Source organism: Fusarium mangiferae (assembly GCF_900044065.1).
Source record: "Fusarium mangiferae strain MRC7560 genome assembly, contig: FMAN_scaffold012, whole genome shotgun sequence".
NCBI classification, from domain to species: domain Eukaryota; kingdom Fungi; phylum Ascomycota; class Sordariomycetes; order Hypocreales; family Nectriaceae; genus Fusarium; species Fusarium mangiferae.
The window spans coordinates 993,582-1,263,230 of record NW_024573932.1 but is presented as its reverse complement, the minus strand read 5'-3'; the positions used below and the strand labels follow the sequence as shown (position 1 = coordinate 1,263,230).

Genomic DNA, 269,649 nt, shown 5'->3' with positions numbered 1-269,649 from the left:
ATTCCCATTATCTAAGGGAGCTGAGATGCCGTTCAATTGGCCCCTCTTCCTCGCTGCGGAGACTTGGTACCATTCATCGAGGCCCCGGCCAACAGAGAATTTGAAGGAGCTTCTCTTGCTAGTTCTGATTATATCACAGAGCTTATCTCGGGTGGGATAGAGACAAAACCCTGGAAACTGAACGACTAGTCCTTTGGATGTCAGCTTAGTAGCATGCTTTGGGTTGTCCAAGGGGAACGGATATGCTTCCACTTCCCCGGACATCCATGTAAAGGGAGCCCATCTGAACCCTTCCGAAGACAATCGTTTTCCAGGCAGAAAGATAATTCCAGGAGGTATTGCCTTTCCGAAGGCACCGTCTTTGCCAACTGTTTCCCAAAACCTTTCCATTAGTCTCTCGCGATCGTTCTCTCGGGCTATAGAAAGCACTGGGCTTTCATCGTCTTGGGGAATGGGGATGTTAAGCAAGCTAGATAGTGCTAAAGTCTCTTCCCCTGGGTTTCTGGTGGTCTGTTGAAGAGTTCATCAGTAAGAATAAATGACAGTCACCGGGTACAAGACTCACGCGATATCGTACCGCCCTCCAGGCACTCGCTATCAACAAAGCACGCTCAGAGGTGCTTTTCTCCATCAGGGTCTTCCTCGGCCCCGTTCTCATCAGGTTAAGCTCTACCTTACTCCTCATGATTTCTGTCATTGAGCTCCTCAGCACTTCTTGGCCATTGGTCTCTGCCCAGAAAGTGTCTAGATTTGGCGGCTTTTTGTTATACACGTCGTGGCCCCCAAGTGCAAGATGCAATTGGTCACTCACGAAAGCTTCTTGGAGTGTCCATAGTCGCATCATCCATCCACTGGCCAGTATCTCGGCACCAACAGCTCGACAGTTGTAGTCATAGGCCTTTCCATACATCATGAGATAACGATCGAGGATGATGCAGTGTTGTGCATTGCTGAATATGTGGTGAATGAGTCCAATGGCCTTCCGTTTCAACTGAGCATGTCTTGTGTCTCCCGTCCCGCGCTGTGGGATGGCGAATGTATCGAGCCAAAAGAGGTAAGATTCTTTCTCTCCAAAGACCTGTTGCAGCAGGTTTTTGATAGCCCTTAGCTGACAGACATGGATCTCTCGTTTGTTCCTGTTCCCTAATCCCTGGGACCAGACGTGAGATACTGTCGCAAACGCTGTCCCGGCCTTCCATTCCTCCACTTTGATTTCAAGATTCTTTGTTTCTTTGTCCTCCCATATCCTTATCAGTGGGAATATGCCGGTCCTCGGATGATTGCTCCGTTCGAGGACGTCCAGTATATCATTTTCGTTTGGACCAATCATGCCGCAGTCTTTGTCATCCTCAGAGTCGGTTGCACCACAAGCCAGGGAATGCGATGGCCTGTATTCCCTGACTAGATCTTTGCTATCATCGGAAAGGTTGTCTGAAGCCTCTATAAACTCGCACCTCGAAGAGGTGCACCTCTTCCAATGATGGCGATTATGGCGGTTGTCTTCATGTGCCAGTAATGTGACATATAATAGGGTTGCATTTCGACCGAGCTGTCCTTTGACTGTCGCCTGGGATCTTGGGCACCAACCATGCTCGAACATCATTCTTGACACATATGCTGGCGGTCCCCATCCTCCCCCATCGTCAAGCTCCCAGCCCGGCAGGTTGATGTTGCAAGCCCTCATCATTTTTGTGAGAACAGCAGAAAGAGTCTCCCCTAGGATCATTATACAAAGATTTCGCTCGTCATAAAGCTCAGTCGCTCGATTACCCTTCTCATATCTCTTCGTGGGCTGTGGCACGAGCATAGACGGTGAGTTTTCAGCCAGGTTTGCCAGGACTACTTGCTTGGCGAGTTCCAGTATCTGATTTGCTTCGAGGAACCTCATGACGGCGGCTCCTGGGTCTGTTTTGTGCAAGTGCTGCATATGCCTGTTCCATTTGTTCAGCGCACCAGGAAGCTTTGTTGTGTCGAGTTTACCCTCAGAAACAAGTTTCTGGTGGGCTAAGAACGGCTCCTCCTGATTACGAACAACACAATAGATAAGCTGAAAAAACAGCCAAGCCTGATCAAATGCAGGGCGATCAAGAATGGCGCAGCGGCTCTTTTTTCCAGATTGACAAACTCTATAACTTTCATCAATCCAATATCCATGTTGCTTCGGAAAACTGACAAAGTTGTCGTATGTCCACGGGTGCTTTGTAGTACAACAGTGCTCAAGAATGTCAAAATATCCCACCGTGACTGTTCTCAACCACTTGCTATCATAAACGTGGCGTAAATGCTGCATAGCTACCAATTGTGTAACGTCGATCAAGGTACTTAAGCTGACTGATTGCACTGCCCCTTACTGTAAATGCAGTATGCAATTGAGTAACGTAACTGTAAAAAGAAGCCGAACGAAGAGGACGAATGAGCAGAACAACGCAATAGACTTAGGATATTTAGGGGAAGTGCGCAACTGCACGGACTTTTCAACCTCTCTTTTTCCCTCAGCCTGATTTACAATAACCGCGCGTGGCTTGCTTTCTATGTGATAGGGTTGTTCAGCTGTGCATATCCTAGCAGCCACCAACTCAGCCAAGACATTTTGCATCCAATCAAAGACTCGAGCTAAAAGATAACAATGCAGACACGTACTGTGCGAGGTTCGAATTATAGGTACCGACAAGGGCTCTGACGCTTGAGGTTGACTCGTACAGTGATTTTGCCCTCCCCACTTAGCCAGGGCATTTTTTTCAGCTGCTCATGCCGTAAGACAGCTGATCAAATGTCAGCCATACTCATAAAAAAAAACAACTCATCGTAGTGTGATCTTACATATCCACGTCTCTCGCCACCAACCGTTATGAGCTCCGTTGGACATAAAACTATGGAACATCTGAGAACGATATACAGAAGACGCCGTGGGCTTAAAGTCATAAAAGCACCACAGGGATTCAAGGCCAGTACGAGCCGCGTTCGCAAACCTCTAACCTGGGGCAATGACAAACGTCTGATTGAGTGAGTTTGATCCAGCCCGCAACTCGATGTATGCTTGTCCTCATTCTTGATAGAGTTATTTTCGTCCATTCTGCCGTAGAACCTACGCTTCTTTCCTGCCTAGACGCAGCCGACAAGATTCTCCAGGGTTTCTCATTTCCCTACCGCTTGACAAAAGTCGGTTTTAGTCAGAAGGAGGCATACCAAGACGGAAAGGTTTCGTTTGACGAGATGGCTGCCCGACTGCAATATTTCATAGAGTCTCCCCGGCCAAGAAAATCTCGGAAAACCGAACTTCCGTATCTTATAATTCTTGCAGACGCGCCAGGGTCAGACTTGATGAAGCGTGTCTTCACACGCCCCTTCTCTAGAACTCCAACAAACATAAATCTTATCCTTCTCTTTCAAGACAGCGAACAATCGAACCAAAGTCACCCGATCGATGGGTACACAATGCAACAGGCTAACGCACTAGTCAAAATGAATAGGAAATTGTTTGAGGACATGATTCGGGAGCGCACTAACCCTGAGTTGAACCGCATCGTCTGGACAACAAGTCTCCAACGAGAGGTCATCGACAATGAATCTCTGGACAATGATCTACTGCGCTTGCTGCAAGAGCCCTTTGAAATGGTTCTTAGACGCTTGTACGAAGCCATGGACATCTCGTTCGTCCCGCAATTCCCCCACGCAGGATCTCCATCCTCTACATTATACCTTGCACAAGCACACCGGTATGAAGATGTCATTGAGGCATCAAAGCGTTCGGAAACATCGGCATTCAAGCCAAAAGAGGAGAAGAAAGCCGAAAGCACGTCAAATACGCCGAAAGAGATTTCAGGCAAGACCAGATGGGAAGATCTGAGAGACCAAGCTGAGTCGCGCCTCGAAAGTGGAGACAACAAACACGCCCTTGCAATGTTCCAAGAATGCCTAAGAATGGACATTCCATATAACACTGCTGTTTGGGAAATCAAATCAGGTCTAGCCTTCGCTCGCTTGATGCTGGGACAATATGTTCAAGCTGAGAAGGATCTGCACCAGTTACGAGATGACCTGAGGGAGTATGATAATCAATTCCTCAAACCAAGCATAACAAATACCCATGGCGCTATACTCCTGAGCCATGCTCTTGCTCTGTTTCGAACTGGCAACTACGAGGAAATGAATTACTGTTTGAATGAGATAGTACTGCCTAACGAGTACATGCCACTATCTTCAGAGCAACCCAAAGAGCAACTAAAGCTTTGCAAACTTTCGGCTTCTGTTTGCCGACTTCGGGCTCTGGTTATAGCTCACCGAGGGTTTCTTCATTCCCCGAGGATAAATGAAGAACTAAATGCGGCGGACAAGTGGTGCGGGAAGCTCGACAATCTGAAGTCCGAGACATCCAACGAAGCTGACACTGCGCATGAGTGGTGCGAGAAGTTTATATACATTCAGTCCTACGAGGGTATCAGGATCTCTAATATTCTCAACAAAGCCCGTATCCACGTTCTTCAAGGGTGCTATCATCAGGCACTGTCAGTTCTACAACCAGCCTTGAGCGATGCGATAGTCAAGATAGGAGAGACTAATCTCCTAACTATTGAAGTTGCACTCCTCAGTTCCTTTCTTCAAGTTGAGACGGGCCAAGTCCACCATGGGAGGATTTCGTGTGAGCGATGCGCCGAAGTAATAGAGAAAGCTTTTGGAAATGAGCATCCTCTAGCGCTAGAGGCAGAGTTTATTTTAATCTCTGCGGCGCAGCGAGAAGGATTCTTGACGCTTGCACTGGACGATTCTGCATCTTTGTGTCGACGTGCCGAGTCGACCGCCAACCTGGGTCATGGCCACCCTTCGACTCTTAAGTACCGGAGCCAGCTTGGCGCGCTACATATCGAATGTGGCAATTATTCGACCGCTGAAGCTATTCTGACTGCGGTCCAGGAGTATGGAGTGAGACTTTGGGGGGAACGACACCCTGAGGTATTAAGAGTCCGCTCTCAGCTTTCCCTAGCCAAATACCACTTAGGGGCCCTAGAGGCTGCCGAAACTGAGACTTTTGCTGTACTATACTGCCAGCTTCAAAAGTTTCTGCGCTTTCAGCGCGATGATCTTTGGCAGGAAGATGCTCACTACGGTGTGAGATCCTTCCTGAGGAAGTCATTGCTGAAGGACATCGGAGGCGTGTTCGCCACATCAGGCTCGGGAGTCGCAGCTCATCCTGATATCCTGTACACTTTATTCCTGTGTGGAAAGATCTTTACAAGGCAACCCCATTCAGAACTGGACCTGGCACTCAGTGTCCTGGGGCTGGTACGTGATGCTGGGAAGAAAAGCCTGGGGCGTTTCCACCCGCTGCCGCTCATGGCTTGTTTGTCCATCGGAGAAATACATTCAACAACAGCAATGGTAAAGGCAGATGACAAAGAACGCCAGGAACTTTACAGGAAGGCGATCTGGTGTTTCAATACTGTTGCTGGGGACGAGGCTCCATCGTCAGGCTGTACCAACTTACTTGGTGAAGAAGACGCAGATCAACTTGACCTGTCAGTACCTCTAGATAGTGAGCACCCCATCATTCTACATGCGAGGCAAGAATCTATACTGGCGAAACTACTTGCCTCTGAATTCGAAAACGACACGACACAGGATGTGGACTACAGCAGCGAGCTCAACGTCATCTTAGCCGCTCAGCAGAGTCGTCCGGGCCGCAGTCATCGCCAGACGGTCAAGACTTTGATGTCAATCCTGACGATTGAGTTATGCCTCGAAAAACCTTCAATAGAAACTGTGACTGGAATAATATTCGAGATTATGTGGATTCTCGAGAAGACGGATGCGGAACGCGAAAGGTTTTTGGAATGTTTGCTTTTGCGAGAAAGGTTAGCAGGGGTCCTGGCAACTCGCCAAGACTTATTTAGAAAGGATTACGGGCATTTAATCGTATTTATTGAAAGGCAAATTAAGGAGGCTGAAGGAGTAGAGGATGAGTCGATGAGAAAGAGTGTAGGAAGGGTCAAGGACCGAATCTCTCTCATGTCAAACAGTCATGATTAGAGCCAGGCGATTATTTGTAAATGCGTTTGGAGATATTATATAGTTGTTTTTCCTACCTATCCTCCATTCTGCCTTGTTTCTTCATAGAATATCGAGCATTTAGCAGGTCTAGGAGTTGAGAAGGCTGAGGTATTTTAATGTGCACTATAACGGTATCTTTTGGTAAGTTTTGATCATATGAGAAATCGGAAGTGTATGTTGATTTTCGCTTTAATCGATTTTTCGCAAACGATCAGCACACAGCCAGCCACCATTTCCATACATAGTAATTTCCAAAGTGATCATGATATGATTGAAGGTGAGACAGAAGTGTAGACTATCAATGAGGTGTCACTTCTAGCCCTTTGATTGGCCATTTGCAGGTCGTGTGACGACCTTGCGCCACGAGCCCGCTGAGGGAAAAGGTACATGGGCGTACAAGGGCGACACTGTGCATCAGACTCGGCGTTTAGTTGCCGAGCCTGATTACGCCCGGCCCTGACGTGGCAAAATATTGATAATACGCCGTCAGCTTCCCCCCTAGAACGACCTGTTCACCCGCAGCTCGCCCCATGCCTCAAAGCAGCTCAGTAACGTCACGACTACTCTACGCAGTAGCACTATTAAAATGTCAACAAGTAATAATCTCGCATCTCAATGGGTCAATCCATCAGACGTGTCGACAATACTCTTTGTTCTAGGTGGAGACGTGGTTCAAAAGGCTTACTCCCAAGCGACAGGAAAGATCTATGTTCCTGTTTGCTTCTCATTTGGATGTGTTGCCTACGCCTTTGTCGCATTAGTCGGCATAATTGGTGACGGGCGGCTTCTTGCACCACCGGATTATCCATGCAAAGTGCTGAACCTCAAGTCCGGATATCTTCGAGAGAATAAGAATTTCATCCTTGGTCGCTTACTACGAGACCTTGAAGCAATAGAGACTCGAGAAGCGAACATTGCCACCGAAGATCAAGGTTTCGATGGAAGCAGTTATGCTCTGAAGATCACAGTCTTTGAAGCTATGTGGAATAAAAATGAACGAACAGAATTCTCCTGGGGCTCGATTCACATCGTTGGCATCATAATCACTTTGATTCAGCTGACGCTTGCTTTCATACCGTTTATTGTAAATCGTACATGGAGCGTGTTGCTCATTACGGTAGCTGGCACTTTGTTGGTGCAATGGACAGGATTACTACCCCAGTGGAGGGCGGAGAAATTGCCAAACAGACAAAGATCAGACCAGGTCTATGCGATTACCTCTGGCAACGGATCTCGAGAAGTCATGGTCGTTCGTGGCTTCGGCAAATGCCTCGATCTTGAGTCTCTTGCGGCTTCACAATCGCCTCGCAACGGCAGACCATGGGAGAAGTTCCTGTGGCTATCAAGACCTCAGGAAGGAACCGATCGGAATTTATCGGTTATCCGCCGCAACACAATGCTACGTAAAGCAAAAAGATCGGATATGTGGCTATTTAGAGGAGTTCCAATCGGCTTCATCATCACGCAAGCCTCTTGCGCGTGTCTCTCAGTGCTTTGGCTACTGCTGCTGGTCAATGTTTCCGCTCGAGGCGAATTCCCAGACTCCTGGTGTCTTCTAGGTGTTGGAGGCTTGGGTATGTTCCAGAATGCCTGGCTTGCGGCGAAGGAGCTCACTCCAGAGTCAAGAAACATTCCGCTGAAACGTGTAGACCAGGTCACGGGGCGGAAAGCGATGGATTGTATCATGGATTTCCACTCCACCTACAATTTAGGGAAACCTCTGAGAGATGAATTCTTTCCGGGGGCCCTCAGGCCGGACGAAGAAGCATGGTGGAAAGGTGATGTTGAAAAGTACAACGAAAGACGCGTCTCCGAAAGGTCCAGGGGAGAACCGCGTCCTAAGCCACGTTATTCCGGCCATGAATCATTTTGGCTAGGAGATGATAATCTCAGAACAGATTCAACTGGTTTCCCGCTTCCTGCGTCAGAGAAACGGCCAGATTCAACCCTAGCACAACAGCACATACCCTACTGGGCCACAGCCACAAATGATGAGGCAGGACCAAGCACGTCGCCCAGGCCTTTACCAAGGGCACCCACTCTAGAGATGAGGTCCGATGGCAAAGTTCCACCTGTATGGGCCGCTTGAGGTATTTGAAAGTACTTTTGAAGCCTGGCTTTTGAGAATAGCCTAACAGCATAACTTGGTACTGATATTGACTGAGAGAATGTCTGGAAGGGTTGTATGAAGCCCAAGATGGAAAACCGTGGCTATTCAGGGCAGGCTGCCTTCTCTGATTAACTCATACAAGCAGGCAATCGACAGAACTTCTGAATTTGTAGCCAGTGTTGATATTGGGATTTTGAAATAATGCTCCAGGCAAATAGTAAGCTCCATATCCTAAAGGCCTTATATCAGATATTTAGTGATATTTAGGACTAGGCCTTTAATTAAACTTAGCGTTTATATTAAATAATTGGGTCGTAGTTGGTATAATCACAGAGTCACTAGACACTTGGGTCTGTCGCCATCAATCTATCTCCAGCTCTCCTGAATCAGTAGTAAGTAGCTACTGGCAAGTTCTGTGTCCTGGGGCCTATATAGAGAAATGTAGCTTAAGATGTAAGCTAAGGAACCATAGCTCACTCCAGAGTCAGTAGACTGGAAGAACGCCTCTGAAGATGGCAACTACTTGACTTTATCTAGTTGAGGAGGTACTAAACACGTTCCCGATCTTGATGCTTGTATTGCTTACTTTTATGGACAAGACACACTCTACCATGGTGATTTCATTATGGGCCGGGACAAGTCTGTGTTGAGGGAAGTCTCTCACAATACAATCGAATTCGCAGCGACACTTGTGACGCGACGGTCGAGGCCACGACTTAGCTCTGGGATCATGACTACCAGGCTTTATTGGCAGCAAAGAACGGATCTTTGGGTAATTCTATTGTGACAGGTACGTACAACTACTTGATCATCACAGATGGAAAGACTGTCAATGTTTCGTGGAGCCGCAAGTGGGGAGAAGCTGGTAGTCTTATGGACAATAGGGGGAAAGCACTTAAAGAGCATCCGAGATAGATATCTTACAGGTGCTGCCATCAACAGCCACTATCCTGACAAACAATTATGTAATGGCAAGCTTGTGAACGGCTACCAGGGCAACTCCTTTGTCTACCAATAGGTGGCCATCTATTCAAGCTGTTCTGTTATGAGCAGTTCTATCAGGTAGTTAGTGAATGGGAAGGATAACGGCCAAACTAGCAAGTCTCACGCCACTTACAATTTTTCGACCTCCACAAACAACGTTGTTCTTGCAGTTGTTGCAGACATTTCGGATCTGTTCTTCCTGCTGACGCTCCGAGAGATGAACTATTTCTCTTCTTCCTACACAGTTCTTATAAGAACAAACATTAGAGTAAGAATAAAAGAAAAAAGAAAATAGCAATCGAGAAGTACTTACCACTTTCACGCCGTTGCACGTGACGGAGTTGTCACAGTTTGCACATACGGCCTCGCCTTCGTCCTGGCGTAAGACGAGTCGATCTTTTGGGTGAGATGCAAGATTCGAAAAAGCAACAACTGTTGAAATGATCGAAAAAAATATAGTCGGCCTCATCTTGGAACAGGCAGATTAGAATAAAAAGATAGAAATGGATTTCCAGAACAGGCTCGTTATATAGATTTCTGCACTTTTATAATTTAATATATATAGATAGTGTAAAGAAAGAGACAAAGAGAATATGTATTGCTGTCCTATTTATATATAAAAAAGCTTTTACAAACCGATAATATAGAGTTAAACTTTAATATGTACTTAATACTAATTAGAACCTAATAAGACGATATTTATAGTGCACCTTCTTCTAATAGACACACCGGGAGGCTTACACCCCTGCTAGTAGTTTTAAGAATGTAACAAAAGCCTACTATAATTTCGGGGTTTGAGTGGGATTGAGGTGAAGGCCATAAAGCTTCTGTGCCGAGATACCGAAACCCTCTTGCAGTCTTAATAGAATCTGAGGCCACATGAGCGATATGTCTAGCAGTACGGAATATAGAGTAGGGAGGTCGTAGTTAAAAGTGTTTATCTCGACTCCACAATTGCCCATCGCGACAGGGCCGACCACATAAGAATTCGACAGAAATCCATTCCATCAGAACAGCCCGAACATTCTAGGAAGAATTGGAAGTGAAATATGACTCCCTTTTACCGAGCCAATTACAATAGGGCCCGTGTTGACTTTGTAATATAAGCCCGTCCTGCAGTGGCCTTGATATCGTGTCTCGAGTTCCGCGGGCGCCGACCACAAATCTGCAGTGCAATACTACTCCTGGCACGTAGAGGTACTATAAGAGAGCTAAGAGCTTGAAACTGATTGGTCAGCCTCGATTGCGTTCGTACTGTAATGCGATGTGATAATGCCAATTTCAGGGATATACAGAGTACTTACCTATAATAAGCTTTCGTCTTTGAAAAGTTTATTCCCTTTCACCAAATTCTACTACATATAGTGTAGCGCTTATTAAAATTAGTATCAATTTTATACGAAGACTGAGCCGGCAGTTAATTTCATTCACCTAAGAGCGGAACGACCGAGACTGGTACTGGCTTAATGTTATGACTTTCTGGAGTAAATAATTAATTATCGCCTTACTTTTGCCTTTTGAGAATAAGTAAGGTTCTTAGCCAGAGACTCATCTTTCCAGGCTAAAGTATATTAAAATATAAGACTTAACAATCAGCGCGCGAACGCGATGGTAATAAGGGTCATGTTTTGACATTATTAAGGCTGTTTGTTTTAGGGCATCTAGAAAGGATTGGAGCTTGGGGGTCATCACGCCAAGTCGTCGCTCTGTAATATATTACTGGCATAAGCTAAGAGAAGTCTTAAAATAATAAATACTGGCCTCTTCCAGTCTCAAATCTGCATTTTCCAACTTTTTCAAGCCTTTCTCTCTTAGTCACAATCACTTACTTTCTTCAACGTTGCTGCTCAGGCCTAGTTCAGCTTGGAAAGATGAGTTCTAAGTATCATTTCGAGCTGATCACCGGGGACACTCCCCTCTCTGATGTTCAGCAAGAAACCCTCCAAGCATCATTACGCAATCTATGCAGTCAATGCCTACCCGAAATACCGAATTATCAGGTGCTGAAAGAACCTCGTGGTACAAACTGGCTCGTGGATAAGATGGTTGTCCTCGCCCACCTCGATAACAATCTCGTTGGCTTCATTTCCGCTCTCTCTATTCCCATCCCAGACTCAGACGACCCAATCATTCATACTGGGCTCACAATGGTTCACCCTTCGCATCGTCGCTCGACTGGTTTGAAGCAGATGATGTTCAACCATCTTATATTTCACCTGCTCGGCAAGTTCCCCGAGGGCTTCTGGGTAACGACGTTGGCAGAGGTGATTAGCTCTCTCGTACACACATCGATATACACCATCAACGGATTCCCTTCTATAGAACACAACGAGCCAAACCAGACACATCTTCGCATTGCAAAGGAAATCGACCGCAATCGCGAACGCTTTTTGATCTCTCCACATGCTACTTTTGAGGAAAACACATTTGTTTTCAGAGGATCCAACGATTGGCCTGAAGGCCGGGTGTTCATGAAGGATATCGACGATCAGAGATACTGGCACCGCGACCTAAAAAGAAGCAAGTTTTATTACGATAGACTGCGAAACAATAAGGGCGACGAGCAACTGCTTGTTGCTTTCGTGGACCCTAATGTTATTCGCATGGCTATGAAGAAGAAGCATAATAAAGATCTCGTCGGGAAATGCTCCTCATTGGGAGTGAGCGAGCGAAGCAAGCTATGATTAGAATCAGACATGCATTATAGGGTTCGTGCCAGGCTTAGAAAGAAATTGACTATTATACAGAGTACAGAGGTCTCACGCCGCCCTTTTTTTGCTTTTTCTGACTTTACTAGGGTCTCTATCACGAGCCGGCTGGTTGCTACGCGTCGCAGTCAGAGAGATTTAATTCTTTTTCCCTTAGTCTATAGCGGATGTGCTATCATCTTTAGGCAGTGCTCGTTCTATAACACTTATTACCCCCAACATAGCCGAAACTCCTTATACGGTTTCAATTTTAATCCTATTATATAGGATTATAGATTAGCCTTTCCAGGCCGGTGAGACTAACGCTTTTACCTCATTCCAACCTAGAGACAGGGCAAGCCGAAACGAGTCACCAGTGGCTCGAGATTGAAAGTTCAGATTTATGGAACATGCATTGATAGGACTCAGCACTCCTTAATTCTAATAACCTGTCCTGCTATTGGCCAGATATATCCGGAAACCTCTTGAATGAAAATAACCCAAGACCCTCTTGAATGTAAAATTTGTAGCAGAGTATGCGCGATTTGATGATATTCCTATCGACTAACGTATCAAGAGCCTGCATCCATGTCGCTACACCTCTTTGTCTTTTTGATCCCGCCATCTTCTCATGGACCCCAACGAAGGAATCGGAGAACCATTGCCAAAAACGTAGTCCAGCTTTCAGCTGCATAGCCATGTCTCACCTGCGAACCCTTATCAACCAATCAAACACGACGTTTTCGTAACGGGAGAAACAAGCTTCGACCACCAAATACCTAACGTATCTTCAGCCGCAGCCACGAGATAGAATATGACGCTAAAAGGTCATTTTTAGTTCTAGACCTATAGGCTATTGATCTTACGGGACACTATCACATTTTCTGTTGTGGATTTGGTATGGTGCGTGTTCTATACGCCCTTAGCTCCCGCCACAGGGCTGAACTATTGAGGGCTGAATAAACGCCACACGGACCTGGCCTCCCCCTCTTCTGAATTCACATGTTCGTAATACTCATGCACTCATTTGGCCACTTGCAGTGAGTAACACATGCAATGCACAGCCCAAACGGTGTATGACGAGACTCTTGTGACTGGCTACATTAAGCTTCGGCAGTGACCGAGATTACACTTTGTGGAACGCCATTTCCCTCTTCTACTAGGCACCACCGCATCCTGAGCTGACGATAGGTAAGTGACTCGGGGCAATATGGAATGGAGGGGGGTACAGCTCTGTGAGTCAGCAAATTAGCTCCGTCAGATACTGTGATACCTAGCACGACGCCTCTCGCCCAACGAGTGATAGATCACAAGGAGGGATGACTTGCATGCGCCTGAATTCTGCTTAGCTTGCAGCCTGTGATTACAGGTATAAAGGGACCATGATCCCCTGCTGAAATGTGAGAGACATACGCACCATGGCTTCAGTACTCAGCAAGGAGTCTCTTGCCATTACCTTATCCATTGTTACACTACTCATTGGACTCTCTCACTTCAACATGATCTCCCTCAAATCCATCTTCAAGTCTGTTTACATTCGTCTTTGGAAATTTGTCAACATCTTTGTCCACTGGCACAAGCTCCCCACGTGGCTCGGTGTTTTCAATCTCCTCGCTCTTCGATATGAGCTCCGCGAGAAGAACCTTCACGACACCTACCCCAATGCCGAATTCCAGGGCACTGCAGCTGATTGTCCCATGAGGAACTCCAAATTTATCGCGAACAGGAACTCAGATGGCGATTTCAACGATCTGGCGCAACCAAAGATGGGTTGCGCTGGGATGAGATTCGGTCGAAATGTTCCAAGAAAGTATACCACGCCGCCAAGTCAACAGGAGCTACTCACTCCCAACCCAAGAGTTATTTCAGAAAAGATTCTTGCTAGACCTGAAGGCGAGTTCAAACCCGCTGAGATCGTCAATCTCCTCGCCGCAGCGTGGATCCAGTTCCAAGTCCATGATTGGGCACAGCACTTCCTTGTCACAAATGGCGACAAAGACGTTGAGATTCCTCTAGACAAAGCCGACAGATGGTCTGAGCGCATCATGAAAATCCCTCGAACAAAGAGAGACGATGCCCTTTCGCAGCAAGATATTGAGACACCGGCTTATACCAACGAGTGCACCCATTGGTGGGACGCCTCTCAGATCTACGGATCCACTGAAGCTGAGACGAAGGCTCTCCGAGCGAAGTGTGATAAATCATATCCCGGCCAACTTCATGTCACACGCGAAGATGGCGTGCAGTTCCTCCCTAGATCAAATGATGGCATTCCCGAGACTGGGTTCAGACAGAACTGGTGGCTGGGACTTGAACTTCTTCATACACTATTCGCGCTTGAGCATAACGCCATTGCTACGCAGCTTCATCTTTCGAACCCGAGCTGGTCGAGTGACCAGATTTTTGATACTGCTCGACTGATCAATTGTGCGCTCATGGCTAAGATTCATACTGTTGAGTGGACACCTGGTATTCTGCAGCACCCGGCGCTGCAGATTGGAATGAATGCGAACTGGTGGGGACTTTTGGGCGACAAGGTATGTCTTCTAACCCTGCTTATGATGATTGATTACTGACTGATTCAATAGCTTTGGCATGTCTTTGGCCGTGTCTTTGACAATAAATCAGAAGTCATTTCTGGTATTCCCGGATCAGGTGTTGATCACGACAATGTCCCATACTGCCTCACAGAAGAATTTGTCTCCGTCTACCGTCTTCATCCACTCATCCCCGACAACGTAGCATTTTTCAGCATTAAAGACGGTCAACACAAGGGCACACTTCCCATCAAAGAGGTTGCGTTCGAGTCAGCCCGTAAGCCCTTCGACGAAGACAAATCAGGTCTCGGCCTTTCCTTCGCTGACGTCTTCTACTCCTTCGGTGTCAACCACCCAGGTGCCATTCGAGCCCACAACATGCCCAATTTCTTACGAGACTTGAATATTCCAGGCGACAAAGACTTTCCTCGCGGTCGACACTTGGACCTGGGAACCATTGACATCCTTCGTGATCGTGAGCGCGGCGTTCCTCGCTACAACGCTTTCCGCCGCTTATTCCACATGGCACCTGCAAAGAGCTTCCTTGATCTCACAGGCGGTGATGCCAAGTTGTCTGCTGAGTTGGAAGAAGTCTACGACGGTGATCTCGAGGCTGTGGATCTTCTAGTCGGTACGCTCAGCGAACCTCTGCCCCAGGGCTTTGGCTTCAGCGACACCGCCTTCCGTGTGTTTATCCTCATGGCCACTCGCCGCATCAAGTCCGATCGCTTCCTTGCCGGTGATGGCTGGTGTCCTGAGGTGTATACTCGCGAGGGCATCAATTGGGTTCAGAACAATACCATGAAGGATGTTTTGTGTCGACACTTTCCTGAACTTGCTGCAACGCTGCACAATGTCAAAAATGTGAGTAATATTCCCAGTCAGTGATAATTCAGAAACTAACCACAATAACAGGCTTTCGCTCCTTGGACCAAGATTGGTCAGACTGCGGCTTACGCAGGTCCGGAGACTAACAAGGCAAAGAACTGAGGTTCTGGTTCACGAAAGTAAGGACCTCTTTTATTCTAGGAATCTTTTTAGGAAATGGTACGTTGGAGATATCTGGAGGTAATTTGGAATTCTTACACGACGCGAGGGCTGGCCTTTTTGATCGCTCGGGTCCCCATGTATTAGAGATTGAGCTGTAGAGAGCCAAGTATCAGCGAATTGCACCCTTCGTATACAATAGCCATTTGTCCCAAGTACTAGTCGGGGTATAACAGTCTCATTTAATATAATCCGTTCTATCTAGTAGCCAAAACTAATCAAGTATACCAAGTAGGCTCGGGATACTCTCCCAACAAAAGATATCTTCCCAGCTCCCGATTCTTATACGCCACAGGGTCATGCAGCGTATGCGTTCTCAAATCCCTCCAGAACCTATCCAACCCAACCTTTGCAGCCGTAGACCTCGAGCCTGTGACTTCAAATACTCCAGAAGTGATCTTGAGACCAGTGTCTGTCGTGACGACCTTGAGACTGGCAACCCATTCCGCGAATTCACCGCGTTGCTCGGCTGTAACAGCCGAACGATCTTTTGAGTACTTGGCGTAGAGGGAGTCAGCCTCTGCGTTGACTTTCCCGGCGAGTGCTTCGGCGGCGCGGAGGTGGGCGAAGAAGTTGCCGTAGGTGGAGAGGATGTAGAATTCGTCTGTTGCTTTCTCCTTGTTCTGATGATTTGTTAGAGAATGCTGTTATGGGCGGTATTGTTACTTACATCGCCACCAAAGGGCCAGGCACGAGTGTTCTTGAGAGTATACTCCTTCGCAAACTCGAGAGCACCAGCTGCGATGCCGAGGTAGAGGTTGGCAAAGTTGAGTTGAATTCTACATCTTATGTTAGTAAGTCTAAAGAATAATGACGCACGTGAACAACTTACGTGGGCAAGAACAGACTTGTGAAAGGAATTGCCAGAATATTAGGATCAGGCTTCTTCGCCTCAACATCCCATCCCAATGCATCACCCCACGGCGCCTCAACATTCTCAATGTTAACACCCCCGGATTCTGTAAGTCGCAGTCCAACATTATCCCAGTTATGCTTAAACTGAATTCCAGGCTGCTGTGTTGGGACAATAGCAAAGATATGCTCTTCCTTCTCACCATAAACACCCTCGAGAACAGTCAAGTCTGAGATAACACCACCGGTGCTAAAGTTCTTGAAACCGTTGAAGACAAGCTTATCTCCATTTGAAGTGATCTTGAGATCGTTGTCGCGAGGGTTCACAGCACCGCCGACGAAGTAGTTGTTTGAGATGATTAGTTTGTGCGTGCGGTCTGCTTGCTCAGGCGTTCCGACTACATTGGCGGTTGTGGACCAGACGAGATGGTAGCCGAGAAGCATGCCAACAGATCTACCATCAATCAGCATCCATCCTTCAATATCATGTAGATAAAAACTCACCCATCCGTCTTGGCAACCTCACGAATCGCTCTGAAACCAACACTCCATGGCTGTTCACCACCGCCATACTTGGCTGGACCGAGGATCTTGAGAAGGCCGGAATGCTTGAGGAGAGCAACTTCGGCCTTGGGAGACTTGTTTGCGCGTTCTCTGGCTGGAGCGTCTTTTGCTAGGACTTCAGCGACATCTTTAGCACGCTTGATCCAACCCTGAGCGTCGGTGGGGAGAGTGGACCACTGAGCCTCGTACTCCTTGTAGACAGCTGGGTCAGAGCTCTCAAAAGTGGTGGCCATGATAAGAAATGTTTGGGTATAATGACAATATGACTCTATGGAGAATAATAAACTGAAAACAGTGGTTTGAGATTCATGCTGTCTATATAGGCACACGGCTCCTCACATTGCGTGTACAGCATCGGGTATGTCGTTATCACGGCTGCAGGGACAAACGGGTAAGATAGTATGCAGCCCCAGCTAACCTCGGCAGTTGAGCAATTTATCTATGGCGATCGTTCTCCAGTAATTGTGTCAATGTCAAAGCGGTTATCTGAAGTTCGCATCCATGAGCTGATCTTCTATTGCGTGATTGGCGTCATCAAGGTTCGACTGGGGTATTGGCGTGTTTTGGTCTAAAATGATGAGATGAGCGGCACAGAGCATGCCATCCAGCATGACTAAGCACTATACTTCAATGGTCACCATTTCGATGAAGGTACTCAATTATGAAATAAATATATGATTCTATGTCTTCAGCTCGTTCTATACTATAGTCCAATCTAAAACGAAACAACCAAAGATAAGAAACAAATACAGTAAAAATGAAAGAATACTAAATATTAGAACTATCTTTAGACAGAATGATAAAGGATTCAGGATCGTTTGGTCCCTCTCAGATAATAAAATTCCCAAAAAAGGTAGCGGCACAGGCCTGTGTCAGATCTTGACAGGAAACCTTTTTCGAAGGGAAGCACCGTACAAGTAGAAGTAAATCGGCACGGGGATAAAAGCAACCGTGATGAAGGCCAACACACTATTCCCCCAGCCCAATCCAAGGTTGGCATAGAGTGTCGGAGCGGCCAGGGGCAGAAAGGCACCCGTGAGATTGCGAAGGAGAGTAATCGCTGCAAGTGCCGACGCCGCTGCTTGAGGCCCAAAGATGTCGATTATGTATGTCTGCGATGATGAATTGATGATGACGGCTCCAGGTCCGCAGATAGCGGTACCGATGATGGGCACGACCCAGTGTACTTTGTACTCAGTGGTCCAACCGTAGATAAACAAACCGATTGGAAACATCGGAGATACAAACATCATCATGATAAGTCGTCGTTCAGGGCGATATTGCCCTTCTTTGGCTTTCAAAAGGCGATCACTCAGCTTGGCAAACGTGATGACACCTATGGCGCAGCCAACTCCAACACCGATGTACGCCAGTCCGGAAACACTGACGCTCCAGTGGTAGGTATTTTCGTAGACGGTGGGAAATGTGGCGAAAAGAAGCATTGTTACACCGAAGTTGAATGCGATGTATAGTGAAATCAAAGCGACGATGGGTGATGTGAAAAGGAATTTCATCGGTCGGGTTAGGGCGTGTAGCACAAGCTTATTGACTGGAATCTGCTTATCACCGGCGGCGTGGAGGTTTGGATTGCCCGTTTCTTTACGAAGTCGAGCAGCCTTTGATTTTAGGATGCTGATAGAGCTCGTCTCGTGCATAAATAAGAAGGTGATTAGGGTGACTGCGCCGGCCTATTAGGAATATCTTCTGTTAGCCTGTTTCGAATAAGCAGCAGACGGCTTGAGACTTACGAGGATCAAAATGAGGTAAAAACACCACCTCCATCCGAGATGCTCAACAACGAAACCTCCCACAATAGGACCAAGGACCTGTTTCAATATCAGCCTACTCAATTCCCCAGAACACCGAAAGGAAACATACAGGGCCGAAAAGTGGTCCAGCCGTGAAAATAGCCATGGCAACACCCCTCTCCTCCTTCGGCAAAAGGTCAGCCACCGTTCCGCCTCCCGTAGACATATACGACGCCGCAGCCATGCCCGTCAACAGCCGAAAGACCAGAAACTCTGTAACATTCGTGCTACGCGCACAACCAGCCGTAAACCCCATGTAAAAGATTGAACTTGTCCGGTAGATGGGCATGCGGCCAAAGACCTCAGACATAGGGGGTATGAACAACTGGCCGAGGGCGAAACCGAGTGATGCTATGGTGATGGTAAGGACTTCTATTGTGTTGCTCATGTAGCCGAATTCTTGTTTCATGGTAGCGGCGCCGGGGGCGAACATGGTGGTTGCGAGATTGGTGTATAGGACGGATAAGCTGATGATTATGATGTTGGTCAACTTGTAGGCTTTGGACCAGTTGCGTGGGTTTGCGGGGTCGTTGGGGCCAGACCAGTCGACGATGTTTGGGTCTGGTGGAGGAGCTACTATAGTACTCTTCTCAATATCTTGGCTTAGATTTTCGGACGGTGTATCATGACAGCTCGCTTCTCCTTGGTTGTCGATATTTGATTCCTTTTCGTGGCCAATATTGCCCTGAACCGTTGAATTGGAACTGAATATCGTGTTTGCTTTATCAATGGAAACGGTGTTACCACGCTCGGCTTGACCTTTCGCCATTGTCGCCAGATACCTGTCACCGCGTGGTGTAATGGCTGAGGAAGCTCTTTAAAGTCTTTGAATTTTGTGCTTTATTGCCTCTTTTTATATGGCAAAATTGTTGAAAAACAAGTTACATATTGGCATAAGAGAAGAAACATGGTTCTTTTAAGGCCAAACTCAAGTGATAGCTGGCAACGTGAACCTGTTTGCCCCGGATTTGCTCCGTTGGATGTTCTTAGCAACAGAGCATCCAGCGAATCAAAATCAAAGGAAAGGATACCTGGACAAACACCTCCTGTGACTGTTATCGATCTCAAATAAGCTGTAGTGTCTATAAAACTCTTGAAATTGATCTTAGAGTGCTTCAATAGGAGGCATGAGATAAGTAATTATGATATTCAGACGATATTCCTCGTATATCAGCCCTGCTTAACTGCCTGGGAAAGCCGGAAGTGAAAAGGTGGGGCGTCGACAATTACGATCCTCTGACTGGCTCATTAAATGCTCCGTCAAATGCTCCGTCAAATGCTCCGTCAAATGCTCCGGCCATAGCCCCGCCTTTCCTTACCACCGACCATCACTTTGCTCCGTCGAATGCTCCATGGGCCGACTTCCAGTCTTGTTTTCAACCACTGTCATTTTCCACAGCAAACAAACTAAAGTTTACATTTCATGGATACTCTTGAGACTCCCGCTTATACGGATATACCGAACCAGCCGCATCAGCAGCCCAGCACTGTAATCAAAGACTCGCTGCCTCAACTTCGAGATCGTCGGAGGGAAAAGCCGCTGCTGTCATGCACCTTCTGCAGGAACCGAAAGTAAACTCGCCCGGCTATCGTTCTCGTCAGCTTTTAGGCTAACGGGTAGTTAATCAGAGTGCGATGTGACCGTCAGCTGCCGTGTAAAACCTGCACGAATAGAGGAATCGGTTTATCATGCACCTATGAATTAGGCGGGCCAAGTAAGAGCAAGGGCAAAGTCAGTGTTGGTGATCGCATCCAGCAGCTCGAAGAGCTTGTTCGTTCTCTACTGGCGCGGCAGCAACAAAATACGCCCGATGCTGATCCTGATGGTCTCATTCGAGGGTATTCGTCCCAAACCAAGCCACCGCAGAGAAATGGCAGTGCTGATCCCCCCGCCCCTGCACTATCACCCTCACAGCCCGGTAGCATGCGTCCCAGACCATATGGCGTCGGTGCCAGCTACGTCGGAAGCGTTCACTGGGCCGCCGTGCTCGACAGCATCTCTGAGCTAAGAGACCATTACGAGGAGGAAGAGGAGGCCCGGATGCTGGCCACCAATGATCATGCCTTTCTCCAAAACCCTGGGCCTAGACTACTATATGAGCCGGTTCATACCACAAAAGCTGATCTTCTTACTTCTATTCCGCCCCGGCCTGTTGTGGATCGTATGGTCGCGAGATACTTCAACACACAAGGCGTTGTGCCAAGCATACTTCACAGTGGACATTTTCTCCAACAGGTATGATATTTGCTAGGTATCGGATTATATGCCTTTAATATGAAACCTACCCTTTTCTTCCTTTTGAAATCGACTTCCTGAGTTCTTGTAGGTTAGCTGACAGTTTGATCTACTTGAATAGTATGAGAAGTTCTGTCAGGACCCTTCAGCAATGCCTTACATTTGGATTGGACTCCTTTTCAGCGTAATGTGCATTGCTACACTATTTCAACACTCGATTGACGACCCAACAGATCCAGAAATTCAAGAACGAGTGCGCTTGTTTCGAGAACAGACTCTCCACAGCCTTATATTGGGCCAGTACACCAAAGGCGGGGAATACGTAATAGAAACCTTGATTAATTATCTCATCTGTGAGTCTTTCATGTCCCAGAATGATGAGACTGGGCTGTGGCTTGTGCAAGGCATCATTGTTCAGCTCGCCTTGAGTCAGGGCTACCATCGAGACCCCAACAACTTCCCAAGCATTTCCCCGTTTGCTGGCGAGATGCGGCGGCGCGTGTGGGCTGTCATTATGCAATTGGATCTTCGTCTCTCGAGCCAGATGGCATTGCCGTGTGTTCTTAAGTCACAGCAATATGACACCGCTGAGCCGCGAAATCTGTTGGACTCGGATTTCGATGAGAATACCGCTGAAATACCTCCTTCGCGACCCGAGACGGAAGTAACACCTGTGCTATACAGCTTGGCTAAGGGGAGGATTGATAAGATAATGGGACTGGTCAACGATCTTGTCAACGATACCAAGGAGCATCCGTACACCGAAATTATGGGCCTAGACCGCAAGCTACAACAAGCTGAGGGATCACTACCGCCAATTTTCAAATGGCAGCCCCTTAGTCAATCTTTCATGGTGGCACCCGAGATCGTCATGCACCGTGTGTTGCTCCAGCTCGCCATACAAAGACTAACAATCTGGCTTCACCGGAAGTATCTCGCACCACGGTATACCCAGGCATGCTATCAACATTCGCGCAATGCTTGCGTCCAAGCAGCAATCAAGATTCTCGAGTTTCAGCAGATAGTGCTCGATGAAACACAAGGAGATGGGCTGCTGTATCCTGCAAGGTGGGCCAGGTGGATGCTCCTGTCCTCCCGGCCGAGGGCGGTTTTCTTGCTGGGCGTGAGTATTCTGTGTTACTATGTACAGCTGGCCAGGTCACGACCAGACGCTTCGCTAGATGACAGCACAGGGGCAAAGATTCACCATCTGCTAAGTAATGCGTATCCCCTCTGGCTGCACTCAACCACAGTATCCGGGGAAGTCAGGCACGCGATCGATTATCTGAGCTTCAAACGAGGGCTGCAAGAACAAGAGATCGACGTCCCTCTCGCTGACTCTACCACCGCCACGCCTCAGGATATAGATATATCGCTTGATCAGTTTATTTGGGACGCATATGAAGGTGAGTTGCTGAATTACGTCATGTATCTAGCCTTTTGTAACAGCATCCCTCTTCCCCCGATTCTATCTCGAAGCATATCTGCTAATACGGCGCGCTAGAAACTGATATTTTCTCGACATGCATCGCTGGATTTCCAACTACAGCAATAAGTGGTGGATCTATAGGACAGGGCTTCTCTTCAGGGACCAGTGTTTCAATATTAGATCAGTTTTCAATGAATTTGGAGACCCCAGACTCGGCTGATGAACAGACTGAGGAACCTCAACAGGAGCAAAACCCGTAACGGTCTATCTTAGGAGATTAAAGTGTTTAGCAAACCTGACTATATATTTAAATTCCTATCTAGTTAGTCTTTCTATGACTTTAGTAAAGATTTGAACCCTTCTACTTTCTACAACCTATAACTGACCTGTATATGATGGAATAGGCAGGTGGTCTTCTTTCTTACCAAGGTACACTCAGCCTCGTGCTTACTTTTTCTTACCTACACAACCGCAGGGCATAATCTATGGACACAAATATACATCGATGTTTTTGTCGCCCTTGCTTCATCGTCCTGTCACATCAGGATCCTAGTTAGTTTGGGACATCAAGGCTGTGGCGTGTTTCGCCCTAAAATGATGAAATATGATATCCAAACCCTGCAGCTACAAACTGACGTGATCTACAACGCTTATCTCGGCAATTACTTACCCAACTCCCCGGTCCTCGGTACTTCACATAGAAAAAGGAAAAACAAAAGAAGCACTGGCCCGTTTCTGTGATAGAACATGAGGATTTCCTAAAGTGGAAGTTAGGCGCTGTCTCAAGTGAGATGAACAGCTGTCAGGTTACACGATTAAGCCACAAAATGAATGATAACCGGCTTTTTATATCTCATCCATTTATCCGAAAAATGGTACTAGGTAGCGTTTAGTCTCGTCACATCATCTGATATCGGCAATTGATGCAAGTAGATCTCAAGGTACACGCGAATGCCCCACCATCTCCGCAAGCACGCGATTCTGGTCGGTCGATTGCGCAACACTTTAATATGTCGCATTTCACTTATATGAGTAGTACACTCACCTAAAGTCTCACTCACTAATATTACCTCATTATTTACCCCTCATTCACTCAGTTTTGAGTGATAACTTGCAGTCAAAATGTCTGACTCACAAGAAGCACCCAAGGCTAAGAAGCAGCTCATTATCAATGCCTTTGTTGAATCATGCAGTGGTCATCAGTCGCCTGGTCTTTGGAGACATCCAGATGATAAGTCGTGGGATTTTAATAATATTAGTCACTGGGTAAAATTGGCTCAACTTCTTGAGAAGGGAAAGTTTCACGGTATTTTCATCGCTGATGTTCTTGTGAGTTACTCTCATTGGATTGTATATCATATCGCTCACATTTTCAGGGTTCTTATGATGTCTACAAAGGCCCTCGCAATCCAGATCCTGCCATCATTTCAGGCGCGCAGTGGCCTGTCAATGAACCCCTGGCTACTGTGCCAGCTATGGCAGCAGCTACTAAAAATATCGGTTTTGGTGTAACCGTGGCGACCACTTATGAACAGCCTTATCATCTTGCCCGCAGACTCAGCACTGTGGACCATCTTACTGGTGGAAGACTGGGCTGGAATATCGTTACTGGATATCTTGACTCTGCTGCTCGGAATCTTGGACATACTGAGCAGCCGAGCCACGATGAGAGATATGCTATCGCTGAAGAATACGTCGATGTCACTTACAAGCTTTGGTACGTGACTCACCATCCTCATTTGACTTTTCACTCACAAATTTAGGCAATCATCATGGCGAGACGACGCAGTCAAACTCGACCGTGAAAAGGGCATCTACACAGACCCCTCTCTAGTCCGTTTAATCAACCACTCAGGAAAATACTACACCGTCCCCGGCCCTCACATCTGCCAGCCCTCTCCCCAACGCACACCCCTAATCCTCCAAGCCGGAACTTCCAAGGCCGGAAAGAACTTTGCCGCAAAGCACGCCGAGGCCATTTTCGTCGCTGGTCACAGCCCCGTCACGGTGGCGAAGAACATAGCTGAGATCAGAACCCTAGCAAAAGAGCAATTCGGTCGTGATCCCAAAGCGATCAAGTTTTTGGCCATGTTTTGTCCAATCATTGGAAAGACGCAGGAGGAGGCTGATGCGAAGTATAAGGAGCTTGTGAGCTATGGGTCCGAGGATGGTGCGTTGGCGCTGTTTGGGGGCTGGACGGGGATTGATCTTGCGCAGTATGGAGATGATGAGGAATTACGGTATGTCGAGTCAAACGCGATTCGCTCAGCTGTGGAGTCATGGTCCAAGTCGATCCCAGGTGTTCCGAAATGGACGAAGCACACTGTCGCAAATCATATCAAGGTCGGTGGTCTAGGCGCCACAGTCGCAGGAACACCAGAGCGTATTGCAGATGAGATGGAGCGATGGGTCGATGAAGCTGACGTTGATGGGTTCAATCTGGCGTATGCTCTCATGCCAGCGAGTTTCGAGGAGGTCATCTCTGATTTGCTGCCTGTTTTGAGGGAGAGGGGACTGTTTTGGGAGGATTATGCTGTGGATGGAGGCACGTATAGAGAGAATGTCTATGGGAAGAAGGGCGTTGCTAGACCGCCTGCTGATCACCCAGCTGCGAAGTATCATTGGACGAAGGATGATTGAGCCAATCAGGAATGATAGAGTTGTTGAAAGAAGATATGACACATCATGACATAAAAAGTCTTGGAACATGCAATCAGATGTTTATAAACTATGTTTTAGGAAATCCTATCGTTTTCTGTTCAAATTTCTTATTCTTTTGCTTGGTTTGTCTCGTTAAATTTATTGGTCAACCCATAGCCTCATACGACGCCTGAGCCTCTATTCCAAACCTTGAGACCTTCAAGCTTTCATTCTCACACATGACCACACCCATACAAAAGTCTATACAACCATGCGCCAGTCACCTCATTTCCTTTGAAAGAATAACTTCAAGTTTTCAAAACGTTATGGCTCGCCTCACTGATTGGCTGTCATAGCCAGTCACGCTCCCAATCTTCTCATTTCGTTCATGAACTCAGAAATCAAACTTTTTATCAGATGCAAGTTTCTGTCATTCTTTTGACTATAAAATCCCGTGTTCGTTCTGATGTTGTCCCAGATTTTCTTTTCCTCTTTTATATTTCCGAGGACCTGACTCGAGTTGACCCCACCAATCGCCTTATCTCTCAACGCCAACTTCAGTCATCTCATCTCCGCGGACCACTCGTCAACTTCAATATCAGCTTCACTCTCAATTTCACTTCACACCTTGACTTCTCTCATCATCATCATCATAATCATCATCATCATGTCTACTCCTTCTCTTTCTACCCTCCCCGAGGAGCTTCAGGTTCAGATCCTGGGATACATGTACAGATATTCCCTCATCGACCTTCGTCTCGTCAGTCATACTTTCTGCCGCCTCATCACACCAATCATCTTCCGCGCCATTCGCGTCCGCGCTTATGGAGATGAGCCACAGCGCTTCATCAACATCGCCATGGCGCCACATCTGAGATGTCACGTGCGAGAAGTCACTTGCGATACATGGACAGGATCTTGTCCGATAGATAAACGCCAAGAGCTCATGGACGAGTTCTTCAGTGCTATTCCTTCCATCTGCGTGTTTCCTAAACTCGACACCCTCAACATACGTCTGGAGCACGATGACTTTCATCTCTACCACAGTACGCAATTCCGACTTTTGCAGATGCTGTTTGACTGCATGGAGGGGGCCTGGAAGGTACATGAATATGTTGGCAGGGATATCATGTCTTCACCCAAAGTGTCTAGTCAGCAGGCTAAGACTGGGGTTTCACTTCCTCTTAAGACTCTGGCTATCTCGAATCTCGTTGATGTCAGTGGTCTCAAAGCGCTGCTTAGTTTTCAGTCTCGCGTGAACTCGGGATCTCTGAAGGACCTGCGCATCAGCGTAGCTGATCCGCCTGATCTTAACGACTGTAAAGTCATCCCTACAACACAGATTATCCACGACGAACTTCTTGATGCAGTGCTCAGCCCCGGCATCGCCAGCAATCTCCAGGTCCTGTCCCTGTTTCCTTCAGTCTCATGGGGTTGGTTTCCCAACATGGACTTCCGCCTGGTTGGTGCCAACGATATGCCTAATCTCAAAGTTCTTGCCTTGGGAGGCTTCGAGTTCAGTCAGTGGTGGCAGGTTGAGTGGATCGGATCCCTTGGCATCGAGAAGCTTTATCTCGATGAGTGCACAGTTCTGCACTCGGATCGCAATCGGGCTAACTCCACTGCGGTTGCGGTCTGTCAAGAGGAGGCCCAGGGGGTAAAAAGCAATGCCTGGCGCGAGGGTTCAACTTACCATACACATACCCGCTGGCACCACATCTTTGAACACTGGGCTAATACCATGCCCAACCTCCGCGTCTTCAAATTCGGACAAGGCTGGGGCTTAGACAACGGCAGTGCTTGGAAGGCGATTGACCCTACCTACGAGGGGGACTTTTACGAACACGTCGAAGAAGACCACCAGGCTATTTTCCAGCCCTTCCGACATACCAAGCATCAGCACTTTGAGTGTCCTTTGCCCTGTACCACGGGCACTGGTATTCGACGGTATGGATCTGAGGCTGTTCAGCATTATGGCGCTGTCTTCCAGTACGTGGAGCGTATTGAGGGCTGGGGCCATACTTATGATGATGGTGCTGGGCTTGGGAAGGGGTTCATGAATGTTAGTTCGGTGGAGAAGGAGAATGATTGGAATGCTTTTCAGAAGTTTTTGACCGTTGTCGAGACGAGACGAAACGGGCTAGTTGGTAAGGAGTAGGAAGGACATTGTTTTGATGCCTTACATTTTGCGATTGGTTGAAGGATTGGGAGCGATAAAAGGGAACTGCATTTGTATACAAAAGCGTTGGCTGCCAAGACCCAGGGAGGTATTTATTTGGCTGTATTCTCTTTTTGTTTTTTCCACTTTGTTATAGAAACAATGATTGGACGCATACCTACATATATAATGAAGTACAAGGATTGCAATTAATTCCAGTTCTCTATTTTTAAAGTGCCAATTTGGTCAGTCTGGTTACACAAGAAATCTGCTCTGCACAGATTCGACAAACGACATTTCATAAGGCAAGCAAGCGGCCCGAGATGCCTATTCTGACGACCGTACATGTTACATTGGGGGCCTTTCAGTCATATACCAATAAATCCTTATCAGAAGTATTCTTGGCTTGCGACGTGTATTTCCTTGATTGCCCATTCGTCCTCACACTCAGGCAGATACCGCCGAGTACATTATTTGTGGAATATGATGAGAATTATCCAGTTATTTACGGTGAGTTCTACGTAGGCCAAGTGTAAGACAAGACCAAATAACGCAATGATGTTCTCATCCAAGCCTAGGCATAGGGTATCATGGTTTGGTTGTATTCACGTACTGGAAGGTTATGTTTGTATGCGGTATAGTCGATTGACGCCGAGTTGCGCTGATTCAGCGCTGACTGCAAAGTCTAACCAATCCCCAGTCCCTGATAAAATGAGACCTGCAGCAGGGATTCGAGCCAAGGCATTAACCTCGGAAGACGGAAGATAAGATTCAATCGGGCGTAGCGCCCTGCCCGCTACGCCTACGGAAGCAACCGAACGAGACAAAACGAGGAATTCGCATCTTGAACGAGGTTAGCAGAGACCAAGGGACATTTTCAATATGTCACAAAGAGGCACAGTTCAATGCTGGGTTCTTTTTTTATCGGTCTAGCTCGGTAGAGAAAAAGTGCACGCGAGCCTGCCTCCCGCTTGCAATCAATTCTTTTTGGCTGCATGCCAAAGCTCGGGCACTCACTGTAACGTGATGAAAATGCGGAGGGCTGAAAAGTTGGCTATGCTTAAAACAGAGTTTGGATTGGATTGGATTGCAGTGCGACGCGGAATGCTTACGACAACTGCCGGAAAGTGGGAGATGCGGATTGTATCACCACGCACGCCAAAACCAACGCAACGCAAGCGATTTTCAATGTCGACGCATGCAAGCAACGCAATCGCTCGATAAGGGGAATTGATTCGGGAGGCGGGTATCTCGGGAGGGGAGAATGCTTGGAAGCCCCATGGACGTGGCGTCATTCAATGATAACGCATGAGCGACATCCGAGCACCAAAAAGCAAGCACCTGCGATAGCACTAAAAAGCACTCAAGCAGCACTAAACACAGCCCAGAACGTCATCAGAAACAATACCAAGTGGCGCCGAAAGTTTTCGGTTGAGGAATCTTGAAACTGGGACAAGGTTTATTTGTTTAATAAGTGGTTGGCTTTTATTCAGTGTATTTTATGCTTTTCTGGGGTATCGTTGTTACAAAAGATCATGACGCCATAGACTTTTTCCAAAACATCATGCAGAGTCCGAGTCGGTGCAGCGCTTCGTAGGTCGTTGTTCTAAATATGAAGATGTAGCAAAGAGAAATGTCGCGCTGATGAGATGTTAGCTTATCGGCAGAGAGATGATTGAGTTGAAGGGGACGTACATAATTCCAGCGCGACATAAAGCTGTCGCTTTGATGAGACGAATGCCAACTTGGCAGATTGGCTGATGCATATCCAGATCATCTTCCGGATCGCACGAAATGTCGCTCGCCATCAAAACGACCATAGTTCCTGTGATAAATGGACTGATGAACAAGAACCAGAACCAGGCGCGGAAGAATTTCTCTTTGAGAGTCGTCGTGCTGGGGCTGGGTTCGGTTTCGAGCGCTGAGGGGCGGAGGGATGTGAAGATAAAGACTGCGACGATGCTGAGGACCTCGAGGGTGCTGATGAGAGCGGCGAGAATACTGCAATCGTTAGACACGGTCAGATGAGGCGTTGGTGATATGAACGTACAGGAAATCGGGGGCGTTGTAAAGAGAGATCTTGGTGAATGGGATCCACGAAATCAACATCCCCATCACCCACGGGAGAGCGAATGCGACGGGCATAAGGCGGTTGTTAAAGATTTGCTGCATATCCATCGTTTGTTGATTTTTCGTATTGTCGTTCAAAAGCGCCGATTTCTCATCATGTCCAGCGAAACCAGCCTTTTCGCTCGCGGTTTTGTTATCCTGCCATGTCGGCAAGTGGGATGTTTTGTGATCCATGCTGTCCCGACTCCCCGCTTTGCCGATAAAACAACAACTGTCGTGAAATGCAAGCCCTGAGACTTGATCAATAGTGTATAGCAAGTAAAATAACTTATAGGACCTGGGGGAGAAGAGACAGAGATCAGCAGGGTGCAGATGGCCCGGCTTTTAAGAACCAAGTAGGCCCGCCCACCTACGGGAAGCCGCATGCATTCATACACTACACGGTCCCCCCCCTCGAGTCGTGGTCTAGTTGAATACGGGTTAGAGGGGGAAAACAACAAGGATCGACGAGGGCCCCCACGGCAGATAAACAAGGGCCCACGTGCACGGGAGGGATGAAGCACATGTGCAAGACGATTGGATGTGGTGGGAATTATTCCTCTATCCGACACTGCACACATCCCGTAGACAAATGGCTGCGTCACATGCAAGGTACATGCCTCGAGGCAGGGAACTAAAAGGCACCAATCACTTACACCATGTGGGCGAGACTCGGCTTCGTGGGCCGTGTGGTGGGCGGGTGCTGGATGACGCAGTTTGGTACGAGTAATTAATCTAGCGGCTGGGTATGTATTTGTGAGGGCCCGAATTGCTGTGGTACCCGAGATCAATTAAGCACGTTCCTCCGTATTCTCGCGAACTGCTGCAGTTGTTTTATGGTGATCAATGAAGATCTGGGGTATTTCCCCAACGAGCAGCGAATAACTCCAATGTCAATTGAGGCTCAATTGACCCAATCATAATCGCTAATCAGCCACACCACTTTTTATCCGTCCACAAATTGTCATCCGACTCCACTCACGATGTTCTCTGGCGCATCTAATCTTATCTGATCTTTATCCCCAGCTCATTTGAGCCAAACCTCCCTTAAACCCGCAAGTCCTTGATGGCTTTCGTTTCGCTGCGAGATAAGATAGAAAGATTTTGCTTTCCTCTATTAAACATATAGTATATAGAAACACAAACATACAATGCCATGAGTTTGGGGTTGCCTAGATGCGAATGTCCTTGTCTTCAAGTCGGCCTGTGTCTATACCTAAAGTGGCTGTTACGTGCCTTGACTGCTTGTGTGAGATACAAAGGGGAAATAGTATTAGTTGAGTGACCTATTTATGCGTTGATTCCGCTCTTCGATGAGAAACGAGAGAAGCATTCGCCTGCCTTGCAAACAAAGAGAACAACCTGGAGCAGATCCAAAGAGTGAAGCCTCGTGCGAAAGGCATATTCTATTCACGCCTTAAGAGCATGATTTATTCATCTGCACATTAGTTGCGATTAACTGACGTTGCATTATACAGCTGGTTTAGCCGATTGCAAGCAAAGGGTGAGAACTGAACAGAGTGGATGCGATTCATCCAAGCAAAAGAATTCAACGCTAACTGGTGAGAAGTATATCAGTGCGACGGAGCGATCCCTGCATGCTTGACATATGGCAAGAGGAGCGTTAAGTGTCTTGACTACCGACAACCAGTCAAATGGTCCGACAAGTACTAGAGGCGGGCGGACAGTGATTCAAAGCCGCAACCACGGTCGGAGAGCTTTTGGCTGACTTTGGAACAAGAGGCTGCGAGGCTATCAGCTGCGATTGCTTCAAACACATCACCATCACCCCAGAGTATAACAGTTTCAATACCAAGCAACGACTCTCCTAATACAGTGTCGCCGGGCAGCACTGCTAGTTCTAGGGATGCTGACCACACAAAGTCACCCGGCCACTCAGTTCTTGGTGCTCATAGCGCAAACAACAAATGGAAAGCCTTCGAGTCTCCATACCGTGCGGTATCATCACGCTTTCTCGCTGACAATGGAATCGGCTCGCTCATTGACCCGCTATGCTCGAACGTTGTGCGGGACACAAACAAGCTTGTTTGTTTCTGGTCAAGCTAATTTCGATATCGATGGGCCATGGCTTGAAAAAATGGCTGGGCTATCCGAACAACGCGATAAGCAAAGTTTCACTAGTGCTGGGAGGCTCCAGTATGACAGGGAGGGTCAAGAAGCTGCTACAGACAGAGCTTGGCGCACCAACCGAACCAAGCCCTCATATGAATGAGCCAATCCACGCGTTGGGACTTTACGTAAAAGGCAATCGGCTCTCACAAATAGAAAAATGAAAGCAAATCTATTGGCAGATTATGTCATTAACCTCTTATACGGTTGCTCTATCCCTGCCAAACTCAGCACCCAACATCAAATCCCCTCTGAAACTTTCAACTTGCAACGGCCAACAGCCTCACCCTTCATTCATTCCTTCTACTCTGCATGGATCCTACCGAGCGTCTGCCACCAGAGATCTGGAGAGAGATCATCTGCGATCTCTGAAAGCCATATCATCAAGGCGTAATATGCGGACTACGATGGGAGGAAACACTGAGGCTCAGCGCCCTTGTCAGTGTATCACGGCGCTGGCAGTAGCTCATCGAACCATTCCTGTTCAAATACCTACACTCGAGAATAGATAAAGTCCTTGGATCCAAACATGTCACATGCCTGACACCACAAAGACCCTCATATGTTCGAAATGTTAAGGTCAAGGTCAAGTGCTTTCTTGCCGTAATATATGTACACGACCGAAGCGATGCACCCAAGGCCCTGGAGACTGCGACTTTCGTTAACATCACCCGAAAGATGAAATCGAATTTAATGACATCGTATACAACATCTTTGGGATCCTCAAAGATCTCCCACGTCGAGAGAAGCCCTACATGGACATGATCTTTGAGATGTCACGGAGCGGTTTTAGTGTCACGTTCACACAAAAAGGATGCAGTATTTGCAGCTTTATGACATGTGGAAGGATTTTCCAGAACTCTCCATGATATGAGTCTTTAGAGCATGCGGATATACTGACACACCTACATTTATGCCTGGGGATATGTGTCGACTTGCGAGTAAGACACCACGGTTGGAGAAGTTTGGGGTGAGGGTAATAAAGAACATACTCGTTAATGGCTATGGGAAGCTCTAATCAGAAACTGTAAGAGTGCTTTGTCATTGATGCCTGTCCCAGATAACAGCATTGTAGGCCTTGCAAGGTCTTTGGATTTGATACCCATGTCTGTTCAAACGTTGCTTATTGACTACAAGCAGGAGAGGATTCTAGAACAGACTTATAATTCTACAAGCATCATCCCCATTGGGTCAAAGAGAGAGATTCTTGTCGAAGCGATGCGATGACTTGCCCAGAGACACGGTATTCGAGAAACCACCCTTCTTGCAAGCATCAACATCGCCATGTTCCAACCTATGACTGAAAATCCTTGTTGGCCGATCCTCAAGGGTTTCACATTCGTATTTTGCGACGTTGTTCCTTCCGGTGAGTGGGTAGTCACAGTCGAAAATTCTTTATCAGCAGAAGAGGAAGAGTGTCAACGACAAGAGAACCCGTGAATGGATGGGTGGTTTGCATTACTGCCCCCGGGCTGCGAGATAGAGAATAGCTTCAGATCCCACATGAAAGAGGGAACCATGGATCGCTTTCTATTGGCGGTGGCACAGGCTGTTTGCCATATGCCCAAGATAAGAAAACTCTCGGTTCGACATGTTTTCGATCCTGCCGGTTTTAAAGAGGATATACTGCGTGGGGTTTAGCTTCAGCACAGCAACGGGCCTGATGGTACTTGAGAAGACGGGTGTTCCCGCAATTAGTGGCGAATCTTTGGAGGCATGGAGAACGGCTATGAAGACTCATGATGTTATGTTTGATTGGTGTCTTACAAATGAATTGGAGGTTGCGGAGAGGTATGCCAATGGGTTTGGAACTGATTTCCAATAGGACTATCAGGATGTCTATTTGTTCTCACTTACAAACAAGAAGCAAAAACAAAAGGAGGCAAATTAGTAGCAATCAGTCACTTGCCGATTGCTTTCACACTTGAGCATTTAAGTCATAAAAAACCTTCTATAAGTAATTAAACATCAGAGCAGTTATTATATGTTATCCAATTGGCCATATCAGCGTCCCCGAACGCAAGAATGATATGCAGTCGATAAGAGTTGTCAAAAAGAGCAAAAGAATGGTTCCGCCCGGGCTCGAACCGGGGACCTTCTCGGTGTGAGCGAGATGCCATAACCAACTAGACCACGAAACCGAGCCTTCCAGGAATGGCTTCCTATTGGATGCCAGACTACAAAGTGATTTCTGATTATACCCGTAATTCCTCGTCCCTCTTTGCCAAATGACCATTCAGTGGCGCGGTCTTTTCACGTTACGTAGAGGACCGAGTCAATCATAACGATTTAAATCACCGGCATTTGTGCTCATTGTGGCTTGCTCTTGTAATCACTTTGGACATAATATTCTATTAAATTCTTTGAGTTCTGTGTGGTACAAATAGCGCATGTTGCTAATTCTTATAGAAGGTTTATTCTTGGAACGAGGAAACTTATTGCTTGAGAAGACTTTATTTGGAGCCACTTATGCCTATGGAGCTGTATAGGGTTTGCGACAACGCTTTACTATTTGTGCTTCAGAGAAAAGAAATGCAAACAGAAATTTAAAGACAAACTTTTGTGTTCTGTTTATGTGGCCTCTCCCGGAACTTGAGCAAGGTTTCCCAGGAAAAGATCTACAACAGACTCCTGCATCCCTCTTCCTTACACCTTCAAACTTGATCTCTTTCATTATCCACTCCAATACTTGATCACCGCTCTCAGAAACACAATAATGGCTATTACCTTGAACGGGAATCCTTCAGCTAAAGGTCATACACTATCTCCACCCAACGACCAAGGCGTCGAGAAGCCTGTGCAAAACTCTTTTGGCGAAGCCAAGACAGACGACTCAACTGAATCCGCTATTTTCCACCTGGAGGTCGCCTGGGGTACTGAGACAATCGACGTGTCTTTGAAAGTAGGCGCTGTTGGCATTGTTTTAATGATTGCCTTGGCCCTTCTGGCTCTGGTATCCTTGACAGCATGGTTTCTGACACCACCTGCATGTCCCGCTTGAGCTTTCGGGTTCCGCTGACCATGTTGGTGCTTCTGTGATAGGGTTGAGGGGTCAAAAAGAGGCTTCAGCCTCAAGGCCACAAAGGTAAAGAACACCAAAAAAACACATACAGGCAAAATACTCATCGCCCTTACTGTTGCCTAGGATCTTGCTTTTGGCTGAAAAGCTAGATATCCTGATGACTGACTCTAGAGGCATATAAATAAGTGGCTGCTGCTCGTCCGTGAGGATAATCAGGCTTAAAGCACACAAAACACCCAGAGGTAAGCTGCCCGATACAAGCAAGTCTGTTAACTCAAGATAACACTCGCTGGAGGGAACAAACTCATGGATGCCCCAGCGATAATACCGTAAACACTAGCCCATGCGTACGAGCCCTCTTCTGTGGATAATGCAGGCCACGTGAATGAACACGTAGATGAGATGAACACGACGGGTATGAGGACTGTGATGCTTCCGAAATGATGTGCGATGGCGTTTGGTAGTGAACGGCTGATGATTCCGACACCGTTGACAACAAGCAGGACATTCAATGCGGCTGAGTACGTGAGGGGTTTGTCAAATTGTGAAACTGCAAAACATGTGAGGTAGTAGAACGGGAAGAATGTTGCCCAGAATGTCTATTCCCGCTAGTATGCTCATACGCCTTACCAATAGCATATACTTGCGAAGATTTCGATTGCAAAGAACAAGTAACCCTTCTCCTTGAACGATGCTAGATCAATCCACGGACCCGATTGTCTTGGTGGTATTCGAGGCCTCAAAAGTAGATTCGCCATGACCAGTGTGATAAGCTGCACCAACCCCATGGCTCCAACCGCACAAGCAAAACCAATACTCCCAAGAAACCGGCGAGCCATAGATGGAAACATCAGACCTCCCGTGGCACTTCCAGTAGCAGTGATCCCAAAGGCCAGGGCTCTTCTCCGCTTAAAGTAGGTCGAAACAACAGCAAGGCTGGGAGTAAACATCAGACCGTTACCTAGCCCCGTGCAGAGACCCTGCGAGAGGAGGAGTTGCCAGAGTGTCGTACTGAGAGAAGCCATGAATACACTGAGATAGTTGAGTAGTGTGCCAGCAGCGAATGCGATGCGGAAGTCGCCGGCGTCTGTGAGACGACTAGAGAGCGTTCCTATAAAGAACAGTGCAGATATTTTGACTGATGCTATCCAGGATATATTTTGGCTTGCTGAATTACCGATGTGTGCTGTGTAATAGGTCTCAAAGACGCCAAAGAAGCTGTTGTATCCCCTGACAGAACGTCAGTCTTGATCGTACACATAGGATCCAAATTTGGCATATCATAGCTAAAGGCCCGGCAATGGTTACAAACACGCCAGTGCTGCATTCAGCCCTATCTATAATAGAGCTTACCTGATACCCATTCGCAAAAGCCACCATCGGGTGGAGATTCAAGGTCGCTGTCCACAACCGAAGCACAAATCAAGATATGGTCCAATACGGAGAGTCGTCGCTGTGGTGGAGCATCAGCGTCTTTGTTTTCTTTCTCTCTTAACCCAAACTCTACATTACTACAACTGTTCCAGACTATTTTGCCTGTGAATGAATGTGTAATCTGTTCACCATCATTGATGGACCCATCGCTCACCTGAAAAGGTGGTTTGGTTTCGTGGTGTATTTGTTTGATCTTATCTAGGCCTCTCGGTTCCGCTTTGGCCCCAAGTGAGATACAGCTCGCACCCCTCCAGGCTTCAGCCTCGACGACCAACGACGTGGTAACCATCCACATGTCTGATCTGGCTAAGTGAATAAAAAAACATCGACATCTACATCACCAGGAAAGTGTTGACAGTGGAGCATACTTGCACCAGATCAAGGCGGTTTCGCCGGCAAGCCGGTTCTATGAGTAGACAGCAATGGTCGACTGGAGACAGAGCGATCGGCCCAAATTTGTCGAATGCTTCAATGCTGAGAAAGCCCCATCTGCAGTTGTTTCGGAATGGCTAGGCTCGTGGCGTGGCCTTGATCACTCGCAGTCCGGCAGTGGCAACGGACTCGAGCGACCCTGGTATTGACAGTTACTAGCCGGAGCTGTTGATCGAAACGTCTCGAGGCTCCTGATAGTGCCGCTGCAAGGCCCCCCCCCCCCCCCCCCCCCCCCCCCCCTCACCTTGTGGTGGCGTCCGCATGAGGTAGTGAATACTTCAAGCAGAGATATCAGGGCAAGCCTGGGAGCCATAATATCCAATCTAACCAAAGGTGGTGGCCAGGTACATCGCCTTGATCCTTGTTTCAACTTACATCACTACTTTCGCTTCGCAGTTGGCTTGTAGTCATGAAATATTCGACTACTTGATGATGGATCTGCTTGCAAGGCCATACTGTAGTCGTGGGTGTATCATTCTGGTGCCAAGCGTCCGAGTAGAGTCCTATGCAGGGCCAAGGGCGGAGGCTGAATGACTTACAGCAGTTCAAGGTGGTGAAGGGCCATAAGACTAACACTCTCGCTCAGAAGTCTCGATACGCTTTCTATGTCCTGATCACCCTCTTAGGTTGCTACATGATCGTCAGTATTCTGCTACCTTCTCAAATCATCTTTGTCACATAAGTTCGTGGACTGAATTCCTATGTCTCTAATTATGCTTCCTTTGTTGCCATCAAAAGCGCCTTCGAAACTGGCATGATCGCCCGTGTATTATTTTCTATCTTGAATTTCCTGGTTCCCCGGTTAACCCAACTCTACAGTGCGTGGACCTTCTGGTTTCAAATAAGACAAATGCTCTTGTGATTAACTCTTTAGCCCGTTTAAATTCCATGCCCTGCCTAGATAGTTCGCGTTGATATACTTAGCCACTCAAAGCAAGCATTAAGCTTATAGCAGGGGGCATCTCGGTTTGCTAACCTTAAGCAAGCAAGACTTGGGGTATTACTAATGCTAAAACTCCGAAAGCGGTTAGCCTTGGTCCTTTAGCGAAGGTTTTTATGCGAAGCTATTAAGGTTGTATGTGCGGACGCGCTATCTTGCATCCTTTATTGTTAGTTCAATTCCTGATCTTATAGGAACCCCCCCTGCGTTCCCTCCTCCAGTTATTTCTGAGCCTACCAAGAGTCAAACCTCTCAACAAACCCCTTAAAGTGCTGCTCCTTGGCCCATGTTCGTAAGGACCCGTAAGTCGTGCTTGTGTCTGTCAGAGCCGTTTAGTAAGACGTCGTCATCTCCGAAGTTTGGCGTCAACAAGCTTACCGCAAAACCGTGCCCGATATGGGAGTAGATTTGCCTGTTAAACTGTTGGTGCTTCTTGGTGCATATTATGACCGCTCTGGTGCGCGACTCGGCCGACAAGAGTATATCGGTGGCTGGAATAGCAAAGTTAGTGAGTCCTAGATGATCCCCCACGGCCAAGCTTCAAGAGCTTCTCTCTAATACAACTCGTTCGTCGGTAGATAAACTATTGACCTTTGCACGTGGCGCTCATTGAAGAAGAACGGGTGGCCGATGGCTCCGACTGAGCAGACGCCGTCTTCGGCCACTTGCTCTAGGATAATGCGTGCGCTCCAGCTACTCTGTTTTCAGCACGCACTTCGTGCTGAGATATTGGGTGGATGGAGATGTTAAGGGAGGGCGGTCTCACCAATAGTCGACAGCAGCAAACTTGGCCTTGACGTTCTTTGACCACTCTTGCCCAACCTTCTCACAAGGCTTGAGGTCCTTAGTGGACCAGGCTTTCAGGTCAACCTGCGTTGGGATCGTTGAGAGGAGTCAGGGTGTACTTTGTCGCATCGTCCTGTTTTCACTCAACCAACTGTGTTAGCAAACATCTATCCTACATGGAAAGGGGGACAATTTCACATGTCGTTTCAGTGGCAACTGGCCCCTAGGAAGTAATCGACGCCAAGCATGAGATACCCGCAAGCGGCATATGCATCTGTTATCAAGGCTATTAGTATATAGCCTAGAAATATCTGGGAAGAAGAGTAAGACATTTTTATTAGTGGCCTTAAGGTCGAGCTTGGCTATATAGGTGTTCACGACCTTAATCCGGATAATGTCACCCTTGGGTTCTCCCTGGTGAAAATCGCCCTTAAGGCAGCACAGATAGGCCGGCTTCATAAAGGCGGGGTCATTATGCATGTTTGTCACTCTGTAAGATATGAACTAGGCGGGCGGGCGGGCAGGCTTGGCTTGACTTGACTGAGGTTAGAGGGATAAATGAGCTTAAGGGATATGCGAGTTGGACAATGGTATCAAAAGCTTGATCCTTTCCTGGAGAACCCGAATTGCTTGACCCAACGTGCGCGGCATCTCTCGTTCCATAGCTCTGATCGGCTGCATCGGCTGAGCCTGGAAGCAGATCCATCGGCCTCCAGAATATAGCACCGAGCACTGAAAGAGGTTCTTGGATCGATTTTGTATTATTCGGCATTTCGGGTTGTCGCGGAGAGGGAAGCGGGCGATATGCGATGAGACAACGAGCAAAGTCTCATGGTTGAGAGGCACCAGCCGACCTCGCATTCTTGCCGCAAAAGATACCCAAGACTTGGTTAAGCTAGTGGAAGCCCGACAAGTTACAGCAGAAGCCATTGTCCTCGCTCACATCACCGAGTAAGACCCCCAACTCGTGTGACAAGCATTAGCGGCTCTATCCATGAGCCAGCAAACATGAATGGCTTGTGGCGGTTCGAACCGAGCGTATTTTGTTCCTTTCTGTCTTCATGTACGATTACTCACCTTACACCATTGCAGAGCGTCAGGTTTTCATGCGAAGATGTCCCTATCTCCCAGGAAGGGCAGCACCAGATACCTTCCTCTATTGGTCCCATGACAAGAACACTCAACACACTGACTCTGGTCTCTAAAGCAGTGATCAAGGCTGAGTGTTAGACACTGGACCCCCAGTTGGTGCCTGCGCTCTGAAAAGAAGACAAATTCCAACGCTACTCGGAGAAGAAACTGGCGATTGGCTTCATGCTAGATGATGGGATCGCGAGGCCACATCCTTCGATCGAAAGATTATTCGAAGAACTCTGCCAAAAGCTCGAGGCAGCTGGCTGGACACGAGCTCGCTCCCTGGGATGCATATATGAACAGCGAATGCTCGGATCTCGAGGTAAGGACAGAAAGGCTTTATCCCAGACAATACATACACTGATTACGATCGGCCAAACATTACTACGTCGATGGCGGCGAGGGCATTCGACGGGGTGTTGACGCACCTGGCGCGTTCAGAGGCCGGTAGACTAAGCTCTCTCTGCTGATTTAAGATCTCAGCCACAAGTCTCAGCTGCAAATAACACATCGTCAGGGGGAGGTTCCGGAACACGATCCAAGACTGAGAGGACTCCCTGTTGCTAGATATGTGTCCCTCTTCCTGGGACAGATCAGTGTTTTTCACATTAGAGTTACCCATATTTCGCTACAACGTGTTGGCTTTTCTCTTCACTGCAACTCATCGAGTCGCCTTGATTGTCTACTTTCTTGTCGGATTATTGGGCCCTTTCTGCCATATCATGAGAAATTGCTTTGTAGAGACGACACCTGCTGACATGAGGACCATCGTAAAAGCATTCGTCCTCGTTTTCAGTAAAAGGTTTTTGCAATAGTTAGAGAACATCAATTCAGAGCCATTTAGTTACATTCCTTTATACGCTAGCTCATTTTCTAATGATATCTTTACTGAACATAGCTGGGAAATCATCCGTCTAGAATAGTCCGAGTGTTGACAACAGGCACCAACTTGTCTGGTGAAATGATCCGACGCTAAAAGCTGATGTGGGGAGTCTTGCACCCAGTCAAATTACATCGTTGAGATGCCGGATAATATCTGCGCAGTAAAACCAAGAGAAAAACATGAGAAAAACAACAAGGATTCCAGGTAGAGACTGTAAAGCACACACCGCGACGATTACCCCAACATAAAAGGAAAGACAAAAGGAAAGGAAAGGAAAGGAAAAAAGAAGCTCCAAAGACCAACAACCAAACAACTCGTCCTTTCCTATCACAGCGACAGCGAGGCGTGAGAGGTTAGGAGGCGCAAAGGCGGCCCATGAGTCGCTCAATGTACGGTAATCACGACGAAGGTGATGGTGGGTATATTTAATGGGCGCCCTCAGCTTCGGCGCCAGTAGGGAGGCAAAACGCCTGTCGTAAAGACAGGTGATGCTTATAGGCGATTGAGCCCGCCGGATCTTGGTATCTCAACCAGAGGTTAAGACTCGGCGCCGCTCCGGGGGGGCACAGCCCGTGATGGTTCGGGTTGAGACTCATCATAGAGATGAACCACAAAGATAGATTGACTGTGAGGGTGTCCGGCCCTGATGCATCCCAAGGGACTGCCTGCCACTCGATGCGGCAAGGCTGACGGGCGTCATAGGCTGTACCGCTCACCCGGACAACAACGACCTCCTTGGGGGTCAGAACAAACCCGTAGCGGGTGTCTGTAGCCAAGCAATAGGCGGCTACACGCCGGAGCGGTTGGCTCACATCTCCCAGGACGTATGATCTTTCGAGCCATGCAGAATCCCACTGAGACCCCATCAAAACACAACCGACGAGAAAATGGGTTCCGTCATCGGAGATGAGAGATAGCCCAGAGCGACGAGGCCAGTCCACAATTGTATCCTTCTTGAGGGACACATTAGGTAGCCCAGCTCCGAGGCGGGCCCCGAGCACGGTTGCGCCGGTTTGGAGAGGGTGCGCAAGGCGAGGGAAAAGGTAGTCTATGACTACTTGTTTGAATTGGTTTAGTCCATTGACCACATGAGGGCCAAGGTGACTAACGACAGTTGGGACGGGGTAATCGTCGAGAATATCGCCGTAAGCTTGACGAAGACAATCCAGGTTGAAACTCTGCCATCGCACGATCTGAGTAACGGCCAGATCAGCGGCATTGGTCGGCACAATATGTGCTGGATTGGCAGTAACGTTCAGTGTCGGATTGTGATCTGCCAATGTATCCATGACAGATCGGGTCGCCCAAGTCTGGGGTACTGTAAAGGGCGGAATTGTCATTTCAAATACAACGTGAGGGATAGAAAGGCAGTAGATAGTATTGACAAGGTGTTTGGGGTGCGGCAAGCACTTGTCGGTAAGTATCAAGGAGGGAGGCTCAAAATCTTCAGCTTGAGTTGAGAAAGACGAGGTAAGTTGGAAAGGTTCTGGAATATATCCCTTTCCAGCTTGGGTTTCTGGTTCGGCTTATAAACAGGAGAGAACCCTAAAAGCAGCGAATCTGATCTATCATGACAGCCAGCCTCGCATAACCTAAGAGCAGCGACGGCGGTCCAGAAGACCAATCCCTGTTCACTCGTCGCCAAGCAGGCTAGTTACAGGACTACTACCTATTGTCGAACGTAGCGAATGGCTCTTGCACAAGCTAATGGCAATATACTCATGATAACTAGTATCTGTGGCTTCCTGAATGTCTCGCTTGGCGGATGCCGAGCTGTACGATTGGTGCGTCACGGCGACCGGGACACGCGGCAAGTTGTAAAAGTCCTCCATATCGCTTGATCGCAGTATATGGGTTCGTGCGCAAGCTAAAGTTGCCATTCTGACAAAAAAGAAACATCGATGAACTTTTGAAAGACGTTGCATGACGTGTAGCCAGCCAACAAACACAGTCTCTGGCCCCATCAGCAAGCTAAAGTCAATCTGACTACCTTATGAAACCCTGCACGGAACGAGATAATGGCCGTTAGCGGCAAGGCTACTCCCTATTGTCAAACGGCGATATGGTCATGGCATTGGGGACCAGTGGCTTTGCGAAAGGCCTCCCTGGCGAACAGTTTGCTGCATGGCTCTGCCATGATGTTAAATGCAGTCCCTGGTTGTTGGACAAGTCAACGTTAATGTGCTTATGATTCAAGGCACTGGCGGCTACCCGCAAGACTCTCCCATACTGTCAAGCGCAGTACATGGTTCTAGGTCAAGCTTATGTCAACTACATTAACTGCTGACGATATCAAGCGCCGGGACCCCTTCTACCAGCGAACGTAGTACATGGCTCTTGCGCAGCCTAGTGCCAATTTTCCCGTGATATTGGGCACTGATGGCTGGCTGCAAGGCTCCCCGTTGAGCAATATGATGGACTTCCCGTTCTCAACGTGGCGCGGAAGCAGATGGTTTGTGCTGAGCATGGATTATACCGAACAGAAGTCGCAATAGCAGATGTACATAGGCTGAAGTGGGACACCAACCCAAAACAAGGTATCTTTGATAGTACACGATGAAGAACGGTACTTTCAGCGTCATAAGCCGAGACCCAGGAGATCAAAATTGGGCCAGAAGCCAGCAGACATGATCTATCCGTCTCCCTGTCCCGTGAGTAATTGCCAAACATATTCACCAGTGCCTGAAACAAGACAACGCCAATATAATTATGAAATTGTGCACCAGTGACGTTTTACAAGCTGGTCATTCGTAGGAAACCGCCTACTGGTTCCTCGCTCTGCGAGATGACAGATGATCGGCTGCAGCGTCAGTTCTGTGCTGAACCAAAGCCTGGGGCCAGCATTAGCCGACACGTATTGGCTGATGATGCCGGAAATCGTGGCTTATTCACGGTACGGTAATTTCCAAACAGCTTTCCCTCCCAATTGCCCGCTGCTGCAGAGACCCTGATTGGTGGCTGGCCATAGCCTACTTGGACGCCCAGTGTTATGTGGTAGCACAACAGCCCGTTCTGGCTGAATGGCCAATCAAGAAGCGGTGACAATGCAATCGGTGAGCAAGAAATGGATTACTTGCGGAGACACAAGGGACATGATGCTGTCATCGACACACTCAAGCAATAGCAAGACCCTGGAAGGGACAAACACAAAGATGGGCGAAGAAACGAGCAAGATATGCAGAGTTCCGCGTCAAACCGAAACGGACCACCACCTTTCGACTTGGTTGTTCGAATGAATGTCAAGCTGAACATTCTTCCTACCTTTGATGCGAATAAAAAGTGAAACGCAGTGGTTGGACAAAGCACAGACAGACGGGAGAGGGCAATGTCCGCCAGACCCCAGCCAACCCAACTGGCCATCCCGCCAATTTTCTCACCTCCTCACATGTCATTTTGCGCGGGCACTCAATCATGGCGGGACTCTGTCATATTTTACTTCTTCTTGGGTATCGGTCTCATGGCCGTGTCGTCACCATCCCCTTTTCCAGAGTTACCGCGCGGCTAGCAGGGCAGACTCGCCCTCCACCCTCTCGGGGAATTCCTGCTCGCTCGGTTCCTGGGCTCTCGTCTTTCATCCATTGCGGTGCTGTTCTGTCCCCAGAGTCTACCGTTTGGCTGTGGCTGTGGCGGTGCTGTTCCCAGGCCCTCCCTCTTCATCAACAGCACTACAGGACTGCTGGCAGACTTTCCCTTTGTGTGAACAGCGATGCTATTTCTTGCATGTTCCTCTTTCAGTTCCCTTTGACATTCACAACATGGTCTCAAGTCCACAAGCTCTCCCCTTTGAGAATTGCTGAGCCATTCCTGGACTGTTCTTCTTTGTCTATTACCGTACGTTTCGCACACTCTCCCCTTTGACAGTCACGGGACACCCCCCAGTCTCTCGCCTTTGAGAATTGCTGCACTCTTCCTGGGACTTGTCTTCTTTGTCTATTGCCGCAAGGTTCGCAGACTCTCCTTCCTCAACAATTGATGCACGGTCACTCACGCTCAATGTTTCAGCACACAAATCGAAGCATATAAAACGACCCCCGTCTCTTCTACTCGAGTCAATTCATTCCAACAAATACCTGCAATCACTTGCTCAATTCTCTGGAACTACACACACCGCTGCAAAATGCCACGTCCAAAACCGCTCCCGGACTGTGATGGCCCTAAGCTTGAGTGCTTCCTCGATGATATCACTACCGACGACTTTAAGATACTCGGGATTTCAGGCGGTGGATGTCATTCACAAGTCTTGAAGGCCGAGATTCATGGGGAAGTCTATGCCATCAAGGTAGTAAGTGCTTCATTCGATCAATGCCCCCGCCAACTTTCTTTGCCGTCTAACCATGATTTAGTTCTCCCATTGGGGGGCAACGGAGCCATGGTTTGCCATGACAGCCTTGGACAAAATGCCCGAAAGCGAAGACGACCCCGAGCCTCTTGTGCCAAATGATGAACTATCCCAGTCGACCATCGATAGCCTCCGGCTCCACGCGACCTCCTTCTACAACGAATGCCGTGTCTTTGGGAGACTGAAGGAGCTAGATCGCGAGCATCTTGCCATCAAAGCCTATGGCTACCTCGAGTTTAATCTCGATGATGAAAGGGTGCAGCAGAAATTCCTCCCTTTTCTGGAAGAAAACGAGCTCCCATCTCTTTTCTCGCAGGGAAAGAAAGATTTCACCACTGCAGACACGATCCGAACCCTCTTTCAACACTATGACCTCAAAATACCGCTGATGGCCATTGTCAAAGAATGGATACCTGTTCGCAGAGACCAGTCGATGCCATTTGTGTTGACCCAGAAACAGATGCGCTCCCTGCCCCGACTCCTCCGCAATCTCCACGAGCTGCACAAGTCAGGCATCGTGGTACGAGATCTCAAGATGCAGCAGTACCTAGACGGGAAGCTGGCAGACTTCAGCTTCGCCTGGACCATCCCGCACATCTTTGGTCCAGAGAGCGGCCTCCGGCCCCGTTGGAGCTTTGAGAGCATGGCGGCGTGGGACCTCAAATGCTTTCAGGACATGCTCGATTTCTTCGATCAAAAGGCCGACGAGACGGTGCCGCGTATGCGAAAACACAACCTAGTCGCATGGAGAAAGGACGACGTTTACGATCACCTCCGGCCCAGACCTCAGATGTACGGCCCCTTCCTGCCCATGCTCATCTACGACAGCAAGCCCCAACCCATGGTGCATCGCCCGCCCTTCGACCCCGCCAAGTTCAACTGGCAGGCTGTCCAGAAGACAACAAAGAAGTGTGCCGCCGGGCGCGTGCGCGTCACCAAGACAAAGGCGCCTCAAAGAAGAGCGCCAAGAAAAGCGTCAAAGAAGAGAGGGACGAAGTGACACGCCGTGCAGACACCTCGATAGACCTGATTGCGTTTTCAATTCTGCTAGCTACTTGCAATGTTTTAGTACCATTTGATGTTTGGTGTAGATAGAATAAACATGCTCTGAACTTACTGCCCTGCACGTTGATCCATGAGAAACCTCAACAGCCCTCTCTGCAGCGCACACGGTGCCGCGCAACCATGATCCTCACCCTCAAACTCCCAGCACCAAACATTTCTCAAATGACCCGACTCTTGCATCCTCGCCACCAACGCCAGAGCATTGTCCCTCATCTTTCGCTGCGTCGCGCCCTTTTGTTTCTTCTCAAACTTCTCATCCGACTCACCAGGCAATTGAATCAACGTCTGTTCCGCTCCACCAAACATGACCAGCAATCTTGGCGCGCGTCCAGTCAAAGGATCGCGCTCATTGAAGCGCTGTTCCTGGTCGCGAACAATACTGCAATTGTTGAACCAGATAGACGGACTCGCTGCGATGAATGTATCGAAAGACTCTGGCTTGGTGAACAGAGCATTGAGGGTGAATAGACCGCCGTAGGAATGACCGAAGAGCGCTTTGGGACCTGATCCCAGAGGTACATTCGGGAAGAGCGTGTTTTCGATATACGGCTGGATATCGTCCTTGATGATATCCAGAAAGTCCGACGCGCCGCCAAAAGGACCAAGCGATGGTTTCCCATCTGGTCCAGGGGGGATATCATAAACCCCATCCGAAGACTCCGGCGTCAAGTCCCCATTCCTCCGCTTGTCAAAAACACCAGTCTTGTTAGGATACCCAACAGCTACGATTACAGCTCTCGTCTGATGCGTGAACTCCAATCTCCTTGCGATATCCGTCGCGGTAAAAAAGTACGCATTCCCATCGACAACATACCTAATCCACATTAAAATCCCCCGCCTGTATTCTCGGTGAGGCTTTTCTTACACGGTGGAGACGACAGTATCGTCATTTACTGGTGCGCGATGATTCCAACAAAGAGGCCAGGATACTTGAATGAGATAATCGCCTCGTCGGGTGGGGAATAAAAATTGGCATGAGTTGTGCGCGTTGGCGCTTTCGAGAGTGACTGGGACAAGAGTCATGGTTACGTTGTTGATGGGAGAATCAGGAGATGGAGATGGAGATGCGGCTGATGTCTGATGATCAGATAAGATTAGATAAACCAATGAGAAAACCGGGGAACATACGGAGTACAGGTACGTACGTACCTACATCGGATTCAGTGTAATAAGCACCATGTAGCCTTTAATTTATACCAGGTTCCCCTACTATTAAGGAAAACATGTTCAAAGCCCTGACCGTCTTATCTTATCACCTCAGTTGAGTCCGTGCGTGAAGTCTCCCCACGCGACGAAACAAAACATCACGACGATTGACCAAAAATAGCATTCTCATTCATTTACTCAATTCATAACTCATCACTATCCTCATCCATCCATCTCATCTCATCAATAAGTCGTAAGACTAGGCGTGCTAGGATCCTGAGGGAACGAGAACTTGGTCTCCACAAAGATCTTCTGCATCCCATCCTCCCGCTTCTCAAACTTGTAGTACACCTTATCCAGATCCTCGAGTCTGACACGGTGCGACAGCATCTGAGCGGGATCGAGCTCGCCCTTTTGAATCATCTCAAGAAGCTCATGCCAGTATTTGTGAACGGGCGCTTGGCCGTTGCCGATGAGACGAATGCCTCGCTCCATGAGGGAGCCGATGTTGAAGTGGTTGGTCTAGTTCATGTTAGTCGTGTTGCAGTGAGAGTGATTGGGAAGACTCACGTAGCCGACGTAAACACCAGTAACGCCGCATCTTCCATAGTTTCGCACACCCTCAATCATCTCATTGATAATCTCGCTCGTGTCCGTCTCAATCCCAACAGCCATCTCAAGCCAGTGCATCCAGCCCTTGGCGTACTCACCAGCCGCGCACTCGATCGCGCAATCGGGTCCGCGGTTACCAGTGAGTTCCTTGAGACGGCTGACTACGGTAGGCTTGTTAGTTACGCCGTGCGACAAGTGCTTGTAGTCCACCAGCTCAAGCTTGTCTTTGTGCTCAGCGGGCCAGTGGTCTCGAATGAACGACAGTCGTGGTTCAGTGTCGACAAAGATGATCTGGCTTGCGCCCTCTTTGATGGCAAAGACACCGGCCATTTGACCGATTGGCCCGGCGCCGAAAATGGCGACCGAGTCGTTGGGATAAACGGCTGTATCCTTGACAGCGTTGTAGGATGTAGCCAATACATCAGACAGGTACAGCGCTGAACATGTTAGCATAGCTCGCTCATCAGAGACAAGTACTCACCCTTCTCATCAGGAACATCATCAGGAATCTCCAAAAGATTCACATCCCCCAGCGGAACACGCACATACTCCGCCTGCCCGCCCGCAAAGCCACCCGTGAAATGCGAATACCCAAACATGCCCGCCGTGCGACCCCCATACATGGCCCTCTCAGTGGTATTTGAGTTAGTCTTCTCACACTGCGACGAGAGCTTCTGCTTGCAAAAGAAGCAATCGCCACACGCGATCTGGAACGATGCGACGTAGCGCTTTCCAACGTCAATCCCCTTTACGGCTGAGCCAACCTGGTCAACAACACCGCAGAACTCATGCCCGAGAATGTCGCCCTCGCTGAGCTGCACGACTGTGCCGTGCAGAAGATGCAGGTCTGAGCCGCAGACGGTGCTGCCCGTCACTTTGAGGATCACGTCGCGGTCTTCAATGATCTTGGGCTTGGGGGCGTCGACTGTCTGTGTTAGTGGTGATTGTGTAAGTGCAATGAAGTTGACAAACCCATTTGGACCTTGTTCTTGCTAATCCATGCAAGAGCCTTCATAGTCTCGCCGGACTCTCCGGCGCCTGGTTCACGATACGAAGTGACATCTTGTGCTGTGACGGCATTGTCGCCGTGTCCAATGACCTTTTCGGCCTGGTAAGCTGCTTGAGTAGCCATTTTAAGAGTTCTAATGCGATGGACTGTTGACTAGGGGAACCTTGATGGCACGAAGAAAGGCGGTATTTATTAACATTTATGTATCTATCATGACTTCATATAACAATCTTCTACCCGTCATACGTAGTATCGTCACCATGACTGTGTGTTGTTGTGGAGTTGATGCCATCATGACGATCCCTGCTCCGTACGTCATTGACTTCTCGAACCCGGGGATTATCTTCCGTCATGACATGTAAGTGGTCGCTCGGATATATCTGCTCAACTAAGCTTCATGCCGATGAAACAATTTCCTATTTTGTGCCTGTCATCTCGATCTAAGCTCATAGCTTCATCATAGTTCAACCCGTCGCATCGCTCCCGCGCCAAGCTTTACACTACACTGATCCCCTCTTGGAGCTCCGTCTTGGTGGGCATCTTGTTAACCCGCATTAATTCTGCACTCTGGGCCATAGCTGGATCCCTTCCCATGCTGGCCATGGCGACGACCGTTTCGCCCTTGCAGTAGTAGGCCACAAACTTATTCTCGGCCGGACTACCGTCGAGGACGAGATCGTCCCAGCCAGAGGCCATGGTGTTGCCGCAGTAGCGTAGTTGAGCTCCCAGGGCAGACCAGAAAACGGGAATAAAGTGCTCAGTCTTGCCGCCTGGGTTGACAATGTGGTTCGCGGCGATGCGGCCCGCCTTTTGAGCAACGTTCCAGTGCTCAATTCGCACGTGCTTGCCTTCACCTCCGGGGCCGTGGTACGGGAACGTAGCGATGTCACCGATGGCATAAACATCCTTCAGACCTTGAACAGAGTAATCATCGTTTGTCTTGATGGAACCGTCGTCCTCCAGTTTGATGCCGCTGTTGTTCTTGAGGAACTGAGTAGCAGGTGCGACACCGACGCCAAGAACGACGAGGTCCGCCTCCAGCTTGGTGCCATCCTTGAGAGAAACGGAGCCAACCTTGGATGCGTCAGATGCAGAGGGTTCGGCCTTGTCGACGCTTGCGCCCATGTAAAACTTGACACCTTTACCTTCAAGCGCCTTCTGAAGGCCTGAACCAACCTTTTCGCCGAGGACGCGCTCAAGAGGAACATTCTCCATGCCAATGACGGTAACATCGTTATCGCCGGCTGTCGCGACCGCCAATTCAATTCCGATGAATGAAGATCCGACAACAACAATCTTCTTGCCCTTCTCGCCAATCTGGTCGACAATCTTTTTCGTGTCGTGAACACTTCGGAGAGTAAAGATGTTGTCGAGGGTCTTGAATCCCTCGAGCGGAAGTCGTCTGGGAGTTCCACCAGTAGCAAGGACCAACTTGGTGTAGTCAATCTTCTCGCCTTCGCTGGTGGTAACGAAGCGACCCGAAAAGTCAACATTGTTGACCTCACCTTGGACAAACTTGATAGAGCCACCTTCGTAGAAATCCTTGTTTCGCCATTGCAGTTTGCTGAGGTCGGTCATGAGAGCCTTGCTCAGCTTTGTTCGGTCGATGGGGTAGTAGCCCTCGTTGGAGATGACGGTGATGCCACCCTTGTATCCATTCTCGCGGAGGCTCTCGACAACACCCAGTGTTCCGGAACCACCACCGACGACAACGACATGGTCATCCTGGACACTTCCAAATTCGGCGCACTTGACATTGGGCTGTCGCTTGGATGACTTGATTGCGCTCTCCTCTCCGGTGAGGTATACTGCGCCGTCACGTTCGGCGACTTGGAAGACGGGAAGATGATCGAGGGCGGGGGCATCTTCAATATCGCCGGTCTTTGCGTTGAAGCAGGCTACGATAAATTAGTACAAGCATAAATGGGTGACTGCATTCGGACATACCTCCGTGCCATGGGCATGTGATGCGACCGTCGCTAGTCAATACACCTTTTGCGAGAGGTGCACCATAATGAGTGCACTTGGAACCTATAGCTTGGGTCTTTCCACCAGTGTTGACGAGTAGAACCTTGCCGTTCTCGATACCCTCGACTTCAACCTCCTGCTTGAAGCCTGGGGAGAGGTCGAGCGATGAAACGCCCTTGAGCTTGTACTCTTGCGCCATTGGTCTGTATGTGGAGAAAGGCCTTGCTAGAAATAATCGAGGTGTTTGTATCCGAGCTGAGCGAAAGCTTTGAAGTAATCTAGGATGTGGACGCATCAAGACGTCTTATTAAAGAAGAGGGAGAGACGGAGAGAGAGAGAGCTGTGGGATGGTATGGCAGGTAGCAGTGGGAGACCGAAATTGGGGGAAAAGAAACGTGGACATGGCGCCATCAATTCGACGGCAGCTGCAGAGCAATGCAAAGGTCCCTCCCTAACAAAACGCAAGCATCACCACTGGAAGCTCCGTATCATCCATGCCCACGATGATGTGGGGGATGACAATGGGAGTGATGTGACTGGTCGAAGCTTTACGGGCGAGGTTGTGTATGACGACATGCCGACGTTGTAAGCCGTTCTCTTGTTAAGGCTGCACCACGATCCAACCGTTTCCGATTTGCATTTGTATCCGTAAGCAATGCCCCGCAAAGAGCATGATGCCACTATTAACTGCCGGCTTACGAGGCATTGAACGAATGCAGGCGGTGTAAAAGCATGAAAGCGAAAAATGATAGGGTAATGATGGCTTAGAAGACATTTAGAGTTCGTCAAATCAGATAGACTACCCTGGACCATGTCAGTTGACTCATCACGTGCCTTATCGTCTTATCTCTGGGCGCTAACTCTGCATCATGGCGGATTCAGCAAGGTGTGACAACCTTGAATTCCACATCCAATCACACGCGAAAAGGAAATGAGGGAATCGCGAGCGTTCAACACGTCTTCCCTGCAACTCTATCGCGCTAACCGAGTCCAGAGTCTCCGTCCCTGATGAATGCCTAAAGAGATCCCCTGTACGAACTGTTCGCAGCCTATTACCCTGGCCGTCTCTGCATCACATGGCTTGTGCAAGTGGCTGAGGTTGGTCTCTTTTGAGGCCTCATCTGCCTTGTTTATTCACTCAATGCAAGCACCTACGAGTACAAACAAGTCGTCACTGTAGTCTGTCCATATTTATCTGCTTCACTCTCTTTGTTTACTCCAAAACTTCAACTGTCGGCGATCTCGCTAAGTCAGGAACAAAACTCCACTCCTACCCAACTTAGACTCGCGCGGGAGCCCACATACCAATTACAACCTCAGCCAATTATACACAACAAAGACCCTCTTTGTTTGGCTCAACAGTAAACACCAGCCGTTCCCATCAAAACGACTCGAATCCGACGAGACGGCCATCGTCTTCTTGCCTCGCCTGGACTCTGGCTTGTCACGAGTCTAACATCAGCTGCCGACGGACCATGTTCTAACCTCGCCCTTCGATCATTCCTCATCTCCTCCGATCTACAGTATTATCATGTTGCCGACCGAACCCTTATCTTCCGCCGCCCTCGTTACCCTTCGCCAACTCTTTATCCTATTATCTGTACAATAATCAAATCTTCAAAAGGCCTCTCCATCTCCGATTTCGCTCCGCCCATCATGGAGAGGCCGGATTTTGGGCCGGAGCCGCATATCTCTGAGATGACTTGCTGTTGTGGGCGAATCGACTGCGCTCTCCTCAAGAAAAATTGCTCCATTCTAGAGACAGTCGAAAAAGATGTCCATACCGCGGCACAACTTGGTCAGGTTAGTCAGGTACCAATCCTCAATCTTGGGGCATTCCTCTGTTTTTATACGCCTGCCACTTCTTCCACCGCCTAAACACCCGCGTGTCCCGCATGCCAGTCCCCGCTAGACACGTCAATGCCCCATCAGACTGCTGACTTGTCTATCTCCCTTGTAGGCTCTACTCGCTAGACATGAAGCATATATGGCCGACGCGGAGAGAGATCGTCTTGATCTTTCCTCCAGGATAGAGCGTCTGGAAATGGCCAAGCAGGAATTAGAGGCTGAGAATGCCCTGAAAATTGAGGAGAATCGTAATCTCCTCGACCAGCTTGAACTGCTCAACAACACCGTCTCCGAATCCGATACAAAGATCAAAGCACTCGAAGCAAGTCTGCTGTCGTCTCAACAAGCCGTCCGAAGACTCGAGTCTGCTGCCCTGCGAGCCGAAGATGCTGAGAGGCATATTTCCCTCTTGGAACTCGAACAGGATGATCTCTATCACGAATTGAGGTCGACGAAAGAAGATGCTCGAACACATGCACAGCGTTGCAAGGAGGCGCAACGCGGTATCATGGACATGCAGGATCAGTTGGAGAGAATGGAAGAGGAAGCTCGAGAGGAGCGGCAAAGACATGCCGAGGTTATTGGGCGAATGGAGCGTCAACGACAAGTTGAGAAGCAGCTCAATACAGCCGCCGGTCGTCTAAAAGGTGCAGCTGCATCAAAAACACTGCAAGAACCGAAGCCAGGGAATCCCGTCGTCAATCATTTTGTTCGGGATCTTCTTCAAGACAATGCCAATCTACAACTTGGCATGGCTGAGCTAAGGGAGATGCTTCTCAATTCGAACGACGAGATCCAGTCTCTGCGAGAACAACTCGTCACCCACCAGCCCATCGCCGATAGCAGTACGACTCTCAAAGACGAACTCGACGCTTATGAGCCGCCGACGACTCCTCGAATTTCGCAAGAGCTTCACATCCACCACCATTATCACGTTACAGCCAAGGCTGATAAACAAAAAATGAGGCGGAAGCGCGCGAGCTTGAATTCTAGTATATTTCCAGCATCGACAAGTTCCGGCACCTCTACTCCGAGATCTTCTGCTCGTTGGAGTTTGGGACCTGCCCTGCCCGCCCTCGCTTCCATCAGCACCAAAGAACCCAACTCTGTCATTTCGATGCCCAAACAGAGGTGGTCCATGCTCTCAGAGCAACCCTCTGAAATCGCGTCGTCCGTTCCAAGTTCACCACGATCGAATCTGCGAAACTCGATGTTTGACTCGAATTTTGGCGACAGCGATTATCCAATGTCACCAGCTACGAGCTTTGACCCCATGTCGCCCACCTGGCGGACGCACCGTAAAGGCCCGTCTGACATTTCGGCTTTCAGCCTTCAAGCACCTTCCCTTCAGCTTGATCCAGGCACGCCACCTCAAAATTCGCGTCAGTTCAACGATGATGTGATACATGAGGAGGACGAAGATGAGGGTGAGGAGGTCATGTCTCGAACTGAGACACCCGATCTCGGCAACACTCCGTCAATTGACGAGAGCTCAATCGTTGAGAGCTCTGAGGACAATAGAGACGACTATATGCCGCGTCCGAGGATTCATCGAGCTATCTCTCATGAATCCATCATGTCTCTTACAGGCGGCCTTGACATTCACACGCTCAAGGCTCGACCTAGTCAGCTCACCCTTCGACCACTTGGTGGCGCTGAAGCTGTTGTTACGGGCGTCACAGCGCAGCCCATACTTTACAGAGGTGCAGCCAAGCGAAGCACCGCTGCCCTCCGAGACACTTTCGCTGGTCTTCCCACTAGCAGAACTGTGTCCAACCCACTTAACAGGCCTGGGTCAAACAGATCTGCGTCGCCAGCTCCTTCGGATACCCCCCAAGGAAGCCCCGCAGGAGGAATAGGAAAATGGGTTGGCTGGAGGCCTTGGGCTTCGGGCAACAGTGAAAATGCCCCTCCAAAACTTGCGGAGAGGGAAAAGGACAGGAATATTAACCGGACGCCGGGTATCAACCAGCCCGGGTCGATTCCTGGCTTTCATCAATACTGGGCTGCTCAGAAACGAAAGGGCGCGCCCGCTCAGGTCACCACTGTTGATGTTGACCGTGAGGCCCTGGTAGAAGGCTTACAGGACTGAATACTACCTATGCGCTCAAACATACATGCACCTAGATACTGGAGTTGATCTCATTTGTGGCGTTTGTGAGGAGGTTACCTGATGGAGATACCCTGGCTAGACAAGCCTAGTCCCTTTGTTTTACACGTTGGTATGCATTCGTTTGGTGTTTAATTGATTCATCTTGGGTATAAATATCATAATCATACATATCTTTATCCTCATGCTATACTGCTGTTGAGCATAGTCCAGTACGTAGTGTCTACACCTTGCAGTGCCCAATCCTCCGGGTCGGCCGTGAAGCAGGGCCAGTTGGAGTCCAACACATCAGGCGCGAAGGCGCAGGTTGTGGATAGGTCGCAGTTTTCGGAGCCAAAGCTTGGCGAGTTGAATGACAGCGGGAACTGTGACATGTCGACGTTGCCACTGGGCGTGGCGCTGTTGGACGCTATCATGCTCGCTGTGGAGGCGGGCGGCGTCGGACCGGGGTTGATGTTCACCGTACCCAGGAACGGGATGTTGAGATGGACGTTTTCTCCGCTCGTGCCTGATTGTCTCTGCACGATGGGCAAAAGCTGCCGGATTGTTTCCGCCGCTTCAATGCAGAGCCGGTCATTATTTAGCGCTCCCATTTCTTGCATCCTCTCTTGTGTCTTTTCGGCGAGGTCTCTGTCGTGCTCTTTTTCTGTCTCGTAGCCTGGCCAGCGCCACCCGAGGTATCCCAGCAGGAGTGTCATGGCCGCTACGAGGGCGGAGTAATCGACGTGACGGCCTGATACGGATGTAGTAAAGCAGTTGCGGTACTCGAGGAAACGGTCGAGCACGTCGCGACTTGCTTGCATGCATGTTGCGCGGTTGTACTCGTATCGTCGTTGGCCGCGATCGCGAAGAAGATAGGGAAGATGGAGAAGAATGAGAAGCGAGAAGTGCCGGATTTGCAGCTTGATGACGCTCATTCCGTCGCCTGACGCGTCGGATGTACCGCAGCATATGGCCATGTCAGGTAATTTCCACCACAGACCATCATCCATCATCTTGTACGCCTTTTCAAGCTCCATGTCGATGGATTGCGTAAGGACATATGCCTCGCTGCCTTTGAGTTCATTCCTATCTGCGATCTTGCCCGCCATCATCGCGTACACTTTGCCAAGCTTGTCGCTCGGTGCATCCGACACGAGAGCATTGTCCTCTGCGAAGCTATTATCGCGCGAGCCGATAGGCAGCCCGAGAATGAGAGAGACGTAGCGATCGTTGCAGTTGATGCGGAACCAAATGACTGGTGGTGAAGGGCGATGCTTGTTACTGAATGATGGGTCTACGGATTTGATTGACTTGGCACTCTTGCGATCAATGCCCATGAGCTGTGCCATGTTCAGAGCGCGACGGCCTGTTAACCAGGCTTTTCGCAAATGGCCTGCATCGCTTTGGTAGAAGCTCTGTAAGATGAGACACTCGAGACCTTCTAAGCACCCGACAAAGTCGTCGTCTGACGTGACTAGACGTCCAGTAACAGCAATCCACTCTTCCATCGTCTCGCGGGGCGATTTACTCAACCCGAGGGTACTCCCATCGAAGAATGGAGGCATCTGCTGCAGACAGACAGCAAGTTGTAGAAGACGCTTAGCGAGAATGGCCGGGTGGCTTGTAACGGACGGTATCTGCGCCAGCGACGATAAAGGCTCAGGCTTTCCGTCAATCTGATCCTGCTGCGAGTAAAACATGGCCAGGACAAACCGCGCCCCAGGACTCTGCTGCGAAATGGCATACAGAATCTGCTGCGACGGGAAAAGCGCGTGCAGCTGCGCAGAAACATGCGTCGCCTTTACAGAGCGGCTCGGGAACTTGTGCGTCACGATCGCAGCGTCAGGCTGGTCCAGGATCTGCTGCGCATTATCCACGACCGACGACTCAAACACATCAGCCGTATGCTGCGTGAACCGCTCCAGCGCGGGGTCTTCTGATTCAGGCGATGGCAGCGGCTTGTCGACCAGCTTCTCCATCAGCTCCTCCAAACGGCCGAGGCGCTGCGCAAGACGCTTGTCTTGAGAAGCGGAGGGCGGCGTCGGCACATATTCCTGCGATACACAGCTTGTCTCGCGCTGTGTGCAGCCTATGCAGATTGGATCGTCTTCCTTTGAGAACTGGCATTTTATCTTGCGGCGGCGGCCTGGGCATGTAAGCACCTCACGGCGTATGAGTGGAGGGGAGATTTACATTCCCAGCAGCTTCGTGTTCCCTTTCGAACTTTGCGGCGCTTGGCGGGTGGTTCGGACATGGCTGTAAGTGAATTATTCGGCCGAAGAAGAATAGATGGTAGAGAATGCGAATATGAAGGGGTTTGATGGGTGAGAATGTGAGAGGGTGTTGATGATGTACACGGACGAAATGCGGACGAAGGACGGACGAGTTGGTGAGGTTTTGTGGGGGTGCAGCGGGAGGATTAGCCCGGCTTATGGTGTCGGCGTCCGGACGGGGGAAGTGTATTTGTAATGCAGAATTGAACAAAGAGAGGCACGGTGGTGCTTTGTTGTCATTTATCTGGTATGTATTTATGTCGATCTATTGTTTACTGAGAGGGTATTTGGTGTTGATAAGATGCTGGCGATTGCAGCGACGTGGTGCAATCCGAAGGATGAGTACACGCTTATGAGAGAACGCGATGGCAATCTCAAAAGGCAGCACATACTACCAATACACTCGAGCGATTGTTGTTTCATTTTTATGTGAGATTATTTGCAGACGGATTGAGCAGTCTCACTCAAATCTGGATGAGATGGTCGCTTGTTGACCCTCAGTATCCTCTCTGAATAGCTTCACTCTACACCATCGCATCATCACAGCACATACCGCCTCTGGAATAATGACATGCAGGTTCTTGAGCTCATATTAATTGCACGTATTGGTAAATGCCACTGAAATTACTCAAAGTCGCAAAAGTCTCAGCTTCGTGCCATAAAGAAAGTCGCGTCAAGTTGCGTTTAACCAGTATTTCATCTATCATTCCCCACTGAAGCTGCGCCTGTCATCTTCGCTCGCAAATGCGTTCCTTCTTCATCTTGATAGAAGCGGCATTACAATCTAACAGGTAAATGAGCTTGTAGCTTACGATGTCGCGCTCAACCGTCGAGAGGCGGGCGACTTTGCTTATAAAGAAGAAGATATGCAGGTTTGTGAGAGGAGCGGGGGCTGCAAGCATTGATGAGTTTTGATGAGTTTATGACGATTTTATGATCATTTTAGGATAAGCTTAGGATAATGGTTTTTTATAACTATTTAATGAGATTTGATAAATAAATGACAAGCTTTTGGTGGTGGCGATGAGTACTTATTTATTTATGGTGTAAGTACTGGATTTATGATGGTTCTGCACGTTGAGTGATTACCCTATCTCAAGAAATGACGTCCTTACCAACCCCACGATTCTGTTCATCTGCCCGAGCTTCAATGCACTAGGGGAGCAGTGTGGCATATTAGCGATCCCAATACTTCAGGAATAATAGAAAGTCATCATCAAAGAGACATACATACAACCAACGCAGATTATAGAGCAGTCTTGAATCGGTTTAGGTGCATGTTGTTTAAACGCCGCATTCGCCCCACCACCCTTCAGCAGTAGGGCACACAAACACAAACCAGTCATTCTTTGCAATCATGAGAACTTTAACTTGCAAAAGATTGCAAAGTGAGTCAAGCATACCTCAGAAGCAATATCTCAATTGCTGTGTTATGCAAAATGACATGGTTAGTTGAGCTTGTCTCAGTGAGAGACCCTGCTACTTGGGCGTCGCCAGATATCTTGGACTGAGTCGGCCATACTGAGGTTCTCTACCATTGACAAGAGCGCATGGCACTCTCCAATGGATCAGAAGACCAAAGAAGTCTTTTCAGAGCCTTTGGATTCATACAGAGGAGCATTGTTGAGGACCATCAGAGGCTTACAGTGCCACTGCGAGCGGGGACCCCTGTCACACAGAGTAGCAAACTAACGGTATATAACCCGTAATATCCGAATCTCATTCGTCCTTCGGGACACATTGGTCATGTTGGTGCCCCCGTTAAACTTTGCAGTTCTCTGCAGAGTTCATCAGTTCGATCTCATACTAATATCTCAATAGTTGAAACGATACAGAGAAGATTAGCATGGCCCCTGCACTAAGGATGACACGCTCAATCAAAGAGAAGCTACCAATTTTTTTTCTCTTCCTTTTTTATCCTCTTTTGCTAATTTCGTTCTAAGGTTCTTTTTTGCTGTTGAAATGTATTCTTGCGTGGCTGGTAATCGCTCACCACGCGTCGCCTTGAACAGACATCCGGAGAGTGGGGCCGTGGTTAGCCGGAGCAGGCCGGCGCATACCGGTCTCGTTGCTCTTAGCCCGACACCTCACTTCAGCCTTTTCAACCTGAAGTTTCTATACCAGTTCTGTTTCCCAAACCTCAATCTGGAACGGATTGCCATTGAATGTATTCATCATAACTCTTTTGTCTTGTGAACTGATCTGATGTACTACTAATCTGGCCGTCGATCGTTCAGTTGTATCTTAAGATTCGAGGCAGCAGACGAAAGAGGGCCAGGAAGTTCGAGTCCACGGGGTACTCTTTTCCCCGAGAAAATAGTGATAGAAATGTATTAGAACTCCATAAATGATAATTCGTTATTTTCAAGGTTGCTAGTTGCTAATGCTGCATTTGTAACTCGCGCGCGCTGGATGCTGAATAACCATCCGACCCAGTGGACTCAACTCCGTGGAACGCCGTGGACCGCAAATCCGGGCGGGCTTATACGCTTATCGCATAGAGACGTGCTGTTACGGAACGCCATGGATACAACGACGATCGATTATCTTGGGGCTATCCCCTGCCATCGAAAGCCCGTGGAGCATTTATTTTGGCTCGGACTCTGCTTCTCGGATCGGACACGCACAAACTGGAGCAGAGTCTGTCCGCAGCGCGGTGTTGCGTACTCAGCTTTGTAATGATGCAGAATTGAGCTAATGGTACTCAGGATGTCGCTGTATATAAATGGCGACTGAAATACGTCGTAAAAAAGTTCATTAAATACACAACTTCAATTACAATCACCACTTCAATCACAATCGTCAAAATGCCTGTCCGCTACACCTCCAAAGACGTCAGTCCTGAGCCCTTGGCCCAAGAACTTCATCTCCATCCCTCTGGCCGAGTCGCAAAGAACAGATTTCTCAAGTCGCCCATGGCGGAGTCGCTTGCGAGCTGGGATCCCGAGATCGTCTCCAAGAGAGGAATCCCGACCGACGAGCTGATTGAGCTGTACCGACGGTGAGTTCATCGGCGCCGATAGATGGGCCAGACTGACAGTTTTAGATGGGGCGAGGGCAAGAACAATTTTGGCATCGTCGTCACTGGCAATGTAGACATTGATCTCACCTCCGTCGGCGGCGCTGCGTCTCCCGGAATTCCTGTCAATGCTCCCTTTGAGGGTGAGCGCTTCGAAAAGTTCAAGCAATTGGCCGCAGCAGCCAAGAGAGACGGCTCTCTGTTCCTCGCTCAGGTGAACCATCCCGGGCGACAGGTTCCCTACAAGTTCAACCCAGTCGCCATCTCAGCCTCTGACGTTCAACTCGGTGAGTCGCTCACTGTGCTTCGGTGATACGTACTGACCGTCACAGATCCGAAGATGGGAATGACCTTTGGCAAGCCGCACGCCGCGACAAAGGAGGAAATCGCCCAGATCATCGAGGGTTTCGCCCACGCCGCCGAGTATCTCGAGAAGGCCGGGTTCGACGGCATTGAACTGCACGCAGCTCACGGATATCTCCTCTCTCAATTCCTTTCTCGGACCACCAACAAGCGCACCGACGAATACGGCACTCAGACGGTTGAAAACAGACTCCGTCTCATTTCCGAAATCGCAAACGCCGTCAAGGCGCGCGTCTCGTCGACCTTTATCGTGAGCGCAAAGCTCAACAGCGTAGAGTTCCAGGACGGTGGCGTGACAGCCGATGAGGCGAGGGAGCTTTGCGAAAGACTTGAAGCGCTGGGATTCGACTTTGTTGAACTCAGCGGCGGGACCTATGAGCGCATGGCATTGTCGTGGGAGAAAGAGTCGACCAAGCAGCGCGAGGGTTTCTTTCTCGAGTGGGCCGAGACCATCACCAAAGCGCTTGATCCAGCGCATAAAATGAAGATCTTCATCGCTGGTGGTTTGAGAACCGTGGGCGCCATGGTAGACGCGCTTGACGTTGTCGATGGCGTTAGTATTGGACGGCCTGCGGCGGCAGAACCGCGTTTGGCTGGTGATATTATCGAGGGACGCATCAAGGGCGCGATCCGACCGACTGAGATGGTTGAGAATGATCTTGGGATGGGGATGGGTGTCGCTGGGGCTCAGTTCGCGCAGATTGCGAAGGGCTTTGAACCGCTTGACGCGAGCAACACTGAAGTTGTGCAGACATTCGGCCAGGATATGGGCGCGTGGTATGAGAAGCTCGTACAGGATGCGGACAAGAATGAGTTTGTTCGTGCCATTCAGTATTCGGGACCTCAAGTTCCATATGGCACTGTTAAGGCCTGATAGATCATGGGTTGATTGAGCTTAGACATGTTTATTAGAGTGTAGGGTATTTATTCCGAGTCATTGATTGCGTTTTCCTGAAACAAACTCATGTCATGTCATGGCGTTTTAAACGGTTCTAAATTTAGGGTTGATGATCGACAGCCTGATGAGGCTATGTGGAACCCTGCATTCGGAGGATTTGTCAGCCCTTCAACCTCACTTCATCTCACTGCGCATCTGCAACAAAACACTCAACATTATTCTTCATCAGTTGTACTCGTCGTTTTTAACCACTGGAACTTACCAAAACAAATCTACAGCTAAATATTTCGCCAATCATAGTCATGTCGACTGCTGATACAGATCCTACACCGTCTAATCGTCGCAAAGGTAAGCAACTCGAATTATGAATATGGACCAAGCTGACAAATTCTCAGCATGCGATTTGTGCTTCACAAAAAAGATCAAATGTGACATGCTAAAGCCAGATTGTTCGAATTGTATTCTCTATAATACGAGCTGTCGAACCAGCATAATTAGAAGGAAGCCTAATTCTGCGAGAGTTAGATCAGGGGCTAAACAACAAGAAGAGTACGCCCCTATTCCTGATTTTTTGTTCAAATTAGTAACTCTTTCAGGAACAATCGCCAAGAGGGCCTTGAAGCAAGATTAGTTCGTATTGAGGAGCAACTCCAAATTGTTCTCAACGCTGCCCAAGATGCTCAAAATGCCAGGCCGCATTCAGATGACCATTCCAGCCCGAGTGACTCAGCGGAATCAGTTCTCAACAACTCCGTAAATTTCGAAGAGATGGCCAAACGAGGATTTGCTTGGAAATTCGACCCAGTTAATCCAGCAGTTTACCAAGGACCTCAACCAAACACATTGGAATTGCCCCCTCTTGATGAGATTCTACCTATAGTAGACCACTACTTCACAACATTCAACGGCGTGATTCCTCTCTTTCAGCAGCCAGAATTCATGAAGATTCTAGCGGCATGGTATAAACAACCCGAAACTCGCGACAGAGCTTCTTGGGCTGCTATTCAAACCGTCATGGCCATTGGATATCGCACTCCGCAGCTCTCGCTACGAGACAGTCAATCAGTACATATTGAAAAGGCAGATCAATGCTTGAGGAATGCACAGACTGTTGTGTCTGAACTTGTCACGCGCGATGAGGATTTACTCGGCGTCCAGATCTTATTAGGTATCGTGATGCTGTTCCAGAATAGTCGTGATCCGAAACCCGCCAGTGTTTTGATTGGAACAGCGGTTAGGCTGGCGCATAGACTCAAGTTGCACTCGCAAGAAGCGGCGATGCAGTTTCCGGCTGCAGAGGCAGAGCAGAGATCGCGTGTGTTTTGGATTGCGTACACTCTTGACAAGGTAAGTTGTTCGAGTGCGTAAAAACAAAAGCTTATGTTAGTAGGACATCTGTCTTCGTGCGCAAACACCTTCATGCCAGTTTGATGAAGACATCGACATTAGTCTCCCTGTACTTGCGCCACCAGATAGCGTTGGTTTAATATGGACGCAAAACGGCCAAGTACACTTCAACTATCATCGAAGGCGCGTGGAACTCGCTTACATACAAGGCAAAGTGTACGATCTTTTGTACTCCAACCGCTCCAGCAAGGTGACAGCCCAAGAGCGACAACGACGGGTATCTCGGCTTCAAGCCATGCTCGATCAGTGGTATGAGCGCATTCCAACCGTCTTCCATATCGAGCATGTCGCAGCAACGGTGGGACCGAGCCAGCTTGTGCAGATGACAAAGATGCACCACGCATTTCTGCTGACGGAAGTGATGATTCACGGTATTTACAGCCATAATGCTGAATGGGTAAAAAGGATCAGCTCGTTTAGTAGAGCTACGATAACTTCTGTTGGAAGCTTGGAGAACAGGGGCTTTGATGGTGCTGGAAAGTGTCAGGACCAAGCACCGCCTTTAGCTGAGGGATGGAATCATTGCGTGGAAGTGAGCAGAGGGTGCATGAAGTTATTCCAGGAAGCTACACCAACAGAGTGCCTGATTTGGTAGGTCAGTTGCAGAAAGTTTTGAGAGATTACTGACCAGCGCAGGCAATGTAGCTGCTCTCATTTCTCAGCGCTCATCGTCCTCCTCGCCAACATGATCCTCAACCCCGGCCACAACTCAATCCACATTGATCAGCACCTCTCAGTAAAGGCGCTCGATCTCTTCGACAAGCTTCTAAAGATAATCGACGACGAAGCGTTCAGAGCATTGCGAAGTGTTGTTGGTGAACTCAGCCAGAGGGCGCAAACGGCTGTGGCGGTGTATAGAGACGAGCTGAAAGGGTCAGGGAAGGACGTCTTTGAGGCGCTGAACGTGGATGATGTGGCTGTGCACGAGGTGGATTTCTTGCCGGCGGGAGACATGTTTGAGGGGCTTGAGGGGCCGTTTGTGGGGTTGGACGGACCGTTTGTCGGATCGAGTGGGGAGCTTGAGCGGGGCTTCGGAGACGGGATGAGCTTCATGGACGGCGGAGTCTTGGACATGGAGTTTATGAGATGAGATGCGACAGACGCTAATCTACATTGGCGCAAGAAGGGAGAAAGAGGAATCATAAGCTTACCAGTGCAATGCGAACACTCACAATCGTTGAGCAAATGGTGAGAAAGAAAGAAATTGCTTCTATGGTATCTAGTCTAAAGTTCTAAACTGCGCGACAAAAATAAGAGACAAACCATAAGGATCCAAGGTAAAGACTGACATATTACGGCGATGATCTCACCACAAGCAAGGAAAAGGCTGCACCACGACAATTAACCCGCCAGACGCAAGGAAAAGAACAGGAAGAGACAGACAGATAGATAGACAGACAGACAGACAAAAAGAAAAAAAGACAAAGAAAGACAGGAAAAGAAAGAGGGGGGAAGCCGAGCAAGATCAAACAAACAACAACAGCGCATCTCATCCATCATCATCGTGGCTGCTGTAAGGTTGTTGCAGGACCAGAAGCGCCAAAGGGACGCATGGGCAGCTCAATGTGCAGTAATGACGACGTCGGCGACGGATGATGGTTGCAGGGCATGACAGGCGGTGTTAAGCTCATACTGATGATGTGTGTCTTAGAATAGAGGTCCATCCTCGATGATGGCACCGACGGGACGGGTAAAGGATTGCCGCAGGGACAAATGGTGGCAGTAGAAAGGCCCAGCGGGACCTATGTACCTCTGCCAGAGATTCAGTGGGCGCGCGGACCCGAGGGAGCACACTCCTCGATGGCGCTCATTGAGGCTCATCATCGTGAGGAAAAGCAAGGCTTTGCTGACAGTCATGACATTCTGACCGCATGCATTCCAGAGCACGGCTTGCCATTCGACATGGTATCGTGTCTCGGTGCCGGACCCTTTCGCGCTCACGCGTACAACAACGAACTCATCGACAGTGGCGATAAAGCCGTAGCGAGTCTGGGCCGAGATACAATAGGTCGCGATGCGGCGAATAGGACGCATGACTCTATCGTTTGTGGGATTCGTGAGGTCAACGGATCTCCACGATCTTGTCACAATGCAACTAACGACCAGAGGTGTCCGGCTCTGACCAGAAGTCAGTGAAATTGTGGAGGTTCGATTGCCGGGCAAAGAATGGCCTGGTATCATGTCTACGGCGGGGGGAGACTGTCCGTTAAGGCGACTTTGAAAGACTCGTGCGCCCACGGCGATTGGCTCCCTAATCCGAGACCAGATTTTGTCCTGGAACATCTTTGACTTGATGTCCTCAATGGAGTTGATGGTTAGAATAGGTGGCTGATCATCGGTGGCAGTGGCCAAGCGAAGGGCCATGATGTCGCCATACGCTTGGGTAAGGGCTGCAATATTGAAATCTGCCCACAGTGTGACTTGTGAGGAAAAGACATTGACGGCTGTAGGATCCTGTCTGGGAGCTCCCAGATTGCCCTGAACGTCAAGACTGGGGTTTGGACGAGAAAGGATCTCCCGGATGGGGATCTGGGGCTCGAATCGAACTTGATAGGTGCGGTTTGGCGGAGGAAATGACATTTTGAAGTAACTTTTTGGGTGAAAGCATGCAATGATGAAGATAGACAGCGAAGTAACAAATGCTGGAGATGGATGGTCTGCGCTCGTCTATTATTGTGGTTGAACGAAAAGAGTAATGACACAGTACTGCTTTGATGGGAATTGGGAGGGTTTATGGCTGGGACACCGCCCCTGAGAAGAGGCCCCCAAGCACTAGCGAAATATGACATGTCTTGCTCTCTGAAGTCCGCACACTGCGTCAATAGAGATAACAGGAACTGTGAAATATCACTTCTCGCATAATTCAGAACAAGTTTACTGGCGCAGTTGTTGCCCCTCCCCTGAGTGCTTAGCCGCATTTCCCGGAGCAAACAGGACATTGCAGGACGGGAGTCAGGACAGGGCGCCGCCCAACAGCATGTAGGTCAATATGCCATCGTAGGTAAGTTAAGATAGATAGACTCAGGCGGCCCGTCTTTCAGGGTTTGGTTTGAGATGAAAGTTAAATGCCTGTTGGTGTAGTGCCGTGGAATAGCTCGTCCCAGACTCATCAGTCTGTGACCTAGACACTTGGGAGGCGCCAAGAAATACCGTGGACAGCTGACAATCCGCTATCTACGCCATTAAAAGCTACCGTAAATAACTCCAGACCGCCACAACGGCTAGGCAACGAACGTTTGATATGAGACTCAGACCTGCTGTTCTGGCGTCGCGGCTTGATTGCTTGAGGTGCGCCAAGCTCATCATTTTGTGGCATGAAAAGCAGGGGAAGGGCTGCTGCAGAAAGCGAAGATGCCCTGTACTTTGATGAGAGGGGAGCGTTGCTGCGGCATGTTAGTTGGTGTAACAAAGAAACCCGCTTTCTACTGGCAGAGCCATCAGTGATCGGTGGTCCATGCTGACGGCTAATACACTATTGACATTAGAAAGACCGCCCAACACAAATACCCTGGTACCGACAAAGAAATTCACGGTCGGCTTCTCTGTTGCGTTACCCTCTGCGTTTGCAATTGCCGTTTACTGCCCCCCCTTTTGAGATGCTATTTCCGGATTCCTTTTCTTTTCAAGAACATGTTCGAACAAGGAACGGACGAATGAAAGAGAAACAGAAGTTTTATCGTGCTGAACACTCTTATCTCCTTGTGCTTTGGTGTTGTTGGCTCCAAGTTAATAAACCCCCGGAGAAGCCCTTCAAGCCTCTTTTCTCTACCTGAAACCAGAGCAGCTACGAGGCAGAAAAAAACCTGACCGGAAAGTAAGCAAGCAAACGAGAAACTATTCGAATCTTGTCTTTTACTCACCATTCGTTTTCGTTTCAAACCGCCCCCCATACAGTGACTTCAACAATGCCTACGCTCAAACCGCTACCGGATTGTGAAGGCCCAAAGCTAGAGTGTTTCACCGATGATCTCTCAAAGCACGACTTGAAGTTTCTGGAATACCTAGGCGAGGGCTGTCACTCAGTCGTTCTCAAGGCCAGGATTGATGGCAAATTCTATGTTGTCAAATTTGTAGGTATAGCGAACACAACCGCCATGTCAAATGCTAACACGCGCCTAGTTCTTCCCTACTTTCGTAAACGAGCCGACCTTCGAGATGGCTCCTATTGATGAGTTTCACGTCGGGAGAGACGAGAGAGGGCTATTGGTCGCCAGTGACAAGATGCCCCAGCATGTAGTCGACAGTCTACGTCTCCATGCCACGTCCTTCAACAACGAGTGTCGCGCCTACGGTCGGCTCAAGGAGCTGGGCCTTGAGTATCTCGCAGTCAAAGCGCATGGCTATCTACGCCTGAGTTTTGCTCAGTTCGACGAGTATATACGAGACGTGCTGGGAGACAGCCATCCCCAAAACGAGGAGTACACACTGGATGTGCTAGAGATGTGTGAGGATCAAGTCCACCTGCCCATCATGGCTATCGTCAAAGATTGGATTCCCAACCACCGAAAGCCCACAGGCGAAATAACACGAGAAGCGGAACAGCGACAGATCAATCATCTACCGCGTATGCTTCGCAACCTTCGCCAGCTCCACAAGTGCGGTATCGTTGTACGGGACCTCAAGTCTCAGCAGTATTACGAGGGCCATCTGGGCGACTTCAGCCACGCCTGGACGATTCCGCATATTTTCGGCCCTGAAGGCGGGAACCGACCGCCCTGGGCTTTTGCGAGCATGGCAGCTTGGGACCTGAAGTGTTTCCACGACATGGTCAAATCAATGAACGAGTCGGCGGACATGGCTGAACCACCACTCAACAGATGTAAATCGATTATACCGCGAAACGAAGAGCGCTGCGAGAGTCTTCGTCCTCGTCCAAGCAGGCAGAGACCTTTCCTACCCATGCTCGCCTACGATTGCTCGAGCCCTGGCACCATGGACTACTCTCCTCCTTTCGATCCGGCACTCTTCAACTGGAGGGCTATCCAGAAGCGAGCGACAAAGAAGTCCATGGGCGATATCCCAGAGAAGCCTGCCGGTGGTGTCTCGATGAAGCGAAAGTCCACTGCCGCCAGAAAAGCCCGACAGGCGGGGAAGGGCAACAACAAGAAGAGGAAACGATAGACTTCTCACGCAACTCTATTGTCGCTTCTTGAATATGCGTTGAATAGCGGCAATGTGTTTTGACGTAATTTATTTTGGTGTTTTAGTTTCGGTGTTTTATGTTGGTGTTGCGATTCTGTTCTTGGTGTGCCTCGCTTTAGAGTTGAGGCTCACGCACGCGTGTTGTTTCCTTAGATCATTAGACCATTGTATTCATTTAAAATAGTTAATTATAACCCTGAAATGTTTTTTTACAGCATCTCAAGAGCAATAAATGATGATCCCGAGAGTCCTGCTGGAAATCGTCCGCGTAAGACCATCCAACACTGATCACCGGCGTAAATGGTCCGGAGGCGGGTTTAGCCCGGAACATTAAATTCCCGCTCGGTCCATTCCTGGAATGCATCATTCCCTCCATCGCAGTCTATAACCCCAGGTCTATCGCGACAATTCCTTACAAAAATGCTATCGCCGGCGATATCCTCTACAGCTTCTACTCCCGGTCGGGCCAGAGCTTCTTGCGAGCCCTGTAGTAAGTGACAAGACGTCGAGCGCCGGTTCCAGCTGGCTTATCCGTACCCAAACCCGCAGGATCGCGAAAGGTCCGATGCTCGGGAGAATACCCGGTGTGTTCGAAATGCACCGTTTCTAATCGAGGATGTATCTACTCTTTGCAGAAACGCGCTGGCAGACCAAAGAGGCCCTGCGTGATAGCGCGCGCGCCGTCCAGTCCTGCTCGGGAGGACGATCGCGTGCCGTCACCACCGCAGTCGAATACCCCCCGGATAACGATCGCTACAGAAGAGCGACCGACCCCCGACGAAGCTAATACAGATATTCCGCCATATCTCGCAGACTTTGAGAGCTTTGCGCCGTGAGAACCCGTCGAAAGAGTCGCCCTTTTCGCTTTCTAACCCTCCGCAGTGCGCAATCTCACAGCGACATCCTCACACAGACAGACATCAACGCTTCATGCGCATGCCTGTCGATCCTCTATCTTCTCCTCAATCGCCTCGGAGTCCGTACCGAACTAATTGTCCCCGATGATCTAACTACTCTGCGAAATACATTCGAGCGCGCAACAGATGTCCTAGAATGCTCAAAGTGCCCAATGCGCTTCGCATCCGTGCTGCAAAACGCGGGCATCTTGGGCATTCTATGCGTCTGCATCGCCGAGTCCTACGTCAGGCTCATCAACACGATTGACGCAAGGGCAATTGAAGCGGCCCGCAAGGGAGAAAAGTTAAAGGTAGCGCTCAATCCTTTGGGTCAGTCACTCACCGCGGTCGATGCAGTGTTGGTGCCGATTGAAGTGTCTCCTGAACAGTGGAAGAGTCTCATGTATTATGCCGTCAAATCGGAGATATTTGGCATTGAGAACCATCGCGACAAGTCGTTCGTCGCGTTCATTGAGCGGTTGGAAGAGCGACAGACGAGATGGCATACGCTACCTGCAGCGCCTGACTGCCCGCCAACGTACCAGTCTGCTTGCTCGTCTTCGGATGAACTGCCACTCTGCTTAACCATCACGAAGGCGGCGAGAAAGGTCCTTGACCAGATAGCTTCTACTCTGGAGTGACGAAGAGAACGCGCAGATGAGATTCGGTGAAGGACACGACTGGCTAGCACTTTTCTCGAGATGACTGAAGACAGAAATCCCCCAAATTGGTACAATATTAGCCTAGAAATTGCAAACTCTTCCCTTCTTGTTACACCTGTCAACCAATTACCCTCAATACCGTACATCCAAGCAACCGTATCGCCAACTTTCCCGTCCCGTACAAAGCTCTACTACTGAACAATTGCAGGGTGCAGAGCGCCCTTGAAATGGGGATTGAAGTCATACGTCTGATGTCTCTTATCATCCTCCCAGATCAACGTATCCCCCTCGGAATGGATCTTGAAGTGCGCTTCAGTCAACTTCTGAGCCTTCGCATCCTCCGACAGACCCTCAATCTCCTTCTCATTATACACCAAAGCCTTGCTACGACCCTTGAAGCAGGCATTCGACTTGTCGCCGTGGTTGTTTCCAGGCGTGTAGCTTGAGAACTCCTGCAGTCGGTCTAGAAGAGATTGATGCAGGACTGCGCCGCGCGGAATGTCACGGTACGAACCTTTGTTGGGAGGGAATGTCACGGGTTTCCAGCCGAGGAGCTTGACGTTGGCGTCTGTTGTGTCGTCGAGTTCCCAGCGTGTTAGGAAAGGGAGCCATTCTGGGACGTGTTAGCTGGGATTGAGACGGGCTGGGAGGGGACTTACCCATGAACTTCCACATGAGGACTTTGAAGAAGGCTGTTCCGTAGCCAAAAGCGAGACAGTCGTGCATGAATCCATGCGTCGCTTCTCTCCGCTTCGCAGGATCTTCCATACTCCTCTCAAAAGGCTTGAGACTATGGCACCAATGCACTCCCGCCTGCAGCGACTTATCCATCTCACCACACTTCTTAACCTCACGAATCATCCACTCAAGTGGAATATCACTCATCTGGAACCTATCTTTGTTCAGGTTCTGACTCGCCTTGCCAGCTTTCCTCGTCAGCCACGCGTTCTTGATACGGCCCCAGAAAGACGGCTTCTCCGCTTCGTCTTCCTGCTCATCAGGCTGTGCGGGCCATCCGCCGCCGACATCGCCGTGATTGCCAGGGAACCAGACTTCTTTAATGTCTTCTTCATCATCGTGGCTGTGCACTGCGGCTCTGATGTCCTGCGCCAACAGAGCGGGTTTGAACTTGACGCGACGCTCGTCAACGGCTACAGCGTGACGAACATGCGTCGCTGTGCCCGTTACAGGAACGGGCATCTTTGCCTTACGCTCGAGAACAGCGACGGAGGCGACACAGTCCCAGATTCCGAGGAAGAACACCTTGATGTTCTCCTCTTCACCGGCACGGTTCGTCTCCTTGCGACAGAATGTCTGACTAAATGCCTCAATCTCGTTGGAAGCATCCTGGGTCTCTTCACTGACATCTTCAGGCTTTGTGCCCAGAAGCTGTGTCGTGTCGCAATTTGCCGGCGCTTCTGTGTCCGAGCTGCCGTGCTTGGAAGCGCACTGCGCATGCTCGCTGTCTTTTATCTCGCCTTGTAGGTAGCGCTGATAAAGACGGTAGGCGAAGGGGACCATCTCCTCGTTGCCTTTGCAGAGAAGGCCGACCTTGTTGACCATTCTGGCGAGGAACTTGGCTGTGTAGGCGCCTCGGCTGAAGCCAAAGACGTAGATCTTTGCGTTCTTCACGACGTCAATTGAGGAGCGTGAAATTGGGAGATGTGACTTACAGTTTCATAGTAACGCATGAGAAAACGATAGCCAGCGATGACGTGAGCGTCAAAAGTGGTGCCAAAGCCTTGGTCGATTGTCTTTGAGATGTTACTCCCAAATTCACCAAGGATGCCCTTGTTCACGGACGTCTCATTGATATCATATGTACCAATTCCAGCTATACACAGTTAACAACCGCATTTCGACTCAATGGCTGACATCTTACTCTGGTAGTAGTGGAACTGGTTCTTGTTGTTTCGATCCAACTTTCGAAGGATCTTGACAACATTGGTATCGGCATTGGAGCCACTGAACGTGTTTCCCGTGCCGTCAAAGCACAGGATGAGCTTCTTGGGCTCAGGAGAGTCAGGGCTTTCGTTCTCAGCGTGAGGCATCTTTGGGAGAAGAATGATGGGGAGTTTCCAAGGTGAGACGGGAACTCAGTGTCTGGGGGGCCAACTAAGCTTCCTTTATGCGGAGACAACCAAGTCCCTTGCGTGGTTCTTTGGATTGTGCCACTGGCTTCCCGGCCCGTGTAGCATAGCACACCTGCAACGGGAGCAGAGATGTATACGGTACGGAGAGTGAGATATTCACATGCATTGTTTTCTCCTCCCTTACGAGAATGAATGAAGGGATGCTAATCGGAGAATATTGATTCGTCCTTGGCATTTCGGTTCAGCCAGCCACAAGAATGTCGATTTTTCCTCAGTTGGGTGAATTGTCTGGTCAAGGGACAGCTCGGGGAGGGGAAAGGGAGGAGAATTGAGTGAGCTTGTTGTGATACGGTGCGGCTGAGACATGATTTCTGTTTGGGGTCTGTTGCAGTTGATGCTCGACACGCCATAATTCCATTGTTGGTGGTTGGAGGTTGAAAGGCGGGGAGATGTGCACGACTCCGAGCTTGTGAAAGTCGGTGACTGTTGTAGCTGCATGGAGGTACTTGGCTTGGACCCTGATGTTTTGGAGAGAGCTTATGTATTGGTTGATTTTTCTTCTTTTGTCTCGGTGAGATTCATGTAATAAAAGGAGTGTTATTGCAGAGTGCAGATAAGCGGTGTTAGGATAGAGTCTAGAGATCTGAGATGAGAAGAGATTGACCTGAGGGGTTGGTACTGAGACGATCTTGAGCTTCTTTGGTCTGTGTAACTTGAAATAAGCAATTGATTTGATTCAGCCGATAATAGCCTGAACATATGTCATGATATGATCCCAGCTCAACCATCAGTACACAACTTGTCTCACACACATCTCTCAATGTCTTCCGATCCCCAGCTCACAGCATAAACATTCAGATCTAGATTCTCTTTCCTTTCCCCCTCTCCCCTCACAATCCATGTATTTCCAAGCACCAGTAAATCAAACAACACACGAACTGCAGGTCTCACAACCCCTCACTTGACAACATCCCCCCCGGGCTGAGACATTAGCTCACTCCGACACCTGCTATTTGCCGGACGGCCCGATGGCGATCATTCGTAGCGTTGCACGGCATAAACGCCCGTCAGCAAATGTCTAGCTTCGGCAGATCTAGCTCCAGCCAATTGTGGACGCGCTGGTTGGCCGGAACGGACCGCCTGCATTGGTGGTAAAGCTAGGAGATTTTGATGGGGAAAAGGTTATCTAGATGAGGTGAGATGTTACGGAGATCGGAAACGTAGCTTAATTCAAATTGAACGCTTATAGAGAGGAATACGGGACAATTGATGAATCATGAGAAAATCAAAGGAATGTAGAGTACAGGCTTGGTAACTGAAATGTCAGATCATCTTTGAGGCCGCTGCACACCCTCTTTTCCAAACTTGAAAGATCTCGCATCAAGGTCTCACAAAATAGAATAGCCTGTGAGACATTGCTTCTCGCCAACCCCTCATTCTCAAAGCTTCATCCTGGTAAAGCTGTATCCCAGCTTATCACCTTCCGTCATTGTCTCAGCTCGCATCCCGCGTTGGCAATACGAGAGCTTGCATTGGACAGACTGTGTTATCAGCTCTCGTTGTACCAAACGCCACTTACACTCGAGGGTCCGCGATGTGGTTACCGCTCGTGAAAGAGAGCTACAAGTGACATGTTTGGTATAAAGCATGGGGGGATGAAGATGCCCGTGAAGAATGTTGGAACTGGATTCTTCTCTTTGTACACGCTTCTTCTTTCTTCATCATGTCGTTCAATGAAAAGTTTCAGGCTGGTGAGTCCTATGGGACCTCTAAGGAGGACCCGGCGAGTCTGCTGAATAACCCTGAGAAACTCGTTGCGGACCTCATGAAGGACTTTGCTGGTGTTCGAAGCCAAGCTAGTCCTGCTCAACTCCTCGGTCTTGTCAAGGAACTTCTCCAAAAGGGCCAGCCTCTTGATGACAAGAAGGGGTAAGTCACTCATCTACATAATATCCCAAAGCACGACTAACAAGTGTAGAACTACTGAACTCCTCATCGGTATCCTCACCGCCCTTCCTGCATCCTCCAAAGCTCGCACAGCTCTCACAAACAAACTCATCGACACCCTCTGGGGCAACCTTCAGCACCCGCCATTGAGCTACGTCGGCGGCGATGTCAAGTACGATGTCGTAGACTCTGATAAGCCAGCCCATAAGCATAATTGCGACCTCTACGATACAATTGAGTTCAAAGTCCCAGGCACTGATGTTCTTCTTCGGGAACAAGTGCCCCAAGCTCCAGATGGCCTTCATCAGTACCGTATGCCAGACGGTAGCTTCAACAACATCCTTGAGCCTAATCTAGGCAGAGCTGGTACACCGTATGCCAAGTCCGTCAAGTCAGAGAAGAGACTTCACGGTGTTAAGCCTGATCCTGGGCTGTTGTTTGATCTTCTCATGGCGAGAGATGAGACGACGTTTCAGGAGAATCCAGCTGGTATCTCGTCAATGCTGTTTTACCACGCTGCGATCATCATTCACGATATCTTCCGCACGAACCGTACAGATATGAACAAGTCTGATACCTCGTCGTATCTTGATCTTGCGCCGCTGTATGGTTCTTCACTGAAGGATCAGCTTGAGATTCGTACCATGGAGAAGGGCAAGCTCAAGCCTGATACCTTTCACGAGAAGCGTCTTCTTGGTCAACCAGCTGGCGTCAACGTCATGCTTGTGCTGTACAGTCGTTTCCACAATTACGTGGCTGACATTCTGCTCAAGATCAACGAGAACGGACGCTTCTCAATGTCAGTGCCGCCCAATGCTTCTGAAGAAGAAAAGGCAAAGGCTATTGCGAAGCAAGACCATGATCTCTTCAATGTAGCTCGTCTGATCACGGGTGGTTTGTACATCAACATCTGCTTGCACGATTATCTTCGTGCCATCACCAACACTCACCACTCCGCGAGTGACTGGACTCTCGATCCTCGTGTTGCGATCGACAAGCAATTCGACGGCGATGGTGTCCCTCGAGGTGTTGGTAACCAAGTTAGCGTTGAGTTCAATCTCCTCTACCGCTTCCACTCTTGCATCTCCAAGCGAGACGAGAAATGGATCAACAACTTCTTCCTCAAGCTCTTCCCCGGCCGCAAGGCTGAGGATCTCCAAGACGTCAGCTGGACTGAACTTGGACAGGCTCTTCTCACTTTTGAGCAAAACACTCCCAAGGATCCTAGTGTTCGTACCTTTGATGGTCTTGAGCGTCAGGCTGACGGCACGTTCAAGGATGAGGATCTTGTCCGCATTCTCAAGGACGCCATGGAGGATCCTGCTGGAACTTTCGGTGCTCGTATGGTTCCCAAGGCTCTCAAGGTCGTTGAGGTTCTGGGCATCATTCAGGGCCGCAAGTGGCAGTGCGCTTCGCTGAATGAGTTCAGAGAGTTCTTTGGTCTTAAGCGCTATGATTCGTTCAGCGAGATCAACTCGAACCCTGATATTGCGAATATTCTGGAGAAGTTGTACACTGATCCAGACATGGTTGAGTTGTATCCCGGTCTCATGATCGAGGACATCAAGCCTCAACGCAACCCCGGCTCTGGTATCATGCCAACTTACTCTGTCGGTCGAGCTGTTCTGTCTGACGCTGTTACACTCGTGCGATCAGACAGGTTCAACACCATTGACTACACCGTGTCGAATCTCACTGCCTGGGGTTACAACGAAGTCCAGCAGGACTATAAGACTCTTGGTGGTTCAATGCTCTACAAGCTCATCCAGCGCGGTGTACCAAACTGGTTCCCATTCAACTCCATCGCAGTCATGCAGCCCATGTACACCAAGAAAGCCAACGAGCAGATCGCCAAGGAGATCGGTACTTTTGACCAGTACACACTCGACGACCCCAAGGCACCCCCCAAGGTCGCTGTTCTCACATCAGGACCCGCTATCAAGCAGATCCTCAGCAACACAAAGCAATACGTCGTCCCCTGGCTCAAGCCTCTCAACACTCTGTTCCCGGGGAAGAAGGACTTTGGCTGGTTCATGCTTGCGGGCGATCAACCTCAGAACTACACTCACCGCGCCAACTTTTCCAAGGCGATGAGCAAGATTCCCAACATGCACAATGCCGTTCACGCGTTTATTGAGCGTGAGGGTACGAAGCTCATCAACAAGGAGACCTTCACTCTCAAGAAGGGTCTTGACCAGATCGACATTATTCGCGATGTCGCTATCCCTCTGAATACGCAACTCCTCGCTGATCTGTTCTACTTTGATCTCCGAACCGATGAGAATCCAGATGGTAAACTCGGTGTTGCAGAGCTGTACCGCAGTCTTCTCGACATTCGTATCTGGGGCGTCAACAACAATGATCCCGCCCAGGCATGGAACCGTCGTCGTCGTGCTCAAGAGGGTGCCAAGAGAATGATTGAGACGACAAAGACTATCGTCGCGGAGGCTGACGCTGGACGTCCTCGGGGTATCGGACTGGTATCTGCCGTTGCTAACAGAATCGGCGCCAGATCATACCTCAAGAAGGATTCGTTGCGATCGTGTGGTCTCAAGCTTGTGGAGGAGTTGCTTGCGCAGGGGAATAATGTTGATCAGGTCACTGATAACCTCTGGCTCACTGCCTTTGGTGGTATTGGTGTTCCCGTCACTGCTGTAAGTTGAGTGATAAGATTGAAGATCATGTGCTGACCATGTGTAGTTCTACGAAGTCCTGTCGTTCTTCCTTCGTCCGGAGAATGAGGCTATCTGGGCTGAGGTCCAGGCCATTGCTCAGAAGGGCGATGATGCGGCTCTTCACGCCTACGTCGCTGAAGCTCAGCGCATGACGAGCTCTCAGCGCAACGTCCGCGTTGCGACAGCACCAGGCGAGGTACAAGGCCAAACCATCCAACCTGGCACCGCCGTCGTTCTCATGCTCGTAAGTTACACTCTCACATCACAAGTCTATCATATCTAACAATGAACAGGGCGAGGCTGGTCGTAATCCCAAGGAAGTTTCTGACGCGGGCAAGTTCAACCCCCAGCGCAAGAAAGAAGACGTCTCAGCCTTCAGCTACGGCCAACACGAATGCATCGCCAAAGATGTCGCCCTCGCCTTCGTCACAGGCCTCATCAAGCTCGTCGCCGACCTCAAGGAGCTTCGGCCTGCGCCTGGACAGATGGGAACTGTCAAGACTATCCAGGTTGGCACTGAGAAGGCTTACCTCAATGATAGCTGGTCATACCTCGGCTTTGACGCAAGCAGTAAGTTTTTGAGTCCCTGTGTGTGTTGAAATGGTGCTGATGATGTGTAGCTTGGAAGGTTCACTTCAATGGGCATGGAAGGGGCCAGTTTGAGGGGGAGAGGGTTCCGACGAAGAGTACACCTATTCAGGAGTATTATTACTTGCTTCAGAAGAGAAAGGATGAGATTTTGGGGAAATAGGCTTAAATTCTTTTAGTCAGAGTAGTCTTGAATGATGAACGATTGCTATGAATCAGTTATGGAACTCGGTTACCTGTTACCCCTGAGTGACATATGAAGCGTTAGTCGTCACTCGGTCACCAACTGTCGCCACCTTGTTCTCATCCGCTTAGCAAAGGTAAACTAGTATCGCCAGCCACCGTTGTATAATCTTGACACGCTTATATCTCCAAGGGGCGTGCTGTCTCCTTGGCTGGAAGGATCGGGACTTCCTCACTTCTCGCTGCGTCTCTAAGAGACTGGGGTCCATTGCCTGTTAAAGAGACTAGTACCTTCAGTATCTTTTTGTTCTATTTAAACTAACTCGTCTCTGATCCCGTGCGTCTCAGGGTTTCCCCAACCTCTTTGTACGCGGTGACTCAGAGGTATCTGCCGGGGTCACTGCTTCTTCTGGAGACCAATGTTGGCCTCATATCAACGAGCGTTGCTATTTTCTGTTACATTCATTCCAGTACGATCCGGCGTAATTTTCCTTTTGTTTAAGCTCCTGCTTCTGAATGTTCCCACTAGATCATTGAAGGGATCTCTCTCCATGGCTCATTGCTGCTTCAGGAGAACAGCTTCAAGTCATCTATCAACGAAACGGCGCTAGACAGTCAAGCAACCCTCACATCGGCAACTCTATATTATGGCTAACAATCTAGTTGAGCGTCCCAGATGCTGCCTTAGAGACTAGGCTACTCGCACTGGAGACGACGTCAAGCGTGATACCCGAAATGGATGAGCGCGCCACCTCTTTTCGAGGGCATTTTGGAGTATATGTAAGGGACTCTCTTTTATCCCCTAGTTCTCTTGGGCTAGGGGCAATTGGATGTCTATCAATCCAGTTGCTTTTGGTCCCATCTGTGGTCTGCATCTGCAACGCCCTCATCCAGTGCCACCGGATCAAGCTGTAGCGTAGGCACTGGATGGGTTCAAACACAGATCGGGCTGTTAAAAAGCCCCTTTCTTGTTTATCTCAAATGAGTTCGTATTTTCTGGCATATCGGCATCACTACCAATGCGTCCTCCTTTCCATCACTCAGCATTGCTACGACCCGAGTAACGCCAGTACAGCTTGATATGAAGTTGAAAGCCAGCTGCAAGTTTGACTAACGTCAAATTGGAGACCTATGACATACGTTTTGACCAAGATGGGTCTTTCCAATCAGTTCTTGGACGCTATATACTCGCTATCTATTGTCAAAGAATCCCACGTACACCCAGAAACACTGAAGCTACCCGATTCAACACTGGCCACCATCAATGGCGAAGCTCACCCAAGTATTTAAATTCCCTCACAACCTTATAACATGACTCATTGAATGTGCTGGGTTGTCATCCCCTTATACATGTCTCTAGAGACCAGTTCCCACTGACCACTCGGAGACCACGAAGATTCCGACTCTCAGCCATTTAACTCAGCAGCGATTCTACGTCAATCTCTCAGCCTTTAATTATTGAGTAAGAAAGTCTAGAGTAGAGATCGAGGTCCATCCGATGAAGGAAGAGCGAAGGTCGCAGTCCACACTAACCTCGAGTAGTCACTCTACAGCTACGAAGCATCCACGAGCAGTTTGGCAGAGATTATATGGCAGCCTGAAGAGTAGTTGAGTGGCTTCGCTGGGATGGCGATAAGATGCAGGTAAGGGCAGGCATTCACGAAGCAGAGAAGAAGGGACTCGATGATAGTCTCGGTGATTGATGTGGCAGCGATGAGGTGCTTAATAACTAGACCCAGAACGACATCTTGGAGACGTTGAGGAGCGATGAGGCCTTCTTATACAGGATTCAAGACACACACGCCTCATCAAGTAACGCCAACGTGGGCTATGGTTTACTAGTACAGCTAGAAATGTGACAACTTACCGGAGCCACAGCGCTGAACCACAGATTGCGAGATACTGTACCCGGGATTAGTGTTAGTGGTAGGTAGGCAGAGTCTAACAATTGACCCTGAAAACAAGATCAAATTGACACTTCTGTACAAACTCAATGGCTCTTTAGACAATGCCAAGTGTCTTGTGTCGTCTCACTCGAGGCCACGGTGAGTCCACCTCCATTTGAGAGTAGTCACAACAATGATCCAAGACATGCTCGGCAGACTCTGATCGCGAAACGAGACCCAGATCGTCTAGTGAGAAGTTGGCCTGGCCTAGTCCTCGCTTCTCGTTCAACTGACTCAGTCAACGCTCGCTTAAGAGACATTTTCTGCACCATCGAATCAGATCATTCTAGTTGAACTGTCTCTGAATGACATCTCAAGTGGATAAAAAACAATTAATGAGACTCGTTTGCGGAGTATACGAACGAGTCCCCATTCTTTCGACGTGTCGTGATTAGCCTGATTAGCCCGTTATCGCAGCTCAAATTTGCCCAAAGTCGATCTCGTCCCATATTTTTCTTGCTGTGGGCGAGATAGATTAAAACCCGGGGCGTCTTCAGGGGATCCTTGTTCAGCTGATGAAACAGGTTCTGTGACCGGCAACGTCGTTCCTTGTCTCGGTTCGTGTTATCATTATTCTCTTCTATTGTTGCATTTTCTTTTTTTTTTTAATTCTTTGTTTACTTTCTTTCTCTCATCATCATCAAAATGCACGGCTCTACTACACTTCTACTCATCGCTGCTACTACAGTCAATGCCATTGGCATACGCGACGACTGTAAAGACGTGCACATCTTTCTTGCAAAGGGCAACAATGAACCCTACCCAGGGCGACAGGGAAAACTCGCCGGTGCTATCTGCAGTGGTTTAAAGAGCTGCGACTATGAGGATATCCAGTTCCAGAATGCTCTTGAAGACCCGTTCTGCGATTCTGTCACGGAGGGTGTCAAGAACGGCATCAAGCAGATCACAGCGTACAACAAGAAGTGCCCAGACTCCAAACTCGTCGTGAGCGGCTACTCACAGGGTGGTCAAGTCGTCGGCGACATCCTCGGCGGCGGAGGCGGCGTGTTCTTCCAGAACTGCGTGGAGCCTGATCTACAGGGCCTGAGTCCAAAGACACTACCGGGGAGCAAGATTGTCGCGGCGATGGTGTTTGGCGATACGCGACATACCAAGGATCAGCCGTACAATGTGCTCTCTGGCAAGGGAAAGGATGGACTGTTTCCTAGACCAGCGGGCATGTTGGAGAATCTGGCGAGTTATGGGGATGTGTTTAGGAATTACTGTGTTGAGACGGATCCGATTTGTGCAAAGGGTGATGAGGTCGAGACGCATCTTAATTACTTTGATGTGTTTACTGATGATGTTGCCAAGTGGGTGAAGGAGAGGGTTGGAGAGGACTCAACTACTACGACTGCTGCGACAAAGACAAGCACAAAGGCGAAGAGCACGGCCAAGGAGACGAGTACAAAGGAGGAGACTGAGTCAACGACTGAAGCTGCGTCAACAACAAAGGATGCTTCAACAGTCTCAGCAACAAAGGACACTGCCACTACCACCGCTGCTGCGTCCACCACAGCCGACCCAAGCTCTACCACAGACGCAACCTCAGCCGAAGGTCGAGCTACAGCCGGTGAGGCATCATCAGACGCCGCTGCGCCATCATCAACAGACAATGCAGCCACGTCAAAGGGCACATCTCTAATGGGCATGATAATCGGCGTCGCAGCTCTTTTGGCAATCTAATGCATATAAAAGCGATAGACATTTGCAATTGGATATAGAAGACGAGTAATTATAATAATAAATCTCTAATTATTATCTCCATACCATGATATACTGAGTTGTCGTTGTTGAGGTGTATGCACGTTGTAAAGTCAATTGAGCTTCAAGTCGTCATGGCCAATCGCCCTCTCCGAAAGCGGACCTCATCACCGCTCTTCACGTCAACATCATCACTTACAGTTACAATTGCAATGGCTCCTACTATCGTGCTCATCCGCCACGCTCAGGCTCTTCACAACGTAGCTCATAAGTCTCCCTTCACATAATCTCTAGAATATCACTGACAATATGTACAAGAATGGTCACTACCTGATCCTCCGCTCACTGAAAAGGGCGAAGAGCAATGCGCTCTCCTACGAGAGAACCTCATCTCTACATTTTCTGATAAGATTGGTAATGTAGAGGATGTATCTATCGTTGTCAGTCCCATGCGGCGTACAATGCAGACTGCTATGCTTGCGTTGGGCTGGCTTGTTGAGCGGGGTGTTAAGATTGAGGGCAACGCAGACTGGCAAGGTAATTCCCCAATCCTCCCTCTCACACTCCAACTCACGATCATTAGAAAACTCTTCAAAGCCTTGTGACACTGGAAGTCCCCTCCCCTCCGTCTCACCATCCTTCCCAAAGGTAAACCTCTCCTCCGTCGATCCCCTCTGGCCAGACAAGACATCCCCATCCGCAGAGCGATACTGGTACACCAAGAAATCCATCCTCGCTCGCGGTCAGCGCGCACTAGAGGATTTGAAGAAAAGACCTGAGAAACTCATCTTCGTGGTGTCGCACGCTGGTTTCCTGAGGTTGGGCGTTGCGGGATATTGGTTCTTTAATAGTGATTATCGTGTCTTTGACTTTGAGGACGAGGGGATCAAACAGCGGGAGGCGACGGCGGCGGGAGGTATGGGCTTGTCGTTGACGGAGCCGGTTGAGCTGGGGCTTGATTTGCCGGAGGAGGATCCAGGGTATGATGCTGAGGTCAAGGCGTAGATGGGATGTGCTCTTGGTGTTGAGTCAAAAACCTTCACGTAGATCATACAATGGACTCAAGTCATGGAACGGTCCATCTTTTGTCTATCATCCAGTCATGATATTACACTATAGTACACTATATCCAAGACTCATCTCGACATGAAGCTCTGGAAAGCCGACTGATCAATAATGACATTACCCACAGCGCGTAACCTCTTCCTACCCTCCTTTTGTTTCTCGAGCAGCTTTCTTCTTCTCGATACATCGGCAGCATGTAATTTTGCAAGAACATCCTTCCGGAAAGGCTTGATGGTTTCTCGCGCCACGATGCGATTACCTGCCGTAGCTTGAATGACGACCTCTGGCGAAGAATGTCAGTACATGGGGGACGGGTTTGGACGGGGGGGCTACGTACCAAAATGTTGACGATCAACATGCTCCTTAAACTTGGTAACCCACTGTCTTCCAAGCCTGTCAACCTGCGATGAATGAACGACCTTGCAGATCGCATCGACAGGCTGTCTGTTCACCAACAGCTGCAGCTTGACCAGGTTACTCTCCCGCCAACCTGCATCTTCATAATCCAGCGTCGCGTATCCCTTGCTACAAACACATCAGCACAGTCTCAAAACACCTGAGATACAAACATACGTTACGCTCTTGAGCTTGCCAAACAAGTCATCGACTAATTGAGCCGTTGGGATCTCATACTGTAAAATGACCTGTGTTGTATGGAAGAACTCTAAACTCTTCTGCTCTCCACGATTCGCTTCGCAGAGTTCAATCACACGACCGAGATATTCCTCTGGCATGGTGACTGTAGCAGTGACATATCTACCAGAAACAGTCAGTAACGCTCAACACAACAAGTTCCACAGACTTACGGCTCGAATAGCTGCGACTGCTTCACCTTGGGGTTACTCGTCTCCGGAAACAGCGCCGGATTCGACACAATCTCCTCCGACCCATCAGGCCAAATAATCTTCGACGGCACAGTTGGCTCGGTCAAAATAACACTCTTGCCATGTTCCTGCCTCAACCGATCCTGGAACACAGAACAGTGCAAACTCCCCAGGAATCCCAAGCGCCAGCCCGCACCGAGCGCTTCAGAGTGATCCTTCTGCAGCGTCACGCTTCGATCGTTAAGCACGAGCTGCCCGATACTATCTGCCAAACGACTGTAGTCGCTCTGATCAGTGGGGAACGCTGCCACGAAGACCATGGGCTTGGGCTCCTCGAAGCCAGGATACGGCTCGACTTTTTCTTCGGACCCGACGAATGTGAATGTGTCGCCCAGTTTGGCGTCTTGGATCTTCTTCATGCCTGGGTTGAAGTACACATAGCCGACTTGTCCTGCGCTGAGAGTCGCTTGGGGTATGGCATGCGGGTACTGAATGCCAACCTGTCCAACAGTATACTTCATCCCCGTCCCCAAAGAAACAACGTTATCGCCTGCTTTGATCGTGCCGTCGAATAACCTCACCAGCAGCACTACACCGCGGAAGTTATCGTACCATGAGTCCACCAACATCATCTTGAGCGGCTTCTTCTCGTCTCCAACAGGATGAGGAATCCTTTCTATAACAGCGGGCAAAACATCCGGTACGCCCTTCCCAGTTTTGGCGCTCAGCATAATAGCGTCTTTGGGGTCGAGCTCGAAACTGTCCTTCATCTGCTGTAGTACCCGCGGTACATCTGCAGCTGGCATGTCGATTTTGTTGACCACAGGAACAAGAGCCAGATCCTGCGCGAACGCGAGATGGAAGTTTGACACAGTCTGTGCCTGGATACCCTGCGATGCATCCACGAGAAGCAGTGCTCCACCGCAACTAGCATACGATCTCGTAACTTCAGCTCTAAAGTCCACATGCCCTGGTGTATCAACCAAATGAAGCAGGTAATCTTGCCCATTGTGCTTGTGAATCATAGTACACGTCTGCGCCTTGACGGTAATACCTCGCTCCCGCTCAACATCGAGCTTATCCAGAATCTGTTTATTCGCATCGCTAGCAGATATCGTACCAGTGTACTCCAACAGCCGATCGCTCAGCGTACTCTTCCCATGGTCGATATGCGCCACGATGCAGAAATTACGATATCGTTCGATAGGGATGGCCGCGATTCGGGCTTCGAGTTCAGCGGGCGTGGGCTTCGTGGCGTACCGACGGAGGTTTGCGTATATCCTCGGTGTGAGGAAGCTGGGCGCTTGTGAGAGGCATCGCCGACTCCAGGCACGGCCAGCGCTCCAAGCCAGGCTCATCTAGACTTTTCTAGGGCACATTTGGCCAAGTGTTTGAGGTAGACGGTGGTTCAAGCCAATTCAATGGCTGAGAGAGAGTCAATGGTGGAGTCGTTGAGGCGCAATTCGAGGTTGAAGATTTCCCCATGATGCACGAAATCCTTCTGAAGTGGTGGAGGTACGTACCCCTGTTGTCGTCCCGCATTCTATTTCCGTGATATTACCGCAAAGCTTCTTAAGATGCTGGGCTGAAGGGAGAGGATATAATTAAATACTCACTCATGATTGATACTTCGGGAATATTTAGCAGAAAACTCATAGACTTAAAAGTAAGGTTAAGTCTCATTAACCATAAAAGAACTGCCTACTCAAACACAGGCAATAGTGCAGTGCACAATACCAACTGCACACATCATCAATTGCCTGCCCATCAATACACACTTCCAAAGGGACCTATCACAATGCTATTCATCCAATCCCATTTCATAAAACTAATCTTCAACAGTGAAACATATAGATCGCTTGGGTATCGAGCCTTTTTCCCGTCACGCGGGATACATCTAAGTACTTGGCCAACAAGAAAACCGAATGCATCACGCCTTGCCCATGCATTATAACGACCCATTCGTTCCATCCCATTTCATTCCCATTCCAAAAGTTCAAGTTCGTTTCCTCTCCATCGTTCCAAGGTTCATGCTTCTGCATCCCAAGTTCATCCATCTCTTATCGTGCAAGTGCTTCATACGGAGTCCAGTCCATCTCCCTTCCCAATCATGTCAGAACCCATTCACTACCGCGCTTGAGATACTTGTCTAGCAATAATCCCAGATCCGACAGAACAAATCGACACACGTAGAACCCAAAGAACTCCGCTGCATGTCGAGTACATAGCTCAAGACCAACCTGTGTCTTGTCGGCGTGTCGCAATCCAGGATCCTCAACTTGTCTGGCTATTTGGTCTAATTCCGGTTAGCATACGAAGTATAGTCTGGGTCTGGTGAGCTTACCAATAGCTTGAGCTGCATCGAACAAGCGTGCCAATGAGCTCATGTACATTGCGTTCGGACCTGTGAATTGGACTTGTGCCAGATCCCGCTTGGGGGGACGATTCGTTGGGGTAGGTGTCATTGGCAGACTGGCAATACTGGGTATATCTTTAGACGTCTCCGTGTTAACGCGGCTCATGTAGGAGCCGCCCAGTCCGACTGCGGAGTTCTTCGAACGAAGACGTCGCCATGAGAAGGAGGATTTCCCAGAAACACTCGCTGATCGCGGCACGCCTGCAGCGGCATCCCCATCGCCGGTGGATGCGTCCTTGAACAGTGCCCCAGACCCATGGACGCCAACTTCATTGCCAAGTTTGCGACTCAACGCTGTTTGCACTTGTTCGAGAATGCCCTCTAGGGATTGCATCTCTTCCAAGACTGCATCGGCATCATAGGTGTCCACTCTCGCGATCTTGAGTAAAGCGGCTGTGAGGAAATCGCAGTTGGCTACCTTGTCTTCGATGTTCTTGAGCTTCACTCCCTTCACCCTCCAAACATCTCTAGAAACAAAGAGTTTGCTGCTGATGTAACCGCCACGTGGGTGAGCTAATGTCTGGTAAAGACATCGCATCAGCCAGAAAGGTCGAAGCATGAAATCGGTGGGGCAAGGCTCGAGGGGAGCCGGAGGATCGGAGATGAGCGGATTAGGCGAGCCAGGGCTTGTCGGAGAGTAGAAGTGATCGTCAAACAATGACAGCCCAGCCGCGTTTGTTTCCGATCGCTCGCGGAAGCTCGTGGCAAGAGGTGTAGGCAGAGCTGGGACTGATGGAGCATTGAGAGATCCAAAGGGATTACTTCCTGGGGTTCCAGGAGATAAATCCGAGCCTTCTTCGAGATGTGTCAACGACATATTGCGACTCTTCATACTTCGAAGACTCGAGGACGAAAAGTTCTTCCTCAGTTTTCGTGTATTGGGAGAGCCGGTGATGTCGTCATCGCCCTTCTCTGAACCCAACTGTCCAAACGGCGATGGTGTAGGTCGAGATCCTGTCATATCCGTCGGGCTGGCTTCGAACAACGGTGGTGAGGGTTGTCTATGATTCGCACTCGCGGCCTTCGTATCCGCGTCAACTGTGGCGTCAACGTTCTGACTGCTCAGAGGAGCAGACTTGGCCTGGTTGGCGTCGGCATAACTCTGCATAGGAAGAGCGAGTTTCGAGGTTTCAATCTTGAGCTGTTTTGGATTCTGTCCTGACAGTCGTCTATTTCGCACACTTTGAGCAGAAGATCCAGGTCGTTGAGGTAGTTCAGGTAGAGACTGTGTCGGTGGAGGGGCAGCTGGGCCCTGAGTAAGATGCGTTAGAGGTGGTGGTAGTTCTGTAACAGTAGAGAGTGAAGTAGCTCCCGTTGGAGGATTCGATCCTTGCGAGCTGTGCCATGTACGTGAAGTTACGCCGCTGGAGTCAGACTCTCGGGGCGGTGGTGGGCGATGTCTATATGATTCGAGACCGTAATCTCGAGCAATCTCATCCAAGATCCTCTCTTCTTCGTCGGATGAGTTATCGTTATAAAAGTCGTTGGGTGTCCCTTGATACTCATAAGACTGGTATTGCTGTTGAGAACGGTTATCCCTCTCCATCTCATAAAGCTCTTGCTCAGTCTCTCTGACTTTCTGACGAGCAAGTTCAACTTTGCGCATAGCATTGGCTACTACTTCCTCGCCAGCGTCCACTGACACCATTCGTCTGTGGTCCATTGGACTCATTGGCTCATATCCATCATCATAGGCGGCCTCAATAGCTGCGTCCAGTGCGGTATCGAATTCAGCCTCGGTTTCTCCACTAACGCCCCGAATGTGCTTCCTTCTGAAACCAAGCGATGAAGTGCGCGAATGAACAGATGATGACGTCGAGCCACCTGATTCGTCAATGGGATCCAACCAAGAGTTCATGCTGTCTTCCCGGAAATGCGTTTGTGGCACGTTATGCTCTTGCGCATCGTCGTTCTGCTGGTCATGGCTCATGGAGAAATCGGTTCGCACGGGCTCGTCCATGTCATTGACTTCTTTTGCTGGAGATAGTGGGCGTCTGGGTGAGAGCGGAGCTGGCATGTATGGGTCCGCGGGCCGTTGTGGGAGGAAATGCTCAGGAGTGCGAAGTCGAACTGGTGATCGTGAAAAGGATGACTGAAGAAGTCCAGGCTCAGGTGTAAGACTTGTGACGATAGGTTTCGGTTTGTTCTGAGCACTTCGTCTCTTATAACCTTGGCTATCATCTCGTGGCGGTGAATTGACAATTCGAGGTTGAGGGCTGTGACTATCCATTCTGGCAGCTGTAGCGGTGTCAAAGACAGCAGTATCATTAGGTTCATCATCATCATCATCCAATCGTAATACAGACTCTGACTCGGAATGCTGTGCTAAACTCTCCGGGCGAGCGGGTAGCGCCTTGGTCTCTTCTTCTTGCCAGGGTGCCATTTGATCTAACTCATCAATTCGACTCGTATAAGTTCGTCGCTATACATGTTAGTATGAGATGTCAATGGCTGGGCATGCTCTTACAATTGCTTCCAGCTTGCGTTTATCCTCATCGGCAGTTGTCTTTTGTAGTACCTGCTGCAGGAGGTCGCAAGCCTCCGCATAAGCTTCTCGTGCGCCCTTAAAATTCTGTGCATTATCCAACTGGACCGCTGTATTCGCCTTCTGCAAAGCACGATGTAACATGGCCTTTTGAGATGGCGGTTTGGCACGCCCCCTATCATTGCTTCCCTTTCCAGAACGACTCCTGGAATGCCCCCTTTGAGGCGGGTAAGCCTCTTGGTCCTGATCGTACTGCATATTGGGTCGGTATGCAGCCATTGAACGTGCACTGCCTGGCGTTGAAGTAACGGATCGCGCTGGAGAGTCTGAATTGTCGGATTGCTTCAGGGACTGTCCCTCCTGGCGGGCGCCTGTTGATCGCCCAGGTTCACTCGAACCAGAGCCAGGGCCAGCCCCTTCGAATTTGACGTTGAGTATATCGCTTAGCGCAGCGGGCGCCTCCAAGGGCGATAATGTTACGATTAGCGGCAGGGATTGCGGTAGCTGGGTTCGTTCCTCTGAGGGCCTAAAAATGAAGGTGTCGGGGTTGGAGACTGATGTACTTGGTCGGTGATTCTTCTGGAGTTTCCGAGGGGATGGTTTGGAAGGCGGTGGAGAGTTGTCAATGAAAGTGGTCGCATCGATACTGGGGCTTTTACCGAGTCGCGAATTGGTATGGTTGGCGCGGGGGGGTAGCGCCGAAACACGACTGAAATTCGTGGACACAGTCGAAGACGAGAGACGATTCAATAACCATGAGCTCTCGGCGGCGTTGTGGGGGATTCCGTTCCCGTTCCCGTTTCCGTTGCTGCTGCCAGGCGTGGGAGTGGGCGATAAGCGATCCGATCTCTGGAAAGTTACAGCTCTCGGCGAAGGTTCGATATGGGGCGGAGGGAGAAGTGAGGAAGTTCGTGGCAGACGGGGACCCGGGGCCCTGTGATGAGGATGTGCGTTTAGCGAGGGGGAGGGCGAGGGCGAAAGCGCAGATCTCGACAGGTCGCGATGAGGATAATACTGTGATCTACCAGTCGCTGGTCTAGAGTCGGTCGATACGGAAGCGGAGGACGCATAGGCAGGTAAAGCCCAAGGCGGCGGAACTGTAGCGGTTGCGGAGGCGGTAGCAGCAGAAGGAGACGCGCTCGGACGTTTGTGGTGGTGGTGATTGTGATTGTGATTGAGAAATTGAGGAGAAGACGAGATCTGACCGTCGTGCATCCTCTTTGAAAATGAAATCGATCTTCTAAAAAGGAGCCAAGCCAAGACGAACGAATCCAATCCGATCCGATCCAATCCAGTCCAGCGATACTACTGGATCCTCACCAAAAAGCCAACAATTTCCCCCCTTTCCCTTGTACTCCAGTTGTTGGCGATTTTAGGGGACCTTGGACTGCTAAGGCTTAGGTTAGTGGAGGTTAGTGGAAGCCCGGGCCTTTTCCACCTCACCTCGCGATTGGCAACAGCGGACAGTGACAGACTCGTGCTTCAGTGAGAGGTCGGGTGTCGTGGAGATGGGGTCCGCTTCCGGCGCAATTAACTTAGTTCAGGTACAGAACAGAACAGTACAAGTTGCTCGTCGTAAAAGTTGTAGATCCCAAGTTGAATAAGGTCGCAGATTCGCTTTCTCATGTCGATAAGCCTCTCTCTCTCTCTCTATCTCTCTCGCTATCGTTCGTATTCGCAATGCAAAATGCAACACTCGCTGTCGAAACAAAAAGGGGATGTTGTAGAAGTCAAAAAAGACACAAGTCAAACATTAAACAACTCAAGTTCGTGCCAGAAGACAGACCGACCAGTCAGCCCAGCTCAGGGAACAGATAACCCAGCCCATCCATGTCAGGGGACGAGCCGTACCTGCATCTCGGGGTTTTGGTTGGTGGTTTGGAGCCATCGGCACCCCCAAGGTACAGGTACCTACTGTAGGGATGCGTTCCTCTCTGTCTCTGATCTGTGACAAGATAGCGCCATTATGCCGAGTGACCGGCAGTTGACCTGTGCATCTCCCTACCCCAGCCCTTCGGCCAAGTATTCCATGGTATCGGCTGATCCTAGGTGTCCTGTGTGTGCCGCGTGTCTGACCCTTAGGTTCCCTTGCCTTGCCTTGCCTCTAGCGGAAGCACTGTGCGGAATCTCCCTGGGCCCCCTGGACGACGACGCTGTCGTGCTTCAGTTTTAGCGCGTTTCGTTGCCTTATGTAATAATTGTAACCGACATCAGACATCATCAGCTTGAGCGCGTCGCTGAAAGGTATCGCCGATCGCGAACGGATAATTTGAGCACTTACAGATATCGAAAACACCTGTATTTTTTTTCTTTCGTTCACAAATTCCATCTGTTCTTCCGCCATGGCGAGCGTTGATGATATTTTCAAGGTTTGTTTACTTCAATCTCCAAGTTCAATACCGTCTAACAAATTCTAGAGCTCAGGCATCTCAGGGAAGCGCAAGCTTGATCCCATTCGAGACCCAAGTAAGCCTCAACTAAGCCTTTCCTTGTCGTGAACTTCTACTTACATTCTTCAGATGAAATCTACAAATCAGCAAAATTAAACGCCAACGGCTCGAACCGCCATGCCCAGGTCAACGATGCGCCAGACGAAGACGAAGATATGGAAGCTGGCCCAGCGCCTCCACCCGCCGACGACGAAGATTTCGGTCCCGAACTCCCTCCCGACGATGACGAAGGTCGCTTCTTCGGCGGTGGCATCACAAAACAAGAATCGGAGATCCTCGACTACGTAGAGGAAGCCGACGCTGGCCGAGCACCTGAAAAGATCGATGCAGCATGGTTGCGAAAAACGCTGACCAACTTGGAGAGGCACATCAACAAGAATGCCGAGCTTCGCGCCAAATTCGAGGATCAACCGCAGAAGTTTATCGGCAGTGAGGCTGATCTAGACGCCGACATCAAAGGGCTGTCGCTACTGTCTGAACATCCTGAACTGTACCCAGAGTTTGTCAGGCTAGAATGCGTGGCCAGTGTTGTCGGCCTGCTGGCGCACGAGAATACCGATATTGCCATCGATGCGATCGAGATTATGGGCGAGTTGACAGACGAAGACGTCGCAGCGGAGGATGAGCAATGGAACGTGCTGGTAGATGCTATGATGGAGGCAGATCTCCTCAGCTTACTGGTTTCCAACTTCTCCCGCTTGAACGAAGACGATGAGTCAGATCGCAACGGTATCTACCATGCTTTGGGCCTCATTGAGAACTTGTGCTCCCGACAATCAGTCGCTGAGCGCGTAGGAGAGGACGAAAAGCTGCTACAGTGGCTCCTCCAACGCATCCAACGAAAGGAAGAAACTGTCTCCCAGAATAAGCAATACGCTGCCGAAATCTTGGCCATTCTCGCCCAAATGTCCGTCGCAAACCGCACAAAACTCATAAACCTCGATGCTGTCGACTTGCTTCTTCAGCTCATCGCCCCCTACAGACGACGCGATCCCGACAAGGGCGGCGATGAAGAAGAGTACATGGAGAATATCTTTGCATCTCTGACATGCCTAGCAGATGAAGCTGCAGGAAAGGCAAAATTCATCGACGCAGAGGGCGTAGAGCTCTGTCTTATCATGCTGAAGGAAGGAAAGAAAAGTAAACCACCTGCTCTTCGTCTTCTCAATCATGCTGCAGGCGGTATCGCTGGTGTGGACGTCTGTCAAAAGATTGTCGAGGCTGGTGGTCTCAAGGGCCTTTTCACGCTCTTCATGAAGACGCAAGATCATCGACTAGCAGAACATCTCGTTGAGATCTTCGCTTCAATGCTGCGCCTTCTACCAGCTAATTCCGCGGAGAGGATAAGAACACTAGCCAAGTTTGTGGAAAAGGACTACGAAAAGATCTCCAAACTCATCAAATTCCGACGAGACTACGTCGCTCGCATCTCACTAGCAGAGCAGCAAAACGACGCTGAGAAAGCCACTACTTCAGAAGATGACCGGGAAGCAGCAGAGCTAGAATGGCTATCGCGGAGAATCGACGCCGGCCTCTTAACACTACAGACCATTGATACGGTTCTCGCTTGGTTAGTAGCAGAAGACACAGGAGCAGCACGCAAGATCAGGCAAATCCTCGCAGAGCGAGACGAAAAGGTCTCTGTAATCGGTCGTACACTAAAGGAGCAGCTGGACGCTCTGGACACAACGGAGGAGAACCAGGATCTAAGGGACATGTTGAGCACTCTAGTCGAGTTTGTCCAGTGAAAAATAACTTAATAATTCAAAATGGGCGTTTCCTTTTAGAAAGGGAAAACGCTGGCAGGGCGGACCACGCAATTTGGTCTTTGTAACACAAATCCTCCTCGTCTATTTGCATCTCCTCTCCTCGTGTGTCAAGCTGAAACGCTCGTAATTATAAACATGTGCGCGGGTGCTCCGTCGTTCAGGACTTGGTGGGGGCGACGGGGTTGACGTCGAAGACGGAGCTGAGGAGGTTCTTGATGACCTGAGCTTGCCCCTTCTTGCCAGCCTCCTGGATGCTCTTGATTTGCTTCTCGGCTTCCTGGTTGGCCTCGGCCTCGGCTTGCTCGTTGCCCTTGCTGTGCTGTACAACCGTCAGTATTATTCCATCGTTGTCGTAGACCGTATCTCGCGCAGATGGACGGTAAGTCTTTTGGGTGGAAGCATCGTACCTCGGCCTCGAATTTCTTATATTCGTCTTCCTTCTTAGCCTTGTAGTCGGTTATCTCTTGCTTGGCCTCATCGCGAGCTTCCCTGACGCGCTTGGTACGGTCTATCGTTCGGCACTATTAGACAGGTGATTCATCGGTTCGTGAGGAAATGGCGCTTACATTCTCGGGCTGTGAATCGTTGTCAGTTTAGCTACAAACAAGGCGGGGAGATGAGATTTTAGCGCACCTTTCTGGACAATCTTGGAAGCATCTTGCTCAGCCTGACAGCACAGATTAGTTTCCCATTCGATGGCAGTAAAAGCGCTTGATGCAGCATACGTTGAGCAGCTGTTGAATACCAGCTGAGTTCTGGGCAGACTACGAATCATTAGCCATCATCCTCCATCCTATTCGCGAAGCATCTAACCATGACGTCGTAGTATCAAACGGGACGATAAAGCGATCGGTTCGGTGGGGGATATTATCGTGTGATCAGGTTCGAGGGTGTTCGTGATGGCGTCGTTGTTGATGGGAGTTGATGTTGTGAATGGTTGCATACAAGCACTTGATGGAGGATTACGTCGGGTGCTGAGCTCAGGCAGCTGATTCGCAGGTACCGCTAGGTAAGGTACGTTACTTGTTTGGGGGGAGCTACAGCGCTTAGCGCGTGTGGGAACCGCCAGAGACGCTGTGCGCTTGAAACGTCATGGGCTGACAAAGTCCCTTCTTTTGCGACTCGATCATAATCTTTCCCAAGAAATATTGTACTCAAATTGTCTTTAGTCGAGTCAATTGACCTGTCGGAAACCGATCAATTCCCCTAGCGATCTATAAACTCCCCGTTTCCGACCCCGAAGAAGACCTTGAGGCCACCATGTCTCGAGCATCAAAGCTCACCCTGCTGGGTACATCGCTCCTCACAGTCTGCACAGTCGTGGGCGTACATTTCCAGCAAAAGTTCGAGCAAGCCGTACGTTTCCCACTGCTCAATTGACTCTCCAATCCATCACCAAGATCTCCGAACTAACCATGATCGCAGGCCATGCACGAGGGCGTCGTTCGAGACATGGAACAGCAACGAATCAAGCGAGAAAGACAATTGGACTTTGACTTGCAGAAGCAGCTCGAAGCAGAATACAAGCGCGAGCAGACAGTGCACGACTCGATAGAAGCAGCGGACAAGGGTCTTCCGAATCGATGACACCAAGAGCGGAGGGAAAAGTGAATTGGAAAAAGTGTACTATCAGCATACTCCTCTCTAGCGACTACGGCGCCATTAAAGATTTTTGTTGCATCAATGCATTTCGTTGTTTCTGCTATATTTCCTAACGAATTGGCTATTTTATACATGATGAACCTCCCCAAACATTACAAAGCTCAGGCAAGCTGATCCTGTCTTGCAGCGCTACCAAAGCTTTCCCTCTCCAATATTTTATGCGTCATCAATCTTTTTTCGTAAGCAATCTAAACTATCGGTTTGAAACTCCAGATCTGTTGGTAAACATTCTTGCGGCGATGTTCATAGCCTGCAGCTCCTGGAAGAGCAGCTTGGCAGCGTAAGGAATATGGATTTGCGCAATCTTGGTCTTGTTCTTGCAAGGTCGGCATTCAAATGACTGTTTGGAAAGGTTTCTGAGACATGTTAGCTCTTATTCATCAGTGTTTGTAGGGATACTTACGCAATTGGTGTCATGAGTCCACAAATCTCGCAGACGTGGACACGGAAAGCATCCGACACCTCAAACAGACGCTCCTTCAGAAAAGCAGCAGCACCGTGAGCAATCATACAGTCACGTTCCATTTCTCCGAATCGGAGACCACCATCACGAGCACGACCCTCGACAGGCTGTCGGGTCATGATCTGGACTGGACCACGAGCACGAGCGTGAATCTTGTCGTCCACCATGTGACGAAGACGCTGGTAGTAGGTAGGTCCGAAGAACACCTGGGCACGGAGCTTTCGTCCAGTGTGACCGTTGTACATGACCTCGAAACCTCGAGATTGGTAACCGTGCTTCCTCAGAAGTTCAGAGACTGAATCGACTGTGACATCAGTGAACGGTGTAGCATCACCCTCCATACCTTCCAGTGTTGAAACCTTGCTAAGAAGACACTCAATCAAATGGGCAATTGTCATTCGCGATGGAATGGCGTGAGGGTTGATAATGATATCGGGAGTGAGACCTTCTCGGCTGAAAGGCATATCCTCCTGTCGATATGTAACACCGATTGTACCCTTTTGACCGTGACGAGAAGCAAACTTGTCACCAATTTGAGGAATCTTGGTGGTTCGTACTCGAACCTTGACGTACTTGACGTTATCGGCGTTGACTGTCAGAATGACCTGATCAACGATACCGTTCTCAGTACTTCGCAGTGGTGTCGAGATATCACGACGCTGGTGCGATTGAGTTCTTGTGCCAAGGTCTTGGTTTTCTTGGTCGATGGGTGCAGTCTTGCCAATAATGATATCTTCACCTGACACACGGACACCAGGCGCCACGATACCATCCTCATCAAGCTTGTCGTACGTTCCATGCTTCATTCGGAGTGTTGTCTGCTGGAAAGGCTTCTCAAAGATCTCAGTGTAATTGAGACCAACCTTCTTCTCTTGATCTGAGTACGATCGGAAGAACAGACTTCGGAACAGACCTCGATCGATACTACTCTGGTTCATAATGACGGAATCTTCCTGGTTATAACCTGAGTAGCAAGCAATTGCGACAATGGCATTTTGACCAGCTGGCAATTCACGGAACTTGAGGAACTCCATGGATCGGGTAGTGGCAAGAGGCTTTTGAGGGTAGTAAAGAATGTTGGCCATGGTGTCCATGCGGCGAGAGTAATTTGTCAAGAAGAAACCCATGGCTTGTTTACCCATAGCAGATTGGTAGGTGTTACGAGGAGACTATTGCTGTTAGTTGAGTCCATGCATGGCCATAGGACATACATACCTGGTTGTGATCGGGGAAAGGAATGATACTGGCACAAATACCGAGAATCATACTGGGGTGAATCTCACAATGTGTGTACATGTGAGTTGTGGGGTTGACCTTTGTCTTCAATCGCTTGTTACGGTCCTCTTCCTGTTCCCTCTTCTCTGCCTCTGCCTTGGCCCGTTTCTCTTCTTCCGTGAGTGTAGCTTCATCATTCTTTTGCTCACGATAGAGTTCGAGATCCTCTGGCGTCATGCAAATCATGGCTGTCTCTTCTTCCTCAGCGTCGAGATACTCGACGGCTCCTTCGCGAATCAAGCCATCCCATCCAAACTTGTCAGCGGGGTTGGCAGGTGGCTCCGCCTGCTCTTGGGCTAGCCTGTTGACATGTTCTTTTGTCAACACTAGTTGTCCCTTGGTGATGTTGTTCTCATAGTCATCTTCCTGGTGGACTGTAAAGACAGGTCTCATGACACGACCAGCGTCAGAGAAAATCTTGAATTCACGGTCTCGAATATCACGAACAAGTGATACTTCGAACTGGACGTACGACTTTCGTCTTGTGTCCAAGACCTGATTCACGAGATGCTTGGGGTCGGCGTGAACACCAACCCAGCTACCATTGACGAAAATCTTCGTAGCGTGGGGATATCTTGTTGGCTCGTACTCCTCAACGACTTCCATACCTCTGTTGATCATGAATTCAATAAGAGGATCGGCTGGAGAGCCGACACTGACATAACACATCAGAGACAAGTTTTTGACCAGACCACAAGCTTGACCCTCAGGCGTTTCGGCAGGACACACCAGACCCCAGTGAGTATTGTGAAGCTGTCGAGGCTTGGCCAATTTACCATCTCGTCCAATGGGAGTATTGGTTCGGCGCAAATGTGAAAGAGTAGAGGCGAAAGTATATCTGTTCAACACCTGAGAGACACCAGCTGTCGAGCTTGCTGCCTTCTTCTGGTCACCCCAGTTACCAGTGGCCAAAGAGTACTTGAGACCGTTGGAAAGCGTTGATGGCTTGATAGCGACAGTCAGGTTGAAGTTTCGGTTGCTTTCAACACATCGCTTGAGGTAGTTGGAGAGCTCAGTGTTTATCCTTCGAATGATACCACGGAAGAGCTTCGCCAGTAGAGGACCAGCCAAATCAAGTCGCTTCTTGCCAAAGTGATCACGATCATCGGGCTCACGACGTCCAAGAGCACACTGCAGAAGCTTGTGCACCATGTAACCCAAGAAGAAGGCCTTACGTGTCTCGCTACCCTCTGATTGAGAGATATGAGGTAGGGTCTCTTTTTGGAGAATATCCTTTGCAACACGAACACGCTTCTCACGACCCAGACTAGCCTGGTCTCTGTTTCCACGCTTTCCGATAAAGTCAAGAGCAACTTCTCGGTCCTGAACACAGAAAGCCTCCTCAATACAAGGGCGAAGCATTTCCAGCATCTGGCTATCGTTGCGGTCGTAACAAATGTGGTTCAGAATATCCTCATCAGACACAACACCAAGAGCTCGGAAAACGATGGCGACAGGAAGATCTGCCTTGACAAAAGGCAGGGTAGCCTGGATAGTCTGGCCAAAGCCACCGCGCGCAGAATCTCCCTTGCCGTAAAGCTTCATCGTAAGACTAGAGATAAGACGAGAACCCTTCTCAAGAGCACTGCGGATTTCAGCAGTGTAGGTGAAAGGACTAGGCTGGGCCTTCTTGAAGACTTGAACGATGTTGGCCGCAGAACGTTCCTGGGCGATCAGGACCTTCTCACTACCGTTGATAACGAAGTAACCGCCCTGATCATAAGGACATTCATTGAGCATGAAGAGGTCTTCGTCGGAATGGCTGCTGAGATGGCAAATCTTGGACTTGACCATGATGGGCATCTTTCCGATAAAGATCATCTCCGAAGGCTCATCCTCAGTTTTTATGCTTCCAGCGTCCTCCTCAACTTCCCATACCAGCTTTGTGGGGTTTTCACCGGTTCGCTTGTACTCGGCCTGCTGCTCATCGTCCATCTCGTGCAGAGGGATCTCCTTGTCGACTGCGACGGAGACTTTCTTGGTGATCTTGAGGTAGGTCGGCGCGGCGTAGGTGAGGTTGCGGTCACGACATTCGTAAGGTAGGAGGTTGGTCACAGTTCCATCCGTCTCGCTCATAGAGGGACGTGACACCATGACGCTCCCGAACTTGATCTCATATCGTCGCAAAGCGATGTTGACTCCAGGAGGCGCAGGAGGGTTGTGCTGGTCGAGGGTGATGGTGGAGTACTCATTGACGAGATCCTGCACCATTGTCTGGGTGAACTCATCGAAGGAGTCGGTCTGTTGCGATGCAAGACCCTTTGTCTCGAAGAAGGACGAGATTACGGTCCAGCAGTCCTCGGGGGTGATACCCTCGTCGTAGCCATAATCGTAGTCGGATTCGTTCTCGTAGTCGTCCATGATGTCGGTATTTGTCGCTATAAATACAGTGATCGAGTTCTCGGGGTATTAAAAGGTAGGCGATAAGGTGTTGCTGTTCAAATCGATGGAATGCGCCCGTTACGCAGTTGCGTCGAAATTATTCAAAGAAGGACAAAGGAGCTACGACAGCGAAGTCAGGGCGGTCAGTTTTGGACCTGGCGCCTGATGCACCCCGTGAGCATCTGCCGATGAGTTGGACAGGTCGACAGGAATCTCAAGCCAGGAGATAGAGCGATGTTGAGGAATGCGCGAGGTGAAGGGTCGTGGTGGAGAGGTGATGAATTTGTTACAATGAATCCTCACTAAGCATTCAGGAGCCTGAGGTTGAGGCGACGAGACGCGCCCAGAATGTGCTAGCCTTAGTATGGTTAGCGTGATGGGGAAAGCGCCACGTTGATGAATAATCCTGAGTGGTCAAGAGCGGATGGTGTGTGGCGTTCACGACCCCATAACCTGTGGCTGAGTTTCAATCAACTTTTGACCCATGCCCGCCATGATAAAAAGCAATCGATCCATTTGGTCTAGGGTAACCAGACTCCTGGTCAAAATAGCTCATATTCTCTCGAACCAACTCTGCCATTACCTTGTGCATGAACAGAAAGGAGAAGTTGCACGGTTTTGCGGTGTTATTCAGTTCAGGTATCGACCTCGGCATCAGCTCAACTACGGAAAACTATTAAATAGCCTGTTGGTAATCGCGAGGCTAATCTCCGCCATACGGTATGAGTCGTCATGGTCCGTGGAATAAGTACGATAGAATACCGAGCCTATGAACCAGGTCTAGCAGGTCCAATATTGAGAAAAATAAAGTTAAGTGTACTCTTAGCACTACGATAACACATAGAGTTTATCCTAAACAGATAAACTAATGCACTAAGCTTATGATACACCTAGCAGAGTCAATCAGGACCTCAAGAGTAAACCTACATAGATTAGTCCAAGAAGCATATCGGCATATGCTCTTCCACTACGCTTAGTATTTATACATTAGTCCTAATCAATCTTGACCCCGGAGCTAAGATAGCATGCTCCGTACATACTTTTACTGCACCGCAACTTGAAGCCTTCGCGGCTTCATAATAAGTGCTTAAAAGTGCCGACGATCCGTCGCATCCGCCATCTCAGAGTCTATCTGTTTCACCTCTTGGCGCCCGATTCGCGTCAACGTTGCATCCGGCAACGCTTCAGTAGCTCACCCATCACAGGGGCACTTACACCAACGGCGCCCCCCCAGCGCTAAACCACCAGAGGATTCTAGAAGGAGTCTCATCTCATTTCCAGCGTCTACGGTACAAACGGCATCGCTTCTTATGAACCACCTGTATCGTGCAGGCAGTCTTTACCACTTCTAGAACCATCGCCTTTGTCTGCTCCGTTCAGCCTCCAATCTCTATCCCTGCCACTTGGGCCCAATCTCGGGAGAGGCGGCCGAGAGAAAAGACAACGGGTTGTCAATTTCCCCACAACTGTTCCTGAAACCAAAGTCTCCTAGACTTCATTTCTCACTCGTTCGGTCCAGCCTTGCCGTCCCTTGTCCGTCAGACCAGCTCCGAGACGTCTTATTAGTGGAGGATCTGTTTCCCGTTCCCGACCTGCATCGATATGCTGACTAGGTCCAATCATTGCACCACCATCAGCTTGTCATCTTGACTTTTCGTGATCCTTGAATTTGTACCTGCGCTAGTTTGACCTAGACTAACTGACCACTTGGACGAAATGTGCTCATGATATCTGATTGTTCACGGCGTAGTACAGCCTGAATACGCGGGAGTTCGGGTTGGGCGGTTGTATATAAGATGAAGTCTGCGTCCCGACGTTCTGGTTGCTGGACACTCGAGCACTGCCTTCTCATTCATTCATTCACTTCATTCATTCTTTAGAATTACATACACTCTCTTTCAAAACAAGTCACTCTTTAAACAAAACAACTTTTGCAACAATGCGATCTTACACTCTCCTCGCCCTGGCCGGCCCTCTCGCCGTGAGTGCTGCTTCTGGAAGCGGTCACTCTACTCGATACTGGGATTGCTGCAAGCCTTCTTGCTCTTGGAGTGGAAAGGCTGCTGTCAACGCCCCTGCTTTGACCTGTGATAAGAACGACAACCCCATCTCCAACACCAACGCTGTCAACGGTTGTGAGGGTGGTGGTTCTGCTTATGCTTGCACCAACTACTCTCCCTGGGCTGTCAACGATGAGCTTGCCTATGGTTTCGCTGCTACCAAGATCTCCGGTGGCTCCGAGGCCAGCTGGTGCTGTGCTTGCTATGCGTCAGTCTCTCGCACGTAGATCCTTACAACACGCTGACTCTTCTAGTTTGACCTTCACTACTGGTCCCGTCAAGGGCAAGAAGATGATCGTCCAGTCCACTAACACTGGAGGTGATCTCGGCGACAACCACTTCGATCTCATGATGCCCGGCGGTGGTGTCGGTATCTTCGACGGCTGCACCTCTGAGTTCGGCAAGGCCCTCGGCGGTGCCCAATACGGCGGTATCTCCTCTCGAAGCGAGTGTGATAGCTTCCCCGAGCTTCTCAAGGACGGTTGCCACTGGCGATTCGACTGGTTCGAGAACGCAGACAACCCTGACTTCACCTTTGAGCAGGTCCAGTGCCCCAAGGCTCTCCTCGATGTCAGTGGATGCAAGCGTGACGACGACTCCAGCTTCCCTGCCTTCAAGGGTGACACCTCAGCCAGCAAGCCCCAGCCCTCCAGCTCCGCTAAGAAGACCACCTCCGCTGCTGCTGCCGCTCAGCCCCAGAAGACCAAGGATTCCGCTCCTGTTGTCCAGAAGTCCTCCACCAAGGCTGCCGCTCAGCCCGAGCCCACTAAGCCCACCGAGAAGCCTTCCGCTACCCAGCCCGCTGCGAAGCCCCAGACCAACAAGCCTGCTGCTACCAAGCCCGCTCAACCTGTCAACAAGCCCAAGACAACCCAGAAGGTCCGTGGAACTAAAACCCGAGGAAGCTGCCCGGCCAAGACTGACGCTACCGCCAAGGCCTCCGTTGTCCCTGCTTATTACCAGTGTGGTGGTTCCAAGTCCGCTTATCCCAACGGCAACCTCGCTTGCGCTACCGGAAGCAAGTGTGTCAAGCAGAATGAGTACTACTCCCAATGCATCCCCAACTAAATGGTAGATCCATCGGTTGTGGGAGAGACCATAAAACGTCTCAGAAGGGATCCTCTCATGAGCAGGCTTGTCATTGTATAGCATGGCATCCTGGACCAGGTGTTCGACCCTTGTTGTACATATTAGATCTTCATTGTATATATTTAGACATATAGATAGCCTCTTGTCAGCGACAATTGGCTATAAAGACTTGGCAGGCTTGTTCAGTATTGAAATAGTTTCCTCCATAACGTGGACCCGGACGTAATGTCCTTACAACGTGAGCAAGCGAATAAGTTGTAGAGTTGATTGTGTAGGAAGGATGGCATCCGTTCGTCAAAGACGATGACAAAAAGAACTCGAGAATAAGATCAGGTTGGTCTTTTCGGCGCTATCCTTCACTTAAACAAAGGTAGCTAACGAAGGCAACAAAACAAAAGACTCTCGAGCAGGACAAGGACTTGGGTAAGTTTAGTCTATCTTAGCACGCCTTTAGACTAGTTGATTCTAGCACCTGGGCTTAATATCAGAAGTTTCCTTACTCCCTGAGGGGTACGTAGTTCCCTAATATTCCATGGCAACGGGGCGCGTTGACATGGATCTGGCCTTCATGCCACTAGAACCCATCGAGAACCCCCCAAGAAGCTTGTTTCCAGGATGCTTATCGTACCAGTTACTAGAGTATCACTTTCACATAAATAAGTATGCTACAGAGCTTACATGATTGGGAAACATTGTCACGCTAGGGCCAAAAGCACCGCAGTCACATTACTGAGTTGGGCGTAAGTTTGTGTCATAACGTCGTGAGTCTTGTTTTATTACTAAGTATCTATCTACACCGATCCGCTGCACGGATATTGAACTTTGGGTATCCGTAAGTTATACAGCGGAATGGAACAAGACAAAGCTGGGTTGAATCCAGCAAACAACCGTCGAGCCGAACAGAGAGACCAGTCTCAAAGGGACTCGATGGTCGCGCACCCTCAGGTAGACGAGGGTGGGAAGGAAATGAAGAAAGTTCCAGGCAAGGGCTGGCGGAAGAAGTTTGAAACGAGTTTTGAAGAATTGCTAGTTACGAGGGTAGCTAGTTTGTGGTTTCGTAGACGGCGACGTAGGCGACTTCCATCATGTTCTTGTAGCCGGCTTCGGTGGCCTTGTTAGGATCGCCCTGAATTAAAAGATTAATATTCTGATACCTTGAAATAATAAAATTGCTGAACTTACGGGCCAGGTTCCGCCAACAGCGACGTTGAGGAGAATGTACATGGGAGAATGAGCCAGAGTAGCCCAAGTTCCCTCATCGTTTAGTGTCTTGCCCGTGATACTGTGGAATGGCTGTCCATCAAGCAGCCAGGTGATCTTCTCATCCTGCCAGCTACTAGCCCGTCGATCGATAACCACAGACCAAGCATGGAATTCGTTGTCTGGAATAGTGACTCGCTGTCCGAGACCCTCGGGCTCATTGCATGGACCGCCGCCCTCATGACCACAGTGAACAGTACCGAAACCAGTCAAGTCACCGTTGACTCTCTCGAAAATGTCGATCTCACCGCAAAGGGGCCATCCAGTTCCGTGGCGGAGTGCATCGCCAAGCATCCAAAACGCAGGCCAGATACCCTGCTTACGAGCTGAATCACCCATGCGAATACTAGCCTCTACACGAAGAGCTTTGTTCTTGTCTGCGTGGAAAGCCTTCTTGGACTCAAGACGTCCAGAGGTCCATTCGCCCTTCCCATCCTTCCAGGGAACGAGCTGGAGGGTGTCACCGCCGGAAAGTTGGATGTTCTTGTTGGAGGTGGAGTACACCTGGAGTTCGTTGTTGGAGTTGATGTTGAGAGCAGTGTTCCAGTTGTTCGTCTTGGGTGAGCAGCCTTGACATCCGGTGAACTCGTCTTTCCAGATGAGTTTGAGATCGGGGCGGGTTGGGGCGCTGGTAGCTGAGACCAGGGAGGCGAGGCCGGCGATGATGGGAATGAAGTTGAGCATCGTGTAAGTCGGAGTGGAACTGATCGGAACTATAAAATGTGTCTTTGATACTGAGTTCTAAAAGAGTGGACGAGAACAAATGTCACAGGTAAGGAATGTTATGCCTCCAGGGCTAAAGGAATGAAACCGGAGAAGGCGATGTATATAAAAGGAACGAAAGAAGCTTGAGAAACACGTATCTCGAAAGCAAAGAGGTCAGAAAAGAACGTCAAGACACAGAAAGAAAGACCGGTGTGGAGAGGAAGACAAGACGAGTTTACATGCGCATTGTTCTATATATACGGCTCTTATGAGTGGAGTCCTCCATGTTAGGGGAGACAGAAACGAGATGTGAGGACCGGATGTTTCCTGTTCACCTCGGGGCTCAGTTGCCCAAAGGGGTACGGAGAACATGGGGTAGAATTGTGTTGCATGAATCAAAGGCTGGGCGGGCGGGTGATGTTCAGGGACGGGAGGAGCATGACTGGATGGTTTGACGTGATGGGTTTATGGGAATGGAGCTAGCACTTCGGGATAGGTACGCCACAAAACGAGAGGGCAGGGGTTGGAAGACGCTATGTTTTGAAGATTTGTTCTGGAGTTGATTCGTTGTTGAGAGGAGCTTTGATATGGAGCTGCAGAAGCCAAGCCTGGAGTTGATGCTCTCTGTAGTACTCACTACCAACCACGATGTGCCAAGTTCGTCGTGTACAGCGCATTCATGCCTAACATTGACCAAGATAATGCACTCTCACCAACCTCAAGATGACTTTCTTCACAGAAAACGTGCGTGGCAGCGTATGAACCGGGGCTAACTAGTGCCATCGGAAATAAACCAGGGGGTCAGAGAAAATATGGATATCATTTTCGCTTTCGCCGACCAATATGAACCCCAGACCATTCATACCAGACAAGAAATTCATCTCCGAGAAGAAAATACTCTTGAATTCTGTGAAATTGTTTGTGAAAATAAGGTAACGACTTGGTGAGCGGTTACTGGTGGTGGACATGGATGGTGCTTGGATCTTGGCAGGTACATGAAACAAAACCGTGAGAATCATTAACCAACGAGGAAAAGAAGCCTACGCGGCTCAAGAAAGGAGGTGTCAGGGATGAAGAGGGACTAACAAGGACATGCTACAGTCTGATAAAGACACGATATTATGCATATAGTTCAATACTGAATATCTCAGTCATTGTATTTTTAGAGGTGCTTCTTTGTATCATAATGGTTCGTTGCCATTTTGAGAAAAGTGCATCTCGGCTACCGTGAGACAATCAGTTAGAGTTTATGCTACTGTCAATCATTAAGACGATCTACGATTCGGAAAGTCAAATGTATTGAGCAGCGGGGTTTTGACTGAGGCTTGGCTTTTTGGTAGTGTCGAGAACTGGTAATTAAATTTCCGACGCCATGTGTTTCACGATTTGACAGGTGAGGCCAGTCACAGCCTCAATTGACAGATCACGGCCCAGCAACGTGTAGTCAAGTAAATGGCTGTTTCATTATTACTGTAGTTGAGCAAGTCGATCAGAAATAATTCTCGAGTCGTGGTTAATTGTAGATGGCTGATCCATCGCAGATTTGCCACGATTCTCGGATATCTAACACCATGCGTGATCTCGACAATCAACTGTCTGTGCTGGTGTCATTCACTTCATCCCCCACTGATCTACCAACCTTATCAAATCCTATATATCCCCATGTTACAGAAGAGCCGGTTCATCTCTCTTCGTGAAGCATTACCCAAGACGGTCCTGCAGCCAAGCACCATGATCAATGCTCACCCCACACGATGAATAGCTTAACGGTTCAGCTCATATCTGTGCATGATCACGCCTGAAACTAGTCACTTCAGCTCATTCAGCGCGGCACCTGAATCTCCGGAATATAGCGGTTCTGAATTTAGAACACCTCAATCAGCAGACATCTGCAATGGCTCCAGATCACCGAGTCTCTCGTTGAGCTGCACAATTGTCTTCTCAAAGACCCGTGCCGCATCAAGCTGGAGCATCATCTCATCATCGTCCTCCACGCCTCCCCATCCCTTGATCCCCGGTTCTTCCGCGTCTGTGTCGGTATCTGTCTCTGCTTCTTCATCCTCTTCGTCTTCTTCAGCTGGATCTCGCATGACTTCCACCATCAAAACGCGACATTGATCAACTAAACTTCGGCACCGAATCATTTCTGTCGTTGTCATGCCACCGCGTAGTCCGTTCTCAAATCCGGGTAATGTCTCGTGAGTTTCGATGTCTTGGCCGGAAAGAAGACTTGCGAAGCAGTGGTCTAGTTTGCGGAGTATTGCGAATGAAGCCTTTGGTGCGGGAGGGAATGAGCGGACATAGCGTGTGAAGTCACTTGTGAGACGTAACAAGAAGGGTATTTGGAGGGATGCTGCCCATTATTAGTGTTAGACTTCGATCCATGGATTTGAGTGACTTACGAGTGCCTGATTTCCACAAAATATTGGTGATGCTATCGAGATCTCGGCATACTTCGCCAAATCTAGTATATCCCACCACTGTATCGCCGGGTTCTGGATTGCCAAACTTCTTGACATATCGCCGTGTTACTAGTAGAAGTTGTTCCTCGGCATATCTTCGCACCATGAACTCTTTACTTGAGTTGGGTTTCAGGGCCTTCGTTCTTGGTGTAGGAAGACCTTGGATGTTTGAGAATGATGAAGCTGATGAGGGTGCAGGTGAAGGAAGACTTGCACCAGCAGGTGCTGGCAAGAAGCCACCGGGGCCTGGGGATTCCATTTTCAATATTTATGTCCTTTGCGCGATGAAGTTCGGTTTATACGTGCAAGGTAAGTTGATGAAAGAAGAGTGAGCACAAAGGGTGAATGCCGAGAGTGAAAGTGAAGCACTGTTGTTGCCTCTGTCTTTGCCAGAACGAAAACTTATTTACTATCAAGAGGGTCTTCAAGAGATTAGGATGAAGTCTTAAAAAACAGGTATAATTCTTTGTGGGTGGATTTGATGAATTATATACGGCGGTTATGACAAAGAGACTGTTCCAAGCATAATTAATAAGAGCAGCCGCGATAAAGATGACGAAGGTGTTGGCGATACTCAGTCATGGTGGGGTAACTGCCGGATTCGGTACGTACTCGGTTTTTGTAGTGCCCAGGAGCTGGACCAGCATAAACAAGTACAAGTACGATTGAGATAACAAGTCGAGACTTTTGAGCAAATGGGATAAGTTTGACTTCCTATAATACTGCTTCTAACTGAACTTGATTGGAATAATACTGCATTCCATCTTTTCTGTAGGCTTTGAACTTCCAAGTTGCATCTCACAAGCGCGCGTCATGTGACTTTAGCCGCTATCGCGCTATCAGTGGAAAAGCTTCATTGCGAGCTGTACCGGAAATTTTCGCTCCAATTCGACGACCAGACCAACGACAACCACGCGCCCGATTCTTCTCTCGACTTAGAGTCATCACGAACCCATAAACCTCGTATACCCGATCATATAATCACAATGCCTCCCAAGCGCATCCAAGTTGAGCCTCGCGGTCGCCGTGCCCCCAAGGGCTTCATCGGCTCCACCTATGACGCTCTTACCTCTCCCGACAACGCCGCTGTCGTCCGCAGCATTGCCATCTTTGGTGTAAGTTTGGTCTTGCGATCTTGAATTTGAAGATGAACCAGTGCTGATGAAGGAATTAGGCTGTTGTGACATTCTTGTCTAGCTCTTGGGGCGAGATCCTTCTGCCTCCGTAAGTTGACCCGGCATGCGAGCCTCGACGAACACGAACTGATCCCTCGACAGCCAGTAAATGACGCCGCAACGATACGCGATCAAGAATTTGGAGGACGGGAAAACAGTCATGAGTAGGGATTGCGCATCCCTCATGAACTACATAATCGAAATACTTGTACATTAGTTGGCGTCAAGTGTACGTTTAGACACGATGGGATTTCAAGGTTGGCCTGTGCCTGACTTGGGCATTATGATATGGGCTGTATAGAAATCGACATGGCCGTTACGGCTGGGGTTGGAAATGATAAGACGTCTCCCCTACTCCTATTTGGCTCCTAAGGCTAGGTCGAATGCTGTGAAGACTCGCCTTTGTTATGCTAACCACAACAGACTGGAGACATTTATTTCTGAGGATACGGCTTGCGGTGCATATGTACCTTGCCGTAGGTTCCAGTGCTAGGTAGCTCGGTAGGCATGTGCATCGTCGGTATCGCGCTTTCCTTGCGGTTTATGCGATCGGGCGAGGGTGTTCCTTCCCTCTGCAATCATGGCCTTACCGTCTCCAGCTGCCAAACTCATGACATCTCTGTCGATTCTACAATGTTATTCCAGGCAGATTCATCCTCATCTTTTGAACAGACTTTGACGGCATCGACATTCGACACTTTCTCGTGATATTATACCATCAAGACGTGATCTTCATCAATATCACAGCCTCGCCCGTCTTTGGAGGCCGCCAACATGAGCACGCATTCGTCTTCCCGCAAGAATTCACCACGCAAGTTCGTCTCCGAAAGCTCAGATACCCGCAGCTTGACCAGCAGCAAGTTCGCCCAGCTTCTCTCAAAGTTTGAGGTTCTTGAAGCAGTCTCCTCCGTTGGCAGCCCCCCTCTTCCTTCATCAAAGACGAAGCCCACTTCTGCCATCAAGGTCACCTCGACAATTGAGCAAACTTCATCAAGCGCCTCGAAGCCATCATCTCATTCATCGACAAAGAGACGAGAAAGAGGCTCCACTGGTTCTAGCCATGTCTCGTCTGGTCGTTTCGTTCCTTCAAGCCAAGAACCCTCTCGTACCCGTCGAGTAAAAACTTTTGGTGCCCAGTCGCCTGTGATCTCGACTAGAAATACGGACTTAAAGGCAAGGCAAAAGTCTGTGGCAGAGAGACGAATAATGTTTGAGGCTGCAGACCAACAGGCGCGTATGTGTTTCGGGTGTATCTTCTGTAGGAAAGCATTGACTGTCTGATAGAAATAGAAGCCTCCAGTCCCACCCGTACTTCTATTCCTCGTTCGCCATCAAAGCTGGCTCATTCCAAGAGTTGGCAATCGGTCAAGACAAGGCGGTCAGCCGCAGAACCACGAGCAGACGATGTTCCCACTACGCCGAATTCAATGCACGTTGCAAAGACATTCTCGCCCACGTCTCGTATTGTTCCCTCACCTCGGACACTCCTGGCTTCTGACGATCCTTTTGGCACATGGCGATCTCCTTTGAATCGGCCAGACGACTCATGGACCTCTTTCAAGCGTAACAGTCTCGTCATGAGTGCGCCTGATGCGAGTCCAAGCTACATCAAGTCTCAGTACACCGAAATGACACCATCATCTGTGCAGGCGGTATCTACGAGTCGATTCAAGCTTGATGATACTCGTGATGATGTTTTTGTTGATAAGAACGAAGTCGACGAAACCCGGCAGAATGGCTGGGTGCGAAATGCTCGCAAGATAGCATCTTCATTGTCAAATACAGTCGCTGCAGGAGGTTCAAGCCTTCGAAGGAAATCTCGTGGATCCCATGATGCTCCCAGCCAATCCGCGAGCAATAACAGCGGTCTCATGTCTTTCAGGTTTGCGAGAGCAAGTACCCCAAGTCGCTCAAGCCTACCACGTTCTAGGATTTCTAGTCTCAGGAAGCAGTTTGATCAGTTGGAGGATCAGCCAGTGGCCCCTGTCGCTCCTCTTGACACCAAAAGGCGCGAGTCAATCCTTACCAAGAACAAGGCGCCTAACTCGCCATCGAAGCATCCTCTTTTGGTATATTCCGATTCTTCGGAGTCCGAAATATTGAATGCGCCAAAATTCAGGTCCAAAAGTTATGCTCCTCGTGGGAGCCGGGCTACGGTGGAAAGTCCACAAACTCCTGTCGGTCGGCGTGACACAGAGAAACACATTTCACCGTTGAAGCAAAAGATCGACCTTTTTGAGTCCCTTGATCGCCAGGTTCCTCCAATTGATTCTCCTCATCCAATCGACACTGGTAAGCAGCCTATGTTCAAAATCAACAAGCGGAAGAGTTCTGTTGTTGGTCCTCTGAGGACCTTCAAGGGCACCCTTCGACGGATTTCTACATCTTACCGAAGGATACCCTCAGAATGGAGCACTACAAGTTCGAGAGACATCGCCCCATCCCAACTTAGGGGCTCCGATGATGATACTGTGGTGCATGATGGTCAGGCTGCTGAGTTTGCAAGCAACGAACCGCTATCACCCCATTCAATTGATGCTATCCCCAGTCAGCCCGTTCTTGGTCAAACTCTCCTCACCAACGAAATCATCTCACCTCTTTCGCTGGGAAAGCCATCGTCCCTCCCTAGAAGTTCCATCACCCAGGCAGGCTTCAACATAGATGGAGAGGCAGGACTTAGTGTAGCGCCGCCTCCTTTGTTCGCAGAACCTCAAAGGCGGTTCTCTCGCACCAAGTATGCCCTCTCCCGAGCGGCAAACCGGTTCTCTCTGCCCGACATTGAAAAGGAACTGGAACTCGTTGAGCTTCTTGAGAATGATCGTCAGACTGTACCCGCGCACAACACATTTGTCTCCAAGGTAGTCTGTGAGTTGGAGCAACCTCGACCGGTACGCGCAAATGAGCTGAAGCGACTCGTTAGTTTGTGCAAGGAAAAGTTCAGAAGGATTTCAGGAGGCCGCAGCGAATAGATAAATGCCTCATCGCACGAGTTCCAGATGAAGGAGTAGGCTTGGCTATGTTATCTTGGTGCGACTCGGGCTTGGATGGTAGCTGTTATACAGTATATAGTGTCAATCACTCACATCACATTCTGACTGTCTTACCTTGCAGCTGATAACATAGCACTCTGAAACTAACACTGGACATCACAGTGGGCAAGGCAGGGTTGGCAATCTGAATGTATTCATCGCTATTGTGCGCTTGAGCGCTTATCCATCTTTTAACTAAAGAAGCAACGCATGGATAGCATCGTCCATGATTAAAAGCCATCGATTCAAAAGAGATATCATAAACTAAAGAAAGTAGGATGCGAGTTATCTCAAGCATCGTCAACCGCATTGGGTATGAAAGCTGTTCGCTAAGAAAAGCAGTAAAACGAAGAAAGCAACTTGTGCCGATACGCCGCGCTAGAAGTTTTGTTTTGGTCGAAAACATGAACATGTAATACCATTTACCAAAAGCAGTCTTTTCGTGGAATCTGAAATTGAAGAGGGTGGCCTAGATCCGCTCTTCACGTTGCAAGAAGGCTTTGTCAACCCGGACATGGTCTCCGTCGATCTTGCCGAGCTCAACATCCTCGGGGTTGATGTGGTCGCGAGACGAAGTCCCTGCCTCACAGCGGGCGTACACGGAGACGTGAGGTCTGTCGGTGGCGCCGCTACGGTTAGTGCTGAAGCTGGGTGCCTTGAAGCCGGTGAAGGAGCTGGGCCCGCTGACGCCGTAGCGGATGCCGCTGGAGGCGCCGGATGAGTTGGCGCTGTTGGCGTTGCTGGCGGCGATACGTTGTGCGGCGAGGGTGCCGAGGGGGAGAATGACGGCGACGGAGGTGAGGGTGAGGGATGCTGCTTCGAAGTCGACGAAGTGAGCCCATTCAAGAGAGGCGAAGATGACTGTGGAGGGTTAGTGGGGAATTCGAGGGGTTGGGAGGGGGACTTACCTGGGATGATCATCAGGAGACCGTTGGTCATGACGAGGACCTCCATGGGGTTCAGTGTCTTGTAAGATGGCAGAATACCACGGTTGGAGATGAGATGCCAGATGAGCTTGATGTTGAAGATGGCGCACCACCATGAGATTGAAGACACATTCATGATGACCGTCCACTTGATGAGCCAGAGCATGTGCCACGGCGGAATGGTATCGAGATTCGCCTCTATCTGAACAGCCGTGAAAGCAATCCTCACACAAATCGTCATAAGAGAAATGACGAGTGAAAGACCAGCGATGATATACTTCCACAGATTCGGCCACAGCTTAACCATCGTCCAAGCCTGGCTCATGAGCATCGTCTCGATCGAGATGACGAGCAAGAGAGAGATGATATTGGCAGCAATGGCAGGTGCATATCCACTGGTAGGAATATGGCTAAAGTCATGAGACCAGAAGGGGTAAAAGTCGGCAAACTTGGAGATATTCCAGATACAAAGCAGAACCATTCTGACCGAGCAGATAACGAGACTAAGGATCTGAAGAGCGTTAAACGGTCTTTTGAACTTTGAAAAGGGCACCATGACGAGGAGAACGACGAGCATGACGAGACAGGCGCCGAGCTGTGTGGCATAGTTGATGACGGTGTTGACCATCATGCGACGCATCTCGTCAACAAGCATCACGGGGATGCTGATGGTGGTGTTTCCATCTGCTGCCAAGAACGTCACGTTCTGCGTAAACGGATCAAAGGTCGACATTGCGATCTGATAAGTGGTAGTAGTGAAAGGAGTGAAGTGTAAGTGAAAGGGGAGTTGGTTGTTGGTAGATGCTAATCGGATCTCAACGTGGCAAAGATGGATGGATATAGTTCACGAGCGAACGGAGAACTAAGAGGTCTGAGCTCTTCAAGATATATATAAGAGAGTAGAGAGAAGTGAAGTGAGAAGGCAAGTTTTGTATAACGCTGAAGAGAATTGAGAAAGTGGCAACATGGTTAAACAGATCACACCAGGCGAGAACGGTCTTGAAGAACAAACAGTTAAGCTAACTTGGCAAGCAATAATTAGATATTGTCAGCGGCAAGGAAGAATGTAGTCAAGGAACAGGATTTGTATTCAAAGGGTCTTATCACATTCAGCCAAGAATGCCAAGGTCGGTGGGGGTGAGGTTGGTCTTAGTATTGTTCTTGCATTTCGTGGCGTTTTGAGGCTTAGTATTGTTCTTTGAGCCCGCTAGACTCGTTCGGTGCAGGAGATCGATCCGTGCATATCTTGACAGGCCGAGAGCTAACGGTCTAAGCGACGGATTCGTTTCTTTTTCCCTGTGTTCCTGACTCCGTGCACGCCAATTGCCGTCATGCATGGGGGGAAGGGGAGTGGATTTGATATGGGGTCCAGTCTGATATCAAGAGTTTAGCTATCCGCTTTGGTCTCGATCGTTAGACTCTTAATCTGCCCAGTCTTTCTCAACCGTATCGGGAGCTGTTCGCCGTATCGATGGCTTGAGATCGCAAGATAGACTTCACGAGCATCCAGCTAGCCGGTCGACTCAATCGTTTGGCTTCGTTTCAAAAGTATGTTGTAATCCGCCTCTTACTTGTCGTAGTTTGCCCAGTGCCTGGCCACGTAACTGCTACTCCATGCACGATGCCAATCCTGGAGCTCTTCCCGGCTGCCAGCTGCAAGAACAATACTAAACCACCGCTTGGCAAGGGAGCTGCGTCAATCCAAATCTCGTATGGTATCCCGTCATGAGGCCAGGCCCATTCCTTGCCCAATCTTTCGCACAAGTGCTTTTTTCAGATACCATTCTCTAGCAAGAGTTCTTGTCGTCTTGGCAAAAACTGCTGGTGTAATGCGGCCGCGCTCGACAGCCCGTCCAAGCATGAATATGGCGTCACCTATAGCTCTCTCCTCTGCCACTAGTGTGTATAGCTGGTTTGCGACTACTGTGGGAGCTACAAGGAGCTCATCAACATCCGGAACAGGGTGGCTCTTGGATCCTTCGATCACTGCATCCGCTTTGTGAAGAGCATCGTGTAGAATGTTAGAGTTTGACGTCAAGACATTGGACAATTGTGTCAATTGGCCACCTTCAGCCTGGAAGGCTGGTATCGCTGACAGCATTGCTGTTCTTTGTGCCTGCAAACCAGCCATGCTTGAGTCGTTCTGCTGCCGGCTGCGCATCCTGATCGAATACAGTGTCTGAGCTAACTGTCGCAACAACGCATCCTTTTCGGGATTGGGCGGGATAGGAGGAGCCGCTACGGTACTATTTGGCAAACTTAACTCCAATGGCTCATCAAGTAGATCAGGAGGTGGTGGTGGTTTTGCAGGGCTTTGTGGTGGTGGAGCTGACTGGGCCGTCCATGCCGGAGGTTGTGGAGGCTGTTGATATTGCTGATGCTGTGGTGGCATTTGCCATTGTTGTTGTGACGGAGGCGCAAACGACTGGGTATCGTTCATGTATCCAGGTTGCGCAGCCATTGGCGGTCCAGCAGGCGGTATATGACGAGTCGCATACTGGTCCTGAGGGCGAGGTAATCTTGGGTCCTGTGCATTTGGACTTCCAACTTGAGGTGGCAGAGGAGGAGCTGAGTCGTACCGTGACATGCGGTTGGACTGCGCCGGGGAGCGTCCCGGGATTGGAGGTAAAGGCGGTCCATTTTGAGATTGTGTCTGCGCAGGCGATGTAGTCTGAGGGCCCTTCGGGGGTGGTGGAGGAGGGCGTGGCTGTTCTGAGGGATGCGGATCTTGTGTTGCAGGCCGCGAGGTTGATCCTATGCCAGGAGGCAGAGGCGGCACAGGAGGAGGTGTCGGATTAGCTTGAGCCGGAGGTGGTCGGGCCTGTGGTTGCCGAGCTACGACTGGAGGTTCTTTTGCGAAGATGTCGGTTAGGATGTTGAGAAAGTCCCGTAGGTTAGATTTCTGATCATTCTGTCAGCAACAAAACATCACAATGTAGTTGTGGCTTGGGGGCAACGTACATCCCAGAATTCAGCCCATCCCACCAAGTATGGATGATACACCAGACCCTGCGGATCGATATGCTGTCCCGGCCGAATCATCATGGTCTCAGTCGGCACAACGTATATCATGGGTGGTTCTCGCGGATAAGCGTGTGGCACCCATATCGAAATGGGGAAACGGTACGTCGTCCCGCGAAAATTAACAGGGAGAGTCCCCGAGAGATGAAGCAACAAGGCATTGGCGCCATTCGAGAACGCTGGTGAGGGTCAATATCCGAATGCGACAAAGCTGGAGTTTAGAGCGCAAGCTGGTTGGTAGCTCTATGCGAACGTACTGTGCACATCGGTTCGCGGCGACAGCGAGGGGAATCGGTCGAGAGCCTGCGCGACATCGTTGTAGGCACGATTCACATCGTGGTATTCCTGTAGCGCGTTCAAGTCAGCTCTTTTGAACGAGCGGGGGAAGCATGGAGGAGGAGATACGTACGCTTGTGAGAACGCTGTAGAGCCAGTTCAGCACATGTTGCTGGACAGGCATCGTGTTATTGGCCAAGTAACCCAAGTCTTTTATGGAGATATCAAGGAAGATGGAGCTCTTCACATCTGAGGTTGACCTTGAAGGTCGTCGTGAGATAGCTCGGTTCGATGTTGGTGGTTCGTGCGTCTTCCATGTTGGACCTCATGCAATCGACGTAATGGGGTACGTACCGTGCACCTTCCTAAAATCGACCCGAGCCGCGGATAGTGGGGGTGGGGGTTTTAAGACTTCAACACCAGCTGAAGTAATTGTAGTGAGAGATGGTGGGTGAGTACAGGTTAGTCTTCGCTATCGCTGAATATCGAAGAGGAAAGCTCTGGTATTGGTGGCCCTTGATTAGTACGTTGCCCGAGTTAATTACTCCTTAAGCAAGGCTGAGGAGGCTGCGTCAACGGAGCCGTGCATAATCTGGATAACCTCTGTCTCACAACGATTAAGTTTCGGGTGGTTGAAGCCATTTGCCTGTCACTTCCCACCAACATGACTGAAACATATCTGAAAAGATGACCACTTGGCCGTTGGTGACTTAACCACCAACAGCCAAATACTCTAGTTATCGAATACTATTTAGTAATGTGATCTGCGCGCCGGAAATAAAACCGAGACATTTCCCTCTAGCTGTAGGGTAACGAAAACCAACCATTCAGAGACTCAACTCTAACTCAACAACACCCTTCGCAATAACATCAATTAATAATGTCCTCCCATCAACGTTATCAAAACTTCAAATCCCAAGCCACAAAACATCACATGTAAATGTAAATTACAAATCTAAGCACCATCATATCGGCCGAAGACGGAGCAAGATCCGGCTTCACGTCCGCAGACAACCCGTTCTCTCCGCAACCTCTTTGGCATACAAGTTCACAACCAGGGAAAAACACATTATGCGCGCTAATTAAACCTTTTTGCTGCATCCATGTGGCGTTCTAGAACCCTCCCTCTTTACAGTGGTTCTCGCAACTGTCCACTCATCCGAATCGGCCAATCATGCTCTCTGCTCGACCGTTTCGCCGCAGAAACTAGCACGAGAAAACATAGGAAGAGTCATTTATTAGGCCTTGTAGTCTATCCCCAGAACTAATTTTTTTAAGCTGGCTCTTTCTTTGTTTCTCCATCATATCCATTATTTCACAACTACCGGCCTTGGCTTCAACTACCCCAGAGTTTTAAAAGCATCGTTGTTATTTCTTCTCTGATCTGATCCTTCCGGAGCGGCCCCACTATTCCGTCTCCGGTTCCCGGAACACGGCTCTTTCGCATCTGCTGATTCTCTGTTTCAGCCTGTGGCTTCTCCTCTTTACAACCTTCAACAACTTTTAGAGGGAATATTCACATAAAATGCTTCCCTCTATCCCAGTCCTAGCCGAGTACGGCATCTCGCCAACTCACGGCTTCCTCCCGGATACTCTTCCTTTAACCCGTCTCCCGGATCCATACTACAACAAATGGGAAGCCATCGCCGCAAACCTCCAGGCTCTTATTCTCAGCCGCAGACTGCGTGGTGTCATCGACAGATTGCCAGTTCTGTCGACAATCGGTCTTGAGCATGACGCTGAGTGGCGACGTGCCTATTCACTACTAGGCTTCATGGCCCATGGATATATCTGGGGTGGTGATTCACCGTCAGATAGACTTCCTGCATCTATCTCCGTTCCGCTACTGGAGATCTCTGAGCATCTGGAAGTGCCGCCTGTTGCAACGTATGCGGCTGTTTGTCTCTGGAACTTTAAACCCCTCTTTGTTGACGAGGATATCGATAACCTTGAGAATCTCGCCACTCTAAACACATATACTGGAGCTCTTGATGAATCATGGTTCTACCTTGTTTCAGTTGCTATCGAGGCTCGTGGCGCGCCAATTATTCCTTTAATGTTGACGGCTATTGCTGCTGCTCGTCATGGAGACAGTACTGCTGTTACGCGCTGTCTGCGCACTTTCGCAGAGCGTCTCACAGACTTGACGAATATTCTTCAGCGGATGCACGAGAGTTGCGATCCTACCATCTTTTATCACCGAATTAGACCCTTCCTTGCTGGGAGCAAGAACATGGCGGAGGCTGGCCTCCCCAATGGTGTCATCTACGAAGACGGTTCTGGCACTGAGGAATATCGACAATACAGCGGTGGCAGCAACGCTCAGAGCAGTCTAATCCAATTCTTCGATATCATCCTCGGAATTGAGCACCGTCCGACAGGCGAGTCTCGCGATCCCTCTTCAGACAGCGATCGAGGCCGTGCTGCGAACCGACACAACTTCATCATGGAGATGAGACGCTACATGCCCGGTCCTCACGCCCGCTTCCTCAACGACGTATCCAACGTCGCCAACATCCGCGAATACGTCGAATCCCACCACTCAGACAAACAACTCTGCCTCGCCTACGACGCCTGTCTCGCCATGCTAAGCGCCTTCCGCGACAAGCACATCGCGATCGTGACACGCTACATCATCAACCCCTCCAAGCAAGTCCGCGCGCGCAGCCGCTCCCGCAGTCCCGAAGTGACCCGCAACAAGCTCAACCTCGCAGTCGCATCGCGCAAGAACAAGGAGAACCAGAAGGGAACGGGCGGCACGGCGCTTATTCCGTTCTTGAAGCAGGCGAGGGATGAGACAGGCGAGCCGGCGGTTGAGGAGTGGACGAGGCGGTTTATGAAGAGGAAGATGCAGACGGAGGGGAGGAACGATTTCTTTTTGGGGAAGACATTGCAGGATGATGTTAGTCTGACGGAGGATGTAGAGATTAAAGGTCTTGCTGGGTCGTGGACCATGGACGATGAGATTGGTGGTATTTGTCAGTATTAGAGGACCTCATACCAATGAAAATGATGATTGATGGGTAAATTAGATGGATTGGGCAAGGGAGTAATTGGATAATTTATGGTAAATGCATATGATCAACTCATTGCAAGCGTTGGGAATAGATGAACAATACTACAGTGAACTGCAATCGCTTTTTTCCTATTATGTTGATACATGCTCATAATCTTTAGCAATGTTAATTAGAAGGACAATTTCCCTTCTTCTTAGCCCTACCAGTGTTGCCGTTCCATGCCTTCGATAAGTTTGTCCTTGCGTATGCCTCTGATCGTTGCCAGATCAATATACCTTATACCATACCATACCTAACAAAAACAACCTGTCGAGTCCTGACTCTGACAGGATTAGTTACCGAGTTATACATATTGTGTACCAACCGTCCAAAAGATGATCCCGAACGCCGAGACATTATGCTCTTGTCCCATGTACCAATACAAGGGCATTGCCGTGATAAACATAACGCCAGTCGTAGTACTCATGCTCATACTCATACAATACAATCTTCAGTCATCAACACATCTCGCCGCACACATTCTGCTTCGTTGATGCCACTTCGCTTCATTGGGGGTTATGGGTGCGTATCAAATCATTTACAACTCTTCTCGCCGCATCTTGCGCGTCTGTCACTAACCACCACTGCAGCCTCCACTCCTCATCCATCAGCCACGCCAAAACAATGAGCACAAGCAAACAGCCATTAGTAAGGAAGCCTCAGTACTCCAAAGGCTTCTGTCCTCACAAACTGTGCTGCTTGTCTGTTTGTTTGCCGTTCTGTAGAATGCCATCTTCCGCATCGAACGAATCCTTCATGCATCAGCGCAATCAGGAACCCGTTACCCACAAGAAACAGCATCCTATCCCCTATGATCATTGATCATCTGGCCTTCAGCCCACCACTCTCACGCACGCATCCACTGGTCTTTTCTGCCGCCAGGCGACAACACAAGCTCTCCCGAGGCTTAATCTCACCCGCATCCTAGCGGGGACATCTTCACTGATCAAAGCCTGAGTCTCTGCGCTTTTCTTTTCCAAGCTCAACAACCAACACATCGCCTCGCGGGGTATATCCTTCGCAGGGTGCCGTAATTTTCGAAAGTCGTTAAGAGCTACGTGACAGCGTCTGTCGTTCAAATCGTAGTAGTAGTCCTTGGGTGAATGATCCAAGGTTGTATCTGAGGAAAGGTGCCAGATAACGGACAAGCCGTTCAGGGACCCCCTAGTAACCAAGGATCCATGCAAACAAGTCTAGGTGAATGTTGGAAAAAGGAAATTCGTTGCTAGAAATCTTTCCTTGTCAAGTACCGACATTTCCTCGCGGGTCGTGATAGCAACGATGCTGCATCGACTGTGTGCCACCGCTGGAACAATGTGGCATCGCTCAAGTGAAAGATGAAAAAGAGGTTCAAAGATGAATTCGGACGGACCGAAAATGCCATGCAAGTCGAGGCCAGTTAAGTGGTGCTGGCAAATGCATGCTTCGGATCAAAGAACAAGAACCAAAACAAAGAAATAATTTGAGAGTAAGGATGTAGTGATATGTTCACGTGTCGGCATCAAAAAGAACAACTGTTGAAAAGCAAAAGTGTCGGCCATCCCAGACCGACGCCCTGGACCGCTGTTGGGACATACGCCACCAGGGGCATACACCAACAGCTAACTCCAGGATTTGTTTAAGCCACGGGAGCGATAGAAGCAACGGGAGGAGCAGGAACGCTGCTGATATCAACCTCCTGAGGAATCTCGCCAACACCGGGAGCGTTCTTCTGAGGGCAGTCACGGGAGATGTGTCCAGCCTCACCGCACTGATAGCAAGTCTTGCCAGCAGTGTTGAGAGGACCGCCGTTAGGAGCAGTGCAATCCCGAGAGATGTGACCGAGCTTGCCGCAGGCATAGCACTTCATGGCCTGAGCCTGGCAATCACGAGCAAAGTGGTTGGGACCACCACACTTGTAGCAAGTGGCAGGGCGAGGACCACCGGCGAAACCACCACGGCCGTAACCACCAGGGAAGCCACCACGGCCCATGGGAGCACCACGGCCCATAGTAGGACCAACAGGGTTGGGGCAGGCGCGCTATTACAGTCAGCTATGTTCATAATTCAGGGCAATGCCATTGCATACAGCAAGGTGACCGGGCTGGCCACAGTTGTAGCAGCGGCCGCTGGTGCCAGTACCGCTCAGGCGGAGGGTAGGGCAGTCAGCCTGGACGTGACCAAGACCCTGGCAGTGGTAGCACTGCTTGGCCTCAGTGGTTCGGGGAAGAGGGCATCCGTTGGACTCGTGGCCTTTTGGAAATTAGATCAAGTCTGTCTCAACATATCATTGGCACGTACCAGGCTGCTTGCAGTTGTAGCAGAGACGCTCAGCAGAAGAGCAGACCTCAGCGTAGTGGCCAACATTGCCACACTTGTAGCAAGCACGTCGAGAGAGAGAAGACATTTTGAAGATAGGTCTGAATCAACAAAGTTAGTTACAGTATTTAATGCAGTTTTTAGTTGTGCATTGTGGTGGTGTTGCTACTGCTGTGTATCTGCTGTCGCCTAGTCGCCAGTATGGATATTTTGTCGCAACTCCAGGGTAAATCAAAGCGGCATGTTCCATCGTGTCTTTGTTCAACATGGGATGATAGATGATACGTCCATTGGTTGAGGTCGAATATGCCCTTGAAGGCGTCGAGGACCCAAGGTCGACGGCGACATGGGGCTATTCCAAGTCGTCATAAGCTTCGTAGTGTCGCAAATGTCGTTGAGGCTACCGCAGCTCTTGTTGAACTCGGTTCCAATACTGAAGGTCGGAACAATGTGATTGTCCAATTGGTAGTCATATGATAAGCTCTGACAATCGCAGATCATCAACCCCGCACTTCGAGTATGCCGAGGGGCAACACCAAGATCAGAGCTCTCGAGAGAACCGGGAGATAAAAGGTGATATAGTTCGGATGCGGACCGTTGAAGACCGGAGCTTGCGCCGGAATATCGGGTCGTACACGGAGGCCAAATACGGAAGGCTTTTGGAAGTGGGTTGTCGTGAGGCCGAAGCTTCAAACGAGGGATTTCTTGCATCGACGGATTTGAGAGCAAAAAACGAGGTTTGAATCGCAGCAAAAATTCGATATTGATTATGTGTTCGATAAATTCGAGAACGGGGGCCAAAAGTATTTCGGTATTTGCGATAGGCGAGGCATGTCGAATATGGGCGTTGTTGTCGCGCAAAGGAGGGGCAGCAAAACACAGCAGCAGCACAAAACCAAAAACCGCAACGCAGCAACACACGCTCTAGCATCAACATACCTTTATGGACTCGGAGGGAGCTTGATGGGTAGGTATAGTAAGAAAAGGGAAAAGTAAAAAACAACGATGATCCAATAAGTGGATTTTGTTGAACAAAAATAATGAATAGGTAGAGAGGTATCGAGACACCGAAAAAGGGCACTTCAACACCAAAGAGAAACAGTATTCGTTATGTATGGTTCTTTGTTTTGTCCTAAATGGAATGGGAAAATGGGAATAATTTTTCGAATTAAAAAATTTTCAAAATGAGGGGAGCACCCAACCGCGGGCACACACACAGCGCCAGGAGCGAATGACACACACTGCCTGCCATTTCTTCACCATACGACTGGACAACCCCCCGACCCCCGAGACTGACACTAACGAGGCCTAAGTCGAGTTACCACCCACAAACGAGTCGAATCAGAACGGAAACGGGATCCATTATGATGATTGTGGATGTTTGGGATGTGGGGAGGGGGCGACCTCGACTCAGGCTTGCTCAGGCTGGCTCACTCATCGGCGCGACTGGGGGATTTTCGGACTAACTTAAGAGGGAGGGAGGGGGAGGGGAAATGGAGTTGGTACATATTGAATTGCCTCGGTGGAATGGATATAGCTGTGCAACAGTCGCTGAACCTCAAGCCTGAGTGAGCTCTGAATAAGTGTAGAGCGTGACTTGTGATTATACGCATCAGATAAAGTAGCTCAAGCATAAATCAGTCACTGTCCAAGATCAATTCATTCTCATAAACTCACTCAGTCAAATGCAGAATCTCCCTTCACCCTCGCTTACCATCACACACGCTCTAAACGCGCTGAACTAAAAGGACAAAGGGCAGAGAAGCCACTGACTGGGGGTCGAGTCTACGCTCCAATCAGGACTTATCCTTGCCCTTCACATCTCACCTCGAACCTCTCTGCTTTAGGAAAGAATGGGAGTTCACTAGGGAGGAAGCGATGCTTTCCCATCTGGCCTTGCTGTGCCTGCCAAGCGAATTGATGAAGCACTGATTCACCTTAAGGTGTTCACGTGATACAGACAACCAACCTTATTCTCCAACTGGCCTATCATGCAAACGCAAAATGCAGATGGCTCCAACAGAATGCCCTCTCTAATACGGTCTTTGTTCCGAGCTGGAATTTGGTTGAACCCTTCTTTTGGAGAGTTTGATTTCCTGGCCCAGCTGCAGTTGGCAGGGGATGGGATATAACCGCGTGATGTCAAACCCCGGCCATGGCAACCCCACGCCTCTTCCGAGACTCGCCGCGAGATAATTACGCCCTGCTCAGTGCTCAAACGAGAGGGATAACCTGATCGCGAGATTGAGCAACCACCACCTGCTGAGTATCACTGCGACTGGGTCTCTAATTACCGATAGACAGGCACGAGCAACTTCACCTGAGAGCAAGCCTATAGTATTGCCTTTCCTATCTGGTATCTGGTATCTCATAACCTGAACCTCAATTCCTTTCAAAAGCAATACCATGCAAAACTTCGCTAATATGTGATATCAATGCTGCAGATACTCGTGTACGCTGATTTGACAATGCCTCTGAGAAGCTCTGGGTCTTCAAATGTGTCTTCGCTTTCATATAAACCATGCATATTGCTCGCTATTATGCCCTGTGAAAATTGTCCCTTGATGATTCCTACTCTGTTGGTACCCTAGCCACTCTACCAAGCTCCGATGGATGTGTTGGTAGAGGCACTTCAGTTGTAGGTGCTGTTGATCGAGGTTGCGCCTCGACTACATATGATATACCATCTTCAGACACATACGATGGTGGCCTGGGACCAGCTCGAGTATTAGGTCTTATTTGAGAAAGGTCCACGGCCTCATTGCGCTGCCAGAACAAACGATCGGGATCAACTCGCTGCAAATTATTAGCGTCATCCCGCCAAAAGTTACAGGCTAGATACATACCACTGTCTCGCGCCATCGCCCATAGGCTGGTGGTAGTGTCTTCGTCGCTTCACTCTCCATACCGACCGCTTCCTCATCCTGCGCAAGAACAACAGGAATGGGAACAGGAGGTACGGCATATCGAGGCGCGCGATACCGAGGAGGTCGATTTGCCCGCTCAGCGGCTTCGCGATTACTTTTTATTATTAGGAGACACAGTCTAATAAGACCGTGGAAGAAGAAGGCGGCGGCGAACAAGACGACAAGAATGAGCATGATGTTCATTTCGCGCGTGTTGACCTTGTGTGTCATGGAAAGGGCGAGATCTATTCCTGATCAGTATCATCATTACAAAGGTGGCACAATTGGGTCGTGACTTACAGACTGTGACGAGAATTATAAGAAACAGACCTGAAGTCAAACACCTCAGGATCTGTGCTCTCATGCGCCTCGATCGGACCCATGGTATACAGCCCAGGAAGAACTTGGGGTGTCGCTGATGACTTCTTCGCGACCTGTGGCGATCGCGCTCTCTTTCATGGTATTCCCTCCGTCTTCGATGCCTTCTAATAGTTGATCCACCCAGGATTTCAGAGAGATGTGCTTCCAATGGGTCTTGAGGAGGGCTTCGTTGTCGTCGTTGATGTCGCGATCGATGCGATTCTGAAGGTGCAGCCACAGGATCCGGTCTCGTCGGCGACTGAGGTTCAGCGATGGGTAGAAGCGGCGCGGGAGAAGCTGTGGCAATGCGAATATCGTCGGATTGTGGTGTGGTGTTGTTACGTCCCCATATTCGCAGGAACCCTGGTACAGCAAATCTTCGAGAGCCCCCAGGGCGATTCGTATTCGAGTCTTGAGACTTGACGCTCTCGATCTCGGCGAGATGAGCTTGTCCCGTCATTGAAGCAGGTTCTCTCCGACTCAGCAACCGTGACAGGGGCGGGGGACTCGAACGAGGTTCTTGTATGCTGTGCTGAGCTTCGACATCAACATTGACGTCGAGGTTGACGTCGCCTCCATTCGGACTACCACCTCGCTCCATCCTTGATCGTTGTATGAGATCAGCACGAAGCCTCTCCATGTCAGAACGGTTCAAGTCCATATTTCGACGGGGGCACCCGAGGCAGTATATAGATCCGTTACGACTCAGGTAAAAGCGACTAAGGCGGCGCTATCGTGAATTTTCAACAGAGTCCACGGGAGAACATAAAAAGAACATACGATAAAACTACACGCTCAACATGAAAACTTGTACCATCTCGGTCATTATTAGTAGAGAAGGAACAAGATATACAACAAGTAAATAACAAAAAGGGCTCAAGAACCTGTCTTGACTTTTTCTGAGACAACAAACGCCAAAAGGGACCGAACGAAGACGGCAGCGAGAGACAATAAAAGAGGGTCAGGCCTCGATAAAGCAAAAAATGGCCCCGGCTTCAGTCATGATCTAATTATGTTAGTGGGCAGATGGCCCGTCGTTTGTCTTGTCGTTTTCACACGAGGTTCCCTTTTTCGACCCCTTGATTGAACTGAAAGGTTCAAGGACCCATGTTCATAAACCTTAGCCTACGGGTCCTCCGAAAGGGACAAACCGCGTCAGGGATATCCCCCCTCTCCAAGGAGGAGCCCAGGTTCAGCTGGTGAAGGATGTACATAAACAACAGGGATTGAGGATGTGATTACTGTGCTGTACAATTTACGGCTGTTTGCGGTGATGGATTTTGGTTGGCTTCCACGAAATTAACCTGCTACAGTTGATAAGTTGCTCTAGCAAAATGGATTGGACGTCCCGTGCGTGTTGGAAAAACGTGGGAGGTGGAGATCTACAAATTACTACCCAGTCCGAGCTCTATCCAGGGGTAACCAGCTTCAGAGCTAGTCGAGATGCGGCTTATCTCTCGAGGTCGACCGTCGACCTTCAGCTCAAGATGATGCTATCACATATTTTCACAACTACTTTATGTTATGCTTAAACCGCAACTATTATGACATGAACTTATAAGTCTCCAGAGCCTTTTTTCCTTGTTGCATTTAAACGTCTCGGGTTGAAGTACGCCGCATTTTGCTTGGAGCGCCTCACAGCCAACCAGGGGTATGAACCTGAAACCCAAGTATTCTGGCTATATGCAGCTGCAACCTCACAATCATTGGATAGTGTCTGAGGAAGGGTTACATACAACTGACTTCATTGGAAGATAACATCTCCCTCGAGTTTTGATCGTGTTTGATGTGGCTTGTTTCTTCAAGGGCTTACTATTAATCGACTATTTGCACATATAGTATAAACATCTATGCGTGCCCCCTAGCTCATGTCTCATCTTTTGATACAAGCCATAAACGCCTCCTTCACCCTTCCCAATGTTATCTCAAGAACTTTGTGCATGCTGTAATCCGCTTTTCTAGCCGTCTCCAGAGCTTCCCCAGATTGAATATTCATGCTCCCTGGCAATATTGGAGAGACTTAGTTACACAAAGCTCCCTGCGTCATCCTAACGGCTACACTATTCGGCCACGGTGAGGGTGAGGGGGATGCCCTTCCCTTGGTACGCCCTCAATGGTAAGCCTCAATGGCGTAAAGGTTACCAGAATACTGAGCCCTGACACGGGAGCGCGCATCTCGTGATTCAATATGTCAGGGAGAGTACAGGTAGTAGATTTAAATATCGAGTTATTGCTTATCCTCCTCATTTCAACTCGCCAAGCAGCATTGTGCGGTCTGACGATGCAGAAAGTACTGTAACTTGTTAGTTCACCACCTCGCAAAGGGTCAGCAGAACACTTACGAATAGGCTCCTTGTTTGGCGAGAACTCTGCGCAGTTGACTGTGCCCTTGTGACCGGGCAGCTTGTAAGCGAGCTTGCCTGTCTCGCTTGACCAGACCATGACTGTTCCATCTCCTGATGCTGCTGCAATTCTCTTGCCTTCTGAGTCCCAGCTTGCTCCGAGAAGGTTCTTCTCCGTGCCCGCCGTCGCACCGTCGAAGGTTCGAATCTGTCGTTCTGTTGGTGCAAAAGGTCGGATATCCCATGTTCGAACTGTAGAGTCCATGGCGTACGAGACAAGTGACTGAGAATCTGGCGAAACTCTCAATGAGGTGATAGTGTCTGAATGGCCGAGCATCGAGTATATCACCGACTTTTTGCGCAAGTCCCATACTCGAATATCGTTGTCGATGCCGCCTGCGTATATCTCGTTACCAGCCTCGGATACAGCAATAGCGGTGACAGGGAGCATGGTATCGATATAGTCGACGGCGTTCTTCGATCGGGGGTCCCAAATTCCAATTGTCGAGTCGTCGCTACCACTGACAAGTATGTCCTCTCCTCGTCTGCTGATGCCCACAGTGTTGATAACCTCCTCATGTCCAACATATCTACGGATTCGTGTGCCCGATGTCAAATCCCAGCTCGCAAGGTGCATATCGGCCGAGGCACTGTATAGAATTTCCGAGTCGCGCGACCATTGTAAGTCCAGAATGGCACCACGGTGACCATTTAATATTCCGTAGTTTTCGCAGTCGCCATACGTTCTCCAAAGCACTACCAAAGTCAGTTCGTTGTCGCCCAGGAAGCATTGTTCTTGGCTCACTTAGAGATCTATCCATTCCACCAGAAGCAATCAGGTTGCCTGTAGGATCGAACTTTGCTGCAAAAATCTCGCCCGAGTGTCCTGAGAGTTGCATGACAGGAGCTTGAAGCCCGCTTGTTCTTGGTGCCTGCATCAGTCAGTATAGCGACCTAAGAAATGAGACAGTTTCCATCGTACAGATTGCACAAGCGCATTGCTTGACGCGTTCAGACGCGCAAGAGCGCCCGTAGAAGAGTTGACATTTTGTCGCTTCACGAGTGACTGAGAAGAGCTGGGATCCCCATCGGCAGGACGTTTTTCGGAGGACATGGCGAAGTTGAAAGGGTATCAAGGAAGATAACGATCGTATGCGACGCTGATTATGTAAATGCGCCAGCTTTTGTCGAGTTCAAGGGTTGTCAAGTGAGCTTAGAGCTTCCTGTTGCTTCACTTTTCGACGACGGCGGTGGTGGGCTTCATGCAAAGTAAATCGAGCTCCTGCTATTGATTGGTGGCCGGGCCGAAGATTGTTCCTGAGGTCGGTGTTTCAACCCTCCGTGCACCGACATTCCAGAGCGGTGTTGGCGCTACTGCTTCACCTCCCTGGTTCAAGCTACATCGACATAGCTCTGTTTGCGTATGATATTGGAGTCTCTTCCATTTCTACGATCTTTTCACTCCTCGCCAACGTCCTCTTGAGTGTAAAGCTCGGTCGCTGTTCGAACTCCACCACAACCCTTCCCTTACAGCCGCAATAATGGCGGCCAACAAAGCGTCCCGCGTGGGCGAGGAGTAAGTTCATCATGACAACTATTCAGTCCCCAAATTATTGTTAAAGACTAACCCGGGTCTAGAATTTGGAAGTAAGCGATTACCGCTTGAGATCGCAACGGCACGTCTCTCTAACTGAGCAACAGAACTCGAATCGACAAGGTCAACGCTGAGCTCGTCACTTTGACCTACGGAACTATCGTCGCACAGCTATGCAAGGACTACGAGAGCGACTATGCCGAGGTGAACAAGCAACTCGACAAGATGGGTTACAACATTGGTCTGCGACTTATTGAAGACTACCTCGCCAAATCCAACACCATGAAGCGATGCGCCAACTTCCGCGAGACGGCAGAAATGATCTCCAGGGTAGGGGGGCTTAATGCGCAGCGTCAGACAATGACTAACGAGAGAACCAGGTTGGATTCAAGATATTCCTCAACATTACTCCCCAAGTGATGAATTGGACAAGCGAAAATGACCAGTTCTCGCTGGTATTTGAAGAGAATCCCTTGGCCGACTTCGTCGAGCTCCCCGACGATGGCCGAGCGCAAGATCAACTTTGGTACTCCAACATTCTGTGTGGAGTGCTACGAGGAGCTCTGGAAATGGTGCAAATGCAAGTTGAAGCTCACTTCGTCAGTGACGTGTTGCGGGGCAATGACAGCACAGAGATGAGGGTATCGCTAATCCGATACATCGACGACGAACTGCCCCCTGAGGATGACTAAGAGATACAAAAGGGGGAGCTATGAATGTGATTATGTGATGACGATTTAGCAATTGCAGGACACAGATGGATGGATGGGTGGCTACGAGAAATTCTAGATGTTCAGGGGGAGATGCCCCCAAATGATCGTTGACGGCATAGACGGCGAGATTGTGCCGATCAGGACGATTGGCATGGAAGCAAACTTACTTATGGAACAAACTTCGTTTTAGCAATCTTGCGAGAGTTGGCTTGGGATCATGGCACGTGTAGATACCCATGGAAGACAGCTGTCAGCCACGTGCTAGGCTGGAAATGCTGGTTGATTGAGCTCACGCCATAGTGATAGAGCTAGAATATTAAGATGAAACATTTTGCATTCGTTTTACTGGGCAATGAGAGCTGGTATATTGCGAGCTGAAGTTTGTTTTATTACGAGCAACTGCAGTAATAAATGAAAGCGAGAGCACCGAGACAAACAGGCCCTCGTCTCATTTACTATAGAGGCATCATGGATATTGGTTTTTAATTTCTCTCGGCTTCCACAAACCTACATCATGAGTTAATCAGCAAATGGCACAAACTCAATGTCAACTATCCACAAACGCGATGTAGATTGTCGGTAGATATCTCAACCCCGCCGGACATTGAACAGTTGAAGCTCCATCCCACAAGGGGCACATTTTAGTAGATTGATAACGTCAAATCCCCGCGAAACGACGGACGATCAATTGACAGTCAAACGGGATTTGTTAGTGGAGGTACCTAAGGGAGGCAAGAAAACTCAGGGCCCTGTAGATGGGTAATAAAAAGTTTCAGGTAAGTTCAGGCCATTCTCAGCAGGCTTCCGCCCAATTAATTTTGGCATCCTGGCTAAACGTCAGAAGTTTTCTTGTTCCCTGGAGTACAGGCTCAGACCATAATGACGGTAACACATGTGCCTGAGGCAAAGGGGCTACCGTTATGTCTCCGATATCATGCCTGAGGTCTCAAGACTGGCGACATTTTGAGCAGCAGTCCAAAAATTACGCACCTTGGTCTGAAATTTACGTACCAGAATGTAACGCGACAAACTCAGCGCGCCAATGGCGAGGATGGCCGTCTAGCCCCAGGGCGCGTCCCTGAGATCAAGGGTCCATTGTGTGGGGTGACGCGACCTATGATCATTCGGGTCCGCTAACGTGCGAACCTTGGTTGAGAGCCCCTGAAGAGCATCCACTACAGCTGCGGTCTAGGCCGCTGAGCGTCGCTGAGACGCGCTGAGCCTACTGAGCCTCACAGGGCACGTTGGCAGCCCTGTGCTTAACCCCGGTTAGAAGCCAGCCTCCCTTCTGTACATGTTCCATGTGCATCAAACCGGTCTCGGCAGTTTGTGGCCAAGTCGAATGTCTTTGAAGAGGATCACGGAGAACAATGAGGGACTAAAATAGTCAATTCTGACAGAATCTCGAGGGGGTTTCAACGTCTCGCAATTGACTTCAATGTTTACGTTGGATTCGCTTATATGCGTCCCTTCGTTCTTATGATCGACCGTCCCGATTTCTTTTAGCTGCAAGGAGTCAAGGCATCCCAATTTGGTGGATCTGTCTCCAGGACCCAGGGAAACCTAAGCTTTTGACAGACGGCCAGCCTTGTAATTTGTGTTTTACCGTTTTGGAGCAAGGTCTGCTGTGCTTGTAAATTGCATGCATCTAACCATCGGAGGCGCATCACTGACTTGCTGGTACCAATTCTGATGTGCGGAGAGGGCTACATCACAATGCTGTAGTTGGGAAACTTCTGGTAAAAATAAATAAACGTTTCACATGATTAATTGGCCTTTGTTCATAGACTCTATCAATTGGCAAAGTTTCAGGGAGCGATTCACAGGGAAGAAGGAAGAAGAAAAGTTTGACCGTCCTCCTCCTTTTCCTTCACTCACTGACTGGAGGGATTCCCACCGCCCAAATCAAGGACCGACCACGTTTTTCACCCACAACCTCTGTCTTGCTCCCTTTTACTCGCCCTCACACCTTTTCCTCCTCCATCAAACAAAGCACCTCATTCCTCCTCGGCCGTTGTGCCATCTGCTTTGAAGAGCTCCAAACGGCGGGTATCCGTCGCGTTTGATAATTGCAGCCAGAGTTTGACATACGTTGATCAACCTACTGCATCTACCTTATACTGGGTCTCTCCCCGTCCTCCACTGTTCCCGTCCGTCTGGCGTTTGGATCGTTTCCGTTTGCTGTCGGTACTTGGATAGAAGGGCACTCAGCATATAATTTGGAGGTACCCGCTTGTCCTTGGAGGCGTTCCGTTGAATTCTCCAAGGTACTTGGTCTTTGCCCGAGCTGCCCGCAGAACCACAAGTACCCTCCCACCCCTGGCGAATGCCCAACCCCAGGCACTCGTTTTTTTACACTTAGCAACTGAGGCAGCGTCCATCACCTCAGGAAAGGACAAGCCCAGCGCCCACTTTCCACTCCCAGTTACCTCGACACTCCGCCAAATCCAACCTACACCAAACCAACCACACCATATTCATCCTCCAGACTTCTTATCTCCAACTCATCACCGCGACATCGACTATCGGTCGACTATCGCATCGCGTACTATCGCACTGCAGTGCACGCTACGCTTTAATCACTATTGATTTCCTGCGATATTCCTTTCCGCCGATTGCCGACGCCTGACACGATCCTCCAATTCCCTCTACTCGGGCTCGCCTCCCATTCTGGTCTCCTGGTCTCGTGGTTCTCGCGATCCTCGCCCCCCGCCCGACTGCGCGCCTGGCAACTTGGACCGCGTCCACGCCTCCTTCGCTGGTGATCCCCTCGCTCGCGACATTTGGCTTCACTGCCCGTCACGTCCACGTTGGGACGCTATCCAGCGCTGCTCCACCTGGTGGCACGCCCCCGTGGCTACACGAGCCCCCGACTGCTGTCGTCGCTGCAGCAGAGCCTATAGGCCTCTCTCTGTCTTCTCTCCGGTTACTTCTGAACTGTCATGGCCATGAATCCAAACGTCAACATGGCCAACATGAACCCCATGGGTGGTCCTGTTGGAGGCGCCCCCATGCCCATGATGAACAACGGCGTCGTCAACCCCCAGGCCGCTGCGGCTGCTGCCGCCGCGTCTCGCCAACAGGCAAACGAGAACCAGCGCAGCATTCTCAACACCTACATCTACGAATACTTTATCCGCATGGGAATGTACGATTGCGCCCGATCTCTCCTTTCCAGCGATCAACAGGTCAATGTCCTCGGTAAGGATGGCGCGAATCGTCGTCGCGACGAGAACGGAAATATCATCAACGGTGTTGGCGACGACCCCATGGATACCGATTCGAAGGACGACATCGACTCCAAACTCCCTGAAGACTTGCCGCCGCCAAAGCTTCCCATGCCTGCCTCCGACACCTCTTTTCTCTACGAGTGGTTCTCCGTCTTTTGGGACATTTACTACGCGCAGCGCGCCAAGAGCGGAAACAATACCATTAATCAATATGTTCAACATACTCAGGTAAGCCATCTTTTTTCTTTCTGTCATGCTGCCACCCAGGGTACTCCAATCCGGCATCTCACCCACTCAATGGATGATGGTGTCAGATTGACTGCCATACCCCTAACATTTGGTAACCACTTTGGCTGGTGACCAATGCTGACCCTCGGTGGCAATGTAGCAGCAATCCCGGCTAAAGCAGAATCAACAGCAGGAACTTCTGCGAGGGATGAGACCAGACATGGCTGCGCAGCAATATCAGATGATGCGCAACATGCAGAACGGCGGCATGATGAATATGAAGCAGGGTAACCTTGCCCGCGCCGCCATGGCTAACAATCAAAATAAGTGAGTATCTTATTTCTCATCGTACTGCAAGCCCCTCGCCTAACAGTGATATCCAGCCCTCAAATGATGCTACAGCAGGCCAAGCAGAACCAGATGCAGCGAGATCCCTCCGGTATGGATGGCCAAAACAGACCCTCTTCACCAGCGTCTGGGGAGAACGCTCCCTCGCCTTCCAAGCGACAGCGCATCGATGGCGCACCGTTCAACCCTAACCAGCCCGGCATGATGCCTAATGGCCGCCCCGGTCAAGGCATGCCAGGCCAGCAGATGCCCGGAGGAGCCAATACTGCCGCCGCTCAACAAACGTTACTTGCCAATGGCATCAATCCTCACTCTTTACATCCGCAGCAGCTGCAGAACTTTGCCGCCGCCCCGCCCGCCGCCCAGCAAAAGTCGATCGCGACCTATTCGCAGAACCTGCAGCAACACCATGGTACTCAGATGGGAGGCAAGCAGATGCCCAATGCCGTTCCTCAAGGCCAAGGATCCCCAATGATGGCCCAGGGTCCCGATGGAACTGCTCTCAATGCGTTCTACAACCCAGGCGAGATGGGAGGCCCAGGCGGCATCCGGGCGGGACCTGGAGGTCCCCAAAACGGAGGGGGAAGCAACCATGCCCTCCAAGACTATCAAATGCAGCTAATGCTTCTAGAGCAGCAGAACAAGAAGCGACTCATGATGGCCCGCCAAGAGCAAGACACCGTCGGCGGCAATGGCATGCCCCGAGAAGGCCAGCCCGGACAACCAGGTGGCCCTCCTGGACCCAACGGCCAGTTCCCGGATACTTCGCCCCAGGCCATGCGACCAGGTGCCTCACCCAACCCTGCTGAGCAGATGAAGCGCGGCACACCCCAGATGAACAACTCTGGCATTCCTTCACCGGTCCCCGAGGGTGGTCAATCCCGTGGCTCTCCCAACCCGGCCATGAACTTCATGGGCAACCAGATGGATCCCAACATGGCACCTCACTTCTTCAAGCAGCAGATGGATGGCAACATGGGAGGTCAACCTCCGATGAACGGCGGCATGCGACCCCCTAGCTCTCACCCTGGTGCACCTTTCAATGGACAGATGAACCAGCAACAGATGATGGCCGCCGCACGACAACAGCAAGGCCAGCCAGGCCAAGGGCCTCAAGGAAATCCCCAGCAGTGGCAGCAAGGACCTAATGGACAGATGGTGCCTCAGCAGATGCAACAGCAAAGTCCTCAGATCCAGGGAACTCCCCAGCAACGATCGATGCCTCCTCCCCAAGCACCACCTGCTGGCGCAAATGGAGCCAACAGCAGGACGACAGCATCCCCTCAACAAGCAGCAGCTGCACCGCCAACTCCTAGCCAAACTAACAAGGCCGCGCCCAAGAAGAAGAAGGGCGAGACCGCCAAGGATAAGGTATGTCTAACTGGTGAACTATACCCTGCATGTACTAACAAGTTCAAGCGCGCTGCTGCCAATAAGAAGGCGAACCAGAACCTCAACAATGCTGGTGCAACTCCTTCAAACGAGAACAATGAGTCACAGGAGACTCCAGCTCCTGCGACACCCATTCAAAACGCCAATGCTGCCAACTTCAATAAGAATGGGCAAGCTGGCAACACCGGTCAGAATGGTCAACCAACGACTGGCCCAGCTGCTAATGCTCCCGCAGCTGCAACAACCGCTCCTCCTCCTCAGCCACCAGCTCCTCAGCACGACCCCAATCAAATGATGGGTATGGATAACAGCTTTGGCCCATTGGTACGTGCAAACTCCTCGGTGGTGAAACCAGATACTAACTCTGCTTACAGTTTGATGGCGGCGGCATGGAGTTGGCCAACCCCCTCAACTCGGGTGACGTGCTCAATGACTTTGACTTTGATTCGTTCCTCCACGACCAAGATGGTGATAACTCAGCCTTCAATTTTACGGAAGCATTCCCCATGGGAGATGAGATAGGAGCAGATTAATGACTTGCGAGAAACTTTGGGTTGGCTGGCATTACACACACGATCTTGGGTCAGACTTAATCAGGCATCATTTGTCACGGCGTTCTGAGTGGAAACTATATCATGGTCATTCGGCGATCTGGTCCTGGAGGTGAAATTCCCTCATGTGGTGGCTTCAGGGGAAAAGAGCACTTTTTGTTTTTTGTTTATGTTACCGACGCTTCCGCGGTGTTTGACTGAAACAGGTTCGACACAACTGACATGGTTCTTTCCTTGGAAACTTCACATTGTCCTACTTGGTCTCTTTCCTCTCTTGTCTTTTTGTTGTTGTTTGTTTTTGTTACCACACTTCGTCATTTTGCTTGCGGATCCGGGGTACATGGGTGGAAAAAATCCTGGAAGAGTTTCAGGAGATTTTATTTAAGGATGGAGGATGAGAGACGAAAGGGGGGAGGGCGGCTGATATCCCATCTGTGTAAAGTGTCGAAGTTTATTCATCCGGTGTATCCTTAAAGCTCACGGCGAAAAATTACATACCACGCTTATTGTTGCCGTCTTTTGTTGTTGCTTTTACTGTTAAGACAGACGTCGTCACATCCTTTTCCTTTTTCCCTTTATGGTGGTTTGGTTATCTGCGGTTACTACTCCTTTTTTTATTATTATCTTACGAGTTGACATGGTGTCATTTGTCAAAGATCAACATACTATCATAGTTACTATCTCTCAGGTGGTGCAATAAAACGTCCCTTTGTCTTGTTCGATATTTGAGAAACGTGATGTTTTGTATGTGGCTTAGTGTAGGTTTGGCTGTTGCTGGGTGGATGGTTATGCGATGGCTTTGAGAGTCAAAGTACCAAAGCTGGTCTGAATGCATCAAAAATTTACCCAAATCTTTTGATCGCATCGGATGGGTCGATATCTGGAGGTTTCTTGCCATCCTTCGGTCGGCTATGAGGGGTGTTTGGAGTCTACAGCTCAAATATCTTTACGGAGAGGATGTCACTTTTCATGGATTGGCTGACAGTACATACAGACAACGCGGCATCACGGTCGTTCGGAGCATGTAGACATGACTTCTGGCTCATTGATACCTATATCGAACAGTCTCATACACTTTTATGCTTCCCTTGATCGGCTCTTCTGTTCCTCTCCTGAGCAGCTTTGATGACACCAAGTAAAACCTCGCACCTTGAACACGACTTGACTGCTTCCACCATACTTCCGCATTTCCGTTCTCACGTTCTCACTGATGGGGTTGATTCAAATCCGGGACGACAATAACATGACAGTCAGTAGTTGTGCTGTCGCTCCTGTCAAGCCAGCAGCCGCTGTCCTCCTCGTCTTCTAGCTTTAGTTCTCACGAACTCGCTTGTTGGACCTTTCTTCATCTGAGACAAGAATGGCAGAGCGCTCAGCGGTATTTTTCAAGCTCTCAATAAGCGCATCTGCCAGTCTGATAGCAGCCTTTGCGTGCTCTTGTGCCTTGCTTGAACGCTGTTCTGCCTTGGCCGCATTCTCTCGCGCCATGGCTGCATGCACTTGTGACTCCAACGCCTGCTCTTCTGCCTTGATTGCATGGTCGCGGATTTCCTGTGTCTTTTCTTGTGCTCCACGGAGACGTCGTTCTGAATCCTTCTAAGGTCCAGCGGCGTCTTGCTGGATTTGAGTTTGGAACTCGGCAAAGCGTTGCTCAACTTCGCTTCGGAAACTGGCTAATTCTTCGTCGTAGTTTCGCAGGGTATCGGAGGCACTGGCAGGTACTGACTGGGAGGTACGAATGGTGTCGTTAGCCTCTTGAATGCTGTCCTTTGGATCTTCCACGTCGAAGTTACCATGTCGGTTCAGGGTGAAGACCGCAGGAGAGTAGGTACTCTGTGAAGAGCGCTCGACTTGTCTCCGAGGAAGTGGATCTTTTCCAAAAATGAGGTTTATCTCTCTCTCGGGGTCTTGTGGACGCGGGTAAAAAGGTTCATAGGCGTTAACTCGAAGACCCCAGTGACGACCGATGTCCTCGCAGAGGTTTCCGAGAGTCTCAGATGGTTCAAAGGTTGCCTGTAGGACAAAGAAATAAGGATAGTAGAATAGAGAGAACCCTCTACTGTTGCCACCTGAATATCCTTTTATGGCTTTGTATGCAGGGTGTCTACTGACAGTGAGGGCATCGTGGATCCATCTACCTGACTTGAGATACTTATGGATCTCATGAATAGCTAGTTCCGACATGACCTTCTTGGCTTCCTCGAAAGATGATAAGACACGGTCTACCTGAGAAGAGCGCCACTGTGAGTTTCCCGTTGAGATTTCGTGAGAGAAATCTTGGCGTGTGAGGCTGTATTCAGCATTGACCGCCCGATAAGAGTTATTGTCCTCCATGTTGATGGCAGTGCGATGATTTTCGCAAGAGGAATAAACTGTAGTAATGCCAGATGCTGCAGAGAAAGGAGAGGAGTGTAACTTACGAGTGAAAGCGCAAAGATGAGGAGTGAATGGGCGGCAATACCTAGGGACCTAGAGGTTTGTCTTCCTTCTGACCTATTGAGAAGAAGAAGAAAAATGGATGGGCTAATAAAGAGGGAGAAGGCTGTTTGGGTTCGCGCCTGCCATACGCGGTAGACAGGAGAAGGTCCAACGTGTGCGCGCCTGCAGAGTTGACACTGATTGCCAGTCTCTACCTACGTACCTATGGAGAATGGCAAATGGTGGTAAATGGCAGATAGTTTTCAATATTCCTGACAGAAGACGCCTCAAAACCCCTGCCAGATTAACATTAATATGTATCAAAGTGAATATGCACTTCCATATAAAATCCTACTGAGTCGGTTGCTCAAGTAAACAGACCAATGACACGACAGATTTGGGCACAAACAACACGAGACTACGATCGCTCAGAGAGGATGGGCATTAGCTCTCGATTATTAGGAATTGGAACATAAACCATACATCATTATCATGGGCAGCTCTTCTGTGGCTGAATTCATAATTCGTCTGGCCTCATTCGCCTTCAGCTCCCATACGTGGCCTTCCCGAGTCTCTACTAACAGCTTTGCTGATAGTCCGTCCGTCTAATTACCCTTCCCTTAGCTAAAGGCGTCGTTCTCTTGATCCAGAACTCTCTCCGCACCTCTCCAGTGGTTCAGGTTTCGCGAGCTCTTTTGTTGACTCGTTGACCATCGTCGGCAGCGAGACTAGAACCCTCAGCGGTAGCGTTGAACTCCCCGATAGGTTCGCTTATGAGGCTCAAGGCTATGTTGGATTGCTTCTGGCCAAGGTTCAGAAGCCCTTGGGTATGGGAAGCGGTGGCGGGAGCGCGGTTGGTGATTTCTTGAGATTGTAAGAGTTGACGCTGGAGCTGCTTGATCTTGTCTTCGTACTTGGTGAGCAGCATCTGCGACTCACGGTATCGTTGCTGCGCATCGCGAAACTCTCGCTGAGTCTCAAGCAGCCTTTCCAGAGCCAGCTCATATCGCCGTTTGTACTCGAGTTTTGTCTGAAAGTCTTTATCCTTAAATTCTTGATCTTTCTCCTGAAGCATGCGCTCAAGATCCGCAATACGTTGCTCGTATTCGAGGAACTTCATGTTGATATCCGCCAAGTAGGGGCTCATCGCACTGGGAGGGCTTTTGATGGATTCTAGCCTGGAGCTGGTTGTGCTGGGGTCGGACTTAGCATCAAGATGCAGCACTACTCTCTTGCGATCACTTGGCGCAGAAAGAGAAGTCCTTCCAAGTAGTAAAAAGGACTCAAAGAAGAGGGAAGGAATTGAGAGTCAAGTTGTTGCCTTTGCGATTTGTGTTAAAAGAAGATGTTGTCGGCGAGTGCCTCGAGTGCCTACACTGTTTGCCAGTGATATGCTGAAGGCTAGCAGAAGCGAATGCCTACCGTTTGGAAAGAATTGGTATTACAACAGGCAAGAATTAAAAGCCGCCCGGAACCAAACTTCAAAAGACTTTCCATCTTCTGGCAAGTTAATAAATCATTATATGGAAGTCCCTTGGCTATCTATTTCTTGACCGACTGGGACGCCTGAGACCCGGGACAAAGGGTACTGAAATGGTATCATACTAATTAGGAGAAGGAATCTATTATCTCTGGATTATCAAAAGCTATTATAAACAAAACTCGCATGCTCATGCTTTTCTCTAAGACGCATCGCCCGGGACTTGACTTAATAGCCATCCTGTGTCCTACGTATCACTGTCTGATACCTGCTTTTGATCATCCTTGTCACCAATGAAACCTTTTCCCTGTGCATCTGCCTTTAATTTGACCTTCGATAACTCATTCCTGACGAGGCCGCTTGGACTCTTCGCCATCTGCAATTCCAGCAACGGGACGCTTGTTCGCCGAGTTAAACCCCTCGACCCGGGGACGACTGTGTTCAGCCATGCTGTTAATGCACTGCTGCCTCTTAGCGCTTATGTCCTTGCGCTGTTTATCGAGTTCTCGTATCTCCATTGAAAGCTGGTTGTGCTGGTTGTGCTGGTTGATGCAGTTTTGTATGTCTCTCATTTTGTTTTCCATTGTACTGGCATCTTTGCGTGAAATTCTGAGCTGATCCTGTGTGACCTGCAGCTGACCTTGTGTGTTCTGAAGTTGACGCTGTGTATCCTGAAGCTGATGCTGTGTATCCTGTAACTGGACTTTATTCTCATTTAGTTCTTTCTCAGCTTTCTGTCGAAGATCGGATTCATCTTGAATCTGTCGTTGCAGGTCGAGGTTTTGTTGGTTCAAGGTTTCCAGTTGTCCTCGTAAGTCCGTTTCGCGTCGTTGCTTTTCTTCAGCCTCATTCTTAAGCTCTGCTGAGAGCTTTGAAACAGCCCTGATATGACCGTCCAAGGCTTTTTGCTTGTCAGAGTCAGGGTCTGTGTTGTCATTGTTGTTGTTAATGCTGTTGTGAGCAGCGATATTTCCTTGGATTGTGTCGATGACTTGGTTCCCGGCTTGATCGTTCTGCCCATAATAGCATGCCCGAATCAGGCGACGCTCCTTCTCTGAGTCTTCAAGACGCGGATAAAAAGGCCGATCTGTAGTAATAGTCATGCCCCAGTATTCGGACAAGTCTCGATAAAGCCAGTAGATGGCTTCGGGATTATGCCCTCCAAAATCGACATATATAGCCTGAATGACAAAGAATTGTGGGTAGTAGAGTGTACTTCTGAGGCCGGCCTTGCCCAGAAACCTCCTATATGCTGTATGGTCAGTCGCCGAACGAGCGGACTGGATCCATTTTCCAGGCTTGAGGTACTCATAGACCTCTCTGATGCCTTCCTCGGACATTTGCTTCTTCGCTTGTTCAAAGGACAAAAGAACTCGCTCTACCTGGGCTTGACGCTGTGCAGTATCACGGTTAGGTAGGTTGACCTGCCCAGCAAACTGAGCGGCAGTAAGAGTATAAGGAGCACCAGTAGACTCCATGGCATTGACCAGATGGATGCAAGCAGAGAAGATGGATGACTAAAAAGCAATCTCAGTTAGTATCAAGCCTTTGAAAGGGAAGATAGTGAATACAACTTCTTGGTTATAGATATTGGGCAGCAAACAGACTGCGATTAAACCTGGCGCCCTTTGCCTTCGCTCTTGGATAACTACGCCGTTGGGGTTGAAAGGAACTTGAGAATGAAGAGAGTAGAAGAGAGATTTCAATTGGATATGTGATGTGTGGATGTAGAAGATCATTAAAGAAGAAGTCCTTGCTCGGTTTGCGCTGTCTGCATATGATATGCTGGATCGCATCGAAGGTGAATCACTGATATTTCTTAACAGACTTGGTGCCAAAGCCTAGCCGATGTCAAATACGCAGCCTGTACTGAAAAGATCACTGCTAGATCTCAGAGAATAAGCAGTTGCAGGAGCTAAGGATGTCCTTGTGTTGCCAGGCCGGCGAACTCTTGGGACAGTGGCTGCTGGTGTACTCAACATCTAGCTGATACGGAATCGCTGTGTAAAAAGCCAAGGAATTGTGAATAAGGATTTGACCAGATGGCGTTCAAATTGTATATGTATGTACGTATGTGCGGCGGTAGTGTATTACCCCCTACTGAATATGATAACTCCCCAACCATGCATTTTGGAACGCTCGCTGATACAACAACGACACCCGCAGATCAATCTACAGCCAAGTCCTACTCATGCTGAGTCTCTTGTAACTGCTGACCCTCGGTTCCCCATACTCCCTCGCCGTACTCAACCCCTCATTCTCCTTTCCAGGCGAGTTGTCCTGGAAGAAGTAATGGTTCGCACTCGGCGCATACGCAACCTTCCACGGGACAACAAGATGTCTCTTCTCAGGACCTCCACCACAACTGCCGTGGAACGAATTACTTGGCGGACTGTTGATTGCCAGGGAGAATAAATTCTGTGGTTCGGTGAAGTCTGTCACCAGCCCGGAGCGCATGATGAAGTAGCCCAGACAGAATAAATTGATGGCAAAGACGAGAACGAGAACGACGTAAAAGATGTTCTGCCATGATTGAGTGTGTCCGGATGTGTACTCCTGTGTGATGAGGGATGCGTTGAAGGGTTGGAGAAAGCCAGGGGCTGGGATGAGGTTTTCGGGGTATGCTTCTGGATCCTGATCCCAGTAATGACGGAAAGGCGTATCAATGGCGCTGATCATGATGAGAGAGCTAGAATACACAGCGAGAGCTTCTGCGAGCGAGGGATAAGAAGCAGGCATCTTGGGTTCATGCAGGGCAAGTTGAGTGAGGATACGAGCGTTGGAAGCATTGTTGTTAACAGAGCCACCATTAAGATCCATGGACAAACGCCATTGATCAGCAAGCCACTATTATTGTTAGTCTTGTCCATACAATGAAAGAGGAGAAACTTACCTTCCAGTCCAGAGAAGGAGCAGACCAGCCTTGGTCCAAAGGGAACGATCGTCGATAGGCGTTCTCGTCGGCGTCGTCTTCGCAGTGAGCTTTCATGCTGGCACCGGCGATACCGGAGATATTAAACTCGGTGGAACAGTTGGGAGATACCCATGATCTAAGTTGGCAGACCGTGTAGTTTTTGCTCTCGGGGGATTTGCCGAGGGTATAGATGGCGTCGGCTGCATAGACGGTTGCATTGGTGAGAAGGTTGAAGTCAAAGGGGTACTACACAAATTAGATATGATCCTGAGGTATAGGTGGATGACTTACCATCTGGAAGACAGGAGGCCGACGTTCGTACTTTGGTCCCCATCTGAAGATGTCATCCACATCAGTCCGGTTGAGGTAATAGTCCTTGTTCTTGCCATCAAGTGGCTGAGGGACTTCACCCGTCCAACCAGACCAGCCAGTCTTTTGACCAGGGATATCAGTATCGTTGACCTTGGCATTAGGCCACGTCGTATAAACAAGTGGCGCAAGTTCCTTCTTATCCATATCGACGCACAGAACATTGACAGATGGTGAGACAACACCTGCTCGGACAGTGTACTCTCCCACTCCCGCAAGATCATCTGGTTGAAGAATTCCGTTCACTTTGAGTTTGGAAGCACCATAAACACCGGGGTGAGGAAGGGCCAGAGTGACATTATTGATAATACGGCCTGTTTCCTCAAAATGCGCTTCAACGTCGCCGTGCTCAGTCTCGATCCACGAAGAGTACATCGTAGTGTTATCGTGGAGTAGTGTCGTTCCTCCAGGTCGCTTCTTCAAATCGGATGAGATTTCGGTTCCATTCTGATTGAGGTTCGTCCACATGTTCATATAGTTAAGTAAATTCCTGTAAGATTGACCCGAAAACTGGACATTCATGCATGACTCGGCAGCGTGGATATCTTCAGTGATGTTGAAAAGATAAGGGCAATCCTCACGCACGTAAGCTGCATTAGCATACGACGCACGCACATATCCAACAAGCTCCTTATGCTCCCAACTCCCAGACTTCAGCTTGGGCGAGACCATCGCGTCAGAAGCAGTCGTGTAGAAGGCAGCTGCAATAGTAGCAGTAAGAGACAACATGCCCAGAAGCGTCAACGACGAAGAAGGCAGTGTTTCGAAGTGAGTGATTAGAGATCCAGGCTGAATAACCCAGTTCCTCATCGTCATCTCAGCAAGTGACATGCCATGGGCTTTTCGAATAAATGCTCTGCGGGTGAGAACTTGGCCTAGGCATGAGACGAAGACCGTGACGAAGGACATTTCGATCGTCTTTGCTAGTAGTGCTGCGAGGGTTGTTGCTGTTGATGGTGAGAGGGATGCGCCGGAGGCGATTTTGTGTCCCCATCTTGGTTGGAGGATGGCTGTGACGAGCCAGATTCCGCTGCCGACTGTTGAGTAGACGGAGAGGACGTAGATGGTAATTGAGAGCCAGCTTGATCTTGGCTGGTGAATATCTCGTGTTGTCGAACAACCCTTTGGAGGTTCCGCTGTTCAAGTAAGTCTCATACCCTCAACAATGAAATGAGAAAACTTACCAAACTTTTTATAAAAAATCTCATCATCAAACTCATCATCCATCGCATCCCCCCTCGGCTCCACAATCTTGGGAAGTTTCCCGCCCTCACTCATCTTGACTTCTCGCTCCATGGTCCTAGGCATATCGATTTTCTTCTCATCACCGCGCGGCATAGAAGGGGCCCAGATCTCAGAGTACGGCTCAGGCGTTCCTTGAGAATCAGCGACTCTGGGACTAGAAGAAGAACTCCCCGCTGGGTGCCCGCCAAGCAGGTTATGAAAGGAATGCGGTGTCTCGGGAGGACTGCTGCCCGTTTTTGCTTCCGGCGAGGGGTTGTGAAGATCGGCCATTTCGTGGGGCATTAGATGATGATAGCCGCTGCCAGAGATTCCGAATATGTTTATACCGGAGGGCTTGCGGGCGTGTATGTCCTCTGGCTCAGCCATGGCGAGAAGAGAGGTTCCCTTTTTCTTTTTGTGTGTTTTTGTTTATGGAAGGGGATTGCAAAATTGGACCTGGAGAAGCTGGGATGAGGGACCCATGCTAAATCCTGTCAGATTGTGATGCGTGTTGTTGGGTTGGGTCAGTTCCTTCGGCAGGGATCGTTGGGCGAAGGGTGGCGCAAGCGGTATAGAGATTGAGGGATGTAAGACACAAAGAGAGATCAAGTTTAAGATCGGCAAGGAGTGATGATCCTGGATTGCGGATGTGTTCGTGCGCGGTTGGGCCTCAGTTAGCCTACTCTACAGTGAAGAACAAGTCAAGCTCTGCTCTTCATCGAGGGAAAATAAGAATGAATTGCCAAGACAGTTGGATATGAAGGATTGCTGAGAAGATGATGCAGACCCAATTTACTATACAAGGATATATAGCTTAGGTGCAGTAAGGCTGAGCTTTGTTCAGGTTTAAAAGGGAGGCTGACTGAAGTCTGAGTGGACAAGTTACGATCGATCGCAAGGCTCGGTTACAGTAAGTCTGAGTCTCCCTGCAAAAATAGTCTTTTAATTCTTTTCGTCTGTATCCGTCGTTGTGTTACCGTCCCTTAAAAAATGTCCCAGACGAACGCAATGCAATGCGAATCATGCCTGCAGATCTTATCTTAGCTCGGCATTATCAGCCACGTCAAAGAACGGCACGCGTGTTTCACATCTCAACGTCGTTATATCATGATGAACGCTTCAGTTGATACCTTGCAAACAGATCAGTTTATGCTTCTCTCCTGGACAACGACAGTAGGGCTGTGTAACTATCTGCACCTCGCCTCTGATTCCCTAAATTGTGGATCAGACGTTGCTGACAGTATCCACAGATGATCCTTTTTTATTACATGGTAATTCCAAGTGACAAAAAGGCTTGAGTACATGTAGGAGGGTTTTGGACTGGGTATTTCTGGCACCCTTGCTGAGCTGTCAGCATGCCAAGGCTTTGCGTCGTGTGCTACAAAGATGAACTGATGATCTGTTGATGATGCTACAGCATAATTTCGGAGACTTTATTACAGTTGTGTGTACATAGAGGTGAGAATTCGCGGGAGCTAGGGAGCTATTTTGAGATGCTTGGCCCCCCCAGGCTTGTTAGTGTTGTCCACTATCGTGGCTTAGACGATGATCAAGGACGCTTTCGAGGATAAATACATAAGCTCGAGCTGACGGGATTGGCTTCTAAAGTTCTTCCTGTGCGATGGAAAAGTACAAGATCGAATTGATGTGATCACTAATTAATAATTGATCTGTATCATGCTTCTTCTCAGACTCTGTGAGAAATATGTCTGGGTTTAGAGGTTGCCTGTAAGCAGAGCTGCATATGCCAAATTTGCGTCTCACCAGGAACTCTGAAGACCTTTTGCAATTGCTAGGTAACTAGGTGATCAAGTGGAAAGAATAGAAAAGGGTCGTCGTTGTCGTCTCAGCCTTAAAATCTCAAAGAGGTAAGCGTAGATTCAAGCTTAACCTGACACGCGACACTTGACCACCACATAGAAACCCATTCATAGTAATAAATCCATTTCATTCGCTATCATAACCTATCCAAACCATTCAATCCTCATCAGAACAAGGACGTAGCAGTTCTTCTCTTCGCCCCATCCCCCTTAATAAACCGAATCTTCTCACTCGCATCCCCCACAAGCGTAGCATCCTTGGCACTATCATCAACATCCAGCACCTTGGTACTGCACTTCTTCTCAACGTCAACCTCCTCGTCATCCTTTCCGAAGGGGATCGGCCGGATCACTTTGAGGTTGATATCGCTGTCGTCTTCGCCCTCGCCGAGCCCGGTGTGGAAGATGCGGATGCCGGCTACTACCACGGCGTTCCAGGGGTCTTTCTCGGCTTCGGAGGCGGATGAGGAGGAGGACGTGGTGGATTCGTTGTCTGAGTCGCTGTCAGAGGATATGGTGCCCGTGTAGTTGTCGACGTGGATCCAGAGTTCGCGGTCGGCGAGGTTGGCGAGTGTGCCGACGCTTTCGACGTCGGTTTCGGGCTCGCTCTCGATGTCTTGCTCTTCCTCGTCTTCTTCGGCATCAGCTTCGGGTCCCTTCTCATCAGCCTTCGGCTCAGCTGCTTCAGCTTCCTTGGCCTCCTCCTTCTCATTAGAGTCCTCGTCTGCGGTAGACTCGGGAGTCATGGGCTCTTCAGGCTTGGACTCGACCTTCTCCTCACCTCCCTCAACCTTTTCTTCCTTCGCAGCCTCAGTCTCTTCCTCCTTTTCTTTCTTCGCGGCTTCCTCTGCCTCAAGCTTAGCCTTAGCCTCAGCTTCAGCAGCCTTCTTCGCCGCTTTCTTAGCTTTGATAGCAGCCCTCTCAGCCTTGCGAGCTTCCTGTCTCGCCTTCTTAGCAGCCTTCTTGAGAGCAAGCTTCTCCTTTCTCTTCAGTCGCTTATGCTCATCCCGCTCAAACTGTCGTGTAGCAAGGTAGTGAGCCTCTTCGCGCTCCTTGAGAAGCTTTGCCTTGATCTTATCTCTCTTCTTCTGCTTGATCTTGGCCTCGTGCTCTTTGCGGGCGGCTTTTTCTTCCGGTGTCTCAACGAAGCGACCCTTGCAGTGGCCGAGATCGTAGGCGAGACCGATGCGGAGAAGCTTCTCGCGACGAGACTTGGCGTTGTCTTTGATGACCTTTTCGATGGGCAAGATATCCTGGTTGCGGGTGGCGTTGATCTTGACACGGACTTCGTAGTCGCCAGCCTCAAGCTCGAGTTCAACGTTGACGGAGCGCGTCATGCGGTATGGTGTTTGGCTTCGTACGACATAGTCAGAGTGACCAGCCTTGTGAAGACGGAAGCCAAGCTCAAACATGTACTGGCCCTCAAGACCTCTAAAATAACGATCATCAAGCTGAGCGAGGACAAGAACAACAGGACCAGACTTGGAGAGGGTGAAGGAGAAGTGCGTGTCATGGTAGTCCAGTGCCCAAGGGACAGAGAGTGTGGTCCAGAGCTGACTGACGCGCCAGTCGTCGGTGAAGAGACGGGTTCTCTCAAAGGCCTGATACTTTCTAAGAAGGTCTTCATACGAGATCCAGAAATCTCCATCGTCGCCAAAGCGGTGGTCGAGCTTTTGAAGCCACTCGGCAGTCCACTCCTTTGAGCCGTCGCCTGTACTTGATCAGCATTTGCTAATTCTAGTAAGATTTGGGATAACTTACTCCATGGACCGGTCCATTCACCCTTGCCCCAAGGGTTCTTGAGCTTGAGGAGTCGCTTGCCATCAATCTCGACAGCTTTCTGAATGGAGTAGGCGTGGAGTTCAACAATGCCCTTGCGCTCACCCCAGCCACGGCCCCAGATGCCGGTGTTACAGCCAAAAAGGAACTCTTGGTTGACCTTGAGTAACTCTTCCTTCCAGAAGTACTCCTACACCCTCGTTAGTATTGTGATACGTATTGACATTGTGGAACATACCTTGTCAAGAATGTCGGTTGTCAGAAGCTCAGAGGTGACACCTCCGGTAAGATCTTCAATACCCTCGCCTCCGAAGCCGCCCTCAATTGCACCGTAATCTCCGTGAGCCTTGGCGTAACACTTCTCAAGAAGAGGCAGCCAAGTCTCCTGAGGATGCTGACACTGCGCAAAGTACAGCGCACTGCTGTTTGATTGGAAGATGCGACGGTATGCTTCATCCGGATCAACGCGCTCAACATCGTCAAACAGGATCCTGTCAAAGTACCCCTCGTCATAGTCCGGCTTGATGAGGTACAGCTAAAGGTTTGTCAGTAATCGTGTCACGACACACAAACAGGCGGGAAACTTACGAAATCGTCAACAATCTCGGAAATCCAAGCTCCATCCCGATAAAATACAAACCCATAAACACCAACATCTTGATCATGAGCAACACAGAGGCGTTCAATCAAACCAGGCTTCTCACTAAGCGTACACAGAGCAGCCATGAGCCAACAATCACCATCCCGTCCCTGTCTAACATCATTCGCAGTAGGGCCATCGATGTAAAAACAAGGCTTTTCAAAGATATCACCAACGCGCTTCACACTCTGCGGACGGAGATCTTCACCAGGCTGGTAGTTCTCAACATTGGAGAGAGAGTGCAGACAGTCGTTGCGGTAGAGCTTCAGGTCAACTTCAATGTCAAAGTGAGGATCACGATACTTCTTGTTGATTCGACGGCACTCTTTGACGATCTTTTCGACTTTGGCGCGGCATGTTGCTGCGGCGTCTTCGTAGGATGCCTGGGTTGTTGTGGTGGTTACTTGGTTGCCTCTTTTGGCGGCGAGATCAGTGTAAGTGTTTGAGGGAATAACAGTAGTTGCTGTGTCTGTTAGTACATGTTTGGTTTGGTTTGGGGACTACCTAGGGATTGTGCACCTTTGCCGGGATTCTTGGTAGTGAATTGCTTCCAAAACTTGTCAATCGCTTGCTGAGGCGTGACTTTCGATCTGTCGCCGAGATCAGCGACACCAGACGCAATCTCGGCAAACGACGGGCTTGCGGAGGAAGAGCTAGAGGAAGAAGATGATGAAGGCATCTTGCTTGACTATTAAGCCAACGACAATCACAAAACACATGAAAAGAGAATGAAGAGAAGGACAGGAGGAGAGGAGAACTTGCTGACCTTTTATCCTCACGCAATCATGCACGCCGAGAAAACACAGCGCTTAACGACATCTCAGCTCTCAGCCCGCCTTGTAAGCGGACAACTCATCAAAGAGACCCCTAGATGCAACGGCAAGAAGAAAGATGTAACCAGAACGGGCGTCGCTCTACCCGCCCGTCTCTGTAGCTGTGTGAGCGTCCAACGACGATAGAGCTTGGCCCCCAAAAGTCCCATTTTCACGGGCCGTAGCACCCCTGTAACGTGCCCGCATGTCAGCCCACCTAGGCTTGTAGGGCTGGGGAAGAGGGGGAGGTGAGACGTGAGTGGTTGTTGGTGATTACGTTTGAGGATCCCTGTGCTTTGCGGCTGGATGCATGCACGGGGCATTAATACTGTATTGGAAGGTCTTGGGGTGATGCCAAGTTGAGGGTGCGTCTTGAAGGATTGTCGATGAGTTTAGGCTTCCTTTTAGTGTTTCATTTTGTGTCTTTGAGTGTTTGGTTTGTTAGTATCATAACTCTCAAGGTTGTAAATTGAGCTGAGGATGTTGATGAGGTGTAACAAGCCACCCTAGACTATTCACATGCACAATCACAAACGTAGACAAACTAATGAAACTACTGGAGACCATGCATGTTCCTAACCTCAATATGTGACATGTCTTGTAGTTCAGGTGAGTACGTAACGCATACTCTGTTTGCCCTCGTTTGACCCATCTGCTGTCATCCTCTGCCAGTGTCACACAGATGAGAGCAAACTGAGGACAAGACGCACAAGACACTACCCTACTCTGATAAGATGCATGAGAATCGACCCATGCTAAGTACATTTCCGATGATCGATCTCACTGTCCCTCATTTGTCAGCCGGACAGACTGACCCTCCAGTTTTACGCCAAGCCAAAGATGCAAATGACTACATCATCAAGACAATATCGCTCAACAGTTGCATATCATCTACCCTATCGCAGCCAAGCAACCACAGCCTGATTTTGAGCCGAACCCTTCTACCATATCTATAGCCCCCAACCTCCGCAACGATTTTCACAATGTCGTTCATCATCAACTCGCTCACTGGGCCATGGATCCCCTCAGCATCGCCAGCGGCGTAGCGGGCCTTCTCACAGTCTCAGCCGCCGTGATCAAAACCTTTGACACCGTCAAAACCAGCATAGAGAATTGTCCCCGAACAGTATTCTGGGCGCATGCTGAAACAAAGGAGATCAATTGGGCCATTAGACGCCTCAAGAGTTTGATCGATGATCCGGATTCGGTGCCGAAAGCGGCCAAGATATCGGTTGGCATTCATGATGCGACTGTCACGATCAGTGAATTGATCAAGACGTGTGATCATCTCATCACCACGCTGAAGCCGTTGGATAAGGATGGGAAAGTTGTTCTGACGAAGTGGGATCGCGTCAAGTGGTTGAGGGTGCAGGATGATGTTGTCAAGTATATTCGGCAGCTTCAGGCGCACAAGGGCTCTGTTACTCTCATCTTGAATATTCTACAATGGCAAGTCTTCATTCGTCTCTGGTATTGAAGGTGCTAACAAGAGATAGCGAGTCTGACGTGGTTATTGTGGAATCACAGCGCGCGCTGGAACTCAAGATTGATGCGGTCCTCAATAGCAGCGAAGCAACCCAGAGACGAATCGAAGGTCTCGAAGCGCTCTTCAACAAGTTCATCACCGACAACTCCACTCTGATCCCCTCGAATCGATCATCCATGGCTCCGACATTGCATCAATGGAAAGAAGATGACACTACAGAAACTGATTCAGTAGCGACATCACGGAAGTACGACCAAGACGAATGGGGCGGCTTTTACGCGAGCGCAGAGCGATCACTCAGCTTTCCGACATCGAGCGTCCCAGAATTAGGAATGCCGAAACTCAGGCGCTCAACTTCAGCGGAAACGTCGACAAAGAGTGAGAGTAACGGCACGACTTCACCACCACGTCGAGAGTTTGAAGCAACGCTTGAGAAGACAGACGTCTACAAGCGCGTGTACAACTCGACAGATGCTTTCTCAATTCACTCTACCCAAGGCCGCTCCATAGCAGGCTCAGTGATGACAAGTTTCAGTCTTGCTGACGACTCATCCATTCTGTCAGCTTTTCCGATCATGAGCAGGACAGAACTTCAACACCCCGAGTTTTACACGCAGATGAGTGGCAATCAACGCATATCTCGAGATATCATGAGAACCATCACAACTCGAAGTGTTGTCAAGTCTCCAGTAGAACCACCTCCAGGAGCACCATTCTCGCTGAAGCAGTTCAGATCGCCTCCGAATTGTGGTGAGAACGTCATGGGTCGATGGCATCAATCCCGGACCAAAGTCTGGCGACCCAAAGAGTTTCGAACAGAGATCCAATTCGAAGTCCCCATTATCTTTGCCACTACTTCAAAGACTGCGAAGGGACCTATAGTTGGAGCGGATGTGTTTTTCATTGATGGAACGAGAAAGAGTCTTGATGATACGTGGACTGATCTCGAGCCACCATCTACCGTTACATTCACCAAGACAGGTCGCTTCATTAAGAATGAGCGCGCGACTTGGCTTTCACTGCTATCAAGTTTACAAAAGATGGAGAACGAATCACAGAATTGGACGAGGCAGCAGATCATGGGTCTGCGGCCTCGACCAGCAAGCGCCACGGCCATACTCACTTCCATCGCTGGCAAACACACTCTCAACGTCGCTCTGCAACGCGAGAAGAAAAGCTGGGACGACATGCCCCCATCAATCAACCGTCCCTACGCCACAACTACCATGAGCAGCTTGATAGAAATGCTCGCTATGCTTGGTATCTACTGGAAAGACTTCAACATCTTCCACAACGTGTATCAAGCTGAGGGAAACGGATTTCTCGTCAAAGGTCACAAGATCAGTGGACTTGGGATTATGTTTCACTTTCAAGCGTTGGAGAAGGCTGTGTTTGAAGGGAATAGAACGATTCCGACGGAAGCGGTGACAAGACTTGCTTTTGGACAACTTCCTACGACATTCACTGAGGGATGTCCTGGGTACAAGAGCAGTAACACGCTGTATAAGTGGCCGAATGTTGGATTGGGGAGTCGGACAGAGATTGCGGAAACGTTGTCTTCGCTTGGATGTGGACGCAAGGCGGTCAATTATTTCCTGAGAGATGGAGCTGTGACGTCTCACATCTTTCCAGGTAAGCTCTCGTCTCGCACTTTAAACTGGCAGCACTAACATGTCTAGTCACCTTTGAGCTCATAGGCATGATCGGCCAAGTCTTTCACATCAAGGACCTCTGCTTCAGATATATTCCCAACCCATGCTACTGCGTCTGGAGCACGAGAGGTTTCTCCCTCCCAAGATTACTGGCTGCGTATCAACGATACCTCCACGACGACCCCGACATGGCAAACGGAAAGTTAACACTTCATGTGAACACCATTTTTGCTCCAAAGGCTGGCATTCGACCGGGAGATGACACCCCTCAGAGCTACACTTGGCAAGCACAGGATGCACTGCACTCTGTTCTTGACGAGCTCGACGACTCACTCAAAGACTACTCTTCACCAAAGCATGGAAGTCAAAGAGCATCTCTCGGACAGGAAATTATTGGCGCACATTTTGAAGAACTTCTCTCCCAGATGAACAGCGCCTCTCCAACATCAGCATTCTTACCTGCCAACGCAAGCAACAAAGAAGACCCCCTGATGAAAGCATACTTCCAACAAATCCTCCCCGCAGTGTTGAGGTCAGCATCAATGACATTCTTCAATCTCAAGAACGCAGATTCTGAGTTTCAGGTTGTTAAGGGGGAGGCGGCCCAGACGGCTGAGTATGCAGCGTATCTTCGTGCTGCGAAGGAAGTCTGGTGTTCTTTTGTTCTGAGGATGATTTGCTGGCTTATGTTGCATGATTTTCATCGTGATGATGTTCAGATTCAGAAGGGGAGTTTGTTTGGGAGTGACATGCCAGTTTACATCTCGTAGGGATTAGAGGTTCAATAGGATGATGATAGAGTAAAGGCAGAAAGAGTGTGCGCATGGTGCATGGGTTGCAATCTTGATGGAAGGAAGAGGATTCAAGTGAAGAGACGTTTATATAGAGATACATGCCCATACTCTCTTTGCAACACCATCCGTATTCTACCCTGGGGAGGAGTAAGATGTCATATTCTGGGTACCATTTCAGACAACATTAATGTCAGATTACGGTATTGAGAGGTGCATCCAGGGTACAGTTATTGAGAATTGAGCGGAAACCAGTAGATCAGCAGTTGACCCCTTCTCTAAAGAACTGTTTCTCAACCCTATCAAGGCTTGGAGAACAGGAGATTATAGCTTATTTTAACTCCTTACTTCTGCAGTGCAATGCGCATGGCAAAAGAACAGAGGAGCGAGCCTCTGATTCACTGCCCCACGCTCGCTTCATCACAACAACTCTACCTTCGTTTTGTTCAAATTTCTTCTTTTCTCATCCCTAACACGACCTCTGACTTGATCATCGAACTGTTTCTGGAGACACAGAGATATATATTGAACTTCTAGACGATAAAAGCAGCTTTTTTGGCAAGACGCAGCCCAAACTTGAAGGTTTCAAAGGCGAAACTGTCTCCAACAAAGATGAGTGAGTGAAGCCATTTAAAGCCAAAACAGCAGGCCTGTATTGACGAGGCATACAGATCCTAAGAATCGCAAGATGTCAGCCAAGGAGAGATTGCTTTGGACCGCTTTTGAAAGAGCTAAGCCACGAATGTGCGGTCAAGCAGCAAAGCTGACCATTGATGCGATGGAACTACACCGCAGATATCAAGATCGTACAACACCCGAAAACCATCCGTTTTACGCGAAAATAAAGGGCAGAGGTCAAGAAAGCGACCCAGAGCTTTTATATTATCCTTACATGCTCGTACTACAGGCCATATGGCCTGACAACTCACACGTCCGAACCATGGCTGAAGCGTTCGCCAAGCACTGGGGCGTCTCCAACATGTGGCGGGGCCCAGAATTCTATCCCATGCTGAATGACAGAGAGCTCGAGATGAAGCTCTTCATGGGAAAGAAAGTGAGGTGGACTAAGAAACGAGTGACTCAAGAGTGGGCAGGAAATGATGAAGTCAACGAAGGAGCAGAAGAACAGGAGAAAGGAGATGAGGGGGACCAGCAACAAGAGGAGCAAGAGGGAGAAGAAAAGCAAGACGAAGAAAAGGACAAAGAGCAAGAGGGAGAGAGGGAACAGGAGGCAGACGACGAAGACACACCTCAGAATATTAGCGACATCGATACCCTTACCGACATCGAAAAGCTCGACGAAATGGAAAGCACACTCGAAAACAAACGAAATGAACTCATGAAACAGGTCCAAAATACAGAGGAACTGATGCGAAACGTTCAAGAGCGAAAGAGAGACATTGACAAGGAGAAGTCGGACAGATACACGAAGAATGCGGAGGAACTACAAAGAAAGCTCGAGGCAGAGCGTAGTGTCGCCGAACACTGGGCGACCAAAGAAAGGGAATACACCAAGAAGCTTGAGAAATCATCAGCAACATCTTCTGTCATCTCTCCGCCTCCTGAAGAGGAGTCAGCGAGTCCTGCGAAACGTCGACGAATTGATGGGTCCGGGGAGTGAGCGTTTACCTTGGGAAGCGGCAGGGAGATTGTCTAACAGATAAATCTTGTCATTTGTAAAGCAAGGAAGCAAAGCGATGAAGGGTTGGCAAGACAATGATTGTTGTTCAAGTTTTTGGTCAGATTTGTCAGTGGAATGGAAGCAACGTGGAAGGCATTTGGTGAAAAGCAAGTCAAAAACAAGGTGTGATACGGAATGGGAGTGATATTGCCAAGTATAGATAAATACCAAGATTGAGTTTGCAATTGTTCATTATGATGCTGAAGAAAACTTGATTGTGAAACAGTTTGTCCATCATAAATATTTGCTCTTTGCTTAGGCAGAAAGCAAGCTTGAACAAACCGCTGAAAACACCACGACCATCATGTAATGGAACGAAGGCAAGTGAAAACACGATTATGTAAAGCCTGTCTCTGAAAAGTATAAATACCCCGATATCCCTGGGGTAGAACTCAGTCAACTTACAACTCAGCTCAGTTACATCAGACAACATCTTCAACATATATGTGTATATATTCCTTTTTCTTCTTTTGTTTCGGATCTCCCAACGCCTCAGTGATTGGGATTGATCTCGAAACATATATATCTGCCCGGAATGACCCTTCAAACTGGCACCAGACGAGGGTATCAGTGTAAGAAGCGATCATGATATTCCTCGACACCATAATGATCGGACTTTATGGATATAGCAAGGTGCCTATATTACTCTGCCACTAGCCTTACTTGCACTGCTAACATCTCAACAGAGAGAACTCGTCTGTGAACAAAGACTGCGAGATGTCAACTTGGGGACTCAAGGAAATTTGGGACATCGACACCAAGAAACGAATAATTAGGTAAGTCTAGTTTGAGCTTAGGATAAGTCTAGGACAGCTTTGCTGAGCTCCTTTTTAGTACCTATATATGGTGAACATTGCTATCGAGTCACCTGTGGGGATCGAAGTGATCCTGTCGGTCCTCGCCATCGTTGCTCTGGCATGGAGCGTTTACAAGCTCCTTCAAGCCGGAAAACCCGAGCCAGTCGACCCTAGGCATTACTGTATACCGTCTTTTCACCAACAGAAGTATACAGTATTTTCGATCAACCTACTCTGTCCATCCTAGTATCGTTTTAGTCAAATCGCCTGTCGCTGCAGGTTGCCTTCTTCACTTCTGGGCTTTCTCCTGCTCCTGTCAGCCCCTGACTTCATTTATACCTGCTTTTATATATGTATTCGGCGGCGTTATGTTGGTCATTACATTTCCATACTGCCAACACTCTCTGGAATGGTGTTCAGCCATCGTCCAAGGCTTGACCCTCACGAATGAACCTTACTAGATGGACCAACGAACCCCTCCAGGAAGGAGAAGGAAAGACGAGGTGGAAGGATTTGTCAACGTCTGGATACTTCAACCTCACATTGCGATGCCACATCATGTGTTCGACGGATTCAACAACACCCCACTAGCGTACAAGCAAGCAGCTCCAGCTTGACACTGGAAGAACTCAAAGCCGAAAATCATGTCCAGAGTCATGTCTCACTCAACCAGTGCTCAAGCGACACTGCTTATATATGAACCAGCAAGAAGACCAAACAAAGGCACCCATCGGCTCAGAAGGACTCCGCCAACCTAAAGACTTGGAGCAACAACAAGTTATCAATGACAGTCCTATACATGGCCAATGTGAGGGGAATCAAGAGGTCACGATGTTCCACAAAATCTCCGGTTGCTGCAAGGAAAGACCAATTCAATGGCCAACCCGCACCGTCAACCATTGCCCAGACCAGCAGTCCCCAGAAGCCATAGCTCGTACTACTCATGACCGACCTATTCTCTATGTCGATGAAGACTCAAGAAAGCAGTTCGATGCCAAAAATAGTGTCGTTCATGGATACTGGAAAGATATAATTAATATCCTTGTTACCACCAACGACAAACTCACCGTCATTAGCGAGCTAAAGGATGTCCCAATAGCAAGAGCCATGTCAACACATATATATATATATTCGGTATGTCCGAATAAGATCACAAGATAGCACAGACACTCGGCACTCCCATTTCAGTTTCAACACTCATTCTCTTGACACGCACACCTGCGTCTTCGACCAAGCCCCCTTGTCTTTTACCAGTCCTCTTTGACGACCGTCTCAGCTGCCCGTCGTCATCTACCCAGCCAGCCGTCAACATAACCAGACCTTGAGCACCAATAATGCTAGAAGTACCGCATCGACGCCCCTGCAGTACCATAACACATTTCGTCCTGACCAGCTATGATCGATACGCTTCGCAGCAGGGGAAACTATACCCATAAATCGTGGCAAAACCTGCCAGATGAAGTTGGAGCAACTTCAAACCCAACAGGGTGAGGTAAACGTATTCTCAGCCCTCGATGTCGCTTTTCAATAATATATATCTATGCATGATAATGCCTTTCACAACAGCACTTCTCAGGGATGGTCTCAGTGGTGGCTGCACAATCCTCACCGGCGACGCAACCCACGTCTTTTCCCCTTTCGCAGTTAATGGGGCGTCGACCTGGGTAAACAAGCGGCAAAGCCCGGCAGACGCGCCGCGCGATCATGCTTTAGCTCTCAAGGAGACTCTTGCAGTCATAAGGAAGGCCTGGCTCAATAGCAACAAGACCTTCAGGCCATAGCTGCTATCGCCAGACCTCCTGAAGCACTCCGCTCAGACCCTAAAATGGGACGTTGACCTGGGCAAGCAGGTTGTGAAGCCTATGCTAAGGCAGCTCCAAACACGCCGGACTATGAAGACCCCGGCCATGCTTCCGGACGGCACCCTAGAGTTTCCGACAACCAGCCCGCTACCGGCTTTAATCACTATCAAGGAGGTAGAACATAAGGACAGCGACTTAGCGCTGCTTGTGTCACAGCGCGGCGCTAATTACGCAAGCCACCTATATTCTACACCAGATGGGATAGCCCCCGACATAACCCAAACTAGCCAACGCATCTGGATAGACACAATCAAACGCCCAGCGCACCAAGACATAAAGGGTCTCCTTGACAATCGGTCACAACAAACAACCTGGCATCTAGGAATTTGCAGAGCCTATAAACCAATTCCATCTTATTCATTGTCAGGGAGGAATGGAAGGACGAGGATCCTACAACATCTTCGGGGGAGAATGGAAGAGAATATTCACCCCGCATGGAATCTGCGCTCAACCAGATCCTAAAGTAGATCTCATGTGATACTATGTTACTCCTGGACCGCTGATCTTACTCGAGGATCACCTGTCGGAGAAGCCAAGGGAGCAAGGCCAATCGGTAAGGGATCTGTTCAATGTGGAGGCAACCCGGCACTTCGAGAGGTCTGCACACGATCGAATCGTGGAAAGACACATCGTCGATGAATCAATCTGTCCCTTCTGGAGTATACAGGGACGAACTACTACGGCCAAATTGAGCACATATAGCTCAAAGAGCCCCTTCGACTGCGAACCTAGAGCTATAGATGCTAAGGCTAGTAGCTACTGCGATATACATGCCTGGCACCAGACTGAGCCGCGGCACAGTCGATGTTGAAGTTGGGAAAAGCCTCAAGACGTACCAACAGCTGAAAGTCTGCCCGGATTGCATAACAGCAAGCAGCCATAGTGCACTCCTCGTAGTCAAAGGCAACATCTATGCTCTCTTCACAATCACCCGCGAGGGTGTGGGCTTTGTCTTCATTGGCAGAATCTTTACCAGCGGTGCTTTGGTGGATTCAATTATATCGACAGCTTCTGTAGCGTGTCCCAAGATCAGCCCGTTTGCCGTTGCCTCAGCCCTCTACAATTAGGACATAGTCCGGGACCTAGCTTTCGAGAAGTTCACCACCCCCAGTCCATTTATGAATAACCAGTCGCGAACTCTGATAGCCTTTCTCAAGTGGATAATGCCCATCGACCCTTTAACCCGAGGACTTTGCATAATCTATCTGGTGCTAGACTTACTCAACCTGGCAGAAAGGGAATGGAAGATCTCATCAGCGAGATCGTACCCCGAGAAGAGCTACCAGGAAATTCGCGATACCACGGAACAGTTATCAATGGTGAATCAGAAACTGTTCGACCGTTTCATGCTGGCAACTGGCTGCATCGCAAGGGCAACTACAATATAGGAAGTTCCACACCAGAAGGGGAAGTATGCTTGCCCGGTGTTATTAGTGACGCAGCTGATACGGCTGTGGGTATTATGAACTACCTATATAAACAACTTGCGTAACTAGGACGCTGAAGATAGTAGTATCAAGTTAATACGTATCTCGTTAGTATTCTTCAAGCTAGGCACAAGTCTAGTGGCGACCTGAAAACACTGAGTAGCTCCGCCTATACCTAGTAAGTTCACAATTCAAGCCCTATTAAAACAAGACTTTTACTAAAACAATATCTTTCAGGTCCGACTCCTCGTCACACACAGAGACGACCGGAAAACGGAGAGATCACCCTCAGCTGCCAGCTGCCAGAAAGCAATATATATACAGCCCCAAACTCCCTCAATTGGGATGACCAAGTCACCATAGCCAACTTATGTTTCCAAACACAGGCACGAGACGCAATTCTTCCTCTGAGATGATGAGCAATCTCAGACTCGGCGTGGTATACCTGAGGGCAACTATGCCACTCTGATGAGATGTCTATAAGGGAGTCTTGCCTCGTGATGAGCAATGCATTCCGCTTTGCCAAACATTTCGACAGACATTACCCAGGATTAGACCAGATAAGAAGTTTCCCTTACGCTTAGAGATCATTTTCCCGGTATTCTACCCAGGGCATAAGTCGTGGGAACAAACCACGAAGCATTGGCCGATTCCCAGCAGACACGATATATGTGTCTGTCTGTACCAGAGCTTTATAAACCAGCCAAGGAATGGAAGATATCGAGTTCAACATCCATCTCCTCTTCCTAAAAGGACTCCAAAATGCCGACGGAACACCCCGCTATTCAGTCTACACCGTCAACCTTATCCCACTCGGTGGCTACGCTATAAGCATGTTCGCGTGTACGACCTAACCTATGATGATGACATTGGCTACTGCGTCGGAGAGTTCGGCAACCCCTGCGCATTGTCTTCCTCTGACGACGACGAAAGCGACAGCGATGACGATCTGGGTCGTGTTGAGTACGTGAAGCTCTTCTAGCTGGAGTTGAGGTGTTTGGCAAGAACATGAATTTATATATAGACCCGAAAGCCTCGATCTTGTTCACAATGAGCTTCGGTTTCCCCTACGAACAGCGGACAATCAACATCCCAGGTCTACGCATCAATATGCCTATATACAAGACCACAAGCCATACGGCAGCACACGATAGCATTAACCAGCATTTCTCTTCCTGATGACTTCTTTATTATGGGATATCATCTCAAGTTAATGCATGAGTATTTCAACTATCCTTTCTTCATCTGCCATACGCTATGGTGTATATACATCCTACTTCGTGCCGAACAAAAGACTCCTATGGCTCAAGGACCTTTGCTGATGTCTGAAGACAAGGAGATCAATAAGATAAAGTCTGAAAACAAGAAAATCGTAGACATTGGGGTGGAGCACATCCAGCTCCTGCTCAAGGACTGCGTAAATGGCCCAAACCCGAATATATACCATACCACCAGGCAGGATCCCCACATAGAGATGCCACAGACCTAAACGGCTTTCCTCCGCTGGCTCTATGGCGAAAGCCCACTATTATCCCGAATCCTCCAGCTGGCTTTCGATTATATCATTAGGCAGACGAAGAAGGTGCTGTTATTCGTCGATGCCCCCTGGGTCCAGAAGTAAGTCCCCCCCCTTTAGTAACCGGATCTAAATACGGCCGGACTTTTAACCTATACAATTGCGCCTAATTCACATCCCGTTATCCTAGAGCCTAAGCCCACTAACATCACTTACAGCCAAGTCGTCAGCGCCCTCATCATCGCCCAGTATAAGGTCGCAACTATCAATGCCTACTACAGACAGACTGACCGAGCCCGCATCATGCACGACTTCAACGATCCTGATCAAAGTTTATTTCTCACAAAAGCATCTCACGTACCTTCCAAAGGGAGGCAAACGAGCTTGAGATATTTGTCACTGAGTATCAAAAATGACCAATCTCAAAACAGTCTCAGTTTATCATAAATTGACCTATATTTTCATATTTTGGAATAGAGCCCCTGAGTTTCTTTGCTCCGCGAGGCCTATACATAAGAATAGCTCGGGGTCTTCTAACAGGAGACATCACGGCCGAGCCTCTGAACGAATGTCGCTGAAGGTGATGGCCCTGATCTTGTGGTTTCGATACCCAAGGAATGGAGATACCGCCACGGTCTCGCGTGGCGACGCTTGACGATGAGCATCACTCTCCTCAAGGTAGGGATCCATGATGTTATGGGACTTGAAGACTCTGAGCTCATCAGTCGCCTCGACTGGCGCCACTCTCGTCCTCTCCATCCAACCTGGTATTCGCTAGCCATGGCTTCGCCTAGCCACAGTTATAGTATACACAGTTCCGATCCCTCTGAGATGGATCTCGAACAACGACACGTTATGATTGCCCGATAGTCAGAGAAACTCAATAGTATATATCCCATGTGATCGAAGCTCACTGAACGCCCTCTAAACTTGGAAGATCGCCCACATATCATTGGGGTTCTTAGCACTAGGGAACCGTTCACCCACAAGGCATGGGGAAAATGCCTGGCAACACTGGAGACAGTGAGGGAGGGAGACGCCGAGTCGGGCCTCGACGAAATCCTCCAGTGCAGCAGCCAGAGAACCAAGTGACAGTCGCGGAATAACCTGTATCCCGCAGCGTTCAAAAGAGCATCGAAAACAGAAAAGAGACATCATACTGGCCCTTTGGATGCTATGGGTGGGTGAATGTCAACACCAGACCAGCGTCACATGGCCATCCTGGCCGCAGCTATCACCAGGGGCATCTTACTCCTGAGAGCACCACAACACGCGACGCCGGTGAATCTGACAGGCAGGTCATGGACATCCTCAGTGTTGCTGACCTCGACGTTATCACTATTCGCGCCTCAACAAAACAAGCCGAAAAGGATAACCTTCTCAACACGTAGAACTCGCCCACTTCGGATGTCAATGTTTTTGTCGCCAATATGCACTTTCTGAACGCTAGCATTAATATGCATCCCCGATGCCATAAGGGTATCTTCGCCTGCTGGCATTTGAACATAAAAGTAAACATACAATACTGCGGTCGACTTATTCAAATTGGTCAAATGTATCAAGTCGAGTGGATATTCTTGAAGGTTATGGATTCATACCATGACAATATGGAGCGACTGGCTATCATGAAGTGGGCACCCCAGCTGTCGGCCGAGAGTGGCTTGTAAGATTGGATACAAGACGAACTTCGACAGATCCTGGTGTATGAGATCATTAAGACGTATCTGTGTCAGCCATTCAACTGGTAAGTCTAGACATTATGAGGAAATTTCTCGACACTGATTCTTGAAGTAATATAGGAATTAATCGTTCGTCTTCAGGCCACGAGTCAGCCCACGGGCGTCGACACCGTCTCACACACGAACACCCTGAAGACCAGCTCATGACTCAGAAGCCAGACGAGATATGGGACTAAGGGCCAGACGAAAGACCAACGGAATTTCCAACTTCTGATGGATTCTAATGCCAGTACAAAATTACAGTCAACTCAACTCGTGCAGATTGGGGAAAAGTATGGGATTCCGGGATTAAGGACCATCGCTCTCAGCAAGTTTGAGACACTCGCCAAAGCATATGCCCAGAGTTTCCATGATCAATCGACTTCAGGTAAACAACTTCACAGCCTGTGCCACCTTGAAGGCACCCCTTGCCTACCACGATGTCGACAAAACTATTAAAAAGACTTTTCGCTTCACCGCTTGAGTTGTTCTCCCCCCGAAAAATTCTGGATCTCATCGTGTCTGTCGGTATTCTTACTGCCTGTTACGATGGCATTCACATAGTAATACTGCCGAGGATGACTATGAACAGCATCAATTCATATTTTGGACTTTATCTGATCATCTCCAATGGCCCACCAGGATGGGATTTGTGCCTGCCATACCAGTAAGTGTATTTACGGTTATTTCCAAGTTGGCACTGCGCCCTGAGTCTCGCGCTGACAGCCTGCGTATGATATAGCACATGTTAAAGCAATTGCTCACTTTAACTTACTCTGAAAAGCCAGCACGATGGCATAGCGAATCGGAGAGGAAAGACGAATGAAACAGCACCGAGAGGGTTACCGGTCTTGGCCGTTTCTTTGTTATAATTATAGAACCTGAAAGGTTTCTCCCAATCTTGCAGGGCGAAAAAATTCTAGAATGTCACAGCCTGGACGACATCACAGCCGCTAGGCGTTTACAGTCGCATTCAGAAAAGACACAACGATCCCCCTCCCCAACAACATCTCTCTTCACGCATGTCTTCTACACAGAACAAAAGGTAGAATTGTCTCTACACCATCCATCTTTAAATGTGGCTTTCGGACTTCAGGGTTGAATAAGGCTAAAGTAGAGCCATTTCGAGCAGACCGAGGCCGAGAATCAGTATGCAAACGATCCGAATGACCACCTCTGTGACAAAAACAGCGAGCTCACGATCGAAAACGACGAACTGAAGAAAAACCTGGCTCTTGCGGAGGAATGAATCGCGCGAATCTCCAGCTCTTGAGAATCGGCCGATGAGGTTCATTCCAGAATACTACTCGATTTACATATATGTTCTCGAGAGACTCTCCGGAATATCACACTTCTATTATATATCAGAACCATAACCCCCGGTTTCCTCTTAGCATCAAAGACCAACTGACGATGACAAGTCTCACCAAAGTAGATGGGTCATTTGCTATATTGGAGCCCTCATTTTAGGATATACTCCGTACAGCTGGTATGCAATACGCTCTCGCCCAGCGATGCGTCACCGAAACATCTTTGCTGCCTCGTGAGTCAAGAGAGTTTTCGGCGTAAAGACACGGTAGTGGAGTTTACACAAAGCATTGCAAGCATTTCCCTGTTCGCCTCTGCACTTAGACGGATACAGAGGATAGATTCGTTGCCTATTGTATCAGGCGTCGAGCTGCCTGTTACCACCTAGGCTACATATAAAAGCGAAAAGAAGCGCAATGCTGAATTTCCCCCTGATTCTTCTCCCCATATTTCAATCTCCTAGCTGCAACGGCACTCATGGGCTCGTAAACTTGCGCGGACGCGCCATACCATGAATGAGAAGCCTGGTTCAGGAGTGATTTATCTCTCCCTCTTAGAGCTGGTCCGCAGTTTGTCGTCCTTGAATTTTACGGGACAGAGGTGAAGAAAGCCGCATACAATCTATAATATCCGGCCTCGAAGTCTTGTGATTATCTATACGTACATTATATAAACGAAACATCCTGGTTGGCGGATTGGGAGGCTCGAGAAGCGGCCCGCAAAGCCAGAGTGGCAGCTCGCAAAGCAGCTGAGGAGGCAGCGAGCCAGGAATAGGCTGACGAAAACACCTTATTGGCAAGTCCTTAAAGGATTAGTTGAGATGGAAGGGACACCGCTTTTTGTAGTAGGCAATTGTCAGACAACAGCATGAAGTCCGGGTTCTCTGTGATCGCGGGACTAATCGACACCGCATGGATTTTGCCGTGTGTTCGTTTGGAATCATTTCAAATTATACCACGATTGGTTCTAGTCTGAAAGAATCTGATCTCTGTGGCCACCTCAGCAAAGAGTCGGAAAACAAAGAACTCACTGTTCTATCCCCGCCCCCCGAAGCCACCATCAGGTCTCTCAACCGACATGCTCTCCTTGTAGAGAATGTGGCCGGTGTCTCACGCGCTATTTGGCTCCCACGAAGCCAAGCTCCTGCGTATGCCCCATTCCTGCTTAGTTGAGATCTTGAAATGGCATGCCAACGTATTTAGCTCCCGATGAAGATGACCAGAGCGATGGTTCCGGCCACGGATCAGATGAGGCTGGGCCATCCAATGCTCCTATCCCTTCAACCTACTACAGTATGCCGTTGGAGAAGGACCTGCCGGTCTTCTCTCGTCTCCCCAAAGCGAAGAACCTGTCATTGATCTTTGAGAACGCATAATCGATAGGTTCCAATCTTTTCTAATATTCCCGAGACAAGGGACATGTCTCTCATCCTCCAATATTCATCACAGATCTACCGACCTTCGTATAGGAAGGCAGAAGTAATATAGAAAACATCGCAGGATACAGACTGCTGATTGCGGAACAAGAATATATGACCGGGCAGATAAGTTCGCTGCCTTACGTCGCGTCTGTTTGCAACCTTCATCACTTCCTTTGCTCACATACCACCAAAGATTTTCATTTCACATTTCACCACATTCAAAAGCAAACAAAAGCGTCTCCATACAACTCAAACGCTCCCTAGTTCTCAAGTAAGCCCTTATGAGTATTTTCTTCGTTACTCCTCTTTTCGATATTGGGAATGCGTTGGGCGAGAAAATGACCCAGGCAGACTTCCTCCGCATACATTCATCCGATGCTCAGATCTCGTCTTACCCTTATTGGAAGAGACTTCTTCCCTGAGGCTTCGCAGTTCATGACGCTGGCAACAGTAAGTCATGGCTTACCCGTTTCGAAGGATCTGAGCGAACAACTTCCGAGAAGCAACTGGTCCAACGAGCTCATAATTTGACTTCAAAGGCTGATCCACGTCCAGCCTGCTTAAACCATCAGAATACCAGCCGGAAGCAGACAGGAAGCGACTTTTGGCCTATATAATTAAGATTGGTAGACGTTCGACCAACTACTCATGATGATAAGCGCGCCTCAGGATTCTTGGGATACGAGAAAATCCCTAATATCAGTCAACAAGTTCCTTAATGGCTTGGTGCCAGGGACTTGCATAAAAGATAAGAAGGCTAGACATATCTTCGATCCATGGCCGCAACCAGAGTTTGTGCCCAACATTGGCCCTTGCGGGTCTCTTGAATCATCACCCCTGACTACGATGCCCACTACCATGATGCTCACCTAGAACCCGACTCTGGTGCCATCACCAATACTTGGTACTCCCGCCTCCTTTCCCTCCAGGCATTAATAAACAAATTTCCCTATATACTAGCGGGCGCAATGTGCGTTTAAAGATTCGATGATTCACTGAATTCTGCAATTCGCATTACTTGCCTATATAGAGAGGAAGAAACAACAAATTCCTTGGGAAAACGCGATATTATTGCAGGCTAAAGAACAGGAGGAATTTTGCGGCATGGTGGATGAAATCTGCCACCAGATGCATAGCATGCTCGCCAAGAGACTGGGTCTCCGTCGCAAGATTGACAAGAGTCCCTTGGGTAAGTCCGAATACAGTCCATCTACTTCGTTGCTCTAACATATGAAGCAGTTGAATTTAAGGGTGCATGAGTAGTGATAGGCCTCCTTGATCCTTTATCTTCTTTGATCTACCTCTTCTCGGACCTTCTTCTTCATTTTATATCCCCTTGGGCTTATTCTCTTGGAATCATCTTGATCCTCACCACAAAGTGGATACTATGGGTTGTTGTAATACACTAGTATTTAATAGATTCTCTGGAGAGATTATTGAAGTCGCAGGAGGATCCATCTGATGCTGCTAAAAAGAGGTGACAACGCGGAAGAGAGCGATGGGGATAAGAGAATCCGTAAAACTACCGCGCTCTAGAAGAAGGCTAAGAAGCTAGGGGCTGGATGCAAACCGGGCTTTATTGCTTTTACCTCGACGCTTACTATATTAGACGAGAGACATGTTAGTCTTCGTTGGAGATGAATCTGTTCAGATGCAATGGGTTGGATTCACTGTTATTGCAGATATTGCCAAGCGGCCCAGAGTAGAAATCAGCTAGGTTTAGTTAATGACACTTAGATATATGGCTCATTGATAACTTTATATCAAGTGCAAGATTTGACATAGGCATAAAGAATTCTTAGAATAGATCATTTGGTCATAGGTTTTGAGTCAGTAGCCCTAAGCATCTTGATATCTGAACTTCACAAAGCCCGAAGCATCCATAGAAATTCTTGTCATAAGCTTCAGTCTCCAGAAGCTTTTTAACGTGAGTATTCCATGATGAAGGCGTTGGTCCATATGTTCATCCACCCCTCAGAAGCTTGACACCTTCTGAAATTGAATCAGAGTACTACAATAAGCCAACCTAAAATTGCTAATGAGACTTACCACGTTTATACAAGCTTTCTTCTTTTCGCTTGAATAAAGGGTCCTGTGTTTTCTTGCCTGCCCTTGCCACCTCACATCTCCTTAGCTCATTGCTGCACGTGAGGCTGAAAGGCCTCGCTTGAGGGCGCCATGTTGTAACTAATGGACTGCTTGTCCTGTGAAATAACGGTATGCAATGTTCGACGGGGACATACCGTGCTTGGTTCGTCTCAAAGTTTGTGCTTCAACCTTAATACATACTTAGAAAATATAAGGTTTTCTTCGTAAGAACAAATGTGAGTGTTAAAGGTACTGATATCGATCTGGGCGACACATTTTTGTATCTCACTTCATGTCACTTATTAATAGAGATCAAATGAAGAAAGTAATAAATTCAAGGATATCAGCTAGTTATTTTTCTCATCTCATAATCATAGTCTACCGACAGCAGAACTTCCAAGTTCGGTAACTCAACCAACATGTTCCTCATCAATTGATATTCTTACAAGATTCTATTCTTTAGACATCATTCTTCTCGGTGTGAGAAACCTCGCCCTGCTCGTGGCCCTCGTTGAACATCTTGCCACCAGCTCCAGCAATGCTGTTGCGGTGCTGCCAGGTGTCATGGGGCTTCCAGCCAAGGGACTTTCGGGCAACGCTGACCTCGTCGTAGAGCTGGTCAACCTCCTCGAGGGTCAGACCCTTGGTCTCGTAGATGAAGAAGTAGACGAAGGCGATGCACAGGAAACAGCAGCCGAACCAGATGAAGAAGATCTTGGACTGGAGGTTGGCCTTGCCGGAACCGTAGTCGACGAGGTAGGGGGTGGAGTAGGCGATGGCCCAGTTGAAGAGCCAGTTGGTGGCAGTGGTCATACTGAGGGACTTGGCACGGGTCTGGAGAGGGAAGATCTCGCCAGTGACGACCCAGGCAAGGGGACCCCAGGTTGAGGCGAAGAAGAAGATGTAGATACAGACGAAAGAGACAGCAGCCTTCTGGCCAGCCAAGCTCTTGACGAAGATGACTCCATTGCTGTCTTGGCCGGTGGAGAAGGTACCGGACATGGCAACGATGAACTGAGACACACACATGCCGACGGCACCCCAGAGGAGAAGAGGACGACGACCCCACTTGTCAATGGCGTACATTCCAGGGATAGTGGAAGCGACGTTGATGGCTGATGTAATCATGGAAATAATGAAACCGCTGGAAATACCGGAGTTCTCGAAGTACTTGGTACCATAGTAGAACTAGAGCATGTTAGTTATGTCTCATAACCACGAGATAGTGAAACAGGAACTTACGATGAAGTTGATACCAGTGAGCTGCTGAAGAGCCTGGAGAGCACAACCGGTGAACTGGCGCTTGAGAATAGGAGGCTTGAAGCAGTCAAGGTACGAAGATGTTCCGAGGCTCATCTCATGGTCGTGGTTCGCCTTGATCTCGCTGAGCTCAGCCTGAATAGCAGGGTGGTCAGGGCTTAGGCGGCGGATCTTGGAGAGAGCTTTAGAAGCATCATCGTGACGGTCTTTCTTGATGAGGAATCGAGGTGTTTCGGGGAGGATGAGCATGCCACCGAAGAGGACGAGAGAGTAGGCGAACTGAACGGCGATGGGGATACGGTATGACCCTGTGTCATTGCGCTTGCCTGTCGCGTTGTTTACGATTGCAGCGAGGAGGAGACCGATTGTAATGGCCCATTGGTATGCACCGACGATGGCACCTCGAATCCACTTTGGTGCTGTCTCAGACTGGTACAGGGGGACTTACAAAAAAGCGTGTTAGTTAACTAGACCGAAACTCTGAAGACGTCATGTGGTGGTGAGAGCTTGAACTTACTAATAGCGGAAATTTGACCGACACCAAAACCGGCGAAGAATCGACCAGCCAGGAACATGGGGATAGAAGTAGCAGCAGTTTGGAGAGCGACGCCGAGATTGAAGACCCAAGTGGCGATCATGAGACCGGGACGACGACCGATGTAGTCACTCATAAAGGGGGAGGAGAGGGCGCCGAAGAATGTGCCGGCTGAGAGGATGGAGACGATGCTGGACTCTTGGCCAGTTGTGATGTTGGGGTTGCCCTTGGCGTCTGTGTAGCCGGTGCTGAAGAGTCGCTGCCAGTAGGGCATGGCCAAGATACCAGAGATGGTACCTGTGTCATAACTGCGATTGTTAGCCTCATGATGAAGACTCTAGGTGAGGAGCAGTATGACTTACCCATAGAGAACACCACCAAAAGCGACAAACAAGCCGATGGCGATAGCAGGCCATGCCTTGCCAGCCTCATCGGGCTTGCTGAGGGATGCCCTTCGAATTGCGTTCATAATGAAGATCGACACTCAAGTAAGAGTGCGCAATAAGAACTAATAGTGTATAAACAAGTGCGATGTGTGTGTATGAGATGAAGAACAAAGCCCAAAAACCAAGGCGGGAGATTGTCTCTTTTAAACCCCAAACGAGCATCATAAATTTCTGCGTTGTTATACCTAGAGCCTGCATACCAAGAAACCCTCTTGCGTAACATGACCTCTCCCCCCTCCCCCAGAAGCTAAAGAGCTAAGCTAGATATCCCACGGCCTGTCCGAGCTAGTGGAGTGCGGAGCAGCCGCACCATCAACTTACGATGGTGTAGTTTAAAAACGACTAAGCTGGGGGTGAGGAGGTCATGCGCTTCATTGGTTCAGCAAAGATTTGGTGTGGTGGTGGTTTATTGTAATACTTCCCTCCCCCTCAACGAGTGTCGTCACTGGCGAGGGCACATAACGCCTTCGCCGTGGAGAGCGGCTTGTACTAAAACGACGGGTAGATGGTGGCGTTTTTATCTATTCTATATGATGATATAGCTATGTCAGAAAATATAGTGTATTACAACTATGTAACACTATCTCGTCGTCCTGCGCTGCAGAACCCGTCAGAGCAAACAAGCTTCCCCAAACAAACTCCATCTTCCCCAGGTCTTTTTTCCTCGGCGCCCTCGTGCTTAACGGACTCATCTCCACATCCAGGTTTATTTGGAGTACATGCACTCTAATATCCCATGGCCTGGGGTTGTAAGTTAAAGAGTGGATACCTTTTTCCCCCGAGCCAAGAGCCGGGCCAGGCCGGCTCGGCGACGCAGATGCCGAAGAGCCTATTACCATTTTTGGTAAGTTTATTTAACTTGGTGAACGAGCTTAGTTGATGATACCCTTTTGCCACGACTAGGAACTAGAGATATCCAGCTAAAAGAGAGAGTAATTTTCAATAGTAAAGGTGTTACTTCGCTGATGGTGTTTGCAGCAATCTGTGAGAACGGTGTTAAAGCAGCTGACGCCCAATTTCGCTGGTGACGCTTTCGGAGCCGGCGGCTTCACGAGTAGCGCGCGCAAAGACCATCAATCACTTCGGCCCTATTGTGGAAGAGATCCTTTTCTTTTCATGAGGGCATTCAGGCCCAACACTTTTTTTTTCGCATCTACTGACTACCTTACTCTAATAATAACCCCAAACTCTAGCTCAGTTCAGCTCAGCTCACGTTTACGAGTTACCACAACGACACTGTCATATCATAAAAATCTGCATTGAATGTGGAAACATGTCTCATGCGTTATTGTGATTGCGGAATGGCGTCGCGCCTCGTTTAGAATGAGGCGCTTGGCGCTACAAGGCTGAAGATGTGTGTGTGTGTGTGTGTGGTGAGGCGGCAGAGCTGTAGCTTGCAGTGGCTGTTTCTGTGGTTGGAGAAGAGGATGGGAAACCCTTGTTCAGGCCCTAACCTTAACTTTATACTGGTGATTCAACAATATGCATGCAGAGAGTTGTTTGTTGTTACCGAGTACTATCATAGATTTGCAGCCTCGCAATATGCAATTGATAGTCCTTGGTTACACTGAACACGATCTCAAGTATGATACAGGTCTTGAGAATCTCAATTAAAGAATCACGATATATTGAGAATCAGTCCAAGTGTCAAAAGCGTATCTTTCAACGACTCGACTGATCAGCGGCTGATTCTTCAACACCAACTCAACAGTCCCGTTTCGACTAACAAAGCACTCGACTCCCACATCCCTCGATTCCCCCAGACCTTGGCTCTATGGGGCCATCAGCATCAGCATCGCTTAGCACCCAAAACCCCGCATATTGGGGCGAGACCAGCCTGTCAGTTGATGATCATGCCCATTTCCAAAACTCAATCCTCCACCCCAATAACACAACCCTGGTCACTAGCTTGTCGGACCGGTAATGCCACCTAGCGCCAAGTCTTGTTAGCAGAAGCACCGAGATCTGCACCGTTTCTCACGGATACCGGCATCACGATATGGAGACCTCGAGCTGCGAACAGGGATAACTCGACTCGTGCAATCCTTTCATTCTTTTTCGAATCGGCGGTATTATGGAGTCGATCACTATATGTCTCTCCATCCCCAACGTCCGTGGGTTCATGACAATCCCGCGGGGGAGGGGGATACCTCATCACCGTTGGACGAATACAATCAATATCCGTTTATCACTGCGACCTTGCTAACGTTAGTCTAGTCTCTTTTATCGGACCGTTGAATGCTTAACACCTCCCGCTATTGTTTGACTACAACCCCCAGGTTGTATGACTGCATCCTTCTCCATGGGCACCCCATATCGTCTCCAACATTTCTAGATTGGCTCTGCCTACTCCGTACTTTACTGATAACGCTGCCCTTCTGTGGTTGGGTATGCGGGGGTGGCCATGTCACCGTAGGATCTGGGGAACTTTCTCCGCTTACATGAAACAAATCCTTTATTGCAACTCACTGGCCTCGGGGAGCAAGAAAACACCAGACCTTCATATGGGGTGCCAAAATCAACCCAGTAAAAGATATTCTAAACTTAGTGAAGATATCCTAAATTTATGTAAAGTTACTTAAGTCTTTTTGTCATTTAAGATCAAGGTCGCGAGTTTTCTTTCCTCCCATTGAAATCTCTGACGCTTCAGATATTATCAGTCACTTTCAGATGTGCAACCAGCGAAACGGATAGAGTGAATTGAATCGCTTCGTCTCTGTATCGTCTATTTGACTAATCTATAATTACAACTCAAGGAAAGTTCCCATGACCTCTTCCGCTGACATACACAAGAATGATAGACTTAAGATCGATATACGCTTTCCTCCCGAGCGAGAGCTCTGTCACCCCGTGTATGTGTGTGGCGTCTGCTAGTCCTCTGGAATCGCGACCTCCATATCCTCGATTTTCCGCTCGTGCTAAACCATTTGGTCCATCTTCTCCCTTATCTGCTTTGCCAAGCTTTTAAGGTCTGTCACAAGTTGATCAAGCTCGTTGCATTGGGTGATCTTCAACGCCGCAAGCTGTTGCTGATTTCGAGAGCGTTGCCTAACAAGGCTGGATCGTTGTACTGCTGCCTCGTACAATGCTAGGGTCGTCTGTTCGTACGCAGCGAAGTCCAGCTCGCCGTTAGTATCCGACCTGTTCTCGCTACCACAGGATGTAGGGTCTGTATTTTGATCATTCATGTCGTCCAACTGGGGGGCTTCTGAGGCATGAGAACCTTGGCCATCGTCCTCATCAGCCGTCTCGTCAGAGGGCTCACTGCCTACAGGCGATCTATAGCCATCACCCTCATCAACAGTCTTAGAAGGCTCGCCACTCATAGGCGACTTGTCATGCTCGCCCTCATCAGGCTTTTCCTCAGGAGGCACGCCGCTCACAGGTGGTATATGGCCAGCCTTTTTCTGGGCGTGAGATTTGCCGCAAGTGGCATGAATGAATTTCGGGACTGTGAGATATTTTTGTGGCTGATTGGACTCTGCAACTTTAGCAAAGGCGACCAAACCGGTAGTGTCCCTCTGTGCCATGATGCGTGTTGCGTCGGGCCCAGGGTCTGAACCATCCGGGCCAACAATGGTATAAAAGAAAGGTACCATGCACTCGAAAAGGTACTTCTGTATGCGAATATGAGCAAGGGAGCTTGTTAGGCCTGCATCTCCAAGAGGCACCATTCGCTCGGTAACGAATTCTCTCAAATCATGGTCTGTAATGCGTTCAGATCGCAGGCCTTTGCGGATCAATGCTCGGATGTTGTCATCATTGTCCTCACTACGGATAGTACCGTGGTAGACGTAACGTGGTCTAGTGTCGGGAGCTTGACCGAAGAAGGCGGAGACTCTTGCTTCAGCGGCTTGCTCAGAGGCATTTGGTGCACTGACAAAAAACTCGGAGACCATTCTTTCTTGATCTTCAGTGCTGACGAGATTTGCTTTCAGTTGATGATAAACCATTCGTTTGTGATTTTGCATTGCGCTCGTGATCGTTGGAGGCGACGAGGTAGGGAATGAATGTGAGACCGTGTCAAGAGTTGTTTGTGTGTCTTTTTGGGATGCAGCTGCAGCACTCTTGCTGCTCTCTCCTTGCTGCTCGCCATTGTCTCTCTCATTCCTGTTGGCCATATTTGCTGATGTAAGGGATACAGGGTGTAACGAATGTTGTGGATGTGTATGAAGATGAATGGAGACATTTGGTTGTTGGATGGACTGACATATGGCCCAACTGGTCGAGGGCACTTACCTGTATCTTGAGGCTATGGATGTCGGGACCTTCCATGATCTCGCATGAGAACAGATTTAGGCAATTTAGGTAAATTGGCAGGCATGAGTCTAGGATACCTCTTCCAATATCAAGATCTGTTGTTTCCTTGTTCCCAAGGCCTGCAGAGTTTCCACTCACCTCATGGACTGAGCCTGCCGAATATCAATTATGTTTCCAGTTACTACTTCCTTTAGGTGTGAACCACGACGCGAGACAGCCTTTGCTAGGCTTGTTCTCAACCTCCAAGTTTAGGGTGGTACTGGAAGTTCCTTACTTTCTAAGGGTTCAGCCTTTTGGAGCAAGCGTAAGATATCCTAAACTTATACCAAACTTGTACTAAGATACTGACCTAAGTCTTTTTTTTTCTTTTTCTTTTTTACAGGAACAACTACATAACGCCATTTAAGGGCTGAAATTAAACTCAGGTCCTAAAAAAAAAAAAAAAAAACAAGCAATGAGGTAGATTTTCATAACTTCAGGGCAGTTGGATGCTTCTATATCGGCATATCTGATATTAGTCTGTTTTCTTCCACCCTATACCTGGCGGGATTCATGGCCCAGGCGAAAAACTCCCGGTGAGTCCCGCCCTGTATTAGCACTCCCGCACCCCCAGCACCCACTGTAAACCACTGGAGCACTGAGACATCCTTATTTCCCATCAACACGTGTCAAACAACCCGAGATATCTTCATCTTCAACCTCGTCTCATCCTCCTTCCACCCACAGTCGCTCATTTCTGCCCCAACCGCCAAAATGTCCTCTTCCCCTGAAAAAGAAAGTCCCCCAGCGCCCTCAATGATCAGAGGCGCTTCCCTGCTCATAATTCTCCAACTCGCCTCCCGCCTCATAACTTTCATCGCCAACCAGCTCCTCCTGCGGTATCTCACAGCCCCACTACTAGGTCTGTCAACTCAACTCGAGGTTTACTACCTCTCAGTTCTCTTCTTTGCTCGCGAAAGTCTTCGTGTTGCTATCCAACGCCGAGACTCGGGATCGCAGGCCAAAGAGGAGAGTCAAGCTGTGGTGAATCTAGGATATCTCGCCATTGGACTGGGAAGTTTTGTCAGTCTTGGGTTGGGGTGGATGTATCTTGCGTATGCGAATGATATCACGCTTGCTACGCCGTATTTGGTTGAGTCGCTGTATCTCTATGGGTTTGCGGCTATGGTTGAGTTGTTGTCAGAGCCGTGCTTTGTTCTCATGCAGACAAGGCTGCAGTTTGGGACCCGAGCTGCTGCTGAGTCGATTGCTACATTTTTGAGATGTATAGTTGTTTTTGGTTCTGCTGTCTGGGCGTCCAAGCACAATGATATCGGGGTGCTGCCTTTCGCGCTTGGACAGATCACGTATGGTGTCTCACTACTCCTTGTCTACTTGGTCTCAGGATATCGCCTTGCCTCATCAATCGGCTTCTCACTTCTCCCCAAAACAATCACCTCAAAGGACAATCGCTTCTGGGCCTCCATGTTTGATCGGTCAACCATCGGTCTCGCAGGGAGCATGATGGCCCAGAGCGTGGTCAAGCACCTCCTCACCCAGGGCGACACATTCCTCATCTCCTTTCTCGCATCCGCCAGCGTCCAAGGCGCATACGCTCTCGCAAACAACTACGGAAGTCTCCTTGCTCGTCTTCTCTTCCAGCCTGTTGAAGAGAGTAGCCGAAGTTACTTCTCTCGCTTGCTGTCATCTGTAACACCTGTCAAACAGGGCGGCAAGCCAGTTAAGGAAGTGTCAGAAGCGAAACAAAACCTACAAACTCTCCTTCGCCTATACATCCTTTTGACTTCAATCATCATCAGTCTTGGCCCTTTTGCTGCTCCGCCTCTTCTGGCTATTGTGGCAGGCAAGCAATGGGCTGGCTCAGGGGCAGGTGATGTGCTTGCAGCGTACTGTTTCTACATTCCCTTCATGGGTCTTAACGGTCTCACAGAATCATTCGTGGCGTCAGTCGCTACTGAAGCCGAAGTCCATATCCAGTCTGTCTGGATGGGTGCATTCTCTGTCATTTTCGCTGCTTCAGCCTTCCTCTTCATGAGAATCTACCCTCTCGGTGCTATTGGCCTTGTACTAGCCAACATCATCAACATGGGGTGTCGCATCATCTGGAGCGGAGCATTCATCAAGCGCTTCTTCAAAAGACACGGAACCGACTTCAAGATCAAATCACTTATTCCCGAGAGCACACTCGGCGTCTCAATCGCTACAGCTATCCTCCTCAAGCAACTAAAAGTCGTAGACAACGCAGATCAACCGATCAAATCTCTCGTCAAGATCGCTGGCTCCGCTATCCCATTATTGCTTCTAATGTACGTCTACAAAATTCCAAGAGCAAACTTTTTGAAAACAACATCTAATCATCGCAGCCTGGTCCTCGAGCGCCATTTTATCCTTGAGTGTCTAAACTCGGTCCGCGGTCGCAAAGCCGCAAAACAATAGTGCTCCACATAATAGTTGTAATTCTCTTAATCAAATGTGATCTTGGTCGACTTGGCGTTCATGTCGACATCCTTGAAGAAAGCGCCGTACATGTCGTGAGCCTTCTTCTTAACGGTGGTGCCGAACTTGAGGAGATCTTCAGGTACGGGCTGGTTGGCACCTCGGAGAATGTTGACGAGCCTAAGAGTGTAAGTATGTATTCATTTACGGGTGTATCAGGTACTTACGAGCCGGAGTGCGACTTATCCTCAACAGTAAAGAAGGTGATGGCCTCACCAGTCTTGCCGGCACGGCCAGTTCGGCCAATGCGGTGGACGTAATCTTCAATGGTCAAGGGGAACTAGAAAAATTAGCAAATGCTGGGTGGCGATTTGGGTTGAACATACTGTAACGTTGATAACGAGCTTAACCTCGGGGATATCAAGACCACGAGCAGCGACATCAGTGGCAACAAGAACAGGAGTGGCTCCAGACTTGAAAGCCTCAAGACTCCTTGTTCGCTGCTCCTGTCGCAGATCACCGTGAATACCACCAACACGAATACCCTTGCGGGCCAAGGTATTCTCCACACGTGTAGCCTCCTTCTTGTACAGACAGAAGACCAGAATACGGTCGTTCTTCTGCTTGCCCTGTTGGTGCTCCTTCAGAAGCTGAAACAGGCGGAATTCCTTCTCTCTGGGCTCAAGAACCTCAACTCGCTGTGTAATTCTTGAGTTGGCTTGCAGCTCAACGGATCCATCGGCTGTCTCCTTACCGCCAGATCCAATGGCGATCTTGACGGGGCTGACCATGAAGGAAGAGGCGAGGGACTGGACAGATTGAGGCCACGTAGCTGTAAACATGAGTGTCTGGCGCTTCTCGCGGGGTTGGCAGGCGCCCAGGATCTGCTTGATATCCTCCTCAAAACCCTTGTCAAGCATACGATCAGCCTCGTCGAGAACGGCGAAAGTAACTTGGCTCAGATCAACGGTTCCATCAGACATGAAGTCCTTAAGACGACCGGGGGTAGCGACAATAATGTCAGCACCACATCGAAGAAGGTTTCGCTGATCGTCCTTGGAAGCACCACCGTACAGACACACACACTTGAGCTTGTTCAGCGCGGCCACGGAAGCCATCTGCTCATAGGTCTGCATGGCGAGTTCTCGTGTAGGCGAAACAATAACGGCTTTGGTGCCCTTGTACTTGATTTCAGAAACAGCCTCAACGCAGGGAAGAGCGAAAGCCATGGTCTTTCCGGATCCTGTCTCAGCAACACCGATGACATCGCGGCGAGAGAGAGTGAAGGGCCATGAAGCGGACTGGATAGGTGTAGGGGCCTTGTAGTTGGCGAATGGCGAGGGCTTCTTCTCGAGGAGGTTTGTGGCAGGGAGTTGGTGGAATTCCAAAACAGGGCGAAGAGTGACGGTCTCGGTCTTGGGGTCGGTGATGGTGATCTGGTTCTTGGAAAGGAATTCGTCAATCTGGGCTTGAGGAACGTTGGAGAGGCTTGCGGTCTGGACGTAAGCAGCATCTGAGGATCCGTCGTCAGAAGATTCATAAGAGACCTTGGCTTTCTTCTCCTTCTTAGACTTCTTCTCCTTGGGGGCCTCCTTCGTGGCTTCGGTAGTCTCAGCAGACTCCTCGGCGGCCTTGGCCTTCTTCGCCTTCTTCTTTTCCTTCTTAGCCTTCTTGCGCTCGGCACGCTCAGCCTCAGAATCGCCAGTCTTTTCAGCAGGAGTCTCCTGCTCTTCAGTCTTGCGCTTCTTGTCCTTCTTCTTATCCTTGCGCTCCTTCTTCAAACGAGCCTTCTCGTCGTCGGTGACCTTGGTCTTCTTGGAAGGTCGGTCGACGACGGCATCCTCGCTATCAGCGAGGAGATGCTTTGTAGCAGCCATTGTGAAAGATTATATGTGGTATTCGACCGAAGGGAAGGTTGTACGAATGGCGGTCGAGGGTATCGCAGAATGGCTGGGAACAAATTGCGACGTAAAAATGGGTGGGATGTTTTACAGAGCGAGCGCAAAAAATCTCTTATCGATAAGACAAAAACCGTTCGCCTCCCAGTTTAGACCCACATTCCGCTGTCCCCGGATAAAAGTAAAAGGTACGTACCCAAATTCCTTTCTTAGAGGACCCTGGATTGAACCATTCTATGAGGTGCTTCCAAGTCACTTCACAATCACTACTTTATGCCTTAACAGCATTTCGTGTTGTGACGTTGAACTAACTCTTGTACGATGCAATGCTTCGCTCTGTAGACACAAAGCCATGTCCACAGTTCAAGCAGTCGGCGACACGTGTGCCCTGTTGTGTCTTCGCTTTTCAACCCTTCAGGTTTAGACGACATACAACATTTCCAGTCTCATATGCGTAACGATCGTGTATGCTCCCTTTCAAGTCGGTACCCGAATGATACAGGTGTCATACCTACAGTGCTGTCACAAGACCTATCAAAATGCAAGTTGCCGTTCGGTTCTGTCAAGCTGGGGATGGAGTTACCTCGATGCCTCATTTACCGGGTGATGTAACAGAGTCATGATTGGGTCATTTCTGATTTCCATTTGATCGCATTGGCTTATATGAGATTTCGCTTTGTTGTATTTAGTCCTAGGAAAGTCATGAAGCATCGCTTGTCCTCCTCTTTGCCAAAAGCCTCATAGTCTCTGTTGGACTGCTTCATGATCGCTTTGGGCGCCTGTTGTGAGAGCTTGACTAGCATGTCTGTCTCATTCTTTAGATGACTATTCGAGAGTCCCAAATAGTTGTTTGAATGAAGATGGTATACAAGTGTACGCCGGACCCCAGTCACAATGGGGGATGAACTGTGTTCCCTCTCTTCCAGCGACCCATGAGACTTCACCATGAATACTAGGAGTGAGCCGCTTTGTTCTCTCGAGGGCCGTTCTGATGTCTACGGAGTCGGCATTCGAGCCGCATTTTACGCACAATGGCTTGGTTCTCTTCTCATGGAATACCTCTCTGAGGAGAACCTCACAGATTTGCGGTTTATCAGTCTGTTTTCTTCAGCAGCCGCATCTATATCTCTCGTCATTGGAGTCGCTTACAACTCCCTTGAGTCACTCGACATATACTTCTTGCTTCTTCTAGCCATGGGTTTCTATATATTTCAGATGCCATTATGCATCTGGCGTATTCTCACGAGGTGTCAGGCTCACCTTGACCCGTTCCAACTCTCGAAGGAGAGCCATGGGCATTTCTATCATGTTATGAGTCTTACAGTACTCTCAGCTAACGTGTCTGTTGGAACATGGTACTTCACGACCTTTCTCCCTCAACTGGACCGTGATTGCCGTGGCCTGGTATTTCTATTTGGCAAGGTCAGCCTGGAAAGTCAGGGATATAGCATGACTGGCTCCATATTCTTCATCGGTTTTCTTGTCGGCATTGGCTGGTTTATCTTTTTGAACGCTTGTTGCACTATCACCAAGTCGAGTTCGCGACATAGGAGAGCGAGGTGAGATCGTTCCAAGCTACTCAATTTCAGGACTGAACATATTCAGGTCGAGAAATATCTGGCGATTCAGAATACTCCGCGCAACATCTGGCTTAATAGTATTTACACTTTTGGTTCTCTCGATCGAACTTCCTATACAGTGGAACCACATACAAGGCGTTTACGAATTTACTACAGTGGCACAATTACTGCCCTTTATGCTCACCATTGGAGTATTTCTTCGATCTTGGGCTGTTTATGCAAGCAGAGGCAACGATAGGTCGGGAGGGCGAAGGCGTCGCAGATCTCCTTCCACCTCGCCTTCACCAACATCTACATCTACATCGATCACGTCAAGTAGCAACTCTTCCCAAGTCATTGGCTATTATTACACGGACCCTACTTACCAAAATGATGAGGAAGACGCAGAGTACGACTACGATGGTTACTATGACTATTATAACAATTACAATAACTACGAATATTCAAATACGGCAGAGGAGGATCAAGCCCAGATTCAGTGGCCTCAGGGAGTTCATTTATCACGTTGGTAATAAATACAACTTTATCACCAAATCAAGGTGAAGCTCGGTGACCTCGGTGAACCCCGCCGCACAGACCCCTTGAGACCCCTTCCACCCCGCAACCGCAAGTAAACAAAACCATCAATTCCCAAACTCAACCCAGATACCTTCATTCCAATTGATATCCCAGTAGCGCCGAAAATGTCGTCAAAGGAAGCTTCCAAGAGTAAGGACAAGGATAAGTCCAAGGTCCATAAGCTCTCCCTCAAGGGCAGCGCTCGTCTTGTCGCTGAATTTGTACGTTGGAACAAGCTGATTTCCTACTTGGGCGAGAGTTTGCTAACCGTTGGGATTTACAGTTTCAATATTCTATTCACAGCATTCTGTACGCGAGATTACACTTTATCAGTTGGCGATTTTGGTTAATGATATGATAGCTTCCAACGAGGTGTCTATCCCGCCGAGGACTTTACAGTGTACGTTCCTTGCGACCGATGCCTCCAAACACCGACTGACAGCATCCAGCGTTAAGAAATATGGCCTCAACATGCTGGGTAAGCCCGCAACCCTTCACTCCCCAACCATCCCTCTGCGACCCTTGCGACTAACACCATCCAGTCTCGGCCGATGACCAAGTAAAAGCCTACATCAAAAAGATCATGTCCCAGCTCGACAAATGGATGGTCGGCGGCAAGATCTCCAAGCTCGTCATCGTCATCACAGACAAAGACACAGGCGAGCACGTCGAGCGCTGGCAATTCGACGTACGTCTTTCCACTCTCCCTATCTGTACAAACTCTCTAACTTCAACAGGTCCAAATCTTCCAACCCGTCAAGAAGTCCAAGTCCTCCAAGTCCTCCTCCAAAGACCAAGAAAACGCCGCTCCCGCTGGTTCCGCGCCCACAGCCCCCGAAAAGACAGAAACAGAAATCCAAGCCGAAATCGCAGCTATCTTCCGCCAGATCACCGCATCTGTTACGTTCCTACCTCAGCTCAGCGGCGATTGCACATTTAACGTCCTCGTTTACGCTGATGCGGATAGTGAGGTCCCTGTTGAGTGGGGTGATTCGGATGCGAAGGAGATTGAGAACGGAGAAAAGGTGCAACTGAGGGGATTCAGCACGGCGAATCACCGTGTTGATACCTTGGTCAGCTATCGATTTACTGACTGAGCTGGATGATCTCGAGTATAATGGAGGGAAAGAGATGGACGAGTTGCTTTTGGTGGATTTCGGCATAACTCAGGAATGATTTATCTTGAGGGGCGTTACAAGGCGCCTTGGGGACTTTGCTTGTCCATATTCAATATTCAACGACCGCGATGGATTTGTACGATACGTATCAGGATGTCTTGTTATCTAATCTTCGCAGACATAATATCCCAGTCACTTCTACATGCGTGTCTCATCTGCTTTTCTAATGTCCAGGTACCAAATCATGACAGCGTAGACATAGCTGCCATCGCCTCTTCAACCTCGCGCCATTCACCGTCTCATGCAACCGGCCTATCTTCAAATCAAATGCGCCTCGCCCATTGCTATACAGTCGATAGCCTGGACCTAAACTCGCTTGAAAAAGTACACATACGCAAACTTGCGCATCTCATCAACATCATGGGCTTCAACGACCTTCTCATCGTTGAAGAGAACCCAAGTTGGAACATTAGCATCTCCCAGAGCCTTGCGGATGAAAGCAACGTAATGTCTATAAATAATTAGCATGCTGTGTGCTGTGATTGCGTAGAAATACTTACCCAGCATGGATACTTGTGCCCTTGTGGCACACGATTGATCGAAGTTGGAAAGTAGCGGGCAAATCAGCACTTCCAGCAGGTTCCTTAGGAGCAGCTGCTTCGGCGGGAGCATCATCATCAAAAGTGCCTTGGTCGTCAGGATGGCTGAACAGCCACTCAACAGCCCGCTCGACATCGCCACCTGTCTCTTTCAGGGCCTTCTTGGCCTGAGGGGCACCGAAACCCATAGCTCCGAGCATCTCAATTTTCTCAGGGTCAGCGGTGTTGGCGCCACCACTTTGAGCACCAAGATCAAGGGGCGCATCAATGTCGGGGTCCTCCATGTGCCCGAACAACCATTCCATCGCGGCGTTGGCATCGGAGTTTCCGGTGGCGTGAAGAGCACGCTCGCAGCGGTTGCGAGGGAAGCCCATGGCTTCGAGCTGAGCGAGAGCGGCAGCATCGGGTTCAAAAGCGGGAGCTTTGACCTCAGGCTCGTCTGGCAGTTGTTCCTCCCCAGGCTGCAGTCCCTTGGACAGATATTCGTCCAAGTTAAAGGGCTCGTCCGGTACAAGAACAGGAACATCAACCTTGATAGGAACCCAGTTGACCACAGTCATCTTTCGTGCGTTGACAACCAGGGTATCGGGGAATGTCTTGAACAACGATCGCTTGGTGAAGCCATCCTTGCTTCCGCAAGCTGAGCAAGTCAGCTCAACCTTCTCGGCTCCTGTGAAGTTATCGAGACACTCCTTGAGTGACACAGGCTTGTAAGCATCTGGGCCCTCCGAACCCTCCTCCCGAGGCAGCTTTTCTAGGGGGACATCGATGAAAATGCTGTCCTGCTCGTTGCTGCTGTACCGCACCTTGTGGCATCCCAGACATTGAAGTCTTTGCTCTAGAACAAATCGGAAGGGTTGTGTGGGGTCCTTTCCATCGGGGTGGGGAGATCGAGTGACGAGTTTGAATAGGTGCTGGAGGAATTCGAGGGCATCCTGCTGTCGCATTGTAGAAAACTCTTCATGTCCTCGACCGATAAGGTGCTTGAGCATGGCTGGCGCAAGACCCTTCTGGTGCGTGATTCCCTCTGCAGCAACATCAGCGTCGGGTTTAGAGTACCGTCCAGATAAGAGTCCATCGGCTGTCTTTCGGAGCTGAGTCTCGATATCCGCAGCTGGTTCGGGAACGATGGGTAGGTCGTCATTGGGTCGGAAGTATCGCTCCTGGAATGATGGCATGTCAAACAGACACTGGACGATACTGGCAAGGTAGCAGCTGTTTCCAAGGTTCTTCAAGCCCGTAAGGCCAGGACCAAACAGGGGCTTGAGCTCCTTTCCGTCTTCCGTTGTCATGCTGAAGTCCCATTTGAGATTCTGCTCGATCTGCATCTCAGTCAAGCTCTTTTCCGTCTTCTGGCGCTCCGCCAATACGATGCCCCAATGGTTTAGGTGTTCGCCCAGGTTGTCGTCGACTCTTTCGTCATCACACTTGTAGCAGTAAATGTCGGCGGTTCCTTCAGGTGTGATGGATCCAAGCTTCACAGCGACGCCATGACCAGACTCGTTGGCATGAGCGAGAGCGTGCGAGTTTCCGTCTACGCCACCCATCTGCTTACGGCCACATCCCAGGTTGCCACACTCAATACACAGCCAAAGGTTCTCTGGTAGGTCGCAAGCATAGCAATGGCTCAGGTCGTTTTGCTCGATCTTCTTAGCAGGCGCTTGCTGAAGCATCAAGATATGCTCGCAGCTGGTCAGCTCCTGTTCCCATGCCTTAACCTCTTCCTTTCGAGAAAATGTGTTCGCCTGGAGAATACCGTCGACCATCGGTGCGAGCTTGGGATGCGTTCGGTCGAGTTCGGTGTTACAGTCGAGGCACTTGACAGTTAGCGCTGTATCATATCGGTCCTCCTCAGTTTCAGCTGCGATAGCCAGCTTGGACATCTTGGCGGGTGGTTCGTCTCGTTCGACAATCTTTCTTGTGCGGCGGATGTTGAGAGCGAGGGGATGCTGGGTCAGCGCATAGTGAAGTTTATCATGGTTACGGTCGCCAGCGCATCCTCCGTTGAAGCACTGAAGGCAGACATCGAGCCCAGCAGGATCATCCTGTTCAACTTGGTCAGCAAGCTAAGCTTCAAGGATTTCGAGGGCTTGGCGCTCAGCAAGCGGGAGTCTTACGATGGAGTCGAAACATTGAGTACAATCTTCGCGATAGACGGACTGAGAAGGGTTAGGGGGTGTCAGCCCTACAGTATAGTCAGTCCACAAAGTCCTACTGAGGTCGACCGCGAGCTTGTCGCAACTATCATGACTGGTGGTCGATCAAATGGCGGGGTCGATTTTGAAGATTCACGTACCGATCAAGTCGAGATGCTGGCAAGCCATGATGGGGAAGTTTTGGTTCTGCTTCTATTTCACAAGCCAAGGTTTGTTCAGGATAAGTAAAAGAGAAGATTGAAGTGATATGTGTAGAAGGTGGATGTGGAATTAAGCTCGAGCTGAAATCAGCACTGCCTGGAGTTGGAAGCTTCAGGTGCTTTAGTGATAGGCGGCACACGTCACTGGGGTAAGGCGGCGGGGCATTCCACCAGCCACTCATCCGGTTTGGTGGCGCTGTGGCGTTATTCCTTTGATGATTCCATCCAAGATCCATGTCCAGACTTGTGATGATTCCATGTGGCAGTGGTAATTGTGTTGAGTATTGGCTATTTGGTATCTGTTTCGGCCATTATATCGGAAAATGGCATGTTGACAGGCCAAACGGCTGCATGCGGCTGCAATATTCCCTTATTCACACTGGCTAGGTAGGCATAACACTACAAGCTTGAATTGCCCTGTAAGTCTCGCAACTCTAACAAGGCCGTCTGACGCTATACAACATGGTCTCGACTTATTTGTCATCACTGCAAGCTAGGGACTTGAAATTGAGCATTCCTACAACTGGGATTCAAGGTGGACAGTGCGTCTAAGGCATTCATTCATTCGTATTGAATGGTAACACAACAGATGGCCTACCCTAAAGACACTGATTGATCTACATCTGGCAAGCACCAGGCACAGAATTCCCCAATAATCAAGTCACTTTGTAGATTCTGTCTTTCTAACAGCGATGCGATTAAATTTTGTGAGATTTAAATGCTGGTTAACACTATCTCGCCTTACAAACTGCTCTAACCAGGTTCTCTGTGGCCTCAGGCACGGTTACAACTTCTTCAAAGAAGACAAAATACCAGGTCTCACCTCATCTAAAGTTCTCTCTGCTGATCTAAGCTCTCAGCAAAGTGTAGAGGTATAGCGCCGTCGGATCCTTCACATGTCACTACCTATTGTGCAACGACTTGATGTCCTGTCCCGAAAGTAGGAATTGCCAACAGCCGTGAAGCACATATCCTGCCCATCTATAGAGAGGCTCTTGCTTCTCATCGTCCATGTCTTCGTTCATCGAATGGTCCATCGCTTGGGCGGCGTCCTGCATTGCTTTTGCAAGATTTACTATGAGGCTGCCGCCATCTTTATATGTATTGCCATCTGTGGAGGTGCTCTGTTTAGAGAAAGAGTCGAAAAACAATTTCGAAAACCTCGACCCATGTGTGTCGTTAATTTTCCACAGCGTCGATACTGTTGAACTGGCCCCAGAACACATCAGCGCAGGGACAAGTCCCAAGACCTCGTCTCCTAGAGGCACATCCACGACACCCCCCTGGCACGCTATCATGTTGATGTGTGTGCCTGGTGAGACTATAATATCAAAGAATTCTCGGGCCGTGACGCTCTCAACCGGGCGTTGCTCGTTAGGCGGCGCACACGGCATAGGAAACTCGACCTTGTGATCCAAAGGATCTTTCGATCCCCAGCCACAATGAGTATGCATATGGAGGAGACGAGAATTTCCAGCAACAGTCAGGAAGTTCTCCTTGGAGGCGGTCCGGTCTATCATTGGATCTGTGTGGAACTCACGGGCCAGCGTCTGGATACTGGCTCGTCCTGCTTTAAGGTATGTGGATTCGGATTCCGCGATGCCTGATATGAATTTGACGTTGATAGGCGCTAGCGATGGTCGTGCCACCTCCGTGGCCGCGAAGCATGAGCGCAGAAGTGACTGGCTGTGGGTATAAACGACTGGATTTCGGTGTATCAACGCTTGATGTCCTCCGATCGCAAGTGCGTGAAGCGGAAGCCGGTGGAGAGAGGAGGATGGACACAGGACAACGAGATCACCCGGCTTGACATGGCGGGAAAGCGGCGCAATGAGACCACCTAGCATGCTATCGAATGCTTTGCGTGCCTCTGGGGTGTCGAGATTCTCCTCTTGTATATCTTTAAAATTTTCTGGGGTAAGATATGTTTTCATCCAATCAACCACATCCCCTACTTTCGTAGTCAACATATCCATGGTTAGTTTTATATTTATGTTTCGTTTGGATCGATTCTTAGTTGTGAACAGGAAGAATCTACCGATGTCACCATGGAAATATGGAGGGAGGTAGAACCAGTCAACCAGGACAATGCCTGTACCACTCTGGGCAGTGATTCTGGCCACATCAGACAAGTCAAATGGCTGGGCCTCTTTCAAGTCGAGGAGTTGCCTCAGCAAGTCGTGTGTGTCTCTCATGGTTCGACGATGCATGTCCAGCTGCCGACGCAGATTGAATTTGGCCATCCCCTCAGCCTTCTCAATCCGTTGTTCCAGCTCCAGCATCTCATCGTAACCGCGTGCAGCTTCAGGACACGCCTTGATCTTACTCACAAGCTCGGGTGGAGCGGACATACGCACTCCGATGGTCCGCGCCAGCGAGCGTGCTTTGAACTTCTGCACCCACTGCCATATTTTGGTGATAGTCTCATCAGATGGCTCACCTGGGGCCGCGAGGAGCAGCTCGATGGCTGTGAGGACCGTGAATGCATTGGCATTGCCCGCGGTGATGCTCTGCCGTTGTGTGATGCCTTCTAGACCTGAACTGGAGGAGGCGTGGAGCTCGCTTAACGAAAATATCTCATCAGCCTCTTCAGCCTGACTGATCCCTCTCTTGCTGAGGTCGTGGATTTGAGCCTTGGCATAGTCTGAAAGGCAATAAGTATGGTTCTCTGCCTCTTTAGGCCTATTTTCTGCTGTTCCGCCTTTGGCACCGTTGGAGCTCGCTGCTTGCTGCTCCAATTGTCTTATCCGCCTGATCATGAACATGCAGATTTGCGCTCCAGATCGCTGATGAAGAGCCACCCGAACGAGGTCCTTGTTTCGACGAAACTCAGCCAGAGCACGGTCGTTGTATGTTTGCGCATTTGACAATCGTTCTCCTGATTCAGCGCTGGCGAAATCCGCCGAGTAATCTAGCGGTGCCATGTATGTGAGTGCTATTTGGGACAGCCAACTGCCCTTGCTACCTGGAAACTTGTCCCGTATGATCTGGGGGAGGCTTTCTTCGAGCTCGAGTAGACTCTTGAGCTCAGAAAGGCGAAGGTCCCAGAGCTGAAGATCAGAAAAGTGCATCTGCCTCCCGAATCTAAGCATGACCAAACAGAACAGTCGACGGTTCTTTTGATGCACAGGGGGTTTACCGAACCATGCACAGAGACGTGTGTACCGTTCTTCTGTGGGATCATTGATATCGGTGGCTTCGGGGAAGACAATAGCTTTCAATGCAGCTTCTTCCATGCCCTTGAACTCTTCAAGGGCGGAGTTCCCAGTGGCTATGTCCTCGAGCAGCCATGTCAGTACCAGCTGAATGGACATTTCTTGTATTTTTGCATGATCGCCAATGGCATCGCTCCATCCCCAATAGAATGTCTCCTCCCCATCATCGTCCAGAACCTGATTCTGGGGATCTGGCTGCACAGAAGAAGTGGTGCCCCTTCTCGTTGGATCGCGGTAACCCTGCCTCGAATGCATCCAATTGCCTACCGATGGCGAGAATGTCTCCAATCGACTGGCCTCCTCGTCGATCCTCCCAGCCTCATCCTGTCGACGAAGACTTCGCAGGAGTGATGCCTGACTCCTAAGGAGCAACGCCCTCACCACTGGGGCGTCGAAATGCTGATACTGCTTAAAGAAGTCATCAATCCAGTCGAGAGCCTTATCGCGATCAATAAGGCTCGCGAGCGCAACGGAGTTGAGGTCAACATGATGGTGCACCAGATCGCAAATGTCCTCCGATACCGTCTGGTCATACGTATCGAGGCGTCTCTGCACGTCGAAATACGTGGTCCTGAACAATTCCATTCCAGTGACTTCGTAATATTTCCTCGAAAGATCAGCAGCCGCCGCTAAGCAATAGCCAGTCTTCGTGCCGTCGACAGCTTCCATGTGAGCGGCTAGCTCCTCTGTCCGCTCTAATTTGTCGATCGGGTCGTTGATGCACGACAGCCTCTCGTAGGACATTGCTTGCATATGCGGTGTGGCCTCCTTATTTCCGATGCCAAATTCATCACAGAACCTCTGGAAAGCAGCCTCAGATTTGTCGAACTCCTCAACGGCGCTTTCTGGTGCTTGTAGCTGAATATGTGTGGTTGCCCACTGAAGACGAACCACCGCCTCGATGTAGTCCCGGCCCAGACCCGTAGGAATGGTTGCTACAGCCTCCAGAAACTCGTTGACCACAGGGCCTCGGTCTTCTGGTGGCGTGCGATTCAGCTCCGCGCGGAACAGGGCATTGGCCTCGTTGAACATGCCTCGCTGCGTCAGAGAGCGCCGCAGTAGTTGTAGCCCACCCCAGGGAGTCCTTTCACCTGAAGCGTCTGTCCTGTCATGCAACGGGATGTGCTCTGACTCTGGATTATTGTATCCCGAATAGAGCCTGGCGAACAGACTTGCGATGACATACCGGCGAATGCAACCTGCCTAAGCACGATGTTAGATCAGTCACCATATCAAGTTTGAGGGTTTAGTGACAGCTGTCGTACCTGGATGTCAGTATACTCTGCTACAGGTACTCCAGCAAGCCAATGTTGTGTCCTTTCAATCTCTATAGCTGACGACGTCACATCACCTCGATGTCTCGTCCCGAGCATGGCCCAAGTCAAAGCCATGAGTCGATGTTCGGGTGATTCGAGGTCTTCTTTGGTCTCTCGCAGCTGTGAAAGCTTTGAGTCTAGGATCTGCCACGCCCGGCCCCATCTGCCCGCCTCTAACTCGAGGTCGGCGTGCTCAATAGCGACAACTGGAACTGCTGCAAAAGATCCGAGCTCATTGTCAAAGATTGCTCTGGCTTCGTTTGCGAGTCCTGACATCTTGAGCCAGATGGCACGCTCGAGCTGTTTGACGGCCTCCGGGGGCAATGAGCTGTACAGGGATGTATATATCCCCCAGTAGTGAGGAGATATTGACATCTCACTCAATTGTTCTACTGGAACATCCATTTTGAAGTTCTGACGTTTGAATAATGTTAGAAATGCTCAATTTGGATCAGAGCAGGCGAGAACAGTGTATAAGATGAGAATCGAGATGATACTTTGAGTATTTGCAAATTTTGTATCGCTTCTTACAACAAGGCCCTACCGGTCTTATTATACCATCCCTTTCATGTTATCTCTCCTCCTCTTTTACTCTTCAAACTTGCCGTCTTGTCCAACATGCTCTTTTTCAGCTCGTTTCAGCTTCTTTCAAATTTGGGAGTTGAGGGGAAGTCACATTGATCCTATTGGACCGTATCAATCGATAGCGTCCAGTGTGATGCGCGAGATAAAGCAATAAAGTTGCATGACAAGGATGTTCGGGACGACTTAAATTTCTGAAGATACGTTACAACAGCGGTTACGCGCCGGTGGCGTGGTGGTCTAGATTCGGGAGCCTGATTCTTGAGCGTGAAATGAAATGGATGTGTTGCAGTGAGGCTGAGCGCTGATAGTATATATCTTGGTGCATGCGTGTTGATCCAACACCTGATCCCACGGCTGATACTATGCGAACCTAGAGACATTTTGTTCAGTAACACTGCTCAACATACACTAGCCCTCTATCAAGAACTTCAATCCCACTTACACCCAACAAGCGCCTCCATTGGTCTGGGCATAATGTCGGAACTCCCTGACAAATCAAAATCACCAATCCCGTCATCTGTGTTTGATAGCGACGTTGACGACACCAATTCCACGTCCCCGGTCCTTCTGCCATTGACTGTGTCGATCGATGATGATGGCGCAGGACAGCTCTCAGCACCGCAGACAAATACTCCGGCTGAGCTCTCAGAGCCGCGACAGATTATATCGTCTGGAGACCCTTCCAAATTTCTCCAAGCTGAGCTCGGGCGACCTGTTTTCGCAGGAACGTACCTCAATGAGCCTGCGTATCTCGTCCAGCTGCGATTGCACTTGTCACTGTCAAGCGGAAACCGAAACTGGCTCAGTCGTATCCAAACGGTTGATATTCATGTTCATGTAGAAGATGCACCGAGAGATGACGCAAAGAATGCTTCGGATGCTTCTGATAGCAGTGACAGTGATTATGAGGAGGAGGAATTTCCGCATCCAGCAATCGTCAAGGCATTCCCTAGTCCCAGTGGTTGGGAGGGTACACCACAATCCGCTGAGGTGTCACTAACGCACGGAATCGGCATGCAAGTAGGCTACAATCCTGCTTCTGTCTCCTACAACATCGGCGAATCACGCACCTGGACCAAGACCGGAGCCGTCAAGGTCAAGGTGGCACACAAAGGTCCGGGACAGAACAAATTGCATGTCCGCGTCGAAGAGAGCTCTGTGGGCAAAGATGGAGTGCCGGACTATCTGGTAGTGCCTTTTATCATCAGACACCGGTCCCGTCGCTTCCGTATGCGTGTCGGCATCCACGCGCGCTTTGGCTTCTGGCGCGGCAAGCTGGCTGAAGTGGTGCCCATTCTTGGTCGCGCTGATGAACCTTTGTTCTTTGATCCGCTAGTTATGCGTCGAGCTATGGAAAAGGGGCGGAGGGGCGTTAATGGGGAGAAGGTCGTTGAGTGGCGCGGTGCACTGGATGAAGTTGCGCTGCAGGAGTACTCGTCACTGATTGATAACAATGCCACTCAGGCGTGATAGTGATTTATTAGAGAGGATGGCATTCAACTATTAAGCCGATATATCAGGGAGATAGCTATCTAGGTTAATAGATGTGTTGCAATGGCCTGCATCGCTCGCTCGAACCCGCCTCCTATTCGAAACTGTGAATTTAGCTTGGCCTCATGACGCTGTGCTGTTCGGTAGGTGGTGATGCTCCAAGTCTCAGTTCTCGTTCCTAAAATCAAGAGTATTTGAGATTATCGGAATGCAACCTATGAGGTGTTGGTCGTGTAATCATCTGAAGGCCCTTTCTGGATATGGCAGAGGAGAGGGAGGGTCGGATAAGGTAGGAAAGCCTTACGTTGACTCGGTACGCCCAAAATGCCTTGCCATTGCCTTTATTTTTGTAGTTTTTCTTTTGTGATTTAGGTTTATATTGCTGTTGACTCTTTCTCCAACAGCCTGAGTGCTGCATCCTGCAGAGGAGCCCAGAAAGCCTTGCGGTCCAATAACGGCTTGCAGCTGAGAGCCTGATCAGGCTGTGCAAGATGTACCATCAGCCATCGGCGACCGAGCTCTCTGTCATCTTTTCAACTCTCCTACAACCTCACCATCAGTAAAATCACCATCAGTAAAATCGCCGATATTTCTACCAAATGGCAGAGCTTCTGGGCATCGTCGCTGGCGGAGCTGGACTTGCCTCTCTGGCACTCCAGTTAGTTGATGGCGGCCAGAGACTGCGACAGCGCTACAAGAACGTCAAAGGCCTCGGAGGCAACATCTCATGGCTCAGTGAGGATATTGAGCTCATTGGCAAGCAACTCATCCAACTCGAGACCAGCGCGGATGACATCATGCAAGAGCAGCTTGGCCCGATCATGATGGGGAGATGTCGAGACCGCTCTGCGAGAGTGGCAGATCGCTTAGCAAACCTGGCTGGTGATATACCAGTCAACTCTTCAAGAAGACAGATCATACGGACTACATTCAGGTCGGGTCAATGGAAGGGTGAGCTTGACGAACTTCAGGCCCTCGTCACTGGTCTCAAGCAAGACATATCACAGTACGCTACTCCTCTATCCGCGGTGAGAAGTAAAACTCACCATCAAACTTACAGACTTTACATTATTCAGCAACACTTATACATGCGCAACAGCCGGAGTTCGTTAGTTACAGCGGACGCTACATCTTCAATGACCCCAATCTCCGGTCTGTCAACAGAGATTACTCCACACGATAACACTTTAGGCACTACTGCGACTTATCAAAACGATATCATTCAATATTTGTCATGTAACTGTGATTGCTCATGCCACAAGAAGCGTACAATAAGTGGCACCTTCTGGCGTCTGCAATACTCCCCCCTGGCTGAGATATTCCAAGGTTGCGATAATCCGGACTGTTCTGTGAGGCGTTACCGTTTTGATCTTCGATTGACGTTGTATCACTACGGGATCCCATTGAAAGTAGCTCTGGGGCTTGATCTCATCTCTGAGCCAGGACGATATTCTCTTCAGCCATGTCTACAAATCGAAACTGTCGTTGACTTCGATGCACCTGGCTTTGTGATTCTGGAAAGGCTGGCCTTGGAAGAAATAGACTGGGTAACAGCCGAGACTGAGTTGAAAGGTCTATATAAGTCTTGTCCTGGATTTGTGAATCAGGTTGATCCTTTAGGTCGTGGCTATCTTGAGGATGGTCCCCCCTTACACAAGTTTGGAGTATTGCTAACGTGAGCTGTAGGTGGCTACTCATAATGTCGAAGCATATACTGGTAGGAATGGTGAAGACTCTAAAACTATCACGAACCTGATCCGGCTTTTCGTTTCATCGTTCCGTACCAAAGAAACATCTCACAGCGTAGGGTTGGTCCCCCTTCCCTCTCACTGCTATGCCGGTTCGCGGCCGTTAACATGTAGCAGTCTCTTGAGACAACTACTGTATCTGATGGAACTGGGGTATGTGGGTTCTGTTGACTCTCTCGTTGCTCTTGGATGCGATTTCAAGACTGTGGTGCCCACTTTGTCCTCTTGGCCAACACCCTTCATTTACGAAGATGACCCTTTTCATTTCCAGCGTATGAAGGCATTTATCAGAATGTATACAAGTGAGTCTGGCATACAGTCATAAGGTTCGGCCAGTCTAATAAGAGCCTGTCCAAGATTTTGGAGATAGTCCTCCGCTTCACAGCTCAACATTGTTTGACTCGGATGAAAGTTTCACACTTTGCCTTAAGAGAAACACACAACCATTCGATACGATTGTCAACTTCTTGGGTCAATCGGCACTTCACATGGCAGTACAACAGCCTTCACGTGTGGCTCAACTTCTAGCTGCTGGGCATCCAGTTGATCAGAGCGATGAGTATGGCAGGAGCCCTTTATTGTATGCCGCAGCGATGAATATTCCAGACACAGCTATGATGCTTGTCGAGAATGGTGCCAGCTTATTTAGCACTCTAGGTGCTTGCTATCCGATTATCTGCACAGTTGCTGCACGGCAGAACTGGACTTTGGTATGGTGGATCATCGATTTTGCAGCAGCATCCCATCCTGATCTTACCTCTCGCCTAATTCGAGACCTATTGGAATGGAATTTCGAAGAAAATTACCGCGTCGCACACGGACAACATGATTTAGTAGACTTCTGGTCCCGGGTGATCTCTAAACTCGGCAGCCCCAACTTCTCCTTCCAGGATGGCAGGACCTTGATGCATATGACCCATGGTGTCAGATCGGCGAGAGCGTTGATAAAATTGGGCTTCAAAAAATTCAAGCAAACAGAAGGAGACTTACTTGAGCACATCGCTTCGTTGCATGATCTGCCGTTGTTTCGGTTTGCTCTCACGAATGGTGGTGATGCGCATTTGCACAACCGCTGGGGTTGGCGCATCCTTCACATGCTGCTTCGAGATCTTACATTAAGTAGCTCAGTGAGCTTTTCAAAGATCTTGGAATTATTGCAGGCCCTCCTTGACAGTGGAGTCGAAGTTTCGTCCCATGATGAACGGGTGTGCAATTGCTTGGTTGGAGGATGCGTTCCGGGTTCTAAATGGCTATTGATTAGACCAAATCTACATTTATTTGCGTGGCTTGAGGTATTAGAAAGGCAGAGAGGTATACAAGAGGCTACGAAAGTTTCCCTCGTCCTTCTACGACAAATGGCTTTTGATCAAGCTGGTCTACATCACATTTGCGCAGAATGCCACTCTGGTTTTAGCTCTGATGTCGACAACGATCGATTTTGGGATATTGCTGAGCAAATCAGCATCGATGAACTTAAGAAAGAGATGGAAGACCTGGCTACCAAGGCGTACCCGGAGTTGAAGATCGAGGTCATGGCTCGTCTTCGTGGTATGTGGAGGAAAGCATGTGCGGAAAAAGGGCCTCCCAAGTTGTCACGTAGCCTGATACAAAGTATTTCAAGGCTCAGGGCGAATGATCTGAAAGAATTGTTGCAGCTAATTCGAGTAAGTCTCCTTTGCCACTAAAAGTTCCCAGCCTCAAGCATTGTTCTGATGAAGCGATAGTCCTCGAGTTATCCCAGTATTCCAGAGCCTTTCTCAAGCTCTTGGGATCACATACTTCGGAAGAAAGTGGAATCTAATCAGTGGATAGTGGGCCATGATCTTGAAGTAGCGGTGATCGAGCTTGGGGTTGGGCTTTATCGATGCGGAGGTGATCAGTTTGAGAGCTGGATTCCACTACTGACCCAATTGACGGACATCCTGCTTGCCGAAGAACCAGAGGTTTTAGAAACCTGATCATACAAACATATAGCCGTGGAAAAGATACGAAGATATATGCTGTTGGATAATAGGCAGCTATCCTTAAGGTATCATTAAATTGCAAATGCCAATTGGTTCACATGAATCTACCTGCAACACGTGGAAGCTCAATCCTGTAGCACTTAACCCGGTGACATACTAGAGATCATCCTCTTTGTGGATAACATAGCTCCTCATCATCCCCTTAGATGCCTATTCATCGTACCGCAAGTTGTTGGGCCATATCTGCACCTGCAATTTGAGACAAGATCCATGTGAAGGGCAGGCAAAAAAGACTTCAGACCTTATCCTTAGAAACCAATCTGAAGGGATCTTAAGTTTCGACCAAGTTTATCATTTATGCCTTAGGATAAGGTTTCTGAGTTTTCTTGCCCCCTGAGGCATGTGTATAGAGAAGAATCCCCTTAGTAAAGAAAAGCAGAAACTAGGCCCTATACTACACTGTGGTAGTTCGCAGAATGCATTGTCTGAAATGCTATATAATTGTATATATTCTCGTTCTAGTTCGAGGAATGGCTTAGCAGTTTCTATGATAGTCGACGCCGGACCATCGGAGGTTGATCCCGGCGATTTGGGCAGGGTCCAATACCTTGAGACTTCCATCGCATTACCGAAGCATCATGAAATGTCTTTCATGAATAAAAATATGCCACATGTGATATTTTAAGCCAACGTCACACTGTTGCAGCGGCATACAGATCGATGTAACCCATTTTCCATATTCAGTGATTTCCGTTGAAGTGCCAAATGCCCGGGAGCATATCCCCGACTCCGTGTAAAAAGCGAGCGGGGATTTCAACGACCGAGATCCACCACCTTGCAATTCGTCTTTCATCTGACAGTCAAAGTCGCAAATTAGAATCATGCATTGACAATGGACATTTGACTTTCGGTCTCGGGCCAATTGATAGCATTCTTACCCGAAGGTAGACATCTTCAATCTATGACCCCGCGGACTGTGCACGGAGAAGCTGTGTTGAGTTATCAATCTGATGTTGGCCTTATCAGATGGACAAAGCCATGCACGTTGACAAATCATTTGCAGCGCCGGTACGCCAACGCCGATGTCGCCGGGTTTACACCGAAGGTTACGACTTCATTAACTATCAGCATCTTCTCATTTGGCCAGTAATAAATCGATCTGCGCTTTAGGGTTGAGACTACAGTGTCTGTACGGAGAAGAATACCGATGGACCGCTTGAAGGATCGAGAATCAAACGGATAAATTGCCGCTCCATGGTCCATGACGATGTGTGATTCGCCTCGGCATGTCATTAGTAATGAATGTTCTTGGTGTCAAAGGCTGGCATCTTATCAGATGCAGACTAGTCCGGGTCCCCGGCCACAACCTACACCTAAGCTCTCGGTTTACTCCTCACCTGTGAATCCAATCGGACTGACTTTGCTCCATTGCGTTTGATGAGGACGGGAGAGCATGATGGTTAAAAACAAACAAATTAATTGAACGACCACTCAAAGACACAAATAAATGTTAACAGTAAAGAGAAAGTCAGATAAACGTCAATATAAAAAAGAAGTGGGAAGTAGGCGGGTCTTGAATCTGTGTCTCTCTTCTCCGAGGAGTACCGAGCTAATAGAGACGTAATGGCCGAGCAATCGAAGCTCACTGATTGGCCCTCATCTACTCCACACCACCGCAAGCCATTGCCCGAAATCGCCATCTCCTCGAGTCCCGCCCGCAACAAGAGGAAGAGCATCTTTTTTTTAGCCAAACCCCCAGACTTGATCCTCCCTCCGTCATCGCTTTTCGCCTCCCATTCAACTCAACTCTCGATCTTTGCATCACATCACTTTTCCAATCTTGCATCTTACAACAATCCTGACAACACGACCTACGCACAACCTGATATTCGACAAACCTCGATATATCACCAAACCCTACCTACAACACATATCACAATGTTCGCTAGAGGAATTCGCGCTGTCTCGCGGCGAGCTGCTGTCGCTGCCCCCCTCGCCCGTCCTACCATCCTCCCTGCCCGCCAGATCTCTCCCGCCGTCGCCGTCAACGCTACCCGCTCCTACCACGAGAAGGTCCTCGACCACTACTCACGACCCCGAAATGTCGGCTCCATGAACAAGAAGGACAGTGATGTCGGAACCGGTCTCGTCGGCGCCCCTGCCTGCGGCGATGTCATGAAGCTCCAGATCCGCGTCGACCCTGAAACCCAGAAGATCTCCGAGGTCAAGTTCAAGACATTCGGATGCGGTTCCGCCATCGCCTCCAGCAGCTATCTCACCGAGCTCGTGCGTGGCATGAGCCTGGATGATGCCGGCAAGGTCAAGAACACTGAGATTGCTAAGGAGCTCTGCTTACCCCCCGTCAAGCGTAAGTTTACTACCCTGATATATCGCTTACAGTTTGCTCAAATGCGGTATATTGCGCACTGTGATGCTAACTATGTTTGATAGTGCACTGCTCCATGCTTGCTGAGGATGCTATCAAGTCTGCCATCTCAGATTACTACACCAAGAACCCCAACGCCAAGGTCAGCAACCTCAGCGGTACCGGCATGAAGCTCCCCGAGGCCGACGCCGCTGCTGCTTAAACGTGGTAATCCATCAAGAAAATCTCAACATTAAAAAAACACGAATATTACATTGCTTTTACGCCATGTCACAATACTTGGGAAACTAGGAAATGATACCCTCTTTGAGGCAGGATGAAAAAAAGAAAGTCGTTCGGAACACCAACGAAGGAGGGGGAGTCATCTTTGGATCTAGTCTGGAGTAGGATTGTCTGACGCAACACGTCTGACTAGTCTTTCCCTTCTTTATCCGCACACTATGGGATCAGTATTTGGGAGTCAGGGGTTCTTTATTTATTTTTCTGCCTGAAATCACTATGGTTGTGATTGGGCTTACAGGGGATGCGGCGAAGAAGGGGTCTGTCTACATTGGAGCGGGGTCGGTAGAATGAGATGAACTGTATCAAATAGCACAAGCGTGAAATGTCAAATGCTCTCGATTGAACGAGTCTTGATGTTTGTTCGTGAGTCAGTGAAGATTGATAAGCCGTTATCTGATGGGGTGATAAGTCCCGGCCTCCGCGGAGATGGATTGTCGTTGTGATGCGGCTCGTGTTATCAATCGTACAATTTTCAGGGTCCATGCCTCGGTCACCGAGGCTCCTCGCTTCCCACGTTAGACAACCTCATTTCTGGAGTCTAATGGGCATCATCAGTTCAGTGAGCGCTCACCACGATTAACTGATCAACCTTGTGCTCATCTCCAGATGATCTCTCCATAAACCCAATTCCTGAGACCCTGTCCAATCGGTAGCAAGCGATCCCAGTCCCAATCTCGTGATTCACCCTCAAAACTCCTTATCAATCACCCCACCACAGCATGTAAACAACAAGTACTCTGTACAATGACTTCGCTTCCAAGTCTTAAATTCACGTATACGAACCCAGTTACTTCTAGTGCCAGCATCATATGCATCCAATTTAGAAAAAAAGAGATCTCTCATCCCTGCCGCAACTCATGCAAGGTCCAGTTGCTGCTCAAGAAAAAATCCTCCGTAGCGCGTCAGCATCAGGCCATTTTCCACCAAAAAAGTAAAGCCACCGTTGCATTTCGCGGGGTAGCTCGATCGAATTGAGATATTGGGTTCCGAGGGTTTGGGAGACGGAAACTGAGTGCCTGTGGGGGTTTTCGCATCGATTTTTAAGGTGGTGAGGATTTGGGAGGTGGTGTAAGTGCGGGTTTGAGGCGAAGAGCACTATTCGAGGCCAAGGCCGGTCTTGATCACTTCAATGTGCTATAATTTGCGAAGGGGAATATTTTCTGTCTATGGGATTAAACGTCCGCTCTTGGTAAACCCATGTCTATCTATATGCATGCATCGCTCGATTCGCAACCCTCGATTAAGCAGCTGGCAAATGAATGCCATGAAATCCCTGTCCAATCGCAAAATCAGCCTCTGCCCTCCCCAGCTCCTCCATAGTCTTCCCATTCAAGCACAGTATATATGCCTTCTCATTAACTCCATCGACGACCAGACTGAATACGATACCATCATCTTCTTCCACAGCCCCAGGCCTTGGCACAAACACCGGCTCGCCAGGGGTATGTCCTTCAGGTCCTGTCCACATGAACGCTTCACTGGTATCTAGGTCCGTCTTTACCAGAGCATCAACTGAGGTTGTTAGACCGCGTAGTGAGGCGCTGTAGACGTAGCGATAGGGTTTGCCGTTGCGAAGGGGGTGGATAGTTGGGAGCTCGCCGGCGTGTGGACTAGGAATGGCGAGGACTTGTTCTGCGCTGGCGGAGAATGTTGTGTCTGGTGTTGGTGCGGAGGGAAGTCTGAAACGGTATCTTGTGAGAGTTGGTGCACAGTTCTTATACCGGTCATTCTTGAACCAGTATTTCTTCGTCGCATCGTCGCGATCCATGAGAACATCGTAGTAAAATCCCTTGATGATATCCATGTTGTCATACTTGGCCAAATCAAAAAACAGGTCTGTCTGCTCAGTGCCATCTTCATCTTTAACCTTCTTCTCAAATGCATTGATGCTATGGAAGAAGAAAGCAGCCGGCGTTGAAAAGGTAGCGACAAGCCCCTTTCCGTGTCGGCGATCGACAACCAGCCACTTGCATTTCCTCTCTTTATCGAATGGCTTCATTGAATCGATGATATTTCCCTCCCATTGTGTTTTTAGTCCTCTCCATGCGTAGTGTGATGCGGGTATGCATACCACAACGTGGTTTTCTGTGAGGAAGAAACTGTGCATGTAGGCCGGTGGAACGTTGAGATCGGAGATGGTAGCGAGTACCTCTGTTTCTCCTGAAGCAGCGTCGACTCTGAAGATTCGATATGTCGGAACTCGGCCGAATGCAAGGTTGAAGTTGAATAAGTCTCCTGAGTCGGGGTCGCGTTGGGCGTGAGAGCAGGAACAGGGACCGCTGAGGGAGGGGTGAAGATCGTATTGCGTGGTCTCGGTCAGGGGTTGGAGCGTTGAAGGATCGATACGACGTATTCCAGTGTAGTCTGTAGAAACAAACAGATTAACCGTGTTCACACGATGCCCAAGAGGTCCCGTCACTCCATTCGATACCTCTGTCTTCTCATCCTTCGGCACACCAGGAACATTGGCCAAGAGCGCAACATTATGATTCCCCAACTTTGGTTCAAAGACAGTCATGACCTTTGCAAAGATTCCAACACAAGGATCAGCTTTCTGTCCAAACGTCATTCCTGATCGCCATCCTTTCTTCTTCACATCAGCAATCCACTCATCGGCCTGTCGTCTTGATGAGTACCACACTTGTGTCTCGCCATCTTCAGAGGGAATGATATCAAAGCAATGAGTCTGTGCAAAGCCGTCGAACCAATGAGTTGTGAAGTGTGTGCCGCGCGCTGTGTCTTCAACGCGACTTTGGCCAGGACCAGTGCGGTAGAGAGAACCAGCGGCCCATGAGGGGATGGTGCCTTTGAGAGTCAGGCGGAGAGGACCGCGATGTTCTTCAAGACGATCAAACTGAACATGTTAGTTTTAGTAGTTGGATCACAGAGGGAAGAACTCACAGCGGCTTCGTTGGGCCATGATTTCCATGATTCGGCGAGGATGTTCTTGGTGATGTTTGAGGCGTCTTCTTGTTCATGCTCTCGGGTGCGGTGATAGACACCCGGGCCGTTGAGCGCCATATTAAAGTTTATTAGGAAAATGTCTAACAAGTGAGAAACAGTTGCTTGCTCAAAGTGTCTCGTTTCGTTTGCGACAGTATCGTTTGACTTGTGGGAAACAAAGATGCAAGAACAAGAAGCATGCTCTGGAGATGTGTCTATAAAACAAGCGCGAAATGACTTTCAGCTCATGTGTCAAGTGAGAAATAAAGTGCTGGCTCTATACAAACACAACACAGTGCACCCTGTTGTCTGTGTGTGTACTGGATGTTTGCAACGCAATGCAGTGTTAGCACCGATGATGAACTTGCAAGTGAAGATGACCACTTTAAAGCTTCATTGTCGTCATTCAACTTCAAAACAATAAAACACGGCTCTTTACAAAACGCATCATGATAATAGGGTATTTTTTAAATATGGACCTCAAACTTATTAAGTACAAAAACCCGCCTGTTGTACTCCCACGCATGGGCTGTGTAAAGTCAATGACGCTACCATCAGAAAACGAAACCGGATTCCGCACGAGAAAACGAAAATACCAAGCCCCGACACTTCCGCATCGAAGAAATCACCACAAAACAACTCATCCTTGAGATGTCGGCACCCGAAGCTGAGGTTGTTAAGTTGATTTTACTTACTCACTAGTGGCTCAATACTTTGTGCGCCTTCGCGTGTGCGGTATTGTTCCGCTCGTCGCTTGGGGGACCTATCAACGGCTGAAGACGACGAGGGAAAGGTGGTTAGTTTGGACGTTGGCGTTTAAGGGGATGCATCTGCGTGTACTTGCAATATTGCCTTAGCGAAAGCGAGTATGGCTTGACGAGAGTGTGCTTCGTTGGCATGGGCATCGTGGAGCTCTTGTTATACCGCAGGCGGGGATTGACGACTCGAGGTTCCTGTGTGTGACTCTTGGCTGGATCCTGGCGTTTGTTGGTTGCTTGTTGTGCTAGATTTAGAGTAGGCTTTTAGATTCCGATGTAGCACATGCCATCAGGCGGTGATGGTTTATTGGTGATGTCCTGGGTATCGATGTCGGTGAGAGAAGTCGGTCTTGATGAAAACCTGTCCTGGTCGATATAATCAAGACACTGGCCCTATCGAATGATATGAGAACATATGAGAAATTCTCTGGAATGAGCAAAATAGAAAGAATCATTGTTACTCAGATGCAGATCTCATAAATACCAGCCTTGCGTCTGAATAACCAAGCAAATCATTCATAATAGCCAGTTGGGCTCTCAAAGTATTGGATGTTTAATTCATGGCTGACTCCGTTCTCTTTACGGCTTTTATCGTCTTGGCAAGCAAACAATAACTGATTCCATAGTTTCATTAATTGCTTTCATGAAAACATCTGACAGAACATTGAAACTTGACTTATGTTGAGTATTCTGTTCAAGACCTCTAATCTTTATGATCATCCAGTCTGATGAAATTCCCAGACATTTGGGTGGGGGCCGTTAGGGGCTCGCCCACTAAATAGGTGCTGATCTTAGTGGACACCCTTCTAAGCGTCCATCTCTTTACACGTGATTGGCCAAGCATCACCAGCATCAGTAATTCATCAATACCAAGTGCTCTCACGATTGTCAGAATCCAGACTACAAAGAAATATCACCATGTCATCTCGTCCAGCAGCACCGACGATCCCTTCGTTGAAGCAGTCTTTCATCACCAGCCAAACAACACTTCTCTCTCAGCCTATCGCGCCATCCCGCTCATGGCAAGAAACCAACGACGCGTCAGATGAAGCTATCCCCGAGCGCGTCGTTCAAGAAGTCTTATATAATCTCAACCACACCATCCAGCAGCACTGTCGTCGCGTGTACCCTCCGCAAGCCAGTCGCAATATCGCTGAGCAGATCAATGATGTTTACACTAAGGACGCTGAGCGGAAGGTGGGGGGTCCAGCTGACACTGAGGGCGGTATCGGCAGAGAGCTTGACTTGAGTGAGTACTTCAACGCCAGATATCAGATCTTGGAACTGACTTTGGTAGCCGAAGATAAGTCTATAGAAGCGTTGCCTACTTCATGGCACTTGGAAAAAGACATCAACGACCATCCCATGGAAACTAAGCGCTACGCAGACGCCGTCCAGCAACTCACTGAACTCAACGACCAGCGCAAGCAACTTCGGGACAAAGTCGCACGCTTAAAGCGCCTTCAATCTATCGTTGAGCCACTTCAAACAGATGAGAATGGCGCCGGTATTCAGGAAAATCTGCTCACTCGCAATGGCCCGGTTGAGAAGGAGCTTGAGAGAATGAGAATCTTGTTGGCGAGAGTCGGTGGCCGTGTGCTTTCGCTGCCTGAGGAAGCTCCGAATGGTGAGGCGAAGGAAGTCAGTCTGACTGAGATGGGTGCACAAGGACGGAAGAGACGTGTTGATCAGTTTCTTGCTGATGATAAAGTGTTTCCGTCATGAGTGTGGACTGAGATCTGGTCACGATGTGACAGGAAATCTCTCAAGCTGATGAGCAACAATCGGCCTTGCTTGCGATATGGAGCCGCAAGGAATACGACCTTCAGACCACGCGATAAGTCTCCCCTAATAGTTCTCACCTCGCATTGTCGGGTCTGGCTGGTCATCGCCCGTCTGAAGTAATGCTAGGTGCCTCACGTGAGAACCACTCATCACACGGAAGAATGAGGACAAGCAGAGTGTCCCCCAGCTACGAGAGTAGCTAACTTCGAATATGGGTGGTTTTCTATATCTGCCGTCGGGTCGAGACCGCTGTTGAACCTCCAGGGCAGTGAGTGGATGTCGGGCTTGAATTGCGACAACCAAGAGTACGCAGTCAGCTGCTGTGGTCAGGGTAACTGACGCCAGTCAGTTTTCGAAACGTCTCATGTATTCATAAACGACTGGTTGTTGGACAAAGGGATAATGTCGCCGAGGCTCAATATCCAAGAAATAGTCACTCATATTGCATGAAAGGTTGTTTCTGAGAGACCCTTCTCGCTTATGGTGATGATTGAGATGTCTGCTGGTATTTCTAGTGGGTGAGACCTACAAACGGCAATGGTCCAAGCCATTGACATAATCGTAGTCGTATATCGAACTTCAACGACGGTCAGCGTCAATAATTAAGAATTTGGTGCTCTTAGTACGGAGCAGTCACTGATCTCTTGGCTTGTGTACCACCAACGGCCTCACTGCCGAGGTTAATACAGGATCTCTGTACCCAACCTGGCACTGAATTGTCTTTCAGATACGATTTACAGTGATATATCCCAATGAATTGTGCCCCGTGCTACCCTTGACTCACACATTAGCCTAAGCTTTCATCTCGCGTACACATGTGAACAACGCGTGAGACACTGTTTAGCCTTGCTGCATCACTCCTCTCGTCGGTAGCGAATCATACGGACTGTCCATTCAGAGTCCTTGTTAGTCAAGTGCTCCTCCAGTGTCGTCTGCCGCACGATATCGTGCCCAGTTGAAGGATTGGCCGTGGTCGAATACCCGAGAGTGTACAAGCTCAAGAGAGAACCAAAACAGACGTCTAGTTCTAACCAATCAGCGTTCTGGAGAATCTAACGGATATCTTGATGTGTATCAGTGGCTTGATGGCGATCTATTGTGCTGCGTTTGTGTGAGAAACTACCAGTTACTCATCACACAATGGCGGCGTCAATCATCAATGATTTGGTCGAAACACTGTAGATTGGGAATACATTGAGCTAGTGCACGGTAAATATCGATAGTGAATCTACGTATGCTGGCAGAGAAGACACGAATGGGTCTTCGTGCTCGGTCATAAATACCGGCGCGAGGGTAGGTTGGACATGGGACATCTTACTACCTATACACTCATTCTTACACATATATATACATAAATTCAACAACATGGACCCTAACAAGCCTCAAACTTTACCTTACACTACCCGTTTACAGCGTATATACCGTGCCTTTGGCTTCACCAAGGGGTACAACTTTGTTCTTTGGTTCCTCTTTGGCGGAGCCTTTCTCGCTTTTACACTATCTCGTTTTATATATCTCGACTTTGACGGGCGACTATGTCCTAGCGAGCCACCAACCAACAGGCCGTACGGCTCAAGAGGAGCTGTTCCCGGAGAATGTTACTATTACCGACGTGGTGTCGGCAAGGCTGGTATAATCATGCATCTAGCTGGCATTCTCCCGGCAGCTGTCCTGGTAGTCTTTCAGTTTCTGCCAGTCATTCGACATAGAGCACTTATCGTTCATCGAATAAATGGCTATATTGTTCTCCTACTGTCGACAGTCGGAATGATTGGAGTCTTTATGATCGCCAGACATACTTTTGGCGGCACGTTGGAAATGCAGACCGTCACTGGTGCTGCGAGCATATTGCTTGTTACATGCATGTTGTTGGCTTATATCAACATCAAGAAGCTCCAACTTGAGCAACATCGAGCCTGGATGATCCGAGGGTGGATTATTGTGAGTCCCCATACAGAACTTCAATAACTGGCTTGCTGACAGGTTCAAGGCCGCTCATGTTGTCACCATGAGGCTCACCGGGATTATAATGGCCCAGATCACCAGCCGAATGGATCCTTACTATACTACCACGCCATGTGCAGTCTTGGACTCAATGTTCTATCACAACAAACCTGCCGTGGAAGCACTATACCCCGACTGCATTGGATTCTACACGGGTGAAACCCCAGACCAGCGCGTCATCATCAAGGGAACATCGGGTGGACGCCCCGATGAGATTGCAGCCAGTCTCAATAGTGCTTTTGGGGCGAGTGCCTGGCTTGCTCTGCTCATTCACGTAATCGCTGCGGAGTTGTATCTTCGACTTACGTCTGCTGAGAGCGAGAGATTACGGAAGGTGTCTTACAGGTGGCAGCAAAATGCCGGCATGAAGGATCCGGGGAATGCTGGGTTGACGGCGCAGAGACTTGGGGATGCGGAGCCGTGGGTATGTCCTGATGATGATCAGACGCTCTATGGTGATGGAGAGAGTTTTAGGTGAATGAACGATAATTCATGGAAAGGGAGAGGACATGATCTTATCACATACAGCTTCACAATAGTTAATACGAAGCATGAGATGCTAATAATAAAATGATCGAGGGAAGCACCAGGTCAAATTATATCGAGTTATTGCACAACGGTTTATGATTCATAGATCAAATACCAGACCACCAGTATGTCTCATCGACCTTGAACGAGCCCTTGAGCGCCTTGTTGGTCACAGCACTGCTATCACTAATGATAACCTCGTACTCACCAGCCTCAACACACCATTTATCCTTCTCCTCGTCAAAGTATGCAGCGGCATATTTCTCCAACTCAGTAATACTCACTGTCTTGGACTCGCCAGCATCCAGCTCAACCTTTGCGAAACCCTTGAGTTCCTTGACGGGACGGTTCACCTTGGCGGCTTGCACTGGGCGCACGTAAAGCTGCGCAACTTCTGCACCACGCACGGAGCCTGTGTTTTTGATGGTAACACTTGTGGTAAGCTTTCCATCCTTGGAGGAGATATTGAGGTCTGAAAAGGTAAAAGTGGTGTATGAGATACCGTGGCCGAAGGGGAAGTTGACTTCACGGTTGGCAAACTCGTAGTATCGGTATCCCATATACACATCCTCGCCGTAAAGTGTTCGCCCGGCTTCAGTTCGGAAATTAAGGAATGCTGGCACATCGGCTAAGCGCTTGGGGAAGCTCAGTGATAGCTTGCCAGATGGGTTTGCATCACCAAAGAGAATATCCGCGATGCAGTTACCCGTCTCGTTACCACCATACCATGCCTGGATCACAGCAGGGACTTCATCAAGCCAGGGCATCTCCTCTGGCGTACCAGTCTGCATAACAACAGCCGTCTGTGGGTTTGCGGCTGCGATAGCGGAAATGAGCTCATCCAGAGCTCCGGGAAGCTTCATGCTCTCACGGTCGGAGCCCTCCGTCTCCCAGTCCGAGTTGAGACCAGCACAAATAATGACCTGATCATGCTCCTTAGCGAGAGCGACAGATCGCTCGATTTCCTGCTTCGCATCGATGACCTTCGATGCGCCGACGCGAAGCGATCCGTGGCCGACGACGGGGTTGTCCAGCTTGAGGGTGAAGCTTGGGGCCGAGGCAAACTCAATTCTGATCTTGTACTTCTCGCCTTTCTTTAGGTCCTTGCGGCCGAGCTCCTCCCGTGTCGCTGTGCCGAAGAATGCGTCGCCGGCGATTTGCTTGGTCGAGTTGTCGACAACAAGCTCGTCGTTGACGTAGAGGTTGGCAGTTCCGCATACGATGACGCCAAACTCGTACGTGGAATCTTCCTCGACTTCTAGAATGCCTTCTAGGTTTGCGAACCAGAGGTCTTCGAGCTCAGAGTTGTAGTAGTCAACGAGGTGCATTTCCGACTTGGCGAGCCACAGCTCGTCGACGGGCTTGCGGGATGAGTCGCTGGGTGGCTTGTTGTACACCTTCCAGCTCATACCAGCCTTACCGTCTTCACCCTTGGTCTGGCTTCCCAGTAGAGGACTCAGCTTATGGGTATATGCGCCGATAGTGTAAGCAGGCTGGCTACCGAGCTTTTCAGCGATACCATCGTAAGGTGTCACAGCGTAGTAGGCGGCTAGAGAGGCAGAGCCACCACCATGGTAAGTCGCAACCTTGGCGTTAGGTCCAATGACCAAGGTCTTCTTGTCCTTCGCCAATGGAAGCAGGCTCTTCTCATTTTTGAGGAGGACGATGCTCTCGTTTCCTATCTTGCGGAGAAGAGCGGCTGTCCCAGGTGTATCAAGTGTCTTCTCGGGGCCGTTTTCCTTGACACCAGAGGCAGCGCACTTCTTGACAAACTTGAGGACCTCTCGGGCGCGGTCATCAATAACATGCCCCCAAACCTTCTCACAAGCAGCTGCAAAGTTGAGGACATCGCCTCGCCAGCGAGTAGGGCCAGGCATCTCTAGATCAAGGCCAGCTTTGATGGCGTCCGTAACGCTGTACGTACCGTACCAATCACTCATGATCAGCCCCTCCCAACCCCATTCTTCGCGTAGCATGTCGTTCAGTAGCTTCTTGTTCTCGCTGCAGGCAGTTCCGTTGACACCGTTGTAAGATGTCATAAACGCACCCGGCTGTGAGTCTCGTACAACCAGCTGGAAGGGGAGAGCGTAGATCTCACGGAGTGCACGCTCAGTGATAATAGCTTGAACGCTCATGCGCTTGTGTTCTTGATCGTTGCATACGAAATGTTTGATTGTTGATTGCACACCTGTGCTCTGAATTCCACGGACAAGCGCAGCGGCACCCAGACCGGCGAGAAAGGGGTCTTCGCCTATAGACTCAAAACCACGTCCTCCAAGAGGTGAACGCTGCATGTTGATGGTAGGGCCGAGGATTACATGAGCACTCTTTCCAATGGCCTCTTCGCCCATTTTCCTTCCTGCTTCCTCGAGCAGTTCCTGGTTGAATGTTGCACCGAGACCAGTGCCGCAGGGAAAACATGCTGCTGGGATTCCGTTGAAGAACCTGGTGCCTCTCACACCGTTGGGGCCATCTGATAGACGCAGAGAGGGGACTCCATGCTCTGGGAGTGACTTTGTGTGCCAGAAGTCAATCCCTATGGAATTGTTAGTTGCTGTTGTTTCCCTCATGTGATGCTACTAACCTGCCAGAAGAGAGACCTTCTCAGCGAGAGACAGCTTTTTCAGGACCTCTTCGACGTTGATATCAGCCATTTTTGTCACTTCCAAAGACCCCGATTCACTATAAGACCAAGAATATTGAGAAAGTAGATCAATTGACAGGAATCAGCTCCTCTAGTCGACAGATAAATACTCGCGCCCTGAACAAGCTGGGAACCTGCCTGGGTAAATAACAACCCCGCAGCAACTCGGGTGTCTATTCTGCCTGATACATATGCATCCGTCGGGCGAGAAAGAAGCTCGTTCTCCTCTATCATTTGCCAATCGAACAGACCAATTCATTCTCATGATGCCAGATGAGCATCTAGCTGGTGGTGAAGCCCCACGGATGATGAGCTTCTGAGTTCTACCCGTGGTTTAGCCGAGATTTCCTCCAATCATAGAGCGTATCGACAGGAACTCATTCCAGGTTATCGCTTCGTCGGGACGAAATTCCGTCTCGTAAACCTCGGGCGAAAACAACACGAAGCGGGGGACTTAACCGTACTGCGTCTTCAATATCATGAGATACGCGATGCCAGAGTTGAACCGATGAATGGAGGGAATCGAATGAACTGATCATGTGAAGAGTCACGTGGGGCTGGCTTTGGAAGGTTCGTGGAAAGTGGGGAACCACTTGGGGGTGAGCTTGTCTTCACCTCGGTAGGGGCAATTCTCATCTCGATCAATACCCGAGATTTCCACCTCTCAAACTCGGATTAACAAAGGGACCTTGATGAATCCGGCACCGAAGATCGTGCCTTTTCCGATGGATCCTTCAAGATCCGACTACTTTACGGTACTTTTCCACGCTTACCACCAACACATTAAACGGGCCGAGATTTAGCAGCAAGCAAAGAGATACAGGCCAAGACCCGATCACTAATCGTAGCGGTCCGTTACGATCCGGCAAATGGACCAACATGTTTGCTTTGTCTCGCTCCCAAGTCCATGGTATCGTCGCCGCCCCAAGGCCCAGGCACGAACGGAGGGGCGGTGGTTCCGCTGAGCCTAATCGTAGCAGGTCCACAGAGCTCTCAACAAAAGAACCACAGTAGTTGAGAGCTTTGGGAATAGCTAGAGCTTCTCCGTCCCGAAGAATATCCGAAAGAGACGGCGCCGATTGCACCCGGCCCGAACTTTTCGGACTCGGGCCGGAAGATACCCGGTTACGGGGGGTTCACGCGGCGAGACCGTCGACTGCGCTATGTATGACGAGAAAATGGCGGCAGATGAGACGAAGAAACTTCTTCGGCCATCATATCATACACGGCAATCGAATTCTCATCCCCCATCTCGATGGCTTCTCGATTATCTTGACCAACTATCACGTATTTTGCAGATCGAATTGTCATCATGATCCGTATGAAATGCCAAGACTTATGCTTCACTGCATCTACGTGTATCCAACACCATTGCTACGCTGTGCAACCCGGATCAGACCAGCCGTGGCAGAGTTTTGGTTTCCTGTTTCCTGGGACTAGGCTGAGTCCAGATCACCCCGCGGCATTCACTAACGTGGAACTAAAACCTTGGTTTGCTTTCAACTTGCAGGATGGATACCCTGGATCAAACCAAGTACCGGTCTCAATCTCACGATTTCTCGGCTTTCGCTCCGACCGTGACGCATCATGGCTTCAGGGACAATGACACTGACGACTGACACGACAAACCTTCTCGCAAAACCACCAATGGACGGATGCCATGCCTGCCGCGACAGAGTTAAATTACTACCGCCATTTGCGCTACAAGCGGCATTTGTTGCGCTTGTGGCTGCCTTGCTGTTACCCAGGGTACCAATGGTATCAAGACTTCGTTTGACTCTTGTCATGAATATAAAGTTTGAAGCAAACAGATGACTCTGTAGAGTATCACGGGTGTGCATAAACAGCAACACTCTATCACGAATTGCTCACTCGATTTGATCTCGCGTCGTGCTAGGGTTGCTGTTCGCTGGGGTTCGTTGTCGAAGATCAAACTCGGCCGGGCCTCGAGGATCTGGTCTAAAGTGACATGCATAGCTGGAAAAGTGAGGCCTAGGGGTCTGCGACGAAATGACGGCAACGGTCTCTAGGCTGATGTTGCAGTTGATGACTAGGGGTGTTCTGCCACCAATGGGCTGCCTTGATACACGCTTTTGGCGCTGTCCCACGAGGGTGGCATGCGGACCGCCTTGTGGGATCGAAAGTATGTTTGCATGCATCCGTGACCCCAACGTCTTGCACGTTTCTTGGCCTGAGTGCCGGCGTCTAGTGATAAGACTAGTTATCAATAAGTGAAAGGGTCTGAAATTAGGAAAGCGAGCAGGACAAGATGAGAACGAGTTCGAGCTGGATGGTTAAAGCGGGTCGTGGAATGAAGTTATGGAGCTTGGATATCGGCATCTCTCCTCCCCGAAACAACCCTTGCTCAAATCGTCGACGGCTCCCGTTGATTTGACATCGGTCGTTGAGACCCACGATAAAGCCCCACAAGGCCATCGAATAGCTCTTGAGTCCGGTGTTCCTCGCGACCGAGTCCGTCCCACGCCAAGAGTCTTTGGTCGAAGCCATAGACCGTGAATGGACATGATAGATCATTATCCCGCTAACAATGATTGGCGACAGGAGCTTCATGTTCGAGGGTTGCAGGACTACTGAAAAACCTCAAATGGCGGGTTGCAGTCGGAGCGCGCTTCCCGGTATTCGGACACTTTTGCTCGGTATCTCCAGGTCCAATCACCGAGAGAAGTGCCCTGAACGGGGAGACTGGGAATGAAACGGGCAGCACCACCAACCCGTCTTTGATCAAGGCTGAGCTACAAGCTCATCCTGGTAGAGCACAAGCTCCTTCCTGTCTCTGTAAGCCTCACAGAAGCCAGGTTTCAGCCACAGCTGAATGAGTAAAGCATAATGAGGATAGGCTCAGTCGCGCGGGTTACGACCAGTTGGGTTTCTTACCGCGTTGACGATGATCTTCACAGACATGCATTCTTGTTGGTCATGGATACGGTACACACTTGAGTCCTTCAGACCGCTTCCAGAATTGATACAACAGTCCACCAAGTCACACATGTGTGAAAGCTCGTGTTTCCTGTCCAATCCCGGCTTACCAGAATGAAGCCCTCCAACTCATGGGTTTCATATGCTGGCATGCTTATCATTGCAACACTTCCAAGGAAGCTTGCATATCCTACAGGCAATAGCGCATCCTAGAAGAATACAATCATCTCACGGAAAAAGAAAATCTCATCCTTACGGCCGAAGAAAATTGCAAAAGGACTATGGCACATGTCTTGGCGGTTCATCCCTTTGAAAAGATCACTGCCAAGACTAATTCTCAAGGAGGTTGCGAGGTGAGACAGTCTCCCAGCGCAAATTCATACCGTTGGGGACCAGCCCCGAATGAACCCTGTACCCGTTTCGAAGAACGTCATCAGCCACATAGTTCTATCCTCACCGTCACGGTGTGTGAGAATATGATTGTGGACGCCTCATCCGAGGCGCTTACTGGAAACAGAATAATATGAAAGTCAAAATGGTGTACGGAAACAAGATGAGGGCAAATGGAAGCTTCTGTACGTTCCGTCCAACCTTGCCGCGCACGCGTATCACCACGTCCACATGGCTTGCCGCTGTGCAAGCAACAACCGTCAAACTCTGTCGGTCTAGCTCGCGAAATGCCCCGTATCTTTTGGCAGATGAGATGGAGGCGGAGGATTTTTTGACACACGAGTATCGAGTACTTGAGATACTTTGTCCTTGACCCCCTTTTTTACATTCGAGCGACCCCATTGCATCGCATGGTTGGCGCCTCGCCACGTGCCTGGTAGCAGTGAGGGCGTGCATCAAAGATTTCAGATGCTGCAAGAACAAACTCTATTGTCTTCTGCACTTGGTTCGAGAAGAACCTTGCTGTTAGCTACACTCAGCCACAGCAAGTACATATTTCATGATGAGGGTTTGATAAAACATCGAAGTTTTTACGTATGAGATATTAACAGAGAATGTAACACCTCCTCGGGCCTCTTGAGCGAAAGCGGTGGATTCTCCTTTCATTGAGTAATAAGTACTCCTTACGGCAGTCGGTCTCTTTTCCTGCAGCCATCATGTCTGTGCAACGCAGGGGGCATTCTTCAGACTCTGCTTGTGTCTCCTGTCACCTCAGTCCCTTGAGGCCCCATCCATGCTTGCCTCGTGGTTTTTAGGTACAGAGATGGAGCTAACTGATCTGGTCTCTTAGTTCTTCTCAGGAAGGGAGATGGGAAGTTGGGAGATCCACCTGCGTCCAACCTCATCTCTACTCGCAAATCGTGCCGCTACTCAACTAATCCCTGGCTTTAGGCCTAATTGAAGATCATGGGCTCTATGGATATCCGGCTCATACGTCTTGGCGCAACTATTTACACGGTTGTTTCTTTTTCTAACTGCACATCACTTCACGGTCTAGCAATTTTAAGCAGCCGCGCATGAGTTAGATGCCGAGACGTTATTTGCTGATGGATTGAATGCGATATTCTAGGGCCCCTACTAGCGTCATGATCTCCCAAATCCCTGTCAACAAATCCATGCAAGCCACGTCCCCTCAGTGTGAACGGGGGTCCATGGCGAACGACCCAGGGGTCGTTGCAAGGCCTGTAATTTGCAGCCAGGATTATCCCAACGGCTCGAGGCGGATCGCCATATTCAATTCTACACCACGATATTAGTCAAATGACTTTTTTATGATGTGCTGGCAACAGCAGGGCCGTATCTTTGCATATGACCGTGTACAAAGGGCAGTACATATAAGAATGACGATCAAGCAGCGGTATAGGGCCCTTTCCTGTCCTCGCATTTGCCAGTTCTCAAGGGGAGAATGTCATCATTGCAGAAGACAACCACAGATAATGCAACTCTATGCTTGATCGGGGAACCGTAACAACCCCTGGCGCGGCAAACCCAATCTTGAGCCTTCAACTCAGGCTCCCCCCTAGCAACGAACGAGCCAACAGATTGATATGAGGGTATAATTACGGTGATTAATCTCGACAGACTGTGGCATCTCTCAAGTCAGCCCCAAGAGAATTTGGCTGATGTTAGTCCGTTTCGAGCCATGTGTGTCTGTGTGGTCGCATGGCCGACACGACAGAAACGGTAACAGGACGGAAATCGACGCTGACGAGGACACCACTAGAGAAGAGATGGAGACAACAGGCTGACGCCTTTATTCGGCAGGACTTCTTTCCATCTTCTTTTGACGTAGCATGTCTCACTGTTGGTTACTCCTGCATGAGAGCCCCCATCCTGCAGTTCCAAGGCCCCCCCTGGGAGCGTCGATGATTCCTCGATCACAGCCAGCAGCACCACACTTCAACCTCTGACTTCCATGGAATAGAAGCTGCAGCAACCTTCTAGCGCAAACTCTATGACCCTACAGAACCCCTTGATTCTGCAACTCTAGGGTCCTCGATAAATTCAGCCTGTCATATACCGTTATTTGTCTAACAGTTCTCCACACCTCGGACCGCTTCGCCCTCTTCAGTTAGACGTATTTTCTCCAACTCAACGCAACCATCTTCATCTTTCAGTCATGAAGAAACGGCTTTGCAGCAGATGAAGTTGGAAGCAAGACAGTACGTACAGGACTTTGAAGCGCTTTGGGGGACTGTAGCCTCTTCACCCTCCCTCCCGAATTGCTCTGCATCCACACAACACGTGCCGATGCCATTCTCGCCTGCAGATTGGCCTTGCATTGGCTTCGATCACTCTTCTGAGCAGTCTTCCAGGCCCCTTCTAGGTTTTCTAGCCCTGGAGCTGATTTGCTCCCATATTGCGGTGTACAGGACAGGACAGGACAGTGCAGTACATACAATACAGCACAGCACAGCACAGCACAGCACAGCACAACGCATTGTACATTGTGCATCCCACACATCTGGGCGTCTTCACCGCAAACTGGGCGTCAGACGTCAGATGCAGGTCATTGTTGTACATACAGGATCTCGCGGCCTTAACGACATCGGGGTCTGAATTGCGATGGAAAATTGAAACAAAACAATTAAATGCCCGCGCTTTGCGTGAAGAATGGCTCAGACTCAAACAGGCCAAGCCACCTACGCAACGAAGCCCTGAGTTGCTGCTGTCAGTGTCTCACGGAACTGTTGCTTCGTTGCACCGCTAGGTTGGGAAATGCCTGTGCGTCTCTTCTGCTGGCGAAGTGCATACTCGGAAGGGCAAAGTCGCAATTTTACGTACAGTACAGTATGATAAAAATATAGTTCAGAAGAGGAGGATAGGCAATAGCCAACTGAAAGTTGGGGGATGTTTAGTGGCCGATCTTCAGTGTCACCAGTTTCACTTCCAACGTCAGTGCAGGCCTTACCTTGAGGCTTCAGGTGAAAGTCAGATGCAGATGCGGAGGGAACTTTTTAGTGTCACCCATGCCCATTGTTTCCCGCGGGAACAACCTGGTCGGGTCGGTATCTTTTGGGTTTGTCCATTACTGCAAGGTACTTTTCTTTACTTTGAGCCAAGCAATTGCGTGACGAGGCCTCTGTTTCGCCCTCTCCGACCAGCCGTCGTCGTCTTCTTCCGATGGTCGGCGGAATTGAGGCTCGAGCCGCAATGTTGTACAATCGCTTCTTTGCCTTTGCGTGTTGCTAATCGAGAAAAACGTCCGACCCGACGGGATCACGGAAACAAATAGAGTTTCCGCGAAACATAACGTTCGAGGCTGTTTTACGCCCTTATTTCACGGAATCTAGACGGAACTTCCGCGAAGAATGTCCATTACGTAGCTCCGGAGGGCTGAGACTCTCTCTCTCTCGCTGTGTGTGTGTGTGCGCGACTGCCTCTCAGCCTCTGTCTGCCTGTTAGCCTGTCTCAGTGTCTCTCTCTCATTGAGTGTGTCGGTGTCGGTGTCGCACCGATAGATAATATGGAAATCACCGTTTTGGGCATACAAGACCGTGACGCCACCCCGGCTCTTGAGAAGAGAGACAAGAGAAGCGGCAGGGCAGGGCACAGCACAGCACAGCACAGGGCAGGACGGAACATTTGCTGTACCTCGGAGCTCAGTTCGTTCAAGCCTAACCTGAGACTAAACTTTGTGCTTGCTCCCTCGGGATCGCAAAAGTCCATGTTTAGAATACGCATGTGGCCGTATGAGATTGTGTCAAGCTGTCATTGCGAGACAAGGGCCATATGGTATGGATGGGCCACGTGCGTGTCCATGCAGTTTCGCCACGATCTTTTACAAGATTGGAAAAACTTGTACTTGAGAACGTGGGAGGCAAAAGCAAGTATCTCAAGTCACTCTACTTGGTATTGTTGCGGCTCAATGTTGCGAATTTTCCCTGCTCGAGATCTCCCGCAACCGCAAGGGGCTCGAGCAGTGACATGTGCGATGCAACGCAACTGAGAAATGATATAGTTGTAGCCAAGGTGGACAACTGACGTCTTTGGGCAGGACAAAAGTAAGCTACGCGGTGAGCATTTCTTACTGAGCATTGGGTATCAGGTATATCTGCTCCAAAACTCCAAGGTGCGATACCAACTAACAGCACAGCAGCATGCATGCCTGTCGTCGCTGGAACAGCTTTTACCCCTTGGTGCATAGGGGGATAATCAACTAGACCATTAGCAGTATAAGCGCTGGACCGATACATATCAGATATCCTCTCCCTGGTCTATGGGTTTAACCATACACTGTAAGTGGGGGACCCTCAGACTGCCCAATGCTCGACACTCCCCCTCCCTCTTTGGGACTCTGAGCCATGTGCGTGACGGGAACATGGCGGTGGAGATGCATTTTCGATGTAACTCTCCTACGTATGTAGAAGACGCTTACCAGTAAAGAAAAGAAAAGGGTAATTTTAAAAACAACAACAACAACACTACATACATACATACATACATACATACATACACACACACACACAGCACAGCACAGTCCAGCAACATACACACCCTGGTAGATATGGGAATATGCCATCAATTACAGGTCGAAATTGGACAAGGGTCCATGCAGGGTTTTGGAATGTCATCGACCATGTAAGTGTATGGGGTAAAATGAAACCAGAGGATTTTCATCATCGGACCCGCCTGATAGTCGAAAGATAGATGCTCATAGTAGAAGTTGCAATCACGATCCATGAAACGAAGAATTGAGGCCAGAGTGTGAAGATTCCAACGTGTGTATCTTGATTCGTAAAAAATGTGCCTAGTAAGAACATGGGTAATACCATCTTACACCCAGGAATGTATGTCAAAAAAAACACCTCTAAAAACAAGAACCCCATATCGCCAATAGTGAATTTCCTTAGATTTGTCCCAATGCTTGTTTGTGTGTGTGTGTGTGTGTGTGTTCCAAATTGCACGCCTCCGTCCCGTTCCTTTCATGTTCAAGTATACATGTCTAATAACAGTATTGGTTTTCCCATAATGTAATGTTAACAGTACAGTAAGAAGTATAGTATGGCCGTTAGAGATGTTGTGGGGTACTTTGATTCCTCCTCTAAAAGTTTCCTGTCATGTCATGTCATGATTTGTTTTTTTGTGTTTTTTTTTTGTGATAAGATGATGACGATGTAGTAGTAGTAGTTGATAGATAGATAGGTATGTAGGTATGTATGTGGATGTGTGGGTTGGGGCATGATCGACGTGGGTTGGAGTAGGATAGAGACTTGCCGCGGCGGATGATCCCAGCACACAGTAAGTTTTTGGATCGACGTTCTGTGGTGCCGTGTTAACCCACGATGTCATGACATGCCTTGCAGCATGTGATCCATGATACAGGAGTCGAATCATGTGAAGTAAAGGTGAGGTAAGGTGAAGAGTCATGTCAGAGTCAAAGGTGTGGTCGATCCCCATCAGACAGACTTTCTACTCCAGAGCCACTAGCCCGCAAAGCTCAGGGTATCTTTGGGCAAAGGTCCCAGCCAGACGCCAATTGGAACCGTTCATGGCATGGGCCATGAGGGCATCCGTGAGCCCAACGTGGCCCGTCTGCGGATCTGTGACTAGGCCGTCTAGTGGCTGATAAGGCCAATTGACAAGGCGCAGCGCGTCGAAGTAGACCCTTTGAAACTCGTCTGTAGCGTAGAGATTCTGCCGCTCGATGGCGGCCTCGCGCAGACTGCCCCAGAGGAGCAGATCGAGCCATTGAGGGTGCGGAGTTGTCAGTTGGCGCTCTCGCGGCACGTAGTCTTCGCATAGTCGCGCGCGTCTCTCTGGAGTAGGCTGTGCAAGCCAACAGATCATGGTTTGCAGAGGCGCAAAGATGGCGATGCGCTCAGTCAGTCGTGCCATTCCTGCTGTGTCGATGAGGCTGCGGATGAGGTCGGTGATGGGATGAGGTGAGCAGGCGATCTGACCGTGGCTATCATGGCCGCGAAACAGTGAGCGCACGTCTATTTGAGGAGGACCCAGAGTGTGAGCTAGAGACTCTGTGGTGATCATGCGGCGGCAGTCCTGGAGGAAGCCGACTAAGAGCTCATCGAAGCGACAGGCCGGCGGAGTGGTGAGAACGGGCCCAGATCCCGGCCAGGATGAGCCCGGTTGAGTTTGGCCCTTCAATGGACCGAGGACTGAGCCTGGGGGTAGTAGACGGGATACATGTTCCAGGCGGGCTGCTGCTGTTGAGCCACGTAAGTATGGGACACGGGATGAAGCGAGGGGTTGCTGAGGCGGAATCCGGCGTCTAGACACTGAGTGTGATTAGTCTCCTGTCTTGAGAGCGAGAGTGAGATTGCTGGGTGCTGCTGGATGACCGTACCGTGAGAGTCAACATCTTCATACTCCATCTTGATCACGTCCTTGTGAGCGTGGCCCACGCTGATGCTGGAGGAGCTTGTGTTGTTTGAGGGCATCAGCGAGGTAGGCACGCTTGTGGGAATGTAGCCGGCGCTGTAGTCGTCGGCAGATGAGGAAGGGCTTGAGACGTTGGAGGGGACGGGGCAGGGGACTGTGCTGGCCCATGACTCGCAGTTGTTAGGGAGGGGGACATATTGCTGTCCATAGTCGGGGATGGGGCTGTAGTCGCCAGAAGGGAAGGGGGAGCCGCGAGGACTGGGGATGGCACCGCTGCCTGTGCTGAGGTTATCATCGTATACTGAGGGGCTGGTCAGAATGCTGTTGTGCGGTGACGAGGACGTCGGGATGGAGACTGAGAGAGCCGTACCAGGTGCAGAGTAAGGCGAAGAGGTCATTGAGACGCCCATGTTCTCCTTGAGTCGCATAAGCTCCTCCTCGAGCGCCTGGTTCCGTCGCAGAAGCTCCTGGACTGTCTGATCACGGCTTTGCTTGCTCTTGAGGTCCTCCAGCTCGCGCTCCAGGCGGTCAATGTGCTCCTTGGTTCGCGCCCGGATAGCTCTTTGAGCCTCTCGGTCGTTGGCTCTCTTGCGCGCGAGTTGTGAAGGTGTGAGGGTAGAGACGCTTCGTGTGCCTGTTGTTGCGTGTCAGTTAGTGTTGATCATGGGTATGTGTATGAATCGAATTGACTTTGCTGCCTGGGCGCGATTATGCAAGCGTATGTGTGTTTTTTGCTTTTTCTGTCCCGCGTGGCTGGTTAGGTTTTTGTTTACTTACCCTTTCGCTTAGAGCTCTTTGCGGGCTCGGCTGATGATGAGCGGACCATGTTGTCGGTGTTGTTGTTTTGTGAGGGGTAGGTGATTGTGTGAGAGTCGGGTGAAGAAGAGTAAGGCATAGATGACGGCGACGAGGTGGGCGATGCGATCATGTCAAGTCAAGTCAAGTCAAGTCGAGGTGAGTTGACAAGATAGAGTGTGTATGTGGATGTGAAGTGGGTATATATATAGAAGGCCAAGACTTGTATGTGACGGATATGTTATACAAGTATGAAGGATGAAACCTCAAGTCAAGGTGAGGAAAGGAAGGGTCCCTGGATGGTGTATATATGTAAGTGAGGTGAGGTGTGGTGAAAGTTAGGATGAGATGAGATGGTAGCAATGTAGTAGGTAGAAGCTGTTGAAGTCTGTGGAGTCCTTGTAGTCTTAAGTCAAGGTCAAGGTCAAGGTCGTGCAAGTAAGTGTTCGCATGGAGATCGGCCCAGCTACGCTACTGTACTAGAGTTGATCGACGAGGGGACAAGGGGTGTTGTTTATAACCATTTTCCCTATGGCGTCTCTGGCGTAGAACAACGAACGAACCCATCCTCTTTTTTCTTTTTTTCGCCTTGGAGAAGGTGTATCTCCAACGGAGGAGGCGTGCTCCAACGTGTACGTACAGTATGTACTGTCGAGACGGACCCTTCAGACATGGCTAGGCACACCCCCTAGAGTGGGAGGCCATCATGCTCCCTGTTGGTATTAGTGTTAGCGTTGGTCTGTCCGGCTCATGGGCCATGGGTGAGCAATGGAAATGGAACAGCAACAACAAGGCTGGTAGAGCGTGGGTCCTTCTGGTACGTGCTGGAGATAGATGGAGCTGGTCCTGTTGCTGGTGCTGGTGCTGGTACTGGCCCTGGTGCGCGGTCCGGTGCGCCACGCTTCTTGTTAGGTTGGCTGAGTTTGAATGAGAGTGTACTTTGAGCTTGTACTGAGGACATCGAATGTGTACATCCTCCTTCGAGAGACTCTTCTGCGTCTTCTTCTTCAGTCTGGGGTGGCCTATCCCTGCTTCTCGAGCGTTTCTTGCTTCCAGATTATCTCCTTCGGCCAACCCAATTCTTCTTCAACATACGTCGTCGATAGGCAGACTTTCAGAATAGCATTTGCAAGAATGCCCAGTTTTTCATATCCACAAACCAGAAATGACCGTAGACATTCAATGGCATGCTCTCGTCTGGCCTGACCTGGCCTGACCTTGATTTGACGCAATAACCAATTCCTCCTCCTCCTCCTCCTCCCCCCCTCTCAATTGTCTTCCACGAATTCTTCAATGAATGGATAACAAACACCACAACACACTACAGCAAGTAAACTCGGCGGGTCCCCATCTTCCTCGTGGTCGTGGTTCCAAAATTGATTGACGCTCCACTGCAAGCTCTCGGACCCTTTCTCTTGCGCTGAGCTGAACAGAGCTTCGCTCGAGGGCCGCCTCTACCGTCAAGTTAATTCGTGTCTCGCCTCTATTGTCTGCAACAGGAAGAGCCCCCGTTTTGTCCTGAACCATCAATCGTTATCGATGTGGGCTTTGCGGCTGACTGTAAGGCAAGTATCGTAATATGCTCCTCGCTTGACAGCACGTTAGCAGTTAGAGTCGCCGTTCCCTTGGACGGTTGGCTTTTTGGCTCCGATGCATCGAAACATTTCAACGCATGTCTTTTTGCATTTCATTTGGCACGTCAGAAGTATTCCAGTTCGCCGCTGCTTTCGATTCTACAGTACCATCTCCGATAGCCATGCCCATGTTACAGATGAGCCAGAGGATTGATGAATCCAATCATCTGTCTTGCTATGCAGTAAAATGTCACTGCAATTAGCGGTGGAGTCATTCGGCGGGCGTATTATTCCCAACCATGCCTTGCTTCGAGGCGTTGTGCTGTGCTCTGCTATGCCATCCTCGATTAATCATGGAATATCGATGGCCATGTCTATTGTGTGTGCCTCAGTATCTCCCATCCTGATAAAACAAGGGTGTACTTGTTGTCTCAGAGCCCATATGCCCGGGGTGCACTTAGATGATTGGGCCCTGAAGGAAGTCGACTGCTGGCCATGACCTTGAACTTGAACTTGAACCTGAACATAGAGCAAGGTACTGTAACTCATGGTGTAGTGCACTGTAGCGTAGCGTGGCTCACAGGGAAGCTCCCCCAGAAGCGTGGAAAATGGACAAGTCCCAGGGCACCAAGATGACACTCTGCAGCACTGAATCGAGAGCCCATCCCTACCGCGCTCCCCCCACTACCCACTATGCACTGTCGTAGCCTATGACCCCTGCAGGATTAGACTTTCATCCCTCTAACCTAGCCGATATCCGGCGTAGTCGGAGTCGGGGTCAGGGTGTGAGGAGACCCAGTCGGTCGCCAGTGACGGCTCCCTAGTTAGCGCGCTTCGCGGTTCTAACCTGTCGGAGGACTCTGGGGCTCTTCCACAGTTGATCCAAGGATCGTAGTGTAGCGGTGGAGCACGTGGAACCAGGGGGGCCATCAGTAAGTGAGTGTCTGTACTGTAAGCCAAAGTAAACCACCACCAGACGCTCGTCCTTGACTTTAGTACAGTATCAGAAGTCGGACAAAACGTGGGAGCGTTACCATGGAGTGGAAACGGCACAAGCCATGCCTATCGCGAGTCGTATCATTGATCCTCCCTTTCATGCTAACTCTACTGCACTCGACGGCGTCGATCCAAACCCGCCCCCATATGGCATCATCACGGCCGCTCGTTTGATCTGTGAGTACAGTACCGTCGACCATCTTGCGGTCAAGTCCAAAGCCAAGAACCAATCCCCAGATCAGGTGCCGGGGCACATGGCAATGGAGATGGAGCCACGCTGCGGTCCTCTGTATGTATCAATCATATCTCTTCTGCAGTCTTCGGATTCCCCGCCAACATTTAATAAGAAACAATACAGAAATCCACTCCATGCAGATCCCCCGTGTAAGTACAGTACAGTACAGGAAATACTTGGCTGCAGCGCACGGAGCCAGCATTCAGTGCCCAGCGGACAAGATGCCCCCTTTGAGGAGTTGTCGGCCCTCAAGGCGCAAAAGCCATTTCCACTGCATGCATTCAGTCTGTCACTTTTCAGCGTGGCAATTCGTAAAGCACTGATAGACTCGGACAAATGGGCTGCACATTTCGCAGTCGCCGTAGGAAAAAGCAAGACAACCTAATAAACCACGGTCGCAATTCGGGGCTGAAAGTCTATGCTGCGGCGCAGCCAGGAGTAACTCCCCCAGGAGGAATAGCAGCACAGGGCTGTTTTAAGGATGTGGCCCCCTAAAACTCAAGGCCGTGGTGAGCCGCTGCTGACAGCTCATCTGTGCTGCTTTGAGTTTTTGGGGCTTGCAGGTGAGCTCCCTCTTTGAGACTTTGGAAGGAAAAAAAGAATCTTCTCTGCCAGGTTCCCCGAGCATGGTCCCGCGGGACCTAGACAGAGACAGACCGACAGACAACATCCTGCATGGCGTCATTCTTTGGTGCGAGGCACCTCGAACGTAACCTTGGTGAGAATTTTGTTTGTTCGTTTGTACTGTATTGCGTGTGTCGAAGATCCTTCAAACTCACAATTGCTTCACCAAGTTTCGTTGTATTCTATTCTTGACAATGATGACCCATCGTGTCTCGGCAGTTGAAAAGCTAAGCTGATCTTGATGCGCGTCCGTCAGCTGAAATCGTCAGCAATCCATAATTCTCAACCGTTTTCAGTATATTTCTCCAACGCCGCGTTGCATCAATGACGTCTCATTGAAAGGGTTCCTTGCTCCCATCCCAGCAGGGCCTCCCGACTAGAGCCATCTTTCTCCCGCCGCCAAACATAAATCTTGCTTTTCGATCTTGCTCAGCGTTGCATTCACGATGAGAAAAACTCTGATCGTGAGAGCGGGATGGACCTTTGACAGTTTGACTAGACTTTAGCAGCGCGAATTGATTGCCATTCCCATCTGTGACCAAGAACCAAGACCCGGGGACTTGGTAACTGCTGCTGGCAAGGGTGATGAGAACCGAACCCGTGGAGAAGGAATGGGTAACGCAGAAAAAAGCAAGCAATTCCCAATCATGAACTTGTCTTCTTTACCCCAGAAAATAGGGAAAAGAGAGAAACAGCCGCAAATGGTCACCCGCAGCGCAGGCTTCGATCATGGCTTGCTTGCGTGCTGTGATCCATATCTCGCCAGCCACAATTCCGTTGTTGTGCTAGAGGATGGACCCCTTGCCAGCGATGATTAAACCCATGCTTCGTGGAGCTCACGATGTGATACGGAGTACATACATAATGATGTGATTCGACTTGACTGGGGCTTTTTTGTTTTAGCCAGTCCAGTGGATAAAGCAATTGAATGAACTTCATCAAAACCCTGTCAGGGGCCTTGCCTCGTCTTGATATTCTCGTGATGGATAAGGTCGCCAGCAGTTGTCTGGTGAGGCTTCAATCCGTATAATTGCACGTAATCAATGCTCGACCCAAGATCCCCGTGAGGATCTACAATGGCCCCATGACTCTCTACCCCATGTATCGAACACCAGGCCCATGATGCCTAGTCGGAGTTCTGTTTCTCCATCTATTGGCATCTATCAACCCAGTGAACTCTCTGGCTCCGGCCCCGGAGCGTCGAGCAATCTTAGACCTGTCTCATCATCGACCCTATCTCGAGCTACTTCGCAAGTCTCGTAGCCAAGGCGGTCATTACGGACTTTGTCGGTTGGTATAGCTCTTGGCAAGGGCATTGCGTTCAACTCTGGGGTCCATCTTTCTAGGGTCCCTAGGGGAGGAAAGAAAACACAGGACCTCGATCATAAATGACAAAAAGACTTAGGTGATATAGCCTAAGCTTAGGATGGCTTTTGCTGAGTTTATTTTGACACCCCACAGTAAGGTTCGCTGTTTTCTTGCCCCCGAGGGGTCCTTCGTATGTTCTGATATTGTGTTCACTGGGGAATGCGTTGAGAGCTTGAGCTTTGAGTGCCCCATATTGGCTAATTGCTGCCCCATTAGAGACTTACGGTACTTCGCTTAGATTGACCCAATCCTCCGAGAACCATTGGCTTTGATTCCTCCCGGTTCCGCTCCAGAGAAATGGGTTCCGAGGGTGAGGGATGAGTTTAGTCTACCAGTGGCTTCCGTACTGGTTGCTTCATGTTGCGCCTCTGGCGTCGACGAAGCCTCTAGTAAGTGCCCGTTTTTAGCCACCGTGAACCACTGACTTGTCTTAAACTTTGGGCTTATCTGTTGTAAATCCGCGCTCCCGGGCGAAGGGTATCCCGAGCGCCATAGCTAAGACAGACATCGGTCGCATGCCTCACATCACAACATCACAAACCCTAGGCTTGCAATTTCGAAGAATGTTCAAGGGTTTCGAAGCCAAGCCCTATCTTGGCTCAGCCTCCAGTGTATACGGGCTAGGAACCTCATGCATAAGCTAAATAGTCATAGTCTGCCTGTATTACTGACGGGGATAGGCCGACCCTGGTCACGAATAGTAGATCCACAGGATGATGACCCGGATATCGGATCCTCACCCTGGCGCCGGGGGATCAAGCTGGTCCTGTCTGATAGGTTCGGCGGCTTTGCAGCTCTCATCCGAGATGTGCTATTGTTCAGCTGCTCATGTGTATCTACGAGTTGCCATCTCGTTCTATTTGGTGGCGTTGTCCACGCGATGGTCGTAATATGTATGTAGTGTAGGCATCTGAAGTTGCTTGGTGCTTGTTGTACGGAATGGCAATTATCATGATATCTCAGGGTTCTCGTCCTTAACCGCATCCACCAACTCCTCCATCCCACCCACCGATGTTGGGCCACTCATTCCCTTCGGTGGAAGAGCCCATCGAGGCAACGGGCTAACATATGACCAGGCACCGCCTGCATCTTCATACCGAAGACTGTGGAGCCATAGCGATAGCTCATGTTCACCAGGGTCTGAGTATAAAGGTGTCTCGCAAATGTCGCAGAGCTCGCCCGTAAGCTTCTCGGCCCTCTTCTCTTCATATCTATCCACCATGGCATCGTAGTAAGCAACAGCTTCCGCCACTTCGTCTTTGCCCATCCGAGACAGGCGGCTGACGATGTCTTCGTCTGTGTTCTGAGTCGCATCGGCGTCGTTTTGTCCCAGATCAACGCCCCAGACCCGCCGGTTAGCATAGATAGGATCATTTTGAATAGGATGGCCGAGATGTTGAAGGTGAACCCGCAACTGATGAGTGCGACCGGTAACAGGGAGACATCGAACAATGGAATATCCCTTCTTGTTTACCCAAGGGCGAAGCTTCTCCTCTTGAACCTGTTCAGGAGTTTTAGGGCGCTCGTTTACGTCGTTCTCCCCCTCGGCAGGATAGTAGGCCAACTTCTTAAACACAGTTCGGGCTGTCTTGCCATTCGCGCGCACCCTGTTAAGGCCAAGCTTGGGAGATATTTGTAGAATGGGTTGGTCGCAAACGACCTCGCCATCAGGAAACTCGCCCATCACTCGAGCGATGTATTCTTTTCTTACTGTGCGGTCCTTGATCTTGATACCCAATGCTTCTGCAGCAGGTGGGTTCTTTGCAATGAACATGATACCACTTGTGAGACGGTCCAGGCGGTTGCAAAGGTATGGCAAGAATGCTGGGCCGCGGTCTGATTTCATAATCTCAACAACCGAGTTGAAGTTGTACCTGCCGGCAGGGTGCACAGGAACTCCCGCAGGCTTGTTGATAACGATCATATCTTCATCCTCGTGGATGATCTGCACAGGGTCTTCTGTTACCGGAGGTTCATGACGGTGCAGAGTGTGAGAAATTAGGTCACCATTCCGGAGAATATAATCGGGCCCGACTCGCCGACCGTTAACAAAGATAGTTCCCCGTATCATCGACTGCCGATAGTACTCTAGCGGTCGGTCCCTGAATTCAGATTCATAGATCTCAAGGAGGGGCCTGTTCCGCCATCTTTCTTTGCAATGTGTGTTGTAAGTGTAATGATATGGAACTACCCGACGCAATCCATCTCCCTCAAAATGATACGGCCGAGGCCAGGGGTCCCCAACTGGTGTAATGAGGGGCTCGTCTGACTCCGAGACCTTTGGCGGATCCTGCTTCTTCTTTTGCTTTGGACGTCTTTGATTTTGTTGTTTATTGTTGTTGGTGGCGGCTTGTGGTGGATCGGAGCTTGGTTGGTTCGGGACAGGGCTTGGTGTAAGACCCTTGTCACTCTGAATATCAAGATCCTGGAAAGAATTCGCAAAGATATTGTCTTCGGAAGACGAAGCCTCGAGCTTCGGTGACGACGTAGCCATTGCAAAGGGACGCCTTTCACGAGGGGGTAGCGAGGATGCTCTGACTGTGGCCCTGGACAGGGACCTAGATCTTCGTAATGCGGAGGAGTGCGGGCCGAGGCGAAGAGCAGCAGCCCTCATTCCTCAACAGCAGTCGAGGAGTAGATGCGGCGCTTTTTGCGGCGCTTTTTTAAACTTGTGTGCGGCAGGCAACGGTATGCGCGAAAGAGAAGGGCGTTTTTTAGGCAAAGGGTTGAAAGAATGTGTAGTGACAAATTATCACTGATGACTACGTTGTATGCGTGGGCCCGGGGATTGGCGAGACTCCCTTGGCAAACATTGTCTTTGAAATTCTGATGATATCTTTTTCTGTGGGTTGAGGTAACGGCAGAAACAAGCGGTGACATGCGGCAGGAATGGACCCCTCGCCTGTTCTAGGTAATTAATCCCCGGGCGGTCTGAGTCTTTTTGGATGAGTCGACTCCTCTCCAGACCAAAGGCAAAGCCGTGATTTGCCCGTGTTGGCAGATGGTTTCAAGATTCCCCCGCCAAAAGCCCAAAAGGTCAATCTAGAGTCCACTGACGAACAGGGCTTGGGGGGCACTGGCCTGCAGGCGTCCAGCCCAGTCCAGGCCAGGCCTCCCCGTCACCCACTGTCTCTCGGGTGCTCTAGGGGATTTGAGTGCCCGACCTTAGCTGCCACGACCGCGGAATCTAGGTCAACCGTCCACTAAATCAGCCCCGCGCGCGGACAAACCGCTGTTGGAGACGGGAATGCCTCATCAATTCCCGGGGCTGGGAACAAAAACAATTCAGACAGCACTTCCAAGAAAGAGTTGGATCGAACCTCGGCTTTTCCGTTTTGAGATTGGGCAACCCAGAACCTCGGAAACACATCCAAAAGTGAATACCCCAGGAATTCACTGTTTCTCGGATCTCATCTTATTCCATTTCAATTCAATCCTGCATCATCGTGAGATTGAGATTTTGCCCTTGGCCACCGATTCTCAAACATCGGGGCTGTTTCCTCATCGAAAACATAAACACCATCGAGGAGACATAAGGGGTCCAGACTACAAAGCTACCCCATAACTATTTCACATCGCGCGCAACTGTCGAAGGATCATATCATCAGTCTCAGTCCCTTCAGCCTAGACTCATTGACCTCGGTCGCATTTCTTGCTTGATTTGTTTTATTTTCTTGGCAATTCGCCCAATAGACTTCACGCCTCTCTACCCACGCAGACCGGCGCTACCGGTTGTTTACTACAACAAAACAAGTCCTTCGTAAGGTGAAAAGGGCATAAGCAAAAAGCCACGGTCGAGAACGCTACGGATCCATTAACTACCCCAGAGAATCGAACCGCGGAATGGGTAACAAGGCTTCACCAGCGGAGCTAAAGACCCGCAAGAGAGATGACTATCGTTTCTTCCTCGACTACCGCACGCGATGGTGAGTTTGCGCCTCATTGATGCTTTAACTTAGTAGCTAAAGCAGTATCCTTTGCTCCGGATTATTACCATCGCTCATCCTTTGACCCTACCCTACCTTATCTTTGCGATTTGCGGAATGCGTCTACTGTCACAGTGACATTTCTCACGTGTACAAGGGATATGATTTATCGCTCCGATAGACTGACTCCCTTGTTTACAGGAACGACAATGATATGTATGACCACATGAACAATTCCGTTTACAACTTTTTGTAAGTGTGATCAAAAACGACGATCTCTCTAAGATCTCAAGATCCAGCGAGTAACCCTCAATTCTCAGATTCGACTCTATCATCAACGCATACCTCATTGAGAATTGTGGTCTCCATCCTCCTACTGCACCACAGTTTGGCATGTGCGTGCACACCCACACAGACTATTTCTCGTCTATCGCGTACCCTGCCGTCGCGGAGCTTGCCCTACGTGTCAACAAGCTAGGTAAATCTAGCGTCACGTACGAGACTGCGCTCTTTGAGAAGGGCAAGGATGAGGTGAAGGCGGTAGGGGAGTTTATACAGGTGTATGTTGATCGTGAGACGAATAGACCGCTAAAGGACGGTATGGCTTCAACGCTCCGTGAGAAGTTGCAGGAGCTGGTTGTTGGTGACGATGCAATTAAAGGAAAGGCTAAGCTTTAAGGATATATGTAAGCATATAAATGGCCTACATGAGCCACTATAATAAAGAATTAATGCTTTAGTGCTACTCGCCTACCAGCCAGTATTGCAGACCAGGATCATCAGGTCAAGAGGCTCAGTACTGCGAATTCAGAAAGTCACAAACTTGGCTTGCACCCAGTAAACTTCAGTTGCATTATTCGGCTAATGTTTCGTTTATATTATTGTTAGCTGCTGTATCTGATGCCTGTTCATATTCTTGGCGCAATATTACTACTATTCATTGACTTACACACCGACCTATTGCTTGCACCAAAATCTCACCTTCACAACTGACACTCATACTTCTTAGCCTGCCCTCCATTAAGGCCACTCTCAAACATCAACTCCAAAAACTCGAGATCCGCCAACGCCTCCTCGACGCTCTGCCTTTTATCCGGCTTTCCCTCAGCCAACGCCTTCGCCCACGCCTCAACTTCCTCCGTCACACCGCTCGTCCTCTCAAACTCTTTGACAGCAGGTTCACCATCCCACGGCGTAACAGTTACCTTATCTCCGTCGACCACCACGGAGCCCTTCTCGTAGCCGAATTGGAATACTGAGGTGCTCATCTTGGAGCCGCAGGACTGCTGGTACGTGCCACTTACACCGCTCTTGAGTCGGATCACTGCGTTCACGGTGTCGATTGGTGCCAGGTGAGGTTGTGTCTGAGTCGTGAAGGCTGTCACATCGACTGCTGGATCTGTGAGGAGCTGTCGTGTCGCTGCAGAGAAATGCACTCCGCCGTCGAGCAGGAAACCACCCTGAAACTCGGGCTTTGCGCGCCAAGCGGTGCCGTACCATTGAGAATCCTCACTCATGTAGAAGAACACACGTACACTGAAGTGCTGCAGCTTTCCGAGCTTGGAGGCCTCTGCAGCGGCATAGTCGAACGATGGCTTGTAGCGAAAGTTCTCTGCAATCGAGAAGGTAGCTTTGCCTCCTAGACCACGGTAGTACTCGATCAACTTCTTGCCATCAGCTACTGTGGGAGCAAGCGGCTTCTCGGCAAGGACATGCTTGCCAGCATCGAGAGCAGCTCTGATGTGCTCGGGCTGGCTCGGGATGGGCAATGCGATGATGACGGCTTCAATGTCCTCGCGAGCAAGAAGGTCGTCAAACGACTTGCCGGATCCCGAATCGGCCGAGTACAAGTCCGGGTCTTGGCCGGAGCGGGTGTTCAGGGCAGCCGTCTCCTTGGCCGACTTGAGAGAACGGGAGTAGATGGCCTTGAGGGCGAGGTTATCTGCCTTCATGATAGCAGGCTGCCGGGCCTCTGTTCAGCATCCTGCATACGTAATTGGGCGGGCGGTTGTATTGGGGGTTTCGCACCATGTGTGCCTGTTTAGCGAACAGGCCTCCGCCGATCAATGCTACGCCGATGGGAGCCATTGTTGATACTGTACTTTAGGTAGAGCTATTTTGAGGTTGTTGTTTGTTATCTCTGGGGGTAATGAGTTGCTATCATATGTCGGCAGTTCTCTTGAGAGAATAGAGAGAACAAGAGTTATGATGTCTTGAAGGGCGGGGTTTCCCCTCCATCATGGAACCCCCACTGTCGATTCCACCTTGTTCTGTCCCGTCTACGTAGAGATTTGTCAATCATGTTGGCCAAGGTGCATATTCAGTTCAGCATATCCGTACAATTCTCTATGTACGTTATATCGTTGAAATCCCTTCAACTCTGTCATATTGTTATACTGATATACAAGTGAGGTTATCATCTCCCCTGTCCTTCAGAACCTAGAAAATGCCCTGTGCTTCTTGAAACCGTTACTAGTCCAAACCACCACGGAAATAACTCACCACCAAAGATGCATGCATCATGGTAACATGGATCGCATCCCTCACCGCCGCTACAGACCCCTGACGTCACTGAGTATAAATATTCCGTCGCACACTTTCGGTATACTGTAACCTACTGTATGGGATGTAACTCCATCCCCGACTCTTCTCCGCCAAGTCTGGGTGAGTTGAATTGACCACTGTGCCAAGCCAACATGCATAGAAGAGGAAAAGACGCATGAGAGAAGCTGAAAATCCAACCCTGCTATAACTGCCCAAAGCAGCTCAGGTGTGGCAGGGCGTGTGCATGCATCGGCCGCATCTGCAATCTCTTCTGTTGTGTGTACTGGGCTGTCAGTACATACATGCCTAACTATCGGCTCCAACTGCCATGAAACACAATAAAACAAGAACAAGATAAAGAAGAGGACCCTGCTCAACTACCGCGATGCACTTGTACTGATCGGGTATGTATAACCATCGCAACCGTTGGCCTCTTCTGTGCCGCGGATCTCACTCCGCAGAGCCTATGTGGCTGTCAGCTAACTAATCGACTACAACCGTAACATGCAACTATATCCGCTACACTACACTATTACACTACACTACCTTGCCAGGCAGCCAGGCTTACCTTACAGACTGCAGCTACCTACTAGGTATCCAGGTAGGCTAGCTACAGCCGCCTTGCACCTAAGGGCAGTACCTGTGCGTGATGGATGCGATGCAGTCAGTGCATTAACTTCGACTTATCTGTAGCATGTTGCTTCGTACCTGTTCATCACTTTGCTTTTTCCTTCTAGGGCTCGGTATACGGTGAGCCTCATCATCCCATCTCCCTACACCTTGATCAATAACTCAAACCTTCAAGTACCTATGCATTCACTCCCATGACATGACACCACTGGCAAGACAAGGAATTCCGCTTACGCATTTTCAACATCGCGATACCGTTACATTCAACCTCCACCAAATCCCCTGTAGATCCCTCTGCATTGCATTGCTCAACGAACCCCCACAAAATACCAGCCTTGAGCATTTTCCATCGCCTAGAGCGTCTCTTGTTCCAAGCCAAGCTCACAGACAGATATGACATATCGTAAACTTGTGCGGCATCTTCCGTACGTTTTGTCGCGCCATAACATATGTATGTCGCTCACTAGTGCCACTGACCTAGCTAACTAAACCTTGAAACCCTCCTATCTCCGGGACTCGGGCCCAGGAACGCACTCGCTAGCGTCACTGGCATCATCGACGTGCCCACGGTACGGTGCTAGAACTGGCATGCCGTCTCCCGTTTCTCGATGGCCGCCAAGCAAAGTCCCCTCCACCATCACCAACGTGACCGAGTGATTCTTGAAATTCCAAGTCGTAGCCGAAACTCAATTGTAATCCAACCCCTTCAGGTTTCCTTCACTTCACTTCGCTTATGTTGGTTATTGGTTGGTGCGCTTCAGGCGTGAGACTTTCGGGCTCTATCAACCTGCCGCCCGGTGCAGGGCGTTCGGTTGGTTCCAACCAAGGTTCTATTCCGCAGCGCAATTAGTGAGTCGTCCATAGTTGAAACAGCTGATGTGGAAGGCAATTGCCTCCATCCCCTCTCGGCAGCGTCCCGTCAGCGCAATCATCCCTTGTCTTACAAACACCATGGGTGGTGTTATTATCGTATCGTGTCTCGGAACTTACCCTGTACAGTGATGGAATTTGGAATCTTTGCATGTTTTCCGATTGATAAACTGAAGTCTGTTTAAATGATTATGAATCAAAGTATGTCTACTTTCATCGTATGTTGTTCACAGTATGAATGTACTACGAGACAACACCGAACTACTCATCTTCCAAGAGATGCGTGGAGAGGCCTGGGGTAAGCTTTCTAGAGACTGGCATGTTCAACCATAGCACCGACTTGGTGTGTGCAATTGAAGCAAAATGATGATGATTTCAGGCCAGGTCAGATATAATATCAGTGTTATCGTTCACGTACAGACCTTTATAAATGTCGTGCAGCTATGTCAATAACAACAACTAATTCTAAACGATACCTTCGAAAATTACAAGACACGTACAGAACCCCGTAAACAGAAGTTAGCTCCTCTAAAAACTGCAATGCAGTTTGTGTTCCGGCTTTTATGAATAATTCTCATGTTCAAATTGTTAGAATGTAGTTTCATTTCGCTAATCATGATGTATTGAATGGCTTCCCTGCAATCTCATTACATCGTCCCAGCCGTATCTTCAGCAATACTATGCCACTTGTTAAACACATTATTCGGATCATACTTCCTCTTCAACTCCCTCAACCTATGCAGATTCACCCCCCAAGCATCTTTGGGCGATATACTATCAGCCTCGATATTGATATAAACCCCCACAGGCCCCTTGCTCCAGTGTCCACCCGCGGTAGCTGAATACCCATTCGTCTCCCGGATCCTCTTACACAGGCTCCTATTGAACTGCCGTATCTCTGAATCGTAGGCTGGGTTCTCCCATGCAAATGAAGTCATGGCGTCGTAGTAATCGCCTCGATTGGCGTAGGCTGTTGCATCCTGGGGGACTTCTCGAATCTTGTCTGTTGGGAAGAACTCAATAGCCAAGACAGACTTGCCCATTCCATCGTGGGATTCGCAGAATTTCCAGAATGTTTCTGCTGTTTGTAGCATTGGCTTGATATCAAGGGGCATTGTGATGTTGCCTGAGCCCATGAGTCGTCGAATGCCGTGGTCCATGACGGAGTTGAGGAGCGTGTTTGTCTTCGCCGTCGTCATCATCTCCGTATTGTTAGCTGTTGCCTCTATCTCGAGGAGACCAGAGAAATATCGCTTCGCATCAACTTCTGAGCCGTGAAACAGAGGAATAGCGGACACGACACGGGTTGCCTCATCAGGTCCAAAGCCAATGCCCAATGCGAAGCAATGCCCATCTGGGTTCGGTCTTTCGTACAACACATTCGCAAAGCGAAGCAAATCAGGTAGCTTATCAGCTGAGTACGCCAACGTGCCACTCCAGACTTTGTTTTGTCGATGCGCTCGAGATACGAAGCGAGTTACGACTCCAAACTGTGCACCAGCGCCTCGGATAGCCCAGAACAGATCCCGATTCGTGTCTTCAGACACTTCGACTATCGTCCCGTTTGCAAGAACAACTTCCGCCTTCAACAGGTTGTCGATGGTAAGACCGTGTCTAGGTGTGAGAAAACCATGGCCTCCCCCGAGTGTAAGCCCTCCAACCCCTGTGTGATTGACGACACCTCCAACTGTCGCCAGACCATGTCGCTCGAGGGCTGCATCAACATCTTCCCATAGACAGCCCCCTTCGAACTCGACGGTCATAGCCTCTGCGTTAACTTTGACCTTTCGCATCTTTCTTAAGTCAATGACCATGCCCTCGGATGATGAGGCACCGCTGGACGAGTGGCCACCACCGCATACAGTCATTGGTATTTGATTCGAAACTGCGAATGTGACCGCAGTGGACACCTCTTGCGAGTTAATCGGTAAGACGATAGCTGCCTACGCTATGTGAGTATCGTGAGGGAAGTCGATGCGTTTGACATACTGCTCTCTTCACGCATGACGCGCTCCATCTTTGCAGCCCTTCCTCATAGCCCTCGTCTCCAGGCAAGAGAACACTGCCGTGCGATATATCGTCTCTAAGCGGAGTGAAGTCATACATGGTACCGCGTAACAACCAGATTCGGTGCCGTGCAACTTTGTGGACTGCCCTCTTTAAGTAGTAAGAAACGGCATGAGAGGGAGTAGCAGCCTGTACATAATTCGAGGAGAGAGCGAGTATTTGACAATTTTTATTGTCTCATAATTGTTCCCAGTTGAGACATGTCGTCATTGAACATCTAAACGGATATGATCTCCGCGTTCAGAGACAATTCATTGCTCGTATCTGCATGTGGCTGAAGACGGAACATTGTACTTTGCAGAGCCGAGGCCTGCATATTTAAATATCTTCTGATGATTCCGCATCAGCTGGTATATCAACAGGTGGTAATGCGCCTATCATCCCAAAGCCATATTTGTCCACCACTTTCTCTCCTCCCATAAGGTCATTCTTATGATCTTGTCCTCCTGCTAGCCATCTTTGTAATCTGAAGGATGTTTTCGCTATATGATTGAAGACGTCCCAATTCTCCATCCCGATAGACATCATTGTAGACATGGTCAAGGTCTTGATGAGGCGGCCAGGACCAATTTTGTGACAATTTGTTACGAGGGCAATCATGACCCATGCGAAGATACCGAGAACTGATTTCCAAGTTGACAGACCTGAATGCCAAACCGATAGCCAGATCGCTTGAATGTCTTCTTCAGAACAAGCAGAGCTGATTGGGGAACGATTAAGGATTGCTTGGCAGTAGATCAAGGCCACTTTGCGGATGACGCGATACATGATGTCTGGAAGTAGGGAGGGCGATGAAGACTTGTCACTTCTAAGTGATCCCGCAGAGCTGCCTGGGCTCTCGACCGAGCTTGCTCGAGATGACTGGGAAGGTCTTGGAGATTGAAGAGGTGGTGTGTCCTCCGGTAGATCCAGGATCCTCTTGTGAAACCACTGAGCCGTTGAGAGAACCCTTTGGACGTGTTCAGAACTTGGATTTCTCGGTAAAGCTAGAACTGCTGAGAACAAGCCCCTCATGTCATCGAGTATTTGAGCAGTGCTTGGGTGTAATTGTAGAGAATTTGAACATTCTTTGAAGGATTGCCAGTTGCTAATAAAGGGGGTGTTGAAGGCCGTGTTGAAAGGCATGGTTCGAGAATCGCGGAACTCAAAGCCGGGATGCCCATACATGGAGGGCTTGATCTCATGTGCGAGCGCCATGACGATGTCGTGACTGTACCACGTCAGATTCTTGTGCGATGAAGGTCAAGGTACCGCAGCTGCAACATTCTATTGGCAACTGCTGTGCAACAACTTACATGAGAACCATCTTGGCCAAGTAACTACGCAAACCGAGCTGTGACAGTCCACCTCTCAGGTTGATCATCCCTCTAAGACCACTAAGGTGGGCTTTTAAATCATGGGTAGCACCCCAGTACCAAGAGTCCGCAATCATCTGGACAACGCCAAGAACTAAAGTATCGCTCGTCTGGGCTTGCTGATCCGTGAGCTGAGAGTTCAGCATCCGATAAACCTGGTGCTTGTGTGCGTATTGTAAAGCCTTAGAAAAATGACGGGTTTCGGACAACCAGCACGATGATGTAAATAAGACGATTTGCAGAAGGAGAGGATCTTGCAATGTGCAGGGAATCCAGAAGTTCATGAACTCGTTGGCAGGATCTGGATTGCCGTCTACTGCGCATTTGAAGCGTGAGAGTAGTTGCAAGTCTAGACCACAGGCATTAGTGGACAAGTAGACAGAAATGATAAACGCGACTTACGAATGCGTACTAACTCCTTGTTCAACTTGGTAGGTTTCATGGGAAGGTACTCTAGCTGTACTGCAGAGCCATCAACTGGTGGAAGGATATTGTACCGCTCATCGTGATCTTGAGACCCCAAGATCTCTGTGACACGTTCCTTAGAATAATTTAGCTTGGCTTTTATGGTGCTTTTTTCCGTGATGATCCGGACAGACTGAGCTATCGTGTCGTCGTCTTCACCATTTGCTGATGAATGAATCTTGTAAGGTAGCCAGAGATCAGTTCGTGGTTGTGTAGCTGAAGTGGCGACGGATGTGCTAGGGCTGGTTGCTGAGGAAGATGGTGATTTTTCATCCTCGAGATAATATAGAGCGTCTTGGATGGACGCAGGGTTGAGATGTGAGTAAGGACCGTCTCGTACATCTACCACCAGAGGCGGTTTAGGCCGGGAAGCGATTGGATGATGTCTAGGGCATGTTAGTCGCTGTAGGCGAGGTCTCCTGGAAGGACGATGATGAAAAGTTCATCTATGGTAGTACAGATAAACTGACCTTTTGGAAGACTTGACTTCATATATACATTCAGGCGAAGGAAACCGACGAAAGCAATTTGTACATGGTTGACTTTGAGAGCACTACAAGCATTGTATGTTAGTCGGGTTTTATACGGTCATAATGTGGTAGTGGCAAACAATTAGGCTGAAAAGACCAAAGATATACCGATTCAATTGACAAGATGTCAATGAATAAAACTCACCTTTTGCTTGCGACGACGGCATTCAAGGCATGATGACGTTTGTCGCGGAGCTCGTTGTCGAGGTGCGACTTGCATCGGCGTGGCTCCAAGTACCGGCATCATCGTTCCACCAACAACTCTAGCAATTTCCCTATTTTTTCCCTCTCTCGCTTTGCAATACCCCCAAAAATGCCCAAATCGAGAATGACAGGCGATCTATGTCGGCAATGCTCGGTGTCCCCTTGACGTCGCTCAAGCGATTGATTGGCTCAGCACTCCCAAATGAGAACCCGTCAGAGACACTGAGTGAGGTTGTTGGTTCAACGACAGGCCAGGGGTCAACCAGGATTGCAGCGGCGGGTGGTTGTTGGTTCTACTGTAAATCGAAGACGCAAGTTTGTGTGTGCAAACTGCAGGGAGAGAAAAGAAAGATGGGTGTGTCTGCCTTGTCTTTTTTTGTTTTTGGGCTTGATGACTGAGATGCCCTGATGTTGTAGGGTTTCAATTGAGAGCCATGTTTGTTCCTCAAAGAGGAACAGAGACAGAGCCAGGGAGAAGAAGAGCAGATGGGGATATATCTGATCTCAATTGAAGCGCGAGGCCGAGCGTCCTTCGCCTGTTGACCAAACGCGGCAACGGGCGGCTGTAGGCTGTAGCCTGCGTCCTTCTTCCAAGGCCTGGTCCAGGGAGGGATTGTCTGGTTGCAGCGCAGTATGCGTGTCTCTGGTGCCAGGTTCCGCGGATGCAGGGAGTCTCTTCCTGTCGCCTCTTCTCTTGTCTTGTCTTCTCTTCCTTGGGATACGCGGGTTGTAGATGTAAGGATCCAATATCAATGCAATGTCACCCCCAGCACAGTACCGAAAGAGAAAATCAAAAAGACCTGTTTTGTTTTCCTCCGTCGTTGAAGATGACGGAAACCCTCAATTCTTCAGAGGCGTTTGGCAATATGCCAAGCAAAACTAGAACAAAGAAATGTCGAACCAGGGCCCGCGTGTTTTTCCGCGGGTGCCGATCACAGTGACGATACGCTTGCTTGCTTTTTCTTCTTCCCTCCCTTCTAGCGGATGTGATGGAACAAAGAGAAGAAGTTGCCTGGAAGAGAGAACGAAGCAGTGCTGAAACTGTTATGCACCTCTTGTCTTGGTGATGGCTAATCGTACCGAGTCTCGAACTTGGATTAACATGCCCTAGCCAGAAACGTTTGCTCCAAACTCTCCAATTAAAGACGACGAGCTCAACCATGAATCGAAGGTTAAATCGTGAAGCTATCCCAAACCGGTCAAGCATAGTCGCGAATACCGACGGACGGGGGAATGGGTTCTCATTTTTAGCTTCAAGGCGACCTTTCAGCTGCCTCGTGGTTAAGACTCGATCAGTCCATTGTCTCAGTTGATGGTTGCTGATAATGAAAAGAGCGAGCCGTGCGTTACATCTTAAGAGAACGTATAAGAGTCCTATCACATCCCTCGAAGGAATATTCGTCGTCTCCATAGACCAGAGGCAAACAGGGATTATTTACAACTTTCTTACCTGTTGTTCGATCTATCGAGGCCTAGGCCTCAGCAGGGAACAATCAGTGGGGGGGGGGGGGGGGGGGGGGGGGGGGGGGGGGGGCGGACCCTTCCGCGAGTCCGTCGTATCGAAGATCTGCTTACCCGCGATCTTAGAGCTCTCAAATCCTCCGAGCACCAGGCTGATCGAACAATGAGACAGTAAAATTCCAATACATCCCATTTTTCGTTTTAATTAACCTTCATATCTCCGAAGAGAATAGGCAGCCGTTATAAATAAAAAGCTAGTTTCCATTATACAAGTACAGCCACTTTGACCAACAGATAAATAGATATTAACCCAGCATCTTTCCAACCATTTCATAGCACCAAGTACATTCAAACGTTCGCATCCAAGTAAAACCAGGTGGTATCTAGTCGTAAACAAGCAGAAGCAAAAGAAACAAGAATCATCATCACCGATTCCTCCACCCTCAACGCCAGTCTTATAATCGTTCTAGTTCTCGTTTCATGGATTTTTCGTGGATTCGAGCTCAAGGTCAAGCTCGAGACGTCATTTGTCACAGCCAAACTCAAATTGCAAGGATTGTCTCAGGAGGAAGCGGCATCAAAATATGCTTATCTTCCCCGGTAGTCAGGCTTTCGGGCCATGTTCACAGGCGGGGGCTCGTCATCGTCTAACGGGTAAGGAGGCGCGGCGGCAGGCACTCTTCGACCTTGATGCTGCTGGCTCTCCGGGAGAGGCGTCTTGGGGGGCAGAGGCGGCGGTTCAATCCGTGTCGGTGGCGGCGCGGCCATGTTGGGAGGCGGCCTAGGATACTCATCCGGACTCACAATAGCAATCAAGTCTTGGCCCGACACACCTTCGCGATACTGCGCAGGTGTGGGTGATGATACTGCCAAACGATCCTCTGGATGTAAAGAGGGAGCGCTGGCGCTAGGACCTCGGGGTCCTAGGGGAGGAGAGTTGGGAACGTTATGCGTTTCTGCGTGCATTCGTTCGTTGGAGCTTCGTGGCGAACCGTTATGGTTGTTGTTGCGGATATGCAAACTATCTGACCCCGACTCGAACGAAGACCGGCTCGCGGGGCTGTGAGGAAGTGGAACAGTAGTTGGAATATCGCCTGCAAGCTCAAATGCCATAGGCATCTCCCATGTGGTTGAAGTTGACTTGACAAGTTCTGGGATTCCTTCCGGAGCTCGTGCGTGACGGATCCTGGCTCGGTGAATTTTGGCAAGCTTTGAAGAAATGCCCTGGATCATCCTTTGCTCGGCCTCCCTTGACATATAACGTCGAGTACCAGTGCTGATTTCGCCAAGTCGGTTCCACTCATTCATTCCAAACTCACCAACACCAACTTCCACATTAAGACGGTAGTAGGCGTCAATACTGACATTTCGCCTTCCAAGGTGCTCGCGCATCATGTACTCGTGGATCTTCTCGCAACCTTCGATCTTGGCGATCAACTTCCTACGCGCGTCGGCAAAATCGCCCAAGAAACCTTCATACCACATCTGCGAGTTCGAATCGCTGCCCTTAGGCCGTCTGCCAGTACCGACGCTAACAAAAACACCCACTTCGCGACCGGGCCACTCGTTGACCACAGCTTCGTCCAGGGCTTCTGGACTAGGGTTGAAAGTGCCGACACCATCATCGTGAAAAACTGATTGACCAATGGTGATGGGCTTGAAGGCCAATCCGATCGCACAAGTGGCTCGACCAGCCTGCCAAATCTTGCAGTCAAACTCGGGAGGAGGTTCTTTTCGAGAATCGTAGGATCGTAAAAGAGCAGCGGGTGAGCCTCGAGGAGAACCCTTATAAACTGCCGTCACCGCTCTAGAAGATATGTTAGCGATGCTGTCATGGGTAGAAAGCAATTGAGGTATGACTCACGTTTTGGTGCGGTTTTCTCGATGATCGTATAGGCGCGCATTAGGATCGCCGTATCTTGAGTTATACGCAGGTCGATACGCCATTTGCGAGGCAGGACTGCGAGCGCTAAAGCTAACGGTGCTTGCATTGCTCTGATTTCGGCGAGGGGCACCGGCGCTTGAGTACATCGCAGCGTTGAGGGGATTGGTGAGGGGAGAATCTGAGCCATCGTTGCCTTCCCTCTCCTTCACCGTGTGTTCTTGGACAGCCGCCTTGATAGCCTCCTCGAGTTTGCTGGCCTTGAACAATGTCGATCTATAAGGAATGCCCGCAATAGTCTTGTCGGTCTGGAAAACCATGCGCGTTAGACGAACGTAGAGCTCCTTACACGTCTCGATGTCAAGACGCAATCGACCCAGCATCAAGGCAATCAGGCCGCCTGTGCCAGTTCCGACGATTAGGTCGAAATGATCGCATGGCTTGGGAATTTCGTGTCGCTTGGGAGCGCGGCCTTCGATCTCGACAAAAGTTCGGTGCATAAGCTCCTGGATAATAATGAATATGGAGTAACCACGGACACCTCCTCCATCTGGCGCGTATTAGCATTGGATTAAACGAAGCAGACGTCATCTTGGCGGGCGCTTACCGAGTGATAGAACTCGAAGAGGCGGGCCTTTGGTGGTATCCTTTCTCCTGACTCCGCCGGAGTCCATGGGCGCAAAGGACGTAGTTGTGTTGCGGCTTGCGCTTCAATCGAGTGAAGAAAGTTGAGATACAGGCGATTTGGGTGTTTGTAAAGGTGTCACTGTCGCGCAAAGCTGTTGGTGAGCTGTAGAAGGTCTTGGCTCTTGTCGCTTATCGAGATCAGGTGGGCGGCTGTGTTCAGAGAGGGTTGAAGCTGATCACGCCGCGTGGGCTAAGATGAGTGGTCTTTGATGTTTTGGAGAAGTTGAAAGCTCACGTCAAGATTTGATTGATCTAGGCAGGTACAGTAAGGCAGATTGTGGGCAGCCCAGGCAGTCATAGTCATAGTTCCCAGCAGAGCAGTTCTTGGCTGGCAGTGAGCAACAACCCAAGACTAAAGAGTCGGCACTACGTAACGTAACGCAGGTCGCCCCGCCTCATGGAAGCCCAGGGCACCTCTCCTCAGCCATTTTTGGATCCATCATCCCTGGAAGCCCTGACGCAACAGTGAGCGGATCTCTCGGATTTGCGCGGGAGCCAGGCTCGTCAGTGGAGGAATCTTGGAAGCCTCTGCTGGGAACAGCGAGATGGTGCCCCTCGACCCCTGTAAAGTTCGAGTCTTTGACTGCAGAGGCGACGGGAACTTGCCCAGGCCTGGAAACTCACGCGCCACTCGACATCCTGACAGCGGCTTGTCTTGTGGTTGGACACAGGACATTTCTCCTGGCTACTGCACGTTTAATAGAGGACATGGGGGATGCAGATGATGATCGCTGAATCCCTCTCTGCTCGTCCAGTACGCGTAGAAATCATGAGGTCCAGTTGTCTGGGCTGAAACGATGATACCACATAAACTCTACATCCCGTCCGTCCCATGTGGTTCGCAGACACGAGACGGCTAGAGAGTGGCTGTGTAAGCTTGGCTGTGCTCTTTTCGACCATCCATGTTCTCCCGCCCGTTCACGGGTCCATCGATTGTTCTTGGCGTGTTCCAAAAGCTTTGGCTTTTTTTGCCTCGATGACCTTGGCCTGTGGTTTGTAGAGATGAATCGCCTGCGTTTGATCTACGAAACAAATCAACGGGAATGAGCAGCTCCGTCGGAAAGCCCATATCCCATCAGTGGCATTTTCCACAAGAAGGGATGCGATTTACGGTCACGGAAATAGAACGACCGAAGTTGGAAATTGTTAGTCCGTTGTGAACACTGATTGGCTGTGTAGATCTTCAGACTGTGGCTGTGCTCGCCACACTCCCGCAACGGAGCCTAGGGGGGAGAAAACATCAAATCTTGAGAGAAGGTGTCAAAATAAATTCAGCAAATGTCGCCGTAAGCTTAGGCTATATTACCTAAATTCCTTTGTCACTTAGGACCAAGGTCCCGAGTTTTCTTTCCTCCCCTACCGAGCCTCACCCACTTGGCTGTCAGTTGTCGCTGTCTTCAGGGTTTCTCATTAGAATCAGGGACGTTAACGATTTCGTCTCCGTATTGGGAATGTTGGGTTTCTCGATACCGATTCTTGAAATCCCCATGAGGCAGCCAAGTGATACCCAAGAGAACCACAATTGCCTCCATCGAGTTACATGGAGTACCTGGATTTCTTGGGCTTCGACGGGAATCCACGGATTAGTCGAACGCTACGCCCAATCTTCGGCACACGGCACCAAGGCTGTATCTTTACTTTACACGAGCTCTTGACGAGACGCGCGGTCTTTCTTTTCGTCAGGAATCTTCTGACTGAGATACGAGGATTAAGGATTCAACCTCGTAATCAACCTTGGGGCTCAACAGTTTTGCTGACGAAGTCCGATCCAATGCGCGTTTACTGTACTCGTCAACCTATTGGCGAGGTGTTACTTACAATAGAAGTATATTAATAAACCCTTCTAGCCTTGTGTTCCTTAAGTAAGTATTTGTAACCCCCAAAGATGGAATGGAATGTCAAGAATGCAAACTGATCTGATTACGGTAGAATGAGGAGATACAATGTCTCCGCTTACTGCAGCAGGCTCTGGATTCCCTCCCAGTCTACCAGCCTCCACTTACACCCACCTGAATCTATTTCAGAGCCCTACAGAGTATCAACTGAAGCTGTCAGCACCCTTCCACTTTCATTATACCAGTTGGTAAAATTGTATTCGAAAGGAAGTGAAGGATGCATCGCGCATTCGGTGAGATAGATGGTGGCTTCGCTATTCTCTACTACCTAATCTTAGACGATGTTTAGACGAAACCTCCTCCACATGCAACTTGAGCAGTTGAGTTTTGCCGAACTCAACAGGGATATGTGCTGCATCTCAAACAATAGGATTGTTTCGATGCGTCAGCCCTGCCCACACCGAGGCTCTGCTTTTGTGGTTGCTATCTGCAGACGTACCTCAGGATGCTAGGCTGCGAGGCAAGTGATTCTTATCACTTATGCAGCTCAATGGCCTCATATGTGAGCGACCAATCCATTGAGTTTCAAGACATCTACTATCTACGCTGGAGGCTTCGGGTTGCATGATCCCGTGCCAGAGAGCATAATGCGGCAAGCTCAAGGTCTACAACGACTGGCGACACAGGCTGTGCTTCTGCACTCAGTGTTACCGTCGTGCATGCTTAGGACAAGGTTGCCGAGCGGCCCTCTCGCCGTCTGCTGCATTCATTCGTTGGAGACCCGGCTGTTTCGTGTCCTGTTCTCCTACTCGTCCTCCACGGCGCAGCAAGCAGTTGCTGGCCGTCCACAGCCGTGTTGACAAGTCGACACGGCTCGTCCGGGGGTTAAGTTGGGTGCGCCATTTCTCCACCCCGAGAGCTCATTGCTGCAATACTTTCGATTTGGTTATGCCATGGTGACATTGAAGTATGAATCGAATGATAACCGAGGACGATAGCAAGTGTTTGGGTGTAGACGATTGAGGGGGGCTTGCGCCGTTGAAACTCTGAAAGCTGATCAGCTTGAGCTAAAACGCTGCAACTGCAAAACACATCTCAGGGTCTCAACAAGCGGCCCACAAAGGACAGACCCCAGACCAGTCTCGGTGCTCTTGGTCTCGTCGTAGTTAGCGTTCAGGCGGGCTGGGATAAATTCACACACTGTAGTACCTCGACACAGGTGAGATAAGTAAAGTAGGTCAGGTAATGAGGGTGTTGTCAGTAGAGGCCGTTATCAGAGTTTGGAGAGTGAAGCCAACTGAATGAGAGTGATTCACTACAAAAAAAATACTCCAGATTTGACTCGACCCCCAATGTGTCAATCTTATCGCAGCCCACCCGGCGTCTCAGTGAATCTGTAGCGTGTAGTGAGAATAGAGGGGGATGGGGCATGAGGCTCGGATTGGCTGGGGGAGTTGTTCAAAGTTGTGTGAGAACTTTAGCTGTGCTGGCCATGGATGATTTGTGCAGGTCAAGCTCAAGGTAGGTAAGGCGCTGGAAATAATGCTGATCTAGGCTTTTCCCCTCCTGCCTCCTCCTCCTTCTTTTATCAGCTGAGAACTTTTGTGAAGCCTTCCATCTTTGGTTCTATTCGCCAAACCCCCTCAGTTCAACATTCAACCCCTCCATGGTAGTTCCAGCTACCTTTTTTTCTTCTCTTCTCACAGGAGCTGCTGAGACAGACAGTTGAGTTTGCTGCTGAGCGAAGTGAAGGTGAAATAGCCCGATACTGGGGAAATTGTTCAGAAGTGAGTACATGATCAGACAATCAATCAGTATGCTCTTGTTGCTCGTACAAGGCGAAACAGCCCCATCTTACCCAGCTCTCACTGAGGTGCACGCGTTGACTTGACCTTGCTCTTGGCGAGTGAGAGGCTGACGAAGTGGAGGCGGAGGCCGCCACTTTCAGTTTGGCTCTCCTCTTCTGTGGCATTTCCGCTCGGCTAATAGCCAATGAAGAACCCCTAGCACCAACTGTACCCATCTTCCATGACCTGGGTCTAGGTCGGCCACGATAGCCTCGCCGAGCCAGCCTCACCTGTTTCCCTCTGCCATTTTCTTCTTCTTTTACCTCTTGCGACTTTGGGTGTCTCTCTGCTCCTGGACGCGCTTTGACTTTCCACATTTTTGTAGCCATTGGCCTCTACCTTGTCCCTCCTTCTGACCTCATCAGCCGAGACTTTGTTCGCACATCGTTCGATTTCGACTTCAATTCCCCTCGCCTGCCCGTATATTTTTGTTTCGCCGTCTCTATTCACTTCTCTTGGACGTCAATTATACCGAAACTGCGACGATATTGATTCTTAACCACCGAATAGGTAGCAGGAAATTTCGTGCTCGATCCCGTGGCCGATTCGTTCTCGATTGATCAATGACCTCCTCCGGCTTAACCTGCTGACGACTGCATCTACATCGACTCACAGCCTTGCCCGATGGAACCTTCGAGTAAAAAGCGAAAGCTGGCTCCTAAGGTCAACACGACTCCCAGCAAGCCGCCGCCGCCAACACAATTCCCTCACGAATCGGTCAGCCTTGTTTTCCAGCTTTCCGCGTGTCCTTGCTAACCCAGGCTCGGATATAGCCCCAGCAACATTATCCGGCTCAGGAGGTCGCAGCTCCTCTTTCCGAAAGACATGATTTTGAGTCTTTTGCGCGGCATCTACAGGATGCTGCTATGCTGATCCAGAGACAGACCGAACGTCACCCATACACTGACGTTTCTGTGTTACTATTAAGGTGGGAAGAAGACAAGTCTGTTGATGAAGACCTGGCTGCACTCGAGCAAGTGTTCCAGAAGCACTACAAATACCGAACTGAGCGATGGCATATTCCCACGGTACCGAACCCTAGCATAAAGCTCGGAGTTCAGATTGCTTCTTTTCTCGAGAATGCAAGAGCCAATCACCTTCTCATTATCTACTATGCTGGCCAGGGCTACGTAAGCTCTGATGGCCAGCTTTTCTGGGCTTGGTGAGTCGAACATTTCTCAAATGTCCTCTTCCTCCTGCCTCTGACAGCCTTCCCATAGTAATGCACGAGAAGATGCTGCAAAACTCAAGTGGGATGGCGTCCGTTGCCTGTTCGAGGATGCCCAGTCCGATATCCTCTTGTTGCTGGACACATGTGCGTTACCGGATCCTCCCATGGCCGGTAGTCACGGCGTGAAGCAAGCCATAGCAGCCTGCACATCCGACCGTAGCCCAGACAGTACAGAACGCTCCTTTACGTCAAGTTTGGTTGAGGCTTTACAGAAGCTCAGTAGCGGGCGCCCCTTTACGACACAGAAGCTCCACGAGGAACTGTTATCGCTGAAGCAGCAACAGCAACTGGTTCAGACTCCCCGGCAAACGAATGGCAGTACCTCGAATACACATTCGACTCCAAATCATCCGGTTTTTATGCCCCTGACACCAGGAAAGGGTCATAGTATTGCTCTTGCGCCAATGCCCTCAAGACCTCGTTCAGAATCACAAAATGGAGTCGACTCAGAGGGCCAAGGGAACCGCGAAGAACAGCTCATTGACCCAGAGTCAGTTGTTGATCTTAGGTTTGAAGAGCACCGTGTCCTCGTTTGTACGACTTTTGTTGGTGATGCTAGCCCAGATATGTCCTTTTTCTCCCAATGGCTACAAAGCACGCCTCCCCTGGGCGATAAAATTGCGGTGGAAGGCATGTTCCTTGGACCACCTACGATGCTTCTTATCTCCATGCCCCACTCCATCTGGAACGTGGTACAGCACGACAAAGTTTGTTGTTTCTTGGGGTATATAAGCTCCCATAACATGATTCACTTGTATCACAGACTTGTAGGTTCTTCTGGTATTCAGCCTTCTGCAAGAGAAGTCGAAGATGGCCGAATTCTCCTTGAGGCAAGGGACCACGCATATGGAACACCCGCACGTGTTCGACGAGACGAGGGTCACGATATCTCTTTCCATTCCCCGGCCGTGAGGGAAACTCCCAACTCCGTAGAACGAAACGAGCATCTTCCACAAACAAGTCCTTCAGCCCCATCGTATGCGAACCCAGCAGGCGGACATGGCAAGCCCAAAGACGAAGTGGAGGACTCTGCGGAGATGCAGGAAGCTGCTGAACAGTTGAAGGCTTTGAGCCATGTGCGGCATCGCAGTGACGAGACCCAAAATATCAACAGGCCGCGCACAATCCTTCCTGACGGGATGCCTGACATAAGGCCAGATGGCGAGACTGAGGAGCATGTTAACGATGATCCTTTGGCAACACTTCGCAATGCCAACGCGGCAGCCAAGCCACCACGACGGTCCCTCCCCAAGCAGGACACTCGCTGCAACCACTGCAGTCATGCTCCTTTCAAGGATTCATCTTCGTTGAGGAAACACATTGCTGCGGCCCACACCAGGCCGTTCCCATGTGCGTTTTCATTCGCTGGATGTACCAGCACTTTTGGATCCAAGAACGAATGGAAGCGACATATTGCATCTCAACATCTGTGTCTGCAGTACTATCGTTGTTCATCCTGCCCTCAGAGCACGGCCGAGGGCAAGGGGAACGAGTTCAATCGCAAAGATCTGTTCACCCAACACTTGCGACGCATGCATGCACCCTTTCAGATCAAGAGAGCGATTGCTAAGGGCGATAGTAAACTCCAATCTGAGTGGGATACGCATGTGAAGGACATGCAAGTGTCGTGCCTTGTTCAGCGTCGCTTACCACCTCAGCGCTCAGCATGCCCGAAGCAAGGCTGTCAGAGCGTCTTCGAAGGCCCATCGTCCTGGGACGAGTGGACTGAGCATGTCGGTCGGCACATGGAGAAGGGCGAAGGTGGCAGGCTTGGAGTGGATGGCCTTCTGGCCCAGTGGGCACTGGATGAGGGCATCATCGAGCGCAAGCCTGATGGCGAGTACCGGTTGTCGGCGAGCAACGGTATGGGAAGCGGCGGAGCTACTGGGGGTACGAGTGGCAGCAGCGCAGCTGTTCCCCCTGTCTTTGAACAGAAAGAGTCGACTATGACATCAACATCGACACTTGAACCCTCACAGCCGGCGGAAGAATCCCTGATCATGGGCACAAAGCCTTCAGAAGACAGGATGGAGGTTGACACTCCAGAGTGAAAGAAAAAATTTGGCGCTTGGTGACTGACTACAGGACCCATGTTACGAATCAGTGCAATGCACTCAACGATATGACGAAACGAAGTAAATGACCTGAGATTTTATACAGCTTTCCTTTCTTATAGTAGTGACAGTCGCTACCTTACTCAGCAGTCACTCGCTTAGATGACTTCTCATAAAGACTACCCTGACGGGACGGATTGAGTTCAATCCGACTGGAGTTGTGAGAAATGTAAAAGGATACAAAAAGTCAATGATCAAAATAAGAGACAATCAAATGAGCTTGCTAGTATAAGTGATCCACCTTTTGTATTGTATAGGTATTAGCTTGTTCCTGAATATAAGGGTCTATGTTAAGAGATATGATCAATTGGAGTTTGTCTGGAAGTGCCAAACAATTAGCGAGCTTCATTGAACCATGACTTATATCAGAACTACGGAGTAAAGATCCTTCTATGAGCATTTTGTTCAGGGGGTTTCTTCAATCATTGTCAATCAAGGTCCACCGCTGTCGGTAAAATAATTTTGCGCCCCTCCGAGTGCTGGTGAAGTGTCGCAACACTGAGGGGGGGAACCGCTAGGCTATACCAAATCAAGCATCCAGCTCCATCCACAAACAAGGCTAAGACAACCAACACCATCCTCCAAACGCTCGAGGCCCAGGTTCCCGAGTGGACAAGACATGAGCTTTCAAGCGCCTCCAAGCCCGAGCCCCCACGACCCATCACTATCCTCGCCTTCTTCTCCCGCGCCTGCGCCATCTCCAACATCCACGGCGCGTCACTACCAGCAGCAGCAACAACAGCAGTACCAACAGCAGCAGTACTCCCCGCAGCCGCAACATCAGTGGCAGCAGCAGCAGATCGCTATGATGAATGGCATGAATGGGACGAACATGGCTGCCGGGATGCCTGTTCCTACGCCTGCGGGCCACCAAGCTGAGCTTAACTACATCTATGGTATGGTTGAGGAGCTTAGCCGCCAACTTGCAGAGAACCGAAGGGTTACAGAGGATATTGTCAATGGGTTGGGAAGAGTGAGGAACAGGGCGAGGGCACAGGGGGTTAGCAATTCACAAGTTATTGAAAATGCTGCCGATGATATAAATGGTATGTCTTCTATCTTACACTCACTGAACCACAGCTAACCTGTCCCAGGCCAAGAACAAAACATCGACGCTCTGGTATCCCTTCTCACAGAATCTCTAGAAAAAGCAAAGTTCAGCCGTGACTCCAACGCCAAACTCCTCTCGCAATACGCCAACGCCATGGCAAACCTCCTTCGACAATTCCACGAGTACAAGACAAAGCACGTCAGTGACGTAGCCGCCTGGCACCGCTCCTACCGCAAGCAACTCGCCGACGCACGCGACGAGAACGCCCGTCTTCGCGAACAAATCTGGCAGATGCAAGCGCACGCAGGCCGCGCGAACGAGAGCCTTCGCGAGTACCGGCGCAAGTACGACGAAGACGAAGGGCGCTGGAACAAACTCGTTGATGAGAAAGCGCACCGTCAGGAGTTGCGATTCTGGAAGCGCATGGCTATGCCTGAACTCGACGATGATGATCCTTACTGGAGTGACGATGATGATATTATCGACCCTGCTGAAAAGCAAAGGTTGCATGAACTGGACCTCAAGGCGGCGCAGGAGCAGTTGGACAGTCAGGCAGAGGATAGTGATGGACAAGGTCCGCCGCCTCAGCTGCCTCTACCGGGTATGGGCATCGGGATGGGCATGATGGGAGGTATTCCGATGCAAAGAGAAGATTCTGGGGCTTCGCATGGTGTACCTGCGTTGCCACCTCGGCCGTCGAGCGCGGCGTCAAGTACAGGGTCGACGGGACAGTAGGGGGAGTGTTTGAAGGGCAGGGAGACGACTTGAAAAATGGGAATGTTTTGATTTAGCGATACCCAAGACATGAATGGATATGTACTATAGGAATAAATGGATTTTATGTATTAAGAAACATGCTATTGCTCAGTTCCTCAAGCATCAGGAGCTACGAAGAATGAAGCAGTAGCTTGCCTAGCCAATCCAGTGTTTATGATGATGAATGGAAGCCCTTAAGAGAAAAACTGATCAAGAATTGTATGAAGTATCGTCTTGCACTATCTTTTAGCCCCATTTCCGGTATCAAACTATGGCATGCCGCCTTTACTGTACACTACTCTTACACCAAACAACCCAACCGTGTATCTAGTCCGGTCAACTCCCCGCTCACCCTTATAGCATCGACTTCATGTTCATGTCTCACATTTTAATGATTAATAACCACTTTGCTCCTTTCGCGAACCTCCATCGCCACTACCACCACCCTCACCATCCTTGGCTCCAGCAGCTGCCTCCTGAATACCCTGCTCATCACCTCGAAGTTTGGCAAAATATGCTTTGATATCCTCAGCGCCAATGGCTTGTCCGCTCTCGGCAAACTGCTGGAAGAATGGCTTGAGTCGTTCCTTGAGGTGGTTGTAAGCCATGACACCCTCGATGGCTCGTACGCGGTCGACATTGCGAAGTGCGCTCTCACCACGCTCAAGGAGACTGCCACTGCCATGGGAACCACCGCCATTGCCGCCTGCTTGGGAGCCATCGTCGGACAGGGGTGGTTCGTAGACTTCTTCCTCTTCGAGGAGCTGAGGGTGGGGGTTGAGGTTGGGATAGCAGGATGAGCAGCGGCAGAATGCCTCGCGAAAGTCTTCCTTCATGAAGAGCGAGAACTGTCCCTGAGGGGCAGGGGGAAGATTCTTCAGTTTGCAGGGGAGCGTATCGGTGGATGATGTCTCTGCGGGCTTCGCATCTTCGGATAGGGACTCGCTCTTGACACGCTTAACTTCTGTAGACTCCTCGGCATCATCTTCGGCCTTGCGCTTTCGCGAGTCTGATGCGGACCCGTCTGTAGGTGCTTGCTCAGTAGCAGTAGAAGATTCCTCTTTGACAGGGGGTGCCTCAACTTTTGCTTCCGAGTCGTCTTGGTTGACAAAGACTGCCGGAAGAAAGCCCGAAGTACCAGCGTAGCGCTTGATCCAGGGATGCGCATCGACACACTTGTAGCATAGGAAGGCCTCGAAGACATCCTCCTCTGGAAATCCTGGGGGCATGGGGACATCTTCATCCTCTTCCTCTTCCTCGGCAGTAGACTGAGCAGTACCGTTCGTCTCCCCAGGTTTCTCGGCCGGATTCTGCTGCTCTTCGTTACCCTCGGTGATCGTCGTCAACTTGTCTTCGTCAGCGTTCTCTTTAGCTGCCTTCTTAGTCTTCTCCATCTTCTCGAACCAGTTAGGCCCCATGCCAACAAGACATCCTGGATGATACCAGTCTTCGCCGCATCCACCTGTTTCAGTAGTTCCCAGACCAAGACACTGGAACATTGTGCCCTTCTGTTGGAACGGATCATAGTCGCACTCGCAGCCGCAGAATCTATTGCGGAAGTTGTGATTGTACTTGTTGTTCACATCGGGCTCCTCGGAGTGAACCCCACCTCGAGTGTTGGTGGCCTCGTTCAGGCGGAGAGTACATGGGCTTGTCGATGGGATGTGCTTGGTACCGCAGTCGCATGTGAAGTTGCGCTTCTGGAAGATCTCGACGAGGGTATGTTCGCCGTGACATTGGATAGAACAAGCATAGCAGACACCTGCCGGGGTCCAGTCGTCGCCTTCTTTCGCTGGTGGGGGGTTGCAGGTCAGGCAAGCAAAGACAGCTTGTCGCAGAGGGCCGAGAATTTTGGTGCATGTATCAATGCTCTACAGAATCGCAAGTCAATGCCGCGACCGGAAGAAGAGTGGAATGGAAACATACATAAGGCAGTGCCTCGCGGGCATCAGCTTCAAGAGCTTCCTGAGATCGAATAAACCTAGCTGGTGTTAGAGAGCTATTGCATGTTCAGAGAAATTGGCATCCTACTCGGCAGCTGTTTGCGATGTCTCGGAAGTTTGCGACTTTCCAGAAAAGCTATCCTTGCGTTCTCGAGATTGTTGTTGAGGCGCATCTTGCGCGGGCGCAGGGGCCGAGGGAGCGTCTGCAGACATGAGTGCGATTGATGAGATCAGAGACAGCTGTCGAATATTGAAGATAAATGTGGAAAAGAAAGAAACAGATGAAAGATGACTATTAAAGGATCGGATGGCAGATTTGTCAGAATTGATGAGTGATGCAAGGTTTGATACTTGTACAAGTACAAGATGAGGAGAAGGGTCAGCTAAGGCAGTACCTTATCGACAGTGCGACAGTTCCTTAACTACAGCTCGGGTTGGAGGTTGCGAAGCTCGGAGGGTGCTATAATAACGCGGGCATCTACAGTGAACTCGCTCTGGGGTTTAGGTCAAGTAATTCTGTCGACAGATGCAAACCACTTTACGCGTGGCACGTCAGTACCAATCAATTAACGCGTCGAGCCGCGTCTTGATACGCGAAATTACCCCTAGTCAACTGCACCCACTTTCATGCTGTCGTTTCCCTTCCAACCATGACCACGAATTGAGCCCCTCAATCTTGACACTTTCAGTTCAAACCAAACTTTTGGTCTCCAGAATTACTCAGATACTCTATCACGATATCACCAACTCTCGATATCTTTGAAGAGTTGCAACCATGAGGTTTGTCTCTCCAGGGTGTTCTTCACCACCATTTAAGCAAAAGAAAATTAGCTAACAGCCACTTGAAGTTCCCCGCTACACCCGTCTTCGGCTCGTCCGAATAGAAAGCGATCGCGAACAGGAGGAAGCGATGGCCCTTCCCCAGCAGGTTTCGGGTCAAGCCCTATGCCTTCTTCGCCCCCTGCCGAGTTCAACATGGCGCACGGTGTTGAGGACGACGATGACATCGAAGAAGAGGCCCAGATCCAAGACGATATCGATGAGCTCGACGAAATGGCAGAAGACGACGTTGATCTGTTCCGTGAAGGCTACGAGGCCGATTACCAAGAACGAGAGAATGACATGTACGAAGGCATTGGCATTGACGACGAGGGCGATTATGACGAGATGAACCTTGCCGATCGACGTCGGCTAGAAGCTCAGCTCAACCGAAGAGATCAGGCAGTCAGACGGGAAATTCCCAATATCTATCTCGATGGCGATGAAGATGATGGCGACATTGATCTCACAGCCCAGCCCCGACGTCGCCGTCACCATTACGATGAAGATCCCGACGATTTCATGGACACCGACATCATGGCCGAGGAACTCTCCCTCGAAGCACTTGCTGATGTAAAGGCTACCAACGTCACCGAATGGGTGTCGCAACCCTCAGTCCAGCGAACCATCAGACGCGAGTTCAAAGCTTTCCTCACATCCTACACCGACAGCTCTGGTTCATCCGTCTACGGTAACCGAATTCGAACACTCGGTGAGATCAACGCCGAGTCTCTTGAGGTCTCATACGAACACCTCTCCGAAAGCAAGGCCATTCTGGCTTACTTCTTGGCCAATGCGCCTCAAGAGATGATCAAGTTGTTTGACGAGGTTGCCATGGACGTTGTTCTTCTTCACTACCCCGATTACGAGCGCATTCACGCCGAGATTCACGTTCGTATCTTTGATCTGCCTGTGCACTACACACTACGACAACTCCGTCAGTCTCACCTCAACTGCCTTGTTCGAGTCAGCGGTGTCGTTACCCGACGATCGGGTGTCTTTCCTCAGCTCAAGTACGTCAAGTTCGACTGCAGCAAGTGCGGTGTGACTCTGGGACCGTTCCAACAAGAGTCAAACGTCGAAGTCAAGATCACATTCTGCCAAAGCTGCCAGTCGAGAGGCCCCTTCACTCTCAACTCGGAGAAAACTGTCTACCGAAACTACCAAAAACTCACCCTCCAAGAATCTCCTGGAACAGTACCCGCTGGTCGATTGCCACGTTCGCGCGAGGTTATTCTTCTCTGGGATCTGATCGACAAGGCAAAGCCTGGTGAGGAGATTGAAGTGACTGGAATCTACCGCAACAACTATGATGCTCAGCTCAACAACCGCAACGGCTTCCCTGTGTTTGCTACTATCCTCGAAGCAAATAATGTTGTCAAGTCTCATGACCAGCTGGCTGGTTTCCGAATGACTGAAGAGGATGAGCACACAATCCGCAAGTTGTCTCGCGACCCCAATATTGTGGACAAGATTATCAACTCGATAGCACCTAGTATCTACGGCCATACTGACATTAAAACCGCCGTGGCTTTGTCGCTCTTCGGTGGTGTTGCCAAGGTTACCAAGGGTGCTCATCACCTCCGAGGTGACATCAACGTACTTCTCCTTGGTGATCCTGGTACAGCCAAGTCCCAGGTTCTCAAGTATGCTGAGAAGACAGCTCACCGAGCTGTGTTTGCTACAGGTCAAGGTGCCAGTGCTGTCGGTTTGACGGCCAGTGTTCGAAGAGACCCTCTCACCAGTGAATGGACATTGGAAGGTGGTGCTCTGGTGTTGGCCGATCGTGGAACTTGTCTCATTGACGAGTTTGACAAGATGAATGACCAAGATCGAACATCTATCCACGAAGCCATGGAACAGCAGACCATCTCCATCTCCAAAGCCGGTATTGTCACCACCCTACAAGCTCGATGTGGTGTCATTGCTGCTGCCAATCCCATCGGTGGACGATACAACTCCACTGCCCCATTCTCTGCCAATGTTGAGTTGACAGAGCCTATCTTGTCTCGTTTTGATATCCTGTGTGTGGTGCGAGACACCGTTGAGCCCGAAGAGGATGAGCGTCTGGCACGATTCATCGTCGGATCACATAGCCGAAGCCACCCTCTCAGCCAAGCTCAGCAGGACTCGATGGAAGTTGAACATGATACACAAGCTGAGACACAAGCCACGAATGGTGGTCGCAAGGCCGAGGGTGATATTCCCCAGGAGTTGTTAAGAAAGTATATCCTCTACGCGCGGGAGCACTGTTCCCCGAAGCTGTACCATGTGGACGAGGACAAGATTGCGCGACTGTTTGCCGACATGAGACGAGAGTCTCTTGCCACCGGTGCCTACCCCATCACAGTAAGTTCTTCCTACATCATGACCACCGTGACATCTCAAACTGACAAACTCAGGTGCGACATCTTGAAGCCATCATCCGTATCAGCGAAGCCTTCTGCCGCATGCGCCTCTCAGAATACTGCTCGTCACAGGACATGGACCGAGCGATCGCCGTCACAGTGGACAGCTTCGTGGGCAGCCAGAAAGTTAGTTGCAAGAAGGCTCTCGCGAGGGCGTTCGCCAAATACACGCTCGCGCGGCCTGGTACCCAGAAGAAGACCGGCGGTAACAGCCAAGCGAGACGGCAGACTGGTGTTGTTGGTTAGAATGGATAGTGTGTTAGTGTGATGTTGTAATGAGGACGGGTGTTTTGGCGAAGAGGTTTGGAATGGATATCAGCTTTGCAATGACGGCTTGTATGAATGAGTTGAGAATACCTCGCATGTAGATTTAATGTATCATGAGATTAAAATACGCGATCACAACGTGCGGATCATTCCGTGTTCGCAGAGTTGCCCTTTTCATCATACCAGTTTCCGTATCATTGCCTTGTTCACGAAGCACAACGAGTGTTCGCATTTCACACCAGATATGCTCATTGCCCGAACTCATAGAGCACTCATAGTGAGAGAACAGCGACACTTTCTATGAGCAATATCAGTATTACAACTTGCTCTGCGGCTCGTTCACATAGTTATGCACTGGGAATGCTCACTCAAATGAGGGGGATTCTAGGCAATAAATAGGCATCGACTCATCCGTTGACTTCACCTTTGCCTCTCAAGACATTGCATCTCAGCAATCTTATCTGAACAAGGAAATACCTTTTATCTGTCAAACAAACTACCCATCGACAACCACCATGAATTCCCTTATCGCCTACACTGCTCTTCTCTTCCTCATGGTCAAAATCATCGGCACAGCACCCCCACAGCATATCTTCCACGAACCCCGAGACTATCAACCCACTCGAGACCGGAGAGAAGACAACCGACGATATTTTGCCAACATGGATGCATGGTATGATATGCACATACAGAGTCGCGTGTGGGATATCTATGTCGGTCTCTGGTGGATCAAGCTCGTAATCGCTCTGCTCACTCTTGCCACTAATGGTCACATTCCGGGAACACTGGTTGGATCGTTGGTTTACGTGGTGTTCTATTTCTTCCTGGCTCTGGTGTTGGTGGCTATAGAGGCGCTTTGGGGTGCTATTTGCGGTTTATTTGGGTGCCATAACCTACTTGCTCTGTGGTTCGACCCGTGAACAACTACATTGTATTTCGAGGTCAGGTGCCTTGTCTGAGGGAGTATAATGTTGCTGGCTAAGTCAATATTGCACCATTTCACTTGGAGCCCTCTCCTGGGACGGCAACGCAAGTTGGTTTGCTAACACAACTATCAGAAATATCATCATGACAAAGGTGGCATTATGTGAAGCCGGCAAGCCTATATACATGACAGATAGAAAATAGAAAAGAAAAAAAAAAGCGGTAAAACGATTTCTGCTGTATCAAACAAAATGCCCTTGTATTTCCAGCAAATGTTATGAATATGTGACTGTACCCAGTCTGATCTTCCCCTAAATCGTAGCTCTGTTGGCAAGATCGTGATAAACCTCAAAGATATTCAAAAGCTGTAATCAAGGATACATATTGACAATTAGAATGAAAAAATTTTCATATTCCTATGTAACAGGAGTTTCTAGCGTGAATATGGATGAAGAGAAGTCTTCTCACACAGGTTTTCTACTCTATTCCTAAACTACTACTACAGTACAGTTTACCCATAGACTCAAGGGATTGGTGCTGCAAACCACTCCTCGACAGCCTTTGTGAACTGATCAGGATCCTGAAGCGGTGCAAAGTGACTCACCCCAGTCAAAATCTCGACGTGGCTCCCCTTGATAGCCTTGTGCAACTTTTCTGGCACATCCCTGTTCACAGCCTCCTCATGCTCAGCCCCAACAATGATTACCCTCGGTCCATCGATAGATCCAAGCTGCTCATCCGTGAACTGGGGAAGTGTAGCCTCCATCGTGGCAACTTTGGTGCCGAAGAGGGTGAAGTTGGCGTGAGGCTGCAGTTCAGCGTACTCAGTACGGCAGCGAGACACAAACTCCGAGAAGATATCAGTGCTTGAGAATGTGGCGTTGGTCTGCTCGGGGTTGGCTGATCCTCCAAAGATAAAGGCCTTCTTGATAGGCTCTGACATGACAGGGTCGATGAGTGCAGCGAGAGTTGTGATGGCACCATCGGACCAGCCAACGACGTTGTACTCGGAGATGCCATGGCTCTTCAGCAGATCATTCGTATCTTGAGCGAACCCTTCATAAGTGAAGACATCGCTCTTGTTGAAGGTTGAACGACCGTGACCTCGACGATCAACTGCGATGACATAGTATCCGTGCTTGATAAGACGGGAGATGACGGATCCAAAGTATGCCGAGTAACCTAGACCGCCATGGTCCATAACAATAGGGATAGCATCCGCTTTCTTGTTGTACTCCTGCATCCAGAGAGAAACATTGTTGATGTGAGTTGTTTTGTGGGTGATGGGTGCTGGCAGGTCTGGCGTGGGTGGGAGTGTCAGCCAGATTGGCTTCTCCTGACGGGTAGCCAGGCCATTGGCGAGAGCTCCGAAAGCGAGCAATTGCTTGAACAACATTTTGAATCGATTGCTGGTTTCCTCAGTCACATTTCAGGGGCTGTAGAGGCATTATATATTCCAATTGGTGGTCTAAGCTGTAATACGAGATGGGCTAATACATCCCAGTCAATGCTCAACTGCCGGCGAGCACGGCTGTGGATAGAAACTCTAATCCAGGGAGCATAGTAATTTCCTTTCGAAAGACGCTATGCTAGGATATCCTAGTCGAAATACTGTGCTCTGCTTGGTGGATAGTATGTCCATAGAACTTTTCGACGCCGTTGCAAACTCTATCTTTCGCTTAGCGGACAACTCGGAGTCGACGATTATGCTATCGCTGCGCTTATTAACAAAAGCGTCGTAATTTATACGACTATCCGAGGTTTCCGAGGAAGGTTGGTCATGTATACTTTGTGTTTCCAACCTTCATTGAGCGTATGATAGGCTGAGGGTGTTTGTTTGACACCTTGCCATTTGCTTAGCATCTACGGTTGGGGAGTGAAGACCCCGTATTTTCAAGTTCCAAAGACTGGTTTGTCAGTTACATCTGTTATGACTCCAGGTGGAATGTGAAAGAGATGTGTAACATTGAAAAGTCAAATATTACTCTAGTGATGTAAGGTCTCACGATATATCTAGGCAAGTTGACATCATTGAAATATTAGGTTCATTCATTATATAGTAACCCTCGCCTTCAAGCCATCCAGTGACCATGAGAAAGCGAGCCCAGTCTTAATCCATTCCCAGGGTTGATAGTTCATTACACGTGAAGGGTATGGCTTGACCCGAAGCCTGCCCATATTCAGGAGAACCTGCCCCCTCATCAAGTAGACTCCCAGCCTCTTTACTTGGCAATGATGATGTTGTTGTTGACTAGTGAAGAGTTAGCACTTGTTGAAAACAATCGATTCGGGTTCATCACTTACCCTCTTTAGAAATGATAGTGATCTGGGGCTTCAAAGCAGCATCGATGAACTGAGCCAAGTTCAGGCCAGCAATGCCGTTGATGAGCCCAAGGTTCAGGTTGCCAAGGTCCAATCGAGACAGCTCAAACTGGTCAAAGATACCAGTCTCGGCAATAGCAAGCATGGTGGAGAGCTGCTGGAGCTGGAGAAGAGACTGGAGGCTGAAGTCCCGAGAGGCGAAGAGATCTTGGAAGACGACGACGTTGAAGTTGTTTCGCTGGCTGAGGACCTGGAGCTTGCCGAGGTTGAGCTGGTTGACCCGGAGAAGGTAGTTGAGATCGACTTGGCTAAAGGCAAGGCCGCCACGGTTGAGGCGATCATCCTGGCGACCACGTCCAGCACGGTCCTCTCGGTCATCCTCGCGCTCGCCCTCACGGCCCTCCTCTCGTCCAGGCTCGCGGAGATCAGCACGGCCGTCCTCGCGGTCTCGGCTGGGGGCGCTCTCGTTGAGAGCAGCGCGCTCTTGGGAGAAAGTGGCAACGCCGGGGGCGGCGGCAGCGAACGCGGCAGAGGCGATAACGAAGAAAGCCGAGAACTTCATCTTGAAAGGATTGAGAAGGTGGGTTTGGTTGTGTGTTGTTGAGTGAGCGAGTGAGTGAGTGAGTGTTGGAGTTGGACAGTAAATATCAAATGGGTATATGAATGTTGTGAGCACAGCTCTAAAGGCGAAACGGTGGAAGGAATGAAAGCCGACAAGAGCACAGCTGGAGGGTTCAGTGTTGGTAAACTTGATGTTTATAGACGGGAATAGTATTAATGGCTCACCTCTTTAGGAAATGACTGGTGTTTGGAAGGATGGACTGGAAGATGATGATTGTGAGATGAAGAATCGAATTATTTCAGCGGGAGTCCTTCCCCATCTTTATAGGCAAACTACTCACAAACATTGTCAGCTCAGATTCAACGTTGTTTCTTGATCGGAAGCATTCCATCCCCAGAGCCGTGCTGGCCGAGCACGTCAAACCCGCCATGAAAGGCTCCTTGTCACCGGCAGCGCCAGAGGCCGGAGCTAGCCCTATGACGATACCGTACGAAAGCGTAATACAATGTCTCATGATATCGATCTGGCGTGGTAGAATGCAACATGTCCCCGGAAGTTGGAACGCCAAGCTGGGCTCTTTTTCATCCGCTCAGGTCTTGCAGGGATCAAAGTGTCAGAGCTTCGGGACTGCACGAGAGAGCGGAGCCGATGAGGTTGAGGCTATAGGAGACATCAGATAAAGCCCAAGGCTGAGTTTCAGATCTCGACTCTGAACTGCAGATTCTTGTCTCCAAAAAGTTAAGGTTGGGTTTATGCTTCTTGGGTCGACAGGGGTCTGGTGCATGCCCTGTCAGAGCGTGGATCGTTGACGTCTCAACCTGTCAATCAGTCAGCAGGCATTAACACGGCTAGACGAAGAAACGTCTCAGGTTTGTGACGGAAGAGCCATCACCGAAAGATACAGAGTCGCTCATTGGATGTAATTCGTCGAAACACTTTCAGAACCTTAGTCGAACGGATGACGGGAAACTGTCATTGCCGATCCTTGGCTTTGGACTTGACCGAATCAAAGAACCAGATGGCGAGGTGGGATTGCTCAGAGGAACTGCCGAAAAGTTGGGCTAGAGTAGTGAAGCTGCCATAGGGTAACCGGCCGTGAATATCAAGTCATGTTGAGATCTTTTGAATCTCGAGAGTTCAACGAAGCTGCTGCAGCCGATCAATATTTGGAGTGATGTGTGAATCGAGACTGAGAGCGGCTTTCGACAATTGGCCCTTCTCAGTAGGTTCGCCGTATCTCGTAAGACTCGTTGTTCGTCTCATAATCTGTCCATGGCATATCCGACTCGAGTGGAATCTTGGCTGCGAGACACTCGTCCAAAGTTGTGAACTTGCACAAACCATCTTGGCATCCGTCGGACGAAGAATATTGAAATACCCAGGCCATAGTGCTTCAGGTAGCCCGCCTCAGGATACCGAGAGCCTTTTTGCGTTGCAATCAAGAATATGACAGGCTCGAATATTGACCGGGGCCAAATGAATATCCTTTCTTGGCAAGTATCGCAAGGTGCCCGGCCAAGTTTGTGTCTCCTCGGGCTTGGGTTGGGTTGAGTTTCGAAGAATAAGACAGAGAATTAATTGCTGGGCCATTTGACCGGCCTAAGTCAATGTCAGTGTCTGTGAAGCAAAATGAGGCCAACTTTGACACTTGGACTCACTTGTATTCCATTGGGGATTTCAGCCAATTGCTCTTTCTTGGCCAAAGCCTAGTTGATATTATGAAATATCTCACGGTTTCTGTTGCAGGGCTTTGCTTATTCTTCGTCTGGTGTTGATATCAAAGCTACGTGCTCGATTGGTCCCAACTCGTCAGCGATATCGGACTCCCTCATCGCTCCCAGCACTGCAGACCGCCGTAACCGCCCGTCGAAGCTCAGCAGTCATCCGGGAGATATCTCCAAGTCTCCGAGGAAGCTTGGAATCTCTTTCTCTTTTGTTGAAAATCAAAGTGGTGTCTTGACGACGATGTCGAGGACTTCGGCCATGGCGCCGAGGAACTGCACAGCAAATGGAAGAAATCAATTCATGTCCGGCCAAGCTACTGCCGGCCATCAGCCGGTAAGAGGTGAGATATGCTTCTGCAACCTCTCGGCTGGGAACATTTCAATGATTAGTCCCAGCCAGTGAGTCGAAAGGTTTGTGTTTCCCCTACTAAGCTCGGTTGACGATGAGAAACTGTCTGGCTGCTCTCAACGTCTGTTTTCATGTTGGATCTTCTCTATCTTCTCTCGGCCGGATTAAGCTCTCAGCCACAGGTCTCAGCGGCAAATAACACTTCTAGCTCGTTGGATCTTCTCATTATCAGAACATCAACGCTTACAAGACTCGGGACGGCTTGCCATCGCCGAACAGGAAAGAAGGCTCAGTACAGCATACAAACCCTGACGGACCACGGTAGTATCTTTATATACCCTCTTCCTCGTTATATATTTGCATGGCTGGCTTTTTATTCTTCCTTGCAGGCTCATAAATAGCACCTCAAGTATCACGGCTACACGACAATACTCTCACAGAGCCTCCAGCCTCTGGAGGCGAAAAGTCATGTCCGGGCTCTCAATATAACCTCCGAACAAGTAACCCCCTTTTCATTCAAAGTCACGACCCATAATTATCCTCTTCGTTTTCAAGAGAAACGTCATTGTCCTTCGAAGAGAGAACGACACTCCCCACTGATATCTATCTTAGGAGAGCAACGAGACATCAGACAAGACAAGTCCAAATCTTCTCGACCTCAACACATAGCTGAGGTCCAGGAAGCAAGAAGACTTGTGACCTCTTTTCTAAGTTATGAAAGAACTCAAGTAAGTCTAGGATAAGCTTGGTAGGATTTGAGGCCAGTCTATTCTATTCCAACACATTGATTCAATATCAGATGTTTTCTTGATCCCTCAAGACCTGGCTTCGACCCAGGGTCTAAGTGCCAAACCAAGTGCTTTCCCTCCAATTTCCCAGCTTCAGTATATGCTCCCTACTATTCTGCTGATTAGTCTCATCAGATGATGCGCGAATCTTTATAATGGTTGGGTGTATCGGCTTTCTCAAACGCCAACCGCACATGGCAATATCAAATTCATTGACATTAGGAATAACATAGGATTTTCGAAAAGGAGTCACAACATCAAAGTCGCTTCAGACTTGCTTGCCAAACAGATTCATCATGCTTAGGCTGCAGTAGTCACATCTGCTTGCATTCTCCTCATCACACCTCTGTTGATCAACCCCTCTCCTCCAAGAGTCAGATGAAGAGGTCCTGGCTGCGAAGCGGCATTCTGCCCTGACGGCAGTCTCACCGATGACGCCCAGTCCTGATGTCTCGTCTCACCAACTCCCACAATGCCATTTATTTGCCTCAGATCTGGTCTGGGCTCCCTCCACTCCTTAAGCTGACCTCCGATTTGCGCCAAAGCATCTGCATCAAGAGTCTCCGTCCACGTAGGGGCACGTAGAATGAACCACATCAGCACACAAAGTGCCATAACTTGAAGACCTATCAGTGCGGTGACACTTATCACCGCTGCTGAATCATTTTTTGGCCTTATGACTGCAGTTCCGGGGCTGTAGAAGATGGGGCGCTGCTGGGATAGCGAGGCGGCGGTGGTGAGAAGGGCTTCGTTTGCAAAGAACATGGCCTTTTCGAGTGCTTGTGTGGTGGCCTCTTCATTCTTGAGGCCATTGAAATAATAGTAAATCAAATCCTGCATTTTCAGACCATGCTTCCGATTTCTCACGCATGGACTGCACCAGCCCAGATTGTACTCGCGCGGCATCATTCCAAGCAGTGGAAACAACGAGTTGTCACAGATTTTCTCGATGGTCTGATTGTAAGTGTCACGATCAGCAACCCGAGCTGCTTGAAAGAAAGAGGAATTTCCAAACATAGCCAGAGCCACGGTCATGAGTGGACCTGGCACAGGGGGCCCTTGGTAGGTGTAGCTCGATTTACCGCGATAATTTTGCAGTTCTTCGTCTGGGATTCTAGTCAACGGTAAGTGGTTAGCCAGGGGCTGTCAAAGACATATCATGACTGAATGGGGTGCATACTCTGCTGCTGGATATCTGTCACCTGGAAATGTTTGATCCCACTGAGGGCTATTGATATAATAATCGTTGAACTCATACTTGAGTTCTCGCCATGGAGGCCACTCGTCACGTAAGGGCCTAGGCTTTCCGCAGTTTGCGTTGTTCGGGAGCTGAAACCATCCTCTACTCGAGATCACTGTCGCATCTGAGGACGTAGCTATCGTTATTTCGAAATTGTCCGGAGCTATCTTGACCATCAGGAATATCCCATTTCATAGACAGTCATAAAGTCTCGTTATGCTCTTGTTTGTTTCGACTTGTGTTCCAAGCCACAGTATCATAACTCCCCTCGGCACAAATATCGACGTTCATCCAATCTTCTGAGAAAGATGGCGCGAATGGATTGTCCCCCTTGCACTGTTTCGGGAAACTTTTAGCCAAGTAACAATTTGCTGTAGAGTCCATACTGACTGCGTGATGTCGATAGACTCCGGTGGCAGTGCCGTTAGGGACGGAAGACGCATAATATGGCCATTTGCCCTTATCGTATGAAGACTCCTGGTAGTACCAGTCAAAAGTCCGTCTGTTGTCCGTATAGTAATTTGGGCTTTCTCCAAGAGAAACCTCATCAGACCACAGATTGGTTTGGATATCGCTGTTGGTGGAGCTGAGTAGCTTCTGGCTGGTCTTTTTAACGACAACGTCTTGTGGGCAGAAGTTCAGATCGATGGGCTCCGCGTCCCGCGCAATGATCTGAGTATTCAAATCCTTGAAAGGAAACTTGCAAGCTCCCGAACCGTAATCTCGGTACGCCGCGGGATGCCCTTTGCACGTCAAAACGTTAATCTCTTCGTCTCGGACTAGGATGGCTTGTATAGGTGGTTGGATAGCGGCTGTTTAGAAACGGTCAGTATAGGGGGCATATGGTGCAAGATCAGGGTACATTCCCGGACTTACTGATCAGGATGAGGAAAGTCGCTAGCCAAAGGTAGAGTGACCGTTCCGTAATTTTAAGCTTGCTTGGAGGTTTAACCAGATATCGCGGGTCTAGCCATTTTCTATCTGCCAGCGCAAATAGCTGCAAGACGCTCAATTTCTGAGCTGAGCTTCGACGCTGCGTGTACGCGACCGCTCCATGGGCAAGGAGGCCAGAAACTATCGGGAGCTAAACAACACTTGAGAGTGCAGTGAGAGACCTGAGAGCAACACGCGATCTGTGCCAATTATTTACGTCTCCGGGGGTGACTGATCCCGCCTGGTTGAAGTATGATTCCTTGTTGATGGGTCTGTTCATCAAAACCCAGGTGAATATCCACGGTAGGACGAGAATAAGGAGATACAACCCAAAGATTCATAACGAGCGTTTGTAGTGGAGAACGACTTGCTTATCTTTTGCTAGGCTCGAAGACTGTCGTGGTCGATGAGCACACGATCTGGATAATTGGTGAGTGTAACCACCGACCTGAGTTCAAACTCTTGGGGACCCATAATGAGTCAAGGGAGCGCATAATTAGCTGATCAGTAAGGCTGATGGTCGATGGGATTGTGGCTTCTTTTTAGCACGGACATATCATGTTTACCAAACATTAAAAAACAGGGGGTTCTCATCCAGCCATCGCATTGCTGTCCTTGGTGAGCTTAGGCGGCGGTAAAGACGGGATTGAACGAGAGTTGAGCCTTCTTGGCAATCCCACGTTAATTAAACGCCGCTGCACAAGATCAGATAATGGCCAGTTGGGTGTTGCCTTTGGCTAGTGGTGTTTTGTTTGTGCATGCTTCCATGGCAATTCCCATCCCCCAATTGGCTTGGAGTTTCTCATCAAGGCCTCATGGATATTTGAGCGTACCTATAAGTGAGGATGAAATTGGCTCTGGTACTTTTGTTCCTGGCAGGCAAATTGTCACACGCAAGACTGCGGCGTGGGTCGGATCAGCCAACGTCGAGTAAGGTTTCCATCATCGGTACGGGTTTGGGCTCCGGACATGAATCGCGAAATATGACACATATAATATCATGATTGTCGACCTCGAGCAATGAGAAGTCTGAACTGGTTGGAAAGCAGGCACCTGATGGAGAATTCCGTCGGCGGAGGGTTTCGTGGGACGGTCCTTGCGATGTTGACTTTGGTTTTGATTCTTCATGTAACGTCTTGTCGAGAATTGCTTCGCTATGATTCTATATTGAATGGAATATATATGAGCCGAAAGGTGCGTATCTGCTGTCGTAGAAAGGCAGGTATTTTTGTTTCTCATGCCGAGTCGTGATACGACACAAATCGCGCGCGAGAACGTGGAGGATAGGATAGGGAACAAAAGGCTACGTTAATAAAACAATTGGTCAGTAAGTTATGCACATTCTCTTCTTTCATTACTCACAGTGAAGCAACAGCAACGAGCTCTTAGACTTTCAATGGCAACGAGGCCGGGATCTGGCTGGATACGCCCGCGCCCCCTCAAAAGTCGAAACGCATACGGCGGCGCAGGAATGAGACAGACGGCAGTAAATAGCAATATATCCGCGTTTCGATCAGGCTGGTCGCTGTTGCGTTTGTGATGTTGGATTGGATTTTGATGAAAGGTCCATGTAAAGTAGAGGTTTGGCCACAACCGCCAAGTGTAACTGACAGAGGAGGTAGGCATCCGTGCAAGCAACAAAGTGTGACTCAAATGAAGGGAAATTTATAGAAAAACATCTTAAAATGAACTTGATAACAAATCAAACAATTGAGTCACCCCACAGGTTGCTCTAAAGCAAACCGTTTCGTCGGTATCAAGCAAATGCATTCACATGGATGTCAATTCTCACATCGCCCTTCTATCTACCCTAAGGATAGTCACCGTCTTAATCTGGGCTCATCAAACACTATATACCCGAGTCTATATACTTTGGTTATTCTTTGGAATAATGCTGAACCTCAAACCACACTGAAATCAAGTCATCTAAAGTTGTTGCTATTCCTGCAAGCCATTTTCCCGAAGCACAGAACCCGCATAGTGAAGAACTCGCATCATCCGCAGATGCCCATCATTGACCAAGGTATGTTCTACCAAACTTCTGTATCTCTAAAACTGAGGTTTTGGGCCTGGTATGAATAAACACACAGTTCATGATTAGCTGAATGCCCACCAGCTTGGTATCTCTCTTCTCAAATCTACTTCGTCCGATAATGTCAATCCACCCTGTTTCATGGCATTGGCCTCACCAACGAGGCCACGTCTTTATTCAAGCCCCCAGTTTCGAGTCTTCCATGAATTATAGAGGCCACAGTGAACGAGTGTTTCTGTGTGTAAGTCACCAACGCCCAATTTCTATTTTTACCTCGATCTAAGAAACGGATCTAATCAACAAGACACACTTTACTGTTGGTGCACCAATCAGCATCTGACAACGTCAGTGGGCCACGCTGAAGTTAAACGAGCCTGGGCTACGGGGTAAGGTACGGGATACGCTACGCCCACTTCGTGTCTAGTCCGACGCTGATCAACGACACGACACAAACCCAACCTCCATCCATAATTCAACATCATTTCCATCAATTCGACCTCAGCGACGCTTCAATGTGCCGCCAACACTCGAGGTCACGATGCCTTCGCTAGGCTCAGCCCTTCTACGATCCCTGGCACTTGTCGCAGCCTGGACACAAGCCCAGACCGAGGCCCAGTCCCACGAACCCAGTGTCATCCCTGACCCAATCGACTTGACCTGCGATGCCCGAACCATCAACTACATCACCCACACGCTGCCCCAAGCTTGCCTCACAAGCTCCTGGACGAGCACTTCTGTGAGCGTAACCCCTTCAGCTGCCAATTCCCCTTCCGACGCCTCCCCCGACTCGACACAAAGCGATGCGCCACCTCCGAACACACAAAGCGAGTCCCCTTCTCACTCCCAGTCCCAACCGTCAGCGTCCACCGCCACTGCCGCCAAAGATGACCCGGAAGACGCCGCTGGAGATGGAGATGCAAAGCCGTTCATGTCCTTTGAGGACTGGAAGGCCATGATGTTGAAACAGACAGGGCAGGATCCTCAAAACCTACACAGGAACGCCAAGCCCCGCGACAGGACACCCCCGGATATTGGCTACGGCGGTCTCGGCGAGGAAGATGAGATATCCCTGAACTTTGGCAGCTACATGGATGACACGGGGGAGCAACAGGAACGCCCCTCGGATCTCGAACAAGCTAAGAACGAGGGATCAGGAAAGGATGGCCGTGGTGTTGCAATCCATAGAAACAAAGATGCTGGCAAGACCTGCAAGGAACGATTCTCATACTCGTCCTTCGATGCCGGCGCCACCATTCTCAAGACGAGCCCCGGCGCAAGGAATGCAAAGGCAATTCTCGTCGAGAACAAAGACTCTTACCTACTCTTCGAGTGTAGTGCCAAGGAGAAGTGGTTTATTGTCGAACTGAGCGACGATGTCTACATCGATACCGTTGTCCTCGCCAACTTCGAGTTCTTTTCTAGTATGATCCAAACTTTTACTGTCAGCGTTAGTGACCGGTACCCAGTCAAGAGGGACGAGTGGAAGCAGATCGGAGTCTTTCAGGCAGAGAACTCACGAGCTATTCAGCCCTTCTTGGTAGAGAATGCTCAGATCTTCTCCAAGTATGTCCGCATCGACTATCTCACCCATTACGGAAAACAATACTACTGCCCCGTTTCATTACTTCGAATCCATGGCTCGCGCTTCTTCGCTGCATTCAACGAAGATCGTAACGAGGATACGAATGAGGCTGAGGAGGCCAAAGTGACCCCTCAAGCTCTCCCTTCAGGAGAAGAGCCGGCCAAACCCCAAGAGCTCGAGAGTCCTCCTGAGCCTGCCAAGCCCAGCTCGATGGGATTAATGCCATTCTGTGAAGTCAACACCGCTTCGCAACTACTTTTCGAGCCGTTGTTCTGCTCTGCCTCCCTCAATCGAACTACACAACAAATCTCAAGCCCCAGCAGCTCTGCTGAAGTCACCAGCGCTGCACCCACAACCAACTCCCCTGACGAGAGGGCACAAAAGGGGACTTCAACACCACACATTCCCCGATCAGAGCACCCTGCAAGTGAAGAGCCCACGGCTTCATCATCTTCCACCACTGCATCTCCAAGCGCCACGCCCGCTGTGTCCCCAACTAGCCCATCCTCCATCTCATCCTCCAACGTCGAATCCCCTTCAAACTCCACTACTTCGGCAGCAGGCACAAAGACGACCGCAACACCATCTTCCTCTACGTCATCATCTACTCAGAAGCCCTCCCCCGCCAATACTGTTAACGCCAAGAAGGGCTCCACAGGAACGGCTTCTGGCTCACCGGCCTCGCCCACTGTGCAAGAAGGATTCTTCAAGTCCATCTCCAAGCGTCTTACAATCGTTGAGACCAACCTCACACTCTCCCTCAAATACGTCGAGGACCAAGCTCGCCACATGTCCGAGACTCTGCACCGCACAGAGCAGAAGCAACTTTCAAAAACTACACTGTTCCTCGAGAACCTCAACAAGACCGTCCTCGCCGAGCTACGCTCCGTTCGTGAGCAGTACGATCAGATCTGGCAGTCAACGGTCCTGGCTCTGGAGAGTCAGCGCGAGCAGTCCAACCGAGAGATAGTTGCTCTCAGCGCTCGCCTCAACCTCCTGGCCGACGAGGTCGTCTTTCAGAAACGCATGGCCATAGTACAAGCCGTGTTACTCATGTCATGTCTGATCCTCGTCATCTTCTCCCGAGGCGTACCACTACATCACCTAGCACCCTTTTCAGATCAGGCTGTTCTTGCTTCCTACGACGGTGCATCATCGGCGGCTCGCGTTCGAGCCATGCATGGAGGTGCATTCGACGGAGAAGATGCAGCGTTACTGGCAGCCCGTCAGGGAAGCCAATATGCTCTTACATCAAGAGCAGACGATGGTGCTACTGAACTACAACGAGGGTCTTTTGCCGACGAGATACATCATGATCGTGTTGAATGCGAGCAACTTTCACCTCCTCCAACGCCAAGATCTTCTGGAGGCTTTTCTTCGTCGTCTGATCTGTCGCCCCCTTCCCACGACACAAAGCCGAATGTGTTGCGTCGCTCGATCGCGCAACCAACCAATTCGCGAAAACCGTTACCAGCGCTACCCGAGAATCCATCTTCTCCGTGATTGTTGAGTGTTAGCTACGTCTTAAATAGAATCAATAAACGAAAAGCGTCATAGAACTGCAGTTGAACTTAAATATCTGTGTCTCGCGTGATCTAGCGTCTGCTTGGTGACCCTTGCTACAATATTACCGTCACAAAGCACATCCCGAGGTTTGGCTGATGAAATCTATTCTGCGCTTGCCAAGTACTAGGTATCTACGTGCATCAAGATGCTGCCAGTTGCTGCTACTAGGGGTAGAGTCCAATGGAGATTGTACCAAAGGAGATCCTGCAGAATAGTCAGACCATTCAAAGGTCTTCGAAAATTTAGTTACGGCCGTGCCCAAGACCTCAAGATCTCAAAAGAGAATCAAAAGAGATCAACCACTCCAAAGCTCAAGATGACTTTTGAAAAAAAACGATCAAAAATCAAGATAGTCTCCGGGTGGTGTCCGGCGCTCGCTTAGTAGCGACCACGACCGTGGTAGGGGATGACACCTGACCCATAGGAAATCTCCTCCAGCTCAGCCAGACGAGTGCCGCGATCGTACTGCGAATGGCGGCGGCGTTGCTCATCTCGGAAGTACTGACCAGCTGTAGGCGTGAAGAGTCCTATAGTGTGTCAGTGACTTGTCATTGCGATTGATTGTGAGGAGCTGCGTACCAACATGCTCGGCGTTCTCAACCGAGCGCTTCATTTTGGACTGATTGTCCGGGCCAGGGAACGGTTCCTCTCGACCCACGAGGTTGGGATCATCACTGTGAATAGTGTAGAACAGCTGTATCTATTAGTTGGTGAAGGTGAATAGTAAGCCATCGGCCACTGACCTTCGGACGATAGTGCTCTGCCTCGAGCATGACGGACGAGTTGCGAAACTTCTGCACAAGGCAGTCCTTTCCCTGGATAGCTGCGGTATGTTAGTGACTGCGGCACAATAGGAGAGAAGGGAAAGCTTACTCGCATAGGAGATCTCAGCGACCTTGTCCGAGCGGAAGCAGTTCCAGCGTTTGTTAGCTCGTGCCTGGAAGAACTACCCCGAAGTTAGAATGTCAACAAGATGGGAATATTCTCAGCGGTAACTGACGTCGATGATGTACTCCGCTTTGACGAAGTTGATGAAGGCATAGCCGACGCTGGGGAATGGTCAGTATTGGAGTCAGGCATCACTGGGGTTTGTACTTACTTGCAATCGTTGGCAAAGTCAATTCGCAGGTACATAAAGTCGTACCGGCCAAAAGATGAAACATCCACGATCTTCTTCAAAAGAGGCTGGTCCACCTTGTTCGGAATGTTGCGAAGCATTATCTATCGAGATGTCAGGGCTGATGGTGATGCAAGAGAGGGCGGTAGGACTTACGGTGGTTCGCACGTCACGTCCGGCGATGAGCTCGTTGAGGTCAACAATGTTGTTCAGCCCACGAGATCCACGACCATACCGGCCCGCACCTCGACGCGGGTCGAACCTCCCGAAGCCGTTTGGGTTCGTAAGCGCCAGGGTGTTGGACGCGCCGGGAGGCCCAAACTGCTGCCCGGTAAAGGGCTGTTGCTGAAGGGTCGGGGGAAATGGAATGCTGGCAGCGCCAGCTGCTGCAAATGGGTTCCCCTGTGGAGCGTTGAGCGCGAAGAAGCTTTGGTGTCGACCTCGGTCGACACCGCGGGTACCTTGCTGGATGGCCATATTCCCGAAGGCGCCAGCGAGTTGATTGTCGACAGAGGCTGCATTGCCAAAGTCCTCTGGCTTAGACAGGGTAATGACGACGCCCTGACCAGGTTAGAGAATACAACTTAGGAAGAATGATCTGAAGACGGAGCTTGTTGGGAGAGGAGGGGGGAGATGTATGGGAAGAGATCAAGAGGAAGAGATACTAGAAAATGGGAAGAGAAATTGATGAGAGAAGACTTACGCTGGTGGTAATGCCGTTGCCGAAGGCCTTGAAGGCGATGAAGGCGTCGGCAGCCTTGCAGAACTGGGCGACACCACGGAAGGCTCCGTTGGGGTAACTCAAGTGTCTGAGCAGCGCAAAGAGCTGGCCGTAGACATTCAGGGCTCGCTGGGCGATCTCATCAACATGAGCTGGATCGATGATGGAAAAGTTAAGAACGTTGACCTCGATGCTGAGCTGTCTAAGCTCGGAGAATCGTACAAGGCCAAGGTCCAACTGTGCAATGTAGTTAGCAAAAGAACGAAGAGGTGAGATGAGGAGAGAAACTTACGCGCTCAGGTCGGATCTTCACGTACGCCGTAAACCAGCCCTTGGGAGCCCTTCGAATGGCGTAGAAGGCCCAGGCGGCATCACGTAGGTCTTCGAAGACGACGTACACATGTCCTCCGTCAGTCTCTAGGTTGCGTCCGCCATGGAACCTGACTCCCTTTTGGGTAAGCTCCTATAACTCGTCAGGACAATTTGCGTTTCACTAGATCACAAATGGTACTTACAGTGATGTAATTGCCGAGTTCGACGATGGAAGGCGCAGGAGTGTCACAGACCTCGATGCGGTGTGAGATGTCCATATCTTGGCTTAAAGCGCCAGCGACAGTGGGACTCCCCTCTGGGTAGAATACGAGTGCATTCTTACCCTTGAACCTTTGACCAAGAGGCTCGAAGGAAGAAGCCGTAGCAGACAGAGTACTCCCCTGGGAAACACTGCTATCAACGAACGGGTCTTCCGGGGCCTGGCTTTGACCAAGATAGTTGTTGCCCTGGACAGAAGTGCCCTGGGAGCTCTCGGCAGGAGAGAAGACGGTGATCTGGGTGTTGGGGGTACCCTGGATCGAGTCAGCAGCTCCCTCAGCAGGAGAAGACATGTTTGCGTAGACACGATGGTCCGCGCGAGAAGACATGTTGTCGATGGAGGAAGACAAGATGCCACAACAAAATGATGAGTAGATGAAATCTGAAGTTTGACTGGTATACGTGCTTCTCAAGAAGCTGAAAGAAAAGAAGAAATGCGACCGAGATCAAAACCCAAAGATCCTGTTCCACATCCAAGTTGGATAGTGAAGTCGGAATGATGTTGAGGTGGGTGAAGAAGAAAGGAAGAGAGGGAGGAGGGGAAGGAAAGCTGGGAGCGACTTGGGTAGGAGGGAGATGCGTGAGTGGGGCTGCCTCAGGGCAAGTTAAGAATAGGCGGGGTGCAGGTAGGAATAATGGCAGGAGCAGACGGGTGGGTTGTAGGCCAAGGTAGAGGAGAAGCTAGCCTCAGGGGCCTAAGTTGCAGGGACGGAGTAGGCCAACTTATTGGTTTACAGAGACTCAGCAGATGGGACCCACGTGTAATAGAGACATATCAAGAGTGTATTTCCCCTAGTAAATTCATCTAGCCCCCTATTGCGTCTGATATATATGCGGCTCGGTCCCTAAATCTCAACGACGAACGCGTCTCAACCTCTTGCTGCCCCGGCAACGGCTTCTCTCCTCTCCTTGATTCACGAGGCCATTCCTGCATATCTAATTTCGTTCTCCTTTATTGAATTAATATGTGTGCGAGTTGTGTGCTTCGCCTGGTCTCATGAGGTCTCGTGATATCACGATGTTGAACTCCCAAGTTGAGACCGATGATCGGTCCTTGGGCCCCCCAACCCCGCTCGTGACTCCGAAGCTTTGACTAGGTACCTTGATGCATCTCTTGAGTTCGTATCTATCTATTGATCATGATGTCTCCGTGGTGTTGAGGCCATTCGTGATGGTGATCCGTATACTGTACATATAGATATGCTTGTCTGTTACTCCACGATGATGCTTCCAACATGCGTGCACTTTTGAAATAAACTATCCTCTCTCGTTCTATGATCTCTATTGTGTATTAGAAAGTGATCTTTGCGTTGTAGATACGTTGGCTTGGTGTTTTGGTTGTCGAGTGTCTGGCGGTGCGAGCGAGGTTATTCGCAACGCTGGGCCCCTGGGACTCGCTGCCAGAACTACCCCTCCACTAAGTCCATGCAGCCCGTACGTCATTTCCAGTACAGGCCCTCTATAACATTACATTTCACCCTAATGCTAGTAAGTTTGATGCTATTCAGGGACTGCGTTCTTTGTCTAATATCAAAGTGTTTGCCCCAGTCTTTAGGTCAAGGTCCCTGATTTCCGGTACTCCTTTGATACTTGCAACAATCAACGATGCCTGACCTTTTCCAACGAGTCAAACTTTCTCAGCACGACAACTATTAACTTCCCTTTGCCTTGTCCTTCTTTCGCATAATGGAATTCATGTTTGGCGGTGATGGCGGTGACTGATGTCTCAGCGTTCGTGCATATCCCATGCTGTACAGAGGCCCCCAACAACTCAGGTACATACTGGAGAGACTTCTATCACATTTCCTAAGCTTCTCCCTCGTACTGACTGTCATGAGATGCAGATATTTGTAACAAACCATATCAGATGGTACAAGAGACGACATCCAACGAACGATAAAGCAGCAACCTCAGCGGCAGCGGCCCCTCGACCCTACACAACACAGCAGCAGCGCCATCATGAGTTCTAAACAATCCTTTCTCTCTGTTGCCAGAGGCATTGGATGATGTAGGAACAAGGCCTAATTTGCCCAGGGGGCGCGGCGCTTTTGAGCCAGACAGCCAGCTTGAGCTCCTCAGGAAGTAGAGAGAGTGGGACAGGACGCTTCTATGCTTTCCCAATATTCTTTCTGCGATAATAATAGTATCAAGACAAGAAGCCGCTGGGTGTTTGGCTCGTAAGTGTCTCGCTTGTGTTGAGCGCCTGTATGGTCTATGAGAAGGCAAGTCCACGAAGACACGAGAGATGGCATCACACTGACAGCTCGGCTCCCCAAACCTTCAGAGATATATAGGGATTTCTTCAGAAACTCAGAACTGTTTCCTTCCGTCTGGCTCGCCTTCCCTTGCTCAGAGACCAGTCACGACACTGCGACCAAAGGACGTGAAGAGCTGCCACCAGATGGCCCAGGAGGCTCTTCGACTCCTTGGCCTTCAATGACTCTTACCAAGCTTTCTTGAGGTGTTTCAGTCTGTCTTATTTGTCCTTCGCAGTCTAATCAAGCATGCTGGTCCTGGAGTGGCTAAAGGGGCGTTCAGGGGTAACTCGGAGTGCAGGAACCAACAGCTAAATCCTCTTCCACCACGAACAGTTGCGCGCCTGATAGCGATAAATCCAGCTTCCTATATGCTTCAACAGTAATCTGCTGTATTATGGAGTGGCTAGGTGCTCGCACTGAAGTGCTAGATTCAAAGGGGGGAGTTGGTGCTGCTCACAGATCCCACACCCCGAGGTCTGACCATAAACAAGGGCACCAATGACTCTAAGTAATCATCATTATGGGTAACTGATGTTGCTTCAAAATCTGAAGCCAACTTTTTAGTACACAGGGTGCTGTCTAGCGCTTGAGTTTGAGCTTTTGCTTGAGATTCATCGAATCTTCAAACGCGGCGCTTTTTTTTCTGGAACTTCCTATGCAGATTACTGGTGGTCAATCATGATATCGTTACAAGTATCTACCTTCCCTTTATGTATCATCGAGAAATATGCAGTGTGCTGACTTCTATCGTTGATTCCAGGTTTCTGTTTCCGCTCAACCCCTGAGCCCACCGACCGCCGCTCGCAAGACACGCCAAGTATCGCAGTCGACCTGACAAAAAGCTTTCCCCTGTCATCTATATTTATATGAATAAGAAGGATGTCGAGTATCTCTGGAATTGGGGTTGAGCGCAGCTCTTGGATGTGATAGGAGGTGGATGGTCCCTTAGTAGGCCCAGTCACGCAGAAGTGCGCAGGACTCTGTTGGACTTCACAAAACATACAGATTGTGGAACTCAGAAGGATAAGAACTCTCATGTCTTAAACTTCAGAGTTCGCGTTTCTGAGAAATTGTCACTTGTCCGGTGGTGTTGGAATAGCTGCTGAGAGAGAAGACGGGTTAGGAATCCAAGCATTTATATACATTCTGTGTATATTGTCGTTTATGTTCCCTCAAAAC

General features: G+C 49.5%; 88 protein-coding genes and 1 non-coding gene across 89 annotated transcripts in view; 42 read left to right on the top strand and 47 right to left on the bottom strand.

Moving 5' to 3' along the window:
* The window catches only part of FMAN_08168 (uncharacterized protein), a gene marked incomplete at both ends in the record, with an annotated part of 2,385 nt that extends 497 nt beyond the window's left edge, over window positions 1-1,888 (bottom strand). Inside the window, 2 exons of the mRNA XM_041821611.1 lie at window positions 1-510; window positions 566-1,888. The exon at window positions 1-510 is cut by the window's left edge and continues 379 nt beyond it. Coding sequence (XP_041687374.1) covers window positions 1-510; window positions 566-1,888 — 1,833 coding nt within the window. The remainder of the gene's footprint in view (window positions 511-565) is intronic.
* Window positions 1,889-3,213: 1,325 nt separating this feature from the next.
* Window positions 3,214-6,024, top strand: FMAN_08167 (uncharacterized protein; the record flags this gene model as incomplete). Its single annotated transcript, XM_041821610.1, has 1 exon — window positions 3,214-6,024. The coding sequence occupies one exon, from the start codon at window positions 3,214-3,216 to the stop codon at window positions 6,022-6,024; it is 2,811 nt and encodes a 936-aa protein (XP_041687373.1).
* A 607-nt stretch (window positions 6,025-6,631) lies between these two features.
* On the top strand, window positions 6,632-8,134 carry FMAN_08166 (uncharacterized protein; the record flags this gene model as incomplete). The annotated part of the gene is made up of 1 exon (XM_041821609.1): window positions 6,632-8,134. One exon carries the CDS (start codon window positions 6,632-6,634, stop codon window positions 8,132-8,134), a length of 1,503 nt encoding a protein of 500 aa, XP_041687372.1.
* A 2,876-nt stretch (window positions 8,135-11,010) lies between these two features.
* On the top strand, window positions 11,011-11,823 carry FMAN_08165 (uncharacterized protein; the record flags this gene model as incomplete). The annotated part of the gene is made up of 1 exon (XM_041821608.1): window positions 11,011-11,823. One exon carries the CDS (start codon window positions 11,011-11,013, stop codon window positions 11,821-11,823), a length of 813 nt encoding a protein of 270 aa, XP_041687371.1.
* A 1,421-nt stretch (window positions 11,824-13,244) lies between these two features.
* FMAN_08164 (uncharacterized protein) lies at window positions 13,245-15,353 on the top strand (the record flags this gene model as incomplete). Its single annotated transcript, XM_041821607.1, has 3 exons — window positions 13,245-14,363; window positions 14,415-15,227; window positions 15,279-15,353. The coding sequence occupies 3 exons, from the start codon at window positions 13,245-13,247 to the stop codon at window positions 15,351-15,353; spliced, it is 2,007 nt and encodes a 668-aa protein (XP_041687370.1).
* Window positions 15,354-15,628: 275 nt separating this feature from the next.
* FMAN_08163 (uncharacterized protein) lies at window positions 15,629-17,059 on the bottom strand (the record flags this gene model as incomplete). The annotated part of the gene is made up of 4 exons (XM_041821606.1): window positions 15,629-16,033; window positions 16,081-16,195; window positions 16,243-16,716; window positions 16,767-17,059. The coding sequence occupies 4 exons, from the start codon at window positions 17,057-17,059 to the stop codon at window positions 15,629-15,631; spliced, it is 1,287 nt and encodes a 428-aa protein (XP_041687369.1).
* Window positions 17,060-17,698: 639 nt separating this feature from the next.
* Window positions 17,699-19,403, bottom strand: FMAN_08162 (uncharacterized protein; the record flags this gene model as incomplete). The annotated part of the gene is made up of 3 exons (XM_041821605.1): window positions 17,699-18,514; window positions 18,575-18,652; window positions 18,705-19,403. 3 exons carry the CDS (start codon window positions 19,401-19,403, stop codon window positions 17,699-17,701), a joined length of 1,593 nt encoding a protein of 530 aa, XP_041687368.1.
* A 654-nt stretch (window positions 19,404-20,057) lies between these two features.
* Window positions 20,058-22,559, top strand: FMAN_08161 (uncharacterized protein; the record flags this gene model as incomplete). The annotated part of the gene is made up of 4 exons (XM_041821604.1): window positions 20,058-20,206; window positions 20,264-20,870; window positions 20,992-22,276; window positions 22,375-22,559. 4 exons carry the CDS (start codon window positions 20,058-20,060, stop codon window positions 22,557-22,559), a joined length of 2,226 nt encoding a protein of 741 aa, XP_041687367.1.
* An 862-nt stretch (window positions 22,560-23,421) lies between these two features.
* On the top strand, window positions 23,422-24,939 carry FMAN_08160 (uncharacterized protein; the record flags this gene model as incomplete). Its single annotated transcript, XM_041821603.1, has 3 exons — window positions 23,422-23,628; window positions 23,676-24,016; window positions 24,063-24,939. The coding sequence occupies 3 exons, from the start codon at window positions 23,422-23,424 to the stop codon at window positions 24,937-24,939; spliced, it is 1,425 nt and encodes a 474-aa protein (XP_041687366.1).
* A 667-nt stretch (window positions 24,940-25,606) lies between these two features.
* On the top strand, window positions 25,607-27,097 carry FMAN_08159 (uncharacterized protein; the record flags this gene model as incomplete). Its single annotated transcript, XM_041821602.1, has 1 exon — window positions 25,607-27,097. One exon carries the CDS (start codon window positions 25,607-25,609, stop codon window positions 27,095-27,097), a length of 1,491 nt encoding a protein of 496 aa, XP_041687365.1.
* Window positions 27,098-28,659: 1,562 nt separating this feature from the next.
* Window positions 28,660-29,401, bottom strand: FMAN_08158 (uncharacterized protein; the record flags this gene model as incomplete). The annotated part of the gene is made up of 3 exons (XM_041821599.1): window positions 28,660-28,738; window positions 28,793-29,098; window positions 29,148-29,401. 3 exons carry the CDS (start codon window positions 29,399-29,401, stop codon window positions 28,660-28,662), a joined length of 639 nt encoding a protein of 212 aa, XP_041687364.1.
* Window positions 29,402-33,403: 4,002 nt separating this feature from the next.
* tRNA lies at window positions 33,404-33,477 on the bottom strand. Its single transcript has one exon. It is a non-coding gene; the product is annotated as a tRNA-Val (tRNA).
* Window positions 33,478-34,052: 575 nt separating this feature from the next.
* On the top strand, window positions 34,053-34,337 carry FMAN_08157 (uncharacterized protein; the record flags this gene model as incomplete). Its single annotated transcript, XM_041821598.1, has 1 exon — window positions 34,053-34,337. The coding sequence occupies one exon, from the start codon at window positions 34,053-34,055 to the stop codon at window positions 34,335-34,337; it is 285 nt and encodes a 94-aa protein (XP_041687363.1).
* A 647-nt stretch (window positions 34,338-34,984) lies between these two features.
* On the bottom strand, window positions 34,985-35,722 carry FMAN_08156 (uncharacterized protein; the record flags this gene model as incomplete). The annotated part of the gene is made up of 3 exons (XM_041821597.1): window positions 34,985-35,469; window positions 35,536-35,588; window positions 35,712-35,722. 3 exons carry the CDS (start codon window positions 35,720-35,722, stop codon window positions 34,985-34,987), a joined length of 549 nt encoding a protein of 182 aa, XP_041687362.1.
* A 4,670-nt stretch (window positions 35,723-40,392) lies between these two features.
* FMAN_08155 (uncharacterized protein) lies at window positions 40,393-41,307 on the bottom strand (the record flags this gene model as incomplete). Its single annotated transcript, XM_041821596.1, has 1 exon — window positions 40,393-41,307. One exon carries the CDS (start codon window positions 41,305-41,307, stop codon window positions 40,393-40,395), a length of 915 nt encoding a protein of 304 aa, XP_041687361.1.
* Window positions 41,308-44,084: 2,777 nt separating this feature from the next.
* FMAN_08154 (uncharacterized protein) lies at window positions 44,085-45,306 on the top strand (the record flags this gene model as incomplete). The annotated part of the gene is made up of 2 exons (XM_041821595.1): window positions 44,085-44,249; window positions 44,311-45,306. 2 exons carry the CDS (start codon window positions 44,085-44,087, stop codon window positions 45,304-45,306), a joined length of 1,161 nt encoding a protein of 386 aa, XP_041687360.1.
* Window positions 45,307-45,419: 113 nt separating this feature from the next.
* FMAN_08153 (uncharacterized protein) lies at window positions 45,420-46,394 on the bottom strand (the record flags this gene model as incomplete). Its single annotated transcript, XM_041821594.1, has 2 exons — window positions 45,420-46,185; window positions 46,237-46,394. 2 exons carry the CDS (start codon window positions 46,392-46,394, stop codon window positions 45,420-45,422), a joined length of 924 nt encoding a protein of 307 aa, XP_041687359.1.
* Window positions 46,395-46,760: 366 nt separating this feature from the next.
* FMAN_08152 (uncharacterized protein) lies at window positions 46,761-48,261 on the bottom strand (the record flags this gene model as incomplete). Its single annotated transcript, XM_041821593.1, has 4 exons — window positions 46,761-47,039; window positions 47,088-47,566; window positions 47,611-48,054; window positions 48,102-48,261. The coding sequence occupies 4 exons, from the start codon at window positions 48,259-48,261 to the stop codon at window positions 46,761-46,763; spliced, it is 1,362 nt and encodes a 453-aa protein (XP_041687358.1).
* A 372-nt stretch (window positions 48,262-48,633) lies between these two features.
* Window positions 48,634-50,305, bottom strand: FMAN_08151 (uncharacterized protein; the record flags this gene model as incomplete). The annotated part of the gene is made up of 2 exons (XM_041821592.1): window positions 48,634-50,036; window positions 50,086-50,305. The coding sequence occupies 2 exons, from the start codon at window positions 50,303-50,305 to the stop codon at window positions 48,634-48,636; spliced, it is 1,623 nt and encodes a 540-aa protein (XP_041687357.1).
* A 1,457-nt stretch (window positions 50,306-51,762) lies between these two features.
* FMAN_08150 (uncharacterized protein) lies at window positions 51,763-54,046 on the top strand (the record flags this gene model as incomplete). Its single annotated transcript, XM_041821591.1, has 2 exons — window positions 51,763-51,909; window positions 52,067-54,046. The coding sequence occupies 2 exons, from the start codon at window positions 51,763-51,765 to the stop codon at window positions 54,044-54,046; spliced, it is 2,127 nt and encodes a 708-aa protein (XP_041687356.1).
* Window positions 54,047-54,246: 200 nt separating this feature from the next.
* Window positions 54,247-56,300, bottom strand: FMAN_08149 (uncharacterized protein; the record flags this gene model as incomplete). Its single annotated transcript, XM_041821590.1, has 2 exons — window positions 54,247-56,192; window positions 56,240-56,300. 2 exons carry the CDS (start codon window positions 56,298-56,300, stop codon window positions 54,247-54,249), a joined length of 2,007 nt encoding a protein of 668 aa, XP_041687355.1.
* A 2,826-nt stretch (window positions 56,301-59,126) lies between these two features.
* On the top strand, window positions 59,127-60,575 carry FMAN_08148 (uncharacterized protein; the record flags this gene model as incomplete). The annotated part of the gene is made up of 3 exons (XM_041821588.1): window positions 59,127-59,320; window positions 59,366-59,625; window positions 59,671-60,575. 3 exons carry the CDS (start codon window positions 59,127-59,129, stop codon window positions 60,573-60,575), a joined length of 1,359 nt encoding a protein of 452 aa, XP_041687354.1.
* Window positions 60,576-60,901: 326 nt separating this feature from the next.
* FMAN_08147 (uncharacterized protein) lies at window positions 60,902-63,096 on the top strand (the record flags this gene model as incomplete). The annotated part of the gene is made up of 5 exons (XM_041821587.1): window positions 60,902-60,947; window positions 60,995-61,148; window positions 61,196-61,946; window positions 61,990-62,597; window positions 62,643-63,096. 5 exons carry the CDS (start codon window positions 60,902-60,904, stop codon window positions 63,094-63,096), a joined length of 2,013 nt encoding a protein of 670 aa, XP_041687353.1.
* A 557-nt stretch (window positions 63,097-63,653) lies between these two features.
* On the bottom strand, window positions 63,654-64,586 carry FMAN_08146 (uncharacterized protein; the record flags this gene model as incomplete). Its single annotated transcript, XM_041821586.1, has 1 exon — window positions 63,654-64,586. One exon carries the CDS (start codon window positions 64,584-64,586, stop codon window positions 63,654-63,656), a length of 933 nt encoding a protein of 310 aa, XP_041687352.1.
* A 1,325-nt stretch (window positions 64,587-65,911) lies between these two features.
* Window positions 65,912-67,127, top strand: FMAN_08145 (uncharacterized protein; the record flags this gene model as incomplete). The annotated part of the gene is made up of 2 exons (XM_041821585.1): window positions 65,912-66,076; window positions 66,126-67,127. 2 exons carry the CDS (start codon window positions 65,912-65,914, stop codon window positions 67,125-67,127), a joined length of 1,167 nt encoding a protein of 388 aa, XP_041687351.1.
* Window positions 67,128-67,568: 441 nt separating this feature from the next.
* Window positions 67,569-68,685, top strand: FMAN_08144 (uncharacterized protein; the record flags this gene model as incomplete). Its single annotated transcript, XM_041821584.1, has 4 exons — window positions 67,569-67,638; window positions 67,698-67,732; window positions 67,784-67,980; window positions 68,031-68,685. 4 exons carry the CDS (start codon window positions 67,569-67,571, stop codon window positions 68,683-68,685), a joined length of 957 nt encoding a protein of 318 aa, XP_041687350.1.
* Window positions 68,686-68,897: 212 nt separating this feature from the next.
* Window positions 68,898-70,757, bottom strand: FMAN_08143 (uncharacterized protein; the record flags this gene model as incomplete). Its single annotated transcript, XM_041821583.1, has 4 exons — window positions 68,898-69,319; window positions 69,366-70,332; window positions 70,380-70,540; window positions 70,589-70,757. The coding sequence occupies 4 exons, from the start codon at window positions 70,755-70,757 to the stop codon at window positions 68,898-68,900; spliced, it is 1,719 nt and encodes a 572-aa protein (XP_041687349.1).
* A 1,765-nt stretch (window positions 70,758-72,522) lies between these two features.
* Window positions 72,523-76,172, top strand: FMAN_08142 (uncharacterized protein; the record flags this gene model as incomplete). Its single annotated transcript, XM_041821582.1, has 5 exons — window positions 72,523-72,728; window positions 72,778-75,400; window positions 75,447-75,665; window positions 75,715-75,991; window positions 76,042-76,172. 5 exons carry the CDS (start codon window positions 72,523-72,525, stop codon window positions 76,170-76,172), a joined length of 3,456 nt encoding a protein of 1,151 aa, XP_041687348.1.
* A 2,611-nt stretch (window positions 76,173-78,783) lies between these two features.
* On the top strand, window positions 78,784-79,824 carry FMAN_08141 (uncharacterized protein; the record flags this gene model as incomplete). The annotated part of the gene is made up of 1 exon (XM_041821581.1): window positions 78,784-79,824. One exon carries the CDS (start codon window positions 78,784-78,786, stop codon window positions 79,822-79,824), a length of 1,041 nt encoding a protein of 346 aa, XP_041687347.1.
* Window positions 79,825-79,976: 152 nt separating this feature from the next.
* On the top strand, window positions 79,977-80,847 carry FMAN_08140 (uncharacterized protein; the record flags this gene model as incomplete). Its single annotated transcript, XM_041821580.1, has 3 exons — window positions 79,977-80,102; window positions 80,196-80,379; window positions 80,426-80,847. The coding sequence occupies 3 exons, from the start codon at window positions 79,977-79,979 to the stop codon at window positions 80,845-80,847; spliced, it is 732 nt and encodes a 243-aa protein (XP_041687346.1).
* A 131-nt stretch (window positions 80,848-80,978) lies between these two features.
* On the bottom strand, window positions 80,979-83,089 carry FMAN_08139 (uncharacterized protein; the record flags this gene model as incomplete). The annotated part of the gene is made up of 4 exons (XM_041821579.1): window positions 80,979-81,190; window positions 81,245-81,432; window positions 81,481-81,663; window positions 81,714-83,089. The coding sequence occupies 4 exons, from the start codon at window positions 83,087-83,089 to the stop codon at window positions 80,979-80,981; spliced, it is 1,959 nt and encodes a 652-aa protein (XP_041687345.1).
* A 750-nt stretch (window positions 83,090-83,839) lies between these two features.
* FMAN_08138 (uncharacterized protein) lies at window positions 83,840-87,847 on the bottom strand (the record flags this gene model as incomplete). Its single annotated transcript, XM_041821577.1, has 3 exons — window positions 83,840-84,027; window positions 84,076-86,569; window positions 86,615-87,847. 3 exons carry the CDS (start codon window positions 87,845-87,847, stop codon window positions 83,840-83,842), a joined length of 3,915 nt encoding a protein of 1,304 aa, XP_041687344.1.
* A 1,127-nt stretch (window positions 87,848-88,974) lies between these two features.
* On the top strand, window positions 88,975-90,830 carry FMAN_08137 (uncharacterized protein; the record flags this gene model as incomplete). Its single annotated transcript, XM_041821576.1, has 3 exons — window positions 88,975-89,001; window positions 89,050-89,098; window positions 89,152-90,830. 3 exons carry the CDS (start codon window positions 88,975-88,977, stop codon window positions 90,828-90,830), a joined length of 1,755 nt encoding a protein of 584 aa, XP_041687343.1.
* A 178-nt stretch (window positions 90,831-91,008) lies between these two features.
* FMAN_08136 (putative VACUOLAR ATP SYNTHASE SUBUNIT G (VMA-10)) lies at window positions 91,009-91,667 on the bottom strand (the record flags this gene model as incomplete). Its single annotated transcript, XM_041821575.1, has 6 exons — window positions 91,009-91,170; window positions 91,259-91,359; window positions 91,418-91,426; window positions 91,485-91,518; window positions 91,577-91,615; window positions 91,665-91,667. 6 exons carry the CDS (start codon window positions 91,665-91,667, stop codon window positions 91,009-91,011), a joined length of 348 nt encoding a protein of 115 aa, XP_041687342.1.
* Window positions 91,668-92,111: 444 nt separating this feature from the next.
* On the top strand, window positions 92,112-92,438 carry FMAN_08135 (uncharacterized protein; the record flags this gene model as incomplete). The annotated part of the gene is made up of 2 exons (XM_041821574.1): window positions 92,112-92,207; window positions 92,277-92,438. The coding sequence occupies 2 exons, from the start codon at window positions 92,112-92,114 to the stop codon at window positions 92,436-92,438; spliced, it is 258 nt and encodes an 85-aa protein (XP_041687341.1).
* A 268-nt stretch (window positions 92,439-92,706) lies between these two features.
* Window positions 92,707-96,612, bottom strand: FMAN_08134 (putative DNA-dependent RNA polymerase II RPB140 (RPB2); the record flags this gene model as incomplete). The annotated part of the gene is made up of 3 exons (XM_041821573.1): window positions 92,707-92,869; window positions 92,917-94,145; window positions 94,192-96,612. 3 exons carry the CDS (start codon window positions 96,610-96,612, stop codon window positions 92,707-92,709), a joined length of 3,813 nt encoding a protein of 1,270 aa, XP_041687340.1.
* A 1,960-nt stretch (window positions 96,613-98,572) lies between these two features.
* FMAN_08133 (Putative endoglucanase type K) lies at window positions 98,573-99,761 on the top strand (the record flags this gene model as incomplete). Its single annotated transcript, XM_041821572.1, has 2 exons — window positions 98,573-98,901; window positions 98,948-99,761. 2 exons carry the CDS (start codon window positions 98,573-98,575, stop codon window positions 99,759-99,761), a joined length of 1,143 nt encoding a protein of 380 aa, XP_041687339.1.
* A 1,063-nt stretch (window positions 99,762-100,824) lies between these two features.
* On the bottom strand, window positions 100,825-101,726 carry FMAN_08132 (uncharacterized protein; the record flags this gene model as incomplete). Its single annotated transcript, XM_041821571.1, has 2 exons — window positions 100,825-100,908; window positions 100,965-101,726. The coding sequence occupies 2 exons, from the start codon at window positions 101,724-101,726 to the stop codon at window positions 100,825-100,827; spliced, it is 846 nt and encodes a 281-aa protein (XP_041687338.1).
* Window positions 101,727-103,621: 1,895 nt separating this feature from the next.
* On the bottom strand, window positions 103,622-104,468 carry FMAN_08131 (uncharacterized protein; the record flags this gene model as incomplete). Its single annotated transcript, XM_041821570.1, has 2 exons — window positions 103,622-104,100; window positions 104,150-104,468. 2 exons carry the CDS (start codon window positions 104,466-104,468, stop codon window positions 103,622-103,624), a joined length of 798 nt encoding a protein of 265 aa, XP_041687337.1.
* Window positions 104,469-105,195: 727 nt separating this feature from the next.
* FMAN_08130 (putative TOM-6 tom6 protein (translocase of the outer mitochondrial membrane (TOM) complex)) lies at window positions 105,196-105,493 on the top strand (the record flags this gene model as incomplete). Its single annotated transcript, XM_041821569.1, has 3 exons — window positions 105,196-105,324; window positions 105,384-105,433; window positions 105,487-105,493. The coding sequence occupies 3 exons, from the start codon at window positions 105,196-105,198 to the stop codon at window positions 105,491-105,493; spliced, it is 186 nt and encodes a 61-aa protein (XP_041687336.1).
* Window positions 105,494-106,158: 665 nt separating this feature from the next.
* On the top strand, window positions 106,159-108,353 carry FMAN_08129 (uncharacterized protein; the record flags this gene model as incomplete). Its single annotated transcript, XM_041821568.1, has 2 exons — window positions 106,159-106,618; window positions 106,678-108,353. 2 exons carry the CDS (start codon window positions 106,159-106,161, stop codon window positions 108,351-108,353), a joined length of 2,136 nt encoding a protein of 711 aa, XP_041687335.1.
* A 529-nt stretch (window positions 108,354-108,882) lies between these two features.
* Window positions 108,883-110,072, bottom strand: FMAN_16197 (putative pheromone receptor; the record flags this gene model as incomplete). Its single annotated transcript, XM_041821566.1, has 2 exons — window positions 108,883-109,274; window positions 109,322-110,072. 2 exons carry the CDS (start codon window positions 110,070-110,072, stop codon window positions 108,883-108,885), a joined length of 1,143 nt encoding a protein of 380 aa, XP_041687334.1.
* A 990-nt stretch (window positions 110,073-111,062) lies between these two features.
* On the bottom strand, window positions 111,063-112,820 carry FMAN_08128 (uncharacterized protein; the record flags this gene model as incomplete). The annotated part of the gene is made up of 4 exons (XM_041821565.1): window positions 111,063-112,241; window positions 112,301-112,539; window positions 112,618-112,705; window positions 112,770-112,820. 4 exons carry the CDS (start codon window positions 112,818-112,820, stop codon window positions 111,063-111,065), a joined length of 1,557 nt encoding a protein of 518 aa, XP_041687333.1.
* Window positions 112,821-114,161: 1,341 nt separating this feature from the next.
* FMAN_08127 (uncharacterized protein) lies at window positions 114,162-115,625 on the top strand (the record flags this gene model as incomplete). Its single annotated transcript, XM_041821564.1, has 1 exon — window positions 114,162-115,625. The coding sequence occupies one exon, from the start codon at window positions 114,162-114,164 to the stop codon at window positions 115,623-115,625; it is 1,464 nt and encodes a 487-aa protein (XP_041687332.1).
* A 1,685-nt stretch (window positions 115,626-117,310) lies between these two features.
* On the bottom strand, window positions 117,311-118,078 carry FMAN_08126 (uncharacterized protein; the record flags this gene model as incomplete). Its single annotated transcript, XM_041821563.1, has 3 exons — window positions 117,311-117,712; window positions 117,761-117,924; window positions 117,973-118,078. 3 exons carry the CDS (start codon window positions 118,076-118,078, stop codon window positions 117,311-117,313), a joined length of 672 nt encoding a protein of 223 aa, XP_041687331.1.
* A 2,483-nt stretch (window positions 118,079-120,561) lies between these two features.
* FMAN_08125 (uncharacterized protein) lies at window positions 120,562-121,917 on the bottom strand (the record flags this gene model as incomplete). The annotated part of the gene is made up of 3 exons (XM_041821562.1): window positions 120,562-120,786; window positions 120,837-121,141; window positions 121,197-121,917. 3 exons carry the CDS (start codon window positions 121,915-121,917, stop codon window positions 120,562-120,564), a joined length of 1,251 nt encoding a protein of 416 aa, XP_041687330.1.
* Window positions 121,918-123,499: 1,582 nt separating this feature from the next.
* Window positions 123,500-124,712, bottom strand: FMAN_08124 (putative U5 snRNP-specific 40 kD protein (novel WD-40 repeat protein); the record flags this gene model as incomplete). Its single annotated transcript, XM_041821561.1, has 4 exons — window positions 123,500-123,549; window positions 123,599-124,354; window positions 124,404-124,530; window positions 124,581-124,712. The coding sequence occupies 4 exons, from the start codon at window positions 124,710-124,712 to the stop codon at window positions 123,500-123,502; spliced, it is 1,065 nt and encodes a 354-aa protein (XP_041687329.1).
* A 427-nt stretch (window positions 124,713-125,139) lies between these two features.
* Window positions 125,140-125,884, top strand: FMAN_08123 (putative BET3; the record flags this gene model as incomplete). Its single annotated transcript, XM_041821560.1, has 4 exons — window positions 125,140-125,174; window positions 125,237-125,245; window positions 125,300-125,522; window positions 125,573-125,884. The coding sequence occupies 4 exons, from the start codon at window positions 125,140-125,142 to the stop codon at window positions 125,882-125,884; spliced, it is 579 nt and encodes a 192-aa protein (XP_041687328.1).
* Window positions 125,885-128,871: 2,987 nt separating this feature from the next.
* Window positions 128,872-131,636, top strand: FMAN_08122 (uncharacterized protein; the record flags this gene model as incomplete). The annotated part of the gene is made up of 5 exons (XM_041821559.1): window positions 128,872-129,363; window positions 129,524-129,690; window positions 129,747-131,082; window positions 131,131-131,427; window positions 131,478-131,636. The coding sequence occupies 5 exons, from the start codon at window positions 128,872-128,874 to the stop codon at window positions 131,634-131,636; spliced, it is 2,451 nt and encodes an 816-aa protein (XP_041687327.1).
* A 1,614-nt stretch (window positions 131,637-133,250) lies between these two features.
* FMAN_08121 (uncharacterized protein) lies at window positions 133,251-133,988 on the bottom strand (the record flags this gene model as incomplete). Its single annotated transcript, XM_041821558.1, has 1 exon — window positions 133,251-133,988. The coding sequence occupies one exon, from the start codon at window positions 133,986-133,988 to the stop codon at window positions 133,251-133,253; it is 738 nt and encodes a 245-aa protein (XP_041687326.1).
* A 760-nt stretch (window positions 133,989-134,748) lies between these two features.
* Window positions 134,749-135,192, bottom strand: FMAN_16196 (uncharacterized protein; the record flags this gene model as incomplete). Its single annotated transcript, XM_041821557.1, has 1 exon — window positions 134,749-135,192. The coding sequence occupies one exon, from the start codon at window positions 135,190-135,192 to the stop codon at window positions 134,749-134,751; it is 444 nt and encodes a 147-aa protein (XP_041687325.1).
* Window positions 135,193-135,893: 701 nt separating this feature from the next.
* FMAN_08120 (uncharacterized protein) lies at window positions 135,894-137,291 on the bottom strand (the record flags this gene model as incomplete). The annotated part of the gene is made up of 2 exons (XM_041821555.1): window positions 135,894-137,069; window positions 137,127-137,291. The coding sequence occupies 2 exons, from the start codon at window positions 137,289-137,291 to the stop codon at window positions 135,894-135,896; spliced, it is 1,341 nt and encodes a 446-aa protein (XP_041687324.1).
* Window positions 137,292-137,724: 433 nt separating this feature from the next.
* FMAN_08119 (uncharacterized protein) lies at window positions 137,725-140,446 on the bottom strand (the record flags this gene model as incomplete). Its single annotated transcript, XM_041821554.1, has 4 exons — window positions 137,725-138,399; window positions 138,446-138,712; window positions 138,758-139,971; window positions 140,020-140,446. 4 exons carry the CDS (start codon window positions 140,444-140,446, stop codon window positions 137,725-137,727), a joined length of 2,583 nt encoding a protein of 860 aa, XP_041687323.1.
* Window positions 140,447-142,046: 1,600 nt separating this feature from the next.
* FMAN_08118 (uncharacterized protein) lies at window positions 142,047-144,977 on the bottom strand (the record flags this gene model as incomplete). Its single annotated transcript, XM_041821553.1, has 5 exons — window positions 142,047-143,590; window positions 143,641-143,848; window positions 143,897-144,193; window positions 144,247-144,761; window positions 144,818-144,977. 5 exons carry the CDS (start codon window positions 144,975-144,977, stop codon window positions 142,047-142,049), a joined length of 2,724 nt encoding a protein of 907 aa, XP_041687322.1.
* A 1,148-nt stretch (window positions 144,978-146,125) lies between these two features.
* On the top strand, window positions 146,126-149,018 carry FMAN_08117 (uncharacterized protein; the record flags this gene model as incomplete). Its single annotated transcript, XM_041821552.1, has 3 exons — window positions 146,126-146,559; window positions 146,607-148,228; window positions 148,294-149,018. The coding sequence occupies 3 exons, from the start codon at window positions 146,126-146,128 to the stop codon at window positions 149,016-149,018; spliced, it is 2,781 nt and encodes a 926-aa protein (XP_041687321.1).
* Window positions 149,019-149,727: 709 nt separating this feature from the next.
* On the top strand, window positions 149,728-150,660 carry FMAN_08116 (uncharacterized protein; the record flags this gene model as incomplete). The annotated part of the gene is made up of 1 exon (XM_041821551.1): window positions 149,728-150,660. One exon carries the CDS (start codon window positions 149,728-149,730, stop codon window positions 150,658-150,660), a length of 933 nt encoding a protein of 310 aa, XP_041687320.1.
* Window positions 150,661-160,443: 9,783 nt separating this feature from the next.
* FMAN_08115 (uncharacterized protein) lies at window positions 160,444-160,723 on the top strand (the record flags this gene model as incomplete). The annotated part of the gene is made up of 2 exons (XM_041821550.1): window positions 160,444-160,495; window positions 160,551-160,723. The coding sequence occupies 2 exons, from the start codon at window positions 160,444-160,446 to the stop codon at window positions 160,721-160,723; spliced, it is 225 nt and encodes a 74-aa protein (XP_041687319.1).
* Window positions 160,724-163,315: 2,592 nt separating this feature from the next.
* FMAN_08114 (putative RCO3-glucose transporter) lies at window positions 163,316-165,120 on the bottom strand (the record flags this gene model as incomplete). Its single annotated transcript, XM_041821549.1, has 4 exons — window positions 163,316-164,044; window positions 164,099-164,559; window positions 164,634-164,959; window positions 165,014-165,120. The coding sequence occupies 4 exons, from the start codon at window positions 165,118-165,120 to the stop codon at window positions 163,316-163,318; spliced, it is 1,623 nt and encodes a 540-aa protein (XP_041687318.1).
* Window positions 165,121-167,967: 2,847 nt separating this feature from the next.
* FMAN_08113 (uncharacterized protein) lies at window positions 167,968-169,218 on the bottom strand (the record flags this gene model as incomplete). Its single annotated transcript, XM_041821548.1, has 2 exons — window positions 167,968-168,015; window positions 168,076-169,218. 2 exons carry the CDS (start codon window positions 169,216-169,218, stop codon window positions 167,968-167,970), a joined length of 1,191 nt encoding a protein of 396 aa, XP_041687317.1.
* A 934-nt stretch (window positions 169,219-170,152) lies between these two features.
* FMAN_08112 (uncharacterized protein) lies at window positions 170,153-171,793 on the top strand (the record flags this gene model as incomplete). The annotated part of the gene is made up of 1 exon (XM_041821547.1): window positions 170,153-171,793. The coding sequence occupies one exon, from the start codon at window positions 170,153-170,155 to the stop codon at window positions 171,791-171,793; it is 1,641 nt and encodes a 546-aa protein (XP_041687316.1).
* Window positions 171,794-171,819: 26 nt separating this feature from the next.
* FMAN_08111 (putative ATP dependent RNA helicase) lies at window positions 171,820-173,670 on the bottom strand (the record flags this gene model as incomplete). Its single annotated transcript, XM_041821546.1, has 3 exons — window positions 171,820-171,973; window positions 172,021-172,133; window positions 172,180-173,670. 3 exons carry the CDS (start codon window positions 173,668-173,670, stop codon window positions 171,820-171,822), a joined length of 1,758 nt encoding a protein of 585 aa, XP_041687315.1.
* Window positions 173,671-174,636: 966 nt separating this feature from the next.
* Window positions 174,637-175,783, top strand: FMAN_08110 (uncharacterized protein; the record flags this gene model as incomplete). The annotated part of the gene is made up of 2 exons (XM_041821544.1): window positions 174,637-175,250; window positions 175,297-175,783. The coding sequence occupies 2 exons, from the start codon at window positions 174,637-174,639 to the stop codon at window positions 175,781-175,783; spliced, it is 1,101 nt and encodes a 366-aa protein (XP_041687314.1).
* Window positions 175,784-175,954: 171 nt separating this feature from the next.
* Window positions 175,955-176,926, top strand: FMAN_08109 (putative mitotic spindle assembly checkpoint protein mad2p; the record flags this gene model as incomplete). The annotated part of the gene is made up of 6 exons (XM_041821543.1): window positions 175,955-176,050; window positions 176,113-176,138; window positions 176,191-176,229; window positions 176,279-176,307; window positions 176,372-176,517; window positions 176,567-176,926. The coding sequence occupies 6 exons, from the start codon at window positions 175,955-175,957 to the stop codon at window positions 176,924-176,926; spliced, it is 696 nt and encodes a 231-aa protein (XP_041687313.1).
* A 387-nt stretch (window positions 176,927-177,313) lies between these two features.
* Window positions 177,314-179,870, bottom strand: FMAN_08108 (uncharacterized protein; the record flags this gene model as incomplete). The annotated part of the gene is made up of 4 exons (XM_041821542.1): window positions 177,314-177,458; window positions 177,508-179,591; window positions 179,664-179,731; window positions 179,843-179,870. The coding sequence occupies 4 exons, from the start codon at window positions 179,868-179,870 to the stop codon at window positions 177,314-177,316; spliced, it is 2,325 nt and encodes a 774-aa protein (XP_041687312.1).
* Window positions 179,871-180,804: 934 nt separating this feature from the next.
* FMAN_08107 (uncharacterized protein) lies at window positions 180,805-184,838 on the bottom strand (the record flags this gene model as incomplete). The annotated part of the gene is made up of 2 exons (XM_041821541.1): window positions 180,805-184,320; window positions 184,383-184,838. 2 exons carry the CDS (start codon window positions 184,836-184,838, stop codon window positions 180,805-180,807), a joined length of 3,972 nt encoding a protein of 1,323 aa, XP_041687311.1.
* Window positions 184,839-185,492: 654 nt separating this feature from the next.
* FMAN_08106 (uncharacterized protein) lies at window positions 185,493-186,488 on the top strand (the record flags this gene model as incomplete). Its single annotated transcript, XM_041821540.1, has 1 exon — window positions 185,493-186,488. The coding sequence occupies one exon, from the start codon at window positions 185,493-185,495 to the stop codon at window positions 186,486-186,488; it is 996 nt and encodes a 331-aa protein (XP_041687310.1).
* A 620-nt stretch (window positions 186,489-187,108) lies between these two features.
* On the top strand, window positions 187,109-190,215 carry FMAN_08105 (uncharacterized protein; the record flags this gene model as incomplete). The annotated part of the gene is made up of 4 exons (XM_041821539.1): window positions 187,109-188,116; window positions 188,196-188,559; window positions 188,615-189,921; window positions 189,982-190,215. 4 exons carry the CDS (start codon window positions 187,109-187,111, stop codon window positions 190,213-190,215), a joined length of 2,913 nt encoding a protein of 970 aa, XP_041687309.1.
* Window positions 190,216-192,159: 1,944 nt separating this feature from the next.
* FMAN_08104 (putative ISU1 protein) lies at window positions 192,160-192,809 on the top strand (the record flags this gene model as incomplete). Its single annotated transcript, XM_041821538.1, has 2 exons — window positions 192,160-192,589; window positions 192,673-192,809. 2 exons carry the CDS (start codon window positions 192,160-192,162, stop codon window positions 192,807-192,809), a joined length of 567 nt encoding a protein of 188 aa, XP_041687308.1.
* Window positions 192,810-194,129: 1,320 nt separating this feature from the next.
* On the bottom strand, window positions 194,130-195,910 carry FMAN_08103 (related to beta-carotene 15,15`-dioxygenase; the record flags this gene model as incomplete). Its single annotated transcript, XM_041821537.1, has 2 exons — window positions 194,130-195,743; window positions 195,791-195,910. The coding sequence occupies 2 exons, from the start codon at window positions 195,908-195,910 to the stop codon at window positions 194,130-194,132; spliced, it is 1,734 nt and encodes a 577-aa protein (XP_041687307.1).
* A 1,598-nt stretch (window positions 195,911-197,508) lies between these two features.
* On the top strand, window positions 197,509-198,315 carry FMAN_08102 (uncharacterized protein; the record flags this gene model as incomplete). Its single annotated transcript, XM_041821536.1, has 2 exons — window positions 197,509-197,839; window positions 197,888-198,315. 2 exons carry the CDS (start codon window positions 197,509-197,511, stop codon window positions 198,313-198,315), a joined length of 759 nt encoding a protein of 252 aa, XP_041687306.1.
* Window positions 198,316-199,740: 1,425 nt separating this feature from the next.
* FMAN_16195 (uncharacterized protein) lies at window positions 199,741-200,857 on the top strand (the record flags this gene model as incomplete). Its single annotated transcript, XM_041821535.1, has 2 exons — window positions 199,741-200,316; window positions 200,366-200,857. The coding sequence occupies 2 exons, from the start codon at window positions 199,741-199,743 to the stop codon at window positions 200,855-200,857; spliced, it is 1,068 nt and encodes a 355-aa protein (XP_041687305.1).
* A 157-nt stretch (window positions 200,858-201,014) lies between these two features.
* Window positions 201,015-203,561, bottom strand: FMAN_08101 (uncharacterized protein; the record flags this gene model as incomplete). The annotated part of the gene is made up of 2 exons (XM_041821533.1): window positions 201,015-203,443; window positions 203,492-203,561. 2 exons carry the CDS (start codon window positions 203,559-203,561, stop codon window positions 201,015-201,017), a joined length of 2,499 nt encoding a protein of 832 aa, XP_041687304.1.
* An 8,789-nt stretch (window positions 203,562-212,350) lies between these two features.
* FMAN_08100 (uncharacterized protein) lies at window positions 212,351-214,172 on the bottom strand (the record flags this gene model as incomplete). The annotated part of the gene is made up of 4 exons (XM_041821532.1): window positions 212,351-213,174; window positions 213,243-213,578; window positions 213,648-213,911; window positions 214,055-214,172. The coding sequence occupies 4 exons, from the start codon at window positions 214,170-214,172 to the stop codon at window positions 212,351-212,353; spliced, it is 1,542 nt and encodes a 513-aa protein (XP_041687303.1).
* A 5,646-nt stretch (window positions 214,173-219,818) lies between these two features.
* Window positions 219,819-221,363, bottom strand: FMAN_08099 (putative RIB2-DRAP deaminase; the record flags this gene model as incomplete). Its single annotated transcript, XM_041821531.1, has 1 exon — window positions 219,819-221,363. The coding sequence occupies one exon, from the start codon at window positions 221,361-221,363 to the stop codon at window positions 219,819-219,821; it is 1,545 nt and encodes a 514-aa protein (XP_041687302.1).
* A 1,349-nt stretch (window positions 221,364-222,712) lies between these two features.
* FMAN_08098 (uncharacterized protein) lies at window positions 222,713-223,473 on the top strand (the record flags this gene model as incomplete). Its single annotated transcript, XM_041821530.1, has 3 exons — window positions 222,713-222,795; window positions 222,997-223,047; window positions 223,116-223,473. 3 exons carry the CDS (start codon window positions 222,713-222,715, stop codon window positions 223,471-223,473), a joined length of 492 nt encoding a protein of 163 aa, XP_041687301.1.
* Window positions 223,474-223,778: 305 nt separating this feature from the next.
* On the bottom strand, window positions 223,779-224,747 carry FMAN_08097 (related to dehydrogenases and related proteins; the record flags this gene model as incomplete). Its single annotated transcript, XM_041821529.1, has 1 exon — window positions 223,779-224,747. The coding sequence occupies one exon, from the start codon at window positions 224,745-224,747 to the stop codon at window positions 223,779-223,781; it is 969 nt and encodes a 322-aa protein (XP_041687300.1).
* A 2,739-nt stretch (window positions 224,748-227,486) lies between these two features.
* FMAN_08096 (uncharacterized protein) lies at window positions 227,487-228,945 on the bottom strand (the record flags this gene model as incomplete). Its single annotated transcript, XM_041821528.1, has 2 exons — window positions 227,487-228,782; window positions 228,829-228,945. The coding sequence occupies 2 exons, from the start codon at window positions 228,943-228,945 to the stop codon at window positions 227,487-227,489; spliced, it is 1,413 nt and encodes a 470-aa protein (XP_041687299.1).
* A 279-nt stretch (window positions 228,946-229,224) lies between these two features.
* On the bottom strand, window positions 229,225-231,500 carry FMAN_08095 (uncharacterized protein; the record flags this gene model as incomplete). The annotated part of the gene is made up of 5 exons (XM_041821527.1): window positions 229,225-230,116; window positions 230,202-230,610; window positions 230,664-231,112; window positions 231,197-231,279; window positions 231,402-231,500. The coding sequence occupies 5 exons, from the start codon at window positions 231,498-231,500 to the stop codon at window positions 229,225-229,227; spliced, it is 1,932 nt and encodes a 643-aa protein (XP_041687298.1).
* A 2,009-nt stretch (window positions 231,501-233,509) lies between these two features.
* On the bottom strand, window positions 233,510-235,477 carry FMAN_08094 (uncharacterized protein; the record flags this gene model as incomplete). The annotated part of the gene is made up of 3 exons (XM_041821526.1): window positions 233,510-234,728; window positions 234,786-235,353; window positions 235,411-235,477. The coding sequence occupies 3 exons, from the start codon at window positions 235,475-235,477 to the stop codon at window positions 233,510-233,512; spliced, it is 1,854 nt and encodes a 617-aa protein (XP_041687297.1).
* A 4,319-nt stretch (window positions 235,478-239,796) lies between these two features.
* FMAN_08093 (uncharacterized protein) lies at window positions 239,797-242,454 on the top strand (the record flags this gene model as incomplete). Its single annotated transcript, XM_041821525.1, has 3 exons — window positions 239,797-239,889; window positions 239,946-240,334; window positions 240,393-242,454. 3 exons carry the CDS (start codon window positions 239,797-239,799, stop codon window positions 242,452-242,454), a joined length of 2,544 nt encoding a protein of 847 aa, XP_041687296.1.
* A 682-nt stretch (window positions 242,455-243,136) lies between these two features.
* On the top strand, window positions 243,137-244,303 carry FMAN_08092 (uncharacterized protein; the record flags this gene model as incomplete). Its single annotated transcript, XM_041821524.1, has 2 exons — window positions 243,137-243,563; window positions 243,612-244,303. 2 exons carry the CDS (start codon window positions 243,137-243,139, stop codon window positions 244,301-244,303), a joined length of 1,119 nt encoding a protein of 372 aa, XP_041687295.1.
* Window positions 244,304-244,719: 416 nt separating this feature from the next.
* FMAN_08091 (uncharacterized protein) lies at window positions 244,720-246,480 on the bottom strand (the record flags this gene model as incomplete). The annotated part of the gene is made up of 3 exons (XM_041821522.1): window positions 244,720-246,195; window positions 246,251-246,305; window positions 246,356-246,480. 3 exons carry the CDS (start codon window positions 246,478-246,480, stop codon window positions 244,720-244,722), a joined length of 1,656 nt encoding a protein of 551 aa, XP_041687294.1.
* Window positions 246,481-247,242: 762 nt separating this feature from the next.
* Window positions 247,243-249,740, top strand: FMAN_08090 (putative DNA replication licensing factor (nimQ); the record flags this gene model as incomplete). Its single annotated transcript, XM_041821521.1, has 2 exons — window positions 247,243-249,435; window positions 249,489-249,740. The coding sequence occupies 2 exons, from the start codon at window positions 247,243-247,245 to the stop codon at window positions 249,738-249,740; spliced, it is 2,445 nt and encodes an 814-aa protein (XP_041687293.1).
* Window positions 249,741-250,276: 536 nt separating this feature from the next.
* FMAN_08089 (uncharacterized protein) lies at window positions 250,277-250,681 on the top strand (the record flags this gene model as incomplete). The annotated part of the gene is made up of 1 exon (XM_041821520.1): window positions 250,277-250,681. The coding sequence occupies one exon, from the start codon at window positions 250,277-250,279 to the stop codon at window positions 250,679-250,681; it is 405 nt and encodes a 134-aa protein (XP_041687292.1).
* Window positions 250,682-251,208: 527 nt separating this feature from the next.
* FMAN_08088 (putative alpha/beta fold family hydrolase) lies at window positions 251,209-252,081 on the bottom strand (the record flags this gene model as incomplete). The annotated part of the gene is made up of 1 exon (XM_041821519.1): window positions 251,209-252,081. The coding sequence occupies one exon, from the start codon at window positions 252,079-252,081 to the stop codon at window positions 251,209-251,211; it is 873 nt and encodes a 290-aa protein (XP_041687291.1).
* Window positions 252,082-252,907: 826 nt separating this feature from the next.
* On the bottom strand, window positions 252,908-253,569 carry FMAN_08087 (uncharacterized protein; the record flags this gene model as incomplete). The annotated part of the gene is made up of 2 exons (XM_041821518.1): window positions 252,908-252,936; window positions 252,990-253,569. 2 exons carry the CDS (start codon window positions 253,567-253,569, stop codon window positions 252,908-252,910), a joined length of 609 nt encoding a protein of 202 aa, XP_041687290.1.
* A 3,161-nt stretch (window positions 253,570-256,730) lies between these two features.
* Window positions 256,731-258,944, bottom strand: FMAN_08086 (uncharacterized protein; the record flags this gene model as incomplete). The annotated part of the gene is made up of 5 exons (XM_041821517.1): window positions 256,731-257,544; window positions 257,611-257,833; window positions 258,057-258,482; window positions 258,547-258,744; window positions 258,821-258,944. 5 exons carry the CDS (start codon window positions 258,942-258,944, stop codon window positions 256,731-256,733), a joined length of 1,785 nt encoding a protein of 594 aa, XP_041687289.1.
* Window positions 258,945-261,173: 2,229 nt separating this feature from the next.
* Window positions 261,174-263,720, top strand: FMAN_08085 (uncharacterized protein; the record flags this gene model as incomplete). The annotated part of the gene is made up of 1 exon (XM_041821516.1): window positions 261,174-263,720. The coding sequence occupies one exon, from the start codon at window positions 261,174-261,176 to the stop codon at window positions 263,718-263,720; it is 2,547 nt and encodes an 848-aa protein (XP_041687288.1).
* A 441-nt stretch (window positions 263,721-264,161) lies between these two features.
* FMAN_08084 (uncharacterized protein) lies at window positions 264,162-266,541 on the bottom strand (the record flags this gene model as incomplete). The annotated part of the gene is made up of 10 exons (XM_041821515.1): window positions 264,162-264,310; window positions 264,363-264,477; window positions 264,527-264,606; window positions 264,657-264,729; window positions 264,784-264,832; window positions 264,883-265,004; window positions 265,057-265,461; window positions 265,604-265,858; window positions 265,914-266,084; window positions 266,137-266,541. 10 exons carry the CDS (start codon window positions 266,539-266,541, stop codon window positions 264,162-264,164), a joined length of 1,824 nt encoding a protein of 607 aa, XP_041687287.1.
* Window positions 266,542-269,649: the final 3,108 nt, after the last annotated feature.